The sequence below is a fragment of the Mustela putorius genome, unplaced genomic scaffold (assembly GCF_011764305.1).
Source record: "Mustela putorius furo isolate JIRA1106 unplaced genomic scaffold, ASM1176430v1.1 tig00000421_pilon_pilon_pilon, whole genome shotgun sequence".
Classification (NCBI taxonomy): Eukaryota; Metazoa; Chordata; class Mammalia; order Carnivora; family Mustelidae; genus Mustela; species Mustela putorius.
The window spans coordinates 6,743,205-7,010,555 of NW_025421375.1; the positions used below are offsets into that span (position 1 = coordinate 6,743,205).

A 267,351-nucleotide genomic window follows, 5' to 3' on the forward strand; every position below is an offset into this window, starting at 1 on the left:
TTTACAACCATATATTGTAGACTTACCCATTAATCTTTGGGGGCAAGATTGACTAAGTCAGTGGGAAGCCTCTCTGGTTATACCTTCTTCTAAGGAGGATTCCCAGATTTTTCACTGAGGGTCACTGCTCCTGAACCTGTTAAATTAAATTGGAAGAATGACAAACCCATTTGGGTGGAAAAAGAAATTACTTACTTTGCAAGCCTTAGTAGAGGAACAGATAGAAAAGTGACATATTAAAGAATCTCACAGCCCTTGGAATTCACCAGCTTTTGTTACTAAGAAAAAATCAGGAAAATGGAGACTTTCAACAGACTTGTGCGTGGTTATCTGCTATCTAACCCATGGGGTCTCTCCAACCTGGGTTGCCTTCGCCTAATCTAGTCCCACGTGAATGGCCAATAATTAATAACTTCCAGGATTGCTTTTATCTTATACCACTTGCTGAGGAACACAGTCCCCATTTTGCTTTCACTATGCCTAGTGTAAATTCAAAAGAAGTAGCCAAACGGTATCGATGGAAAGTTGTTCCACAAGGAACACTGAATAGGCCCACAATCTGTCAGGAGTGTGTGGCAAAAGTTATACAGCCAGTTGGAAATCATTTCCACAAGCTTATTTTATCCATTATACGGATGATCTGTTATGTGGAGCCTCTGACAATTCAGAGGAATTGCAGGAGGCATTCAGAATGCTTCAAGGCAATTTGAAAAATACAAACAAATTATAGCTCCAAAAAAAATACAAGTCACCACACCTCTCTCACATTTGGGGTTCATGATGGACAGAACCTCAGTTAAACCCCCAAAAGCTCAAATCCGTAGAGGTAAAATTAAACAATCTTGAATGATTTGCAAAAACTACTGGGAGACCTCAATTGGATGAGAACTAAAATTGGAATTCCCACTTAAGCTTTACAGCATCTATTTGCCTCTTTAAAGGGAGATCCTAATTTAAACAGGACCCTATCAAAAGAGGTCTTAAAATAATTACAGTTGGTTGAAAGCTGGATTCATTCAATGCAAATGGATAGAGTCCCACCTGCGGTACCGTTAGATCTTCTCATTTTTCATACCCCACATACACCCACTGGGTTAATTATCCAGGAAAAACTAATTATAGAATGGATTTTTCTCCCAAATACTGGTAAAACACTCAACTACCTATATAGACCATATTGGCAGTATTACTCAATTATGAAGGAAAAGAACTCGCCAAATACAGGGGCATGATCCACAGGTTATTGTTCTGCCTTTAAATAAGACACAAATTGAAACGGCATTCCAAAATAACTTAAATTGGCAAATTGCCCTTAGTGGCTTTACTGGAAACACCTCATTATTTCTCTTGACTTGTTTCCTTTTTTTTAAAAAAACATACTGCTTTTTTTCTTCCTAAAATTACTTCTAAAAATCCAATAACAAATACCCCTACTTTTCTGATGGCTCTGTCAAAGGTAAAGCTTGTTATTATGGTCCTACTTCGAAGGTCGGATCTACTACTGGTCTCTCAGCACAAAAATAGAATTAATGGAGGTTATTGGCATTGTTTCAAGATGTTTCTTTGGCATTTAATCTGCTACCTAATTCTGGATACACAGTAAGTGTTCTGCAGCATATCAAAACTACTACTGTTTCTACATCGGATGTAATACGATGACCCTCATCACGGTAGCCATAAGTCTTCCCTGGATGTTACGCACAAATACATAACTTTACTTACTGGGCTTATATAACCAATCCTCCTCTGCTCTGTCCAGTAGAGTGGGGAGAAGATAGAATACCAATTTATTTAAATGCTTCAAAATGGGTACCTGGAATTTTTGGATCCTAGATTGCCACTATTTGCCCTTAGAGGAGGGCACAAATACTAATCTTACCTTAGGATATCAAAATAGACCAATATGTATTGGCAGTCATTCCAGTTGTCTTAATCCCTGATGATCAGAGATGGTTGGTGGACTTTGCTACTACTGATAAATAATCTGACTAAAGTTCAGTTACACTTACTCTCTACTAAAGGATTCCTAGCCAGTGAATATCAGGGTCCTAGCTATAACATAGCAGCACCCCCTATTCCCAAATGCAAACACAAATACGGTCTGATGAGGGAATCGCCCTTTATGGGAGGATTGTCGAGCTTCTCATCCCAGTAATGATTCCTATGGAACTGTGTGGGACTGGTCCCCTAAGGGGATGACAGTCACCAATTGCACTGGGAGACCCTGCTCCTCTCATCGATATTTAAAATGGCAAATTTTGATGATCTCCTCTAACCACAAACCTTAACCTCAGGATTTTCTATGCCATCTTTTGTTAATCATAAAAGACAAAAGAATTTATGGAAGGTTACCACTGCTTTAAATGATACAAGAGTTTGGGACAGCATACATTCGTTAGTCTAATAACTATGCATTTCTTTTTTCCTAATGGATGAAGAATGGGTAAGAGCTTGTTTTAGAGATCCCTATGTTTTTGTTATTGATCAGAAGAGTAGAGAAATAAGCTGTCTCAAATGTAAAATGTTCACCTGTGTAGATGAGGATGTTTATACAGACAATTCTATTATCTTCATAGCTTGAAAGATAGGCATTTGGTTACCGGTGAAACACCACCGTGTTTGGGAAAGCTCTCCAGATACAGCTACACTTTCAACAGTTTAGAAGGACTGGGTCCATAGAACGAAAGATTTCATGGGTTGCTTATAACAGCTATTCTAGGAATTACAGCCATTACTGCTACAGCTACCATTGCAGGAATAGCCTTGCATCAAACTGTACAAACCACACAATGTGTAAAAAGAATGCTAGCAAAGCTTGGAATCAACAAATGATCGTAGATCAAAAATTAGATGAAAGTATCTCTGATGTAGAAACAGCCATGATATATATAGGAGATGATCTTCAAAATACAAAGCTTAGGCTTCATAATTTATGTGACTGGAATGTTTCTTCTTTCTGTGTTATACTCCCCATGCCTATAACGAATCATATCTTGGAGCAAAATTCACCAGCATATTACTAATCATTATGGTGATAATCTTAACTTTAGATACTAAACAACTTCGAGATACTATTCAAAGTATTTTCACTCATCATTACAGTCAGCCCCAGGGATGAGTTTTACTCAAAGAATCAATGATACTCTGTTTGATTTAAACCCTTTTACTGGGATCAAACTGTGGAGGCCGAGAAAAATTAAGGCCATCCCACTTCAGGTTTAGCCTTAGCATAAGTAAAGCCATCTCAGACCCCTGTGCCCAAGGGCTGAACTTGCCCTACTTTGCTTTAGTTCCAGAAGCCCCACCCTGCTTTGGTAACAGGAACCCATAAATACCCCTGCCTTAGCTAAACAAGCTCAGGGTCCAAGTCCCTACTCCGCTGTGCCGGGTATACTTGGGCCCAAGCGTAATTAAGCTTGTCAAAGAAACTCTCATGTGATTACATCTGTATTGGTTCCTTGGTGGTTAGATGCGAAAACTTGGCGCATAACATTTGGAGGTTCCACTGAGATCTGGGAGACTCTTAGGACCCCAATCCGGAGGGTCTTACACCGGATGGTGAGTGCCCTCCTTGGTTGTGTTTTGTTTTTTGTTTTTTTAATTCTGTTTGGGCACATACTTTCAGGGAGCTCCAGTCTGCATTTTTACCTGTAGGAATTCCAATCTGTATTGGGAGTCGACATTGGCTCAAGGGGATGCGTGGCGGGCTGTCGACCAGGGAGTTTTAGATGTACCTTTGCTCCTGCCTGGAGCTCGGCTGCTGTTGCAGTTGGGGCTTAACTTCCTTCCAGTTTTGTCTTCACGGCCACGCCAGATCCTTTGTCTTTGTTAGTGTGTGCTTGTTAATTGTTGTAAGTGTATTTGTCTTGTTGCGGACTGAGGATGTGATGGGACAGACGCAGAAGAACCCTCTGTCTCTGGTGATGGGCCACTTCTCAGATGTTAGGGAAAGAGCTCATAACCTGAGTACGGAAAGGGAAAGTTTCGGACTTTTGCATGTCTGAATGGCCATCCTTTAATGTTGGATGGCCGTGGGAGGGCCGCTGGGTCTGCGGCTGTCTTTTTTTTTTTTTTTTCTTTTTGAGGATTTTATTTTATTATTATCATTTTTTATTTGACAGGGATCACAAGTAGGCAGAGAGGCAGGCAGAGAAAGAGGAAGCAGGCTCCCTGATGAGCAGAAAGCCCGATGCGGGGCTTGATCCCAGGACCCTTGATCCCAGGACCCTGGGATCATGACCTGAGTAGAAGGCAGAGGCTTTAAAAACCACTGAGCCATGCAGGCACCTGGGTCGACGGTTGTCTTTGTCTTGTCTTTTTGTTGTCTTGTTGTGTTGTCGCTGTGTTTGAAGAAATGGGGCAAGCTGAGAGGGGACTCTGCCTTTCATTTCTCTCTGTTCCTCCTAATAGATGTGGGGCTTCTCCCTTACTCATTTCTTGTGTTAATGGCTAGCTATAACTGGAGCCAACTGGGGTTGATCTAACCCGAGACAGATTTTAAGGGATCTGCCCAAGCAGCTGCTGAAACTTCTTTGTTTCAGGGAAATTCCTGTCTCTTCTGGCCGGACAGGGACTGCTCAGCCCCTCCCCCTTGCAGGCGGGAAAGCATGGCGTCTGCTCCTCTGTTGGAGCTGAGGAGCCCTAGAACTGGGACCACTTTCTCTGCGTTCTGGTGGCACTTTGTTCTGTTCTTTACTGTCCGGAAACAAGAAGAGCGCCCCCTGGACCCAACCCCACCCCCCACCCCCAATCTTCCGATTCGTGTCTCAGGTAAACACTCAAGATGGAGTGGGCCCAGGTGGAGCGTAAAGCAGTATTTAATAAAAGTTTGTTGGTTTAATTAAGATATGCATGTCTTTTAAGGTATTAGCACTAAATGTGAAACTTCAAAGTTTACTGAAGGTCAAATAAGCTCGTGTTATTTGTTAAAATCTGTTAGCAAAGAAATGACTGATGGTTAATTGTCTAAAAGTTTAATGGGTAATTGCTGAGATAGCTTTCAAAGTCTTTGGTAACCTGAAAGGTCAAAGTTTTGCTTGGATGACAAATGGAATTTAAATTTGTTGGACATTTAGGTCTTTTCCAAAGAGGATAAAATGCTAAGTCATTGAGTACTGGATGTAGGTTTGTGCTTTTGACTTCTTACAGCAAAGAAAATAATACTTAAATTTGTTAGTGAGCATGGTTTGTGCTTAACTGATTCATAAATCGGCATCTAAAGAATTCTGTTAAAACCATTCACGGTTGATGAATGACTGACTAGAGGTTAATAACTAAAGGTGTTTCTAAGAGTACAAAATTCTGCTAACTGTGCTAACTGTAAGACTGATGGAATTAAAAGAAGCAACTCTGTATGTAGGAAAGTAGAAGATTTGTAAGAAAGATGGAAGGAATGGGAATAATTTTGTTGAAGGGAAGGGAAGGTAATTTTGTCGTAAATGAGACGGTTAGAAGGAAATGGCTTGGGGCAAAACCTGGATGCAGAAGAAAGTCATAGATGGTTTGCGGAGGGAAATCTTTGGAATGGAATTCAGGATGCTCAGGATGGACTAAGATTGAAATGAATGGGTTTTAAAGGTACATTGGTATAAGACTGAAATTCTCTGTTTAAAAGGACAAAGTTTTCTTAAATTGATCTGCTGTTAAAATGTAAATGGTTTTCTCTTGGCCCGCCCAAAATTGTAAATGAGATCTCTTTGACTGATAAGGCTTTTCCTTGATACACTAAGCTACACCTTGGGTTACATTTGGGTAAATGCTGTAACTACTCTAGAGGTTCTGTACACTCTATACACTTCTAAAGTTTTAATGTTTTGATACGGTTATCTATTGAGTTTCTGTCATTTATAATTGTTTTAATTCTCTTGTAAAATGAGTTTTATATTCAAGGAGATTCATATAAAGGACTTAAAGGACAAATACAGGTCTTTGATACATTAAAATTCCTAGAACTGAAATGGGTAAGAATTTCCAGAAGTAAAGGCTGCATTGGACTAAACCAGAATTAGCAACATGGGACTACATGAACTGGAGCACATTGTAATGTTGTGTCTCTTAACGTTTTGTCTTATTTTAAACCTGACTGTAATGTTTGCTCTCCCAGAGTAGGGAAACTCTTCTTAAGTTCTCTGTAACTTAGAGCTGTAAAAGTATCCATTTGTAAACAAATCAAGGCATTCAATTTTTCTATCTGAACCCTCTGAAACCAAAAGATCTCGCAAGTATTCTTTCTTCCTTGGCAATCAGTCATTTGCATAAGTTCAGTAAGAATCTGTTCTCCTTGTAACAGGACACCATTGGAAAAATTGGTTATTTTACCAAGGCTTTGACTGGAATGTCATATTTGAAAAGACTCAGATATGACAGTTTAAAGGAACTAAGGTTGACTTTATAAATCCTGGAGCCGTAAAGCCCTTCAGAACTGTTGGCCTGATACCTTGCTTACAGAGTTCCCAGCAGCCTCACCAGGTGAGTAAAGAATGTCACTTCCTGGCAGGGTACTTTGGGAACCTCAGGAAGAAGTATTTGCCCAAATCGACAGGTATTGCAGGCATGTCTGGGCAACTACGTGGCTTGGCTTCCTGCCTGGAGAGGCTACTAAAAAGTTCAACCTAGAGATTCCTAGAGCTCCAGCAAAGCAGATTCTAAAAGATCTATATGATTATTCACTGTTCTTGCTGAGCTTATGTAAATAATTAGGCCAAGTTTGTTAAAACTGGACTTGTTTTTCAAATAGTCCTGATTTGACTATCTCTGGAAATGAGGGTTATTCTAGAGAGAAATTATGTTTTAATGACACACCTTTATGGGTGTTAAATTCTAAATTTGATTGTTTTTAAATGTATGTTTGTCTAAGCTAGACAACTGGAGGTAAACTTGAGAGAAGTTGCACGATAGCTCATTTAGACTATCTTGCTTTTGCCAGTCAGCCCGCCCCAGATACAAGCAGCATTTCAGGAATTAACAAACAGCCTTACTGTGTGTCCCCTGCATTGGCCATCCCAGATGTTACCAAGCCCTCCCACTTCTATGTGGATAAAGAGGCAGGGGTGGACAAAGCAGACTCCGGGGCCTTGGTAAAGGCCAGTAGCCAATCTTAGCAAGAAACTAGATCCAGTAGCAGCTGGGTTCCCCCTTGCCTCCGCATAATCGCTGCTACTGCCGCCTTGGTCAAGGTTGCAAGTAAGTTGACTTTGGGTCAAAATCTCACCTTGACTACCACTCACGCGATGGAAGGCCTTCTCCAGACTCCTCCAGACTCCTCCAGACCGGTGGATGACAATCGCTGGAGTGATGGGGTACCAGGCCCTCCTCTTAACAATGACTGATCAGTCTATACTCCAGTCGCTGCAGGCATTCCAATCTGTCTAGCCCACGCAGAGACCCTGACTGCCCACACTGAGACAGACGGAGCTGGAACCACATCCTTAACCAACCCTGGGGACTTGATTTGGATGTGCTGCTGCCAAATGGAAAACTTCGAGCCTTGCTGGAATGGACCCTACATCGTGATCCTGACTACTCCCACTGCTCTCAAGGTCGACGGGATTACTCCCTGGGTCTGCTACACCCACGTGCGACCAGCTGACCCACACGCCGTTCTGAAGGATTTCATCTCTGGAAAAGTCAGCCTGACAAGGACAATCCCCTAAAGCTAAGACTGCACCATTCTCACTTACTCACTAATGTTGCTTGATTTTGTCAAAGACAGTACAGTTCAGCTCATGGTATTCAGACAGCAGTACCAACCACTGGACCTTGTTGCTGAGACCAGACTGGAACCATGATTGGGTCCATTCTTAGGTTCCCCTGTGAGGGGGGAATGTGGGGGCCGAGAAAAATTAAGGCCATCCCACCTCAGGTTTAGCCTTAGCATAATTACAGCCATCTCAGACACCTGTGCCTAAGGGCTGAACTTCCCCCTAACTTTACTTTGGTTCCAGAGGACCCCCCCCACACCCTGCTTTACTAATCCCTACTCCGCTGTGTCGGGTATACTTGGGTCCAAGCTTAAGCTTGTCAAATAAACACTCGGGTGATTACATCGGCGTTGGCTCCTTGGTGGTTCTCTCAGACATGAAAACTCGGGCATAGCAAAACAAACTGGTCACCGTGTTATAGGTGGAATGATTCTTCTTGATATTGCTGTAATTTTTTGATGCTTAGTCCTCAGATGCATACGAAAATCCCTCTGACGACTGAAGAATAAAGAAGCTGCAAAATCAACTTTTCTACTACTTCACAAAAAGGGGGAAATGGACTGCCTTTCAGAACAGTGTATTAACTTAAAATATAACCCCTGGAAGATTTTACTAGTTAACCAAGCACATTTAGATACAGCCTTAAGAAAAACACCTAACTGGCAACAGGTCTTTGGGGGAGAGGACGATATACGACCTTGAAGCTGAGCAGCTGGGGATGCCCGGCTCACTCAGGGCGGAATGGCGCCTGCTTCCCTTTTCCGTTATCTCCCCTTAATCCTCCCAAAAGCGTCTATTAGATGAATCCTTTGAATGTGTTTGTTTAACTAGAAACGTGACCCTCTTTCTTGTCTGTCCACAAGACGTGTGACTATCTGACTTTCATGTGTGACTTACATCGACTCTTCTGTTGGATAACCAACAGAAGTGAGACTGAGGAGTTGCTCGGGGCAGCATTATTTCCGACTGTTGTCCCCTGCTCCCTTTCTCTTGCAGCTGACTAGTCTGTGCCTCATTCTTCTCCCGTTCACCAACTGGGAGTGGAAAATAAGAGCCTTTCACTGAAGGGCTTTTTTTTAACATAAAAAATGAGAGACCAGGGGTGACTGGCTGGCTCAGTTGGGAAGCTGTGAGGCTCTGATCTTGAGGCTTTAAGTTGCAGCCCCATGTTGGGTATAGAGATTACTTAAATTTTTTTTTAAATGAGAGCAATTAAGAGGACAGCTGGCTTGCTCAAGTCAGTGGAGCAGAGAGCTCTTTAACTCTTCCTCCCCACCTCCCCCAGGTAGGCTCCACACCCAGTGTGGAGACCAGCACGGGGCTTCATCTCATGACCCTGAGATCAAGAGCCGGTCACTTAGCCAACTGAGCCACACAGTCACCCACAGCATGTAACTCATGGGTATAGAGTTTACCTAAAAGTCACAGAACAATTAAGTAATCCATCTGTGGTTAAAAATTGCAGTACTGAGGGGCGCCTGGGTGGCTCTGAGGGTTGAGGAGCTGACTCTTGATTTCAGCTCAGGTCATGATCTCCAGGTCGTGAGACTGAGCCCCTTTTTGGGCTCTGCCCTGGGCATGGAGCCTGCTGATGAGTCAGTCCTCCTCCCTCTGCCCTTACCCCGCCCACATCTTAAACACAAACACACACACACACACAGACTTAGTCTCTATAAAATACAAATTTGCAGCGCTGAAATTCAGTCTTCATCTGAAAGCACAGTTCAGGATGATCATGATTACACTCAAGATTCTGTACTGAAATGTGGTTGGTAAGGCTGGAGCACTTAATTGAGTCTTTGTGCCTCAGTTTCCCTGTGCAAGTTGTAAAATGCACAACAAATTAAAAATGATTTTAAAGCACTGCTCAGGTATAAGCATTTTGAAGAATGAAAGTGGGTGAAAGTGGTGAATACCAGATTTCTTCCCCAATCTCAGAGAATGTCAATTCAATGATCAAAAAGCTACCTACTGGAAGGTGGTAAGGACTACCCAAGACAGGTCTTGGGGTATCAGTGGCCTTTTGATCACCTACCTGCCAGCTCTCACTTAGCACCCCCTGTCTTCTCCCAGGCCAACATTTGCCTTTCCCAACTCAAGTCTGTCAAAAACGCACTCAAGCTTCCTGTTACTCTTCCTTATCCCAAATATTTTCAGTTTATTAGTCTAGGACCTGTTAATCATTGACCCACGATGAATTTTTTACCCCTGGGCTGCCTAGTGTGTTGTACATCGTGGGAGTTTTCCGGAAAGCCCATCTTTAGCTGTTACACATCAGCAGAACAGAATGGTGATTGATGAACTTAAATCGATTTATTTTCCGAAAGCATTTTATCCATAAATTGCTAACTTCTTTTTGACTTCTGGAACCTCCACTCTTTTACATATGAGACCACCAAGATGCTTTCATGCAGAATAATACAATGAAAGAGGAATGAAGATGCCAGGAACCAAAAGTAAAATATACTTAAATAATTGGCCACTATTCTTTTTAAAAGACTATATTTGTTTACATGACCGAAAGAGAGAGAGCACAAGCAGGGGGAGCAACAAGCAGAGGGAGGCTCCTAAGGATCATAACCTGAGCCCAAGGCTCACGCTTAATCAAGGCTGACTGAGCGACCCAGGTGCCCCTGTTGGTTACTATTTATCAAACAGATACAGCTTACAAATCTATATTGTATTAAGGACATGTTAGGCCAGAGGCTTTTTATATTATAAGGAAATAGAATGAACTCATATCAGGGTAAGGGTAATTTAACAATTGAAGTATGTATATATTTGGCAAAAACATGTTTTTGTTCAATTAATCCATCTCATACATCAAAATTCAAAGAGATCATTTTTAGCATAATAAACAAGTGTGTTTACCAGGAAACTATGTTCTCCAGAGATCTGTGTTATAGGACTTAAGGCTCCCGTGGGAGATTCTTTTTAAAGTGACACTATTGTTTTGTTTTGTTTTTAAAGATTTATTTATTTATTTATTTGACAGAGATCACAAGTAGGCAGAAAGGCAGGCAGAGAGAGGGGGAAGCTCAATCCCAGGACCCTGGGATCATGACCCGAGCCGAAGGCAGAGGCTTTAACCCACTGAGCCACCCAGGCACCCCTAAAGTGACACTATTGTTTAAAAAAAAAAATTCAGGGGTCCCCTGTCTGGTTCAGTCAGTAGAGCATGTGTTTCTTGATCTTGGGTTTATGAATGTAAATCCTACGTTCAACACAAGGTTTGGGTTTTTTTTTTTAAAGATTTTATTTATTTGACAGCGAGAGAGGGAACACAAGCAGGGGGAGTGGAAGAGAGAGAAGCAGACTCCGCTGAGCAGAGACCCCGATGCAGGATTCAATCCCAGGACCCTGAGATCATGACCTGAGCCAAACGCAGATGCTGAACGACTGAGCCACCCAGATGCCCTTAAAGTTTACTTAAAAAAAATTTAAGGGGTGCTTGACTGGCTCAGTCCATAGAGCAAGCGGTTTTTGATCTTGGGGCATGTGAATTCAAGCCCCACCTTGGGCGTGGAGCTGATTTAAATTTTTTTTTCTCTTTATAAAGATCTTACTTATTTGGAAGGAGTGAGAGTGAGCCGCGGGAGGGGCGGAGGGAGTGGGAGAGGTGTGGGGCCCCGTTAGAACTCAATCTCACAACCTGATCTGATCGTGGGCTGAGTCAGAATCAAGAGTTGGACCCGTAACCGATTGAGCCACTCAGGCACCGCCCCCTCCCCCATTTTTAAAAAAATTTAAATGTACAAGAAGGTATAGAAAGTGATTCTTAAGACCAAGTTCACATTTGAATCACTTGGAAAGCTTTGACTGAAATGCCAATGCCTGGGCCCTTCTCCCAGAGTCTCATCCACTTCACCTACAACGGGCCTAGGCAACAGTAGTTTTTTTAATTATTATTTTTTAAAAGATTTTATTTATTTATTTGAGAGAGAGAGAGGGAGAGAGAATGAAAGAGAAAGAGCATGAGAGGGGAGAAGTTCAGAGCGGATGCAGTCTCCCCGCAGAGCTGAGAGCCCGATGCAGGACTTGATCTCCAGACTCCGGGATCATGACCCTAGCCAAATGTAGTCACTTCACGGAGCCACTCAAGCGACTGCAACAGTAGTTTTAGAAGCTCCCCTGGTGATTCTAATAGGTGATGAAGGCCGAGACCCACCGGGACGAAAATCTCTCTTCCATCCTTGGTCTAAATTTAGCTCCCAGTTCTGGGAGATGCAGCCAGCCTTACCAGGCTTTTCTAGAGCCCCCCTATAGAGCTACAGCTCCCACTCGACTGCACATAAATGAGGTCTGGTGATGAAGAGCTCGTCTCCTGAAATCAAGATTATCTGGGTTTAAATATCAGTTCTTCTCATCACTAACTAGCATTTGGACAAATTATTTAGCTTCTCTCTGCCCAGTTTTATCTGTAATATGGTGATAACAATAAATGCCTACTTCTAGGGCTTTTTTGTTTTTAAGATTTTATTTATTTATTTGATAGACACAGTGAGAGAGGGAAGACAAGCAGGGGGAGTGGGGGAGAGAGAAGTAGGCTTGCCACTGAGCAGGGAGCCCCATGCAGGGTTCAATTTCATGACCCATGAGATCGTGACCTGAGCTGAAATTGAGGGCTGGACACTTAACCGACTGAGCCATCTAGGTGCCCCCCTTGCCATTTTGTGATGATACATTTTGTGGATAATTTTATATTGACGTGTAAGTATACTTCCTTCTTTTAACAGCTGCATGGTAATTCACTGTAAGATGTACCATTTAAAACCAGTCTCCTGTTAATGAACATTTTGGTCTTTTTTAGTCTTTTGCGCCTACAATTTTGCAGTGAATATCTTCTTATACAGATCTTTGTGCATGTGTGCAGGTATCATCTAGCACCAGGACAAATGTATAGAAGAATTGCTGTCAATTTAAAAATCTTGGTGGAGGGCGCCTGGGTTGCTCAGTTGTTAAGCTGTCTGCCTTCAGCTCAGGTCATGATCCCAGAGTCCTGGTATGGAGGCCCACATCAGGCTCGCTGCTCAGCAGGAAGCCTGCTTCTCCCTCTCCCACTACCCCTGCTTGTGTTCCCTCTCTCTCTTTGTGTCTTTCTCTGTCAAATAAATGAAATCTTTAAATAAATAAATAAAAATTATTCTTGGTGGATATTGCCGAAGTGTCTTCCAGAAAGCACAAACCAGTGACACTTCCACAAAGAATGTGTGAGAAAGGTGGTTACCCTCAAACAAATATATTATCAAAATTGTGGAGGGGCGCCTGGGTGGCTCAGTGGCCTTTGGCTCGGGTCATGATCTCCAGGTCCTGGGATGGAGTCCTACATCGGGTTCTTTTCTCAGCAGGGAGCCTGCTTCCCTTCCTCTCTCTCCCTCTGACTGCCTCTCTACTTGTGATCTCTGTCAAATAAACAAAATCTTAAAACAACAACAACAACTGTGGAGTGGCACCTTGGTGGCTCATTTGGTTAAGCATCTGCCTTGGACTCGGCTCCTAATTCCACGGTCCTTCCTGGGGATCGAGTCCTGCTTTGGGTTCTCTGCTCAGAGGGGAGCCCACTTCTCCCTCAGCCTGCCAAGCTCCTCCTGCTTGTGCACTCTCGTGAGCACTCCCTCTCTGACACCTCTCTGACAAAAAAATAAGTAAAATCTTAAAACAAAAACAAAAACAAAAAACCCTGTAGCTATTTGCCAATCTCCTGCATAAGAAGGCTTCTCTTTTGTACGTTGATTGATTGATTGATTGATTAATATGGTGAAGGAGATTCAGAATTCCTTCAGAGATTTGTTTTTTTTTTTTTTTTTAAGATTTCACTTGTTTTTTTTTTTTTTTAAGATTTTATTTATTTATCAGAGAAAGAGAGGGGGAGAGAGCAAGCACAGATCACAGAATGGCAGAGGAGAGAGGAAGGTTCCCTGCTGGCAAGGAGCCCGATGTGGGAGATCCCAGGACGCTGGGGGATCATGAGAGGAAGCTGGGAAGCAGGGTCCCCACTGACAGAGAGAGATCACAGTAAAAGAGATCACAGAGAGAGGAAGGGAAGCAGGCCCCCTGCCGAGCAGAGAGCCCGACGCGGGACTCGATCCCAGGACCCGGAGATCATGACCCGAGCCGAAGGCAGCGGCTCAACCCACCGAGCCACCCAGGCGCCCCTCCTTCAGAGATTTGTAAACAAAGACAATTCAACAGCATCTTGACAAAGACTTTCCTGTGGTGCTTTGGGTTGGGAAGGAAGGTCAGATGCGGTTCCACGGAGGAGGGGACATGCGAACTATGTTTGGCCATGGAGTGCCTTGATCCCCGTATGTAGGAAGCCAAATTCTTACCAACTCTGGGTTGAGTGAAGTTGCAAACTCAAGACGGTTGGAAAACATGCCCTCCGGGTGGCTGAAGGGATTTGGGGTTACAAACAGCAAGGCACTGATGCGCAAATACAAATAAGCAAACCACAGATCAGATGGTGGGAAGGGGTGGGTCTGGGGGACCCACCAAGCGTTTTAGAATATACGCCTGGTTTCTGGCACTTCCTGGATGTTGAGCGACATCTAATGGCCAAATGGATGAAGAGGTCTATATTTTCAGTATTGTATTTTCAAGGAAAAGTCTGTTGCAATGACGTAAGGACAATTTAAAAAGGTTTACCTGCAGATATATATAAAAGTGGAAATTATATATATATATTTTTTTCTTTTTCTTTTTCTTTTTTTCCCCTGTGAATAGAGGCGAAAACCGAACAAAAATTCATTTTGGGTGGTGTGGTGCACTAAAGGCTATAGAAGGAAAAAAAAGATGTTAGAATTGGAAGAAACCTTAGACCAGCATCCAGGCTCTTTATTTTGTCAATGAGAAAATTCACTTCCAGGGAGAAATAACATACCTAAAGCTACATAGCTAGTGAATTATTGGTTCTCTGATAAAGTTACGATTTGGGCCCAACAAAGAATAGTGAATATTTACCCATCCATTTACAAAACACAAGATGAAACAGATACTTTTGATTACACTACTGCCTGTTAATTCACAATATGGGGCATGTATGGAATTTAATGCTATCTACAGTTCCTGAGATAATGAAATAGTCAGTTACTGGTTATTAGGCTCCTGCCTAGGGCTGTCTGATTTTTCAATTATTGGTTATTAGGCTCCTGCCTAGGGCTGTCTGATTTTTCAGATCAGACAAAAGCTGAGAAGTTCAATGGATATCAGACTATACTGCAAAAAGTCCAAGGAAAGATTTGACCTCTGTAACCTAAGAGTTAATTCCCTAATTTTTCTCTTTGCCTTATATCTGCTAACAGGCAAAGTTGGGACAAGAGACCAGGATCGATTCAATAAACTAACCCGCAAACACTCACTGACCCTTTGTGTATGTGCACCGTTGTAGGCATTTTGTTGGAATTGACACAGTACAAAGCAAAGAACAAGTGACAGTGAGCTTACTTCTTCAACCTGTTGATCTGAGTTAAATCGAGGGTAGCTTAAATATGGATAGGAATTTCTAGTTGTGCAACCATAACTTTGAAAAATACAGTTATGAATTCATCAAATAAATACATATCGAACAACATCTACCATGTAATAGGGACACTGCAGAGATCCAGACCCAGACTCTTGTAAAGCTTACAGCCTGGTAGTTTTATATGCTAGCAATTGTGGTAAGTACACAAAGAAAAGTACAGGTGCCATAAGTATAAAATACAGCTAATACTAACTGAGGACTTGCTGTGTACCATTCACTATTCTTAGCATTTAACATGCATTAAGTCCTTTAATCCATACAGCAATAATAAAAGTTCCTTACCCTCATGTCATTGATGAGAAAATTGAGAAAACACAGGGCTTTTGTAACTTGTCCAAGGTTACACAGATGGTAAGTGTATCTTTGGCTATGTATCCTTGGGCCAAAAAAAGAATGTATGAGAGATTCAACCTACATGGGAGAATTAGGGTGTAGGTAAGAAGGAGTGTAATTGTTACCTGTCTTGCCTAGGAAGGGTTGATTGCAGAGACATCCAGCTGAAAACTCTCTGCTGAGCTCTTGATCCATAAATGCCATAAACTCCATATGTATGTCCCATAGACACTGCAAAATCAATGTATTCAAAATCAAAGTCTTCCCTTCTCCTTAGGCTAGTCTTCCTATGTTCTCTCTCTCAGTAGACACACCACTATCCACTAAGTTACCCAGGCCATCAGTTTTAACCAACATGAATTTTAGACAATGAGTGTGAAAGTCAACACATGAAATAGACAAATACAACCTTTATATTATTAAAAACATACTTGTTTTAAAAAGAGGGTTTTAGGGTGCCTGGGTGGCTCAGTGGGTTAAGCCTCTGCCTTCCGCCTAGGACATGATCTCAGGGTCTTGGGATCGAGCCCCACATCGGGCTCTCTGTTCGGCACAGAGCCCACTTTCCTCTCTCTGCCTGCTTCTCTGCCTACTTGTGATCTCTCTCTCTCTCTCTCTCTCTCTCTGCCTACTTGTGATCTCTCTGTCAAATAAATAAATAAAACCTTTAAAAATAAAAAAATAAAATAAATAAAAAAAATAGAGGGTTTCATTTATTTGAGAGAGAGAATGTGTGTGTGAGAGCACTAGACGGAATGGGCAGAGAGAAGCAGACTCCCCGCTGAGCAGGGAGCCCAATGCTGGGCTCAATCCCGGGATGCTGGGATCATGACCTGAGCTGAAGGCTGATGCTTAACTGACTGAGCCACCCAGGAGCCCCTTGCACAGTGATTCTTACGTTTTTGGTCCACTGCTTTCTAAAACCAGTCTTTTCATAAATAACTATTTTGGGGCCGCCTGGGTGGCTCATTCCTACACCAGGACAATCCAGGAAGAATATTGCTATTTCCTTAGCGCCTCCTTTTTTCCTCCTAGAGAGCAACCCACTACACTATCAGACGTGGCGTCTTGAGGAGGACAGGGTGACATAACAGCATGCCTCTTCACTAGGACTGCCTCCTCTGGCCATCGCCAATGAAAGCGTGTGAATTTGGATTTAGCTGATTCCATTCTGTGCATGCAAACGAGTTGCACTGCTTGTTAAAATCAGATACCCGCTTCCTTCTCTAGAGATAGCGGGTCCTTAATCTCAGTGATTCTCCCTTATCCTGGGCCACACCTTGAGAAACAACGACTGAACCCTGGTAAAGAAAAGTCTGGAGTGTGGTCTCTTGGAATCGAGAGCTGGACTGCTGAATCCTGCCAGCTTCATTCTCCCAGCTAATGAAAATGAGCCCTGCTGGAAGGAATCGATTCATGTTGGGGAGAGTGGAGCCAGTCATCTCCGAAGCACAGAAACATTTTTTTCATCTGTCATGTGCAAACAGATTGCTGGCCTTCCTCAAGGAAGGCAGACCAAGACAAAAATCTCAGCAGGCCCTTCCGGGCAGCATTTTTCTACAGATGAAATTAGGTCAAAGAAAAAATTCAAAGCAATTGGAGGAGAGGGGGGAAAAAAAAGTCTCCAAACTGCAGCATAAAACTGGAGGGCCAGTATGAGACATCCCACCTGCTTTGTGTGCCCTGATGAAGCCCAAGGGTGTGTCACATGAATCTCATGCCTTCCTGTTCCCTGCAGCTGCCTTCTGAGTCATTGTGGTGGCTGGGGAGGGCCCCCAACAGTCAGGGGGGACGTAAAACCACTCGCTGATCATAGAACTTGTAGGTGAGGCCCTTGTTCCAGGCCAAAGTGAAAATCAGAGAGCAAGTGAATTGTGGCTTATTCCTATTGACTTAAAGAAGTTCCTTAGTCTGGCTTTGTCTGCAACTGCAAATTAGCAAAAGGTGAAAAAAACCAATCTGGTAAGGAGACTTCACATCTGCTAAGTGAGAGCTGCTGCCAGTCCTATTAGTCACCAAATTCATTGAAGGGTGGATCACACCAGCAGGATAAACATTAAACCAAACAACACTTCCTTCTAAGAGTTGGGGTTTCCTAAGAAATCCTTAAAATAAAAAACCTCAGCGCCAAGGCAGGCAGATACTACATTCCGAAAGCCAACCCTCATGTTTCTCTTAATGCTGTCGTCAGCTGTCACGGAATGGGGTTGGGGGACACGATACTCTGTGAACTAAGATGCTCAGTAAGCACGTTTACATGTTCCATTGTTTACGAGGAAGCACTTAAGAACCACTCCAAGAGACCGAAGGAGCCCTGAGGTGTAATAATGCCTTTGCACTTGGAGTCCTGTCTCTGCCCCTCAACTCAGTGCTTACCCAGGTTTCAGGGTTGCTGTTCCTTTAGTGCCCGCACTTCTCCTTCAGGCCACTTGGAAGAAGTAGACCAGGGTGGTGGGCAGCAAAGCAATGTTTACTGAGCGATAGGACAAAGCTCCCCAAGAGGGAGGGGCCCGGAGAGTGTTGCCATAGCAGTTTCTAAATCTAGGGGGTTTTATGAGATTGTCAGCAGGCTGTTATCTCATTAACCCTCCAGGTACCTGCCACCCAATCAGGTTTTTGTCCACGTGCTCATTTACCTATCAGGTAGATGAACTCTTGGTTTCAGCCCAGGTCTCTGATCTCAGGGTTGTGAGATCGAACCCTGCCTAGGCTTGGAGCTCCACAGGAAGTCTGCTTGAGATTCTCTTCTTTCCCTCTGTGCCCCCTGAGTTAAATAAATAAATCTTTTTAAAAGTGCATTACATATCTCTGAAAGGATATATAAGAAAATGGAACTAGTGGTAATATCCAGGTAGGGGAACTGAGAGATAAGGGGTCATGGTTAGACAAAAGATTTTTTTTTCATTGTATGCACAGTATTTTCCACCCTATGGGAGAAAAAACGCATGTGTAAGAATCACTAGTATGAAATGTAGGCTTTAATAAAATCTTCATAAATATATTAAAATGCAGAAATATGTTATTTCATTTACATTTAGATCTTTTATGACTGCAATGCCTTGTAATGGAGTCTGGACTGAGTGTGTTCTACATGAGAATTAAAATTATACAGTAGATGGGCCTCTGGTTGACTCAGTCAGTGGAGCATGTGACTTTTGATCTCAGAGTCATGAGGTCAATCTCACACTGGTGCAGAGATTACTTAAAAATAAAATCTTGGGGGCACCTGGGTGGCTCAGTGGGTTAAGCCTCTGCCTTTGGCTCAGGTCATGATCTCAGGGTCCTGGGATCGAGCCCCACATCGGGCTCTCTGCTCAGTGGGGAGTCTGCTTCCCTCTCTCTCTCTGCCTTTTGCTTTACCCACCTGTGATCGCTCTCTCTCTGTCAAATAAATAAATTAAATCTTTTTTAAAAATCTTAAAATAGGGCGCCTGGGTGGCTCAGTGGGTTAAGCCGCTGCCTTCAGCTCAGGTCATGATCTCGGGGTCCTGGGATCGAGTCCCGCATCGGGCTCTCTGCTCAGGAGGGAGCCTGCTTCCCTCTCTCTCTTCTCTCTCTCTCTCTGCCTGCCTCTCTGTCTACTTGCGATCTCTCTCTGTCAAATAAATAAATAAAATCTTTAAAAAAAAATCTTAAAAAAAAATTATACAGCAGAAAGCTGCATACTTTTGGGGGTTACGTTTCTTATCTGATGAAAGTCAGTGCCCTTAAACTATTTCATACAAATGGAAATATTAGTTCAGAGACACTTGAAAAAGCAAGGCAGAAAGAACAGTTTGGAATTTATATACTGGAATTTGATATAGTACTTGTAAAACTAAACATTTTTTTTATCCTGGGAAAGTCTGAAATGCAGAGATAACAAGATTACTTGTAATAACACAATAGAAAATATACCATAAGCTTATTGTGTGCCAAAAAATTTTACTCGTTTAATATTTTGACATAACTACAATCTCTTTTTTTATTAGAACTTAAAAAATTTTTTAAAATATTTTATTTACTTATTTGAGAGAGATAGCAGGAGGGGGGATGGGGGGTAGGGGTAGAGGGAAAGAGAGAAGCAGACTCCCTGCTGACCAGGGAGCCTGATATGGGCTAGATCCCAGGAACCCCAGAATCATGACCAGCCAAAAGCAGATGCTTAACCAACTGAGCCACCCAGGTGGCCCTGATTAGAGCTTTGACTCTGAAATGGGTTTACTGAAAATTAAAACTGTATCATAGAATACATCTGAATATACAAATTCTCATCTGGACATTTTAGTGGTCTGGCCATAACTACTCTATAACCTTCTAAAAAATAAATCCGAGTAGATGTGATGGTGAAATCTCTCCTTAAGTTCCTCTTTCTCATTAAACTATAATTCAGCAAACTTGAATTCTCACTTTACCAAGAAAAGATTGGGTAATAAATGTAATCATAGAATAGATAGTCATCAACTCTGTCCAAAAGAATATTTGCCCCTTAGGGGCGCCTGTGTGGCTCAGTGGGTTAAAGCCTCTGCCTTTGGCTCGGGTCAGGGTTCCAGGGTCCTGGGATCGAGCCCCGCATAGGGCTCTCTGCTCAGCGGGGAGCCTGCTTCCTCCTCTTCTCTGCCTGCCTCTCTGACTACTTGTGATCTCTCTCTCTGTCAAATAAATAAAAATAAATATCTTAAAAAAAAAGAAAGAAAGAAAGAAAGAAAGAATATATGCCCCTTGAATGATTCAGGAAACTAAGAAAAAAAATGCAAGATTTGTTTCCCAGTAAGCAAGACATGAGATTACCTGTAACTATTACTGAGCATTGATGATTTGAGAATTTCCTTCCCATTAGCCTCAAGAGATTATCATATCTCTTCCTTAGTATCAGGAGACCTAGAGCTCTGTTCCAGCTTTGTCCCTATAGTCATAACTCGATCTTATCTTTAAAACTTTAAAACCCTTGTCTTTATTTTGAAACTGGGCTAACAGAAGAACATAGTGTGATTGTTGCAAAATCATAGAATGTTGAGCTGAAAGAACCTTAAAGATTATCTTGTTACAGAGTTACTTGCTTATTTTTAAACAGAAGTCTTAAAAATAGAAGATATTATTTATTTAGCAGAGAGAGAAAGCAGCAGAGGAAGGAGAAGGAGACTCCCCACTCATCAGGGAGCCCAAAGTGGGATTCCATCCAAGGACCCCAGGATCATGAAATGAGCCAAAGGCAGATGCCTAATCGACTGAGCCATCCAGGGGTCCCAGAACCCTTTTATTTTTTTTTTTTTTAAGATTTTATTTATTTATTTGAGAGAGAGAGAGAGAGCTCAATTGGAGAGAGGGGCAGAGAGGGAGAAGCAGACTCCCTGATGAGCAGGGAGCCCGATGCGGGGCTCAATCCCAGGACCCTGAGATCATGACTTGAGCTAACGCTTACCTGGCTGAGCCACCCAGTGCCCTTATCCAAACAAAAATCTAAGGAGTAAGAGGAAAGATAAACAGCTTTGGTTGACAGAGAGAGGCCGCTCAGCCTCTGCCTGCTGGCCTTGCCAGGCCCTCCTATTGTCTTACAGTCGCTCTCCGCCACGCGACCTAAACCAGACTTAGTCTAGTCTCATTTCACAAACTGATAAGCGGATGAACTTTGGGAGCTTATTTCAAAGTAATAGCCGATTCAGGACACCTTGTTCCATTGTTGTATCTACTATCATAGCAACAAACATCAAATGACACATTTGGGCTAAGCACGGCTCTAAGTTCTTTACTTGCCTTATCTCCTTTAAGCCTTACAATAACCCTCTGAGGTGTGGGTCCTGCTCAGATCAATGTACTAGATAAGAAAAAAAAGGCAAAGGGAAAATAAGTAAATGGCCTGAGGTCACGCAGTCACCACGTTGTCTTTCCAGGCTTCAGCTGTTTCATCCATAAAGAACAGGATTAGGGGCGCCTGGGTGGCTCAGTGGGTTAAGCCTCTGCCTTCGGCTCAGGTCATGATTCCAGGGTCATGGGATAAATCCCTGCATCGGGCTCTCTGCTCAGGGGGGAGCCTGCTTCCCCCCACTCTCTGCCTGCCTCTCTGCCTACTTGTGATCTCTCTCTCTGTGTCAAATAAATAAAATCCTTAAAAAAAAAAAAAAAGGAGCAGGATAAGACCATTTCTTAAATGCACACTCTAAAACTTCGTAATTTTACGATTTCACGTTATGAGACTTCTTCTCCCAAGAACTGTTTCTTCAGAATCTGCTACATTCCTTTGAGACTCTTAGGTCTTTGAGGCCAACAGAGGGACATTTGACAACGTAATCGTTTCTGTTCATTGGTCAGTTGAGTCTGACAGTCTTTCTTCACCCGTGAGCAAGGACTGCCATTGACCCAGTTTTGGGGGGCTTTTTGTTGTTGTTGTTTTTAAAGATTTACTTATTCATTTATTTATTTGACAGACAGATCACAAGTAGGCAGAGAGGCGGGAGACGGGGGTGGGGAGCAGGCTCCCTGCTGAGCAGAGAGCCTGATGCCCATTCAATCCCAGAACTCTGGGATCCTGACCTGAGCCAAAGGCAGAGCCACCCAGGCACCCTGACCCAGTTTGTTAATGCAAGAAACGGTGGTGCGAGGTGTGATGGTGGGATATTGCTTTGGTCTTGGTCTTTGTGGTCAGAGAACAATGAAGTAGGAAGCCACAGCATGAAAAGCTTCCTTTGAGATGACTGTGTAGCAACAGAAGGACCAAGAGAATGCAGATTGTGACGGATAAACAGGAACCTGTAAGAGGAGTTTAAGAAACCGCAAGGGGGGGCGTGGGGGGCACAACTACAGGTCACTTGATCACGATCGATACATTTGGAGCAGTTTTTTCTACACAAATGGACACAGATCCACCAAGGATACAGAAAATGATATTGTCCATTCAACTTGGCTAAATTCATAACTTCTTTTGCATAAGAAACGAAACTTATTACCCAAGTAATTCTTGAACTGCCATGATGGCCTTGCAAAAGAGGAGAGCAATGTTTTTATAAAGATAACCAGTTCTTGAACTTTGACCGGTGTATTATATATAAAGATGATTACAGACATCAAAGTAGTGAAATCATTCATCTTATTTATTTTATTGGTGCAAATAATATTTAAACTCAAGGATAGTTCACTTGGTTTGAATTTCCTGCACACAGGGTTGGAGTTCTTATTTCCCTGTAGACATGCCAACCCGAAGAATGTGTTTTTCACTCAAAGAGTAAAAGTACTGTGATTCTTACAAGAGGAATTACGCTTTTGTTCTGTTCTGCCTCTGACCTCTTCTCTTCCAGCCTCTTCCCCTCCCGCATTTACAGTGTCTCCTTTTCTCCAGTCATTCCCAATTTTTTTTTTAAAAGATTTTATTTATTTATTCATGAGAGGCAGAGAGAGAGGCAGAGGGAGAAGCAGGCTCCCTAAGCCTGATGCGGGAGCCTGATGTGGGACTCAATCCCAGGACCCTGGGATCATGACCTGAGCCAAAGGCAGATGCTTAACCATCTGAGCCGCCCAGGCACCCCATTCCCAATTTCTTATGGTTTCCCAAACATGGGAGTCTGTCACATCTCTGTATCTTAGTGCATGCTGTTCCCTCCTCCTCCGATAGAACAGGTTTTCTGCTTTGTATTCCCAATAGGACTACTTATTTCCTGATCACCCTCTTACATTCAGCTTAGTTGTCATGTCCTCCTGGAGGCTATTAAAAATTTGCAGTGAATTAAAAAATTGCAGTGAATACCCTTGTGTATATCTTTGCACATATTTCTGAGTGTGCCTTTTGTGGAAATTATTAGAAGTAGATTTACTGTGACAAAGATTATTAACATGTATAAGGGTCTTAATACACAGAAGAGCTCATTCTCTTAAAATAGGGATGGATGGATAGAATGTTTCTAAAGTCAATCACTTCCTCACTTGAAAAGGACAGCACAAACCAGTGGCCCCTTCTGCTTCTCTCTTCTTGCTGCTGAGCTCTCCTGCTGCCCATACTATTTCCTTCTCATGATGCTCCCATTCCTGTTTCTCAGGGAGCCTGTAAAGAGCTGGTGCAGCTCCTTTCCTAGTGCTAGAAACCTACCCTACTATCCCCTTTTTTGCCCTGGATCTGTCCACCTGTCTCACCCACCTCCTACCACTGTGCTAGACAGAGGCTCCAGGTTGTAACATACAAGATTAAGAAGGGCCAAATGGTCAAACTGCAGGTACTTCCAGGGCCCTGGGGCTATGATTTATTACACTGGTGGCTTTCAAGGTCATGTTCTAGGATTTTTCAGTGGTGCTCTAGGGACCTCTAAAGGGAGAGACCGAAGGAAAGAGAAGTTCCAAAGCTAAAGCCCCAGGTGCTCCCTTCTGCACATCAGCCGGGGTCCAGTTTGCCTCTTTCACATGTTCTGTGCTGGAGTAAGGTTTCATTTGAAGAGGAAGTAGTAGAAGAAGAAACAAAAACAAAGACAGAAACAAAACTCTAAGCCTTAAAGAAAAAAAAAAAACAAAACAGTCTTACTATGATTTATGAATTTATGAGTTTGCCAAGATTAAGTGGGCTGGCCAAGGAAACTCACCTCCCGATGACATTTCAACTTTGGTCTCTTGTGGAAAATGCATTCATTCGTTTATTCCTAAAGTGACCAGTTTGTTCTGGTTTGTCTGGGATTTTCTTGGTTTTAGCACTGAAAGTTTTGTGTCCTGGGAACCCCACTTGTTCCAGGCAATGTCACCTTATTCAAGTCATTCTTTATGCTCATTTATTAAAAAAAATAATAATAAAACCACTTAGCAATTTCCACATGCAGGGCACTCTACTAGACACTGGAGAATAAAGAAAAACTTGGACAAAAGTCCCTGACCTTGAGGAATTCAGAGGAGTGGGTTCAGAAGGACACTAATACTCAACAACAAAAATTTGGTAAGTGACACTACAGAGCAGTCTTCAAAAATTGTGTGTCTCCATCATAAAAATATTGAGCATTCACCTAAATATATTATATCTGTAACGTATACTTTATTTTTAACACCATATGGCACTACGAAGTACTAAGCATTGTTCTAAATCCTCTACAAATAGTCACTCAGGGGCACCTGGGTGGCTCAGTGGGTTAAGCCTCTGCCTTCAGCTCAGGTCATGATCTCAGGGTCCTGGGATGGAGCCCCACATCAGGCTCTCTGCTCAGCAGGGAGCCTGCTTCTACCTCTCTCTCTCTGCCTGCCTCTCTGCCTGTTTGTGATCTCTGTCTGTCAAATAAATAAATAAAATCTTTAAAAAACAAAAAACAAATAGTCAGTCAACCCTCACAACAACCCCGAAGTAAGTACTATTATTATAACCACAGTGTTTTAAAAACAGCTGCAAATTCTTTGACATAACCATCAGGAGGTCTAATTCCTCATCCCTTGAAGCTGACCTGACCCTGGTGACTTGCTTTGTTAATAGAATGCAGGATGTTTGACATTTGGGGACCCCTCTGCTTATGTTACTAAAGGCCTTGTTCTAGGGGAAGTGTGAAGAAACACAAGTTGGACACCAGAGAAATACCCAAGGGGCCCCAGCTGTTAAAACCTTCCTGGGGCACCTGGGTGGCTCAGTGGGTTGAGCCTCTGCCTTCGGCTCAGGTCATGATCCCAGGGTCCTGGGATCGAGCCCCACATCGGGCTCTCTGCTCTGCAGGGAGCCTGCTTCCTCCTCTCTCTCTGCCTGCCTCTCTGCCTACTTGTGATCTCTGTCAGATAAATAAAGAAAAAAATCTTAAAAAAAAAAAAAAAAAAAAACCTTCCTAACCCAGGTATGAGGTATGTGAGTGAAGAATCCTAAAGATAACACCAGTTCCTGTCAATATATGGCTGCAACCATACAAGAGATCCCAAATGAGGACCACTGGGAGTCCAGTTATCCTCCAAAACCTTGGAAGATAATAATGAAGTATTAAGTCTTCAACCCTTAGAGTGGTTTGTAACGCAGTAATAAGTAGTTGGAACTACGTCCACTTTACAGATGAGAGAACTGAGAGACAGAGTGGTTCAGTAACTTGATGGAATCAAACACAACTAGCAAGTGGCAGAGTCAGCATTTGAGCACAGGCCACTTAGCTTCAGAATCCACTGCAGTGTTCTGCCTTTGCATTAAAAAAGCTTACACACACACACACACACACACACAAATTATAAGGGCAAAAAAAGAACTAAAGTTATGATTTTTTTTTCCCTTGTGGATCAACTAAGGATCCCATTGGTTATTCTCCTGGCAAAGGCCTTAAGTCATTGTGGGACCATCAGGGACAACAGCATAGAAAAGGTCATCTAGGCTGGATCTTGAAGGATGCCAAAGGTAATTGTGCAAGGAATGAGGAAGAAGGCAGTAGACGGGCAATACATTTAAATTGTGGGTTACAAGGAGAAAGGTGGTAGGAGCCGATGCTGGGAAAGTGTGCTAGAATAAGGCAGTGAAGAAACTTCGCACCGAACTGGGAGTAGTCAAAGGCTGTTCAACAAAAATATAATGGGATAAAAAAAAAAAAGGTAATTTCAGTGGCAGCAAGGGGACAGCTACAGAGGAAAGATGGAGGCCAAACAGGCAAATGCTACAGACCCGGTACGGGAGGACCAACGCCTAAGCAAGTGGGGGAAATACAAGGAGGCTAGTTTGAGAGATTCGTAGCGTGGCTGACAAGATGGGTGGCCAGTTTGGTGACATAGATATTAGGTGACCCTCCAGACTGTCTCCAGATTGTCTGACTGGTTGATGCTGCCTCTGCAGCTCAGTAATTCTTCAAGAGTCAGCATACCACCTTCTCAATAAATACAAACAGGTATTCAATGCAAAATAGATATTGAAAACCAAGGTACAGATCAAAGGGGTTAGAGAAACAAATTAACTTGTGGAGCTAAGGCCAAACCCTCCTCATTTGGCTCACTTGAGATCGCACTTGGGAATTTGTATTTTCTTTTTAAAGATTTATTTATTATTTAGAGAGGCAGAGAGAGGCAGAGAGAGAGCACATGTGAGGAGAGCGGGGCGAGAGGGAAAGAGGGAATCCCAAGCAGACTCCCCACCCAGCTCAGAGCCCAACTTGGGGCCCCATCCTATGACCCAGAGCTGAAACCAAGTCAGACGCCCAAAGGACTGAGTCACCAAGTGCCCCCAGAGCTTAAGGAATTTGAACCAAGATCAAACAAGCCTTCAGCTATAACCACCTTTCCCAAACTTACAAAATGCCTGTGAACAGTAAACTTTGGATGAAAACAGAGAGGAAGGGAAAGGCTTATATCAAAGTCAATGAAATAGTCTGAACAAAGGGCAGCTGGTTTCCATTGATCTTTCTTATCTCTTAGATAAAGGTAGTTAATGGCCCATAAATACAAACAAAGGATTTGCTTATCCCAGGAGGCAGGAGGGTGGCAGCACCTCAGGGAAAAGCAGAAGAAAGGTCCTCTCCTGAGATGGGAACCTGGCCACTGGTCAGATAGCTGGGGTATGGGCAAACACTTGACATTTTAGGAAAAAGAAACTAGTCGGAAAGTTGGGAGGTGAGTGGAGGCCAGATTTGTGCTGGCTAGGGTGCTGCCAGGATGGGGAGAGGCGGTGTGAAATAAAGGACATGGCAGCCTTCACATAGCAACATCTGAGGGAGAGCCTCAGCAGGTCTTCTAGAAACATGGTCCTAACTCTTTGTACTGGCGGGCCGTGGACCAGCAGCAGGGGCAGCACCAGTGAGTTTATTAGAAATCCTGAGGGGTGCCTGGGTGGCTCAGTCGGTTAAGCATCTGACTTCAGCTCAGGTCACAATCTCAGCATCTTGGATCTCGGGATCCCTGTGCCCAGCTCCCCATAGGGCTCTGCACTCAGTGGGGAGTCTGCTTCTTCCTTTCTCTCTCCCTCTGCCCCCACCTCCTGCTCATGCACGCGCTCGCTTTCTCTCTCTCTCAGGTAAGTGAAATCTTAAAAAAGGAAACTCAGAATCTCTAGTCCAACCCATCCCTATGAGATCACAACCCACACTTAAAAAAAAAAAAAAAGATTTATTTATTTGAGAGAGAGAGAGAGCGTGAGAGAGCATGAGAGGGGAGAAGTTCAGAGGGAGAAGCAGACTCCCCTTGGGGCTGGGAGCCTGATGTGGACACGATCCTGGGACTCTGGGACCGTAACCCTGGGCCGGAAGGCAGTTGCTCAACCAACTGAGCCACCCAGGCTCTCCACAATCCGCATTTTGACAAGATTCCTGGGGTGATCACATAGTAGAGTTTGGGTGAAGCTGGAATTGCAGCTTCACAAAGATGGCAACTATGCTTGCTAGTCCTAGAGACAGGGAGGGCTCCCAAGCACTCGAACAATCGTATCTGAGTCCCAGACATCTTATAAAGAAAAGCCTAAAAGTTAAAACAAAGGGGCACCTGGGTGGCTCAGTTGGTTAAGCATCTACCTTTAGCTCAGGCCATGATCCCAGGATCCTGGGATCCAGTCAGGCTCTCTGCTCACTGGGAAGCCTGCTGCTTCTCCCTCTCCCACTCCCCCTGCTTGTATTCCCTCTCTCGCTGTCTCTCTGTCAAATATATAAATAAAAATCTTGAAAAAAAAAAGTTAAACAAAAAAACCCTTCATTCTAAAAATGATTAAAATCCTCCTTCAATCTTGGAAAAGTTGGTATAAGCTTAGATTAATTGTGATTAATCCTGAATGTGGTAAGTCAAGATGATGCAAGATGAAATGATCCTAAGAGTTCGCATCCGAAGAAAAAAATTTTTCTCCTCTCTCTTTTTAAAATTTATTTATTTATTTATTTGACACAGAGAGAAAGAGAGAGAGAGGGGGAGGGAGAGCGTGAGCAGGGGAGGAGGGGCCCAGGGAGAGGAAGAGGATGACTCCCCACTGATAAGGGGCTTGTCATGGGGCTTGATCCTACGATTCTGGGATATGACCTGAGCTGAAGGCAGATGCTTAGCTGTCTTAGCCACCCACATGCCCCTAAATTTGGTTTTAATTTCATGGGAATCCCTGAATTAAAAAAGGGTAGATTTCTCCAACAGTAGCTAATTGTCTATTCCATCTTCAGATATGTTCATGGAGAAGTGACCCCCCTTTCATTCACTCATCCATCCATTCCTTTGACTCATATATTTCCTGGGCAATGTGGTAGGTGCGTGGTAAGTTTGTGCCAGGGGTATTGTGCTGAATAAACCAGACGTGTCCCCTGCCCTCAGACGGCTCACAGTCTGGTATGTTCCCGGCATGCCACCCTTACCAATTGTATCTTGTTTTCTGATTTTGTTTTCGAGATATAATTCACATACCATTATATATGCCCTAAAGTACCAGTTGTATTTTCATTTATTTTTGCAAATATTTGTTGAGTGTTGGGTTAATTGTAAGGTACTATGTTAGGTAAGTGAAATACTTATAGACTGAACCCTCTTGGGCCTTATAGGGAATATTTACTAAATAGTAAAAATATTACAATTCAGTTTCTTTATATCCATCGATTAATTTTTCTCTAGTTTTATTAAGATACAATTGACATACATTACTATGTAATTAAGATATACAGCAGGGGGTTCGCCTTCCATATATTGTGAAATGATTACTGCAGTAAATACAGTTAGCGTCCATCATCTCATACAGACAAGATAAAAAGAGAAGGCAGGGGTGCCTGAGTGGCTCAGTTGGTTAAGCATCTGTCTTCAGGTCATGAGCCTGGGGTCCTGGGGTGGAGCCCCCATCAGACTTCAGCAGGAAGCCTGCATCTCCTTCTCCCTCTGTCGTCCCTCCTGCGTGTGCTCTTTCAAGGTCTCTCTCTCTCTCTCTCTCTTTTTTTTTTAATTTGTTTATTTGACAGAGAGCTAGAGAGAGAGCACAAGTAAGCAGAGCAGCAGGGAGAGGGGGAGAGAGAGAAGCAGGCTCTCCGCTGAGTAGGGAGCCCGATGTGGGGCTCGATCCCAGGACCCTGGAATCATGACCCGAGAGGAAGGCAGCCGCTTAACCAACTGAGCCACCCGGGTGCCCCATCAAGGTCTCTCTCTTAAATAAAGAAATAAAATCTTAAAAAAAAAAATACAAAACCAAATTTACCTGACATTGAAAAGGAGCATGAATATGCCGTGAGTAGATATCATATAATGCCCACCATCATAATTTATTTTCAGTAGTTTAAATTATTACCAGGGACGGGCTTTTTAAGTAAACAAAATTTACCATAAAATGTGGGTAAACTTCGGCCTAATGTTGGTCTAATTTAGCCTAATATGGGTAATGCCCATATTGGGTATAAGGTGTAATGTCCTACATATTCTAGTTTTCTTTTTTTTAATTGATATATTTTTTAAAGATTTTATTTATTTATTTGAGAGAGAGTGAGAGAGAGCATGAGAGAGGAGAAGGTCAGAGGTAGAAGCAGACTCCCCCGGGGAGCTGGGAGCCCAATGCGGGACTCAATCCTTCGATTCCAGGATCATGACCTGAGCTGAAGGCAGTTGCTCAACCCACTGAGCCACCCAGGCACCCAAGTTTTAAAATATTTTTAGAGGGGTACCTGGGTGGCTCAGTGGGTTAAGCCTCTGCCTTTGGCTCAGGTCATGATCTCAGGGTCCTGGGATTGAGGCTTGCACCAAGCTCTCCGCTCAGCAGGGAGCCTGCTTCCCTGTTCTGCCTCTCTGCTTGCTGTTCTGCCTACCTGTGATCTCTCTCTCTCTGTCAAATAAATAAAATCTTCAAAAAATATATATTTTTAGAAATGCTACTTATCTAGCCACATTATCCATAAAGAAATTCCTCAGCATGAATCCTGCCATGCAAACCTGGGTAATACTGGGGAATGAAGTTTATCTTTGGCCCTTTCAGGATTTATTTTCTTTCTTTTTTCTTTCTTTCTTTCTTTCTTTCTTTCTTTCTTCTTTCTTTCTTTTATTCTTAATTATTTGAGAGCAAAAGCACGAGAGAGAGAGAGAGAGAGAGAGAGAGATGCGAGCATGTGTGCATGTGCCCTAGAGTTGGGGGAGGGGCAGAAGGAGAGGGAGAGAATCTCAAGCAGACTCTATGCTGAGCAGAGAGCCCCACCCAGAGTTCCATCTCGTGACCTGAGCTAAAATCAAGAGTCAGACTCTTAACCGACTGAGCCACCCAGGAGCCCCTCAGAATTTTCTTTTTTTACTTTAGGAAAAAAAAAACCAAGAACACTTCAGTATAGTATTTAATACAAACAGAAGAATGTGTTATAGTAATATGTGAATATGTGTTCTGCTTAAGAACAAAAACATTGTTGGGGCGCCTGGGTGGCTCGGTGGGTTGAAGCCTCTGCCTTCGGCTCAGGTCATGGTCTCAGGGTCCTGGGATCGAGCCCCGCATTGGGCTCTCTGCTCAGCGGGGAGCCTGTTTCCTCCTCTCTCTATGCCTGCCTCTCTGCCTACTTGTGATCTCTGTCAAATAAATAAAAAAAAAAAATCTTTAAAAAAAAAAAAAGAGCAAAAACATTATCAATATCAGGATTTACTACCTTTTGGGAACTTATACCTATTTCTGAAGTATTCTGGCTTCTAGAGACCTGACATTAAGGTAAAAAGTTTGAGAAATGCATATTCTTTTTTTTTTAAAAGATTTTATTTATTAATTTGACAGAGAGAAATCACAAGTAGATGGAGAGGCAGCCAGAGAGAGAGAGAGAGAGATAGGGAAGCAGGCTCCCCGCCGAGCAGAGAGCCTGATGCGGGACTCGATCCCTGGACCCTGAGATCATGACCTGAGCCGAAGGCAGCGGCTTAACCCACTGAGCCACCCAGGCGCCCCCAGAAATGCATATTCAGTAAGGTCCTACTTGCTGTGAATCTCTTTAGATTTGCCGTTCTTTTTTTTTTTTTTTTTAAGATTTTATTTATTTATTTGACAGACAGAAATCACCAATAGGCAGAGAGGCAAGCAAAGAGAGACGGGGAAGTAGGATCCCCGCTGAGCAGAGAGCCCAATGCGGGGCTCGATCCCAGGACCCTGGGATCATGACCTGAGCCGAAGGCGGCTTTAACCCACTGAGCCACCCAGGCGCCCCTAGATTTGCCATTCTTGAATGTATAAAAATTTTAAGCATTTTTTTTCCTGATAAGAAAAGTGTATATGTTCATTGTAGACGTTTTTGAACATAGGAAAACATATGAAGAAAATTAAAATAATAATCCCACTGCCTCCAGATAATTGTTAATGTTTTGAAATACGCAGACAGGAGCGCCTGGGTGGCTCAGTGGGTTAAGCCTCTGCCTTTGGCTCAGGTCATGATCCCAGAGTTCTGGGATCGAGCCCCGTATCAGGCTCTCTGCTCAGCAGGGAGCCTGCTTCCTCCTCTCTCTCTGCCTGCCTCTCTGCCTACTTGTGATCTCAGTCAAATAAATAAATAAAATGTCTTAAAAAAAAAAGAAATATGCAGACATACACATATACACACACTCACATAAGAATACACTATTAGGTGTATTGATTTCCTTTCAAGACATAAAGATAGGAGTCCCTAATAGTGGAATTTCAGATGTTGTGATTGGTTGATGGGAAACTTACTTGGAAGCAAGGTTTTTCTCAAACTGTACCAAACAAAACATTGCATTTACCAAAAGATAGCATTATAGTGATGTTCCTCAGATAATATTCAGCTATTAAGTAACCTAAAGAGCCCCTAGGGCCATGAGAAGGGTATTAGTAATTTCACAGTAATTCAACAAACTGACATCAAATTCATATACTCAGGGTAAGATAAGAGCATTCAGCCAAATTCATGCAAAGGAAGCATATGCCTGGGCGCCTGGGTGGCTCAGTGGGTTAAGCCGCTGCCTTCGGCTCAGGTCATGATCTCAGGGTCCTGGGATCGAGTCCCGCATCAGGCTCTCTGCTCAGCAGGGGCCCTGCTTCCCTTCCTTCTCTCTCTGCCTGCCTCTCTGCCTACTGTGATCTCTCTGTGTCAAATAAATAAATAAAATCTTAAAAAAAAAAAAGGAAGCATATGCCTGAAGCCTTATGCATTCACAAGCTCACAGATACAAATTTACCCAGACTAATGGGTGGTGGTAGAATCAGAAGAGTTTGAACAGTGAAATGACACGAGAATAGAACTGGAGTGCTAGGAAACCTTAGTTCCTCCTGGTAAACCATCTACAAACCAGACAAAGCCGGGCAGGCAAGTGTGTCTGTATCTGGGTGGTAAATGAGGAGATGAGAGGTAAATGAAAGACAGACCGGTTTCAAGTGTGTCTCACATGAATGTCTTTTTTAATTGAGTGATGGTAACTAGTCCAGCAGGTTCTTCTTGTCCCCTTGGGGGGAAAGCCTGTGCAAACAGGTAACTCTTGCACAAGGTTTTTTTGGATTAACAAATTTTGGGTTTTATGTGAGGACCCTCCACCAAAGAAGAGAGCCTATCTAGAGACTAGAAAGATGCTTTTCTAGAAAGCAGAGCTAATATTTCCTTGTTGGTTTTAATCTCTAGGACTTAGGGAAAGAGTATCTCTGTTTAAGTGGCTTCGAGGTGGAGCTTGGGGGTGTCAAGTTCAGGAATTTGAATTGAGAGACAAGCTTAGCAAGGAACAAAAATGAATAAACATGCCAGAGGTAGGGTCCAAAATATGAGAAACCAAATAAAATAAAATCGGAGTCCAAAGCCAAGCTCACAAATCACAGGGTTAAGGGAGAAAAGGCTAATGGTAAAATTCAGAATACAAGGAAAGCACAGGAAGGTTGGCGTCAAATAGTAAGCTTCTGTATATTTTTTTGAAGAGAGCACTAAAAATGTAAACAGTTGCCTACATGAGCAGATCTGCTGGGTTTGGAGGGAGACAAGGTCACTTCAGCACTCACAAGCCCAAAAGTTCATATCCAGCATCCAACCTTGATACCTAACTATATGGTATGTCAGCCAGTACAGGTATTTAGCAAATATATATATATATATATATATATATATATATATATATATATATATATTTTAAGATTATTTGTCAGAGAGAGAGAGCGAGCACAGGCAGACAGAGTGGAAGGCAGAGTCAGAGGGAGAAGCAGGCTCCCTGCGGAGCAAGGAGCCCGATGTGGGGCTCGATCCCAGGACGCTGGGATCATGACCTGAGCTGAAGGCAGCCGCCCAACCAACTGAGCCACCCAGGCGTCCCTGCAAACAATATATTTTTAATATATTTTATTTATGTATTTGAGAGAGAGAGAGAGGAGTGGAGGGGAGGAGCAAGAAGGAGAGGGAGAAGCAGGGAGCCAGACTCAGGGTTCAATCCCAGGACCCTGAGATCACCACTTGAGCAGAAAGCAGACACCCAATGGACTGAGCCACCTGGTGCCCCATTTAGCAAACAATACAAAGCAAATAAATTAATATACCTTACATTTGTTTAAATTGTTATATTGAGGAAGTCCTCAGAATTTTCCGTTGTGATGCTTGTAGATAGAAAAGATTGTGTGACTCACTTGAAAGAGGTCATCCCTTGTAGATTTATCAAACAGAGAAATCACCATCTGTATGCTATAACAAACTATTGCTGAAAATCTAAAAATAATAGGTCAATCTTGTAAAGGCCACTTGCCCATTAATCACGTGCTTAATAGCTTTACTGGATTTGATGTTCCCACTGTAAGTGCTTTAGGTTTTAAATTCAGCATTCTGGTCATTTTTTGTTTCTTTGGGTTTCATAGCTATAAATTATGTTTGGTGTTATCTTGACTAATGTTTTGTTGTCCCATGACTGGACTTGAGCAGTAATGCTTAACTGAGAGGTAGATTATCACATTTTTACGTTCCTCTTCTAATATGAAAAATACATATAGGGCTCTTGCTTAACACTATGTTCAGATGATATCCCCATCAGGCAAGATTTCCTTGAAAACATACACAGCCTAGGGTGCCTGGGTGGCTCAGTGGGTTAAAGCCTCGGCCTTCAGCTCAGGTCATGTTCTCAGGGTCCTGGGATCAAGTCCCGCATCAGGCTCCTTGCTCAGTGGGGAGCCTCCTACCCCCTCCATCCCCCCCGCCTGCCTTTCTGCCTACTTGACATTATTCTGTCAAATAAATAAATAAAATCTTAAAAAGAAAAGAAAAGAAAAAATACACAGTCTAAATACAATAGTTTTAACCACCTTTCAAAATGTCTCACATTTTGGTTTATTCCTTGATGGAGTAGGAAGGTTTCTCTCTAACTGACTCTGAATATAAGACTGTTAGAAGATCTCCCACCAAGCACAGTCCCCACCCTTCAGGCCAATCTCGTCTGAAAATTCCATTGGTAACAAGAGCACAGTGAGATTTTTCTCCGGCTTCATGCAGTCCAGATTATTCTCTTGCTACACAAAATTACTTCAAGAGTTAATTGAGGTTTGGTTTTCTTAATTCCCCTTACCCCCTCCCCCAGATCAGTTAAAGGTCTTTATCAGTTTCTTCTGACTGCTTTGTTCTCTTTCCACTTGGCTTAAGAATAAAGAGATGATAGTCAACAAAGGCACATCCTTATACTGACAGAGTGAACTCCAAATCCACGGGGAGTCATTTGTTATTCTCTTAAAAAGAGAGCAAACCTTCCATACCAATAGCAATCCAGCTGTTCTGTTTGCTTGTGTTTCCTGTGCAGTCTCCTTCTCATAGAAAGTCTTATATTTTAACTTATACCAAAGCACACTCTTTATTTAAACATTGTATAGCTTTTATTAAATGATTGTAATGTGTTCACTGGAAATATAATTGAGCAAATTAAAGGAAACAAATTCTCCATGACCTCACCAGTCTTTAGGGCAGTGTTTTTCTATATATGTTCATGCATACAGATATTCATACTAATTTAAATAACAATCGTCTGTGCATACAGGTTTTTAGCCCACACTTTTCTGTATAATAAATTTTTGGTCAAAAATGTTAGCTCGGGGGCACCTGGGTGGCTCAGTGGGTTAAAGGCTCTGCCTTTGGCTCAGGTCATGATCCCAGGGTCCTGGTATTGAGCTCCGCATCTGGCTCTCTGCTCAGCAGGGAGCCTGCTTCCTCCTCTCTCTCTGCCTGCCTCTCTGCCTACTTGTGACCTCTGTCTGTCAAATAAATAAAATCTTTGGAAAAAAAAATTAAAAAAAATATATACTTTTCAACATCATTCTTCATATGATGTGTTGCAGTCCACCTCATAGATGTTCCAAAATTTGGTTGTTGAATAATTTGCTGTTTTAAATTATGTCTCACTATAGGATTTAAACCTTCCTGTAATGGCCTTAACTAAAATTTAATTAATTTGTAGCTTTAATTAAAAAAAAAAAGATGTAGCCTTGGTTGTTTTTTAGTTAAAATTTCGGCAAATGGCTTCATTGGGTAAAAAGCTATACATAGTTTTAAGGCATTAAAAAAACATGGTCAAACTGTCTTGTTGAAAGATTTTACTTTTAAGTAATTTCTATACCCAATGTGGGGCTTGAACTTACAACCCTGAGATCAAGAATTACGTGTTCCACTGACTGAGCCAGCCAGGTGCCCCACAAACTATTAGTAATGACCTGTAAGAGAAAAGATAGCTATTCATTCATTCATTCATTCATTCATTCATTTTTAAGTAGGCTCTACACCCAACATGGAGCCCAGTTTGGGGCTTAAACTCATCATTCTGAGATCCAGACCTGAGCTGAGATCAAAAGTCAGCTACCTAGCTGACTGAGCCACCTAGGTGCCCCTACAATAAAAATATTTTTAAATCAAATAGGGAATGGCAGCTCTAGGTGTACAAATTTTGGGTAAATGAAAGTCGGTGGGTCTGCTCAGAATCTCTGCTGTCACACAAAATGCACCAAACTCTCCCCCAATTTCCTCTTGGCACTGTCTTCCACCAATATTTAGTAACTTCATCTGAAAATGTTCTTCCTTAAGAGAGCAATACTGATAATGAGCCAAGGCTCCCGAGTCAGATAGGCCCGGGGCTTAAATTTAGGCTCAAGGTCTCTGTGGGTTTGGGCAAGGTATTTAATCTTTCTGAATTCTAGATCATTGATCTATAAAATAGGAGAGATAATATTATCTACCTCACTGACGTTCTTCTAAGTTTCAGCCAACTAAGTATATATAATGCCCTTATCAAACCTTCTGGCAATGATTTTAATTATCATTATTTATCAAATTTTTATTCATATATAAAGCAACACAATGCTATGTTCCAAAACAAGTTGTCCTAAGTTGATCTTAATATTCCAGTTTTCTAAAGCTATTCAAATTTTAATCAAAGTTGAGATTAGCTTATGCAAATTAAACTTTTCTATATTTGAAAATCCACTTAGATGTAAAACAGAACTAAATGCAAAGAATTTGATACATATTCCTAATAAAAAAACATTCACGGGGATCAAGGAGTCATGTAAATCGTTCATAAGATCCATATTCTACTTAATTTATACACAAAACCCAGGTAATCATCTTAGCCACATATATTTACTTCCTGGAAAAAAAAAAAGGGGAAGTTTTATTTCATCTAGGCTTATGTAATTAATGACTTGAACTGATTACAAAGAAGAGGAATCACAGCATGTGAGAGTTCCTCAAATGAAGATCCCAGGCCTAGAAAGGTACATGTAACCTACTCAAACTGCAGGGGTAGGCAGGGGCGTACCTGATACCCCATGCCCAAAGCTGTTGACTCAGTGCTTTCCAGGGTACTGCACCGTATCTCAAATGGAGAGAAATTCTAAGCTGGATTCAGTTACCAGTTTATCTGCAATAGCAAAAGCTAGGGGAATTTTGCTTTCACGTGGTTTCCGCTCCTAGAACTCAGTAGCATTTACATATTTATTTATTTATTTTAAAAATTTTAAAATTTTATTTACCATGATGAAATAGTCTTTAAAAAATAAAAAGATTTTACTTATTTGTTTGAGTGAGAGAGAGCAAGAGAGAGAGAGCAAGGGGAGGTAGACAAGGAGGAGGGGGAGGCAGACTCCCCGCTGAGCAGGGGCACTCCCTCCCCCAACATGGGGCTCTATTCCCAGGACCCTGGGATCAGGACCTGAGCTGAAGGCAGATGCTTACCTGACTCTGCCACCCAGGTGCCCCTTCTATTTATTTTGTTGATTGCCTCTTTTCCCTCACTAGCATATAACTTTCCCAAAGGCAGGAATTTTTGTCTGTTTCATTCTTACTCCAACCCTAATGCCCGGGACAGTGTAGGCACCTAGTAGATGCTTGATACTCCCTGAATGAGTGAAAAATTATTGGCCCTTTGCCTTTCCTTTACATAACATGAATTGTAATTTAGGCATGTTTTCTTTTCTTTTCTTTTCTTTTTTTTTTTTTAAGATTTTATTTAGTTATTTGACAGAGATCACAAGTAGGCAGAGAGGCAGGCAGAGAGAGAGAGAGAGAGAGAGGAGGAAGCAAACTCCCTGCTGAGCAGAGAGCCCGATATGGGGCTCCATCCCAGGACCCTGAGATCATGACCTGAGCCGAAGGCAGAGGCTTTAACCCACTGAACCACCCAGGTGCCCCTAGGCATGTTTTCTGACTGAATTATATAAATCATTGTGGCCTTTCTCTGAAACTAAAATGATTTTCTAACATGTCAGCTCAAAACCTTATTTTCCACACACCAGGACAACATTACTAATAGTACTTTGATTTTAGCTGCCTTCTGAGCAAACCAGTCTGTAAGTCCAGCTCTAAAAATAACTTTTATATGTTTAAAAAACGAAAGAGCTGAAGAATATTAGGATCAAAGTTTAAAAAAAAAAATCATTGAACTGAATCCAAACAGGTAAATTTAAAAACGCTTCTGAGTTTTGTCCCAGAATGGGATGGAATCTTCAGGAAAGTGGATATTAAACAAGTTACTACTCTGCTTAAAAATTCTGGAGATGCCATGACTTGCAAATACATAGTGAAAACGGCTTGTGAACACTGAACAATAAAAATCTAGTTGAGGCGAAAGGACAGTGTACATTAGAGTCAGAACTCCCCTGAAACGACCCTTAAGGTGGTTGCTTGATTTTTTTTTTTTTTTAACTTTCCAGAAATCATTGTCCTTTCCTACAACTACAGAAGTATTTTAAAAGATGGTGCTGTCTTGGGGCGGGGGTCGGCGGGGAAGCAAGGAAGCAAAAGCATATCAAAAAACAGGACTAAGAGGGGCGCCTGGGTGGCTCAGTGGGTTAAGCCGCTGCCTTCAGCTCAGGTCATGATCTCAGGGTCCTGGGATTGAGTCCCGCATCAGGCTCTCTGCTCAGCAGGGAGCCTGCTTCCTCCTCTCTCCTCTGCCTGTCTCTCTGCCTGCCTCTCTGCCTACTTGTAATCTCTCTCTGTCAAAAAAAAAAAAAAAAAAAAAAACAGGACTAAGAAATTCTGATAGTATGGTTTCACTTTCTTTTCTTTCTTTCTTTCTTTTTCTTTTTTAAAAGATTTTATTTATGTATTTGACAGACACACAGCAAGAGAGGGAATAGTAGCAGGGCGAGTGGAAGAGGGAGAAGCAGGCTTCCCTCCTAGCAGGGAGCCTGACCATAGGGCTCCATCCCAGGAGCCTGGCTGGGATCATGACCTGAGCTGAAAGCAGACATTTAATCGACTGAAACATCCAGGTGTCCTCCTTTCCTTTTTCTTTTTAACCACTGAATTATTTCAAATTACTTTTCCGCACTATGGCCTCCTGATTGCTGCAGCTCCAATAGGCTTCAAAAATGAAAAGGGCTTCCTTGACAGAGGTGCTGGATACCGACAGCGAAAGCACTGATGTTGTAAGGACTGGTCACTTCTGGTCTACAAAATTCACAGGTCAGACCATCAGCTTCCCCAGGCCACTGACTCTACCAGGACCTGGGCTCCTATCCTGGGCAAAAGCAAGTGTGTAAGAGGAATCCTCTTGAAATCGTGAAGCCAGGTTTTTCATTTCTGTCATCATCTTCAGTCCCACTTCAAAATAGAAGTCCTTTTTGCCATGCCCTTTTGTGCTGCTTAAACTCTTGCTTCCTTTTCCCATTCTTGACCTCCCACTAGTGGGAAGTGCCAATGGGACATTAGCGAGCAGCTCCAGATCTCCCAGAATCTCCTTCCTCTCACTTCCCTCATTCTTGGTATGGGTAAGTGACATTCTTTCAAGCAGTGACACCTCTAAGTGCCTTTGTTAAAGACATTCTGGAACCCCCATGGCTGTCACTCTTCCTCTACAAAGCTTTCCACTCTGCCTCCTGAGATTTTCCATGATAAACAGATTTCTTCTCTACATCCTTAACCTACTCTATTCATTGGATACTTTCCTGTTGACTGGCCCCTGAGGACTCATAACTAAATTCTAGTTCATTCATAAGCGTATTCCTTGCCCCTTTCTATATTGGAGGCTGCTCATTCTGAAAAATGCAACGTATCTGGAAGTCACAAATTAAGATCTCCATTTACCTCTATTCTTCCCCCCTTTCTATGGTAAAAATCTTTGATCCCTTGGGACTCTAGTCATTGGTGACCCATTTTCTATCCCAGTCTTTTTCTCCTTCTTTCTTTCCTTTTCTTTCTTTCCTTCTTTCATTCATTCTTTCTTTCTTTCTTGTATCCTGTTTAGAGGGAAAAGTAAATCAAATTAACGTTTGTTAATCTCCTAGTTTAAGAGTTGGCAAAAACTTTTTTTTTTAAATAAAGTATCACATAGCAAATACTTCTTTCGTTGTGGGCCATACTGTCTCTGTCATAACTCTTGAAATCCTCTTTAAATGCTATTTTTAGTGCAAAAAGAGCTATAGACAGTAGTAAACAAATGTGCATGGCTGTGTTCCAATAAAGCTTAATTTACAAAAACAGGCTTTAGGGTAGATTTGACCAAAGGGCTGTAGTATGCCAACCCCTGTCTGAGTATGTGACAGTCACTATACATTTGTCAGGGGAAATGATAATGACAATTCCCCAACAGGGCGGAGTAGTAGACAATGAAGGTTAAGGACCTAGCATGGTGCCTGGCTTACAGTAGGCGCTTGGTAAATGGTTACTACAAATGATGATTAATCTTAAATGACTCAGCAAGATAAATATTTTAAGCCGGAGGAAAGAGGCTCAGGGACATTAAAGAACTTGCTTATGGAGTAAACAAGGGTCCAAAAGCCGAAACTGTCTGCTCGATCCTTGATGAATGAACATAGTTTGAATTTCATTTAACTGTAGAAATCTAGGTGAAAGAAGTAGTAAGTCCCAGGAAACGAAGTTTAGGGGAAGTGATGGGAATAGATTCAAATTTTCTGCAGAAACCTGCCTTCTCCTTTTGGTTTTCTAATTAATGCTCCTCATTAGGATCCATTAGCATATCAAAAGAGTATTAAAATAGCAATTAACTTTGGTGGCTAAAGTAAACACAAACACAATTTTCCCTCTGACAAGCTCAAAAGAAAATGCTCTAATAATTCTTAACGAAGGCAGCAGGCATCAGTAAATAAATCATTATGTTGAGAATGAACATGTCATTTGAGTCAGTTAAGACAGGATTTGCTAACTTGCTGTTCTCTTTTAGGCATTGTCAGTTAATGGTTATTGCTAGCATAGGATTATTCACAACTATATTTAAGGATCTGGACCCAACTCAAAGAACTTTCTCACATAGACTGCACAGGGAAGAAATATGGGTGAGAGTGCCAGACGTTTCAAACGTGTGCAGGCATATCTGCAGATTGGAGAGGCGGAACTAGTTGGGGTTTTCCTGTACTAGGGTTTTGGTAATCCCAGGGAATGAACAATGACCAGAAACATGGAGATTGAAAACTGATGGAGAGGACAGACTCCTCACCTGCTGCTTAATTATTTGATTGATTCACCAATAATATTTACTACCACTGTAGGTACCAGGGATATAGTAGTGAATACACTAAAAGTTCCTGTCCTTATGGAATTTACATGCTCAAAGCAAGCACATAAACAGACAAGAAACGTCAATGTCCAGAGGATGGGGAAAATTTAAAACAGGGCAAGATGATAGAATGTGAATGTTGTTTTAAATAGGGTAGGCAGGGAACATTGAATTAGCAAACACTAAGCACTACTCCCAGCAGAAAGAGTTTCCTGAGAGCCCTTGTTCACATTTGCTTCAACTAATTAACACAGAACCTTGTTTTATGTGTTTCTGTTTAAAGAAACTTTATTTGAGGTGCCTGGGTGGTTCAGTGGGTTAAGCCTCTGCCTTCAGCAAAGGTCATGATCTTGGGGTCCTGGGATCGAGCCCCACATCAGGCTCTCTGCTCAGAGGGGAGCCTGCTTCCCTTCCTCTCTCTCTGCCGCCCTCTCTCCCTATTTGTGATCTTTCTCTGTCAAATAAATAAGTAAAATCTTAAAAAAAAAATAAAGAAACCTTATTTATTATGTATCACTGATTTCTTAACATTGAACTCACAGCCAACAACATTGTAAGCCATTCCTGAATATAGCTTTTCTAACACACTTCTGCCCAGTCCCTCCAACGCTTTCCCTTCTGTTCCACTAATGCCTTTCTGGGTGTCAAGGTCACCCAGTTCTGTATCCAGGAAAACTAAAAAAGAGCTGTTGTTTACAGGCACAATGTGGTTAGATGTTCAAGTCTCAGGATAGGGGCTTACATTCTGTGGTCAAGAGCCACAGGTCTATGGAAGGACTATACGTCTCAAGGATGGGACACACAGCTGAGATGAGTGCTTCATTTGACTGCACATAATTGCCTCCTGTGCCCCACTAAATGGCCATCAATAGTCTATAGGCATTGGCCCTTTTTGGCTCCCCAGCAGTGGCCTCTGGGAGCGCTGGACAGTTCTCTCAGTGCTCTATTTCTCCTCTGTCTTGCCAAATGACATCCTCCCCAACCCCTAGTGCACCTTTGGATCTGGGGGTTCAAGAGGACATCATTTGGCAAGATAGAGAAGATGGTGGTACCAAATAATGAAATGAGGTAGCTCCAAAGGGAATAGGTTTTGAGGGGAGATACAGTGCAGGGAGGGAATTAAGAGCTGTTTTTTTTTTTTTTTAAAGATTTTATTTATTTATTTGAGAGAGAGACAGTGAGAGAGAGCATGAGAGGTGAGAAGGTCAGAGGGAGAAGCAGATTCCCCATGGAGCTGGGAGCCTGATGTGGGACTCCATCCTGGGACTCCGGGACGGTGACCTGAGCCGAAGGCAGTTGCTTAACCAACTGAGCCACCCAGGTGCCCTAAGAGCTGTGTTTTGAACACCTAAAATGTTAGATGCCATCGAGACATTGGAGGTAGTTTCATGGTTGCCATAGCTCAGGGAAATTTGGGGCTAGAGAGGTAAGTTTGGGAGTGAACAACAAAAAAGGGTTGAAATTATCCTAGTTTCTATTGATCCTTTTGAGAGACACCTTCTAGTATTCAGTTCATCTTCTTTTCTGTGTGAAAGGAATCATAAAGGGAGGGGATTAGCACGAGATCATAACTATTTTTTTTGTCAGGGCATGTAAAACAATACTGACCTTATTGAACTCATATTAAATACAATCCAGAAACTGAACATTAGTTTTGAGATTTTAAGGCCGTCTCTGATTCTTATGTATTCGGAGGTCTTTGACCTGAATAGTGAAACATCTTTAAGGGTGACAATTTCAGAGGAAAGAGTCCCTATCCTATATTCTTTGAACCACGGAGGAAGCTAGGTGGCAACATTCTGGTTTACGAATCAGAGGTATATTGCAGACTCAAACCTTCCAGGCAGGAGGTGCTTAGATCCATGAGGAGTGGGAAAGGGTGAGAGGGGATGCAGTAGCAATATTTTGTAGTTTTTTTTTTTTTTGTCGTTTAAACCAATAATAAAATATTTAATAACATAAAATGGAAATTAAAATAATTTTTAGTGGTAACAGTGGCCTTGTACTTATGTTTTTAAGTAAAAAAAGTCCGGATCTTTCAGAACCACATGCTGAAGTTTTTACAGATGAAATGAAATGTCAAGTATCTGTTTCAAAATACTTGGGGTAGGGAGGGGAGTGGGGAAGGTGATTCATGAAACCAAGATTAACTATGAGTTGAAGCTGGGTGAGAAACACAGGAAGAGTTTATTATACTATTATTTTTGTTGATGCTTCTATTTTATTGTTTTTGATTTCTTAATACAATTTAAAAAAATGATCTTTGAAATAGAGAATATATATATTTCTCTTTTAAAAAATATTTGAGAGAGAGAGAGAGAGCACATAAGCAGGAGGGGCAGACTCAATCAGACTCCACACTGATATTGGAGCCCCAGATAGGGCTTTGATCTCAAGACCCTGAGATCATGACCTGAGGTAGACACTTAACTGACCGCATGACTTAGGTGCCCCTAGAAAACATGTATTTCTTGATCTGTGGTGAGGACACTTTGCTCTGATGTGAGAAATGAAAGAGGACACTTTGCTACAATGTGAGAAATGAAAGAAAAGAGGTCTTGTGTCTCAGATTTTCATACAGACTGTCTTCCTGTCAACCCCTCTACCCATTACTTTTTCTCCCTTTGCTAATCCCTACTCTTCTTTGTGATTTGTTCTCAGGATCATTTACTCTACTTTGATTCAAGGCCAAGAGCCATGTGTCAGTCCTCCCACTGCTAGCCCAGCTGTGTTTGGCCTCTAGGCCTAGTAAAGAGTGTTGGATAAAGAACATGTGAGTAACTCCAAAAAAGACTCTCGATGAGGCCGTTCCGATAATGCTGAGACAGAGTCAGTCCACAGCCAGATAAGACACTGGAGTGGAGCACAGAGAGAGTATGCTAATGGTCCCTGTGGAGAGTAGGACACACTGGCTGGTTGAAATATATGAATAATGCAGATCTCGTGTTTGTTGATGTCATTCTTACTTCAAACTCTTTTATGGAAGAATAACACAGTGCCTGCAGGCATGAGTCACCAGGCCTTCAAATGCTATGTTTTCAAAAATTGATGAGTGAGGGGCTGGAACCACATAACTTGCCAGTGTGGGACGTGTAGATTATACACTTGAAAGTGGAGATCAGGCTCAGATTTTCACGCTGTGGGGGGTATCCTAGGGTACCCAGAATTCGGTTATTCTGACGGGGGTGGGGGGAAGAGCTAAGAATGTAGCAGTTTCTCCTCCATACTCAACTATGAAATCATCAAAGCTGAGACTGGGAGACTCTAGGTACATCAAAAAACTTGGCTGGGCCTTAATTTCCCCATCTATCAAATGAGTTAATTAGGATAGATGATCTCTAAATTTCCCCTTTACTCCAAACTCACGATTCCATGAAATACTTAAAACCACATTTTTTATTATGAAAATTTTTTAAAAGCCATATTAGAGAACACAAAGAACCCCCCAGTAGCACTCACTCCATTTCAACATACATCCCGTTTTGTTTTACCTAAAATCCTACTTATTCACCGTCCTACTTCCATTGCATGATTTTTTTTTTAAAGATTTTATTTATTTATTTGACAGAGAGAGATTACAAGTAGGCAGAGAGAGAGAGAGGAGGAAGCAGGCTCCCTGCTGAGCAGAGAGCCTGACGTGGGACTCCATCCCAGGAGCCTGAGATCATGACCTGAGCCGAAGGCAGCGGCTTAACCCACTGAGCCACCCAGGCGCCCTCCATTGCATGATTTTGAAGCAAATCCTAGATAGTGTATGAAATACATTTTAATGGACTCTTTTGGAGCAAAGATAGTTTATAAGTAACAGATCAGAAGTCAGACTTTCCACTTTTCCTGGATACCTTCTCTTACTGCAATTGTAACCACAAACATTAAATTTAGCGTGCTAGGATGCTAAGAATGCTATCTTCTGGGTTTTACTCTGATGCATTAATTATTTTTTCTATGTAACAAGTTACCCCTTCTCCCCCCAATTTTGCAGCTGGAAATAAGAAAACATTTTTTAAAAAATATATATAGTTTTGGGGCGCCTGGGTGGCTCAGTGGGTTAAAGCCTCTGCCTTCAGCTCGGGTCATGATCTCAGGGTCCTGGGATCGAGCCCCGCATCGGGCTCTCTGCTCAGTGGGGAGCCTGCTTCCTCCTCTCTCTCTCTGTCTGCCTCTCTGCCTACTTGTGATCTGTCTGTCAAATAAATAAATAAAATCTTAAAAAAAATAAAAAATATATATAGTTTTTACGATTTTTATTTATTTATTTGACAGAGAGAGATCACAAGTAGGCAGAGAGGCAGGTAGAGAGAGAGAGGAGGAAGCAGGCTCCCCACTGAGCAGAGAGCCCAATGAGGGACTCCATCCCAGGACCCTGAGATCATGACCTGAGCTGAAGGCAGAGGCCCAACGCACTGAGCCACCCAAGCACCCAGGAAAACATTTTTTATCTGATAGTTGCCTTGAGTAAAGAATGCAAGAGCATCTTATTTGGGTGACTGGGGCTCAGGATCTGTCAGGTGGCAGAAATAGAGGGGTTGGCTGTGGCTAGTCATCTCCAGGCTCAACTTGGCAAGGATACAATTCTGAAGTCATTCACAGGGCTGCCTGATGACATGGTAGCTGATTCCCCCAGAGTAAGCAATCCAGCAGGACGAGAGAGAAAGTATCCAAGGGCAAAGCTTTTTTAATAGCCTGGTCTTGTTAGAGATACCTCATCATTTCTGATGGAGTCTGTGTGTTAGAAGCTAGTCAGTAAGCTCACCCCACACCTAGCGGAAGATTACACTAGGGCATAAATCAGGAAGCAGGGGTCACTGCAAGCTGCAGTGAATGCTTATCTATCACATGGGCGAAATATTCATTACTGGACTAGTCTGTTGGATATTATAGCTTATGGTAAATTAATAAATGATCTCATTTCTTATGAATATAATTTTACCCATTTTACACACAAGGAAAATTAACTAACTTGCCTGAGGATGGAGTGGAAGAAACTGAGGGAACCATGATTTATTTCAGTCATTCATCAAATATTTTTTTGAAAGTCTACATATATTGGTTATTCTGAATCTGAAAGAGAATGTGACATATGAATACACATGTGACAATGTGAACCTTGCTCTCAAGGGCTTGCATTTTAGCATGGAATTCAGACATTAAGAAATTACAAAAATAGGGGTGCCCGGCTGGCTCAGCCCAAAGAGCATGTGACTCTTGATCTCGGGGTTGTGGGTTTGAGTTCCACATTGGGTATAGAGATACTTAAAAATAAAATAAAATAAATTATAAAAATAATAAATTACCATAATCAGATTAAATTGGTAGATTTATAATGCTTCTGTTAAACATGGAGTTGAATAAAACAGATCAAATAGTTCAAAAGAAATAAAGAGATATAAAGGTCTTTGAATATTCCCGCAAAAACCAATTTTTAGTTTTTTGAGGGAACAAATAGGAAGTGGAAAATAATTTGGGATGTTTCAGCACTGAAGATGGCAACCACAAATACCCTTATTTTAAGGAAAATTTCAGAATTTTCATTCAACTCTTTTGCATTGCTGATCCACAGAAATCTGCAGTGACCATGCCCAATCACAGTGTATTCCCTTCTTCAACAGACTGGATGTTTCTTCTATGCATTCTTGCAGCTAGAAAGGCTCAACTGAAACTGATACTATAAGGATTGTAACAATTATGTCGTTATTGGGCTCTTCAGCTCCTATCCCATGTTTTAGACTCAAATATTTACATGTTAAAAATGAAAATGAACTTATTTCAGTGCTAAGCACATAAGATTGCAGTTGAGGTTACTGAATCAAGGACTTTCAGGCCTAAGAGCAGCTACCAAGATAAGAAAATTTAGGCCCCAAATACACAAGGTCATTTCATGAAACTTTAGGTAGACAATGACAAAGAAAAATCTATGGGAAACCATTAGGGCAATTAAAATGGTGAAAAAAAATTAAAGAAATCCCTAAATCCCACCTTGCAAATTGAGAAAAATCTGTCAATCAAATGGAAGAGATACATTGGCTTCTTCCATTTTTCATTTCTATGGTTGCAAAAAACCAAGAAGAAAAAACTCCCAAAGTTAACAAAATTTATCGATTAAGACATCTTGTCTATATTAAATCTTTCTTAACTATTAATTAATGTGCCTCGAGAAAGGAAGGACAAGAAGTCCTCGAGCTAAATTTCTGAGCATTAGTTCCTTGAAAAACTATGCCCCGATTGTCAAAGATTGGTTTTGCACTGTGCTTAAACTGACTCCAGACTATTACTAAATAAAACTTACATCCATTGCTGTGCATTTCTACAGAATCAATTCCGTCTGCTAAGGTAGTTAGGAAAATAGTTTCTGCCATTGGCTACAAAGTTCAAACTATCTGTACATGCAATAAACTTCAGAAGTAAACCGACAACAGAGCGCTCATGACTGAGGTGTAATCTTTTTTTTTTTTTTAAGATTTTATTTATCAGAGAGAGAGAGAGGGAGAGAACAAGCACAGGCAGACAGAATGGCAGGCAGAGGCAGAGGGAGAAGCAGGCTCCCCGGCGAGCAAGGAGCCCAATGTGGGACTCGATCCCAGGACGCTGGGATCATGACCTGAGCCAAAGGCAGCTGCTTAACCAACTGAGCCACCCAGGCGTCCCGACTGAGGTGTAATCTTAAACTTTCCGGCAAAAGTGCAGATAGAATCAAGAGAGTAATTCCCAGGAAAATGATCATTATATATTCGAATATTCACCAGAGATACCCAACTATTACCTGTTCTAATTTTGACTTGCCATGAAATCTACGAAATCATTCGCCATTAATTTTTATTTTTTTTCCCAGGAGATAAAAAATGTCCTGTTTCAAACTAGTTGTTACTTTTTCTTTTACAACTTCCAAACGTTTGTCAAAAATATTTTGCAAAATTTGCATGAAGGCGAAAAGACTTTTTTATGCATACGTGTAGATAAGGAGCCTACACTTAGGAGGAAGGAGAGGATTTAAGCGATGTCTACGTTCGGAGTCCGCATCCCGACCTCCCGGCAGAGGCAGCGACACCGAGCGCAGCCAAGGAAGGACTGAAAGGACTTCGGGAAGCCCCAGTCCCGCGGGTCTCTCTCCAGCCTCAGAGGCGCCCCCGTCCTGCCTGGAAATTCCAACTCCCACCGTGGGAACAAAACTTCTCTTCCACAGACCTGTATCCGGCTCGGCATTAACCTCAAAGACTTTGAGGGACTCAGCGTCACTGTCCCCGTCTTTCATAAAGCAGAGAGGAGCAGCCGCCACCTGCCTGAGGCCAAGGCAATAAACCTACACCACACATAGAGTCTGCGCCCTGCAAGACGGGGTGCAAAGCAGCGCTCACGGCTTTCTCCCCCCAGCTGGGTTTCAGCCGGGGGCCGGAGGAGCGGATGCGGAAGAGGGGCTCCAACTGGGTAGGGCGGGGACCTCGCGTCCCACGGTGGTCGCCGCGGGAGGTGGGGGGAGGGGAAGAGCGGCCGCGCGGGTACGGCCCTCCCTGGAGGCGGGGCTCCAGCTGTGCCCCGCCCCCGCGACCTCCCTCTCCCTCCCCCTCCCCCACGTCCTTTTCCACCCGCCCCCGCAGTAGGAAAGGGAGAGGGAGGGGGAAAAGGAAAGTGCTGTTCTGTGGAAAGGGGCGGAAGGAGGGGGAGAAAAAAAAGAAAAGGGAACAGAAACATGGCCGTCAGCTGTCGGAGCGGTGGTGCAGCGGGCAGCTCCTAGGCGACCCTCCACCCGCACCGCCGGACTCGAGAGAGCAGAGGCGCCCGCGAGAGCTCGCGCTCCCGGCCGTTATCGCTGCATGCGGCGCCCCTCGAGACCGAGCCCGTGAGGCGGCGCAGGCGCAGATCGGGCCGTGGCGGCGGCGGCGGCGGCGGCGGCCGCGGGAGCAAGTCCCCCGCCCGGCTGTGCCGAGGGCGCGCAGGCCGCGAAGCCGGCGCTTTCATGCCCCAGGAAGGGGCTGTGTCCTGGTGGCACTGAAGGTGGAGCAGGCGGCAGGTGAGTCTGCGGTGGAGCGCCTTTCGCGGAGGAACCCTGCGCCGCGCCTCCGGCGGGCCCGCGCTCCTTGGCTGCGAGGGCGCGGGGCAGGTAGCAAGTCGCAGGGCTGAGTTCCGATGGCTCGCCTGCGGGGGGCCGCCGAGGAGGCGGAAAGTGGCCGCGGCTGGCGTTCCCGGCCTAGTTTCTCCGCGGTTTCCGGGGGCGGGGAGTCCCCAGAGCCTCCGGGGAGCGATGATCAGGGAGAGGCCGCGCCGGGACAGGCCTCCCCGCGCCGCCCGCCCTGGCCGCTGAGAACCACTTGCCAGGACGCGCGAGAGGGTCTGGGCCCTGCGGACCTCCTGGGCCACTGCCGGGTGGGAGGGGGCTGGGCGGGGAGAGGGCGGGGATTGGGTTAGAGTGGGTGGAGAGCGAGGGCTGGGGTCTGGCGAGTAGGGTCCAGAGACCGCGAAGCAGGGAGATCTGGGGGCCCGGGCAGGTGTCGCAGGTGACTTGAGGGCACGTCCTCCTCTGCCTTACCGCGGTTGATCCTCAGGGCTTCCTTGTGGGGGGTGACTTTTCGGAAGGCTGGTTTCATTACGCAAATAAAACCAGCTAGTGAGCCTCTATGCTGACTTGTGTAAAGGGCTGTAACTTTCCTGCACTGAGGATGCTATCCTGTCTTTTTTTCTTTCGCTGCTTCATGCACATTTTTCCCTTCCGTCGCATCAGAACAAATAAGGAATGACTCAGTTTTTTACAGAGTGCCCTCGTCCCATCCCTTTATGTGTTTGCTTCACACGGGAAAATTTAGGCCAGTTACCGAAGTTACTTGTGCAAATGGTGAGGCTTGTCATCTCTAGTAACGAACCCTCCGCTGTCTGTGTGTTTTTGCCTGAGATTGTCAAGCATTGTTATCTGGGAATTTGATTTACGGAGACTGCTTAATCGCGTGCAGACTCGTGTTAAGTCTTTTCCCCTAGACCCCAATTTGCGGTAGGAGTGGATCTTCCCTTCCCGTCTTCCGGTTTAGAAGCTGAAGGATATGAGAAGACAGGGAAGAATATTAGCGCTAAGGCGCCACGTTTTTAATTTGAGGTGATCCTGTATATTAAGCTATCCGAAATGAAGAGCACAGTTTATGATGTTCTGTGTACACGTAAGAGCAAGATCGGTACCAAAAGGAAAACTTTTCTATGAACGTTAAAGAATGCTTCTCAGTTCTTGTTCAGTTTTAACCACTAAAACAAAAAACAAAACAAAACAAAAAAACCCACCTTATATTTTATTTTCTGCCTTGTTCTTTGTATTACTGTTAAAAAGTTGGTAAACTGTCTTGCTGTGAAACTGGGATCTCAGAAATGAATTTAGGTATTTATTCGTGAGGGAGATTTGCCTCGTAGAGTAGGCTTGATTGACTAATTTTTCCTTCTAATGGCAAGCTCCATCCATACTTTGCACTACATTGGTATCTCCTGTGGCCATTTTGCAAAATAGTTGATCTTTTGTATTACCGATTTTAGTGAACTGGTCATGTTGCTAGTTGACTTTGTCCATACGTATTGCCTCAGTGCACTACAGTTTTAGACTTGTTATTTGGATAATAGAGAAGCAATGATGTTAGAAATGTTGAAGTTGTATATTGGAGTAATTTACTCTTGTATAATTTGTAAATGAATGCATCCTGTTGTTAAGAGTAATCATAGTATTTTGTAATATAAACTTGGAGTTTTCAGCTAAAGAAATTGGCAGTAGAGCTGGTGTGTGGAGGCTGTTCTTAAAACGCAAATGTTTTAAATTATAAAGAACTGCAGTGGTGTGTAGGCTGTGACAATTCGTGGTGCCAGACTTGGAAGGTTATTTGGTTGAGGTGCTCTTTATAATAAAGAAACATGTTAAGTATCTTCAGTAAGAGCTAATTTGTAGCTATGCACAGGGAATTTTGCATGATAAAGATACATAAAGGAGGCACCTTTGCTCTTTATATATCTTCCGTTTAGGACCGAAACATGTCATATTTTCTTTGGAGTTTCCTGCCAAGACAGTTACTGATTTTGCATTGGCTTTGCTGCTCAGTTTGAACATTAGTCTTACGCTTGCAACTTAAGTACAGGTTGTAAAGAAAAAGAAAGCTGCTGAGTCAGAGGCAGGTTGTCTCATTTGGTCTTTCGGATTTGCAGAAGGGAATTTCTCTTAGCATTTTAATTTCTAATATGCATGCTGAAACTTAGATATTAATGGCAAATAAGCTTCCCTAATACAAGAATTAAAATTTTATCTTATGTCAGCTACTGCCTAGAGTTTTATCTTCTCTTTCAAACTGTCAGTTTGACAGGTTTGTAGTAAATGGGATGCCTTGTTGGGATTGGAGATTTGCTTTGTAAGGCTTAAAAGTTGGGGAAAGTTATACCTGATACAGTTGGTGCTAAAGTTACAGGGTTAGCATCAGATTGTAGGAAATTCCAAAATCAGATACATTTACTATTTGAAATTTAAAACAGTATTTTTGGAGAAGAAATTAGGTAGTTTATAAACTTTAATTTTCTTTCTATTTATGTCAGTACATAATAGATACAAGTCAGTGTAGTAGATCTTAATGTGCTACTTGAAAACTTTTTGCTGGCGGGGGAGGGGGGGCGCCTGGGTGGCTCAGATGTTGTTTAGGCATCTGCCTTTGGCTCAAGTCATAATCTCCAGGTTTTGGGATGGAGTTCAGCATTGGGCTCTCTGCTCGCTGGGAAGCCTGCTTCTCCCTCTCCTCAGCCTCTCCCCGTACTCTCTCTGTCTCTGTCTCTCAAATGAATAAATAAAATCTTAAACAAAACAAAACTTTTTATTGGAAGAGAATATAATATGATTAAAGGAAATTCAAAAGGAAAAAAGTTTCTTACCTATCTTACAGTTTTCTGTATTTTTATTCTACTTGTATTATACTAATTAGTATAATGTACTAATCCTGTCCATGCTTGTAAATAATTCTGTAGTTAATAACCATACAATTGTCTTTTTTTTTTTATTTTTAAAGACTACTTATTTAAGATAGAGCACGTGCATGAGCAGGGAGGAGGGGCAGGGGAAGAGGGTGAGGGAGAAGCAGACTCCCTGCTGAGCAGGAACCCAGAGATTCAAGACTTGGGTCTGGATTGATTCTTTCTTTCTTTCTTTATTTTTGTGTGTGTATGTATTTACTACAGAGATAGCACAAGTAGAGAGAGAGCACAAGTAGAGAGAGGGAGAAGCAGGCTGTCCGCTGAGCAGGGAGCCCAATGTGGGGCTTGATCCCAGGACCCTGGGATCATGACCTGAGCCGAAGGCAGTCACCTAACCGACTGAGCCACCCAGGCACCCCTATAACTGTGTTTTTCAAAAAGGGGATTTATTTTAGAGGGAGAGAACATATGCATGTGGAGGGCAGAGGGAGAGAATCTCAAGCCGACTCCCTCCAGAGCCCATTGTCTGGGTGCTTTATCTCAGGACTTGGAGATCATACCCTAAGCTGAAATCCAAAGCCTGCCCCTTAACTGACTGAGTCATTTAGGTGCCCACGTAATTGTGTTTTTAAACATAAATGTTTTCTTGGTGCTGATTATTACTGTTATTTTATGGCTTTGTAACAGTCCACAGTTTTACTATTTCATAGTGGATTTAACTATTTCTTTGTCTTTTAACATTTTAGTAGTTCTGCTTTATTACTCTTAAAATGATGTGATAATGAAATCATTTTGCTAATATGATGGTCCAAACCAAATTACTTTTTAAACTTGAAAAATTAAACATTCTTTGAAATGTTTCACTTGCAGTGGATTATTAGGGCTCCTATAAAAAATATTTAATTGATAACAGAATTAAAGAATAAAAACTGAAGATACTCCTGTATGACTTGAATTCATTAAGTAGGTATCATAATATAAATTCATAACTGTCCCTGTTACCAACTTGCTACATGTTTCTATGTTTATTAATTTTACTTTTAAAATATAATCAATCGGTGATACTAGAGGGTACTATGCTAAGTTAAATATGTTAGAGAAAGACAGTTATCTTATGATCTTGCTGATATGTGCAATTCGAGAAACAAGGCAGAGGATCATGGGGGAAGGAGAGGAAAAAATGAAATGAGATGAAACCAGAGAGGGAGACAAACCATAAGAGACTCAATCTCAGGAATCAAACTGAGGGTTGCTGGAAGGGAGGGATTGGGAGAGATGGGGTGGCTGGGTGATGGACATTGGGAGGGTATGTGCTATGGTGAGTGCTATGAATTGTGTAAGACTTATGAATCACAGACTTGTGCCCCTGAAACAAATAATACATTATATGTTAATAATAATACATTATATGTTAATACATAATAAGTAATACTGTTATAGGAGTATTCTTATAAATATTCTTATAGGAATTCTTAATTCTTAAAGTAATAGTGTGGGGCGTAAATGTTTCTCAGTGTAACTTACTTCAGCCAGATCTAATATTTACAAATCTAGATTTATATGGCTTTAGACTTACAGAAGAGTAATTTTATAGGATTTTAAAAGTCTTTTAAATATTTTAAAGGATTCCTTGAATCTGGTTTTTTATTGTGTATATGCAATTTATATGTCTTAATTTAGGGACGCTTAAATCCTAAAAGCATAAATGTTATAAGTCTCTTTAATTATGGAAAAAAGAATGTATTAAATAGGTACTGTGCTATTGGCTGGGATAAAAAGTTGAATAACATACAGTCTGAATATTAAAATCTAGTAGGATAAACAGTTTTATAAATATGCATCACAAGTACAACTTGACAAATCTAGAATAGAGGAAACTTCTCTACAGGAGCTGAGGGAAGTCCCTAACTATTTTTGGTGTGGATTAGAGGTGGTGAATTTACATAGAAGGAGGCATTTGATTTAAAACTCAAAAGAATGATATGAGAAGGTACAAAGTAATGAAAATGGTGAATTTAATTAAAATGCGAGTAATGTATAGGTGCACAGGTAGTATTGGAGGGAAGTGTGAACTAAACTGGAGGGGAAAGCAGGGCTATGTCTTGAAGGGTCTTAAAAGTCAAATAAGAAATCAAGACCATACACTGGGGGAACAGGAAACCATACAGTTGTTTTAGGCTGTAAATATCTTTGGCTCAGTTGTGAAGAATGGATATGGGAGAGCAACTTGAGTGAGGTCGAGATCTTCGTCAGAAGATCTTGAAGGCATTCAGGTGAGAATTGAGAACAACAGTGGTAGGGATGGAAAAAAATGAATAGACTTGAGAACTATTATGTAATACAAACATTTTTCTCTGGCTCAAAAGCTTTGCCTTTATCCTTATCTTCTTGTCCAGTATGCACCTGTCACACCAGCCAACTTTCATATTCTTTCTCTTAGAGTCCTTGCATGTACTCTTCCATATACATGTTAGTTTTTCTGAGCTGGCTTTCCTGATCATACTGTCTAGTTAGGGAGATCACTTCCTTTCAGGCCACCTGGTTATTTTATTCTGTAGAATTTATTTGCTTTCTTTCCTTCTTTCAGATTTGTTTTCCTTACCAGTTTGGAGGTTATATGTGATCTGGCTCCTTTTTATTTTTTTAAGTGTGGGTCTGTTTCTTGTCTCTCTCTTTCTGTTCCTTTGGTCTGTATTCTTATACCAGTACTATATGGTTGTAATTACTATTTGTATATAGCAAAGCTTACAATAAGGTATTATATGGCCTTCAACATTGTCTTTTTTCAACATTGCTTTGGTTATTTTAGAACTTCAGCATTTTCGTATAAACTGCAGACGGTGCTGACATTGTCAGTTTTTACAAAAACCCTGATGAGGACAGTTGACATCTTTGAGTCTTCTGATACTTTAACATGGCATATCGCTCTATTTACTCAGGTCTCTAGTTTTTTTTGGTAGTTTTTTGGTAATACTTTTTTAATACTTCTTTTGTAGGTCTCATATATCTTTTGTTCAGTTTATCCTTAAGTAGTTCATGTTTTTTGATGCTTTTGGTTGTCAGTGATACTGTGTTTTAAATTTCTTTTCCCCAGGTTTTTGTTGATAGTGTAAAAAATACAGTTGATTCCCTTGCATATCCTGTTTTGTATTCTGTTACCTTACTAAATTCACTTTTTATGTCTAAGAGTTTTTATGTAGATTCCTTAGGATTTTCTGTTTATTTATTTATTTATTTAAAGATTTTTTGGGCGCCTAGGTGGCTCAGTGGGTTAAGCCACTGCCTTCGGCTCAGGTCATGATCTCGGGGTCCTGGGATCGAGTCCCGCATTGGGCTCTCTGCTCAGCAGGGAGCCTGCTTCCCTCTCTCTCTCTCTCTCTCTGCCAGCCTCTAGCAGAGAGAAGACACTGGGATCATGATCTGAGCTGAAGACAGAGGCTTAAGGACTGAGCCACTCAGGCGCCCCTCCTTAGGATTTTCTTAATACATAGTCATGTCTTCAGAGAAAGCCATTTTTGCTTCATTTCTGACTGTCTTTTTTTTAAGACTAGCTAGATTAGTGCTGTTCCCTAGAAATATAATGTAATTTAAAATTCTTAGTAGCCCCACCATAAGAGGCAACAGTAAGTCATGAAATGTAATATAGTTTTTACTCTACTCCCTCCAACATATTATGGACATATGTAATAGTTTCCCCAGTGCTGCCGTTAAACAAATTACCACAAACCATGGGGTCTAACACAGTAAATTAATCTCGGTTCTAGAAACTGAAGGTTTGAAATCAAGGAGCTGGCAGTGATTTGCTCCCTCCAAATCTAGGAATCAAGGAGAGATTCCTTCCTTGCCTCTTCTTATTTCTGGCAGTTGCTGGCAATCCTTAGATATAGGGCTATTTAGATTTTCTTTTTCTTTTTGTGTCAGTTTTGATAATTTATGTCTTAAAAATTTTGTCCATTTCAGATAAGTTGAATTTATTGGAATGAAAGTATTTATAATATTCTCTTGTTACTTACCGATATACCTTCTTTCATTCCTCATTCCTCATGAATATACCTTCTTTCATTCCTCATATTGGTAATTTCACCTCTTTTTTCTTGATTTAGAGGTATTAGTTTCTATTACTATTGCTTGTCCATTTTCAATTTTATAGATTTCTGCTCTTTTTATTTTTTTGTCAACTTTTCATTTATTTATTTATTTATTTATTTATTTTAAAGATTTTATTTATTTATTTGACACAGAGAGATCACAAGCAGGCAGAGAGGCAGGCAGAGAGAGAGAGGAGGAAGCAGGCTCCCCGTGGAGCAGAGAGCCCGATGCGGGACTCGATCCCAGGACCCTGAGATCATGACCTGAGCCGAAGGCAGCGGCTTAACCCACTGAGCCACCCAGGCGCCCCTCTACTTTTCATTTAATTTGGCTTTCTTTTTCTAGCTGCTGCTTTTTTTTTTTTTTTTTAAGATTTTATTTATTTGACAGAGAGACAGTGAGAGAGGGAACACAAGTAGGGGGAGTGAGAGATGGAGAAGCAGGCTTCCTGCTGAGCAGGGAGCCTGAAGCAGGGCTCAATCCCAGGACCCTGGATCATGACCTGAGCTAAAGGCAGATGCTTAACAACTGAGCCACCCATGTGCCCCCTTTTTCTATCTTCTTCAGGTGAACTCTTAGATCACTGATTTTAAAAACTTCCTCTTTTCTAATATACTTGATAAAGCTATAAATTTTCTCCTAAACATTACTTTAGCTACATTTCACAAGTTAATTTCTGTTATTTTCATTCAGCCCAGAATATTCTCTAATTTCTCTTGTGATTTTTTTTTTCTTTGATGGATTATTTGGATGGGTATTGTTTATTTTATTTTTTTTATTTTTTAAAGATTTTTTATTTATTTATTTGACAGAGAGAGATCACAGTAGGAGAGAGAAAGGGAAGAGATCACAGAGAGAGAGGAAGGGAAGCAGGCCCCCTGCTGAGCAGAGAGCCCGATGTCGGACTCGATCCCAGGACCCTGAGATCATGACCTGAGCCGAAGGCAGCGGCTTAACCCACTGAGACACCCAGGCGCCCTGGATGGGTGTTGTTTAATTTCTAAATTGGAATTTGTGGAAATTGTGGAATTTTAGAAGATGTCTTCCTGTTAATGTTTTCAAATTTAATTCAGTTGTGGTAAGAGAACATGTTGTGTATGATTTGTATTCTTCTAAATATATCGAGGCTTTATTTATATAGGGCCAAAATCTTGTTTTTTTTTCTATGTGCACTTGAAAAAAAATATGTATTTTGCTGTTGTTAGGTGGAGTATTCTATAAATATCAATTATATCAAGTTGATAGTGTTCTTCAAATTTTATGTATCCTTACTGATTTTCTGTATACTTGTTCTGTGAATTACTAAGTGAGGAGTTTTGGACTTGTGGATTTGTTTATTTCTCCTTTCAATTCTGTCAGTTTGCATATGAAAAGATGCTCAACATGACTCATAATAAGGGAAATACAAGTCAAAACTACAATCAGATACCACCTCCAATCTGTTGGAATGGCTAAAATTAACACAAGAAACAGCAGATGTCAGCAAGGATGCAGAGAAAGGGAACCCCTCTTACTCTGTTGGTGGGTGTGCAAAATGTGCAGTCACTCTGGAAAACAGTATAGAGGTTTCTCAAAAAGTTAAAAATAGAGCTACCCTACGATCCAGCAACTGCACTACTGGGTGTTTATTCAGAGGATACAAGGATAGTGATTTGAAGGTGTACATGGACCCTGATGTTTATAGCAGCATTATCAATAATAGCCAAATTACGGAAAAAACCCAAATGTCCATTGATTGATGAATGGGTAAAGAAGAGGTTGTGTGTGTGTGTGTGTGCGCGCGCGTGTCTGTATGCGCACCCACGCATCCATATACATACATAAAATGGAATATTTGGAATATTACTCAGCCATCAAAAAGAACGAAAGCTTGCCATTTGCAATGAAATGGATGGAGCTAGAGAGTATTTTGATAAGAGAAATAAAAATAAGTCAGTCAGAGAAAGGCAAATACTGTGTGATTTCACTTATGTGGGATTTAAGAAACAAAATAGATGAACATTGGGGAAAGGAAGAAAAAGGAGAGGAAGAGGCAAACTCTGACTCTTACTATAGGAAACAAACTGAAGGGGAGATGGGCAGGAGGATGGGCTAATAGGTAATAGGTATTAAGGAGGGCACTTGATATGATGAGCACTGGGTGTTATTTGTAAGTGATGAGTCACTAAATTCTGCTCCTGAAACTAATATTACACTATATTTTAAGTAACTGAAATTTAATAAAAACTTAAGATATTAAACCCCCCAAAGTCCCCTGATCTATACAAACTTAAGATATTAAACCCCCCAAAGTTCCCTGATCTATCAGTTTTTGCTCCATGTACTTTGATGCTCTTGTTAGATGTATACACTTTCAGAATAGTTAGGCTTAATGAATGAACTTTATTATGAGATGTTTCTGTTTATCCCTGTTCTGAAGTCCTTTTTTTTTTTTTTTTTAAGATTTTATTTATTTATTTGCCAGAGAGAGAGCGCGAGAGAGAGGGAGCACAGGCAGGCCTAGTGGCAGCATAGGCAGATGGAGAAGCAGGCTCCCCGCTGAGCAAAGAGCCGGATGTGGGACTTGATCCCAGGACGCTGGGATCATAACCTGAGCCAAAGGCAGCCGCCCAACCAACTGAGCCACCCAGCGTCCCTGAAGTCCTTCTTGACCTGTTGTTTTGTTTGTTTGTTTTCTAATGATTTTATTTATTTATTTGACAGACAGAGATCACAATTAAGCAGAGAGGCAGGCAAAGAGAGAGGAAGGGAAGCAGGCTCTCTGCTTAGCAGAGAGCCCAATGTGGGGCTTGATCCCAGGACCCTGGGATCATGACCTGAGCCGAAGGCAGAGGCTTTAACACACTGAGCCACCCAGGCGCCCCTGTCTGTTGTTAATATGGCCACTCAGGGATAGCCTGGGTGGCAGAGTCAGTTAAGCAACCAGTCCTTGATTTCTGCTCAGGTTGTGATTTCGGGTCATGAGATCGAGCCTTTGCATCAGGCTCCATGCTCTATGCGGAGTCTGCTTGAGATTTTCTCTCCCTCTTGCTTTGCCCCTTGTGCTTGTGTTCTCCCCCCTCCTCAAATAAATAAATAAATAAATCTTAAAAAAAATATGGCTACTCACACTTTTTTACATGTTAAATGTTTTTGCATATGTTTATGTTTAGAAAGTAGACTTTTAAAATTTATTTTTAAGATTTTTAATTTGAGAGAGAGCGTGAGTGAGCATGAACAGGTTTAAGGAGCAGAGAGAGAGGGAAAAACAGACTCCCTACTGAGCAGGAAGCCCTATGCGGGGCTCGATCCCAGGACGCTGAGATAATGACCTGAGCTAAAGGCAGATACTTAACCAGTTGAGCCACCCAGACACCACTAGACTTTATTTTTTAGAACAGTTTTAGATTTACAGAAAAGTTGAGAGTTGTGCAGAGAGTTTTCTATACCTAGACCCAGTTTCTCCTATTATTAAAATCTTACTGATTAGTATGGTACATTTATTAAAATTAATGATCTAATGGTAATACATTATTATTAATGAAAGCCTATAGTTTATTCGGATTTCCTTCATTTTTACCTAATGTAATTTTTCTGTTCTGGGATCTTATCCAGACACACCATTAACACTGAGTTGTCATGTTTCCTTAGGCTACTTTTGGGTATAACATTTTCTTAGACATTCCTTGTTCTTCATCGACCATGACAGTTTAGAGGAGTATTGGTCAGACATTTTTAGGATATTCCTCTAGTGGAATTTCTCTGATGTTTTTCTTAGGATTAGAGAGGGGTTATGAGTTTTTGTGAGGAAGGTAGGTCACAGAGGCCAAGTCCCATTTCTGTCGCATATTAAGGATGCCTACTATCAACATGGTTTATGATTTTGATGTTGATCTTGAGTACCTGGCCAGAGTAGCATTTGTCATGTTTGTCTGCTGTAAAATTAGTCCCCTCTTATCCCTTTCCATTCCGTGCTCTTTGGAAGAAAGTCACTCAATACATTTTACACGTAAGGATTAGGGAGTAACATTCCTTGAGAGCAGAGATTTTCTCTGCATAAGTTATTTGAAATTCTTTTGCAAGGGAGATTTGCCTGTTTGCCTTAATGTGTTACTTTATTCATGTTATTAATTTATATCAGTATGGACTTGATGGATATTTATTTTGTACTTTGGGTTATAATGCAGTACTACTTTATTTACTTTATTTGCTCAAATTGTTCTAGGTATTGTTTTTGGTGATTGGGAGCTCGTTCAATTGGCTCCTGTGCTCCTTTGACATATACTCTCAGTGTGGGTTTATACTCTGGGTGTTTATTTTTGGAGCACTTACTTTCTGGCACTAAAAAGTGCTCCAGGCTCATTTTGTATATTTTCTGTTCCAGTCCTAGAATTAGCCACTTCTTCAAGATGTATTGGTTCTTTTGATTGGAGAAGAGTGTTATAAACCAAGATCTTGGGGTGTTAGGTGTGCTGATTGCTATTGGGGTGTCACTGCTTCTAGGCCTTCTCAGCTGATTGAGCAAGGAAATATACTTTGTGTATATCAATCCATTCTATCCATATATTTATAAGTCTTTTATTTGTCACATCTGTATTTATATTAATCTAAATATGAGTTTATTATTTTTTTTAAAAAGACTTTATTTACAGGACGCCTGGGTGGCTCAGTTGGTTAAGCAGCTGCCTTCGGTTCAGGTCATGATCCCAGCGTCCTGGGATCGAGTCCTACATCGGGCTCCTTGCTTGGCAGGGAGTCTGCTTCTCCCTCTGACTCTCTGCCATTCTGTCTGCCTGCATTTGCTCTCTCTCCCTCTTTCTCTCTCTGACAAATAAATAAAAAAATCTTAAAAAAAAAAGACTTTATTTATTTATTTGACAGAGAGAGACACAATGAGAGAGGGAACACAAGCAGGAGGAGTGGGAGAAGGAGAAGCAGGCTTCCCACTGAGCACGTGGGGCTTGATCCCAGGACTGAGGTGAAGGCAGATTTAATGACTGAGCCACCCAGGCGCTCCTAAATATGAGTTTACACTGAGTCTCTATTCCATTACTAATGGATCATCATAGTTTCCTCCTCTTATTTATCTGTAGATTCCTGCTTTGACAGTGAGAAACCTGGCTCCACTGTGTATCATCTATTTATGTAATTGTTCAGTTCCCGTACACATTTATAGCAGTATCAGAATCATTAAGTCCTACTCCTGTGGGAAACAAGTTTATCAAGCAGAGTGCCTTTTGGCAGTTCCTTTTGCCTTTAGTTTTAAAGACTCCACTCTTTTTTTTCCTTTTCTTTCTTTCTTTTCTTTTTTTTAATTATTTTTATTGGGGCGCTTGGGTGGCTCAGTGGGTAAGCCTCTGCCTTCAGCTCGGGTCATTGGGATCGAGCGGGGCTCTCTGCTCCTCAGGGAGCCTGCTTCCCCCTCCCCCCCTTGCCTCTCTGCCTACTTGTGATCTCTCTCTCTCTCTTTCTTTCTGTCAAATAAATAAATAAAATCTTTAAAAAATAATTTTTATTAGCATACCTGCTCATTTTTTTAAAAGACTTTATTTATTTATTTGACAGAGAGAAATCACAAGTAGGCAGAGAGGCAGGCAGAGAGAGAGAGAGGAGGAAGCAGGCTCCCTGTGGAGCAGAGAGCCCGATATGGGGCTCCATGACCTGAGCTGAAGGCAGAGGCTCAACCCACTGAGACACCCAGGAGCCCCATATCTACTCATTTTTAAAGTTAGTTTGGTCAGCATCTTTTTCTTCCAACACTCTTCAGTGAGGCGGTTTTATACATTTGTAATACAGTTATATTCTCTTGACCTACTCCACATTGCTTCAGGGGATCCCCTGGCCTCCTGAATGGTTTTTAAGATTTTTGCATACATTAAAGCTCATACCCTGTGCTTTAAAGTTCTATGAATTTTGACAAATGTCATATATCCACCATTACAGTGTCCTATTGAGTAGTTTTACTTCTGTAAAATCCCCTGTACTTCAACTCTAAAGACATTTCTGCCTCACCTTAAAGGTTTGGAAATTGCTGATCTCTTTTTACTATTTCTGTAGCTTTGCCTTTACTAGAATTTTACATAAATGGAATCATATAGCAATTAGCCTTTTCATATTAGCATCTTTCATCTTGCAGTGTGCATTTAAGGTTCCTTTAGATTTTATTTATTTAGCTGGTGAGAGAGAGAGCATGAGAGGGTTAGAGGGTTAGAGGGAGAAGCCGACTCCCTGCTGAACTGGGAGCCTGATGTACTCAGTCCTGGGACTTCGGGATCATGAAGTGAGCCGGAGGCAGTCGCTTAACCCACTGAGCCGCTCAGGTACCCTGCCTTCATGTTTTTTTTTAAATGGCTTGATGGCTCATTGCTTTTTTTTTTTCTCTTTAAAGATTTTATTTATTTGACAGAGATTACAAGTAGGCAGAGAGGCAGGCAGAGAGAGGAGGAAGCAGGCTCCCTGCTGGACTCAATCCCAGGACCCTGGGATCTTGACCTGAGCTGAAGGCAGAGGCTCAACCCACTGAGCCACCCAGGCGCCCCGGCTCATTGCTTTTTATCACTGAATCATCCATTGTAGGAATGTGTCTCAGTCTGTTATCCACTCACCTGAATGACATCTTCCTTGCCTCCAGTTTTTGGTAATTATGAATACAGCTGCTATAAATATTGCATGTAGGTTTGCATAGACAGAAATTTTCAGATGAATTTGGATAAGTACCTGGGAACATGATTGCTGGATCATATAGTAAAAATATATGCAACTTTGTAAGAAACTGTCACACTGTTTTCTCATGTCTGTTCCATCTCATATACCCATCAGCAGTGAATTTCCTGTTCTAGATCCTCATCAGCATTCGGTATTGTCAGGTTTTCTTTTTTTAAATTTTAGCCATTCTTATAGGTATGTATTGGTGTCTCTTCAATTTGGATTTCTCTAATGACGCTGAACGTTTTTTTATACACACATTTGTTATGTGTAGTTTATCATCTTTGTTGAGGTATGTGTTCAGATCTTTCCTCTATTTTTTTTTTTTTTCTCATTGGGTTTTCTTGCTGTTGAGTTTTCTGTATATTAAGTATACCTGTACTTTATCAGATATGTGTTTTGCAAATATTTTCTCACACTCTGTAGTTTGTCTTTTCATTCTTTTCACAGTGTCTTTCATGGAACAGGAGTTTTTAATAGAGTCTGCCTTATTTTTTATTCCAGGGATTATGGTTCATCGCCAAACTCAAGATCACGTAGGTTTTCTCCTACATTTTCTTCTGGTTCTTTGTAATGTTGCATTTTATATTTAGGTATATTATCCATTTTAAATTACTTTTTGTAGAAGGTGTAAGATCTCAATCTAATTTTTTTTTTTCTTATGGAGATACAATTTTCTTCTACTTTTGGTTGAAAGACTACTTTCTCCATTGAATTGCCTTTGCTCTTTGTGAAAGGTCAGTCATCCTTTAACTTTTAAGACATTTGTGTCTTTGTATTTAAAACATATTTCCTAGATGTTGCCTCTGTTTTTTTTTTTAATCTAGTCTAATAAATTCTGTCTTATAATAAGAGTCTTTAGACCACCTGAAATAAAAAAAAAAAACGGGGTGCCTGGGTGGCTCAGTCATTAAGCATCTGCCTTTGGCTCAGGTCATGGTCCCAGGGTTCTGGGATTGAGTCCTGCATGGGGTTCCCTGCTCAGCGGGAAGCCTGCTTCCCTCTTCTGCTTGTATTCCCCCTCTCTCTCTCTTTCTCTGTCAAGTAAATAAATGAAATCTTTTAAAAAAAATCAGTTTTATTGAGATCTAACTTAAACATCATGAAATTCATCCATTAAAAGGGTACAATTCAGTGGTTCTTAGTATATTTACAGGGTTTTCTAGCCATCAGTGTAATCTCATTTAGAACATTTTCACCCCAGAAAGAAACCTTGTGTCCATTAGGAGTCACTGTCATATCCTGCTTCCCCATTGCAGCCCTAGGCAACCACTCATCCATTTTCTGTCCCTATAGATTTGCTTGTTCTGGACATTTCATATAAATGGAATCATACAGTAAGTGATCTTCTGCAACTAGTTTTCATTTAGGATAAGGTTTTTTTTTTTTTTTAAAGATTTTATTTATTTATTTGACAGACAGAGATCACAAGCAGGCAGAGAGGCAGGCAGAGAGAGAGGGGAGGAAGCAGGCTCTCTGCGGAGCAGAGAGCCCGATGTCGGGGCTCGATCCCAGGACCCTGGGATCATGGCCTGAGCCGAAGGCAGAGGCTTTAACCCACTGAGCCACCCAGGCGCCCCTAGGATAAGGTTTTTGAGGTTCATTCATGTTGTATAAGTAATTCGTTCCTTTTTTTCAATTGTGGCAAAATTCACATAAAATTCACCATTTTAACAGGGGGGATGGGCAAAATAGATGAAGGGGAATGAGAGGTACAGGCTACCAGTCATGGAGTGAAAGGTACAAAGCATAAGAATATAGTCAGTGGTATTATAATAGCATTGTATGGTGATAGGTAATCGTTACACTTGTGGTGAGCGTAAGCTAATGTATAGATTTGTGGAATCACTATGTTATACACCATGTTCCTCTTAATTTGTCAACTATACTTCAATTTAAAAAAAAGACAATGAGGGGCGCCTGCGTGGCTCAGTGGGTTAAAGCCTCTGCCTTCAGCTCAGGTTATGATCCCAGGGTCCTGGGATTGAGCCCCATATCGGGCTCTCTGCTCAGCAGGGAACCTGCTTTCCTCTCTCTCTCTCTCTCTCTCTCTCTGTCTGCCTCTCTGCCTACTTGTGATCTCTGTCAAATAAATAAATAAAATCTTAAAAAAAAAAAAGAGGGACGCCTGGGTGGCTCAGTTGGTTAAGCAGCTGCCCACATCGGCTCCTTGCTCAGCAGGGAGCCTGCTTCTCCCTCTGCCTCTGCCTGCCATTTTGTCTGCCTGTGCTCGCTCTCTCCCTCTCTCTCTCTCTCTGATAAATAAATAAAATCTTAAAAAAAAAAAAGACAATGAAAAAAATTCCCCATTTTAATAATTTTAAAATGCACAATTCTGTGGCATTTAGTACATTCACAATGTTATACAGCTGTCAACCACTATCTAGTTCTAGAATGTTTTTATCACCCCAAAAGGAAACTCCTTTTCCTTTAAGCAGCCACTCTCTATGTCCTTGCCACTCCCCAGCCCATGGCAACCACTAATCTGCTTTTCTGTGGATTTGCCTAGTGTGGATATTTCCTATAGATGAAATTATGTGGTGTGTGACTTTTTTTTTTTAAAATTGAGGCAAAATTGGTAAAAACATACTAGTTTCAGATGTAGAACATAGTAATTTGATTTTTGTATGCATTACAAAGAGTAGTCTAGGGGCACCTGCGTGGCTCAGTCTGTTGGGTGGCTTCCTTCAGCTTGGGTCATGATCTCAGGGTTTTGGGATTGAGCCCCATGTCAGACTCCCTGCTCATTGGGGAGCCTGCTTCTCTCTCTCCCCTATGCTCCCCTCTGCTTGTGCTTTCTAGCTCAGGTTCTCTCTCTCAAATAAATGAATAAAATCTTAAACAAAAACAAAAACAAAGCATAGTCTAGTTATCATCTGTTACCATGTGCAGTTGACCCTCTTCACCCATTTCCCCGATTACGAATCCCCTTCCCGTCTGGTAACTACTGATCTTTTCTCTGTATCTGAGTTTTGTTTTCTTTTGTTTTTTAGGTTACACATATAAGTAAAGTCATATATAGCATCTGTCTTTCTCTGTCTGACTTACTTAGCATATACCCTCAAGGTCCATCCGCGTTGTCACAAATGCAAGATTTCTTTCTTTTTATGGCTGAGTAATATTTCAGTGCATGTGTGTATGTGCACACACACAAGTCTTTAGCCATTCATCCAACAGTGGACAGACACTTAAGTTGTTGCGGTATCTTGACTATTGTGAATAATGCTGCAGTGAACATAGGGGTGAATATATCTTTGTGAATTAGTGTTCTTGTTTCTTTGGATGAATATCCAGAAGTGGAATAGCTGGATCATATGATATTTGTTTTTTACTTTTTAAAATTTATTTTTATTTTTATTTTATTTATTTATTTTATTATTTATGATTATTTTTATTATTTTATTTTTTATTTTGAGGAACTCCTTGCTGTATTCCATAATGGCTACACCATTTGATAATCCCATTGACAGTGGATGACTGTTCTTTTTTCCACATCCTCTCCCAACACTTGTTTATTTTTGGTAATTGCCATTCTAACAGGTATAAGGTAATATCTCATTGTGGTTTTGATTTACATTTCCCTGATTATTACTGATACAATATCATTAATAGCATAATACTTCCTAAGTTCATCTGTGTTAGGGCATATATTAGTAGTACTTCATTCCTTTGTTTTTTTTTTTTCCTACATCATTTATTTACTTCATTTCTTTTATGGCTGAATAATTTAGTGCATGGAAAGACCACATTTTTTTTTATTGATTCTGACTTGATATTTGGGTTGTTTCTGTGTTTTGGGTATTTTAAGTAGCACTGTTATGAATATTTGTATACAAGTTTTCATAGGGACATATTTTTTTTTTTTCATTTGTTATGATAGTGGCTTAAATTTAGTGAAATTATCGGTAAGGTTGGGTTTGAGTCTGTTACCTTGTTATTTATTTTATTTTTCCTTGTTATTTAATTTTTCCTATCTGTTCTTTTTTTTTATAAGATTTTATTTATTTATTTATTGGAAAGGGTGGGGGCAGTGAGCATGAGAAGGCAGAGTGGTAGGCAGAAGCAGGCTTCAAGCTGAGCAGGGAGCCTGACATGGGGCTCTATCGCAGAATCCTGGGATCATGAACTCAGCCAAAGGCCGACTCTTAACCACTGAGCCACCCCCGAGGCACCCCTGTTCTATTTTTTTGGTTATATTTTATATATATATATAAAATATATTTTAGTATTCTGTTTATCTCCACATTGTCATCTTAGCTGTATGTCTTCTTTTTTTTTTTTTTTTTTTTTTTAAAGATTTTATTTATTTATTTGTAAGAGAGAGAGAGAGTGAGAGCAAGCACAGGCAGACAGAGTGGAAGGCAGAGTCAGAGGGAGAAGCAGGCTCCTTGCGGAGCAAGGAACCCGATGTGGGACTCGATCCCAGGACGCTGGGATCATGACCTGAGCCGAAGGCAGCTGCTTAACCAACTGAGCCACCCAGGCGTCCCTAGCTGTATGTCTTCTTTTTTCCATCCTTATAACTCACACAGTTTATCTTCAGATAGTTTTGTTTTTTAAAAATTTCACTTATTTATTTGATAGACGGAGATCACAAGTAGGCAGAGAGGCAGGCAGAGAGAGAGGGGGAAGCAGGCTCCCTGCTGAGCAGAGAGCCTGATGCAGTACTCGATCCCAGGACCCTGGGATCATGACCTGAGCTGAAGGCAGAGGCTTAACCCACTAAGCCACTCAGGTGCCCCAATTTATCTTCAAATAATATTCTACTATGTCATGTATAACCTAGGATTCTTTTTTTTTTTTTAATTTAATTTATTTGAGAAAGGGGGAGAGGAAGAACAGGTGGAGGGGCGGGAAGCCCGATGCAGGGCTTGATCCCAGGGCTCCAAGATCACCACCTGAGCCATTCAGGTGCTCCAGTAACCTAGGACTCTTAATTTAGTGCAACTGTATGCTCTTCCATTCTTCCTCATCATTAAAAGCAGGATAATACTAGTTCTATTTAATTGGGTGGTTATGAGTGTAAAATGAGTTAATTTGTGTAAAATGCTTTGAACACAGCTCATGCTTTTATTTATATTGGGAATAATAGAAGATAGAATTTCAGGAATCCACAGCTTGTTTCTTTTCCAGCCGTTCCAGCTAACTACTTTCATGATCACCCCCAAGTCTATTGGTTCTCAATTCTGGATGTACATTACAGTTACTGAGCAGCTTAAAAATATTTATGGTAATATGCCACCTCGGGGTGCCTGGGTGGCTCAGTTGCCTTCGGCTCGGGTTGTGATCCAGGGTGCTGGGATTGGGCCCACATTGGGCCCCCTGCTCAGCAGGAGTCTGCTTCTCCCTCTCCTGTTCCCCCTGCTTGTGCTCTTTCTTTATCTTTCTGTCAAATAAATGATATCTTAAAAAAAGACACCCCAAATTCTTATTTTATTGGTTTGATATGTATTTTTTAAAGTGTTCCAGTTGATTCCATTGTGCAGTTAGTGTGGGGAGTCATTACCCTAGATTTTAGCACCATAATCTGTAACTGAAAGTATTTTAAGCGTCTGGCTTCATCTCCTCTTTTGCCAACTTACATACTCTGGTACCTATTCTGATATTCTCTAGATTCCATTGAGATCCAGGCCATTAGCCACACCACTTTGTGGTGTCTGTCATTCCACTGTCTGTCCACCACGGTCTGTCATTCCCCACGTATAGTAATTTCTTTCTTTACCCAGTTACATTGAATCAGTGAATAAAATTTTTAATGCCTAGGAGTGTTCTGTACCACGTTGTAGGATCAAGTTACCAATTCCCTTGTTCCTCTCTTTCACTGTAACTGAGCCAAGGGATGCCTGGGTGGCTCAGTTGGTCTTGATTTCAGCTCAGGTCATGATCTTGAGGTTGTGGGATCTGGCCTTTCATAGGCTCCGCGCTCAGTATGGAGTCTGCAGTCTGCTTGGGATTCTCTTTCTCTCTCTCTCCCCTTTGATGTTCTCCCTGCTCATGTGCTCTCTTTCTCTAAAATTTTATTTATTTATTTGATAAAGAGAGCATGACTGGGGAGAGGGGCAGAGAGAGAGGGAGAAGCAGACTCCTGGCTGAGCAGGGAGCCTGACGCAGGACCTCAAGATCATGACCTGAGCCACCCAGGCACCTAATAAATACAGTCTTTTAAGAAAAACTATAATTGAGGCAAAATTTCAGTTCTGATTACTTCATTACTTTGCCAACTCTACTACCTTGAATCTGAGCAGCTGAGTGTCGCTGGAGGAAACAAACAGTAGTTCTAGGTCTCACTTTAAATTTATGGCCACACGGGCACCTGGGTGGCTCAGTGGGTTAAGCCTCTGCCTTCAGCCCAGGTCATGATCCCAGGGTCCTGGGATCCAGCCCTGCATCAGGCTCTCTGCTCAGCAGGGAGGCTGCTTCCCCCTCTCTCTTTGTCTGCTGGTCTGTCTACTTGTGATCTCTCTCTCTGTCAAATAAATAAAATCTTTTTAAAAAAAATAATAAATTTATGGCCACAAATATAATTTGTGTCCCCAGCATTACCTACTCATTTGCTCTTCCACTTTGACTGTTAAGAAGACCATTTAATCTCTTTCCTTTCCGTACTCTTACTTTTGCAAAGAGGTCTTCCCTGATGCACTGTAAAAACAAGCCCTTGTGTAGTAATCACTTTCTTTCCCTCTGTTTTATTTTTCTTCATAGTACTTAACATTTTCTGAAATTATTTATTTGTAAGTTTATACTTGTTTACTGATTATTTCCCAGCTATGATGTGAGGTCTGTAAAGACAGGGCATTTGATGTTTTCATCACTTTAATTCCCAGCATTTAGAACAATGTCTGAGGCCCCGTCATAGGTTATTAATAAACTAGCAGTGATTGATTAGCAAACATAAGAGCTCTTTCCTGTTAGCCATGAAACTATAAAATACTTAGGAATAATCCACACAAGACCTGGATGAAAAAGATTATGATACTTTGCTTAAAAGCTTTTTTAAAAAAAGACCTGAATAAAATGGAGAATCATACCATGCTTTCGAGTAGGGAACTTAATATTGTAAAGATGTTCACTCTCCATGAATAATAAACTGTATTTTGAGCAATTCTAAAAAGACCTCAGCTTCCCCATCTCACCCTCCCAGCCTCCACTGAAGCTTAATAAGCTTGGATGAATAAGGTTGGAAAAATCTTTAAAAAAGGGGTGTGTGTGTGTGAGGAGGAGGTTTCTCTCTCAGATCAGAAAATATTTAGAGCTGTTATAATTAACTGTGGGTGATACCGAGCTTGAAAATTGGCTAATGCCACAAAACAAAGGTTGGATTTTATATTAGTATATGAGAAAGATGAGAAAAGAATTTTTCAGTAAGTTAACCTTTCTGTAATAAGTAGAGGACACAGTTCTAAATTTTATTCTGTAGAGCATTTTTCTTTTATCTTTTTTTAAGATTTAAATTCAATTAATTAATATAATATTTGTTTCAAGGGTACAGGTCTGTGATTCATAAGCCTTATATAATACTCAGTGCTCATTACAACACATACTCCCCAGATGTCCAGTACCCACTCCCCTTCCCTCCAGCAACCCTCAGATTAGGAGTTTCTTAGGGTTTGTCTCCCTCTCTGATTTCATCTTGTTTCATATTTTCCTCTTTTCCCCTACCATACTCTGCCTTGTTTCTTAAATTCCACGTATCAGTGAGATGACACAGTTGTCTTTCTCTGATTGACTTAATTTCACTAAGCATAATACCATCTAGTTCCATTCACATTGTTGCAAATGGCAAGATTTCATTTTTTTTGATGGCTTTGTAATATTCGTGTGTGTGTGTGTGTGTGTGTGTGTGTGTATGTGTATCCCAGCTTCTTTATCCATTCATCCGTCAATGGGCATCTGGGCTCTTTGCATAGTTTGGCTATTGTGGACATTGTTCCTATAAACATTGGGTCCAGGTGCCCTTTTGGATCACTACCTTTTTATCTTTGGGGTAGGTACTCAGTAGGAAGCTCCATGCTGTTTTCCAGAGTAGCTGCACCAACTTGCATTCTCACCAACACTGAGGAGGGCTCCCCTCTATCTGCATCCTCACCAACATCTGTCATTTCCTGACTTGTTAATTTTAGCCATTCTGACTGGTGTGAGGTGGTATCTCACTGTGGTTTTTGATTGGTATTTTCCTGATGCTGAGTGACACTGAGCACTTTTTCATGTGTCTCTTGGCCATCTGGAGGTCTTTGCAGAAATGTCTGTTCAAGTCCTCTGCTGCGCATTTCTTGATTGGATTATTTGTCCTTTGGGTGTTGAGTTTGATCTTTATAGATTTTGGAGACTAGCCCTTTATCTGATAGGTCTTTTGCAAGTATCTTCTGGTGCTTGTCTTTTGGTTTTGTTGACTGTTTCCTTTGCTATGCAAAAGCTTTTTATCTTGATGAAGTCCCCCTTGCCTTTGGCGATGTTTCTAGGAAGAAGTTGCTGCAGCTGAGGTCGGAGAGGTTACTGCCTGTGTTCTCCACAAGTATTTTGCTGGATTCCTGTTTCACATTTAGGTCTTTCATCCATTTTGAGACTGTTTTTGTATATGGTGTAAGGAAATGGTCCAGTTTAATTCTTCTGCGTGTGGCTGTCCAATTTTCCCAAAACCATTTGTTGAAGAGACTGTCTTGTTTCCAGTGGACATTCTTTCCTGCTTTGTTGAAGATTAATTGACCATAGAGTTGAGGGTCTGTTTCGGGGCTCTCTCTTCTGCTCCAGTGATCTATGTGTCTGTTTTTGTGCCAGTACCATAATTGTCTTGATGATAACAGCTTTGTAATAGAGCTTGATGTAGAGAATTTTTTAAAGATTACTGCTTTATTTGAGGTTTAGCATTAGGTTTATTTGAGGTGTGTGGACCCTTTACTCTCTATAGTTAGGGATCTAGTTATCTAGACCTAGTCCTTAGGTCACCTTGTGTGGTGGTTTTTTTTTTTTTTTTTTTTAAGATTTTATTTATTTATTTAACAGAGAAGGGGAGAGAGAGAGCGAGAGAGCGCACCAGTAGGTAGAGCAGCAGGCAGAGGGAGAGGGAGAAGCAGGCTACCCACTGAGCAGAGAGCCTGATGTGGGGCTTAGCCCAGGACTCATGACTTCAGCCGAAGACAGATGCTTATTGGACTGAGCTACCCAGGTCCCCCCATGCCACTTTGTGTTTTATTCTTACACAGCTTTTTTTTTTAAAGTAGGCTCCATGCCTGAGTGTGAAGCCCCGTAAGGGGTTTGAATCCACAACCCTGATAATATCAAGACCTGAACTGAGATCAAAGTCAGATGCTTAACTAATTTAGCCACCCAGGTGCCCCAACAGTTTAAGTTTTTGATCTGATAGCATCTTTACCTCTCTTTTTTTTTTTTTTTTAAATCACGATTTTTCTTTTCCTTTTTTTTTTTTTTAAACGATTTTATTTATCTGACACACACACAGGGAGAGAGAGATCACAAATAGGCAGAGAGGCAGGCAGAAGAGAGAGGGGGGAAACAGGCTCCCTGCTGAGCAGAGAGCCTGGTGCGGGGCTTGATCCCAGGACTCTGAGATCATGACCTGAGCGGAAGGCAGAGGCTTAACCCACTGAGCCACCCAGCCACCCCTCTCTTACTTTTAATTTGCTCCAATTTCCACTATGTATTTAGTAGTCAAATAAACAATAGAATTTTTTGTAAACTAACACTAAATAGACTGTGAATGAGAAAACTGAAATGCATCAAGGATATATGTTTTGCTGCTTCGTGGTATCTATTTTTGATCTTCATGGCTGGTTCTGGGCTGTATATGAATTGTTGAGCTTGCCAGATAGTACAGTTTTAGAAACTTGGGAGGTGTGAATTTACCCCACATTCCCTTTATGCTCAGTGAATAAAGTTTAGGAATGATAATTCAGCTTTTAAGGAAAAGAAGGAGAAAAAAGTCCATGGGGGAAAATTTTAAATTAGATATTTGTCTTGCATCTCTCTGTGTCTCTGTATATTTACATATGTGTATATGTGTATATACATATGTGTATGTATATATGTATGAGATATTTTAGCACCTCCGACAGGAGGTAGGCCCCTGGCCAGGGCGGCCTCTGCCATTAAAAGATGGCGCCTGGCTAGTTCCTAGCTTAGGATTGCCTCGTGAGACTAAGCAGAACGCCCAAAGAGGAAATAAACAGCATTGGTTGCTAGCGAAGTTGTTCGTTTAGGTGCACAGCCTGATTCGCTCCCTCCTGTACCCTGCTCGCTGATTGGTCATGTAAGCGTATATAAGTGTGTAGACTTGCGGCAATAAAGAGAGAGAAGAAGCATCTGAACCAGGCTTCTTGTCGTCCTTGTGGGCTGACAGCGATAGGTTTTGTGTTCTACTTTTCCAATTTTATAGAGTTTAGTTAAAATAGGGAATATTCAGATTGGCAATTATGTTTTCCTGCCTATGTCTTGAGTTTCAACCAGTGTTATGGTACTCCATTCTTAGCTTTTCCACTTTCCTTCATTTTCCCCTGTACTTACTTTTTTTTTTTTTAAGGTTTTATTTATTTATTTCGTAGAGCAGAAGCAGGGGGAGTGGCTGGCAGAGGGAGAAGGAGAAGGGGACTCCCTACTGAGCAGAGCACCTGATGTGGCACTCGATCCCAGGCTCCTCAGATTATTACCTGAACCAAAGGCAGAGGCTTAGCCCACTGAGCCTCCCAGGTGCCCCTTCCCCTACACTTTTGTTGAAATCTCGGAGGACATGAACTTCTTTTTAAAAAGCCTTTTAATTTGGGGGTACCTGGGTGGCTCAGTTGACTCTTGATTTCAGCTCAGGTCATGATTTCAGGGTTGTGAGATTAAGCCCTGCATAGGTGTCTCTGCTGGGCGTGGAGCCTGCTTAATTCTCTTCTGCTCCCCTCTGCTCTCTCTCTCTCTCCTTCTCAAAACAAAGCAAACAAACCACTTTTATTTTGAAAAAAATTCAGGAAAGTTGAGTCCAACTTTGAAGAATAGTTTGAAGAATATTGTAATGAGCCTTTCACTTAGGTTTCACCTTGTGTTTTACCTTTCACTTCATTTACTGGTTATGAACATTTTATCACATTAACACACTCTCTGCATAGTAGTATTCTGTTTTTATTTTTTAAAGTAAGCTTTATGCACAAGGTGGGGCTTGAACTCAACAACCCCAAGATCAAGAGTTGCCTGCTCTACTGACTGAGCCAGCCTCCCGCCTTGTGCGTCGTATTATTTTTAGATTAAACCATCTGAGAATAAGTTAAGCATGTATTTCCCAAGAACAAGGACATTCTCTTATACAATCTAATGATCACATTAGGAAAATCAACTTTGTTACAAAATTAATTTATAGCCTACACTGAAATTTCTCCAATACTATTTTTTATAGCAACTTTTTGTTTTTCTGTTTCCAGATACATTCTAGGATCACTCATTGTATTTAGTTGTCATTTATTCGATATTTAGTTGGATTATTTACATTGACAGTCACGTCTGCAAATAAGGACATTTTTACTTCTTCCTCTTTTGTTTCTTTTTCTTCTATCTTAATTTCTTCCTTTTGCTTTCTTTGGCCAGATGAGAAATAATTTTAGCATCAATTAATGACAATAATAAATTTTAACACATTGATTTTTTTTAAGCCTTGAGTATACACTGATATTGATAAAATAAATGAATGAAGGGGAGGGAAAGAAGTTTCTTCACAATAGAATGCCAACTAATAAACACAGAAGGAATGATCAAAAACCATTTTACAATGATTAAAGTTTTCAGTTTCAATCAAGAGTTACCAGTGGATCCTAAAATCTCTGGGCAGAAGGCTACGGAGTACAAGATTACTTAACATAATCTCAAAGCCTTTTCCTAGACATAGCAATAATTACAAAAGAATAAAATGTTATCAGGGCATCTGGGTGGCTTAGTTGGTTAAGCATTTGACTCTTGACTTTGGCTCAGGTGATGTTCCCCAGGTTGTGGGATCAGCCCATGTCAGAGCCTCCTTAAGATTCTTTTTCTGCTCTTCCCAACCCTCTTAAAAAAGAAAAGGAAGAAAATGTAGCCACCACTTTAACTAAATACTCAAAATTAATATCATTAATGATTAGTCAAACTGCTATTCAGACATGTCTTCTGATATGATGCACCAAGGACACATTACTTATGTAGTATTCCTGATTTATTATTATTTTTTAAAGATTTTACCCATTTATTTGCAGACTGAGATCACAAGTAGGTAGAGAGGCAGGCAGAGAGAGAGGAGGAAGTAGGCTTGCTGCAGAGCAGAGAGCCCGATGCAGGGCTCGATCCCAGGACACTGGGATCATGACCGGAACAAAGGCAGTGGCTTTGAGCTACCCAGGTGCCCCTATTCCTGATTTTTAAAAATGCATTGCTTTACTCCTCTAACACTCCAAAAAAAAAAAAAAAAATTCATTGCCTATATCTGAACATGAGGGATTAGACAACCTGAAACTAAAGGGGAGAATTCTAGTCACCGGAAACAAAAGCAAAAATAAACCACTGGGACTACACCAAATTGAAAAGCTTTTGCACAGCAAAGGAAACCATCAACAAAATGACAAAAGCAATCTACTGAACCAGAGAAGATAACTGCAAATGATACAGCCAATATTCAATATTCAAGCTAGATCTGTGTCCTTTTGATAGGACCCCACTAATCTTTGAGTAATGTTTTTTGTTTTCTTTTTTCTTTTTTTAAAGATTTTATTTATTTATTTAGAAGGTAGAGATCACAAGTAGGCAGAGAGGCAGGCAGAGAGAGAGAGAGGAGGAAGCAGGCTTCCTGCCAAGCAGAGAGCCCGATGCGGGGCTCGATCCCAGGACCCTGGGATCATGACCTGAGCCGAAGGCAGAGGCTTTAACGCACTGAGCCACCCAGGCGCCCGTGTTTTTTGTTTTCTTAAGTAAGATGTTCTCGGTATATCTTTTGCCTTTTTTTTTTCTTTTTTTTTTTTTTTTTAAGTAGGCTCCACACCTAGCACAGAGCTCAGCTTGAACTCAGTACCATGGTATCAAGACCTGGGCGGAGATCAAGAGTTTGACACTTAACTGACAGAGCCACTCAGGCTCCCCTATCTTGTGCTTTTCTTTCCCAACCTTGGAATTGGTAATTACTCCAAAGAGGTCTAGTATTGTTTGGTGAGGAATGGTTTTAAGAAACAAAGATTTAGGTGCTGAGTATATTTGTTGCTGCTGGGGTGACACTAGTTTTGGGTTTCCTTTTTGGTAGACAGGAGGAGACGTACACTCAATTTCAACAGCTTTATTGATAAATCACACATCACACAATTCACCTATTTAAAATATACAATTCATTGGTTTTTAGTGTAGTCAGAGATTGTTTAACCATTACCACAATCAAGTTTATCACACTGAAGAGAAACCCCATCCACATTAGAGTCATTCCCCACTTCTCCATCCCCCCAATCTAGGCAGCTTTCTCTTTTTATAAATGGCCTATTTTGGACATTTTATATAAATGGAACCATACTATATGTGATATATTTTTTTAAGGATTTTATTTATTTATTTGACAGAGATCACAAGTAGGCAGAGAGGCAGGCAGAGAGAGGTGAGTTGGGTGGGGAGGGAAGCAGGCTCCCTGCTGAGCAGAGAGCCTAATGCAGGGCCCATCCCAGGACCCTGGGATCATGATCTGAGCCAAAGGCAGAGGCTTTAACCCACTGAGACACCCAGGCTCCCCTATATGTGGTGTTTTGTGACTGACTTCCTCCACTTAGTGTAATGTTTTCAGGGTTTATCCATATTTAGCATGTATCAGTACTTAATTTCTGTTTATTGCTGAAGATAGTTCATTGTATGGATGTACTACATTTTATTTGTTGCCTCATATGTTGGTGGACATTTGGGCTGTTTTTTGTCTAGTGTATTTTTTGTCTAGTATAAAAAATGTTGACACACATATTTAAAAATTAAAAAAAAATTTTTAAAAATTTGTTTGTTTATTTATTTGTTGAGAGAGTGGAAGCAAGAGAAATCACCGAGGGAAAGGGAGAGGCAGACTCACTCCTGAGCAGGGAGCCCTATGTGGGGCTCGATCCTGGGACCCTGAGATCATGACCTGAGCCAAAGGCAGATGTTCAACTGACTGAGCCATCCAGGTGCTCCTAAAAAATTTTATTTTTGAATTATTTTAGGTTTACTGAAAAGTTGAAAAAGTAGTACAGAGAATTCCTATATTCCTCTATGGTTAACATCTTGTATTATCATAGTGAATTTGTCAAAACTAAGACAACATTGTTATACTGCTTTTAACTAAAATCCAGATTTTATTTTAATCTCACTAGTTTTTATGTTAATGTGATTTTTCTGTTCTATATTCCAATTCAGGGTACCACATTACCTTTAGTGCGTATGTATTTTAAAATTATGAGTTCATACTGATGGCTCTAGTTCAGTTTCAGTACACATATTTGTTTAAATATATTTTTTATTTATTTGAGAGAGAGGGAGAGGGCACATGCAGGGGAGGGAAAAGGGAGAGGGGGCAAGCAGGTTCCCTGCTGAGTAGGGGGCCTGATATGGGACTCGTCCCAGGACCCCGGATCATGACCCAAGCCAAAGGCTGATGCTTAACCAACTGAGCCACCCCGGCATCCCAATACACATATTCTTACTTGCCCTCTGCCATCCTATATTATCTCTCTCTTTTCTTACAGTAAGATCTCTGTCTTCAAACAATTGTTCAGGTATAGAGTACGTACAGAATAATGTTTGAACCATACTACTATAAACCATATCACTATGTCTAAAGGCAGGATTTTTTTTTTCAGTTCTTAATGTTAAATTGTTTAAATTACTTGCATTAGCTCTTTTTTCATTTCTTTTTATGTGATTATATGGTCAATTTGGTATATAATTAGGTTTATTGGCTCATATATTATTAATGGTGAAGTTAGGTATTTAACAACATAAAAAAAAGTTTTTTAAAAGATTTCTTTTATTCATTAGAGAGAGAGAAAGAGAGAGAGCGTGCACAAGTAGTAGTAAAGGTAGAGGGAGAGAGTGAAGCAGACTCTGCACTCAGATGGGAGCCCCAGGTTGAGCTCCAAGGCTCCATCCCAGGACCTGGAGATCATGACCTGAGCTGAAGGCATATGCTTAACTGTCTGAGCCACCAGGCGCCCCTCAAAAACAATTTTTTTTTTTAATAAAGATTTTATTTATTTATTTGACAGACAGAGATCACAAGTAGGCACAGAGGCAGGCAGAGAGAGAGGAAGGGAAGCGGGCTCCCCGCGGAACAGAGAGCCTAATGCAGGGCTCGATCCCAGGACTCTGGGATTATGACCTGAGCCTAAAACAGAGGCTTTAATCCACTGAGCCACCCAGGCCCCCCCCCCCCCCAGATTTTTATAATGGAATTTAGAAATTGTTCTTTTCTAGACTTTTAATTTAAACTTTATAGTGAATATACCCTGCTTAATGGGTTTTGTTTGAACTTAGTAGTGTTTCCAAGAATTCTGAATTAGTTGCCAATATTTTAAAATTTGGAAATTTTACATCAAAAAATCCTGATTTCTGGCTTCTTTTAAGAAGCCAGAAAGAAATTCTGGTTTTGCCAAGTCCATTTGGCAATAATGGATGGATCTCACTAGTAGTGACTGCCTGTGTTCTCTGGTTCCCACGACTCTTATATCCTGCTTGACCCCTTTAGGCATTTGTGTTTGCAGCCTTTCTTTACAACCCTCCTTCTTTACAAAACTTTCAGTGGCAGGTGCAACAGTAGAGAATTACACTGCTTTGTATTTGGAAAAAGGAACTGATTTTGTCTGAAATGACTTTTTCTGTTTTGTAATTTCATGACCCAGCTGGTGTAACTCATGTTGATAATGCTTTCTAAAAGGATTCACCAAGGCTGTATTTTAAATTGCTTAAATGTAGCAAATAAGTTTGATAAAACTGCATTCTCTTTGCAGTTTACATGACATTCACCATTTATTCTGCATGGTTTGGAACACGAAGGAACACACTTTTTGAAGCCTTAAATATTTTTGTTACAGTGAGAAAATTGTGTAAACTACATTTAGCTTTATAGATTGAAGTTACTGACATTTTGTTGATATTAACAGCATTTATTCATTAATGTGTATGCCATTCTAAATAGTAGGAAAGATTATCTTAGCAATAGTTGGAAAATGAAATTTAATTATTAGACTTAATTTTTTTATTTATTTGAGAGAGAGACAGTGAGAGAGAGTATGAGTGAGGAGAAGGTCAGAGAGAGAAACAGACCCCCCATGGAGCTGGGAGCCCGATGCGGGACTCGATCCCGGGACTCCAGGATCATGACCTGAGCCGAAGGCAGTTGCTTAACCAACTGAGCCACCCAGGTGCCCAATTTTTTTTTTTTTTTTTTAAGATTTTATTTATCAGAGAGAGAGAGAGAGAGAGGGAGAGAGCAAGCACAGGCAGACAGAATGGCAGGCAGAGGCAGAGGGAGAAGCAGGCTCCCTCCTGAGCAAGGAGCCCGATGCGGGACTCAATCCCAGAACGCTGGGATCATGACCTGAGCCGAAGGCAGCTGCTCAACCAACTGAGCCACCCAGGAGTCCCTAGACTTAATTTTTATAAATATTTTAATTGTTTTTCAAAAACTTTGGTTAATATAGAGTAATTTTTATTAGAGATAGAGAAGGCCATTTCATAATGATAAAGGGGTCAGTTAATGAAAAGGATGTAACAGTTCTAAATGTTTATTATGTTGATAATGGAGCTTCAAAATACATGAAGCAAAAAACTCGTAAGAATTGAAAGGAGAAATAGATCTGTAATTATAGTCAGAGATTTTAATGTTGTTCTCTTAATAATGGAACAAGGGGACAGAAGATCAGCAAGGATATAGTAGACTTGAACAACACTGTTAACCTACCTGATAGGCATTTGTAGAGCCATCTGTCCAAAACCAGAATACACATGCTGAATTGGTGAAGTACACATGGTATATTTATCAAGACAGGCCATATTCTTAGCCATAAAACTAGTCTCAATAAATGTGAAAGAATTCAAGTCATACATAGTGTATTCTCTGACCACAGTGTAATTAAATTAGAAATTAATAACCAAAGATTCTTGGAAAACTCCAAAGTACAAAATTTGAAAACTGAAAAACACACTTTTAAATAGTCCAGTGGTCAAAGAAAGTACTTTAAGAAAGGGAAATTAAAAAGTGTTTTGAGCTGAATAAAAAGAAAACATACACACATTTTTGGATGCCATTAAAACATTACCTGGGAGGGGCGCCTGGGTGGCTCAGTGGGTTAAAGCCTCTGCCTTCGGCTCAGGTCATGATCCCAGGGTCCAGGGATCGAGCCCCGCATCAGGCTATCTGCTCGGCGGGGAGCCTGCTTCCCTTCCTCTCTCTCTGCCTGCCTCTCTGCCTACTTGTGATCTCTCTCTCTCTCTCTCTGTTAAATAAATAAATAAATAAAATCTTTAAAAAAAAATTACCTGGGAGATTTATAACACTAAATACCTACAATGGAGAAGAAGAGAGGTCTCGAATCAGTGACCCCAGCTTCCACCTTAATAAAATAGAAAATAAGAGTGAATTAAATTTTGCGTAAACAGAGGGAAGGAAATAATAAAGATCAAAACAGAAATCAGTGAAACACAAAACAAAAGCAATAGAGAAAAATTAGTGAAGCCAAAAGATTCTTAGAGAAGATCAATAAAATTGATAAATTTCAGGACACCTGTGTGGCTCAGTGGATTAAGCATCTGTCTTTGGGGCGGAGGGGTTCCTGGGATCAAGCCCTGAGCCCTACATCAGGCTCTTTGCTCAGTGGGGAGTCTGCTTCTCCCTCTCCTGCTCTTCACCCCAAACCCCAGCTTCTCTCTTTCTCTTCTCTGTCTCTCAAATAAATAAATAAAATCTTTAAAAAGCTGAGAAATTTCTGATCACACTGGTTAAGGAAAAAGAAGATCCAAATTACTAAATTGGGGATGAAAGAGGTGACATCACTACATATTATACAGATATTAAAAGTATAATAAGGAAATATTATGAATAACTTGTTAGTAAATATGACAGTTTAGGTGAAATGGACAAATTTCTTGAAAGACACTGCTATATACTAACCTTCTCCTCCCCCCCTTCTGTGATGAAACCGAATTCCCAGGGTGATGGTATTTGGAGGTGGGGCTTTGGAAGGTATTTTGGTCCTGAGGGTAAAACCCTTATGAGAGAAATTATTAAAAGAGATCCCAGAGAGATCCCTCCGCTCCTTTCCATCATGTGAGTTACAGTGGAAAGACAGCCTTTTAGAAACTAGGAACTAGACAATAAAGCTGCCAGTGCCCTGATCTTGGACTTCTCAGTCTCAAGAACTGTGAGAAATAAATTTCTGTTGTTTATAAGCCACTCAGTCTATGGCATTCTGGTATAGTAGCTTGAATGGACTAAGACACAAATGATGAAAGTTTATTCAAGTGGAAGTAGGTAACCTGCATAGCCTATATGTTAAAGGAATTGAATTTATAGTTATAAAAACCTGCCTCCAAAAAAATACTCCAGACCCAGATGAGGTCACAGGTGAACAAACTATCAAACATTTAAAAAGAAGTAATACCAGTTCTATACAAACTATCCCAGAAACTTGAAAAGGAGGGAATTCTTCCCAACTCATTCTGTGAGACTATTAATACCTTGGTACCAAAACTGGATAAAGACATAATTACAAGAAAAGAAAACTACAGACCAGTATCCCTCATTAACATATATAAAATTTCAAGCAAAATTTTAGCAAACAGAATTTAAGAATATATAAAGGGGATTATAGATCATGACCAAGTGGGTTTATTTCAGGAATGCAGTGTTGATTAATAACTTGAAAATTAATCATTGTCATTCACTGTGTTTAACAAAGAGAAAAGTTTCATGTCAGTAAATGCAAAAAAGTTTGTGATAAAGTCTAACGTAGGCTCCTGATAGAAGTCTCAGGATTAGAAAGGAATTTTCTTAACTTGATAAAGAGCATTTACAACAAACCTATGTAACAGGTATTTACTGATAAAAGACTGAATGATTTCCTTGTTAAGATTGGGGACAAAATGAAGATGTTTACTCTCAACATTTCTCTCCTTTTTTTAAAAAAAAGAATGTATTGATTTAAGTAATGTCTACACCCAGCATGGGACTTGAACTCAAAAATCAGAGATCCAGAGTCACAGGCTCTACTCACTGAGCCAGCCAGGTGCCTCTCCTTTTTTTTCCTTTTAAATCAAAGAAATGTGTATTAAAACCTCTCTATACCAATTTTACTCTAACACAATAAACATAAATACAGTTGTAACACCCATTGGATCGTAGATACACTACTGTTGCGGTGGTAAATTGGTATATATTCTTTTCAAAAGACGAGAAGCATGTAATAATAGTTATGCATGGGTTTATATACTCTGATCTAGAAAGCTTGTTCTGGGAGTTTACTCTGTAACTTACCTGAAGCCCAGAAGGTGAATATGGAGAGATGCTTATTGATATATTTTTTGATATATTGTGGCAAATATGTATAACATTTATCATTTGTAAATATACACTTCAGTGGTGTTAAGTACATTGCCAGGGTTGTATAACCATTGGCACCACTATGCTCAAAACTTTTCCATCATCCCCAACATAAACTCTGTATCCACTAAACAGTAACTCTCCATTCTGTCCCTTCCCAGCCCCTGGTAACCTCTACTTTATATTTTCTGTATTTATTCAGTGTACCTCATATAGGAACCATATAATATTTGTTCAGTGTCTTTCTGGGTTATTTCACTTAGCATAAAGTTTTCAGATTTCATCCATGTTACAGCATTTATCAAAATTCAATTTTTTTTTTTATACGGCTGAATAATACTATTATATAAATATATCACATTCAATTTATTTATTTATATTTTGGATGGATATTTGGGTTGTTTTTACTGTTTGGTTACTGTGAATAACGCTGCTGTGAAAAGGTGCTGAGCACCTTTTCATGCGCTTATGGTCATTTGTATATCTTTGGTCAGCATTTCTTCTGAACACTGCACTGAATGTTCTGCCTAGTACAGTAAGATAAGAAAAAGAAATAAAAGCTTCTGTATTGGAAAGAAAGAAGTAAAATTGTCTTTATTCATAGATACTTTATTATCTACGTAGAAAATTTGATGGTACCTACAAAATTCTGCAACTTGTAACTGTATGAAGATTGCAATATATAAGGTCAAGATATAAAATTAAGTGTATCTCTGTGTAGTAGCAAAGAATAATTGGAAATTGAGCTAAAAAGGAAACAGCATCATTTATAATAGCATTAATTATTATGTATTTAAGCAAAATCTGATAAGATGTGAAGGACATAAGCTATAAACTATAAAACAATGAGAGAAAGTTTTACAAGTCTCAATAAATGTAGAGATGAATCTTGTTCGTGGATTTGAAGACTCATCATTGATAGTCTTGCTTAAGTTGACCTATGGTTTCAACACAATGCTAGTTAAATCTTAGTAGGCTTTTTTTGGGGGGGGGGTGTTGGTAGAAATGAACAGGCTGATTCTGAAATGCTTATTGAAATGTAAAGGACCTAAAACAGAATAATCAAAACAGTTTTGAACAAGAACAGAGTTGAAGACTAACACTTCCTGATATCAAGATTTATTATAAAGCTACAGTAATCAAAATCATTTGGTACTGACATTAATAGACAAATAGGTCAGGTCAGTGGAAATAAACAATACAGAGATGAATATAAACATGTTGGTCAGTTGGTTTTTGACTAAAGGTACAAAGGCAGAACAGTGGGGGAAAAGTTCCCTTTTTCAACCAGTGGTACTGGAAAAATTGGGTATCTGTATATAAAAAGTGGATCTTTATTCAGACCTCACTATATACAAAAACTAACTCAAAATGGATCATAGACCTAGGTGCTAAACTTGAAATTATAAAACTTTTAGAGGAAAACATTGGAGAAAACCTTTGTGACCTTAGATTAGATGGTGATTTCTTAAATATGATACCACAAGCATGCCCCATAAAAGAACAGGTTGGTAAACTGAACTTCAAAAATAAAAACTTCTGCCTTTCAAAAGGTACTACTGTTAGAGTAAAAAGATGAGTCAAAGATTGGGAGGAAATACGTATTAAGTATATGCCTGATAAATGATTTTTCTATAGAATATATAAGGAACTTCAGGGGCTCCTGGGTAGCTCAGTCGGTTAAGCGCCTGTCTTCGGCTCAGGTTATGATCATGAGATTCCATGAGATGGGATGGAGTCCTGCACCAGGCTCCCTGCTTCCCTGCTCAGCAGAGAGCCTGCTTTTCTCTCTCCCTCTGCTGCCCCCCCCCCCCCCCCCGCTAGTGTTCTCTCTTTTTCTTTCTGTGTCAAATAAATAAGTAAATAAATAAATCTTAAAAAAATATTAAAGAACTTTAAAAACTCAAGAATGGGGGTACCTGGATGTGGCTCAGTTGGTTGACCGTCTGACTCTGGGTTCAACTTAGATGGTGATCTCAGGGTCTCAGGGTTGTGAGATTGAGCCCCTTGTGGGGCTCCGCTCTCAGCGGGGAGTCTCCTTGTCCCTCTCCCTCCCCTTTGCCTTTTCCGCTCTACCCCTTCTCCTGCTAGCACACAAGCTTTCTCATTTTCTCTCTCTCTAAAATAAATAAATAAAATCTTAAAAAACAAATAAACAAAAAACAACTAAAGAATGAGTAAATAAACAGACCAAGTAGAAAATAGGCAATGATTTGAACAGAAGCTTCACTGAAGGAAATACATGGATGGAAAATAAGCACATGAAAATGGGGTTAACATCACTAGTCATTAGAAACATGCAGTTCACTGGGTACCTGGTAGCTCAGTCAGATAAGCATCTGACTCTTGATCTCAGGGTTGTGAATTCAAGCCCCGAGTTGGGCTTCATATTAGTTGTGGAACCTACTTAAAAAAAAAAAAAGCAAATTAAAATGATAGTAAGTATCACTTTAGGCATATTAGAGTTACCTACATTTAAAAGACTGACCGTATGGAGCTTTAGGGAGGATGTGGGACAACTGGAAGTCTCCCATACGGATGGTAGGAATATGAAATGGTATACTCACCTAGGAAGGTGTTTGGCAGTTTTTTAGAACTATGTTTACCTAGCATTTCATCTTAAGAATGACCTAAGGTGAATGAAAGCATATGTCCATAAGGCTGATACATGGGTGTTTATGACTGCTTTATTTGTAGTAACTCCAAACTGAAAATAACCCAGATGTCTTCGTAAGGTCAGTAGGTAAACATACTGTGGTGTACTCAGCGGTGGAATAATGCTTGCAGTAAAAAGGAATGAGGAGCTCCTGGCTGGTTCAATCGGTAGGGCAGATGAATCTTCCATTTCCAGGTTGTGAGCTGGGTATAGAAATTACTTAAAAAAAAATTTAAAAAATATAAATAGGAAAGAACTATTGTTATAAACAACAGCATGAATGAATCTCAAAATAGTTACAAAGAAAGGTAGACAAAAAAGAATGCATGCTATAGGTGGTGCCAGGGTGGTTCAGTGGGTTAAAGTTTCTGCCTTCGGCTCGGGTTGTGATCCCAGGGTCCTGGGATCGAGCCCTAAGTCGGGCTCTCTGCTCAGCAGGGAGCCTGCTTCCCTTCCTCTCTCTCTCTGCCTGCCTCTCTGCCTACTTGTGATCTCTGTCAAATAAATAAGTAAAATCTTAAAAAAAAAAGAATGCATTCTGTATGATTCCATATATATCAGTTCTAAAAACTATAGTGACAAAGCAGATTACTCATTGCCTGGGGAGGAAGAGATACGAGGGGGTATATGAAAATTCGGGGTTTGAATGGATATGTTTACTGTCTTGATTGTGGTAATGATTTCACAGGTATATATATTTATGAAAATTTACACTCTAAATATGTACATGTTATTGTATGTAAATTGTACTTAAAATTTTAATTTTAGTTTTTTGGAAGATTTTGTTGATTTATTTGACAGAGATCACAAGAAGGCGGGGTGGGCGGAGCATGTTCGCCACTGAGCACAGAACCCCATGAGGGGCTCGATCCCAGGACTCTGAGCTCAAGACCTGTGACCTGAGTTGAAGGCAGAGGCTTAACCCGCTGAGCCACCCAGGCCCCAAATAAAGTTGATTTTAAAAAGCACATGAAATCCGTGAAAATATTTAAAACCTTAGAAGCCTAATTTTATTTTTCGAGGTGCCAAGTTTAGAGATAATAGAAATCTTTACTCAGTGTTGATAATCTCTGGGTTTCTACCATGTATTACCTAAGTCTCTTAATATGTGTTTTATGTATAATTTTGTCTTCTTTGGTTATAGTATTTTATACCTTATCTGGTATTTACATAGGAAATACATAATGACTTCTGAACTTACTTAGTTTACATGGTGTTCTCATAAAGTTCCTTTTCCATAAGGAACAGACTCCTAACTGGATTAAGAGACCAGTTTGATCATGTTTATTACTATTACCTTTATTATTATTATTTTTTTGTCTTAGACCTTGACTTAATTTGTGATGAACTCAATTCATTTGTTTAAATGTGAAGCTTAGGGCGCCTGGGTGGCTCAGTGGGCTAAGCCGCTGCCTTCGGCTCAGGTCATGATCTCAGGGTCCTGGGATCGAGTCCCACATTGGGCTCTCTGCTCAGCAGGGAGCCTGCTTCCCTCTCTCTCTCTCTCTGCCTGCCTCTCTGTCTACTTGTGATCTCTGTCTGTCAAATAAATAAATAAATAAAATCTTTAAAAAAAAATAAATGTGAAGCTTAGCCTTAGGAATTTGGTACCAGAAGAGAATGATTTTTTTTAAGTGGTCTGAAGTTTGTTCATTAAGTACATATGCTGAAGCACCATAGCCCATTTGATTATTCTGACAGTTTCATTATTCTTCACAGGGCCTTGGCACATGAGAGGATCATAGTTGCCTTACAAATGAGTTGATTCTGTAAACTTGTACTTGGAGCAGGTAAAAACTGACAAGATAATACTGAAACAGGCTGCTTCTCTGGAAGGACAGCAGTTGGATTATAAGTCCAGCTGGGTGATCACTGCTAACTCAGGAGTATTTGACTTTAGGAAGTCAAGATGTAGTGTCTTATTTAATGGATGTCTTTTTTCTTTTTTTCCTCTTCTAGGAAATACAGTAGCAACCATGATAGAAGATAAAGGGCCAAGAGTGACTGACTACTTTGTTGTGGCAGGTCTCACTGACACATCTACTCTTTTAGATCAAGAACTAAATCGTTTAGATACTAAGTCAGCTGGGCCCAAAGCTCCCATTACAGACATTGCAGTTATTAACAAATCTGCTGGCGAAACAGTACCTGAAGGTTACACCTGTGTTGAAGCCACTCCATCAGCTCTCCAAGCAAATTTGAACTATGGAAGTCTGAAAAGCCCAGAACTTTTCCTCTGTTACAAGAGAGCAAGAGATAAACCACCCCTTACCGACATTGGGTATGGTGACTTACTTTCTTTTGCTGTTGTGAAGGAAATAACATTTATTCAAAGTGCATGCAAATAGAAATTTTAAATCCTTGGTAGTTCTGTTACTTGTTACTTCAGGATCGAGTGTAGTAAGATATTACATATCTCTATCCACCCTTACTGAATTTCTCTGCATTGTACTTGAATCATTAGATCATTTCCTTTCAGAAGATTGAAATGAAGGCATTGGAGCCTGAAATATGATTCCATTTCTCTTGTACTTTTTAGATAAGCTTAGTAATTAAAAATAAAAGAGCAAGTAGCTATAATAAAAGACTATATTTTTAAGGAGCTACTTAGATTATGTGTTGAGGTTTTATAAAGCCCTGAACTCCTTTAACAAAGGAACATTCCTGTTTAAAAAACAAACAAAAAACTGTGCTGTGTGGATTTTAGTCCCAGAGGGAGGAGGTATTTACAATTTAGAATGACTGTAGTTGTTATAAGGCATTTAGTATCTAGTCCACAGCCAGAAAAGTACATTCTTTGTAAAAGCCTTTTTCCCAAAAATGTCTACATTAACCCTCTTTTGCAAATGAGATGCTTTTAGAATACCTGTGATTACTACTTTAATAGGTATACATGTCATGTAGTAAGCTGTTCTGATTATTATAGTAAAAACATATAGGTATTTGAGAGCATCTTAGGAAGTATTTGAGATCAGCTTGTCCATTTATGTAAAACATGAAGTTAGAATTTTGATGGGAATTGCATTTAATCTATAGATCAAATTATGGAGTACTGCTGTTTTTATACCAATTACATCTTCTAACTTATGGATGTGAGTTATCTTTCCTTGTATTTAGACCTTTAGTATCTTTCAGCAGTGTTTTGTAGTTTTTTTTTTTTAAAGATTTTATTTATTTATTTGACAGACAGAGATCACAAGTAGGCAGAGAGGCAGGCAGAGAGAGAGAGAGGGAAGCAGACTCCCTGCTGAGCAGAGAGCCTGATGCGGGACTCGATCCCAGGACCCTGAGATCATGACCTGAGCCGAAGGGAGCGGCTTAACCCACTGAGCCACCCAGGCGCCCAGTGTTTTGTAGTTTTTAGTGTACAAGTCTTTCACCTTTTAATTTGTTTTATTCCTACGTATCTTATTCTTTTGGATTCTATTAAACATGGGATTGTTTTCTTGATTTCTTTTTAGATTGTTCATTGCTGTTGTATACAAACACAGCTGAATTTTAATTTCATGTGTTAATCTTATACCCTGCAAGTTTGCTGAATTTGTTAGCTCTAATAGCTTTCTTTTGTATATTCAGGGATTTTTAAAAAATATATAGGATCATGTTGTCTGCATATATAGCTAGTTTTACTTCTTCCTTTGCAGTTTGTTGTATTTGCTCCCTTGTCTTATTGCTCCATCTAGAACTTAACGTACAGTGTAGAATAGTGGTAGCAAAAACAGACATTCTTGGCTCATTCCTGATCTTAGGTGGAAAGCTTTCGGTCTTTCACCCTTGAATATGATATTAGCTGTGGGTTTTTCAGAAATGCCAATTATCATATTAAGAAAGGTCCCTTCTAGGGCACCTGGGTGGCTCAGTGGGTTAAGCCGCTGCCTTCGGCTCAGGTCATGATCTCAGAGTCCTGGGATCGAGTCCTGCATCGGGCTCTCTGCTTGGCGGAGAGCCTGCTTCCCTCTCTCTCTCTCTCTGGCTGCCTCTCCATCTACTTGTGATTTCTCTCTGTCAAATTAATAAATAAAATCTTTAAAAAAAAAAAAAAAAAGAAAGGTCCCTTCTGTTTCTGATTTTGTGAGAGATTTGTCATGAAATTGTGTTGGATATTTTTCAGATGCTTTCTTTGTTAATTGAGATCATGCAGGCATTTCCTTCTTTCTATTAATGTGATGTACTACATTGATTTTCTTACGTCAGATCTCTTAATGTCATCACAATACCACATTGTAGAAATGATTGATTACTTAATATCATCATATATCCAAATTTTCCTGATTGTCTCATGAAGTTGTTGTTGTTGTTGTTTTTTTTAATGGTTGCTGGTTTGTCTTTTCTTCTCTTTTTTTAAAGGTTTTATTTATTTATTTGACGGAGAGAGAGATCACAAGTAGGCAGAGAGGCAGGCAGAACGGGGAGGGAAGGAGGTTCCCCACTGAGCAGAGAGCCCGATGTGGGGCTCAATCCCAGGACCCTGAGATCATGACCTGGGCCAAAGGCAGAGGCTTAACCCAGTGAGCCACCCAGGCGCCCCATGGTGTTTCCGATAATAGTTGTTCAGATATTAAGAAAGGTAATGAGCTCTGTTCCATTTGACCACCACTTGTTGTCTTTGTCATCTTTTCTACTTTTGCAGTTGAGCTCTGGGGAAGTGGTCCTAGGTCCTCATTACATTCAGATTTCTGAAGTCAAAGGATGATTTGTCATTCTCTTACCTGACATTTATGCAGCATCTGTCTGACTCCTTAAGTATTGGCCACCTTGTTGAGCTCTGTGATTCTCCTTCAAGTTAATACAGTTAGGATGGTGGTCATATAGCTTTATAGGATCCCTGGGAACAGGAGCCAAGTTAGAAAGGGCTGAGAAATTATTGGAATTGGATTAATAGAGCTTTTTGAAAGCTTGACTTTAAGAGAGAGAGAGAAGATAGTTATGGGCTTTGCTATTTAATAAAACTGTGGTCGTTGAACCAGTATCATCTGTAAGGCCTGGAAAATGTTAGAACTTCAGAGTCTCAGGCACTGCCCCAAACCTCCTGAATTAGAATCTGTATTTTGACGAAATCCCCAGAAGCAACTGTTGAGGATACCTGGGGGGTAAGGCAGTATGGAGTCATGGGCTGTTTTTTAACTTTCTTCCAGAGGATAACCTTGAACATCTTTATTTGAAGGAAATAAACCAATGGAAAAGAAAGGGTGAAAATAAAAGAACAAGGAGATATTTGATAGAATAAAATGATGAAACAGATTGAAGGGGTAATGTCAGCAGCATCAGTGACTGCATTAGCCTTTGATGGGAGGGGCTTTTCCTTAGAGAAGGGGCAAGGAGGTTACAATTGGTTAATTCAGGACATGTAATCGTTTTATGATAGTTCTTTTCATTTTTTTCACGAGTTTTTTAAGAAGGTAGGTAATATCCATAGAAGGATGGGTACAGTGTAAAGTTTTGGTAATATCAATGTCAGTTGGTGCAAATCAAGCCAGGGACATAACTTGTGTTTCAGGCTCCAATGTTGACTGTTAGCTGTCTCTAAAGAAATCTTTTCATATCCTCCTCCTCATCCCCATAACAATGCAGTCATGATTGAAAGGATTTGTAGTTTTCAGAGACTGTTGTTGCTTGTGGTTCAGGGCCACAACTTGAAATGATGACTTAGATAATTATACTTAGATACTTTCAGATTGCAGGTCACTCTTTCATATACGTCTTGTAGTTCCCCCAGTTTGCAGATCCAGGTTTCCCAGAGTGTAGGTTGTCTGTTAGTTAATCATGCTGGTAAATTTTTCTTTCCAGATCAGATCATTGTTAATATCTGGTGACTGCAATATTTTGACCTGTCTACCCCACTCTCCCCCCATTTAAGCATGTGAGTGAGGAGATGAGATATTCATCAGGGTTGGTTTTTTTTTTTTTTTTTAGAAAAATGTTATTTAAGTTTAAAGTATAAAGACCTGATATTCCACCATAATATCAAATACTCTGTGAAGTATGATTTAAATAGTACAATATAGGGGCACCTGGGTGGCTCAGTGGGTTGGGCCCCTGCCTTCGGCTCAGGTCATGATCTTAGGGTTCTGGGATCGAGTCCCACGTGAGGCTCTCTGCTCAGTGGGAAGCCTGCTTCCCCCTCTCTCTCTGCCTGCCTCTCTGACTCTTGTCAAATAAATAAATAAAATCCTTAAATAATAAAATATATTATCTTATGTGTCAGATATGTTTATTAAGATAAAGAATCACAAATTACTGTATACTTTTCTTATTTTCCCCATTTATCAGATTCATTGATTTAAAAAAATATATTTTATTTATTTGAGAGAGTGAGAGTGCACGTGTGCACGAGAGAGAGAGAGTATGCACTCCCATGCATGAGCAGAAGGGGGTAGGGGTAGAGGTAGAGGGAGAAGCAGATTCTCTGCATAATTTTTCTATTATTTATTGACATTTTGCAGAGTCTTGCCAGTTGTCTTATAGAATGTCCCCCACTCTAGATTTATCTGATTGTTTCCTCCTTATGTAGTTTAACTTAGTATCTTATTGTCAGTTTACTGGATGTTAGTTTTATTTATTTATTTTATTTTATTTTATTTTTTTTAAAGATTTTATTTATTTATTTGACAGAGAGAAATTACAAGTACACTGAGAGGCAGGCAGAGAGAGAGAGAGAAGGAAGCAGGCTCCCTGCCGAGCAGAGAGCCCGATGTGGGACTCGATCCCAGGACCCTGAGATCATGACCTGAGCCGAAGGCAGCGGCTTAACCCACTGAGCCACCCAGGCGCCCCTGGATGTTAGTTTTAAAGTCTGAATTAAATTTATGAGTATTTTTAGCAAGAATACTTACAGGTAGGGCTAGCATTAGGAAGGGATGTAGTGTCCATTGTCCCATAATTAGTGATGTGTTCAGTTCAGTCACTTAGTTAAGATGGAATTGCCAGATATCTTTTGTTATTTTCATTGTTATTTAAGTAATTTGTAGAATTTTGGGCCTTGTTTAAATACCTGGTTCCCTAGTTCCTTTTCACCTCTCATTTTTTAGGATCCTTTGATCATTGCCTGAATTAGATCTTGTATGGCAGGGGATGTAAAATGAGACTTTTCTAATTCTGTCATTTAAAAAATAAATTTTTTAACTGGCAGTTTTCTTAGAGAGCTTGAATGAAGTTTTTTCTATTCTCTTTCTCTTTTTTATTGTTTTGAGAATAACTAAGAAACTGGATTTTAATTTATTCTGTGTGATAAAAACCTATTATAATCCCTAGTCTGTTTGCTCCTATGGTCCCAGGTTTGGCCAGTGGGAGCCCTTTCCAGCTGACTGCTTTGCCAAACAAAATCTGGATTTATGTGTGTTCATTGTTACTGAGGTGTCATACATACACACACACACACACACAGACACACAGACACATACATATGTTCATATATATTTATGAGCTCCTTATCCTTGGAATAAGACCTATCAAGCATTTACAGAGTACTTACTGTGTTAAAAAACTGTATGAAGCAGTGTTTCTGTGTGGTTATGTTACCCATTTGTTATACAGTATGCAGTTAGGTTCATCTGTTGCTATTTGTGTTAAACTTGTTTTAGAAATATTTTCTGTTAATATGGAATATATTGTCACAGCTCAAAACATGTAAAAAGATATATTTAGAGAAGTATTGCTTCAGTCTTTGTTTCCTTTACTTTTTTCTCCATACTTTCTGCCCTCTTCTCCCCTGTTAATGCACTTTTTGATTTATCCTTTCACTGTGTTTTTACAAAAATAAACACATAAGTGTATTTTTATACACTTATTTATACTCTTAAACAAACCATAAATACAGTATACACTATTTTACACTTTGCTTTTGTCACCCAACAGTATATCCTCGGAATCACTCTGTATTTGAACATGGAGGTCTTTCTCATTTTTTTTGTAACTCTGTAGTACCTATTTGTGTGGATGTATGTACTTTATTCATCCAAACCTCTGTTGATGGACACTTTGGTTCTGTCCAGTCTTATGCTATGACAGGAATGCTTTGGTGAATAACTGTGTATGTATTATTACATATTTGTAGAAGTGTATTTTCAGGTTGTCCAGGAAGGGCATTGCTGGGATAAAAGATAAATGCATGCGTAATTCTCTTAAATCTTACCACATTTCTCTCCATTGTGTCATGCAACCATCAATATATGATACATGTGCTTCTTGCCCTCCAGTCCTAACCACAAAATAGGTGATCAAATTTTTGAATTTTTGTCAGTCTCCCAGTCGAGAAGCTGACAAAAATTTAAAAGTTTGATACTGACAAAAATTCAAAAATTTGATCATCTGTTTTGTGTCAGAGTAATTTTAATGAGATTAACTATTTTTTCATTTGTTTAAGGACCATTTTTCATTTTCTTCTTTTGTGAATTGTTAATGTCTTTGGGCACTGACTTTGTTTATGTCTTTTTAACAACGGGTTTTTGGGATGTCTGGTGGCTCAGTTGGTTGAGTGTCTGCCTTCGGCTCAGGTCGTGCCAGGGTCCTGGGATTGAGTCCCACATCGGGAACCCTGCTTCTCCCCTGCCTACCACTCCTCTGCTTGTGCTGGTGCTCTCTCTTGCTCTACCTGACAAATAAAGGAAATCTTAAAATATAATAAAAAAAAACAACAGGTTTTGGCCTTGGTTTGTTTGTTTGTTTTTACAGTATGTTTTTATGTATTAGGAAGGTGAACTTTTTGTGAAATAAGTTTCCGGATTTCTTTTCAGGTTTATAATACGTCTTTTCACTTACATTTTTTTCATGTAGAGTTTACTTGATGAAGTTTCTTTTCTTTTAAGATTATTTATTTATTTATTTGGCAGAGAGAGAGAGAGAGAGATCGCACGTAGGCAGAGAGGAAGGGGGAAGGAGGCTCCCTGCTGAGCAGAGAGCCTGATGCGGGGCTCAAACCCAGGACCCTGAGATCATGACCTGAGCTGATGGCAGAGGCTTTAACCCACTGAGCTACCCAGGCACCCCAGAAGTTTATTTTATTGCTTCTGGATTTTGAGTCATAGTTATATTTTTCCCAGTGCTAAGTTTTCTTTTAGTACTAGTATATTTTCATTCTTGACATTTGTTTTTTTTAAAGATTTTATATATTTATTTGTCAGAGAGAGAGAGCACAAGCAGGGGGAGTGGCAGGAAGGGCAGGCAGAGCAGGCAGAGGGAGAAGCAGGCTCCTCACTGAGCAAGGATCCCCAGGACCCTATGATTATGACCTGAGCCGAAGGCAGCAGCTTAACCCACTGACATTTTCATTCTTGACATTTATATCTGTGATCTGCTGGAGCTTTTTCTGGTATATGGTGTGAAGTTCAGATACACAGTTTTATTTTTTTCAGAAATTGTAGTTCAGTTATTCAAGCACTGCTTATTACTATGAAAAGCCCATATTTCTTACAGTATATTGAGGTGTCACCTTTATCCATTTCTGGTATTTCTTTTGTATTCGTTGTTCTTTCTATTGACTCATTTGCCAGTACTATCCTGATTTAAATATAGAGGCTTTATACTGTATTTTAATATTTAGTTGAGTTTTATCAGTTTTACTGAGACATAATTCAGATATCACACAATTCAACCCTTTCAGGTATACAATTTATTGGTCTTTAGTATATTCACAGATTTGTGCAGCTATTACAGCTAATTTTAGAACATTTTAATCCCCCTAAAAGGAGACCCTGTATTCATCAGCAGCCGTTCTCTGATGTCCCTTTCCACCCTCTAGCCCTAGGCAACTACTGATCTAATTTTGTCTCCATAGATGTGCCTCTTCAGGGCATTTCATATAAATGGAATCATACTACTTGTGGTCTTTTTTGTGTAGGTTCTTTCAGTTAACATGGTTACAAGACATCGATCTTGTACCTCATTGCCCTTTTTTTTGGTAAGTTTATTTAAGTAATCTCTGCACCCATTGTGGAACTCAAACTCGTGATCCTGAGATCAAGAGTCAAATGCTCTTCTGACTGAACCATGCAGGCACACCTGTACCTCACTGCTTTTTATTGCTGGACAATATTCTGTTATATACATATGGCACATTTTATGTGTCTTTCCAGTAGTTGGTGGACTTAGATTGTTTCCACTTTTTGGCTGTTATGAATAATGCTGTTAAATGTGTATTTGCATACCAGTTTTTGTGCAGATGGATGTTTTCATTTCTCTTGGGTATATTTCTAGAAGTAGAATTGCTGAGTTATACAGAAACTCCATGCTTAACCCTTTGAGGAACCACTGGACTGTTTTCCAAAGCAGTGTTGCTTCCCACCAGCATTGTATAGAGATTCCAGTTTCTCTATACTCTCACCTTACCAGCGCTTGTAATTGTGTCTTTTGATTATAGCCTTCCCAGTGTATGAAGTGGTACGTATCTTATTGTGGTTTTGATTTGCAGTCCCCTAATGGCCAGGATGCTGAGTCTCTTTTCACGTGCTTTTGGCCATATCTTCTTTGGAGAAATGCCTATTTAGATTTTTTGCCCACTTTAAAAATAAAAAAAGAAAAGGTCTTATTTTAATAATTTTAGTTTTACAGAAGAGTTTTTAAGGATAGTACAGACAGTTCCCATCTATTCTTTGTCTGCCCTGTATCCATTTTTAAATTGCTATTTATCTTTTTATATTTATTGATAAGAGTTCTTTATATATTCTGGAAAGGATATTCTAATTATATGATTTGCAAATATTTTCTTGCATTTTATGGGTTGTCTTTCCACTTTCTTGATGGCATCACTTGTGGAACATAAGTTTTTTATTTTATGAATCCAGTTTTTAATTTTTTTTTTTTTTGATCACTTGTGCTTTGGTATCCTGTATAAGGCTTTGTCAAACCCAAGGTCACAAATTTTTATTCCTGTTTTTTTCCTAAGTTTTATAGTTCTATCTCTTACATTTAAGTGTTTGATCCATATCTGGTATGTAGTGTAAGGAAGGGATCCAACTTCTTTTTCTCTTGCATTCTTTTTTATTTATTTTTTTATTTTTTTAAGATTTTATTTATTTAATTGACAGAGAGAGAGATCACAGTAGGTAGAGAGGCAGGCAGGGGGGGGGGGGAAGCAGGCTCCTCGCCGCCGAGCAGGGAGACTGATGTGAGGTTCGATCCCAGGAATCTGAGATCACGAAGGCAGAGGCTTAACCCACTGAGCCCCCCAGGTGCCTCTTTCTCTTGCATTTGATATGCAGTTGTCCTAGCACCATTTGTTGAAAAGACTATTTTTTTACTATTGAATTTTCTTGGCAGTCTTGTTAAAATCAATTGACTATAAATGTATGGGTTTAATTCTGTGCTGCCCATGCCATTTCATTGATCTAAATGTTTATCCTTGTGGCAGTAACACATGGTGCTGATGACTAGATTTGTAGTAAGTTTGAAATGGGGGGAGTGTGAATCCTCCAACTGTGTTCTTATTTTTCCAGATTAGGCAATCTGAGTCCCTTGCATCTGGGTATGAGCTTAGGCTCATGTTACCAATTTCTGCACAAGAAAGCAGCTAGGATTTAGATGGGCATTTTGTTGACTCTGTAGATCTCTTCAGGAAATCTTGACATCTTACCAAATATTAGGTGTTTTTATCCATGACCATGGGATGCCTTTTTATTTATTAGCTCATCTCTAATATCTTTAAACCATGTTTTATAGTTTCAGTCAAATAATTTTTATATATATTTATTTATTTTCAGTCAGAGGATTTTTAAAGATGAAGTTTTTTTTTTTTTTTTAAAGATTTTATTTATTTATTTAACAGAGAGAGATCACAAGTAGGCAGAGAGGCAGGCAGAGAGAGAGAGAGGAGGAAGCAGGCTTCCTGCTGAGCAGAGAGCCTGATGCGGGGCTCATTCCCAGGACCCTGAGATCATGACCTGAGCCGAAGGCAGCAGCTTAACCCACTGAGCCAGCCAGGCGCCCCTAAAGATGAAGTTTTGACAGGAATTATGAAGGAAAATTTTGTGAAAACATCTGAATGCTTGATCTAGGAATCAGTCTGAGGATGCTTATTGTGTGGTTTCATATGTTTTTTGTAAAAAGCAGTAAAAAAAAAAAATCAGGTTGTTGGATCTTATTTACTTTTCTTAAAATTATATTCCAGCTCTTGAAAAATAGTAAAGAGATCTATAATTCCCAAAGTAGTAATCTTACTTTTGGTTCATAATTAAGATTTGAGAAACAGTAGAAGAACCCCTCCCACCATTTTTTTGTTTGTTGAAAACCAGCTTTTAACTTGTATTTATTTATTTCTCCCCTCCCTGCCTTGCAGAGTTTTATATGAAGGGAAAGAAAGGCTTATTCCTGGATGTGAAGTGATCCAAGCCACACCCTATGGTCGCTGTGCCAATGTCAACAATAGTTCAACTACTTCACAAAGAATCTTTATCACTTATCGAAGGGCTCCTTTAATTCGACCCCAGAATTCCTTGGCTGTAACTGATATCTGTGTTATTGTAACCAGTAAAGGAGAAACCCCTCCTCATACTTTCTGCAAAGTTGACAAAAACTTAAATTGTGGAATGGTAAGAATATAGTTGTTTCATTTTTAGTTTTATATGTACTGGCTCCCACCCCGAAAAAAGGATAATTTTTGTACTCCTGTTTATTATTGGGTGTAGAATTTACTCTGCTTATAATTTTTGTGGTTTTTATTATTTTTAGGTCTGTAACTTTTATGATTCATAATAGTTTTGAAAATCCTTAGCTATCTGATTTTTAGAATAATTTCATTGAGAAAATAAATACTTAAAATCAGGGATTCAAAAAAAATTTTTTTGGTATGTGCTAATATTGCCTGTCTTACATCAGTACAGATGTTTTATTACCTTTTGTGTTTCACTGGTGTCTTCATGGACAACCACAGGGAGACTGGATAGGAACTTCCTATTTATTTATTTAAATTGTTGCAGTTTTACATTCTTGCTTTCCTAAGTTTTATAGTTCTATCTCTAGGTGGGCTCCACATGCAACATGGGGTTTTGAACTCACAACCCCAAGATCAAGAGTAATATGCTCTACCAAGCAGGCTAGGCCCCCCACTTTCTACATACTTATTTATATCTGACAAATTAAAAAAAAAATATATATATATATAAATATATATATAAATATAATATATAATATTTATATATTATATTTATATATATATTTTTTCTCTCCCTCTGACAAATTAAAAATATATATATATATAAATATATATATATATATTTTATTTTAATTTTATTTTATTTTAATTTATATATATATATATAATATATATATTATATATATATAAATATATATAATATTTAATTTATATATATATATATATTTTATTTTAATTTATATATATATATATATATATTTTAATTTAAAAATATATATATATATAAATATATATATATATATTTTAATTTGTCAGAGGGAGATATATATATAAATATAAATATAATATATAAATATTATATAATATATTTATATTATATATATATTTTTTTAATTTGTCAGAAGGAGAGAGAGAGAGAGAGAGAGAGCACGCATGAGTGGGCACAGGCAGACAGAGTGGCAGGCAGAGGCAGAGGGAAAAGCAGGCTCCTGGCCAAGCAAGGAACCAGATGTGGGACTCGAACCCAGGACAGTGGGATCATGACCTGAGCCAGAGGCAGCTGCTTAACCAACTGAGCCACCCAGGCATCCCTACATAGTTATTTTTTTAAAGGGCTCTCATGAACAAGAACATGGAACATACACCTTTGATTTTTAATTTTATGAGACTGAGGTTTACTGTTGGGTCAGATTTATTCTGAAAAATATCTTTAGATAAAACTATTATTAGCTTTAGTGGGATACAGGCAAAGATGACTGACTAATGTATCCTGGGTATTGGTCAAGACAGTTTGCCTCTGGAGGTAATGACTTCATAGTACCTCAGTTACCTTGATAATATTAGTCTGGGCTCCAGGGCCCACTCAGCTTTGTGCCGTTTCTTTCAGAGTGTCTGATTACAGCATTCTAAACTTTTTGCAACTGTTTTATGTCAGTTTAATTTTGCAACAGATTTTTTTTACTCCTTTCTTTAATACTCTGAATTTCATGATTTGCTGTGTTCTGTAGTCTGTAGTCTTTAAAAAAAAAAAAAAAAGATTTATTCATTCATTTTAAAGAGCGAGAATGTACAAGCATTCATGGGTCAGGGGGAGGGGCAAAAGGAGAGGGAGAGAGAGAATCTCAAGCACACTCCCCACTGAGTATGGGGCCCAACATGGGGCTTGATCCCAGGACCCCAAGATCACAACCTTAACTGAAACCAAGAGTCAGGCACTCAACCAACTAAGCCTCCCTAAGCCTCCCAAGCACCCTTGTAGTCTGTTTGATAAACATGTTTTAAATAGATTTCACTGATAATCAGAACCTTTAGAAGATTTAAAAAAAAATCAATTTAGGGGTGCCTGGGTGGCTCAGTGGATTAAAGCCTCTGCCATTGGCTCAGGTAATGATCTCAGGGTCCTGGGATCAAGCCCCACATCAGGCTTTCGGCTCAGCAGGGAGCCTCTTCCCCCTCTTTCTCTGCCTGCCTCTCTGCCTACTTGTGATCTCTCTCTCTGCCAAATAAATAAATAAAGTCTTTAAAAAAATCAATTTATTTTCACTCTTTGTTCTTTTTTAAACATAATTTATGTTTTACAGTGGGGTTCCAGTGTATTTCTGTGTTATAAGAAGTCTGTGCCTGCTTCTAATGCAATAGCATATAAAGCTGGTGAGTAAATTTAAAACATATTGTTACTCTAGTTATTGTTGTACATTAACATTTGGTTAGTTCCCATAGTGTAGTGGTCACGTTCACCCAAGATTTTTATTTGGTTAAAAGAGACAGTGTATGCCCCCTTATGTGGTTTATGGGGTTGTTCAATTCATAAATTGAATTATCTATAATATTAGCATGTAAAGGCATAAGTTTCCTTAAATACATTACATACTACAAGATATATTAATATTATACCCTCCCCCAAATATGTTGTTAAATAGAAATTACCATCCCAGTAAGCATTGGTGAAATGAACAATCAGGCTTTTAGTCTACACCAATAGATTTAACAATTCAATGGAAAACTGCTTACTCTCTCTGACCTTTTTATTTTGGCAATCAGAAAGGTGTCAAACTGCATCTTTACTTCTTATATTTCCTTCTCTTATCTCTGTGTGTCTGATTTGAAACCTCATGTTACTTGCCATGAAAGGTGGACTTGCTTCCTTTTTCCTTTGTTGCAAAGAATCAGCTATATGGAGGAGAGGAGGGCCTGAGAAACTTTTCTGCCATGAAGTGTTTGAGAAATCTATCGCCACATTCTTACTGCACAGTAAAGTGTCAAGGGCTGTAAAGATTTAAGTGTGACCTCTTCATCCCACTGGTATGGTGGGATAGAAACTGAACATACAGGTATGCTCCAGTTGTAAATAGAAGAAATACTGGAAAACTTCCTTGTGAAAAGAAGCAGTGTCACTTACTTTTTGATCATGCACAGTTTGTTTTGCTTCAAGAAAGTCAGGCAATTCCATATCTGAAAAATCTTGATTGTCTTCTTAAAGACAATTAAGTCAGACCATTTTAATTTATGGTATAAAAATAAAGGCAGCAAATAAGAATTACAAATTTCAGTATCATTTTAAAATGTGATACTGTTTATCTTGCTGTGATATGTGATTGTATGTGATTTCCTAAATTGTGTTTGTATGTGTATGTGTGTGTGGTGAGAGTGTAACTTAAAAAAAGGAACACTTACTGAAATAAGCTTTGTGAAAGTATTTAGGTATTCGATAAAAGACGTATTTTAGAATATAGAGCTTTGCACACTGAATTTTGACTCAGAAATTTTCAGGAGTTTTAACTTAACAGGTGGTCTGCATATTAGAGACATCAGAGCTTTGTAGATACTTGATTGTGAAGGGGCTTTGTTAGCTTGCTCGAGGCCCCCCTCCTCCTGCTTCCTTGGTCTCACATACTCTACTCAGACAGAGGATTTTGGTCTCATTTACTTTTCATGCTGAATACTTTCTACACTGCTGCTGTCCCAAGATGAGTAAGGGCTCTGATCATTTCTATTGCCTTGCCATGATTATGTAACACTTAACCCTTCCCTGAATTTTTTACTGAAATAGTTGGTGAATTTTCCTTACCACACTCTATAAGATGTTGTGGTATACAGAAGAAAATATATTAAAATTGATGGTCTTGTTGAATAGAGTTTTAACTTGTATATTTTGTACATTTTAACGTTAGAATGAACGTACAATGAATGAAAAGTCCATGAGTTAAAAAAGAAAGGGTAAACTTGTTAATTAATTTAAGTTTCTGATATGGCAAGAGGAAAATAATTTTGAAATTTCACACATAAATATTTTCATGAAATTTGCTATTAAAATATCCTATTAATATGCATCACATATAATTTATGTGAAAGTAACTCTTGAAAAAAATTTAATACTGTCTCTTTTCTCCAAAAGGTTTAATTTTTAGATATCCAGAAGATGATTATGAGTCATTTCCGTTGTCAGAATCTGTACCTCTCTTCTGCCTTCCCATGGGAGCTACTATAGAATGTTGGGATCCTCAAACTAAATACCCACTTCCAGTTTTTTCAACTTTTGTCCTGACAGGTTCTTCTGCTGAAAAGGTATTTTTTTCCTCTTTTATTAAACCTATATTGTCCATGTTTTTATCCCATAAAATAATAAATATGTCAGTCTATTGAATGTTAGGATTATTTGGCCACAGTTTATTATGGGTTGAATTTGTACTACAGTGCCCAAGGTGAGAAGTCACCATGAAAATTGGCATCAGGAGGCAGCGACCTTTGGAGCTTCTGCAGAAGCAAATACAAAGTCTTCCTAGAGAGATAGCCCCTAAACCCAAGCCTCAAGATGGTATTATAGTAAAAGTTAGAAGACATAACTACCATAGGAAGAATCAGCAAGATACTATACAAAGCTGGATTAGACCCTGAATATATTGATATAATGACAATATTAAAGGTATAAATTAAATATATATTTGAAATGATTGAAGATTTTGAAACATCTGGGAAAAACAGAGTATTTTGTGAAATGAGTAGACAGGGAAGAGAATCAGACGTCTAGAAATGAAAAATATGGTCCTTAAAATTAGAGTCACTGAATGGTTTGAATAGCAGATAAGACATACGTGCAGGGAAAATAAATGAAGTGCAAGATAGATACCTCAGCCGTGACCCCCCCCACACACACTAAAAGCACATCTAAAAGAGTTTAAAAATGTAGAGGATAGAATCAGAAGGATCAGTGGATATTTAATGAATTCCAGAAGGAGAGATTACAAAAGGGAGAGATAGCATTTTAAGGGATATTGATTGGTTGTTTTCCAGGGCTGATGAAAAATGGAATCTTTATATGTTTATTCAATTTATTTATTTTAAAGATTTTTTAATTTGTTTGACAGAGAGAGTGAGAGAGGGAACCCAAGCAGGGGAGTGGGAGAGGGAAAAGCAGGCTGCCCACTGAGCAGGGAGCCCGATGTGGGGCTCGATCCCAGAACCCTGGGATCATGACCTGAGCCGAAGGCAGGTGCTTAAGGACTGAGCCACCGAGGCACCCCTGAAAAATTGAATCTTTAGACTAAAGGTATACTTGTAAAACTTACAGCAGAAAGGTTGCTATTATAGTGAAACCATAGAACAGCAAAGAAAAAAAGCAACCAGAAAGAAAAGACATACTTATTTTTAAAGGGACAGCTATGAGATTGTTGGCTAATTTTTCAATGACAGCATTAAGGCTCAGAAGACAAATGATATACTAAAATGGAGGGAGTAAACAATAAGCAGTTTAATGGCATAGAGAAAGTACTACCAGACTTCGCAGAAGATGGCAGAGTTGGGAGGATCCTGGCTTCACCTCATCCCGTGGATATATCTAGGTAACACTCACATCAGTGTAAATAACCCAGAAAACAACCTGCAAATGGGCAGAACAAACTCCACAACTAAATGTAGAGAAGAGGCCACATGAAAAAGGGTAGGAAGGGTGGAGAAGTGGTTGGGAGCTAAAGGGACATGCATGGACTTTCCAAGGGGGGAGAGGGACATCACCGGCCCCAAGAAGGGAGAGAAAACAGACCCTCACACTGAGAAGCCTGTGTGGGTAAGACGAATCTCTATAATATTTGGCTCCGAAAACTAGAGGGGCTGAATTTCGTAGGTTCTTAAAACCAGTGGGACTTAAAGCCTGAAAGTTTAAAAGTCAGCAGACTAGGTTCTAGGACAGCAGGGTGAGTGACAGGAAACTGAGTCCTCACGCTTTTTTTTTTTTTTTTTAAGATTTTTAAAAAATTTATTTATTTGACAGAGATCACAAGTAGGCAGAGAGGCAGGCAGAGAGAAAGAGAGAAGGAAGCAGGCTCCCCGCTGAGCAGAGAGCCCGATGTGGGACTTGATCCCAGGACACCGGGATCATTATCCAAGCCAAAGGCAGAGGCTTTAACCCACTGAGCCACCCAGGCGCCCTGAGTCCTCACTCTTAAAGAGATAGCACAACAAACAGTCCACAGTTAGACAGCTCTGAAGCAGCAGTTTGCTAAATGCCTGGTCCCTAAAGGAGGGAGAGTTATTTTTCATGTCAGAGTGGATCTTTAAGGGTAGGTTTCCCAAAGTGACTTCGACAGAGCAAAAGAGCTGGCCGATGCTTTTTCCCTGACCTCCCAGCATAAACACACAGCTACCAGTGGGAATCATTCACTATCTAAGTTGATTAATGGCATCCCGCTTCTCTAGCCAGGCCTGCCTCAGCCCTAGTGCTGTGAGTCCTCTTCCCCAGAAGACCGGCACAAAGCTTGCCAACACCAAGTCTCAGGACTCTGCACTCTGTGGGGCTTCCGTCCTGGTGGTGATGGCTGGTCACCTCCTGTGGAGGATGCATGCACCTTGTTATGCTCTCTGCAGGTCAGCTCTAACTGGTTCTGGTCTTGGCAGCACTGGCACATCCTCTGTGGAAGAGGACCAGCACAAAACTGATAGGTACTGTGTGTGCCATCCCACTACTTTCAAGAGCAGGAGACTTAGGTGACTTTCCTAACTCACAGAAACAGACACAGAGTTAGACAAAATGAGGAGATAGGAATATGCCCCAAATGAAAGGACAAGACAAAACCAAAGCAAGAAATGTAAGTGAAACTGAGATGAGTAATAAGCCTGATGGAGAATTTAAACTAGTGATCATAAAGATACTTACTGAACTTGAGAAAAGAGTGGAGGGACATCAGTGAGACTGTTAAAAAAGATAAAAAAGAACCATTTGGAGATAAAGAACACAATAATTGAAATTAAAAATACCTGGATAATGAGGGGCTCCTGGGTGGCTCCGTTGTTAAGCATCTGCCTTTGGCTGAGGTCCTTGTCCCGGGGTCCTGGGATTGAGCCCCACATTGGGCTTGCTGCTCAGTGGGAAGCCTGCTTCTCCCTCACCCACTCCCCCTGCTTGTGTTCCCTCTCTTGCTGTGTCTCTTTCTGTCAAATAAATAAATCTTTAAGAAAAAAATAAGCTATTTGAAATAAATAGCAGACAAGAGGAAGCAGAAGAATGTAACAGTGACCTGGAGGACAGACTAATAGAAAGTATCAAGCTGAGCAGGTGAGAGAAAAAAATTATGCAAAATGAGAATAGGCTTAGGGAACTCAATGACTCTAAAAGCATAATATGTTTCTCATTATAGGGATCTCAGGAGAAGAGAGAAAAGGGAGCAGAAAATTTATTTGACGAAATAAAAGCTGAAAACTTCCCAAATCTGGGGAAGGGAACAGAAATCCCGATATAAGAGTCATTGAGAAGTCCCAATGAAATCATACTAAGGAGGTCCCCACTAAGACACTTAATAATTAAAATTTCAAAAAGTAGTGATAAAGAGAATTTTTAAAGCAGCAAGAGAGAAGACAGTTACATACAAGGGAAACTGCATAGGCTATGAGCAGATTTTTTTTAGCAGAAACTTTGCAGGCCAGAAGGAAGTGGCATGATGTATTCAAAGTGCTGATTGGGAAAAATCTGCAGACAAGAATACTCGATCTAGCAAGGTTATCATTCAGAATAGAAAGAGAGATAAAGAGTTTCTTAGACAAATAAAAGTTAAAGGAATTCATGAACACTAAACCAGTCCTATAAGAAATGTTAAATAGGACTCTTTGAGTGGCAAGGAAAGGCATAAATAAAAGTAAAAAAAGTAGGAAGCATAAAAACAGTAAACATAAGTGAAACATCTGTGAAAATCAGTCAAGGGACTCATAAAATAAAAGGATGTGTATGACACCATCTTTCTAAAACATGGGAAGAAGAGGAGTAAAGAATGGGTTTAAACTTAACCAACCATTAACTTAATATAGATTGCTATATGCACAAGGTCTTATATGCAAACCTAATGGTAACCACAAATCATAATCCCGTAGTCGATATGCAAAACATAAAGAGAAAGGAATCCAAGTATATTACTAAAGAAAGCAAACCTACTGTAAGAGAAGGGAGCAAGGTAATAAAGGAACAGGGAAGACCTATAAAAACAACCACAAAACAAGTAACAAAATGGCAATAAATACTTACCTATCAATGATTACTTTGAATGTAAGTGGATTAAATGCTCCAGTCAAAGGGAAAAGGTATGACAGAATGGATAAAAAAAATAAGACTCATTTCAGAACTAAAGATACCTGCAGATTGAAAATGAAGGGGTGGAGAAGCATTTCGTATGCAAATGTCAAAAAGAATCGGGTAGCAGTACTTATGTTGGATAAAACAGACATTTTTTAAAGATTTTATTTATTTATTTGATAGAGGGAGCACAAGCAGGGGAAGTGGGTGAGGGAGAAGCAGGCTGCCCCCAGAGCAGGGAGCATTACGTAGGGCTCAACTTCAGGGCACTGGGATCATGACCCGAGCTGAAGGAAGATGCTTAATGACTGAACCACCCAGGTACCCTGATAAAAAGGAAAGACTGTAATGAGACAAGGAAGGCACCACACACACACACACACACACACACACACACACATTGTTTTTTTGTTTTTTGTTTTTTGTTTTTATTTTTTAAGAGGGAGAGGTAGAATCTTAAGCAGGCTCCACACCCAGTGCAGATCCCTATCTTAAACCCTGAGATCGTGACCTGGGCTGACATCAAGAGTCAGATGCTTACCCAACTAAGCCACCCAGGTGTCCCAAAGAGGGACACTCTTAAAGTGGACAGTCAAACAAGAAGTTAGAACAATTGTAAATACTTATGCACCCAGCGCAGGTGCAACACAGGTAAAGCAGTTAATGACAAGTATAAAGGAACTCATTGATAATAATACGATAACAGTAATAATACAATAACAATGGTCAGATCATCCAAACAGAAAAAAAAACAAGGAAAACAATGGCTTTGAAAGAAACATGGACTAGATGGATTTAATAGATACATTGAGAACAGTTCATCTTAAAACAGTAGAATACATATTCTTTTCAAGTACACATGGAATATTCTCTAGAATAGATCACATATTAGGCTACAAAACAAGTCTCAACAAAGTCAAAAAGATTGAAGTCACGCCAAGCATCTTTTCTGACCACAACACAGTGAAACTAGAAATCAACCACAGGAAAAAAGCCTGGAAAGAACACAAATACATGGAGGTCAAATACCATGCTGCTAAACAATGAATGGGTCAACCAAGTAATCAAAGAAAAAGTCAGAAAATATATGGAGACAAATCAAAATGAAAACGCAATAGTACAAAATCTTTGGGATGCAGCAGAACTGGTTCAAAGAGGGAAGTTTAATAGCAATACAGACCTGCCTCAAGAAGCAAGAAAAATCTGGGATGCCTGGGTGGCTCAGTTGGTTAAGCAGCTGCCTTCGGCTCAGGTCATGATCCCCGCGTCCTGGGATGGAGTCCCACATCGGCCTCCTTGCTCTAACTTCTTCCTCTGCCTCTGCCTGCCATTTTGTCTGCCTGTGCTCTCTCTCTGATAAATAAATAAAATCTTAAAAAAAACAAGAAAAATCTCAAGCAACCTAACCTCATACCTAAAGGAGCTAGAGAAAGAAGAAAGAAACAAAATTCAAAACCAAAAAAAGGAAGGAAATAATGAAGCAAAAGGAAGGAAATTATGAAGATTAGAGCAGAAATAAATGATTTAAGAATTAAAAAAAACAAAACCAGTAGTATATATCAATGAAACCGGAAGCTGATCCTTTGAAAAGATGAACAAAATTGATAAAACTTTAGCTGGATTCATTGATTAAAAAAAAAAAAAGAACTCAAACAATTACAGATTAAAGAAAAAACAGCTGACACCGTAGAAATACAAAGAATTTTAAGTGTGTAAGGGAATGTTATGAAATTATATGCCAGCAGACTTACCAGTCTATAAAAACCTAGATAAATTCCTGGAAGCATAGAACCTCCCAAAGCTGAATCAGGAAGAAAGAGAAAATTTGAACGGAGCAGTTACTAGCAATGATACTGAATCGTAATCAAAAAACTCCCAACAGACAAAAGTCTAGGACCAATGAATGGTTTCACACATTCATTCTGCCAAACATTTAAAGAATTAATACCTATTCTTCTCAAAGTTTTCCAAAAAGTAAAAGAGGAAGTAAAATTTCCAAATTCATTCTATGAGGCCAGTACCAAAACCAGATAGACAATATAAAAAAAGAGAACTATAGGCCAGTATCTCTGATGAATATAGATGCAGAAACCCTCAACAAAATATTAACAAACTGAACCTAAGAATACATTAAAAAAATCATTTATCACAATCAAGTGGGATTTAGCCTGGGGATGCAAGGGTGGTTCAATATTTGCAAGTCAATCAGTGCAATAAGTCACATCGGTAAGAGCAAGGATAAAGACCATATGCTTATTTCAGTGGGAACAAAGTACAACCATCCATTCATGATAAAAACTCTGAACCAAAGTAGCTTTAGAGGGAACATACTTTAGCATAATAAAGGCCATATATGAAAAACCCATGGTGAACATCATCCTAAATGGGGGGAAACTGAGAGCTTTCCCCTGTCAGTAACGAGCAAGGATGTCCACTCTCACCACTTATTTAACATAGTATTGGAAGTCCTAGCTACAGCACTTGTACAACAAAAAGAAATGAAAGGGATCAGCAAGGAAGAAGTAAAGACTTTTTTTTTTTAAGATTTATTTATTTACTTGACAGACAGATCACAAGTAGGCAGAGAGGCAGGCAGAGAGAGAGAGAAGGAAATAGACTTTCTGTGGAGCGGAAAGCCCTATGTGGGGCTTGATCCCAGGACCCCGGGATCATGACCTGAGCTGAAGGCAGAGGCTTTAATCCACTGAGCCACACAGGCACCCCGAAGTAAAAGACTTTTATTATTTGGAGATGACATGATACTATATATACAATACCCTAAAGAGTCCACCAAAAAACTGCTAGAACTGATGATAGAATTCAGTAAAGTTGAAGGATATAAAATCATTGTGCAGAAATCTGTTGCATTTCTGTACACTAATAATGAAGCAGCAGAAAGAGAAATTTAAAAAGGCAGTCCCGTTTGCACCTGCACCAAAAATAATAAAATTCTTAGGAATAAGCATGATTGGTGGTGAAAGATTTATACTCTGAAATGTATAAGCGTTGATGAAAGGAATTGAAGACGATGCAAAGAACTGGAAAGATAGCCTATGCTCATGGATTAGAAGGACAAAATACTGTTAAAATATCCTTACTACCCCAAATGATCTACAGATTTAATGTAGCTCCTATCAGAATACCAATGGTATGTTTCAGAGAGCTAGAACAAACCAACCTCGATTTTGGATGGAACCACAAAAGACCCTGAATAGCCAAAAGAGTCTTGAAAAGGAAAAACAAAGGTGAAGACATCACAATTCCAGATTTCATGTTATAATAAAAAGTAGTAATCAAAACAGTAAGGTACTGACACAAAAATAGACTTATAAAACAATGGAACAGAATAGAACGTCCAAAAATAAAACCCTCAATTCTATGTCAATTAGTTTTCAACAAAAGAGGTAAGAATATGCAATGGGAAAAAGCCTTTTCAACAAATGACATAGGGAAAACAGGACAAGTACATGCAAAAGAATGAAACTAGATTATTAACCATACACAAAAATAAACTGAAAATGGATTAAGGATCTAAATCTGAAACCTGAAACTGTAAAAATCCTAGAAGAGATTATAGGCAGTAATTTCTCTAACATAAGCCATGGCAGCTTCTTTCTAGATATGTCTCTTGAGGCAAGGGAAACAAAAGCAAAAATAAGCTATTGGAATTACATCAAAGTGAAAATCTTCAGCGCAGCAAAGGAAACAGGCAACAGAGCTAAGAGACAGCCTACTGAATGTGTGAAGATATTTTGCAAGTGAAATACCTGATAAAGGGTTAGTATCCAAAATATACAAAGAACCTGTACAACTCAACAGCAAAAATCCCTATAATAAACCAATTTAAAAATAGGCAGAAGACATGAAAAGACATTTCTCCAAAGAAGATATACAGATGGCCAACAGGCACATAAAAAAAGATTTTCAATGTCACTCATCATCAGGGAAATGCAAATCAAAACCACAATAAAATAATCACCTCATACCTGTCAGAAGGGGTAAAATCAACCCAAGAAACAACAGGTGTTGGTGAGTAAGTGGAAAAGAGGGAATCCTTGTCCACTGTTGGTGGGAATTCAAACTGGTATAGTCAGTGTGGAAGATAGTATGGAGGTTTCTTAGAAAATTAAAAATACAAGAGATATGTGCATCCCTATGTTTATTGCAACAGTATTTAAATTATTGAAGCAGTCCAAGTGTCTATTGATGGATAAAGAAGAAGTGGTATGTATATACAATGGAATATTGTTCAGCCAGAAAAGAATGAAGTCCTGCCATTTGCAACATTGTGGCATAATGCTAAATGAAACCAAGAGAAAGACAAATACCATATGATTTCACTCATATTTGGAATTTAAGAAACAAAACAAGTAAATGAACAAAGGGGAAAAAAGAGATAAGCCAAAAAACTAGACTCTTACCTATAGAGAACAAGCTGATGGTTACCAGAGGGGAGGAAGGTGAGAAGATTGTTGAAATAGGTAAAGGAACTGAAGGGTACACTTTTATCTTGATAAGCAACTGAGTGATACATGGAACTGCTCAATTACCGTATTGTACACTTGAAACTAATGTAACGCTATATGTAAACTGGGATTAAAAAAAAAATACTAGATTTAGAAGAAAAGATGAGGGGCACCTGGGTGGCTTAGTTGGTTTGGGTGGCTGTTTTTGGCTTGGGTGGTGATCCCAGGGTCCTGGGATGGAGCCCTGCATTGGGATCCCTGCTCAGTAGGGAGCCTGCTTCTCCCCACCCTCGCCCCTTGTGTGTATGTGTGCACACTCTCTGTCAAATATGTAAAAATAAAATCTTAAAACAGAAAAAAGATGAATAGTAGAACCCCACTGGAATAAAAAACAATCTGTTTATTTAGAGATACCAGGGTTTCCTGGGTAGCAGCTCAATTAAGCATTTGATTTCAGCTCAGGTTGTGATCTCAGGGTCCGCGAATTTACTTGTCCCTTTGCCCCTTCCTGGATTGTGCATGTACTCTCTCATGCTCTCTCTCAAATAAATTCTTTTAAAAAAAGAGAGAGAGATACCCTTAAGATGATGAAAAAGCAGACCACAGGAACACCTGGGTGACTCGGTTAAGTGTCTGCCTTCAGCCCAGGTCGTGATCCCAGGGTCCTGGAATCGAGCCCCGCATCACGTTTCTTGCTCAGCAGGGAGTCTGCTTCTCCCTCTGCATATTTCTCTTTTCTCTCTGCAGATAAAAGTAAAAATCTTAAAAAAAAAAAAAAAAAGCAGGCCACAGGGTGGGAGAAAATAATGCAATATCTATGTGTACACACACACACACACACACACACACACACGGTGTCTTGTGTCCAGAGTATTAAAGAACTTACACATTACCAGCAAGAAAAAGAAACAACTCTGTGCCCCGGCAGTTACATTCTTGAGCATATCCCGAGGGAAAAGACTGTATATATTTTCCAAAAGACATGTATATGCTTTATTTGTAATAGTAATTGAACAAAAAGCATAAAGCAGTAATAATGACAAATAATAATTTAAAATAAGAAAGATGGTGAAATTATTTTAAGATATAAAAATTAAAACTATGAATTTACTAGAAATTTAAAAATTAAAAGCTCTCTTATGAAATTTGATAAAATAGTTTATTGAAAAGTATAACCAGTGCTGACTCTTATGGATCAAGTAAAACACATCCTTGGCCTCATTCTACAGGGTATAAGTTTAAAACCTCCGTATTAATGATAATGAAGGTTAAGTGTCCAGCATAATGTCTGGAACATAAGTAAAATACGCACTCAATGAAGGCCAATACTATATTAACTGGTTGCTTACAGCTAAGTTAAGTCTTTAGCTAAGAGTTATTTATAGTTCTCTCATTTAAAACAATAACTAGCGGACAGGTGGCCGAGTGGTTAAGGCGATGGACTGCTAAAACAATAACTATACGTAAAAATTTTAAGATCTTCAAACACTTAAGAATTACTAAATTTACTTTGGTAGAGACCAACAAAGCCTCATTGAGATGCTTTTGTCATAGTGTTAAAAATCTCTTGAGAGCGGGGCGCCTGGGTGGCTCAGTGGGTTAAAGCCTCTGCCTTCAGCTCAGGTCATGATCCCAGGGGTCCTGGGATCGAGCCCCGCATCGGGCTCTCTGCTCTGCGGGAGCCTGCTTCCTCCTCTCTCTCTCTCTCTGCCTGCCTCTCTGCCTACTTGTGGTCTCTGTCTGTCAAATAAGTAAATAAAATCTTAAAAAAAAAATCTCTTGAGAGGGGCACCTAGGTGACTCAGTTGTTAAGCGTCTGCCTTCAGCTTGGGTCATGGTCCTGGCAGCCTGGGATTGAGCCCCATATTGGGTTCCCTGCTCTGCAGGGAGTCTGTGTCTCCCTCTGCCTCTCCCCTTGCTTGTGTTCCCTCCCTTGCTGTGTCTCTCTCTGTCATTAATAAATCTTAAAAAAAAAAAAAACCTCGAGATCGTTGAAATAATTGTATCTAGGAGCGTTGTATTTGTAAAGGGTTAATGTGATAAAAGCACACGTGTTTTTGTGCATATATATATAGTGTGTGCATATATACGTGTGTGTATATGTGTGTATATTTATCTGTCATCTAGATAGATAAAGTAGTTCTAAGATTTATAAAAGAGAGGTATCCTTATTTGTCTCCAGAACTTTTTGATTACCTTAAACAGGAACTTCCCCTACCTCTGCCCCTGGTTCCTGGCAGTCTCTCTTTTACTTTATATGAGTTTGCCTATTTTAGGTAGCTCATATAAGTGGAATAAGTCCTTTTGTGTCTGGCTTATTTCACTTAGTATAGTGTCCCCAAGGTTTATCCATGTTGCAGTATCTATCAGAACTTAAGTCCCTTTTAAGGATGAATAACATTTCATCACATGTATATACCACATTTTGTTTATCCTTCATCTGATGGACTTTGGGGTGGTTTTCATCATTTGTCTTTTGTAACTAATGCTGCTGTGAATACTGGTGTACAAGTGTCTGAGTCCCTGCTTTCAATTCTTTTGGACATATTCTTACTAGTGGAATTGCTGGATCATATGGTAATAATTTTTTTTTTAATTTTGGAGAAGCTGCCAAACTGTTTTGCATGGCAGCTGTGCCATTTTATGTTCCCACCAGCAGCATTTGAGATTTTTTCTTATCATCTCTGTCATATCTACTCTAAGTTAGTGGTTCTGTTGTAATGAGAGATAAACAAATTTTTAAAAACAAACTCGAGTCTTATAATGGAATTCTGTTGCTTTGTAGGTCTATGGAGCTGCCATCCAGTTTTATGAACCTTATTCTCGGGAACTTCTGACGGAGAAACAGCTTATGCAGCTGGGCTTATTGACCCCTGTGGAGAGAAAAGCGGTCTCCAAATCCATCAATTCAAACAAATGCATTTGTTTACTCTCACACTGGCCTTTTTTTGAAGCTTTTAGAAAATTTCTCATGTTTATCTACAAACTTTCTGTGTCTGGACCACACCCTCTTCCTATTGAAAAGTAGGTATAATGATTAGAAAGATGTCTGGTGGGAAAATGGGTTGTATATGTATACATTTCATTGTTTACCCGACTTTAAGCAGAAAAGTTTAAAGGGAAGAAAAAATCACAGTCACCTTACTGTTTTACTTGTTCCCTTTCTCACCTGAATCATGGGTTTTAAAATTGAGGAGTGGTAGTTAGGATGATCAAATAATAATCTTTTGGAAATTCAGCTGAAGAAGGAACTTGTTATATAGTGTGTGTGTCCTTCCTATTCATTCTCTTGGTAACCAAGAGAAACGTAGCTATTACACACATAAACACCTGAATCATGCAAGTAGACATTCCTGGTTCTAACTATAAAGCATCTCTAAACTGATGTAGAATTAATAAGGGTGAGTTAATTGATGCTAAAAGTGAGGTTTGAGTTTTAGCATTGAGAGATCCTAATGTTCATTCTGTTTGTAATTCCCTTTGTCATGGAAATCTTCTGTAAGCAAGAAAAATATATGTGGAGCTGCTGCCTTTAATTTTTTTGTTTTTTTTTCTATTTTAAAATTTAAGTTCAGTTAACATAAAGTGTATTGTTAGTTTCTGAGCCAGAGTTGAGTGATTCATTAGTCTCATAATACCCAGTGCTCACTGCATCACGAGCCCTCCTTAATGTCCCTAGTCATTCCATCCCCTAACCCCCTCCCCTCCAACAACCCTCAGTTGTGATTAAGAGTCTCTTTTGATTTGTTTCCCTCTCTGATTTCCTCTTGTTTTATTTTTCCCTCTATTCCCCCATGATCCTCTGGCTTAGTTGGTGGAGAATCTGACTTTTGATCTTGGGGTCATGGGTTTAAGCCCCCATGTTGGGTGCAGAGCTTACTTTAAAAAAAACCATGTTTTCATGGGGCGTGCCTGGGTGGCTCAGTGGTTTGGGCTACTGCCTTTGGCTCGGGTCATGATCTCAGGGTCCTGGGATCGAGCCCCGCATCGGGCTCCCTGCTCCACAGGAAGCCTGCTTCCCTCTCTCTCTCTCTCTCTGCCTGCCTCTCTGCCTACTTGTGATCTCTGTCAAATAAATAAATAAAATTAAAAAAAAACAAACAAACCATGTTTTCTGACTTCACTGATTTTTGTTTATTATAATTAATGATTTATTTATCCTCCAGACAAACAAGGTGTCAAGAGCTTTATGGAAATACAGTATGCATAAACAGATTTTTCATATAGTTTCAGAAATTTCACATTATAGGAGAAAGAATGTCAGCAAATCATACTAGTTATTGGAAAGGGAGGGGCAGTTATTTGACTTTCATGTTGTGCTTTTGGGATGCCTTATTAGTAGTTCATAGTTCTAGATTTAACTTTGAGCTTTCAAATTAGCTTAAAATTGTTTGAAGTAAAACTTAATGTTAGGGACAAATTAGCAGTCTTTTGAAAAATTAAGGTTCTATGAATAGTTTGAGGAAATAAAATCAGTATATGTGATCAATATTTTTTTCTCAGATGAAACAATATTTTGCATGTTAGTGGCTCTTGAGAGCTCAAAACTTTGGGGAAACTTAAGAAGCATTCTTTGTAGGTGGACAAATAGGGTAAGTGGTCTGCTCAAAGTTATGAGAAAATAACTATTGATTGAATTAATATTTAATTAATTATTTGGATTATAGTTTTTTTATTTAACAGAGAGGCAGTGAGAGTGGGAACACAAACCAGGGAGAGGAAGAGGGAGAAGCAGGCTTCACACTGAGCAGGGAGCCTGAAGCAGGGTCGATTCCAGAACCCTCGGATCATGGACCTGAGCCAAAGGCAGATGCTTATTAACTGGACCACTCAGGCACCACTAATTACTGGAATTAAGATTCAGTATTAGTTTTAATTTATTGTAGTACAGTTAGTTGCTCCCCATACCAGCACTCGTAACCAGACAATAAAAATTAGCTTCTTTCATGAAAACTATATTTGTCTTACTTTTATTTTCCTGACAGTATTAGGGTATATTAATAAAGACTTTTAATCAGGAAATACATTGTGCATTTCAGAAGTTTAGTGGGATGAATACATTTATCTATGCTAGATAAATTTAAAATAAACTTTAGGTAAGTGGTTTTGCCAGATCTGGAATGATATAAAAAAAATGAATGAATGAATGAATGAAATATTTGTTGAGATCTGTGAAACATTTTAGAAAAGTAATAATGATCTGTATTTTAATTCTTTTTCTAGGCACATTTCACACTTCATGCAAAACATCCCTTTTCCCTCACCACAAAGACCAAGAATCCTCGTACAGGTAATCCAAACCAAATGTGTTTGAGGGAAGCTCTGCATATCTTCACTCTAGTCATTGCATAGTGGTTTCTGTGGCCCTTTGAGTTTGAGGTGGAGCAATATGTGTTCATAAAGTCTTTGAATTTCTTATATTTTACCTTTTATTTGGGTGTACAGAATTGGAAGAAATATAGTCTTTGATTTATGACATTATCATCTTTGGTCTGTGCGTGGCTTTTATGTAGCTGATTTTAGTAATGTAAAACCCAGAATTGTGTTATGGGCATGTTTTTAAGTCAGAGCAGCTAATAAATATGAAATGATATGCGGTTGGAGGGAAAAAGTGAAATAATCTATAATAGTAGTCTTCAAACATTTATGTGTTAAAGGACCAGTTTCTTTTTATTTCCAATCAGTAGCAGACGTATGTAAGTTTACAGCTTGTGAAATGTGCACTTTAGCATGTGAGCAGTGTAGACATGAACATGTCTGTACCCTGTCCAAAGAGAGGGGCCCTCTCATCACGTACTTGGGGGTGGGAGCAGTGTTGCCATTAGAGTTCCTGAATGGCTTGCTCTCCAGTTATATGCAATCATTTCCTGGACCAATAACAGTTTGCAGACTGGTGCTTTGAGTGGTACTGATCTATAGAGGCAAGCTGTTTAAAAATTGTTTTCTAAGATGTTATCAACATTATATGTAATATGGTGGCATTAAGGCAAATGTTGTTAATCTTGAACGTACTTCAGTTCAGTTATGTACTTCAGCAGATTTTAATGTATAGTAATCAATTGCCAAATGCCTACCAGTCTATAGAGTAAATAAACTTGAAGCTGTTAAAAAGCAGTTATTTCATAATTTTAAAATAACTGTCTTAAACAGCTAACTAAATCAAAATTAAGTTGAATTAACAATTTAAAAGAACTAATATAATACCTTTGAGTAAATACAGCTATCATTTTATATCTTAGTATATTTCTAAAACTATGTCAGTCTGCATATTAAACTACTTTCAGTGTTACCCTTGATATAAATACTTAGGTTTCAAAACTGGGTTGATTAATTCATCTTTTTTTTTTTTTTGAAGCTTTCAGTCCATGATGCATTAATATTATCACAGCCAGTTTCTACACCTTTACCACTAAGGTAATCAGTAGTATTTAAAATGATATATCCATTCACTTGGGAGAAGAATGCTTTAAAATATTTTAAGAGCTATAATAATAAAGTTAAGTATTATTTTTACATAAGCGTAGCCTTAATATGTCTGTCTGTGATAGCTAGATGGGTGGTGGCCATCCACCCTTTAAAAATGAAGTACTTGGGTGCCTGGGTGGCTCAGTGGGTTAAGCCTCTGCCTTCCGCTCAGGTCATGATCTCAGGGTCCTGAGATCGAGTCCCTCATTGGGCTCTCTGCTTAGTGGGGAGCCTGCTTCCCTCTCTCTCTCTCTGTCTGCCTCTCTGTCTACTTGTGATTTCTCTCTGTCAAATAAATAAATAAAATCTTTAAAAAAAAAAAATGAAGTACTTACGAGTGTTGCAAGATTGGGTGTAGGGAATACCTCCCTTTTCGTTTCCTCTCCCCTCCTCCTATCCAGTTCATAGCTAAATATTCAGAGTAAACTGATTTTAACCTCCCCAAATATCTCAGATCTGTTCATCTGCATCACTAGTGCAGGGTGGCATGATCTCTTGCCTGGACAGCTTTGTTACTAACATTTTAGTTGGTACTCCTCTTCTTTCATTTCTTTGTCCACACTGCATTCAGGTGTCCTTTTGAAAATGCAAATAAATTGTGTTGTTTCTATTTTGACATAATCTCTTGCCCCTTTCTTACTGTGCTTTAGTAATAGAAAGTGTATTTCAATTTCCTGGAAATGATGGTAGCTTTTCTTGTTTCACTGCCTCTGCATATATTGGCTTCTCCCTAAATTCCATTCTTTGAGCTCAACTCAAATGCTTCTTGGGGAAAATCTTCCCTCATAAACTCCTCTTTGTTACGAAAAGATGAGTTTGAATCATTCTGTTATATTATTTCATTACATTTACCACTTCTCAGTGATAACTAAATCAGGACTTGAAATTAGCACTAGATTCTCAATCTTAATATTTAGGAAATAATTTAATAAGCAAATCTTAACATGTTTTAGCAAAGTAGTTTACAATCATCTTTTTCTCTTTTCTCTTAGTGGAGCCAACTTTAGCACCTTGTTAATGAATCTGGGTCCTGAGAATTGTGCGACCCTGCTGCTCTTTGTTTTACTTGAGAGTAAGATTCTGCTGCATTCTCTCAGGCCAGCTGTGTTGACTGGAGTAGCAGAAGCTGTCGTAGCCGTAAGTATAGAATTTTCCTTATAGTACTGAGTAACTGACAGAGTATTTACTCTAAAGGGAAATTTCCTTCAATGAAAGCAACTTTGAAATTGCCAGGTAATGTTTAACGTAAATATAATAGAAGTGGCAAAGGGAAATAATAAGTATAAAGAAGAAAAAAAATGATTTCTATATGAGAGAAAATTTCAGTTTCTGATTTTTCGTATGTTAGAGTACTTCAGAGAATCTATACGATTTTATAACAAAAACTCATGAATAAAGCTTTCTATTTTAAATAAGAGGCTCTGGCCAGTTTCATTTGCCCTGAAATTATACATATGAATTATATACTAATCCCTGTTTTAACTTTTAATCAGATTAATTGTGAGCCTGTAACATTCTATTTTTTATTTTTATTTTTTAACTATTTTATTTATTTACTTGACAGAGATCACAAGTAGGCAGAGAGGCAGGCAGAGAGACAGGGGGAAGCAGGCTCCCTGACAAGCAGAGAGCCTGATGCGAGGCTCGATCCCAGGACCCTGGGATCATGACCCGAGCTGAAGGCAGAGGCTTTAACCCACTGAGCCACCCAGGTGCCCCGAGCCTGTAACATTCTAAATGATTGTGAAATAGGATAATGTACAAATGCTTAGCTCTTATGTAAAATGTAGATAAAATTAAAGCAAGTCTTCCTCTGTTTTTTGATGATTTCCCATTGGAATTAGGTGTCTGATCATTTAGGGCTTTATAGATTATTGTATAGAATTTTGGATGTTCCATTTCTCCAACTTTATTTTTCATTATATGTTTAATTTAAAATAGCTGACTCTCCTGTCTTCCCTTCCCCATTTTAAGAATGTAACTCTTATGGAAATAAAGACCTATATCTTTATTATCCTTGTGTCCTCAGCTCTAATCACAGCTTCATAGCATGGAGTAAGTGAGCACTCAATAAATACCTGTTAAATCAACAACTGGGGTATGTTTCCACGATCTTAATTTGGTCGGGGAAATGCTACTATGAGTAAAAACTGAAGTAACCAATGTGTGAGATAGTTTATGGGGAGCAGAGATCTTTGTTGTGTATTAATTTTTCAAACTTCCGCAGTTGCATTTGAAAGCGAATGCCATTAGAATGTGCATTTGTTAATAAATTGAAGAGTTTTAGAAAGTTTCCACTCCTTCCTGTAAAACATCAGTGTTTACCTACGTTCGTTGGGCAGAATCTTTGTGGCCCAGTCTCTCGATTTCAGCAATACAGTGCAAGAGCAGGTGGAACAATTGTACTATATAATGGGAAATCCATGTAAAATGCAAGATTGCATGAAATTTGTGTAACCAATGTTGGAGAACTTCTGAAATGCATGCAAAACCATTGATAAATGAGGATTTGGCAATTGTTGGAGAACTTGCCTGAATTGCATGCAAAACCTTTGATAAAGGAAGATTGGCAGTTTACCATTTAAAGAAGAAAAAATGGAAAGGAATGATGACAGGATAAATTCTTCAGAAGCAGAATGAACACCAGAATTAATGGAGGCCCATAACAAACATTGATGGAATCAATAGGTAATTTTGTAAAAAGGACCCTATTTTTGATTGAGCAGTAAAAGTCAAAGGGTGCCACATTTTCCTGTTTGTTTTGTTTTTAAAATTTTTTACATAGTTGCGGGTGTAATGTACCTTTTGTTGAATGGAAGATAGTTTTCACTGTAGATATCTGAAGTCCTTGCAACGTCCTGTGGGAGTGGCTCTGTCTGCCTGCCTGTCCTCTGATGATTCCTGCTACTCTGTTGCCTTGCTCTGCTCTGCTCCAGCACACAAGCTTCTCCTGAAGCATATTAGACAGGCCCCACACCATAAGGCCTTTGCTGTAGCTGTTCCTTCTCTCAAAAGCACTCTTCTCCTAGATACCTCCTTCAGGTTTAGGCTCAGTTGTCACTTTCTTAATGAAGTCTGCCTGTTTTGCCTATTTAATAATACAGCCTGCTCTCCTGTTTCCTATTCTGAACTCTCATCTCCTTCGCTTGGCTTTCCTTTTTCTTTTTCCGTAGCACTTAGTGCTTCATGATAGGATGTATGTATTATTGTGTACTCTGTTAATTTTCCTCCTCTTTCTGCTAGACCGGGTGGTGGTAAACTGTGGCCCAGTGGTCAAATCCTGCTTGCCATCCGTTTTTGTATATGAAGTTTTACTGGAACATAGGCCATTTATTTACATACTGCCTATGAGTGCTTTCATTAATGGAGACAAAGTTAAATATTTGTGAGAGACAGTATGGCTCAGAAGCCCTAAAATATTTTCTGTTCTTTTACATAAAACTTTGCTGACTTTTGCTGAACTATAAACCTCAGGAGGGCAGCGATCTTTATTTTATTCACTGTTATAGCCCCATCTAGAACAGTGCTTGGCTCATACTAAGTGCTGAAATATTTGCTAAGTAAATAAATGAAGACAAAATCCCATCCCAAAGAAATGTTTGGAAAGCTGGCAGATGTAATAAATGCTATAGGCATTTCTTTGGGGTGAGTGATGATGAATAAAGTATAACAAGTATTTTTTATAGTAGAGGAAAAATTTTATTGGTGATTAGAATTTTCATATTAGCTGATAATTAAAATTATAGTCTGTTTTTTAATTTATCAGAACTTGTCTTTTTTGTTTTAAAAGCACATGACACAAGGTAGAGCTTTGTAAAGATTCTTGAGGTATGTTTTGTATTGACTAGTATTTTTTAAGATGCCATGCTTCATTGAAGTTGGATCATTTTGTGTTTATTTGAACAGTTAGGAAATTTTTTACTGAAATTTTCAGTTGACTATTAATTTTTTTTTTTTTAAAGATTTTATTTATTTATTTGACAGACAGAGGTCACAGAGCAGAGGCAGAGAGAGAGGAGGAAGCAGGCTCCCTGCCAAGCAGAGAGCCCGATGCGGGGCTCGATCCCAGGACCCTGGGATCATGACCCGAGCTGAAGGCAGAGGCTTTAACCCACTGAGCCACCCAGGCGCCCCGACTATTAATATTTTTAAGAGAATCATTTTAATTATTTTCAGCCCTCGGAATTCTTAGTTGGATTTTAGTCAAAGGTTATTTTGAGAATTAATAGAGGGATGAAATGCATAAGAGTTAAAGATCATGAGTTTGTTTTATAATTTTGGGGGGCAGTGCTCTCTCTCTGCTGTGACTTTTTCCAAAAAATGTAGCTGTGGGTTTTATATGGCGTTAGAAGAATTAACATGCAAAGAACTGTTAGTGTTTTTATTGTGCTTGTGATAATTGTCATGCTTGAAGATTTCATAGTATTGCTTAGTATATTTTATAGTCCTTTAGCTTTTGGAATGAAGTGGAAGGTAAAAGCAGCTACACTTCCCTGCTTTTGTAATGGTCCCTTTTGAGTAATATTAGTTAATTACATACTTTATGTTGCAGATTTCAAATTTGGTTAATTTTTTAATTTTTAATTTTTCCCAGATGATCTTTCCATTTCAGTGGCAATGCCCATATATTCCCCTTTGTCCTCTTTCTCTGGCGGCAGTCCTTAGTGCACCTTTACCATTTATAGTTGGAGTTGACTCGAGGTATTTTGATCTTCATGACCCACCACAAGATGTTGTTTGCATTGACTTGGATACAAACATGTTGTATATGTAAGTTGATTCTTTTTATATTATCTCCCATTTATATTTTCTCCCATCTGTGGTTTACAGTTCATTGAAAGCATCTAGAAATATGCTATTTTTGACGTTTTTAGTAAGTTTTCATCTTTAATACAGTAATTCTCAATGAGGGCAGCTATCAGAATCCTGGAAAGTTTGGAAAAGAACATGTTAAACATTAGTTTATATTTTAATAATAATGTTGGCAGTTGGCAGAAAATATTTATATTTGTCTAAAGAGAATATGGATTTGAAAAAGAAGGTTAAACACTGCTTTCAGAGCTCAAGAGAAGATATGCTTTCTAAGTATAATTCAAAATCCATTTATAAGCTATGAAAAAATGAGTTCATCTGTTTAAATTTAGTTAGAATATAGGGTGATATTATGCCATTTCCTTACTTGTCAAGATTTGAATTTTTTAGGGCTGTTTTATTGCAGAGTAATTTTACTTTATTTTTTTATTTATTTATTTTTTTTTTAAAGATTTTACTTATTTATTTGACAGAGAGAGATCACAAGTAGGCATAGAGGCAGGCAGAGAGAGAGAGAGGAGGAAGCAGGCTCCCCGCCGAGCAGAGAGCCGGATGCAGGACTCGATCCCAGGACCCTGAGATCATGACCTGAGCCGAAGGCAGTGGCTTAACCCACTAAGCCACCCAGGCGCCACAATTGCAGAGTAATTTTAAAAAAGATTTCAGTTATTTATTAGAGAGAGAGAGAGCATGAGTGAGGAGAAGGATGGGGAGGAGCAGAAGACAGGGAACTGGATGTGGGGCGTGACCCCAGAACCCTGGGATCATGACCTGAGCCGAAGGCAGATGCTTAGTTGACTGAGCTACCCAGGTGCCCCTTATTGCAGAGAAATTTTTATTAAAAATCAGTCACACTTTGTATTTACTGGAGGTGATAAAATGTATAGCAGTGGTATAACTGAGGATTCAGAGACAAGAGTATGACATTAATAAAAGCAGCTCTGGGTCAGTGCTCAAGAGCCAATCTCTTCCTGCCCACCCCCCAGGGAAAAAAGTGGGAAAAGGCAGTACGTGTTGAAAATTCCTGTGTTGGTGCCGAACTCCAGATCCTGGAGTATTTTTATTCTTTACTGTTTGAGATTGGCAGAAAATAAATAGAGTGAGAACTGTTCTGAGACTTCAGTGGTAACAATAGTAGAGGAGGTTGGCAAAATACTCCAAAGCGAACCAAAGGAATAGATGAAGGAAGGAAACATTTGCTATCACTTAAAATGTTTTTGAAATGGATTTACCATTTACTTTTGAAACTGTATAATTATGGTAGCTCTTTACTATGTATACTTCAACCTAGAGCCTTGAAGTAAAGAACCACCAGATATTTCCTGTAGCACACATTTTGTTATTTTCCAGCTGCTGTCCCTGAAAAACAGTTATTTCAAGGTTGTATACATTGTGGTGCTTTTGGAAATGATTACTTATAGAGCTGTAACTCAAGATACTTGCCATACTTTCATTACTATTCTGAATAAAATAATATGGAGATTCTTCTGTAACATCATTCTGTTTATCAAAAACTGTTTTCTAAAATAACTTTGAACTCTTTTATAATTGAACTCAATTATACTTAAATAATTATGAAATGTTCTAGATACCCAAGAATTATAAAGAATAATGTAAATAGCTCCCATGTGTCCATCACACAAATTAAGGCATAGAATATTGCCAGTGAATTTGAAACCCTGGATAGTCTTCTGCAACATATCTTGCTCCTGGTTGACTGTTAACCTTGATTTGGGGGTTTATCCTTATCATTTCCATGTTGTTTCCATGTGTTTTAGAAACATTTGTTATACATGTATTAGTTTAAATGATGTTTTGTTTTGCATGTTTTAAAAATTTTGTGTTTGTATAGTTTCCTGTGACTTGCTTTTTTACTCGGCATTCTTTGTGAGGTTTATTTGTGTTGATACATGTAGCTCTATTTCATTTTTAGGGCTTATCAGTGTTGCTAGATATTTAGGTTGTACCTGCGTTTTTTTGTAATTTTGAACAAGGCTTCTCTGATCATTATTGTGCATATTTTTGAGTCTGTGGGCAGGGATTCCCCTGAAATATTTATGTAGAAGAGCTAATGTTGCTTTGTAGACATAGCTAATGTCATTTTAGTCTTCTAAGTTTACCTCCTCTTTGGAAGCAAATGGGAATTCTCTTTATTCTGTTCTTCGCTAATACTTGTTATGGTCAGACTTTAAAATTTTTGCTAATTTGATGGTAATGGGATCTCATTGTGCGTTTAATTCATATTTCCCAATTAGTACCAAATGGGGCATTTTACTTTATTTTTTTAGAGGTTTTTTTTTTTTTTTAAGATTTTATTTATTTGACCAAGAGTGTGTAAGTGCACAAGTAGGGGGAGCAGAAGGCAGAGGGAGAGGGGGAGGGAGAAGCAGGCTTTCCACTGAACAGGGAGTGCAGTATTGGGCTCAATCCTAGGACCCTGAGATCATGACCTGAGCTGAAGGCACATGCCCAACCGACTGAGCCACCCAGGCACTCTGCAGATGGGGCATTTTAATTTCTTTTTGCCCTTTGATGTTCCTTTCTGTGAATTAGTGTATTTTTTTGTTGTTCATTTTTCTATTAGAGTCTTCTTCTTTTGATTTGTATCAGTTCTTTATATAATCTGGTTAATTCTTGGTCTGTTACATGCTTTGCAAATAGCTTCTCCCACACTGTGACTTGTATTTACATTCTTTTGTGTGTTTTGATGAACAGAAGCTTATTTTAGTTGATCAAATTTATCAATGTCTTCTTATTAATTGTATATGAAATCCTCTGCCTTGAGGTCATGAAATATTTTTCTGGATGTTCTTTTTCTTTCATTTTTGTTTTTCATTTTAAGTAAACTCCACACCAGGGGTTCGAACTCACAACTATGAGATCAAGAGTCACATGCTTTACCAGCTGAGCAGCCAGGCACCCCTATTGTGGATATTCTTAAATTTGTAAAGTTTTGCCTTTCTCACTTAGGGCCTTAATTCAGTTGAACTTAATATTACTGTATGGTATAACATAGAAGTACAATTTCATTTTTCTTTTTTTAAAATTTTTTTTAAAGATTTTATTTATTTATTTGTCAGAGAGAGAGCAAGTGAGAGCGAGCACAGGCAGACAGAGTGGCAGGCAGAGTCAGAGGGAGAAGCAGGCTCCCTGCGGAGCAAGGAGCCCAATGTGGGACTCCATCCTATGACGCTGGGATGATGACCTGAGCTGAGGCAGCTGCTTAACTAACTGAGCCACCCAGTAATTCTCACATAGCACTGTATATTGGGTAACCAGTTTATCTCTTCCCAGTGGTCTTTAGTGTCAGCACCGTTGCATATAAATTTTTATATTTATACATATTTTATATTTTACAATTCTTTATTATATATTAATTTGCAAATCAATTTTATATTTATAATATGCTTATTATTCTGTTCCTTTGGTCTGTTTTAGCCTCTTGCTAGTATAATACTGTCTTACTGGCTTTTAAGTCAGCTTGTCTGAGGGACGCCTGGGTGGCTCAGTCCGTTAAGCCTCTGTCTTCAGCTCAGGTCATGATCTCAGAGTCCTGGGATTGAGCCCCCGAGTTGCACTCCCTGCTCAGCGGGAAGCCTGCTTCTCCCTCTCCCTCTGCCTTCCACTTCCAGTACTGGAGCATGTGCTCTCTCTCCGTCAAATAAATAAAGTCTTTTAAAAAAATTAGGTTGTCTAAAACATGAATGAACCTTGAAATCACTGTGCTAAGAGCTTAGATTATCACATTTATACTAAATGTCCAAGGCAGATCTGTAGACAGAGAAAGTAGATTAGTGAGGAATAGGAAGATGAGAGAATTGGAAGTTAATGACTGAGGTGGGGGGTGCAGGGTTTCTTTTTTGAGGTGATGGACATATTCTAAAATTGTGGATTGTTAAACAGCCCTGTGAATATCCAAAAAAAAAAACCCAAGTTGCACGTTTCAGATGGGTGAATCGTGTGTGAATTATGTCTCAATAATGTTTTTTTTTTAAAAAAAAAAAGGTGTATTGTGAGATGACAGGTCCCTTTCTTTTCCCTTGTTCTTTAAAATTGTTTTGACTCTATTTAGTCCTTTGCTTTTCTGTATAACTTTTGATATATTGTTAAGTTCCATGCAAAGTCACGCTGTGATTTTGGTTAGAAATCTATTGAATTTATAGATTAACTTGGGGGCAAATGACTTCTTTTTGATTTGGTCTTCTTACCCATGTGTATAGTATTTTTCTTCGTAGATCTTTCTACATTTTTAAAAAATAAACTTTGCCATTTTCTCCATAAAGACCATGAACATCTTCTGTTAGACTTATTTATTCCTTTTTTAAAAAAAGATTTTACTTATTTATTTGTCAGACAGAGATCTCTAGTAGGCAGAGAGGGTGGGGGGGAAGAGGCTCCCTGCTGAGCAGAGAGCCCAACTGGGGGCTTGATCCCAGGACCCTGAGATGATAACCTGAGCTGAAGGCAAGGTCTTTAACCCACTGAGCTACCCAGGTGCCCTAGACTTACTTATTCCTAAGTATTGTGTGGTTTTTATTGTACTATAAAAGATATATATTTTTTAATCAATGATATTTTAAATTACATTTTCTATTTGTTGCTACACTATAGAATGCTGTTTGGTTTTCAGGTAGCCTGCACAGTGACTTAATTCAATTTTTTAAATTCTCTTATATTTTCTGGCTATAAACAATCACATCATGTATAATCCTTATATATTTTTAGATTCTTACCTTAATTCTCTGGCTAGGATCGAATAGTGTAGTCATAGCTGGTATCTTGTCGTACTCCTAATTTTAAGGGGAATGCTTTGAGCACTCCATCATTAAGTATGACTGTGGCTTTAAGCAAGAATTGACATTTGGCCATAGCCTGTTTTTGTAGATAAAATTACAAAACTCATTCATTTACATATTCTTTGAGGCTGCCTTCATGCTATAATGCTACATTTGACAAGTTGTGACAGAGGCTGTATGATCCTCAAATCATAAAATACTTAACATCTGACCCTTTAGAGAAAAGGTTTGCTAGCCCCACTCTAGGGTTTTGATTGCTTACTAATAAATTAAGGAACTTTCCTTCTACTTCTACATAGTGATTTTAAAAAACCTCTTAAATAGGTGTTGAATATCATACTTTTGTACAACTATTATAAAGAAGTGTTAAAATCTAGCTCTTTGGGATACTAAATGCAAAATAAATCTAAAATTCTTTCTGAAATGAAACTGATTGTTTCTCCTTTGTTTTCTGTGCGGTAAATAACATTATAAAATCAGTAGTGAATAATCTTTACATTCCTGAAATAAATACCATCTTACTCTTTATATCCTAGCAGATTAAATTTTCTAAAAAATTTTAAATGTTTGCTTTGTGCTCATAAATAAGATTGGCTTGATGATGTATATAGTGTTAGCTGTGACCTGTGGTTAATACATAGGTTTTCATCTTTGTAGAGGTGTTCCCCCCCCCCCCAGAATATTTATTTATTTATTTTAAAGAGAAAGATTGAGAGAGCATGAGGAGGAGAGGGGGAGAAAGACTCTCAAACAGACTCCACACAGACTATGGAGCCTGACGTGGGCCTCTGTCCCTGAGGTCACAACCTGAGCCAAAACCAAGTCAGTCACTCAGCCAACTGAGTCACCCCGGCATACCATCTTTGTAGAGTTTTAAATATTTCTTATTTCTATTAAACTATTTTGACTCATGCATTATTTAGAAGTATTCTTTTGAACTTCCAAGTTTTTTTCCTTAAATGCTATTTGAAATATAGTTGCTCTACATATTACTCTCTGATATTTATTGAGATTTGCGTCGAATCAGTAGTTTGAAGTATCAGTGAAGTTTGTCACTTAAAATATTATAGTTCTAAAATGTAACTTTTGAAGCAAGATTGGTGTTGAATTCATAGCTCCAGCCTTGAAAATCTGTGTTAGAGCATTAGAATGAGATGACCAAATTTGATTGAGGTTGTTTGAGATGTAAAGGGAACTTCCTTGAAAACCATTTATTCAGACTGTCCATGTCAGTTGTAATTTGAGCAAAAATAGCCTGTCCATTTTCATTTTTAGTTTGATGTAAGAGTTTTGCTAAGTAAAAAGATTATAACAGATTTTATTAATTGTGTTTTTATTAATAGATCAGATGAAAAGAAGAACATGAACTGGAAGCAGCTTCCCAAAAAGCCATGCAAAAATCTGCTTAGTACCCTGAAGAAGTTGTATCCTCAGCTGTCTTCAGGTAAATGTGAAGGAAAGGAATATTTTTAATGAAAGAATATAAGGAAATTCTTAAATTTAAACATAATTTTGCTCTCCTTAAAAGGAATCTCATTACAAAACAAAATTTCAGCACTAAGACATTACTATTGTGGTTGATGATTTTTTTAAGTATGTTCTTTGTGTCCTGTCTGCTTGAGCCTCCTTGTGAGTTCCTGCCGGTGATACCTTTATATTAGTGAAGAGAGGAATTTCAGGAAGTCACGGGGTTTTTTAAACAATTTTCTTAATTGTTTAATCATTACTTGTCTAATATCATATATTAATGCCATCTTCTCTGGATATGTCAGTTCACCGAAAGACTCAAGAAGGTTCAGCGATAGAGATGACTCCAATCGAAGCAGATTTCTCCTGGCAAAAGAAAACAACACAGCTTGAGATGGAAATTCAAGAGGCATTTTTGCATTTTATGGCATCTATTTTAAAAGGATATAGAACATATCTCAGGCCAATCACAGAGGCTCCTTCAAATAAAGCCACAGCTGTTGATTCATTGTTTGACCGACAGGGTGAGTGGCATTGAAAATATAGTTAACTTTTCATTGAAATGAAAAACACTTTCTATTTGGTATTGCTCCCCCCAAAATATTCACTATGTAAGTTCTTAGAAATGTATATTAAAATACAGGGAAATTTTGGGTTGTGATCTAGCTCTATGAAGAATTCCATTATACTCTAATTTTTCCTGAGAAATCTGAAAGCGGAGATCTTTAATTATGAAAAGTCAAAGATGTTGCTTGTATTTACTAGATAGCTAGTTATCTTAGTAGAACATACCTGGCAATTTGCTTTTAGATGGTTCCTCAGTTTTGCATAATTCTTTGATTTATACATTCTTGGCTTTATAATATTCCCTAACAGTTAGTTTTTGGAATAAGGCCACAAGTGTTTAGAAGTTTTGAAAAATATAGCTTTGTTTCAGGGGAAAACACTATACTCATCTTTCTGAGTGTTTGCTATTTTAGGGAATTATCAAGATTTTTGTTGTAATTCAGCTATTCTTCTATGTGGTAGCAATCTTACAAATACAGTAATATTCATATGAAAATTATTTTCTATTTCTATACTTTTAACCACTACTTACTTTAAAAAAGACTCCACTTTTCTCATAATCATTTCGACTTTTATCATCGCAGCTTCAGGATAATGTATCTCTTGAATATTTAGTTATCACTTACCAAGTCTGACTAGTTATTAGATAGGGATTATAAAGAAGTGTTAAAATCTAGCTCTGTGGGATACTAAATGCAAAATAAATCTAAAATTCTTTCTAAAATGGAACAGATACTCAAGAAAACAGATTTTGCACAATTAATAATTCACTGGGAAGTTCCCAAATTTAGAAAAAGGGAGCATGTTTCCCAAATGACTATTTCAGAAGACTTCATGGAAAAAGAGTGTAACTTTGAGGAAATGGGTAGAATTTAGATAAATGGAGCTTATCAGGAAAGGCTTTCTAAAAAAACAGTATGCTTTAGGGGTGCCTGGGTTGCTCAGTTGGTTAAGTGTCTGCCTTCTGCTCAGGTCATGATCTGAGTGTCCTGGGATTGAGCCCTGTGTCTTGGGCTACCTGCTCAGCAGGTAGTCTGCTTCTCTCTCTGCCCCTCCCTCCTGTGCTCCTTCTCTCTCAAATAAGTAAATAAAATCTTTAAAAAATAAAAACATATGTATTAAAAGCCAAATCTGAATGGAATTTCTCCTTTGCTATTTATTAAGCCTTTTTGAGGTTTTGTTTTTTCATGAATAAAATGAGGATGACACCTACTTCATGAATGGTTGTGAGGATTAGATGTATATGAAGCAACTAGTAAAATTACAGTACTCATGGTAACAGCTGTTACCACTAGTGATAATGACAGAATGGAAGAAACCTCAAGTACAGATGTGTAAGGCATGTGTATTAGTTTGTCATGGCTGCCGTAACACAGTGACATAGATTGGGTGGCTTAAAGAACAGAAATTTATTTTCTTGCAATTCTAGAAGCTAAAGTCCAAGGTCAACATGTTGGCAGGATTGGTTTCCACTGAGGCTTCTCTCCTTGGTTTGTAAAGATAGCTGTCTTCTTCCTGTGTCTTCACGTGGTCTTCCTTCTGGGTGAATCTGTATCCAGATTTCTACTTTTATTTTATTATTTTTTTTAAGATTTACTTATTCATTAGAGAAAGAGAGGGAGAGTGTAAAGGGATGTGGGGAGGGGCAGAGGGAGGGAGAGAATCTCAAATAGACTCCGTGCTGAGTGCATCGTGGGGCTCAGTCCCATGATTCTGAGATCATGTAAGAGGGTGAAGTAAGATGAAGTAAGAGATGAAGTAAAAGTTGGTTGCTTAACTGACTGAGCCACTGAGGTTCCCCCAGATTTCACTTATAAACATTAATCATTGGATTAGAGCCCATCCTAATTACTTCATTTTGACTTAATTACTTCTTTAAAGATCTTATCTGCAAATACAGTAAATTCTAAAATACCAAGAGTTAGGACTTCAGCATAAGAATTTTGGGGGGTGGAACACCTCGGTGGCTCAGTGGGTTAAAGCCACTGCCTCCAGCTCAGGTCATGATCCCGGGGTCTTGGGATTGAGCCCCGTGTCCAGCTCTCTGCTTGGCGGGAAGCTGCTTCCCTTCCTCTCTCTCTCTTCCTACCTCTCCGCCTGCTTGTAATCTCTATCAAATAAATAAATAAAATCTTAAAAAAAAAAGAATTTTGGGGGGACAGTATTATGGGGTTCAGCCCATGACAGCATGTTATGTACAGTTTGACCAACGTGAGGAGTTTTAGTGGTGTTGTGAAATACAAGGCTGAAAATAAGATTAGGGGTCAGATAATGGGTAGTCTGAAGTGCCAGACTTAAAATACAGGTTTCCTAATAGGCAGTAGTAGGTCACTAATTCATACATATTCTTTCTCTCTCTCCCCCTCCCTCTCTCTGGGGGAGAGTGACATTACTAATGGAATTTAGAAAGATATTGCATTAGTATCTTAGGCCCAAGATTTTTGTTGTTAACAGAATAGTATTTAGAGTAGTGAGGGCTATAGATAATTAGACAGTAACGGAAATACTAATTACATTTTACTAATTGTATTGTAAAGGAACATTGGCTATTCCTTTGAGAGTGCTAGGTCAGGGAAAGGTTCCCTGAAGAAGTACCAAATGAACTTGGGCCTGAAAAATGCATAGGAATTACTTGTGGGTTTTGGATTAACTTTTTATCAGGGGGACTTTTGCAACGTGTATGAAAATAGAATAATGTACTCTCATGTAGCACCTTCCAACTTCAGCAGCAGTAGCAATCAACATTTTGCCATTTTTGTTTCATCCTTCTTCCCTTTTTTTCCCCATTTATGACATCATTTCACCCATAAACTTTGAATTATCCTTTAGAATTTCCTAGATATGTATGGTATGTGCTTTTGGCTGATCGTGTCCCTCTGGCACTGTATAATGTTTCTTCCATTACGTGTATTTCCTGTAAACTTGTGGGTGGATTAAGAACACATTGTCCAATAGAAATGTAATGTAAGCCATACATATAATTTAAAATTTTCTAGTAGCTATAATTTTTAAAAAAGCAATAAGGAAAATTAATTTTCATAGTATATTTTTGTAACTTAAAATATCCCAAATGGTATTTCAGAATGTAATTACATTTTTGAAATTTTAATGAAAAAAATAAAAGAGACATCTGGGTGGCTCAGTTCAGGTCATGATCCAGGGTCCTGGGATCAAGTCCTACATTAGGCTCCTTGCTCAGCAAAGAACCTGCTTCTCCCTCTGCTGCTCCCACCTGCTTATGCCCTTTCTCTCTCTTTCTGAAGAGTAAATAAAACCTTTTAAAAAATAAAATTTTAATGAAATATTTTAAATTTTTTTTATACTAAGGCTTTGAAATCAGCCTGTGTTTTATATTTATAGCACATCTCAGTTTGGACCAGTTACATTTCAGGTGCTCAGTTGTCACATGTGGGTGGTGGTTACTGAATTAAGTAGTACTGCTCTAGAGCTTGATTAGATTCAGATTCAGTTTTCTTGGCAAGTAGTGCCAATATTCAAAACACATGGTGTTTACTACTTCCAGTTGCTACCCACATGCATGTCTGGCTGTCCTGTTTTTAGTGCTCCTAGGATTGACAGTGTGTTTTAAGTGTCGTCAGCCTCATTTCATGCATTATAGTTCCCCAACAGCCTTTCTTTTCTTTTCTTTTCTTTTTTTAAAGATTTTATTTATTTTTTTGACAGAGACACAGCGAGAGAAGGAACACAAGCAGGGGGAGTGGGAGAGGGAGGACAGGTTTCCCACCAAGCAGGGAGCCCGACATGGGGCTTGATCCCAGACCCCTGGGATCATGACCCGAGCCTGAGGCAGGCACTTAGCAACTGAGCCACCCACGTGCCCCCTACCCGACATCAGTCTTTCATTAAATTCTTTTTTTTCTAAGATTTTATTTATTTATTTATTTGATAGACAGAAATCACAAGTAGGCAGAGAGGCAGGCAGAGAGAGAGGAGGAAGCAGGCTCCCAGCTGAGCAGAGAGCCCGATGCGGGGCTCGATCCCAGGACCCTGAGATCATGACCTGAGCTGAAGGCAGAGGCTTTAACCCACTGAGCCACCCAGGCGCCCCCATTAAATTATTTTATTAGCCTTTGCTCATCATTGCCTGGATCCACTAGGAGAAGAAAAAGGACTTTTTGTTACTACTTGTGAAGAATAATTTATTTCTATTTTACTTAAGCATTTCTCAACTAATTAGTATCTCAAGGGGATGGAGTGAGGACCGCAGCTTGTGCACCAAAGAAAGGCTGGAGGGAAAAGTGGCTCAAAAACATGCTTGAAAGTGGTGGATGTGAGCCAAAACGTAGGATCTTTTAGGACCAGTGAAAGGTTTCTGTCTTTAAGAGTAATTGGAAGCCAGTGAAGTATCTTTAAGTAGGTAATAGGATCAGATTTTCATTTTTATTTTTTTTTTTTTAATTTTTTGAAGATTTTATTTATTTATTCGACAGAGAGGCAGGCAGAGAGAGAGAGGAGTTAGCAGGCTCCCTCCAAGGAGACAGCCTGATGCGGGGCTCGATCCCAGGACCCTGGGATCATGACCTGAGCCGAAGGCAGAGGCTTTAACCCATTGAGCCACACAGGCGCCCAGGTTTACATTTTTTTTTTTTAAGATTTTATTTATTTATTTGACATAGAGAGGGAGCGATCACAAGTAGGCAGAGCAGCAGGCAGAGAGAGAGGAGGAAGCAGGCCCCCCGCTGAGCAGAGAGCCTGCTATGGGGCTCGATCCCAGGACTCTGAGATCACAACCTGAGCTGAAGGCAGAAGTTTAAACTACTGAGCCACCCAGGCATCCCCAGGTTTGCATTTTTAAAAGATGAAGTAATAAAACATTTTTTTCTTCGCCTTCTTTGCAGAGATTGAATTGGAGGCATCCAAAGTATGTATCTACTACTTAGTTGGTTATCGCATTGGTCCGAGTGCTTATGGAAGTGACCTGGTTTAATTAATAGTAGTATGAGTAGAAGAGTGATGTTTTTTAGGAGGTAGATTGAATATGGGATATAAGATGGGGATGTCAAGAGCAACTTCGTAATTTTTGTCAACCAAGTGGATGGATGGCCATGCCATTTATTGAGAAGGGAAATAGCAGAAAGGGGAAGGATCTGATTATTTTTTTAAGGAAAGTTTTTTAAAATGAGAGACTTGAGATGGAAAATTGTCCAGAGAACACTGAAAGGGCTGGAATCCCAGGCTCATATGGTGGGCCTGGCCTTAGATAAGAGGGACACAGCCGTTGTAGAAAGAGGGAAGGAGTAACTGATAGCTGTAGAAAGCCATAGATTTTTGTAGTGAGATAATGGTGGCAATTCTCTTAATGATTTTCATTTTCTCTGCCCAAAAGGTGTGATCATTAGAGATGGGAGAGAGTGGGGCGCCTGGGTGGCTCAGTGGGTTAAGCCGCTGCCTTCGGCTCAGGTCATGATCTCAGGGTCCTGGGATCGAGTCCCACATCGGGCTCTCTGCTCAGCAGGGAGCCTGCTTCCTCCTCTCTCTCTCTCTCTCTCTCTCTCTGCCTGCCTCTCTGCCTACTTGTGATCTCTCTCTGTCAAATAAAAAAAAAAAAAAAAAAAAAAAAAAAAGAGATGGGAGAGAGAACATGATAGGAGAGAATTAAAAAATTGGAAATAGGGACGCCTGGGTGGCTCCAGTGGGTTAAAGCCTTTGTCTTCGGCTCGGGTCATGATCCCAGGGTCCTGGGATGGAGCCCCCGCATTGGGCTTTCTGCTCAGCAGGGAGCTTGCTTCCTCCTCTCTCTCTGCCTGCCTCTCTGCCTACTTGTGATCTCTGTCTGTCAAATAAATAAAATCTTTAAAAACAATTGGAAATAGTTGTGAAAGCATGGTAAAGGGAAATTACATTGATTCCAGAAATTTAATAGGGTTGCTAGTCAGCAATGAAGGTATAAGTGGTTCTGGCCAGCCTAGTTGTAGAATTGGTTTTTTTCCTCTTTCGAGTTGTACTCAGCCAAACTGGTGTAGGTCTAGAGAAAGCAGGCAATACAGTCTTCCAGGGCTAAGGTTTACTGGGTGAGTTTGACAAAAAAGACAAAAGAACATAAGAATTGAGAGTGTAGACAAGAAAATAATTGAAATGATGGACTTGGACTTGGAATTAATACTGGATAAGGAGAGAAGTGAAGACAGGAGGGTTAGGGAGAAAGTAAAAGGTTATGAATGATTGTAGATTTCAAAGAGCCCCCACCCCATGCCTGGTAGAAGTACTTAAGTAAGCAAATTATATCTAATATGTAAATTAGATTCAGGAGGCAGAATTGTTTTGAATGCCAACAAGAAAGGTCCTGGGAGTGTGTGACTGTGTAGAAGTTGGTGACTGAGGTGGGTTAGACCATAGGTCATTAGCATTCAAGGCCTTAAAAACTCATTAAAATATTGGGTGGTTTATGCTTATGGATGTTGAAGAATGATAATGGTGGGAGTTGGAGAGAAGTTGGAATTATGTGCCCTAGGCTTCAGTGAATGAAACAGAGTGTCCCCGAAGTCAGTAGATGACTACAGTTAGCAGGGGAAAGGGTGGGGTAGCCAAGTCACACGAACTGTCAGGGGCAGAGCAGAGATTTTTACAAGCCAGTATAGGAATTGTCTGGTGGCATTACAGAATAAGGACATTGGCCTTTCTTATTTAAGACTAGGCAGAGTATAAAAGAGAAATTTCTGCTTGAGAACTTTAGGGCTAGAGGTTCCGTATAGGAGGTTCAGATTTAAGTGAAAAGGTTAGTGGTTTAAGTTAACTTTTTTATGGTTGAATCAGGCAGAAAGAGTGATGGTTACTAGAATATGGTTACTGAAAGCTTCTATAAATGTAGATATATGTAAAAATAATATAATATAATATGTACAGGTTTAAGATACTATTTTGTCTAATATCTAGTTCCACTTTAAATTTTGAATTTAATTATAATTTTTTTTCAGGATTTTTAAAAAGTCGAGATCGTACCTATACAAAGTTCTATACTCATTTATCCAAAACACAGATATTTATTCGTTTCATTGAAGAATGTAGTTTTGTAAGTGATAAAGATACTGGATTGGCATTTTTTGATGACTGCATAGAAAAGGTAAGTTTGTCCTGTATATAAATGTTAAAGAAAAAAACATTAACAGTTTGGCTGCCTGTATAATCATCATTATTATTAGTCCAGATGATCTGAGGGGGACAGTGTAGGTTTGTGCATGTGTGCAAGTGTCCAGTTCTAGGCTTAATATAAGAATACTTTTCCTTTATGATACCTAGTTTCCACTATACATAGCTAATTTTTCTTGAATCTCACTTTAGTTTGCAACTGTTAAATACTAAGAACATTTCACTGAAAATCCTAAATCTTACTTTTTTATTTACCTAAGTAAGGTAAGATTTTGTAGTTCATTAAGAACGTTTAGTTTTATGGGTAATGGAGTCTTGGGTTTTGGTTTCTGTTTTCTCTTCATTCAGTTACACATTTTAAACATTATACATTTTTGCAAGGTAGTCAACATGTGCCATTTTGTTCCCTTGTTTTAATCCTTCCAAATACTTTTGCTAAATACATATTTTTTATTTTAATGAAGCACATTTGGAAATATGACTATCAAAAGTTTTACTTACCAATTGTAAGGAAGTTTAAGTTGATTCTTCACGTTAATGACTCACAGTTTTTTTTCTCATTTTTAATAGAGTTTTTATTTTTCTAAGTGTATCTTGGGGCTGATTTGTTTATGTGAGCCATAGTATGTAAAATTTGAGATTATATCTAAAAAAGGTAGAATATTATGACATAATGTTTGTAGTCTCCTTAGAGGACTTTAATGATTTTCTCCCATTATACTTATGTGATGTAGACTTCTGGGGATAAGATTAAAACTGTTCAGTGTTTTGATTACTTAAAAATTGATAGTCTGACATCATCCAGTTAGAGGAAAGCTTAGATGATATCAATATGTAACACAAGGTTTTAATAACAATGAAATTTTTTATTTGAGAAGCCAGATTCCCCTTGTGACTGGCCATTTTTTGCTTGTGAAGAGGATTTATGAAAAACCTATTTAAAATAAATAGTTTCTATTCTAATAGCCATAAGAAAAATATTATATGGTAACCTAACAGTGTAGGGTCCCCCAAATATATATAAAGTGTTTCCTATCGGCTCAGTATTAAAAAAAGGATAGTTTTTAAAATAAGAATTTAAGATAATCTCTAATAAATTCACATTAGACATTTTCACCAAGAATTCTTTTCTTCTTTTCTAGCTGTTTCCTGATAAAGGCACAGAGAAAACTGACAAGGTATTTTTTTTACATTTTAAAATTTCGAAACTAGATACTCCTTGTATGCAGATTAATTGGAGAAAATAATTATTTTCAGGTTGATTGTGATTCAGCCGAAGATACCAGATTGATAGAGCTAGATGATTCCCAGAAGAGTGAGCACACGGTATTCATCATGCCGCTGGAGCCGCCCCCTGATGATGGGAAGGATCTGTCCCCGAAGTACAGGTAGCAGGGATTTTTTTAGATTGCTGTTTGGGTTCAGTTTTAGTATTCCAATTTGATCTTTTGTGATTATTAGTAGATATGTATATTAGTCATTTGTGAAAGTCATTTTCAAAATTAATTCAGCAAACTAATGAAGATGAATGTTATATGAAGATGTTATCAGGTATTGTAATTTAAAAATCGGACAGCCTTTTTGGAAGGGGAGCCAAATCACTGTTTACTTAAACATTTAATCATATTTTAATCTTTTAAAAACTTCATTTCTGGAGAAGAATAAGCTTACTTCTGTGAGGTTTCTTCTACGTGTGGGAGTTTTATTGTCAGTGTAAAGACTGAAATTCTTATTTATTAGTAAGATACCAGAAAAAACTTAAGAGTAGAGGGCCAGGAATCATTATTTATTAAAATAGGTGATGGGGATTAAGGAGGGCGCTTGTCCGTGATGAGCACTGGGTGATGTATGGAGTTGTTGAATCACTGTATTACACACCTGAAATTAATAGAACACTGTATGTTAAGTACACTGGGATTTAAAACAAAATAAAAATAATAAACTTGGAGAATAAGATTTGGATGGGAACCTTTTAAGAAGTTAAAGTGTACTTGATTTTTATTTGTTGTTATGGTAATACACAGCTTAATGTCTGTTAACCACTGTATGTATATCTTTCCTACAAGTTTGCATTTACTATATTAAAACAAGTATGAGTTTGTATTGTACATATTCTTTGTAACCTGTGTCTGCCTTTAGTGTTCTGGACATTTTTCCATGCTAACAAATATTTTTGTGCCATATCATTTTGAATGACCATATTGCATGCATTTATTGTGGTTTGTTTAATCTCTTGTGGGTTTTTTTTTCCCCTTGCTTCTTTGCTATCTATATCCTTGTGTATATACATAGTTTTTTACTTAGGCTGCATTCCTAAAAGAATATCTGAGGCAAAAGGAGTATAAAATAACTGGCTTCCACAAATATGGAATTAATATATTATCTTACCTAGACTGGATAAAAATGAAGACTATATACTGGAGTTTAGTGGCTTAATTGTTATTTTGATCACATGTTAATTATAGAATTTTTTTAACTTTGGTTTAATTACTATACATTGGCATCCATGTGTAAGGTAAATCAAATAGGGAAAGACCATATCTCCCAGAAGAAAATTGGCCAAAGGCAGTGAGTAGGCAATCTCCAAGAAGAAATTCCAATAATTAATAATATGAAAATATATCCAGTTTTTCTAGTACTCAAAGAAATGCAAACCAAAATGGTGAGTAGAAGCATTTTTAATCTATTGGATTGAAAATAGGTTATGCTACTATATAGACTGTATATAATTGGAATATTAAATATTGAAATTGAAATAATTTGATAGTAACTATAATATTTTGATTCTCTTGATAAACATTGACTATAGCAAACTCTGTTATTGGGCATTATCCTAAGACATTAAGCAAAAGTTTCATAAAGATATAAGTAACACAGATCTTTTCATTGCAAAAATTGAAAAATAACCTAAAAATGTCTGATAATAAAGAATGGTGAAATTATGGTATAGCCCTAAAATAAAAATATTATGGATTCTTTCCCCCTTAAATACCACTGCAAGGTATGTTATGAAGTTAAATTGTTATGAAGAAAAATATTACAAAGTATACTAAATGTTAATTTTTAATATGAATTATTATTGAACACATGGTTTCTGTTCAAAGTTACTAATTCCTCTGTCAAGGAAGATATCAAGATTTTCTGTTTTGCAGGGATTGGTTGAAATTAAATTACAGGGTGGGGAGGAAGCCAAAGTTTCCATGTAGGTGTAGTCTGTGTACCTTATAACTACATCATCCTTACAGTTTTGAAAAATATTATTTTTCTATATCTGGATTTTGGGAAATAATATTGGGTACTATTTAAGATGTAGAAATACCTAAATTCTGGAATAATATGAAAAGTTAATATATTTTAAATCAGCAGCTCTATTTTTGCTTTTTATTTTAGTTACAAATACTTTCCAAGACTGGACCTTAAACTTTTTGACAGACCACAGGAGTTGAAACTTTGTTTTAGTAGACACCCTACTGGGACTAGCATTACAAACAGTCCAGCACTCATGGCTAAGAGAACTAAACAGGTCAGATATTCTTTATCTAATACATGTTAATTTAAAATGTAAAATATGTGTATGTGATATGCAGCCCATGGTTTAGAATTATCACCCATGTCAACCATTTGAAGACCCTCTATGGTTGTTAAGTAAACGAGATGTCTCACAACCCTTTTATAATATTGAGGCTGAAGTTTTTGAATGCGTATGTTTATGCTTTAAGAGAATCTTGGGGAACCAAATACACTTTTTAAAAAACAACTTTATTGAGGTACATTCCTATACCATACAGTTCACCCATGTCAAGTCTACTCAGTGGCTTTTATTCACAGGGTTGTGCAACCACTACCACAGTCCATTTTAGACCATTTTCATTACTCCAGAAAGCCTGCACCTCTGACTTGTTAACCCCCCCATCCATTCCCCACAGCTCTAGGCAACCACTTATCTATTTTCTATCTCTATGGTTTCACCTATTCTGGGCATTTCATAATAAATATTCCATAAACGGAAATATATAGCGAAAGGCCTTTTGTGACTGGTTCCTTCCACACAGCATGATATTTTTAAGTTTCTCCATGTTTCACTGTGTGCCAGTTCTTCATTTATTTTTATTGCTGAATAATCCTCCGTTATATGGATATATACCACATTGTATTCATTCATTCACGTTCACGTGAGTGGTTCCTATCTTTTGGCTGTTGTGCGTAGTGCTGCTGTGAACATTTGTGTACAAGTGTTTGCGTGGATGTGTGTTTTTGTTTCTCTTGGGTAAGTGCCTAGAATAGAATTGTTGGTCATATGGTATCTGTATGTTTTAACCTGTTGAGGAACTGTCAAGACTGCTTTCCAAAATAGCTCTACCATTTTAAATTCCTGCCGGCAGTGTATGAGGGTTCCAGTTGCATCATGTCCCTGTCCATTCTTGTGATTATCTGTCTTTCTGATGATAGCCATCCTTGCGTGTGTGAAGTGGTATCTCGTTGTGATTTCTCTCGCAGTTATTTATCTTGCCAGATGTTACATTTAAAGGAAGTTAAAGGGAGTTATTTTAGGACAATTTAGACATCTTATAGACATACTATATTTGATTTAGGTATAAAGAGTTAATCTATGGTTAGGTGTGAGTTAAAATGAAACATCTTTTGTACATATATTGTTTACATATTTGTGGTTTACAAAACATGGAAAATTTCAGAATGAAGTTTTTAATTCAGGTGTTACCAGCTTGTGTACAGTCCCCCAAATGCTAGAGGTAACCTGAAGTGTTCCTTAATTTCAGGTAGTATATGTTTCTCTCAATGTCGGAAGGAAATTAGCATATATGTATTTTGCTATTACCGGCTTAATAAAAGCCAGTTTTTACAGTGGGAGAATTTGGTTACTAAATCTTTAAAGCTCCTGTTCACCAGAACTTTTGTCCCCTAGGCTAGCTGGAAAAGAAAAGAACGTTCCCATCTTAGAAAAACAAGTGACTATATTTTCAAATATATCTTCCGAGTGTAATGGAAATAGAGCTCATAAGAAAAATGAAGGGCTAGGACATTTTTATTTAGAACACATCCCAGCAGAGGGATCTTTAGTGCAAGGCACACAGTGGTAGTCTGACGTACCTGGAAGGTTCTGTGGTTTCTAAGAGTATATATAGTTTCTGTTTTTTGTTGTTGTTGTTGTTGTTGTTTTAAGAGTTATTTGTTTGTCTGAGAGGGAGAGGAAGAGAGCATGAGCATGTGCACAAGCAGGGGAGGGGAGAGAGAGAGAATCTCAAGCAGGCTACTTGCTGAGCATGGAGCCCGACATGAGGCTGGATTTCACAACCCTGACTTCATGACCTGAGACAGGTGCTCAACCGATTGAGCCACCTGCGTGCCCCATGGGGTATATAGTTTGATTAAAGCTCTGCAGGTGGTTTTGATACCTCTTTTTCACCCAAATGAGAATGAGAATCAGAGATAGAAAATACAATTACCGGTCTGTGGGGTAAGAAAGTCTGTGATCTTGATCACAGTGTTGCCTGTAATGACATATATCTTTTAAAGGATTCAGTCAGTGAAAGAATTAAAGATTGGTGAGGGAGGATAGAGGGGAAATCTTGGCAGGAAATAGCCTGTGGGATCTTAAACATTTTCGGCAGGGAGAAAGGTGGAAAGACTATCACTTTTCAAGAATGACATCAATGGACTGACAAGCTCTAAATGGTTCAAACCCTTTTATCCATCAAGCATATGAGTGCCTTCTATGTGAGGGGCAACTAATTAGCCATTATGTTATATAAATATGAATAATCTCTATTTCTTTTTTTAAATTTTTATTTTTTAAAAAATATTTTATTTATTTGACAGTGTAAGTAGGCAGAGAGGCAGGCAGAGAGAGAGGGGGAAGCAGGCTCCCCACTGAGCAGAGAACCCAACATGGGGCTCGATCCCAGGCCCCTGGGATCATGACCTGACCCTAAGGCAGAGGCCTCAACCCACTGAGCCACCCAGGTGCCCCTGATCTCTATTTCTAAGGGATTTCTAGTCTATTGGGAAACATGTGCTTGCCAGTAAATAGTTACAGCACAGGATAAAGTGCTTCTGTAGATGAATGTTGAAGGCCCTACATGGCACTAAGTGGGAAGCCACTCATGAAAGTAAACTGTAAAATGCTTAATGTTAGAGTCAGGTTTTATATTACATTCCTCTCTTTTCCTTCTCACTTTTATCCCCACCCTAGCAGATTTTAATAAATACCTTGATTTTTTTTTTCCTTAATTTTCTTTTTGTAAGTAATCTTTACTTGCAGAGTGGTGCTTGAACTCATGACCCAGAGATCAAGAGTTGCATGCTGTCCTGACTGAACTAGCCAAGTGTCCCAAATGCTGTAATATGTTATTTATTCTCTTCCTAGGAGATCAGAACAGCTCATAAGTTGGCAAAGCGATGTTACACAAATCCACCACAGTGGGCCAAGTGCCTCTTCAGTCACTGTTACAGCTTGTGGTTTATCTGTCTCCCGGCCCACGTGAGAGTTTCTCACCCTAAGGTCAGAGCATTGCAGCAGGCGTATGATGTTCTCATTAAGATGCGGAAAACAGACGTGGATCCGCTTGATGAGGTGATTATAACAAACCGAGTTACCATTACTAGGATACGTTTTATTTTTGTATTTCCAAGGGAATTTAGGTCTCAGTTGCTTTAAAGTGTTCTCATGTATTTCCATTAAGCAGGAAAGGTTACATTATTCTCTGTTCCATGGAGCTAATACTTACTGTTTATATTTAAATATATTTATTTATTTTATAATAACATAATTTATAATATAATAAATTAATATATAACATATAATAAATACTAAATATATAAACATAATATAAAATACAATGTATAAATATATAAATATAAATATTGCAAATACAAAATAATATATAAATTTATATATGAATTTATATTTAAATATATTTATTTAAAAATTACTGCTTTGGAATGAAGCAGAGACTGCCTTAGGTCAGATAGTTTGCACTTGATAAATAGAAAATAATATTGACATCATTTTATTCTTTTTTTTTCTTGAGAGTGGGGAGGGGCAGAAGGGAGAGGAAGAGAGAGAATCTTAAGCAGGCTCCACGCCCAGGTCCCTCTCACAACCCTGAGACCAGGACCTGATCTGACATCAAGAGTCAGATGCTTAACCGACTGAACTATCCAGGTGCCCCTACTTCATTTTATTCTTTTTATTTTTTAATTTTTTAAATTTTTAAAAAGATTTTATTTATTTATTTGACACAGAGAGAGATCACAAATAAGCAGAGAGGCAGGCAGAGAGAGAGGGGGAAGCAGGCTCCTTGCTGAGCAGAGAGCCCGATGTGGGGCTCAATCCCAGGACCCTGAGATCATGACCTGAGCTGAGGGCAGAGGCTTAACCCACTGAACCACCCAGGTGCCCCTCATTTTATTCTTGATACAACTTTATTAGGAAGCAAATAGGGAATAGGCTGTTAGTAAGTGGCTCTCCTCTTAGGCCCTGTGTCCTAGAATGAGTTATATAACCTGTATGTATTTCAGATAATGTATCTGAAAATGTTGATCCAGACTCCTCAACCTTGCCACTGTTGATGTTTCGGCCTACATAATCCTTTGTCGTGGGCCGGTCCTGTCCATTGTAGGATGTTTAGCTGCATCCCTGGCCTCTCTAATGCTCCTGGCCTGACTAATGCCAGGAGTAGTCCCCCTTCTACGCAGCATTCAGATATGTCTGCATACATTGCCACCTGTCCCTGGAGGTTAGAATTGCCCCACTGATGTAGATAATTATAGTTGGTACTGTCTTTATAAGTTTAATTTGAGGGTTAAATCTGCTGATGTACAGTGTGCCTAAAATAGTACCTGGCTTACAGTGGAAGGTGAGCACTCAGTGACGGAAACACTAAAGGTTTTACAGGCACTCTCTGTCTTAAGCTTCAGCGCCATCCTAAGAGATAGGTAGTGATACTGTCCAGTTAATCATTGAGGAAACTGGACAACTTATTTAGCCTTTGTCTTTGCTAGTTTTCCCTCTTAAAAATAACTTTTGGTGTTAAAATAACTATAAATGATCTTTAGAATCAGGTTAGAACTTAAAATGAAGTTGAAATAAAAACTCAGAATAATGGGTCTCTGAAGGGAAAGCACAGGGATAGAAGAGAAACGGGACTGAAGAAGGGCGCATTATAGGCTTCAGCGCTAATATTTTTTCTTAAAAAATCTTAAGTGAATATACACATATAATATGAAGATTTGATAATGCTTGTGGGGACACTAAAGCTCATTTTCTCTAAATATTAACTGTATGTTATGAAAGCTTCAAAAATAAAATTACAAAACAAGTACTAAAATATATATTCTCATATTTGATTACATTGCTTTCATCTGATGTTCATGAAACTATCTGGAAATTAAAAGTACTTGATCAGAATCTGTGTTTCGTACCTTATGCATTTTAATGTTTTAAAAAAATTTGTTCTAATAGAGTTATTTAGTTTTCTAAGATGTGTTTTAAGATGTGTTTTAACTTGTGAAAGGCATAAGATTTTTTATTTATTTTTTATTTATTTTTTATTTTTTTTAAAAGATTTTATTTATTTATTTGACAGAGAGAGATCACAAGTAGGCAGAGAGGCAGGCAGAGAGAGAGAGAGAGAGGAGGAAGCAGGCTCCCTGCTGAGCAGAGAGCCCGATTTGGGACTCTATCCCAGGACCCTGAGATCATGACCTGAGCCGAAGGCAGTGGCTTAACCCACTGAGCCACCCAGGCGCCCAGGCATAAGATTTTTTAAAGTGTTCTTAAATGTGCTCTGAAATATTTTCAAAGTGTTTTAAAGTATGCTCTATGAATGATGTTATTGTACTCTAAATTCAAAGCACAGTGCTTCATTAAGTTTGTTTGATAAGTTTTAAGTTCATAGTACATATCATAAATTTCCTGAAAAGTATTTTCTTCTGTAGGTATTAAAGTTCATTGGTAGTCTTTGGTACAAGGAATTACGTTCTCTCATTTCTAACACATAGCAGTTATGACCAGTAAGCTAAAAAAATTTTTTGGACTAGTTCCCTAATAAACACTGATAGGAAGCTTAAAATATGGAGCTTAATTTGTTGTACTCCTACTTCTAATGAGTTATTTTGACAGATTTTTAGTCTCCTGAAGTCATTACATCTCCACGACTGGAAGAAAGAAATACTTATTTTAAAACTTAAGTATGCATATCCGGGGCCTCCTGGGTGGCTTAGTGGGTTAAGCCTCTGCCTTTGGCTCAGGTCATGATCCCAGGGTCTTGGGATTGAGCCCCGCATCGGGCTCTCTACTCTGCGGCGAGCCTGCTTCCTTCCTCTCTCTGCCTGCCTCTCTGCCTACTTCTGATATCTGTCTGTCAAATAAATAAATAAAATCTAAAAAAAAAAAAAAAAAGTCTATAGCATGTGAGATCTTGCCTATGCTTGAATTTGGTCTAATGTTCAGGAAGAGTTTGTGTTTCTTGTTGAGCTCAGTTTCACCTCCCTGTGGCTTTTTGGGAATTGCACAGACTGTTTATTCCCTCTTTCCTGTGACATCTCTTCAGATACTTGAAGAACGCTCGTGTGCTACATTCTCTTTCCTCCCTTCACACATCTGTGAGTTCCTTCAGTTTTCCGGATTCACGTAGTCATTTATACAGTTGCTCTCAGTTTCTGACCTCCTGTTTCTAAATTACATTCTCCATTTCTGGCTTCCAGATAACTCATCTTTTTAACCCTTGGCCTCTTCATGTCTCCTTCTGTCTGTGCGTTTCTTTATTCCCAGACTATGCTGTCTGAGAGTCCTGTGGCTGCTCCGGCCCTGCTCCCGTCAGCGGGCTCTCTTCTTTGCCGGGAGCCCTTGCCGTACCCGTTTATTCTCCATGTTTTCCACTGCGTCTTTGATGTGTGAGATTTGGACTTCGTCTTCCAACCTCACTTGTCCGCTTGTGATAAGATCGAGCCCTCCTCTGTAAACACATATTCTTAGAAAAGCCTTTGCTAATAATATTATTTGAGAGAGAGAGCATGTGTGCACAAGCAGGGGGAGGAGGAGAGGGAGAAGCAGAGAGCTGAGCAGTCCAGTCTCAGACCCAAGATTCTGGGATCGCAAAGGTAGATGTTTAACTGACTGAGCCACCCCGGTGTCCCTCAAGTTTCTTCTCATACTTTCCTAAAACGTGGATTTACAAAATCTTTTTTGTTACATAGGCATCGGGGAGATGTTGTCTTTAATTTCTTTGGCACAGAATATAGAGCCTGATTTGGGAGAGAGTTATTTTAATCATACTAGATTTAAAAAATAAATTTCTTCTCAAATTATGGGGAATAATAGTCATTCTCTTTGTGTAAACTTTGCTGAAACAAATGTCGGTCGTGCATATTGGTCTTACGTGATAGAGTTGAGGCAGGTGTTTTCATTAATGAACAGATTTTTAAAATAATTTATAGAGAGAACAAGGATAAAATAGTACTTAATGCCTTTGAGAAGAAGAATTGAGTAATTTAAACATTTCTGTGAGCCAATGACTGACTAACCAACTGCTTATGCTTTGATGTTCTTTTCTGTTAGGTGTGCTATCGAGTAGTCATGCAGCTCTGTGGACTTTGGGGTCACCCTGTTTTAGCAGTGAGAGTCTTATTTGAAATGAAAACTGCTAAGATAAAACCAAATGCTATTACTTATGGTTATTATAATAAGGTAAGTGGGATCGACATTGGACAACCTGTGCTGCTTAACTAAGATTGATACATTTTTGTACATTTTACTATTCATGAAACTTATTTTAGAATTTTAAGCTATAGTGACTTAGTGTATTTTATTTGTATGTATTTCTTTAAAAAAATAAAGTATTCCTACCAATCTTTATTTTTAACCGTTATTTTACCTGTAGGTAGTTTTGGAGAGCCCGTGGCCTAGCAGTACCCGCAGTGGTATCTTCTTATGGACGAAGGTACGGAATGTGGTACGTGGCTTGGCACAATTTAGGCAGCCGCTTAAAAAGACCGTGCCAAAGTCACAGGTCTCCTCACTATCAGGTAATACACGTGGTTGGAAAGATACTCTATTGCTGAACCATAAGCTTTATATAGGCATAAGAGTGTTTAATTGTATGAAATAGAAAACATAAATGAAATTTTGGTTGATGTTTTCATATATAACTAAAGATAGAGATTACATTAGTCCCAATTTATTTTGCCCCCACAAATTTAGAAAGTGTTCTGCAACTGCAAATGAATTGTGGAGCATTCGTGTTTCGTTTCAGAAATGGTCAGTGCATGAGTTATTGAACTGCTGTTGTCCTTATCTTTAGGTCCTCCGAATGCCACAGGTGGAAGTGATGGGGACACGGTGAGCCACGGTAGCGTGGATAGTTCTAATGATGCTAACAGTGGGGAGCACACAGTCTTCGTCAGAGATTTAATCAGGCTTGATTCCACTGATAATCACTTTAGCACAGGTACTAAAATCTGGATTTTACTAACCCTTCACTTACTCTCTTGTAAAGTCTTTACCTTTTTAAAAAGCTTTTACCTTCCTTTCTTAAGAGTTTGTGCAATGAGTACTTTAAAAATACTTTATATAAATAAGGGAAGAAATTACACCTCTGATTGCAGATCCCTTCTTTTTATTTCCTAAAATACAAGAAATTAACTTTGGAGTGCTGTGCAGAAGGCTCCAGCGTGGTGTTCCTTTGTATTTGTTCATCATTAGTTCGTGAAGGTACATGATACAGCTGTAGGAATGATGAACTGGGGGACTTGAATTTAGTGATACAAATTGCAGATCTCTTTTTCATTAAGTGGAAAATATTAAGAATTTGAAATTGTGAATATTAAAGAGAGAAGAAAATAAGTCACACACCATGAGAAAGAGTATTCTCTTCATATGGTCATTCTTTTCAATGACATTTTTTAAAATCTGAGAAACTTCTGAAGCGCCTTTTACATACAAAGCTCCGGGCATCCCCTCTGTCCTCCCAAGTTAGAAATATGCGTTATTCCACTAGCACCTGGAGCAAATATGTGTGTGTTGCACATCCCTCTTTTTGTGTTGTTTTTCTTTTTTGTTGTTGTTATTGTTAATAATCTCAAGCTTTTCTTTAAAAAGAATCCTAAGTCTGATTCCTGTGCTTCATCTGATGAACTTGTCTCAATGACTGAAGTTTCCTTTTTTCTGCTCTTTGTTGCTCTGCTTTTTGCTCTGTGCTGTTTCTTGGTGCTGCATTTGTCCTTGGCTGTCATGGTGTGGGGTGCAGACAGACTTGTATGACGTGAAGCTATGGATACGCGTGTGCATTAATTCTACCCTTGAATGTTAACCACTTCAGGTAATTTCCCGTTTATTAGGTTAAATTTTGCTGACATGCAAGGGTGGGGGAGAGACCTTTGTTGTGCTGAAAGTATTGTTATAGGTAGAAAGCAATTTGAGTTTTCTTGACTTCTTCCTCTTCAGATAAGAGTAATCCTGTATATACCATTGAAAATATCTAGCTAACATTTCTCTGTCATTTTGCAAAGCATATTTGTTGTCTTATTTGAAAATACACCATGCCTTGCTATAATTCTTCCTTTGGGGTTGGTTTGTAGCATCATTGTATCCACTAGTTTTATGGAGATTAAATGCTTCTGTGTTCCAGCTGTTGAGATGATTTTGCTTGCTAAAACTGCTTTGCTAAGTTCTTGTGCTAAAAATTACCCCATAATTACAGAAGCATGTATAAATCATCAAAAGTCAACATAGAGCTCTAAGTTACAATCCTGTTTGTAAATTCACTGTCTTCAGCAGTAGGAATTTTTATATGACTTCAATTTTAAAGTAGTTTTACTTTATTTCTTCCTGTATTTGTTCCTAAAACTTGTATGAAGAATAGACTTTTATGAAGAAATGGACTTCATTTATGAAAAAAAGAAAAGGGAATAATTTTGTGATATGAAGCCATTTAATCGAATAATTATAATTTTAAAAAATCGTGTTCTTATTCTTCTAAACTTACCTACATTTAGTTAAAAAAAAAAAAAAAAGATTCCAGTAGTTGGGGAAGAAACTTCAGATCCCTTTTCCATATTTATCTTTTTTTTTTTTAAGATTTTATTTATTTATTTGACAGACAGAGATCACAAGTAGGCAGAGAGGCAGGCAGAGAGAGAGAGAGAGGAGGAAGCAGGCTCTCCGCGGAGGAGAGAGCCCAATGTGGGGCTCGATCCCAGGACCAGGATCATGACCCAAGCCGAAGGCAGAGGCTTTAACCCACTGAGCCACCCAGGCGCCCCTCCATATGTATCTTTAAAGTTACATTTCAAATGGCTGAAGACCTATTGCTGAATTTACAGTGATTGTGTGTCCTTGTAGAGTTTCTGGTGACATCATTTGATACTTTTAGAGACTTCCAACCAAAGTGCTTAGGTTACTCTTTCTTTAGGGATTCTGTTGTAGAACCTTTCCACTCGGTACCTGATACAGAGTCACTTAGCTTGTTGGGGGGCATATCTTGATTTAATGGTCTGCTTAGTCCCCAGTCTGGTGTCCATTTCATGGCACATCACGCCTTACCAGACTTTCTGAGGGGCCAATAAAAAACTGACAAATTAATCATTCTAACGAGGGGTATGTAAAGAAGTTTAGTTCTTTTTTTCTATTGCAGACCCAAAGTTTGGCAGTATAACATGCAGCAGAAGGTAGAAGGCACTACAGTTAACTCTTGAACAACATGGGTCCACTTCCATGCCAGTTTTTTCCCCCCCAATAAATCCAGTACTGTAAATGTATTTTCTCTTCTTTATGATTTTCATCCCCCCGCCTCTTCCTTTAAATTTGAGTATGGTTTATACGTGATGTTACATTAGTCTCCGGTCTAAAACATGGGGATTCAACTTCTTTCTATGCTGTGCTCACCATAGTCACCGCACAGCAGTATTACAATACTTGAAGACTTTTTAATAATGTTTTCTTTTCTCTAGCTTCCTTTACTGTAAGAATACAGTATGTAATCACAGAATACAGGATATGTGTTAATCAGTTGTTTATGTTATCAGTAAGGCTGCCATGAACAGTAGACAGTTATAGTTCACTTTGGGGGAGTGAAGAGTTCTGCCTGGATTTTTGCTTGTACGGGGCGGGAGGGCCAGTGTTAAAGGGTTAGCCGCGTTGCTCCTGTTTCATTTTCACTAACGTCCTCTATAAGGATTCTCTAGGATCTTTGTTTCAGTTACCATTTTAAATGACAGAACTCGAAAGTCAAATAGACTTGTTTAAAACTTTATTTTGAAATTATTTCAGATTTATGAAAATGTTGCTAGTATAGTGCAGAGAACGGGTGAATAATTTCTATCCAGAGTCATTCTTAGTTTGCCCTGTTTGCTTTATCATTTTCTTTCTGTACACAAATGTACATTCTTTCTCTGAGTCCTGTGGCAGCAGGTTGCATACATCTTGCCCTTCTACCTTTTAAATACCTCAGTGGTGTTTTTCTCTGATAAAACCATAGTATAGTCAACCAGATTCAGACAGATACCGATATACTACTTTAATCTGTAGGCTGCATTCCAGTGTTGTCAGTTGCTGTAATGTCCTTTGTGGGACTCTAGATCCCTCTCTTTGGTCTCCTTTAACCAGGCGCAGTTCCTTATCCTTTCTTTGTCTTTTGACCTTTCTGAAGAATTCAGTTATTTTGTGGAACGTTCCTTAATTTGAGTTTGTGTGATGTTCCCTTGTGGTTAGCTTGGGCTGTACATTCATGTCTCTGTTGTCCCTCCCGAGGCGCACGCTGTCTGTCTACCTCTCATTGGTGATACTCATTTTGATCACCGGTTCCTTCTCATTATCATGATTGCCCCTGCAGATGATGAGCTGTGTGGAAGGAGACTCTGAGACTGGGCAGTAATACCCTCCTTCTCATCATGCTTTCTCTTTTAAATTTAGCATCCATTGATGATTTTTGCCTTAACTGGTCTTCACTATAAAGTAGTGATATTGAGGCACCTGAGCAGCTCAGTTGGTTGGGCATCTGAATCTGATTTCTGCTCACATCATGATCTCAGGATCCTGAGATGAAGTCCTGTGTGAGGCTCTGAGCGCAGTGTGGAGTCTGCTTGAAATTCTCCTCTCCCTCAGAACCCTCCCACTGTATTCGCTTGCTCTCTTCAAATAAATAAATCTTAAAAAAAAAAAAAAAAGTAGTGATTTGCCAACTCTGTCCTCCATCCAGATTTATAGGATGGTATTCTGTGTCTTTTGGTTTAATAATTTTACTCAGGCATATCCTGAGTATGTTTTTAAACACTTCCTTTCTTGTACAACAAAATGTTCCTGTTCTTGTAGCTTTCCTGCCAGAGATCTGTTATCAGCCATTTAGTCAAGGATCCCAGGTTCCTTTCAATGGGCGGTAGATTCTAGAAGCCAAGATCTGGGCTCTAGGTATGCTTACACTACAGGTTATTACTGCTTTTAGAATTTTTCAGCAGAGCTGGAAAATATGTATATATGAGGGGAAAAAAAATATGTATATTTTGGAAATACCTCCATTTTCTTTTCTTTTAAAGATTTATTTATTTACTTGAGGGTGGGGTGGGCAAAGGGAGAGGGAGGGAGAATCCCAAGCAGACTCCCTGTTGAGTGCAGAACCCAACACAGGGCTTGATCTCAAGACCTGAGATCATGACCTGGTCGAAAACCGAGTGTCGGATGCTTAACCAGCTGAGTCGCCCGGGCACCCCTAGAAATATTTCCATTTTCATATCAACCCCACAGGTTTTTCTTTGACTTCCTTCATTTCATTTTTTTTTAAAGATTTTATTTATTCATCTGACAGACAGAGATCACAAGTAGACAGAGAGGCAAGCAGAGAGAGAGAGGAGGAAGCAGCTCCCTGCTGAGCAGAGAGCCCGATGCGGGACTCCATCCCAGGACCCTGAGATCATGACCTGAGCCGAAGGCAGCGGCTTAACCCACTGAGCCACCCAGGCGCCCCTTCCTTCATTTCATTTTTTAAAAATCTCTCTTCTTCCACAGTCAGTATCTTGGCTTCCGGTAACTCATTTGCTCAGTCCTGCAGTATATATAAAATAATTTCAGAATTGCTACATCTGTTACTCAGACTTTCTAAGGACTTTAGGATTTGTCTGTTACCACCTCCCTTCCCAGGTTTAGGGTATATACTCAAAATAACATGTTGAAGAGTTTCTTGGATTAGTCCTCTCCCCGTCCCACCCGGTTCTCCATCCCTTCAGTACGGTTGTTCTTGTGAAATACAGTTGGTCCCATTTGTTCCTGTTCACATTCAGTTTTAGTCACCACCTTCCTCCCAGTTTTGTTGATTTAATTTTTTTGAATATGTAAAAATAAAAATACAACACAATAAGCCATATTTAGAGGAGTGTCCACTCTCTTTATCCCTTCCATCCTATTTCCCCCCATCTCTTGTAGTTAACCAGTTGTGTTGTTTTCTGGTATGTTATTTCTGCATTTCTTTTTGCAAAAGTAAACAGATACATGCTTGTTTTATTTCCTCTTCTTTCTTTCACAAAAGGTAGCATTGTATACGTACTCCAAAAGAGACTTCCCAGAACATCTTGTCCAGATCTGTTAATCTGCGGATGAGGAAGCTGAGATTCAGTGCTTCCACTTTGAGCCTTCAGTGCTCCTCTTCTTCCTGCTCTTGGCTGCTGACCTTCTGTTTACCGTGTCCTGCGTGCTTCGTGGGCTTTCTTGTCTTCCTCCATGAGTTTAAATCATGTAAATCAGTGCAGGTTTCTTCTGACATTTTATAGCTGGTCTATGCATAGATGAACACTTCCACCTGTAAGCTTAATTCTTTCTCAACAGGCGGTCAGTCTGACCAAGGCTATGGGTCTAAGATGAACTTAGGAAGGATGATGCGGAAATTCACATGCCCGAAGAACAAGCAACAAGAGACGTGATACCCAAAATGAAAGTGCACACAGAAGGTGAAGTACTGGTATTTACTTGCTCTGCTTAGAAAAACACTGTTACTAATTCTTTTTAAGTTTATTTATCTTTTTATTTTTTAAGAACCTCTACACCCAGGGCGCTTGGGTGGCTCAGTGGGTTAAAGCCTCTGCTTTCGGCTCAGGTTATGATCCCAGGGTCCTGGGATTGAGCCCTGCATAGGGCTCTCTGCTCAGCAGGGAGCCTGCTTACTCCTCTTTCTCTCTGCCTGCCTCTGCCTCTGTGCCTACTTGTAATCTCTGCCTGTCAAATAAAATAAATAAAATCTTAACAACAACAAAAAATCTCTACACCCAGCGTGGGGCTTGAACTCACAGCCCTGAGATCAGGAGTCGTGTGCTCTTCTGGATGAGCCAGCCGGGCCCCCCGTTACTGATTAAGTCGGATGTGATCATTCTGATGATAATTTCAAGAAAGAAATACAGGGTCTGGGCTTATAAAATCCTATGTAATATGATGTATGGAGAGAGAATGAGTAGTTTCTGAGTTTTAGAATTTAAGAGATCTTTAGAGACTGTAGGTCAGCCCTCAGTTTGTAGACAGTGCAGGCCACTGAGGTTATTTGTCAGAGGCAAAGAGCTGTTTTGTGATAGAGCCAGGGCTGAACTTTGAGTCATCAAACTTGTGTTCCAGTGCTTGTTTTATTTAAAAATGCTCTTTGATGGAAGTCCTTCAAATATCTAAGTATGTATTTTTTCATTGGTAGGTTAGATATAGTGTCCAAGGTTTTCCTGTCTTTTTTTTTTTTTATGGGACTCATTGAGGTACATATGATTTACATTAATCATTTTATGGAAATGTGGAGGAATTTTCTGGCTTTGTGGTAATAAGATGTTCTTCCTATCCTTTTACACAAAAGGACACTTTCTTTAATGATCTTACTTAATTGATGCTCCATAGTTAGCAGAAGCAAGCCTCTCTCCTACTTTGTAAGCAAAGGGATTATAAATGGAGGCCAAAACCTTTCATTTACTCACAGGAATGCTCAAGTTAGGGTTATTGATGCTAAAATAAAGCATTTATTTGCATCAGTACTGGCAACATTTTATGGCATAAAGTAAATGAGATACAGTAAATTAGTGATAAAATAGTCATCTCTTCACTCCCACTTGGGAAAAAATATTTTTAAAAATATTAAAATCATTGCCAGTTTGGATACCTTTTATTTCTCTTTGTTGTCTGATTGCTGTTGCTAGGACTTCTAATACTATGTTGAACAAGAGTGGTGAGAGTGGGCATCCTTGTCATGTTCCTGATCTCAACGAGAAGGCTGCAAGCTTTTTCCCATTGAGGATGATATTTGCTGTGGGTCTTTCATAGATAGATTTTATGAAGTTCAGGAATGTTCCCTCTATCCCTATACTTTGAAGCGTTTTAATCAGGAATGGATGCTGGATTTTGTCAAATGCTTTTTCTGCATCAATTGAGAGGACCATGTGGTTCTTCTCTCTTCTCTTATTAATTTGTTCTATCACACTGATTGATTTGCAAATGTTGAACCATCCTTGTAGCCCAGGGATGAATCCCACCTGATCATGGTGGATAATCTTTTTAATGTGCTGTTGGATCGTGTTTGCTAGGATCTTGTTGAGAATCTTAGCATCCATATTCATCAGTGATATTGTTCTGAAATTCTCCTTTTTGGTAGGGTCTTTGCCTGGTTTGGGGATCAGGGTAATGCTGGCTTCATAGGAAGAGTATGGAAGTTTTCTTTCTGCTTCAATTTTTGGAAACAGCTTCAGGAGAATAGGTGTTGTTTCTTCTTTGAAAGTTTGGTAGAATTCCCCAGGGAATCCATCAGGTCCTGGGTTCTTGTTTTTTGGGAGGTTTTTGATCACTGCTTCAATCTCGTTACTAGATATCGGTCTATTCAGATTGTCAGTTTCTTCCTGGTTCAATTTTGGGAGTTTATAGTTTTCCAGGAATGCATCCATTTCATCTAGGTTGCTTAGCCTATTGGCATATAACTGTTGATAATAACTTCTGATGATTGTTTCTACTTCCTTGGTGTTAGTTGTAATCTCTCCTTTTTCATTCATAATTTTATTAATTTGGGCTTTCTCTCTTTGCTTTTGGATTAGTGTGGCCAATGGTTTATCGATCTTTTTTTTTCTTTTAAAGATTTTATTTATTTATTTGACAGAGATCACAAGTAGGCAGAGAGGCAGGCAGAGAGAGAGGAGGAAGCAGGCTTCCTGCCGAGCAGAGAGCCCAATGTGGGGCTCGATCCCAGGACTCTGGGATCATGACCTGAGCCGAAGGCAGAGGCTTTAATCCACTGAGCCACCCAGGTGCCCCTGGTTTATCGATCTTATTGATTCTTTCAAAAAGCCAGCTTCTAGTTTCATTGATACATTCTACTGTATCTCTGGTTTCTGCCTCATTGATCTCAGCTCTAATCTTGATTATTTCTCTTCTTATGTGTGGAGTTGGTTTGATTTGTTGTTGATTCTCCAGTTCTTTAAGGTGTAGAGACAGCTGGTGTGTTCTGGATTTTTCAATTTTTTTGAGGGAGGCTTGGATGGCTATGTATTTCCCCTTTAGGACCGCCTTTGCTGTATCCCATAGGTTTTGGACCGAAGTGTCTTCATTCTCATTGATTTCCATGAATTGTTTCAGTTCTTCTTTGATCTCCTGGTTGATCCAAGCATTCTTTTTTTTTTTTTTTTTTTTTTTTTAAGATTTTATTTATTTGACAGAGAGAGAGAAATCACAAGTAGGCAGAGAGGCAGGCAGAGAGAGATAGGGGAGGAAGCAGGCTCCCTGCAGAGCAGAGAGCCCGACATGGGGTTCGATCCCAAGATCCTGGGATCATGACCTGAGCCGAAGGCAGAGGCTTTAACCCACTGAGCCACCCAGGCGCCCCTGATCCAAGCATTCTTAAGCAAGATGGTCTGTAGCTTCCAAGCTGTTTGAGTTCCTTCTGAACTTTTCCTTGTGATTGAGCTCCAGTTTCAAAGCATTGTGATCTGAGAATATGCAGGGAATAATCTCAGTCCTGATTTGTGATCCAGTATGTGGTCTATTCTGGAGAAGGCTCCATGTGTACTTGAGAAGAATGAGTATTCTGCTTTTTAGGGTGGAATGTTCTGTATATATCTATGAGGTCCATCTGGTCCAATGTGTCATTCAATGCTCTTGTTTCTTTCTTGATTTTCTGCTTCGATAATCTGTCTATTTCTGAGAGAGGTGTGTTAAGATCTCCTACTATTAATGTATTCACATCAATATATGGTTTCTGTTCAGTTTTAGTAAAAGTAGGAATAACATCCAAATACTTTTTTCCCCAGAAGTGTGTGATGTCTCTGCTGTTGGGGCGAAACATTCCCAAGCTGGTACAGAGCCACAGAGTCCCACCGAGCCTCCTGCATGGGGTGGCAGTATTGTGAAAGTTCCGTCCGGGATATTTGACCTCACTGGCAGGAGGAGCAGCACTGGTGAGTCTTCAAAGATTGCTGGCCAAATATTTAAAATAGTTTTAATAACATCAATTGATGACTTAGTTGTGATGATCATGCTAAAGAGCCAGAAGTTTGAATCCTTTCCCTGGGTTAAGAAGTTGTTATTTAAAATATTGTATCAAAGGAAGGGTATTTATTGTGCTTAGTTGTTATTGGGAGAACCTTTGCTTGTTGTGGTGCCTCTTCTCAGTTTGGTCCCTCTTTCTCAGGGTAGATGATGAGAGGGCCTCCTATACTCATGAAGAACAGAGGGGCACTCATGTTACTCAATTCCAGGGGGGCTTTTGTGTGGCAGTGGAAAGGCAGTGGAAGGAAAAGATTGATATCACTGTGCTGTATTGTGGAAAAATACCAGTGTGTCTCTAATTTGGCCAGTTGTTAAGGCCTCTTGAGCCACTTATTTGTGATTAAGTATTTATAATGAATAACTCTCTTGCCTGTGACTCCCTTGAATTTCAGTTCACTCCTTTCAGTTGTGTTTTAGGCCTCCTGAGTACCCTCCAAACATGCATCTAAGTCTGTGATTTCAAAGGCCAAAGAGATCGGCCTTGTGTTTCTTGCCCTTTTTTAGTAGTAACTGTAATTCACTTCTCTAAGTCAGCTGTCTTAAGTGTATCTGTTATATGACTTACAGAAATTAATTTGCTCAGCTTCCTAAATTCATGTAGGAATACTCCTTATTCTGAAGTCTCTCCTTCTTTTAGATTCACTAATACCAAATTGATTTTGTTTGTTTTTTTGGGGGGGCAGGTAGTATTCAAGAGGTAGAGCTAAAAAGGTTTTGGAAAAAATAATTAATATGTATGTTGTGTATCCTATTTTCCAAACCTGTTGCTAGCAGGTTTAAAAAAGAAAAAGAGGAAGACAACAGTTTTCTTTATCAGAGGATTATAATCTTCTCAGAATATTGACATGGACAAAGTCTGGTGTGCTTCCCTCCCTCTTTACTCATCCTGTGTCCGTGTCATGTCTTTTCTTTCTTTTTTTTTTTTTTTTTAAAGATTTTATTTATTTATTTGAGAGAGAGCACAAGTAGGCAGAGAGGCAGGCAGAGAGAGGAGGAAGCAGGCTCCCTGCTGAGCAGAGAGCCTGATGCGGGGCTCGATCCCAGGACTCCTGAGTTCATGACCTGAGCCAAAGGCAGCAGCTTAACCCACTGAGTCACCCAGGCACCCCTTGTGTCATGTCTTGATGTGGGAAGATTTATTCTAATACGAAAGGAAGCGGGAGTAGTGGGGCTTTTGCCAATATATCAAGGGTCAAATCTATTTTAATTGAAAAAAATGTGCCACTAAATTCCTGGAAATACTGTGAGAACCAGTAAATTTGCTAAGATCTGTTTCTCATATACTGGTAAAGGTTCACAAATTTTGGAGGTGTAAAACAGGCTAATTTAATTCTCCTAAAAGCTGTGAAATATCTCTAAGTGCTTACTCTGTTTAATTGGTATGATTATGATTATTATTTGGGACCAATTTGGAAGCTTAAAAAGAACCTAGAAATTAACCTGGAAGTTTTAAAAAGAAGACTTTATTAAAGAACTTTTCCCTCAAATCTGCTAGGTCACTATGCCTTTTAAAAAACAAATGAGAATCCTAAATAGGAATGGGTAGACTTGAGTTTTGGTAATGATTCAAATAGGAAATAGCTTTTGGTCTTGGAATGGGAAAAAAATTGCATCACTAGATTCTATACCTGAAACTAGTATTGTGCTGTATGTAAACTAACTGGAATTTAAATAAAAACAAAGAAACAAAAACCCTAAAAACAATAACAAACAGATAAACAAACAAACAAAAACTACTTGCTTCCCCCTACAGCCACCAGCATAATTTTGTTCCACTTGATCAAACAAGACTGAACTCAGAGAGAGATCTGGGATCATGTCTGTTTCATTTGCCTCTATATTTCTAGCCCATTATATGATAAATGCTAGTAGACATTTGAGTATTTGTTGAGGGATTGAATATATCTGAAAAATTTGGAGCTATGCAGATTTTGTCAGCTTTCTTGGAATTTGCCAAGTCTAAGGACTCTACTCTAGATTCTTCTACTTTGGGGAATTATTTTACTTTGGAGCAATAAGGCTTTGATTTTTAGCAAATCTATAATTCCTCCATGATTATGAATTTACTTTGTGTGGAGTAGATTCCTAGCAAATATTTGTTGAATTAGATATATGAAAGCCAGAAGGGAAGAGATTTTGTCTTTTTAGGTTAGTTGTTTAACACAAAATATATTTCTTAAATGGAATATAGAACTTTGCAGCTGTAAGGTATTTATAGATCTGTATTTGGTAAATGCGATAGATTTTGGTGAACAGTACAGGTATCTGCAGCGTATGTTGCCTCATTTTTATTTTATTTTTTTTTTTTTTTAAAGATTTTATTTATTTATTTGACAGAGAGAAATCACAAGTAGGCAGAGAGGCAGGCAGAGAGAGAGAGAGAGAGGAGGAAGCAGGCTCCCTGCAGAGCAGAGAGCCCGATGCGGGACTCGATCCCAGGACCCTGAGATCATGACCTGAGCCGAAGGCAGCGGCTTAACCACTGAGCCACCCAGGCACCCTGTTGCCTCATTTTTAAAATGTGTGTGTAGAGAGTGAGAGGCAGGTCATACATTAACAATGTTATCTCTGGGAGGCAGGACTGAGTGGAGGCTTTTTGGTTGTTCTTTTCTCTGTATTATTTTCTTTGTACCTTTTGAACTCAATCTTGCACTCCGAGGATGTGTCACTTTTCCAAAATCAGAAAAGAAACATTTTCTACAAGTTACATCAGAAAATAGAGTTCCTTTCTAATACTGTACTTTCTCTTTCAGGTAGTACATCCAGTGTGCCGTTTGCTACTCAGGATCCAGGTGAAGAGGCAGTCTTCGGTGAAGTTACTAACCCCAAGAAGAATGGTGACAGAGGAGATAAAAGACAAAAGCATTTTCCAGAGAGGAGTTGTAGTTTCAGTTCTGAAAGTCGAGCGGGAATGTTGCTTAAGAAGAGCAGCTTGGATTTGAATTCAAGTGAAGCGGCTATTATGATGGGAGCAGATGCCAAGATTCTCACAGCAGCATTGACCTGTCCTAAGACCTCTGCACTCCGAGCTGCAAGCACCCATAGCTTTGACAGTGTTGGTTGTCATCTGGGTGATACCAGGACCCGATTGTCTGAGAGCACTTGGGATTCAGAGCACAGATCTTCCTCAGTTTTAGAGATGCTCGAGGAAAGCCAAGAGCTCCTGGAACCTGTGGTTGATGACAGTGTAGCTCAGACTCCTGTGGAAAAGGATGCAGGTGACAGTCTACACAGTGATGGTGACAGTAATCAGCCCAGAGACTCAAAAGTAGGATCCAGAGATGTCATGAATAAGAGAAGTAGTTTATATGGGGTTGTTAAAGCTGTTGAGAGGGAGGATGTTGAAACTGGACTAGATCCTTTGTCTCTTTTGGCCACTGAAGGTACAGGAGAAAAAACTCCAGATTCCGAAGATAAGATGTCTTCCCCAGGCATTGCTCGTAATCTGGCTGATGAAATCGAAAGCTATATGAACCTGAAGAGCCCCCTGGGCAGCAAGTCTTCCAGTATGGAATTACACGGAGAGGGAAGCAGAGAGTCTGGTCCAGCCAGTGCGTTTACTCGCCCTTTAGAGAGGAGATCAAGCCTGCCTCTAGAGCAGGGTCCAGCAGCACAGGAAGATCCCGAAAGTGAAAAGAGCTCCCCAGCACAATCCAGGTCTAAAACTCTCACCGGGCGTTTCAGGCAGCAGACGCCGTCTCGCAGCCAGAAAGAACGTTCAGCTTTATCAGCCCTTGTGCGCTCTTCACCACATGGCTCACTGGGTTCTGTGGTAAATTCTTTGTCAGGGTTGAAGCTAGATAATATACTCTCAGGACCCAAGATAGATGTCCTAAAATCTGGTATGAAACAAGCAGCAACAGTAGCCAGTAAGATGTGGGTAGCCGTAGCGTCTGCCTACAGCTACTCGGATGATGAGGTAAGAACGCTTCATGGGTGTGGACTGTCTCGTATGGGAGCGTTTCTAGTATTTTTTAATATATAACTTCATATTTAGAGATTTCTGGTAAAACTTTATGCATATCCTATTTTGTTCTTGAAATGACTTGAACATCAGTATAAGGAAATTAATATTAAAGAAACAGAATATTCGGGACTACTCTATAATTCCATAGATGAGTCTGAATAACACATTAAGTTTATTTCTTTGAAAGTATTAATGATTAATAATTTAATAACAATGCCATATCGTATTTGCATAGCACTTCACTTTTTTTTTTTCCCAAGAATTTATTTATTTATTTGACAGAGAGATCACAAGTAGGCAAAGAGGCAGGCAGAGAGAGAGAGACGAGGAAGTAGGCTCCCAGCTGAGCAGAGAACCCCATGCAGGACTTGATCCCAGGGCCCTGAGATCATGACCTGAGCTGAAGGCAGAGGCTTAACTCACTGAGCCACCCAGGCACCCAACTTTTTTTTTTTTTTTAAGATTTTATTTATTTGACAGAGATCACAAGCAGGCAGAGATGGGGAAGCAGGCTCCCTGCTGAGCAGAGAGCCTGGTGAAGGACTCAATCCCAGGATGCTGGGATCGTGATCTGAGCCAAAGGCAGAAGCTTAACCCCACTGAGCCACCCAGGCACCCCATAGGACTTCACTTTTAAATAACTTTTATCTTTGTTCTCTTTAATATATATGGAATCACTTTACCACTTAATCCATAGATTTCATACTGCATAACAACAATTGCTAATTCTTTTAAAAATTACTGAAAAGAGAATTAACCATTAGACCTTTCAGTGAAATAGAAGGGAAGAAATTTTGCTTATTTGTTTTATAGAAAAAATTAATTAAAATTTCACCTTCGTGTTCAAAGAATGATAGAGTACTTAGGTACTATAGTGGGAAGGACAGACACCTATAAATGTTCACTGTTACTAAATTCTTTTTTTTTTTTTTAAAGATTTTATTTATTTATTTGACAGACAGATCACAAGCAGAGAGGCAGGCAGAGAGAGAGAGAGGAGGAAGCAGGCTTCCCACTGAGCAGAGAGCCCAATGCAGGGCTCTATCCTAGGACCCTGGGATCATGACCTGAGCCGAAGGCAGAGGCTTTAACCCTTTGAGCCACCCAGGCGCCCTACTGTTATAAATTCTGTTTCTCTCCCCATCTCTAAGAAATGAAAGAGTAATATTGAGTTCTGTAAGACAGAGTTGCATTTTGTTGCATTTAAAAGAACTTACAAGGTCAGTGAAGGAAAGACAAAATAAGCTAGCTTCAAAAGTATCTTAACCTATAAGCCGCTGCCTTCGGCTCAGGTCATGATCTCAGGGTCCTGGGATTGAGTCCCACATCGGGCTCTCTGCTCAGCAGGGAGTCTGCTTCCTCTTCTCTCTCTCTCTGCCTGTCTCTCTGCCCACTTGTGATCTCTCTCTGTCAAATAAATAGAATCTTAAAAAAAAAAAAAGTATCTTAACCTAGCATTACCTTGAAGTAGACTGATTGAGCCATTCTATTTTTGAAATTTTATCTAACAGTGTTAATAAAAATAGTAAAAAAAAAAAAAAAAAAAACCACCTTTCTACAGAGTACTTTGGACTTGGAATATAGGACTGTAAATTTCAGGTGGTCACATGTCTTAATCTTTCTTTTGTTTTCATTGCTGTCAACCTTGGTACTAGTGCCTTTACAAAGCAAATAGGTTATACCTAATAAATATTACCAAATGAAGGAATGTATACAAAGTCTTTTTTTTTTTTTTTAAAGATTTTATTTATTTATTTGACAGAGAGAAATCACAAGTAGATGGAGAGGCAGGCAGAGAGAGAGAGAGGGAAGCAGGCTCCCTGCTGAGCAGAGAGCCCGATGCGGGCCTCGATCCCAGGACCCTGAGATCATGACCTGAGCCGAAGGCAGCGGCTTAACCCACTGAGCCACCCAGGCGCCCTACAAAGTCTTTTTAAAAAGTTCATAACTTTTATCCAGATTTTAATCTAAGGAAATAATTAGGGATATGTATAAAAACAACTCAAAGGAATTCATCAGTGTAACATAAAATTGAAAGCATTCTGAATGCTTAAGCAACAGAGATTTACCAAATGCATTGAAGTCCATCAGTAAACTGGATTAGGTTGCTGGGATTAAATAATTAAGATTTAATGACATCAAAATACATTACATGAGAATAGGCTAAAAAACTATCCTATTTTGTAAAAGTATATATATATACACATATTTTAAAATGACTAGAAGGATATACATAAAGATTTTAATTGTACTGTGTGGGTGTTGGTAATATAAGTGCTTTTATTTCCTGTTTCACATATCTGTTTAATTGTTCTATCACTTAACGTGGTTTTATAACAAGACACGAGTCTTCTTTAAAGCAGAAATCAGAAAGGAACCTGCTTGTTGAATGAAATGTTTTCTCTCTAAACTAAAGCATCAGCAGTCACTAGCAGTTAAGAACTATAGTGTTTGGAACTTTTATTCTTATTTTTGCCTCTAGTATGGATGGTTGGTTGTTCTGCAAATCATATTGCCAGCTATAATTTTCACACCACCTTTGTTTTAAAGGACTTCTCATATCCATATTTTTCAGATGATATAATTTTGTTAGACTAGTTATATGGTTTCTGCAAGGTCACATGAATACTATGTGGTGGGGAGCAAAGACCACAGTCTGCCTGTCTGAGTTTGTAGCCCCTCCTGTCCTTGGGCTGGGGTGCCTGATCCAGGAGACATTGAGTTTCCTGGAGTTCCTTCATTCTGTGATACTGATTATTGGAGAGACATCCCAATATACACCAGGGGTGAAACAAAATCTTAAAAGTATTCTAGGTCATTGCTTGAATTAGAGTGTGGAAAGAAAATTCCAAATAATACTGAGAGTAGTTCATGGTTTTGAAAAATGAGGAGATGATTAGTTTAAGGATTATAGAGAATAATTCTGAAAAGGGCAGAGTGAATATATTTTTATTGGGGAAGATACTATTTATGTATGTGGGGTTTTATTCTTTTCAATTAAAGGAGGAAACAAACAGAGATTACAGCTTCCCAGCTGGCCTGGAAGACCATATTTTGGGGGAGAACGTGTCACCTAACATGAATATTGCAGGGTTGGTTCCCAGTGAACTTACCCAGAGCAACACAAGCCTTGGCAGTAGCAGCAGCAGTGGAGATGCAGGAAAACTGCAGTACTCAACAGGTAGGAGGGACGGTCCTTTCCTGTCATTTATGTGCCCGTACCTTTACCTCCACCTGCCACATTACACAATAGACCCCCTCTGCTGAGATGATCTGATAGACGGTGAGTGTAGCCACATTGTACTATCACTTATTTTACAGGATCTCTAAGTGTTCCAGTCACCTTAGTTGTGTTTGTGGACTCTGTCATTGGTTCTCAGACTTTAGTTTGTTGTCAAAATCACACGGGGAATTTATTTTAAAATATGGACTAATGTCCAAGTCCCAGGCTAAAACTTTTCAGACTGAATGTGAGGGGTTGGGGCCTTAGAAATATATTATTAACCAGCTCTTGGGATAAATCAGATGTATACCAGTGTTTGAGAAGCCCTATGTTATTTTAAGAAATTTAAGTTCTATTTATTTTTTCCAACATTCTGTTACAAAAAATTTCAAATGTCCTGAATAGACGAAAGAATCATATAATGATCGATCACATATTCTCCACTTAGGGTTAACTGTTGTTAATTTTAGATATATACCTACAGAAATTTTTATACTGAACCACTTGAAAATAAATCGTAGACTTCATTATACTCCCCCTGAATACTCTAGTATGCATTTCCAAAGAATAAGGACAGTCTTATATAATGTGTTACATTTACTTCTCTTTAGGTGAACCTACATTTCCAAGAAACATAAAAGGGCAGGACTGTGAAAAATCAGATCACGGTTCTTCTCAAAACACCAGCATGTCTAGCATCTATCAGAATTGTGCAATGGAGGTAAAAGTTCTGTATTCTGCACATGGTAGAATGGTTGTAAACATGCTTATTTCAGAATGGGACTGGATAGAATTCGTGATACCCTTGTAGACCGAAGAGTAAATCATTTTGTTGAATTTGCTTGTCTTATGTAAGTAAGGCAATAGACTGCTAGTTTTACCTGTACAGTGACTGAACTTAATTCTAAATTGGATCAACAAAATGAGTAAAATGCTGTGTCTCCAAAGGATGGTCTGTGGAGATGACTTCACTATGCAAGTTCTCAGTGTCTGCACTTTTCTTCTCTTAGGTTTTGATGTCAAGTTGTTCCCAGTGCAGAGCTTGTAGCGCTTTAGTTTATGATGAAGAAATTATGGCTGGATGGACGGCAGATGACTCAAATTTGAATACCACCTGTCCATTCTGTAAAAGCAACTTCTTGCCTCTTCTCAACATAGAATTTAAAGACTTGAGAGGCTCTGCAAGGTTAGTATTGTGAAAGCTCCTTCTCAGAAGGCATGACTCCTCGAGGGAGAGGGAAATAGTCACGGCACCCTCCAGCTGTCCCTCTTCTCTCTCCTTCACTCTCACTACTGGAGGAGAAAATACGCCAGTATAGGAGACTACTTTTCCAGTTTATTTAATACACAATTGTCAGTAGTAGTTAATTCTTGGAGCTAAACATCATAGATGATTCAGAACTTCAATATTTATCTTTAAACTTTCTTTCTCAGTGACTTTATATATTCTAGAAGAAAAAACTAAAGGCACGGGCAATGGGGGTTTTTTGACTCTTCTCCCAACTTGTTAACCCTTTATGGTAGTGCTCTGTACAGTGAAATGACCAAATTCCAGGGAATCGAAAAGAGAGTAGGTGATTTATGATTACTCATTAAGTAATCAAGAGTTTGATAACTGCTTAAATAATGATCTTAATATTCTGTTTGTTTTATGGAGAAGACAAGCTTCATATTACTGTCTACCTTTAGCTGCTTTTAAAAAATCTAATCGGGGCACCTGGATAGCTCAGTGGGTTAAGCCTCTGCTTTCGGCTCAGGTCATGATCTTAGGGTTCTGGGTTTGAGCCCCACATCGGGCTCTCTATATTGTGATCTCTCTGTCAAATAAATAAAATCTCTAAACAAACAAACAAACTGTACAGGTGTGTCTTCTTAGCTTAGTTTTTCCTTTTAGCTTCAGGTGTGGAGCTGAGTGAAATCGTATTCTAATTCCTGATGTACTATCATCATTGCTTTGTGCAAGGATCCTCTCTTGTTAGCTCTTCCCCCCCGTCCCACTCTCATTCCTTTATCCAACAAAGACATTGACTCCACTGTGTGTGATACCTTTGAATATATACCTTCATAAAATACATAGTTTTGCATGATTATGCAATTTAAGTTACATAATTAGAATACAATAATCTCTATTACTCAGTTTAAAAGCTGAGTTGCCGTATGTACATCTAGTTTATTCCTTTCCTCCTGTAGGAAGTTAATACTTAATTTTACTTACCCATTATCCTGTATTGGTTCAGTTGCTTCCAGGTCTCTGTTCCTATAAATACCACTGCAGTGAGGCAGTGCACTGTAAAATATGTCTCCTTCTGAACTTGTGAAATAGTTTCTCTCAGAATAATAGTCTTAGCAGCAAGGTGATTGAGTCATTTTCATTCATGATTTTAAGAAACAATGGAAGATAGATTCCCATATGGCAGTACTCTCACTACTAATGCCTAAGAATTTTCATTACTGTATGTCCGTACCAGCATTTGATATTATCACTTTTCATTTTTTTGTATTCTAATGAATATAAAGTGCTATTTTGTTTTTGTTTTAAGTTCTGTGAATATCAGTGAGTTTATCTCTTCATATTCTTGTTAATTATTCCAGCATTTTCTGTGAGTTGCCTGTTTATATTTTTACCTTGTCCATTTTTTGGTTAACTTTTTCTTGTTGATTCTTAAATCTTCTTGATATTAATTCCTTGAAAGCATTCATCTTGATGTCATTATCCATTAATTTTCCCCCATGATTTGTGCTTTTGGTCTTGTTTTAAAAGTCGTTTCTCGGGGCGCCTGGGTGGCTCAGTGGGTTAAGCCGCTGCCTTCGGCTCAGGTCATGATCTCAGGGTCCTGGGATCAAGTCCCGCATCGGGCTCTCTGCTCAGCAGGGAACCTGCTTCCCTCTCTCTCTCTCTCTCTGCCTGCCTCTCCATCTACTTGTGATTTCTCTCTGTCAAATAAATAAATAAAATCTTAAAAAAATATATATATATAAATTCTAAAAAAAAATAAAATAAAAAAAATAAAAGTCGTTTCCCATCTGTAGGACATGAAGAATTTCTCCGGAGGTTTCTTTCGTTAGCTTTGTATTTTACCTCTGATATTTAGATCTTTAATCCACCTGGAATACACCTTTGTGTTTGTGTATGGTGGTAGGTATACAGCTTTCTTTTCCTTCATGTAAGGAGACTGTTTCCTATCCTTTCTTCATTGATAGGTAACATCACCTTTATCGTAAAACACATGCCCAAGTACACCTCACTCTGCCTCTGTGTTCCCTGTTTTTTTGGTCTAGTCTATTTTTTATCAGTGTTGTGTTATATCTGGTTGATAGGGTAAACTCCCCACCATGGACATTTTATTTATTTATTTATTTTGCTTAGAGCAACTTTAGTGTCCCCCTTCCCCATCCCCAAATTCAGCTGGAATTTTCATTGAGATTGCAGCATTAGATGTATAGATTAATCTGGGGAAAATGGACATTTTCAACATTATTCTTTTATCTGTGAACGTACCTCTATTTTTTATTTATTTTATTTTATTTTATTTTTTTAAAGATTTTATTTATTTATTTGACAGAGAGAGATCACAAGAGAGAGAGAGAGAGAGGAGAAGCAGGCAGGCAGAGAGCCCAATGTGGGAGAGAGAGAGAGAGCAGGGAACCCAGGTGCCCATACCTCTATTTTTTATTTTTTTATTTTTTTATTTTTTTTATTTTTTTTTTTTAAAGATTTTATTTATTTATTTGACAGAGAGAGATCACAAGCCAATGTGGGACTTGATCCCAGAGCCCCGTGGATCATGACCTGAGATCATGACCTGAGCCGAAGGCAGCGGCTTAACCCACTGAGCCACCCAGGTGCCCATACCTCTATTTTTTAGATTGTCTTTTATGTTCTTTTGTTTTAAATTATTCTCCATAGTCATATACTTCTCTGTTGAGTTCATTGTGTTTTGTAAGCTATTATGTTAAGTACCTTATTTTATATTTTCTGTGTAAGTATAAAGGAGCATTGTTGATTTTCCTCCCCAGTATGTCATTATAGAAAATTTCAAACTTGCAGCTTAAGTTTAAAGATTTTTCTTATGGTGAAACCCAGATGCCCATCTCTCCATTTAAAATGTACCATTTGAAAACTGAATGCATACACTGATGCAGATTTAACCCTTACTAAGATGTAGAACATTACCTCAGAGAGTTCTCGTCATGTCCCTTGCAAGGGCCAACCCTCACTTCATCCCCACCCAGAAAGAGGACAGAGATAAGATGAAACAAAATAATGGATAAAGGGGAAGAGGAAATGACTTGAGACAAAATGTATATTTATGAGGGAGAGGCTACCATACACAGTTATAGGTTAATACATGCTAAAATGCCATTGCTGCTCTATTTTTTTTATTATGTTCAGTTAGCCAACATGCAGTACATTAGTTTTTGATGTAGTGTTCAGTGGTTCATTAGTTGTGAATAACACCTAGTGCTCATCACAATTGTGCCCTCCTTAATGCCCATCACCCGGCTGCCTCATCTCCCACACTCCTCCTCTCTGAAACCCTGTTTGTTTCTTGGAGTCCAGCGTCTCTCAGGGTTTGTCTCCCTCTCTCTTTTTTAACTCAGAAAATTAATGAAATGTTTTGCTTTCCATCTTCTTCATAGCTTTCTTTAAAGAATCTTAACACCAAATGGTAATGACTTTGAGAGCTTTTTCATTTGAAAAGTTTATGACAAGGGGCACCTGGGTGGTTTAGTGGGATCTCAGGGACCTGGGATCAAGCCCCTCATCCGGATTCTTGCTCAGCAGGCAGGCTGCTTCCCCCTTTCTGCCTCTCTGTCAAATAAATAAATAAACGCTTTTTAAAAAAAAAAAAAAAGTTTATGACAAGAGAGGATTGAGAATGATAGCATGGTGTGTGTGTGCACATGTGGTATATGTTTGGAAGAGACAGTAGTTCTGTGGATTGTGTAAAATTCATCAGTGACTGCTTTATCATAAAGTAATAAATATGAAATTTAGAGGGTTCTAGGTGGGTGTTTTTTTTTGTTTGTTTGTTTTTTTGTTTTTTTTGGTAAAGATTTTATTTATTTATTTGACAGCTAGAGAGAGCTTACAAGTAAGTAGAGAAGCAGGCTCTCTGCAGAGCAGGGAGCCTGATGTGGAGCTTGATCCCAGGACTCTGGGCAGCTGCTTAACACGCTGAGCCACTCGGGTGCCCCAGGGGTTCTAGGTTTTTATTTTATTTTATTTTTTTAAAGACTTTATTATTTGACACACAGAGAGAAATCACATGGAGGCAGAGAGAGAGGGGAAAGCAGGCTCCCTGCTGAGCAGAGAACCTGACTAGGGACTTGATCCCAGGATCCTGAGACCATGACCCAAGCCAAAGGCAGAGGTTTAACCCACTGAGCCACCCAGGTGCCCCTATTTTATTTTTAAAGATTTTATTTATTTATTTGACAAACAGAGAATCACAAGTAGGCAGAGCGGCAGGCAGAGAAAGAGAGAGAGAAGAGGAAGCAGGCTCTCCATGGAGCAGAGAGCCCAATGTGGGGTTCAGTCCCAGGACTCTGGGATCATGACCTGAGCCTAAGGCAGAGGCTTTAACCCACTGAGCCACCCAGGCATCCCTAGGGTTCTAGGTTTTTATTTTCTTTTTAATTTTTTTAATTTTTTTTAAAGATTTTCTTTATTTATTTGACACAGAGAGACAGAGAGATCACAAGTAGGCAGAGAGGCAGGTAGAGAGAGAGGGGGGGAAGCAGGCTCCCTGCTGAGCAGAGAGCCTGACCTGGGGCTCGATCCTAGGACCCTGAGATCATGACCTGAGCCGAAGGCAGAGGCTCAAACCACTGAGCCACCCCGGCGCCCCGGTTCTAGGTTTTTAAAGACATTTTTTTTTTTCATTGCTCGTGTTTAGCTTTTTCCTGAAACCAAGTACCTCTGGTGACAGTTTACAAAGCGGCAGCATTCCATTGGCTAGTGAACCTTCAGAGCACAAACCTGTATCTAGTTCAGCAGAACCTGACTTGATCAACTTTATGGATTTCCCAAAGGAAAACCAGACCGTAACTGAAGAAACCATCTCTGCAACTGAATCAAGGTACCACAGGATACAGAGAAGTCTGCACTATAAATTGGGTACCCTTGTAAAAATTCCATTTTTAAAGATAACTTGATGCATATGGGCATAAATTATGGCATTTAAAAAATTCAGTCTTAACATTTTACTATGATGTATTGTTCATATCTAATGAATGAATGTGATGATAAACCATTTTTGAAATTATTGTTTTACAGTGTCCATTTACAAAATGAACTTCACAAGAGTACAAAGTATTTTTCTCTTTTAGTGTAGTCATTGCCAGTTTCCAGAGACCTGCTCTCTTTATTGTGAAATATACTACTTCCTCTTAAATACTGATTGAATCAAATATTTATTAAAAGCATGATGCTAAGGACTAAAAATTAAAAAATTAAGATCTGTTCTTTGTCCTTAGGTGGATCATGGCCTGGTAGAGGTTAAATACTTATCAAAGAATCTATAATACTTGGTTGCATAATTCTAGATGATTTTGTTTAGTAAAGATGAAACGATGTTTGAATAAAACAACTGAGTGGGCACTTAGTCTTTTAAAAAGAATATCTGTTACTACCCTTTGTCTTTCTCCCACCCTTCACCAGAGTCATCTACTCCATCCTGTTCTTCTGACTCCTTTCACAAAATGCTTGAAGAAAATGTAAATCTTATAAGGTGGTACTGATTGTTCTCCAGTACATTCAGTAGACTCAAAATTCGTTGTAGAAAATACTCTAGCTGGACAGGTTTAGATTGTGTTACAGCACAAACACAGCATTTCTTCATTTTTTTAAAGTGATGAAATAAAGAGAGCCAGTGGAGAAGTCCAAACTATGAAAATTTCACCTGCGCCTAATAGTTTTTCAAAGCGAAATGTATCTTTGACTCGAAGTCACAGTGTTGGAGGTCCCTTGCAAAATATTGACTTTTCCCAGCGACCGTTTCATGGCATTTCAACAGTCAGTCTCCCAAACAGTCTGCAGGAAGTTGTGGTATGTAACAAGATGATAATTATCTGTGTATTCATGTAAGTATTTATTAGAGCAGCACATAATCCATAAGTGATAAGAATTTTTCATAAGCAGACTAAGAATTTCTTAAAATTTCAAGTATGTACAAAACTAAACAAAAGAGTATAATGAATTCCTTTGACCTGCCATCTGGCTTCAGTATTTTCACCTTAGGGTCATTGTTCTTTCATGTATACCTTTATTCACTTCTTTCCTAGATTCTTCTGAAACAAGCTCCAAACATTATATATTCCATTTGTAAATATTTTAGTATATACTACATAGTTCTTAAGAGTAATACAGAAATGCAATGCATTATACAACTAAAAAAAATACCAAATTATTCAATCTCTGTTCAAATTTCTAATGGTTTAAAAAAATGTCGAGTTTGTGTGTGCTTTGTAGTTTGAAAAACGATCAAATAATATCTGTACATTACAGCTGATTTGGTTTTTAGTCTTTTTAAATCTGTAGACCCTTTTTTTGACCTTGGAACATACTTGTTGATTACAACCCTGCTAATTAGGGGAAGGCTCCATAGCTCAGGGGTTAGAGCACTGATCTTGTACAACCCTCTTAATTATCTAGAAGTTTGATCAGAGTCAGGTTTTTCTTTTGTGGTTTATTTTTGTAAGACAGTAGCAGTGGTGGGATGTCCCTCAATAGAAAACATGAACTTTCTTCCTGATGCTGATAGCTATTAATGCCCCATTGCCCAGATCACATTACTCATTTCCAGCTATAAAGGGTGATAGTCTAATTATCTTTATTATATGGGGTACATCTATAAAGACAAACTTGCCCTTTGTTTTCTGTTTGCTTTTCCAAACACAGAGTTTACTTTGTAAAGATAGGATGATTGATTTTTTTTCCTCTTATTTACCAGTTTTCAAAAAAATTAGTTGGATTCCTAGCATTCTCCCAGGTGATCAATTAATTTAGAGGAATAGGGTATCATTATGAACTCACTGATTTAAACATTTGTGTTTACATCATTGCTGTTGCTATCCTTACTAATACTTACCTTATCCCATCTTTGATCAGCTAGAAACCTCTACGAATTGGTGCCCTAGTCCCTTTGATACAATTCTAGTAGCCTTTTGTAAATTTTTTTTAAGCTTCCTTGCCTTTTTAAAGATTTTATTCATTTATTTGAGAAAGAGTGAGAGAGAGCATGAGAATGGGGAGGGTTAGAGGGAGAAGCAGACTCCCCACCGAGCAGGGAGCCTGATGCGGGACTCGATCCGGGCCTCCAGGATCATGACTTGAGCTGAAGGCAGTCGCCCAACCAACTGAGCCACCCTGGCACCCGCTTCCTTGCTTTCTTGTATGACAAGATGTTTCATGCTCATGTGATATATCTCTTTCTCTAGACCTAGAATCAGCCATTTCTCTGAGAAACCCTGGGTCTTTTTAGAGGAAATGGTATTTGGAAACCTCAGCCTGGGCATTAAGGATACTCATTAATGAATTGGTCATAAGCATTTTATTCTGATACAGAGACTAAATTGGATTCTTTCTTCATTTGTTATTTGATTTGTAAGACTGCTCTTTAGTTTTTATTGCAATCAAATGTAAAAGCAGACTTTTACAGGTAGATATAATTATAAAAGGAGTCATCAAATATTAACACAAAGACTGTTCCATTTGTTTAGAGTTTTAGAAAGAAGATAAAGTCAACTTTTGGGGGGAATCATAAAACATCTGGAATATAGTATTTCTTAGAAAAATAGAGAAACTTTCAGTGTTTAAAATAGGGCCTATTATATGGATTATCAATTTTCTTTTATAATCCTTTAACTTCAGGGTATTTATGGTAAAGTATTTTTTTTCTTTTTTTAGGTTTTCATTAGAGTATACTACATGTAGCACTGGGTCGGAAATCACTGATTTTGAAAGGATAGATAAAGCACAATTTAGAGAAGTACTCTAAAACATACAGAATAGGTAATATTCACTTCTTACTGTATTTTTATTTTTTAAAGGATCCTTTAGGAAAAAGACCCAATCCTCCCCCTGTTTCTGTGCCATACTTGAGTCCTCTAGTGCTTCGTAAAGAACTTGAATCTTTGCTAGAAAATGAAGGTGATCAAGTGATTCACACATCCTCTTTCATCAATCAACATCCGATCATTTTCTGGAACCTCGTTTGGTATTTCAGACGTTTGGACCTTCCTAGTAACTTGCCAGGACTCATCCTCACATCTGAACACTGTAATGGGGGTGTACAGGTAGGGTACTTACACATGGTTATACTACATTGTGGTTGGTTAGAATGAAGCATAACTTCAAGTAAGAGAATATACAACAGTCACTTAACAAGATGTAGGTTATTTCTCTCTCACATAAAAGTTTGGGTAGGTGGTCTTGGAATGGTATAATGTCAGGGACCTGAGATCCTTCTATCTTTTTGCTCAGCTGCGCATTACCTCTGTTTCTAAGTTCTATACCTGGTCCAGGATGGCTGCCCTGTTTCCAACTATCACATCCACATTCTGGCCAGCAGTAAGGATAAAAGTGGATGGAGAAAAGTATGTCTTCTTTCTCTGGGGATAGCTCCTGGATTGCATGTAACATTTTATCTATGTATCTGTTTGGCCTGAATTTAGTTATATGGTTATATCTAGTTGAAAGGGTGGCTCCGAAAGGTAGTTTTTATTCTGAACTATCAAATCTCCAGCTGAAATTTTCACAACAACTTTATTTTAAAGGTCTTCTTTTACCCATATTTTTCAGATGATACAATTGAAGATTAGACTAGTTACATGGTTTCTGCAAGGTCACATGAATACTACGTGGTGGGGAGCCAAGACCACAGTCTGCCTGTCTGACTTTGTAGCCCCTACTGTCCTTGGGCTGGGGTGCCTGATCCAGGAGTCACTGCGCTTCCTGGAGTTCCTTCATTCTATGATACTGATTACTGAGAGATGCCCCAGCATACACCAGGGGCACAACACAATCTTTGCTTAAAGCATTATACTCTCTTTTGACTCATTTAAGTTTAGCAGTCTGCACAATAAGATAGTAGAAACTAACCTTAAAATTTGTTGTAGTGGTGACTAATCTTTCAGGTGGCCACTGTGCCAGCTACCAAGTTGTCTTTCCAGTCTGTGGAAGTAGGGATGAGAAACCTGCACTTGAGAAAAATAGGAATATTTATCATCAGACACAAAGAAAGTTAAAATTTTTGCTTAAAATTTTAGGTCCAGAATTTTGAAAGAACTCATTTGTTTTATATAACCAAGCTGTGCTAGACCTACTGGTAATTATTATTATGCTTATGGTGACTAATACTCTCTATTGATCTTTTAGCTTCCGCTGTCATCTCTGTCCCAGGATAGCAAACTTGTGTATATTCAGCTATTATGGGATAATATCAACCTTCATCAGGAGCCGGGCGAACCTTTGTACGTCTCATGGAGGAATTTTAGTAAGTAAAACAGAATTAAAGACCTAAGACTCAAACTGTACGATCCATACAGTAGAATACTATTTAGCAATAAAGAAGAACAGACTGCTGGGGTAAAAAATAAAATTAAGGAGGTGAGAGAAACAAATTATACTACTCTATTTTAAAATTTTTCATGCATTTTTAGTATCTCTTCAATGAAGAGTCTTTCCATTTTAGATCAAATTGATTTGCTCTTTTACTGACCCATTTGACTGTGTCAGGGAGTTGAAGAGTATTTTGTGATCTTTCTGTCAAATGCCAATTTTGGTTAAGTATTGGGAAGGTAAATTCTATATAGTGGAAGAGTAATTTGGATGTGTTGTTGGTATAGGATCATAATTTCAAATATATGGATACGAATCTCAAAGATACTGGCCTCAAAGATTTTCAGCCTTACATTTAGAGCATATTTTTACAGGGCATTTAAAAAGGGATCATCCAGTATTCCAAAGTCCTTTGAGTCAGTAAGACAGCACCGTCCAGTAGCTACGTGAGCATGGTATCAATAGGCAGTTCATGGAAGGAACATTACATGACGTACTGGTTTGCTGGGGCTGCCATGACAGAATGCCAAGGACTGGGTGGCTTAAACAGCAGAAATTTGTTTCTCACAGTTTGGAGACTGGAAGTTAAAGATTAGAATGTCAGCAGGTTTTGCTCCTATGGCCTCTCTCCTTGGCTTGCAGATGGTCTTTTCCCTGTGTGCACCTGCATCTCAGACTAGGCCCCTACCCTTACGACCTCATTTAATGTTAGTTACTTCTTTAAAGACCCGGTCTTTAAATATAGTCAAATAGGGGGTTTGAGGTTCAACTTACAAATTTGGGGGAACATAATTCAGTTCATAACACAAACATGAAAAAATGCTCAGTCTCATTTAGTGAAATACCAATTTCTTTTATTAAAAAAGGGAAAGTACTAACTTAGTTACATCAGAATGGCAAAAGACTTTAATTATTTTATCCAATTTTTTTGAGGATATGGAGGAAAGGAACACTCTGATACATTGTTAGACATGAAAATGATACAGTTCTAGAGAAGAATGTGGCCTATATTATCCGTGCCCTTTAACTCAGCAAATACAGTAAGACAACTCTGTTCTGTAGAAATAAGAGTATGGAAAGTTGTCTGCACAGTGATGCTTACTGTATGATTATTTGTGATAATGAAAAACTTCACATAAATACTTAACAGGAGAGTAATGAAATGTTGGCCTGAGTCATTTGCATACAAGTGCCTGCATCGGATGTCATGTGTCAAGTGGAGAAGGGGCAGGTTTTGGAACAGTATAAGATCTTTTTAATTAAAACAAAACAGCCACTCAAAATACATGTTTTTAATATATACATATAAGAAGGTCTAAAACCACTATTAACAGTGGTGCCTCAGATGGGAAAGGGAACAGTTCACTTTTAAAAATCTATTACTATTTTGCTATTATTACAATTTTCTTCCAGTTCTAAGTAAAAAAAAAATTTTTTTCCCTTGAAAATGCTGGTCACAAAATTATGGTTTAAATATATTACAAGCTGTTTTTGTCTTTTTGTTGTTTTAGTTCTGATATTTCTTTGTGGTTTTTTTTTTTTTTTTTTAAGATTTTATTTAAGGGCGCCTGGGTGGCTCAGTGGGTTAAAGCCTCTGCCTTCGGCTCAGGTTATGATTCCAGGGTCCTGGGATGGAGCCCCGCATCGGACTCTCTGCTCAGCAGGGAGCCTGCTTCCTCCTCTCTCTCTGCCTGCCTCTCTGCCTCCTTGTGATCTCTGTCTTTCAAATAAATAAATAAAATCTATTTTATTTATTTATATATCCTGGGACTCTGGGATCATGACCTGAACCAAAGGCAGTTGCTTAACCAACTGAACCACCAGGTGCCCAGAGTTGCTATTTCTTTAGTTACTTTCCTACCTCTCTTGAAATGCCTAAGTGTTTCAAAATATTTTATAATTTGTGATGGCAATAAAATTTAGAGCTCTCAAGAATGGCCTGATTGGCTGTTTTAAATGAAGAACTGACATGTAAATGACATTGAAAGACACAAGAATTAAGTACTTGGGTGATAATTTCTGGAATGGTAGTGATTTCCAGTGATTTCTGGAAGAGGAGCTTCAGAGATCCACTTCCCAGCAAATGAACCATAATTGGTTTAAAATATATATATATGTGTGTGTGTGTGTGTATATATATACATATATATATATATATATATATTTTTTTTTTTTTAAAGGAAGAAGGGAAGATGGCAGAGTACGAGGGTCCTGAGTTACTTTGTCCCACAGACAAACCAAGGCAACAGCTATATCTGTTGTACTAACTCTGAAAATGACCTGAAGACTGGCAAAATGTGTCTTCCAAATCTAGTTGAACAGACCATATCAAAAGGGAGCAGAGGGGCAGTTGGGAACCAAACTCCCAGCACAACTAAACACAGATGGGAGGGACATCACAAACATGGAGGAAGGAGGGAATAATAATCCCACTCCTGGCCTTGGGGACGTGGACTGAGAAGACAAGTCCCTGTAATTTCTGGCTCTGAAAATCCGCAGTGTTTAGCTGAGGAGCAAGAGGATTAACTAAAAAGCAAGAGGATGATAGGAAACCGTGTCCCTACTTTTAAAGAGACAGTATGCTGGGTAACTCGCTGGGGACACAGCAGAGCAGCAGCAGTGTGGAAAAAATTACCTAGGGTATATGTGAAAGAGGATTTACTGACTAATCTTAAGACATGTACCAAAGGGGCAGGAATCTGCATATTTCTCCAGGAATGCAAGTGCTGCCAGGCACCTTTTTTTTTTTTTTGCCCTCCCCCAGCCTAGATAGCTAGACACTTGGGGGAGCCAGTATTGTCCCCATGTGCCTTACGAGCACTGCATGCCCACCCTGACATTTCCCGTCCAACCCACCTGCCTCAACCCACCCTCCAAAGTAGCTCCTGCCTTGCCACTCCTGAAGGCAGCCCTGGCTGGGAAAGGTGTCCTCCCAAAGTGACTGCTGCCCTGAGGGGCAGGAGGTAAACACGCCCACACACTAGCATGTCTGCAGTTCCTGCATTCTGGCCTCTTAACTGGCTGCACAGGCACTGCACCCAGCAGTGTGCCCACAGCTGTGGTTCAGGCTAATGGCAGAGAGCGAGGCTGAGGGCCAGCCCCACACACTAGTGCATTCATGGCGGTTACAGCTGGACCTCTCAGACCCTGCCTGGTGCACCCACAGTGCTAACTGCAGCCAGCTGGGCTGAGGGTCAGCCTCCCCCCGCCAGCATGCCCACAGCAGTCACAGCTCAGCCACAAGAGGACACACAGAGCCCACAAAGAAAGCTCTTGGAGTACCTGGTTCTGGTGATGGGGTGGGGAGAATTGCGCTTTACGGCACCGCAGGACCTCTTCTACACAAGGCCACTACTTTCAAGACACAGATACAGCTGACTTACCTAATATAGAGAAACAAACAGAATCAGACAAAATGAAGAGAAAGGAATATATCCCAAATTAAAGATTTTTCCTATTCTAGGGAAGGACATGGACACCCAGGTCCAGCAAGCACAGAAAGCCCCTAAGAAGATGAACCCGTGTATACAGAACACAACAAGGCACACAGTTAAAATGGCAAAATTAAAGCTAGAGAATTTCAAAACTGCAAGAGAAAATAAAACTGTTACATACAAAGGAAACCCCACAAGGCTGTCAGCTGATTTTTTAAAAAAGATTTCTTTTATTTATTTATTTATTTATTTGTCAGAGAGAGGGTGGGGGAGGGAGAACACAAGCAGGCAGAGTAGCAGGCAGAGGCAGAGAGTGAAGCAGGCTCTCTGCTGAGCAAGGAGCCTGATGTGGGACTTGATGACCTGACCTGAAGGCAGCAGCTTAACCAGTTGAGCCATCCAGGCATCCCTGTCAGCTGATTTTTTTTTTAAGATTTTATTTATTTATTTGACAGACAGAGATCACAAGTAGGCAGCGAGAGAGGGGGAAGCAGGCTCCCTGCTGAGCAGAGAGCCTGACGTGGGGTTCGATCCCAGGACCCTGGGATCATGACCTGAGCCGAAGGCAGAGACTTTAACCCACTGAGCCACCCAGGGGTCCCTGTCAGCTGATTTACCAATAGAAACTTAGCATGCCAAAAGGGAAGATCATGATATCTGAAAGTCGTTAAATGAAAAAACCTACAAAAAAGAATACTGGGCAAGGTTATCATTCAGAATTGAAGGAGAGAGAAAGAGTTTCTCAAAAAGAAAAGTTGAAGGAGTTCATCACCATTAAATAAGTCGTAAAAGAAATATTAAGGAGAATTTTTTAAGTGGAAAGAAAAGGCCATAAATTGAAGAAAATTATGATGGGATTAGATCTACAAAAATCAGTCAAGTAATACACAAAAAGAAATAGGACACTGTACACATAAAACATGGAGGGGGGGAGTAAACCTCTAGTGCTTTAAAAATGTTTTCAAACTTAAGCAACCATGAACCTAATAATATAGAACGCTATATACATAAAATGTTACGTATGAATTCCATGATAACCACAATCACAAACCTGTAATACATACAAAAAATAATAGCAGAAAAAGCATAACACTAAAGAAAGTCCTGATACTTCAAGGGAAGAGAGCAAGGGAAGAAAGGAAAAGAGAACTACAAAACAACCAGAAAACAATTAACAAAATGGCAATAAGTATATACCTTATTCAGTAATGACTTTAAATATAAATGGACTCAATACTCTAATCAAAAGAGGGTGACAGAAGGAATTTTCAAAAAATGAAAACCCATCTGTGCTGCTGATAAGAGACCCACAGTAGACCTAAAGATAAACAGAGAGTGAAAATGAAGGGATGGAAAAAGATATCCATGCAAATGGAAGCATACAAAACAAAAGCAACTAGGGTAGCAATACTTTTATCCGACAAAAAATAGATTAGAAACAAAGAGTGTGGGGCGCCTGGGTGGCTCAGTGGGTTAAAGCCTCTGCCTTTGGCTCAGGTCATGATCCCAGGGTCCTGGGATCGAGCCCCGCATCGGGCTCTCTGCTCAGCAGGGAGCCTGCTTCCTCCTCTCTCTCTGCCTGTCTCTCTGCCTCCTTGTGATCTCTGTCTGTCAAATAAATAAATAAATAAAATCTTTAAAAAAAAAAAAAAAGAAACAAAGAGTGTAGCAAGAGACAAAGAAGGGCCTTACATAATGATAACAGAATCAGTCCAAGAATAGGATGTAACAGTTTTGAATATCTGAGCACCCCCCTAGGCGCACCTAAATATATAAAGCAAATATTCACAAAAATTGAATTTCATCTGAAAACACACATTCTTTTTAAGTGCACATGGAACGCTGTCCCAGATAGATCAATGTTGGGTTGCAAAACAGTAAGACTAAAATACTAGCAAGCATCTTTCCTGACCACAACAGTGTGAAACTAGAAATCAGATACAAGACAAATACTGGAAAAAAACAGGTGGTGGCTAAGCAACATGCCCTTAAATAAGCAGTGTATCAATGAAGTTAATCAAAGCAAATTAAAAGAAAAAATTCATGGAGATAAATGAAAATGGAAACACCATAGTCCAAAATCTTTGGGATGCAGCCAGAGCAGTTTTAAGAGGGAAGTTCACAGCACCACAGGCCTATGTCAAAAGGCCATAAAAGTCACAGACTAATCTCTAACATCTAAAGGAACAAGAAAAAGACCATAGCTCGAAAGTTAAAAAGAAGGAAATAATAAAGGTTAGAGTGGAAATAAATAGAGACCAAAAAAAAAAAAAAAAAAAAATCAATGAAACCAAGAGCTGGCTTCTTGAACAGGTAAATGAAATTGATAAACCTTTAGCCAAACTCATTAGGAAAAAAAAGAGGTCTCAAGTAAAATCAGAAATGAAAAAGGAGAAATAACTAACACCATAGAACTACAGAGGATTATTATAATACTGTGAAAAATTATATGCCAACAAATTGGACCTAGAAGAAATGGATAAATTCCTAAAAACATAGTCTTTCAAAACTGAGTGAGAAAGAACTAGAATATCTGAGCAGACTGATTACTAGTAATGCAATTGAATCAGTAATCAAAAAACTCCCAACAAGCAAAAATCCAGGACCAGACAGCTTCACATGTGAATTCTATCAAACACTTAAGAGTTAATACCTGGTCTTCTTAGGCTATTCCAAAAAAATATGGGAGGAAGGAAAAACTTCCAAATTCAATCCACAAAGCCATCATTATTACACTGATACCAAAACCAGATAAAGACACTACCAAAAAGATTACTTACCAATATCCCTGATGAACATAAATGCAGAAATCCTTAAAATATTAGCAAACCAGATTCAACAGTATATTAAAAGGATCATTTACCATGATCAAGTAAGATGCATTCCAGGGATACAACAAGGATTCTATATTTACAAATCAATTAATGTGATTAATAAAAGGAAGGATGAAAAAACATCATCTCATTAGGTTCTGAAAAAAAGAACGTCATTCATGATAAAAACTCTAAATAAAATGGGTTTAGAGGGAACATAACATAAAAAAGCCATATATGAAAAACCCACAGCTAAGATTATACTCAGTGGTGAAAACTGAAAACTTTCCCTCTAAGATCAGGGACAAGACAAGGATGTCTACCCTTACCATTTTTATTCAACATGGTACTGGAAATCCTAGCTGTGGCAGTCAGACAGGAAATAAGACATCCAAATTTGAAAGGAGGAAGTAAAACTACACTATTTGAAGATGACATGATATTATATAGAGAAAACCTGAAAAACTTGACCACAAAACTATTAAAATTCAGTGGAGTTATAAAAGTAATAGCCAGAGGGTGCTTGGGTGGCTCAGTGGGTTAAGCCTCTGCCTTCGGCTCAGGTCATGATCTCAGGGTCCTGGGATCGAGCCCCCCATCGGGCTCTCTGCTCAGCGGGGAGCCTGCTTCCCCCCCACCTCTCTCTGCCTGCCTTTTTGCCTACTTGTGATATCTCTCTGTCAAATAAATAAATAAAATCTTTGAAAAAAAAAAGTAATAGCCAGAAATTGATAACATTTCTATACACTAAAAACAATGTTGAAGGAAGAGAAATTAAGAAGACCCTTCTATTTACAATTGTACCAAAAAGGATAACATACCAAGGAATACATTTAACAAAGTAAAAGACCTATACTCTGAAAACTGTGGGACGGTGATGAAAAAAATTGAAGATGACACAAACAAATGGAAAGTTACAACATATTCATGGATTGGAAGAACTGATCTCATTAAAATGTCCATACTACCCAAAACAATATATAGATTCAATGCAGTCCATATAAATATGCCAATAGCATTTTTCACAGAACTGGAAAAAATTATCATAAATTTGTATGGAACTCAAAAAGATCCCAAATAGACAAAGTAATCTTTTTTTTTTTTAAAGATTTTATTTATTTATTTGACAGAGAGAGATCACAAGCCGGCAGAGAGGCAGGCAGAGAGAGAGGAGGAAGCAGGCTCCCTGCTGAGCAGAGAGCCCGATGCGGGGCTCGATCCCAGGACCCTGGGATCATGACCTGAGCTGAAGGCAGCGGCTTAACCCACTGAGCCACCCAGGCGCCCTGACAAAGTAATCTTGAGAAAGAGGAACAAAGTTGGAGGCTTACAATCCCAGATTTCAAGATACACTGCACAAAGCTATAGTAATCAAAGTAGTATGGTACTGGCACTAAAATAGTTACATAGTGAAACAGAATACAGAGCCCATACTCTTATATGGCCAGTTACTCTATGACAAAGGAGGCAAGAGATACATACGGAGAAAATGTCTTTTCAACAAAAGGGAAAATTGGATAGCTGTAGGCAAAAGCATGAAACTGGACCACTTTCTTACACCCTACACCAAAATAAATTAAAAACAGATTAAAGACCCAAATGTGATACCTAAAATCTAAAACTCCAGAAGAAAGCATAGGCACTAATTTCTTAGACTATGGCATAGCAATATATATATTTTAAATATTTTCTTTACTTATTTGACAGAGAGATCACAAGTAGGCAGAGAGGCAGGCAGAGAGGGAAAGCAGGCTCCCCACGAGCAGGGAGCCTGATGTGGGGCTTGATCCCAGGACCCGGAGACCATGACCTGAGCTGTGAAGGCAAGAGGCTTAACCCCCTGAGCCACTCAGGTGCCCATAAGCAACATATTTATGGGTATGTCTACTCAGGCTGGGGAAACCAAAGCAGAAATAAACTGTGGGACTGCATCAAAATAAAAAGATGTTGCACAGCAAAGGAAACCATCAACAAAATGAAAAGGCAGTCTGCTGCCTGGGAGAAGAAATTTGCAAACGATACTTTCAGTAAAGAGTTATTACCCAAAATATAAAGAACTTACATAACAACAACAAATAATCCAGTTTTAAAAATGGAAGATTACCTGAATAGACATTTTTCTAAAGAAGACATTCACATGGCCAAGAGACACATAAAAAGGTGCTCAAAATCACTAATCAGGGAAATTCAAATCAAAACCACAGTGAAACTCACACTAGTCAGAATGGCTAATATCAAAAAGAGTAAGAACACGTGGTCTGAGCATGTAGAGAAACAGGAACTTGTGCACTGTTGGTGGGAATGTAAATTGGTGCAGCACTGTGGAAAACAATATGGCGGTTTCTCAAAAAATTAAATCTAGAACTACCATATGATCCAGTAATTCCACTACAGGGTTTCTGCCCAAAGAAATAAAAAACACTGTGTTTGCTGCATTATTTATAGTAGCCAAGGTATGAAAGTAACCCAAGTGTCCAGCAACCAATACAAATTGATAAAGAAGATAACAGGTGTGTGGAGTACTACATAATGGAATATTACTCAGCCATTAAAAATGAGATCCTGCCATTTGCAGTATCATGGATGGATGTTGAGGGCATTAAGCTAAGTGAAATAAGTTAGAGAAAGACAAATACTGCATGGTTTCACTTATATGTGGAATCTATAAAAACAAAAAAAACAGAAACAGTCATAAAGACAGAGAACTGGTAGTTGCCAGAGGGGACGGATGTGAGGAATGGACACAATAGGTGAATGGAGTTAAGAGATGTAAACTTCAGTTATATAATAGTCACAGAGAAGAGAACTACAGCATAGATAATATGGTCAATGTTTTAATGTGACACGTGGTGACTATATACTTACTGTGGTGAGCTACAGAATTGCCACACCACTGTGTTATGCAGTTGAAATTAATATAGCATTACCTGTTAACTATACTTCACAATAATTTTTTTTTTTTTTTTTGAGAGCATGAGCAGGGTTGGGGAGGGACAGAGGGAGAGGGAGAGAGAAAGAATCCTAAGGAGGAGCCTCCATGCCCATTGCAGAGCCTGATGCAGGGTTTGATCTCACGACTGTGAGATCATGACCTGAGCTGAAATCCAGAGCCACACACTCAACCAACTGAGCCAGTCAGGCTCCTCAACAATAAAAGTAATCTAAGAAAAGATATAGAGAGAATACACACCCTATATGGAAGTAATAACTTAGCAAAGTTGAGGATACTAGAGCAATACACAGAAATTACCTGTATGGGGGGGATGTGGGGTAACTGGGTGACGGGGATTAAGAAGGGCATATGATGAGCACTGGGTGTTATATGCAACTAAGGAATCATTGAACACTACACCAAAGACTAATGTACTATATGCTGGCTAATTTAAATAAAATTAACTGTATTTCCATATACTTTTTAATGAATAATACAAAAATAATCCCATTTACAATAGCATTAAAAAGAATAAAATAGAGGGCCCCTAGATGGCTCAGTTGGCTGAGCTCTTGATTTCTTGAACTCAGGTCGATCTCAGGTTCTGGGATCAAGCCCCACCTGCAGCTCAGTGGGGAGTCTGCTTGAGGATTTCTCTCCCCCTGTCCCTCCCTCCCTCCACCCCCGCTTGTATCACACTCACTAGGCAGGCCTTAATTTGAGGCATCAGATACTAACAAGTATTGGTGAGGATATAGAGTAATTGGAATCCTCATACACTCCTGAGTGGAATAAAAAGTAGCTGCTTTGGAAAACAGTTTCAAAGGTTCTTCAAATGGCCCAGTTATCATGAGACACAGCAGTAGCATTCGGGTATGCACCCAAGAGAAATGAAAACATACGTATGTCTAAAAAGTAGTACACTGTGCTTAACAGCATTTTCTTATAACCAAATAATGAAAACATCCTAAATGTCCATCCACTGAGAAATGGATGAAGTATAGTACATCCATACAATGGATTCTTAACTTAGAAATAAAAGTTATTAATATTGATACATACTACAATATGGATGAATTAGAAAACATTATAGAAGAAACCACTCACAAAACACAAAGTATGATTACTTTTCTTTTTTAAGAGAATTTTTTTTTTAAGATTTTATTTATTTATTTGACAGAGAGAGATCACAAGTAGGCAGAGAGGCAGGCAGAGAGAAAGGAGGAAGCAGGCTCCCTGCTGAGCAGAGACCCCCCCCCCGATGCGGGGCTCGATCCCAGGACCCTGGGATCATGACCTGAACTGAAGGCAGCGGCTTAACCCACTGAGCCACCCAGGCGCCCCAGTATGATTACTTTTATATTACTATCCAGAACATGTAAATCTGTGGAGAAAAAGTAATTAGTGGTTGCCTGTGGCTGAAGGTTTGGGGAGATAGAGGAGGGACTGCTGATAGGTTTATTTGGGGGAATGATAATCTTCAAAAATTGATTGTGATGGTTGCAAAACTTCATGAATATACTAAAAGTCATGGAATTATACACTTTTAAGTGGGTGAATTGAATGGGAATTATTTCTCAAATAGTAATTAAAAAACTGAACTATGGGAGAAGCAGTAAAGTTGCAGATTATATTTAGGTTAGGTTCTAAGATCATAGCACAGCATAAAAGTCAAATATATTCAAAGACCATCATGTAGCAGGTGGAAGAGCTAGAATCAGAACCCGTAGCAGCCAGTATTTCTCCTTTTAACAGAGAACTTTGTTATTTGAATACAAATGAAGTTCTGCTAGTTGTCTTTATTAAGAGGCTGTGTTGAATGAAAAACACAGTAGCTTGTTCTATGACAGGCACTCTAACTGAGGCTGACTACGGAGCTACTGGATACATATTCCCATCTCAACTAACATGGGTACACAGAAAATTGTAGAGTTGCTGGAATTACCTGCAGTGCTAAAGTTTTCCCTTTCTTCCAGGCCAATCACCCTTTGTTGATTTTTTAATTTACTTATTTTAAAAAATATTTTGTTTATTTATTTGACACAGAGAGAGCACAAGCAGGGGAGTGGCAGGCAGAGGGAGAAGGAAAAGTAGATTCCCCGCAGAACAGGGAGCCCATGCAGAACTCGATCCCAGGACCCTGAAATCATGATCTGAGTCGAAGGCAGATGTTTAACCCACTGAGTTACTCATGTGCCCTATTTACTTTTTTTTTTTTTTTTTGAGAGAGAGCACAAACAGGGCAAGGGGCAAAGGCAGAGGGAGAGAGACTCTTAAGCAGGCTCCGCACTGAGAGTGGGGCTCCATATGGGGCTTGATCTCACCCAGGAGGCATGGCCTGAGCTGAAACCCAAAGAGTTGGATGCTTAACTAACCAACCTATCCAGGCACCTGGACTTGTGTATTTTTAATATTAGAATGATTAAATCCTAGTATTAAAGCTCTTTTGTAATTTATGAAATCTATAAGTATTTGTTCTTAGTAATTCTGGAATTACCCTTGTTTCAATTTGGATTATACTCTGCTATATTTAATAGCAAATAACGGAAGCTTAAACAGGTTAAGATTATTCTCTCTCAAAGAAGTTATGAAGTAGACACTCCATGACTGGGAGGTAACTCCTGTCATCAGCGACCCAGGCTCCTGGTGTAGTGCCTTTTCCATTGGTTAAGGTTGCTTCATGGTCACGATTGCTGCCAGAGTACAAGATATCACATCCCAGCCTGAAGAAGGAACCCCTACATTCAGGGAGAAGGCAAAGGGACTGGACTTCCATATCTGAAGAAAGCAGGAAAAATATTTTTTAGCTGGCCACATTGATACATAATTTTACTGGTGGGAGGGGGCAGTGTTGAATAAAAGACAATACTTGTAGAAAATGCTACAACTCTGGGGGAAAAACTTTTTAAACAAAAATAATTAAAAGTATTCTTATTTACTGTGTTCTTATTATTAGATTCTGAAAAGAAATTATCTCTCCTGTCAGAGGAACAAGAAGAAACAAGCACTTTAGTAGAAACCATCAGGCAGAGTATTCAACATAATGATGTTCTTAAACCCATCAACCTACTTTCACAGCTAATAAAGCCAGACATGAAAAGGCAAAGGTAGGAATCCAGTTTTTGCTTCATGCCACTCAAGACAATTTCATGTTTAAGTATTATTTTTAGAATATCTCTAGTTGTAAAGGAAACATACTCAGTGTAGAACACTGACTGTTTCAAAAAGTGCTGCCCAAATGTATCTGTTCATACTTGAGCAAATATTATAAAAATTGTGTGTGGAAGAATAAAATTTAGGAGGTAGTTCATTCATGTCTAAAATGTAGAGTCTTTGGGGAAACATTACTGCTATTCACTGGAAACCTATGAATTCGTTAGCAGTGATGTCAGTACATATGTACTACTTGTTCAGGCCCTGTCATACCTGCACATCTTTTATTTTCTTGTGGGACAGTAAAACAAAACAAAACAAACCTGTTTATGAATAGAAACAATTTATATAAGTGATGGAAACAGTAAATTACAAAGGATATAGAGCTTTCCTGATCTCTATTGTCTGCTCACAGGCTTAGATCAGTACTAATCCCAGTCTCAGTATAAGTGAATTTTGCAGTGGAAACTACAGAAAAGGTGGCATAATAAATGCTACCAAATACCAACAGTTGGCAAGAGTTGGCAAGTCCTCTGCAAGTTTCTTTGGTCATGGCATATTTGAAGATAACCTCAGAAGTGACAGAGCATGAACTGATGATGAAAATGAATGGATCCTTTTGTAATCTCAGGGTCTAAAGGGCAGCAAGTTTCAAGTATCTGTAGTTTAAAGGCAGAGAAGGAAAATTAGAAATAGGTTACGACTTCTGAAGCTTCTGTACAAGTCTGTATGAAGCATTATCAAAATCAGCATTACTCTAATTTTTTTTCTGTGTTAAGTACTCTGAAATCAGTTCATTTTTTAAGCTTTCCTTCATTTTTAACTGAGCTATGAAGCTCATTTTTAAGGTTTGATTTGTTACACTTTTATGTTCACAAGCCAATTGTAGTCTGTCCTTTATTGATTAAAAAAATAATAATAAAGACCACACCACTTTTCAGTGTCCAAGGGTTTTAGACCCCTAACTTATTTAAAAATTAATGTTACTTTGTCAAGTGGGAAAAGATGAGAGGAAACTCTTTTGCAAATTATAATTGCAAAGTAGAGTTAAAACAGTTACCTATTATAGCTGACCCTTGAGTGACCCCCCCGCCTTGCAACTGATTATCTGCGTATGATGTTTGACTTCCCCAAAACTTAATAGCTGTTCACAAGAAGTCCTACCAATAACACAAACAAAACACATTTTGTATGTTGTGTAATATAATGAATTTTTACAATAAAGTTAGTAAATACCTTTACAGTACTCTGCTGTATTGAGAAAAAAAATAGAGGTGGACCCATGAAATTCAATTCCATGTTGTTCAAGGGTCAACTGTATTTATACTGCTAAAATATTATAATAAAGTTAAAACACACCACTTAAAATAGTTTTTAGTGTGAAGCCTTACGTCTGAAACTTTTTAACTTGAAAAAGAAATTCAAAGTAAATTGCAAAAGTAGCACAGGATTCACCATACTTTCACCCAGCTTCCCCTAAACTGACATCTAACTGTAGTGTTTTATCAGAACCAGGACACTGACATGGGCACATTACTGTTAACTAGATATAGAACGTAATCATTTTTCACCATTTTATAAAACTTTCATATGTGCATTTTTATGTTCTCTACCCATTAACTTTAAAAATACTTGTTTTATAGGAGTTTATACCGAGAAATCCTCTTCTTATCATTAGTATCCCTTGGAAGAGAGAATATTGATATTGGTAAGTTGGTTAATTAAGGATTACTAAAGGAGGTTCTTTCATTTTCTAAAGTAATTTACAGAATTATAATTGGTTTGGATAAATATTGATCCTCTACTTTCCAAAGATTTCTACTTTTAAATATGCAGTTTATAGATACATATAAAATTACTGACATTTTTCATTTTATAACTTCTAACAAATTACAACTGCATTTTTGAAAATGTCTTTCAGAGGCTTTTGACAATGAATATGGACTTGCATACAATAATCTATCTTCAGAGATTCTTGAAAAGCTGCAGAAAATTGATGCTCCACCAAGTATCAGTATGGAATGGTGCAGGAAGTGTTTTGGAGCACCTCTCATTTAAATAAGATGCTCAGTAGATTTTCAACAAAGCTTGAGGGAATAGATTCCGTTGGCAAACATTCAAGGTTTATTCAAATGCTAACAATTGATGAAAGGGAAATGAAGTTAACGCTTGGGACAACATATAATGAAATATAATTCATACTGAATCATCTCACAACATAAAAATGCCCCAGGGTTAGTTATCTAAAAGGCTTGCAACTTCTGAATGGTTCATCTGCCTGTGCTTGATCCAAAACGGTTTTTGGATTTCTCAGTGTATTTGTTTGATAATGCGAAACTATTCATTCTTCGCATTTGTTTATATTTTAAGTTGTTGGTCTTGGGGAATAGCAGTTTAATGTAAACTTGCCTAACCCCCCAAAAAATGAAATCTCAATTACAGGAGCAACTATTTGTGTATGTGTGTGTATATATGTGTGGCTGTGTAGGGATTTGTATGTACAGCCATATTATATTTATTAAAATTCCTAGACTGCATGTTGCAATACAATTTTCTGAAAGGGGTCTACAACTATTACATGACTACTACTAAACTCAGCTGTAGTCATTAATCAAAACTATTTTAAAGTCTGAGGGCAGCCTTGCCTTAGGTATTCTCTTCCTTAGCAGATTTTATCTTTAATATCCAAGTGACTTTTCATCCTCTTCCCAATACCATGTTAATTTACAACAGCTTTAAGATTGGAATAAAGGAACCAATCATAGTTTAAATGAAATCAAACCAGCCTCATAATTTACAAAATTGGAATGTGCTTAAAATTTTATTTTTTTGACCTCAAATTGTTCAGGTACATCAATTGTTGCTATTGGTCACTTTTAAAAACCTGTGGGATAAACTTGCACTGCACACAGAATTTTATTCTTGTATATTTAATTTGTATGCTTGTTATTTGTGCATTTGTAAATAGTTTTTTAGGATGGATCAATTAAGTCTTAAAACGTTAAAGCTTATTGAGCTTGTTGCCAGTAGGTTCAAGAAAATCATGACCTCACATGCCTGACATTTATCATGGCCTTTCGTTAAAAACCCTTAGCAACAATTAAGTTTGCCTTAACTCTGCAAGATTTGAAAAAGCCACTGGTTGTGTGCTTTTACAGTAATTACGCAGACGACTGAATTAGTTGATAGAATTTCCAGGTGTTACAAATGTCCCACCTGGTGTAATCTTTTAGAACTTTTTACTATACTAGTCTTTCAACATTTCAGGGCTAATCTAACCTATGCAGATTTTGTTTCAATTTATTATGAAATTGCTGAGTGAAAGAACTTGACAGAAATTATGTACAACTCATTACCTTAAAAATGGATCATTTGCACTATCTCAGAATATGTATTTTTGCAATTTAACACTTGGTACTTAACATTTACTGTCCCAACAAAGTTTGTAATTATCTTACATCTAAGCTTGAGGTTGAATAAAAATGGAAAATTCTTGTTTGCTGTTTGCTTAAGGCTCCTGAAATGTGTGCAGTTCTAACCTTTGTGATTTTTAGAGTTTGATATTGTGTTTTTCCTCTTCTCTGTAGTCTTCATTAACTTGAACTAAATTACGTACCAAAGCACTTCCTACTAAGTTAAGGAGGATCGCCTCACACATTGAAGATTTGGCTCTACCGTTCCAAAGTATACATTTCCTAGTAACTTTTTACAGCATTCTAAATAACTCAGCCATTATACATTGGAAACCTTACCCTGCTTTCATTTAGAAATAGGGGTTGTTGTGTTAAAAGTGCACAAAGGCCTCTTCTAGTACCTGCCACAGAAAGGGGACCACTAAAAATTTACTGCAAACAAAACTGTAAAGCCAGATAATGCAGTCATTATCCATACATTTAGAAATATCTAGAATGGTTGTAGCCATGTATTAAACTTAAAAAGCCTGAGAACTTCTGCAAACAATCTTTCAAATTAGTCCAGATGTTTAGCATTACTTACTAGTTTTGGATTTGATAGTCGAGACTGTATACCGGACTTCTGGACTTTACCCCAACTGCGGTGTTTATTCCTTTTATGTTATCACTTACAAATGCTCCATTTTCCCTTTCTGCCTTTTTAGTTTGACCTTAATTTATGGATCATCAGTTGCCAATTAAAATTTTTCATGTTATTCAACTTTTTAATACCATGTATTAAGAGCAGCATTATCTCCCCCAGCTAGCTGGTTCAGTCTGAGGACTGGCATTATTGGCATTAGCTGGGAACTTATTACTAACGTACAATCTGGGGCCACAAATCTTCTGAATCACAATCTGCATTGTGCAAAGCACAGCTTCAGTCTCCATGTTAAAGCAGTTTGAAAATTTTACTTACCTGTGGTTAAAACATGTATTCCAGCAAATAAGGAATTCCCATTCTTCACCCTTAAAGCGTGATGTGCCTTTTTAAGAGCCTTCTAGTCTATAAAGGATACTTCTAACTGCAATTACTATACAGAAACTAGACAGGCTACATTAGAAGTATACTACTTTGTGCATCCTTCACTGATCTAAGTGTTTCTTAAAGGCACAGTGTGAAACCATAAAAATGCATGAGTAACAATTTACTAGAATTGAAAAGCTTTTGTTAATATAATTTGCACTGGTTTTAAAAGCTTTGTGAACTGTTTTAAAATGGTATCTGTTAACTATGCTTTTAACAAGGTATCTTTTTTACATATGACAATGTCCATCTTCTTAAGGGCACTTTTCATGTATTGTGTATAGATCTTTAAAACTGTACTCCTCAAAATAAAGTGTACAAAATATTAATAGTCCTAGTCCCTTATTTCCCCCAAATTGTTCCATGCCTTGCTTGAAAAAACAATAGGTACCTTATGCTCAGAATCCTTTCCTGAGCCACCCACCGATCCCAAAAGAAACCCTGTTCTGGCCATCCACTGTTACAGTACTGTCTCAACTGCTCACCTTGAAGGGTTTCACTTTGAAGTATCTCTTGCAACTTTATCCACCATCAGATTGCTGTATATAATATTCCCCTATTTATCTCACTTTTTTCATCCATTTATCTATGATTTATCATCAATGAAAAGCCAATGAAGGGGATTTAATGTCTGATCTTATTTATTTGTCACTCTTAGAAAATCTCATTTTTGACTGGACTCAGACTTAGAGGTAGAAGCTCTCAGAGAGGACAGCCTCCGTCTCTTGGCAATCTGTTCCTGGCGTTTTTCTTTGGCCTCCTAAACAAAACAAAAAAGCAGTTATAGTTTGTCCGGCTTAAAAATCCAAAGTCAGGCCTGACTTTCCCTCCCCCAGTCTTCTTGATTTACCTTCATTCTCTTGGCCAAAAGTTTAGCATATTCTGCAGCCTCTTCCTTGTTTTTCTTAGTGCGCTGTTTCTTCAGAGCAATACGCCGACGTTTGTGTTGGAGGACACGTGGAGTAACAAGACGCTGTATCTTGGGCGCTTTGGTTCTAGGTTTCTTACCTGAAAATTTAGATGACGATTCAATCACTTGTCAATACCCATGTTCACTTGTCAATACCCATGTTCATCAGGATCCACATCTACATTTTAAAAACATTACTAACAGGACTACCTAGAACTTACATGTAGGAAGCCTTTTAAGCCAAATCTAAACTACTATATAACTCAATAGACTTACCACCCTGTCAACAAAACCCAAGACGGGCAGAGGAAGCAGTAGACTCCCCACTGAGAGCCCCACATGAGGCTCAATCCCGAGACCTGGAAATCATGACAACTATCTGAGCCACCCAGGCGCCCTGTTCCTAGGATTTTGAATCAAGTATTTTCCTTCTAATGGCCACAACTCCTACAACTGCTATCCACATCTCAGATCAAGAAAATAAAGGCCAGGAGTTAACAGTCCCAGAATTTCCTATTATCTTCCTGACTCCTAACCAAAACTAATGAACTTTAGGTCTGGTAAGTTATCTTCAGATAAACATACGTCAGTAACCCAGGCAAAATTTCACGTAAAATTCTAATACTCTAGAGAACCATCAGATAAAACAAGGATTAGTAACAAGTGCCCATCTTGACCCTCTTCCCAATATTTTCCTAAAATACGGTAAATACATAATAGATGGACTTTCTATTCTCTGTATAAAATGCTACAGACAACCGAAATTGAGCAAACCCCGAATTGCATAATTTCCCCTACCTTCTTTGTTTAAGGGCTTTCTCACAACATACTGGCGGACATCATCTTCTTTAGAGAGATTGAAGAGTTTGCGGATTCTGCTGGCTCTTTTGGGCCCCAGGCGTCGAGGCACAGTAGTATCAGTGAGTCCAGGAATATCCTTCTCTCCTGAGGAGGAAAGTGATCAGAACTTCTTAGTTCCACAACTTGCTTACAAACAAGAACCGTAATTACTGTTTATGCATTGGTAAAGAAACAGTCCAATGGTCAAACTGGATACTGCAAATAAAAAACCATTTTGGTAATCAGTGTCAGGGGTGCTTTGGTGGCTCAGTGGGTTAAGCCTCTGCCTTCAGCTCAGGTCATGATCTCAGGGTCCTGGGATCGAGTCCTGCCCCTGGCTCTCTGCTGGAGAGGAAGTCTCCCCCCTACCCCCACTGCTCGGCCTACTTGTAATCTGTCAAAGAAATAAATCTTTAAAAATAAATAAATGAGTCCGTGTCAACAGAAACTGAACTCAAGAATACAAGAAACCTCACCTTTCTTTACAATGACCAAGTTGAGAACACTGAGATTGGCATCCACGATGCAACCCCGAACAGATTTGCGCTTTCTCTCTCCCGTCCTCCTTGGTCTGTAGCAGGAATGCCCCTTACTCAGCAGCAGGCGGACACGGCCATGGGTCAAGACACCCTGCTTCATGGGGAAGCCTTGTTTGTCATTGCCACCACTGATTCGGACCACATAACCCTGCAGAATACAGTGGCACGTTGTAAAATAAAGGATTACGGCCCTTAAATCCTAAATCAAAGCCCATTTGAAACTTACAGTTTTCTCTGGTTACTAAGTTTTGTCTGTACCTTCAACTGGCCAACATCAACGAGCAAATTCTTCTCAATTAAGTCCCATTTCTAACCCATGTTTTACTAGATGGAACAGTTCGAGCAATGGAAAGATTATGTTAAGAAACGAAAAGTACAAACGAGCAACCAACCAGAAACCACCCTTGTTGGCACTTTCTAAACCACTTTAGGTGTGGATTCTCCTTTGGCGTACACAGAACCCCGCAAGGTGACAGCTCTACTTCAAGCGAAACGTGGAGGTGTAACCCAAGGTCAGAAGACAGAACCCGGAGCAGGAACCCCGCTCCACAATTACCAATCAGCAACAGCACGGACAGTTAATTCGGTAACCAACCTTCCATTCTTCACCGAGGGCGTCCGCAGCAACTTCCGTGGCCATACGCTTCTCATAAAAGGTTCGAAGTTTGCGTTCATCGTCCACTTCAATGAGTTTCTGGCAGCCAGTAGCTGGGAAAGAGATGTTCAGCTAAGGATTAAGGGGGGAGGAAGGGGAGAAGAGCTTTAGAAAACCGCAGAACCACCAAAAAGCCATTACCTAACCCCCCAGACGAGGAGCTGATACCTTCAGGTGTCGGTTTTGTTAGCTAAAGCACACGTGTGCATAATAACGCACAAACATCCCACTAAAACTAAGCTCATTTTTCCTCAAGCCTCGCGGAAGGACTCCGGGGCCGAAGGGCCCTCCGCAGCCTTTCAGCCCGACAGAGCAAGAAGCGCGACCCACCGGCCGCCAACGAGGCAGCAGGGCCGCATTCGCCCGGCCGAGCGTGAGGACGCCACCATGGCGCTCCCCGCCCGGCGCGACTCCAGCTGTAATCGCTCGCCATCCGCTCTCCTGAGGGCCCTCGGACCCGAGAGCGGCAGGCTTTCTCCCGCCTCAGACTCTTCTCCACCTGGAGCTAGGACTCTGGAGAGCCAGGACGGTAGCACTGCAATGTTCTGGGGCTCGATTCGCCTCCCCGGAGCCCACTTCCAAAAGCCTCCACCACTTCCTACCTTCATCCTGAAGCAGCCTAACGCCTCCGAGGCGCCACGAAAAAGAGGCCCGACTTCCGCTTAGCCCATGTCTCATAGGCACTTCTAATTCTCGCGAGATAAGCTGTCGCCAGGGATAGCGGAAGTGAGCGCCGGCGGGCGGTACTTCCGGAGGCGGGGTTAATAAGCCCTGAGAGGTGGGCTCGGTCGGCGGTGGGACATCGGCTCTCCCGCGCAAGTTTTTCTGAAGGTGATATTCTCTTTGGTTGACCTGTTTCCGCTCTGTCCTGAACCAGGGTGGACTCCCGGCTGGGTCCCGAACACTCGGGTCTTTGCTGGTACCATAGGGGAAGGGCAGGACCAGAGTTCAGCTCTTTTGGCCTCTCCTGTAATTAGACACCGTCTGAATATTTTTGGTTTTTAGTTGAAAAGCTTGGGGTGCTCTGGTTCCGGTTCACAGCAGGACGCCCCGAAAACCGTGATTTGTTTCACTGTCTGTCCTCTAACCGCTCTGCCGTCATCGTCGTTCTGTCGCAGAATCACACCTTCCCATTGGCCCAGGTCAATAACCACAGTTACCCTAAGTTAAGCCAGGCCACCATCGGTGCATTCTAAATGGTCTCCCTGGCTTCTGTCTCTGGATCTTTTACAGTGAAAAATTATATCGCTGTTGCTGGAAATGCATCATTTTCCACTGCAGTTAAGTACTTTGCAATCTCCTGTCCCTGACCTCAGACCTCCCACAAATTCATCTATTGCCATTTGTTAATATTATGTAGGTCGTTCAGATTAGATGTCCCAAGAAAAACCTTTCCTGTCCATGCTCCCTATAATAGTGTCCCACCTTTTATCTCTGGTATAGCACTGTTTTCCCTTCTCATACTTAATGATACATAATTGGTATGTTTATGGTCTCTGCCCTCTCCTAAATGATAAATGAGGCAGGGCTACTGTCTAAACTTCTCTATGGAACACATAGGACACAGCAAAGTGCAGGGCACATAAAGAATAAGCATTCAGTAAGTATTTGTTAACTTATAGCCCCAACTCTGGTAGGTATTAGTATATTACAGTGTGGTAATATGGAACCAGCCAGTAGAGGGAGAATAAATGAATGTGTTATAGTAAATCTTGAATCTGCAGTGATGCAATTCTTTTTTTTTTTTTTTTTAAGATTTTATTTATTTATTTGACAGAGGGAGATCACAAGCAGACAGAGAAGCAGGCAGAGAGAGAGAGGAGGAAGCAGGCTCCCCGCTGAGCAGAGAGCCCGATGTGGGGCTGGATCCCAGGACTCTGGGATCATGACCTGAGCCCAAGGCAGAGGCTTTAACCCACTGAGCCACCCAGGTGCCCCAGTGATGCAATTCTTAATAGTACACAAGACATGAAAAAGATACAGTGCATTTAATAGTCCTCCAGAACATTCCTGGGAAGGCAAGAATGGGAACCCAGGTGGTCTAACTCTGAAGACCACACTCAGCATCCTTAAAGAAGGAACATTTATTGTCTATTATTTACTCCATATTTTTTTCGAGAAATAAAAACTGCATTTCAGGTAAACAATAATTTACTTTCCAAGATGATTACATCCCTCCTCTTCTTCTTCTCCTTGATTGTTGTCATCACATTCTTCTTCTTCTTCTCCTCCTTCTTCTTTTTTTAACATCACGTCTTCTTCAGTATCACAAAGTTTTGAGTTTAGGCCCATTTCACATTCGAAATTGAAATAGTCCACTAAATCCTGTTTGATCACCTAGTATTAATGTATAGAATGTTGGTGAAATGACACATTTAAAACCTGTGGAATTTTTTGGTAATGAGGTGAAATTGATATAACAAAATTAATCATTTTTAAGTAAACAATTCATCAGCATTTAGTACACTGACAGTGTTGTGCATCTACCACCTCTGTCTAGTTCCAGAAGGACACTGTGTCCCCATTAAACAATTGCTCCCCATTCCCTTTTTCCAGCACCCAATGGCAATCACAGCTTGAGTGCTGTCTCTATGGATTTACATCTTCTGTAAATGGAATTACACAATATGCGAACTTCATGTCTGGCTTCTCATGTTTTTTAAGTTCAACCACCTTGTAGCATTTATTAATATTTCATTCTTTTTTATGATTGAACGATATTCCACTATAAAGACTGTAATTTGTTTATCCATTCATTCATCCATTGACGGACGTTTGGATCATTTCCAACTTTTAACTCACGAGTAGTGCTGGTACATTTGAGTATCTGTCTTTAATTCTTTGGAGTGTATACCTAAAAGTGGAATTGCTGGGTCATATGTAAATTTTGTGTTTAACTCCTGGAAGAACTGCCCAACTATTTTCACAGCTGCTGAGCCATTTTATATTCCCACCAGCAATGGATGATTGTTCCAGTGTCTCCAAATCCCAGCCAACACCTGTTGGCCTTCTTTGGAAAAATAGGAAGCTATTCAAGTACTTTACCCAACTGTGTTTTTTAGCTCTGTTTTCACTGAAGTAGTAGTAATAGGGAGTTAATGTGAGACAAAGAGTCAAACCATGACTACTTCTCAGATTTTTCTTCTTCTTTTCATGTTTTTTTTTTATTGTGGTAAAAAACACAAAATTTACCATCTTAATCACTTCTAAGTGTACAGGTTGTAGTGTTAAATATAATTGTAGGGTACCTGGGTGGTTCAGTTAGTTAAACATCTGACTCTTGATTTCAGCTCAGGTCATGATCTTAGGGGTTGTGAGATTGAGCCCGCATGTTGGGGTCTGTGCTGTACTTAGATTCTCTCTCTTCCTCTTCCTCTCCCACTTGCTCATGTGAGCTCTCTCTCTCAAATAAATAAATCTTAAAAAATATATATATACACACATATATTATATATATATATATCACAACAATGTGATTTTATATACGTATATATATATAATCACATTGTTGTAAAGCAGGTCCTCAGAACTTTTTCATCTCACAAAACTGGAACTCTATACCCATTAAACAACTCCTCCTCTTCCCCACCCCACTTCACCCACCCCACCCTGGGTAACCACCATTCTACTTGGTTTATATGAAGTATTTCAAGTAGTCAAATTCATAGAAATGGAATCATGTAGTACTTATCTTTTTGTGATCCTTATTTCACTCAGCATAATGTCTTCAAAATTCATCCATGCTGTAGCCTGTAAAAGCCTTCCTTTTTAAAGCTGAAGAATATTCCATTGTGCCTATATACGACATTTTGTTTATTCATCTGTTGATGAGTATCTGGGTTACTTCTACCACTTAGCTGTTGTGAATAAGGCTGCTATGGCAGGTGAGAATTCTACCACTGAACCACCAATGTATGAATAATGCTGCTATGAACATAGATGTGAATATATCTGTTTAAGCCCCTGCTTTCATTTCTTTTGGATATACACCCAGAAGTGGCATTGTTGGATTATATAGCAGTTCTATTTTTAATTTTTTAAAAAGATTATTTATTTATTTATTTCAGACAGAGAGAGCTCAAAAGAGAGCACAAGCTGGGGGCAGGGGCATAGAGAGAAGCAGACTCCACGCTTAGCAGGGAGTCTGACATGGGGCTCCATTCCAGGACCCTGGAATCATGACCCGAGCTGAAGGCAGAGGCTTAACTGACTGAGCCATTCAGGTGCCACTATTTTTAATTTTTTTGAAGAAACTCTGTACTCTTTCCCATAACGGTCACACCATTTTATAATTTCATCAATAGTACAAAAGGGCTGCTATCCTCATTTTGAATTAGTTTGTCTTGTTGAGTTGTAAGAGTTCTTTGCATATTCAGAATATTATAACTTTTATTAGATATATTATGTGCAAATATGTTCTCCCGTTCTGTAGGTGTCTTCTTTCTTTCTTTCAAGATTGTATTTATTTATTTGACAGAGAGAGAGCTCACAAGTAGGCAGTGAGGCAAGCAGAGAGAAAGAGGGGGGAAGCAGATTCCCCGCTGAGCAGAGAGCTGTATGCGGAGCTCGATCCCAGGACCCTGAGATCATGACCTGAGCCAAAGGCAGAGGCTTAACCCACTGAGTCACCCAGTTGCTCCTCCACTTTCCTGATAATGTCTTTTTTTTTTTTTAAGATTTTATTTATTTATTTGACAGAGATCAGAAGTAGGCAGAGATGCAGGCATAAAGAGAGGGGAGGAAGCAGGTTCTCTGCTGAGCAGGGAGTTCAATGTTGGGCTCCATCCCAGGACCCTGAGATCATGACCTGAGCCTAAGGTAGAGGCTTTAACCCACTGAGCCACCCAGGCACCCATAATGGCTTTTGATGTACAATAGTTTTTAATATTGGTGAAGTCCAATTTATCTATTTTTTTTTCTTTACGATCATGCTTGTGGTCTTATATCTGAGACAAATCCATTGCCAAATCCAAAGTCAGGATGATTTACCCCTATATTTTTAAAAGATTTTTATTTACTTATTCGAGGGAGAGAGAGAGAGAGAGAGCACGAGAGGGGAGGAGGGCAGAGGGAGAGGGAGAATTAGACTCCTCATGGAGCAGGGAGCCTGTCATGGGACTCTACCCCAGGACCCTGGATTATGACCTGAGCTGAAGGCAGGTAAGTATTGACTGAGCCACCCAGGCGCCCTGTGTTTTCTTTCAAGAACTGTATTGAGTTCTTATATTTGGCTCGTTGATCCATTTTGAGTTAATTTGTTAGTATGGTGTGAGGTAGTGAATCCAACTTTACTCTTTTGCATGTAGCTATCAGCTGTCCCACCACCATTTCTTATTGAGACTATTCTTTTCCTCATTGAATGATCTTGGCACCCTTGCTGAAAATCAAATGGCCATAGATGTATGAGTTTATGAGTCTGGACTCTCAGTTCTATTCCATTGGTCTGTATGTCTGTCCTTCTGCTAGTTCCATGCTGTTTGGATTGGTAGTTTTGTAGTAAGTCGGAAATGTGAGTTCTTGGTTTGGTTCTTCTTTTCAAGATTGTCTTAGCTCTTTGGGATCCCTTGTAATTCCATATGAATTTTATGCCCATGTATGAAAAGTATGCCCTGTTGGAATTTTGAGAGGGATTACATTTAATCCATAGATCAGTTTTATCATCTGTACAACATTGAGTTTTCCAATTCATAACACAGAATGTCTTTCCATTCATTTAGGTCCTTTTTAATTTATTTCACCAATGTTTTGTGGTTATCAGCTTGCAAGTCTTCTATCTCCTTCTATCATTTTATTCCTAGGTATTTTATCCTTTGGGATTGTTTTCTTAATTTCCTTTTCAGATTATTCATTGCTGGTGTGTAGAAACACATCTGATTTTTGTGTGTTCATCTTATTTCCTAAAACTGCTGAATTTATTTGTTTTCTTGTGGTGTCTTTGGGATCTTCTATTTATGATCATGTTATCTATGAATATAGTTTTACCTCTTTCTTTTCTGTTTGAATGCTGTTCATGCATTCATTCATTCCTAATTGCTCTGCCAAGACCTTCCAGTACAATGTCAACTAGCAGCGTTGAAAGCAGGCATCCTGTGAAAATAGTCTTGTCACTTTTAGAATCACCTGAAAAATTTTGAGGCATAGAAATGACAGCTGGGATTCTAAGTCTATTTTCTATTTGGTCTTTTTTTTTTTTTCTTCATGAGGGAAGCTGGAATTATAAAACCTTCTCTTGCAAGTCAGCCAAAAGCTTTTAACTGATATACTTCTAGTGCCTATGTACTTCCTGATGCATAAATGGCTCACACCAACCTTTGCTCTGAAATTTGCCATTGTTCCCAAGAGACTTGGCTGTGTCTACTACATTCAACTGCAGTCTCTGATGTGCAACAGGCAATCTTTTACATAAATGGCAACTTTTTGTTTCAATACTGCATCACAATAATGTTAAGCATATGCTCAACAAATACCAACCCCAAGTATGCAACATGGAACTTCATGACTCTGCTCTTTCAAGTGCTTCGGTTGCATTAAGAAACAAATGAATAGGAAACTGTCCAGGAAAGAACAATCACAACTTAACTTTCAGGCTTGTGGCTGGTAAGTCCTCTTGGCACTGATTTAAGACTGGTTTTGATGCTGAAATGCTCAAATAGAAAGGAATGTGAGTCTTGGAATTAAGAAAACATGGTCTGTTGCAGTAAACAAAGAACGAGGACTATCTCTCAGAAAATATGTAGCCGGGTTCCCCAGATACTTTTGAATGAGAAAAATTAGTTTTTTTTTAATAAGAAAGGAAATAATAAAATAGAAATGCATTTGTTAATTGATTACCTAATTCAATTGACTACTTTTACCAAGTGGCAGTAGGGTAGAGGGAATAGCAATGACAGCAGGATGTCCCTGGCTGCCGAGGCATGGACTGGCCTGTCTCCTGCCAGGTCCCTGGGTGGGCTGGCTGGCTCTCTGACCATGGCTAGAGGGCCTGGAGAAAGGACAGCACCCTTTCAGGATCTCCAAGTCACAGACAGGAAGGTCTCCTGCCAGGTCCTTGTGCCAGCAGGACTGTTCACAGGCTGCTGCTGGGATGGGCTGGAGTCCAGCTCCAGGGCTGTTTCAAAATCTGCTGTTTGACCAAGTTTGACAGGCTTACTCCCAGGAGCTCCTGGATCCCAGCCAAGAGTGTCTTGGAGCCAGCTCATAGGCCACTTCTGGGACTCCAGCCAGGACTGAGGTCCCCATGCCTGTTACCCCACGCACCGGTAGGTGTGACTCCTCCCAAGGCCTTTTGCACATGGTGCTGCTCACAGAACCAAAGCCAGTTGGGGCTGTAGCCAAGTCATGGGGTGACAGAGCTGTTTCTGCGTCTGTGGCCGTGACCACAGTTGGTGAGCCAGCAGCCAGGGTGAGGGCCTGCCTTCTTGAAACAGCTCTCCTTGGTCTTGGCCTGCAATGGGGTTTCATAGTCTACCTGATCTCGAGGCTCCCACAAAGGCACTTTGTCCCTGGTTGGATGCCAAATTATTATTATTGGGGATACAGATATGAGCAAGGAGGTCTTTTTTTTTCTTTAAGATTTTATTTATGTGAGAGAGAGAGACAGAGACAGAGAGCATGAGTGAGGGGAGGGGCAGAGGGAGGGGAGCTCAATTCCAGGACCCCAGGATCATGACCTGAGCTGAATTTAGACACTTAACCAACTGAGCCACCCAGGCGCCCCTAAGCAAGGGATGTCTTATTTGGTCATCTTGCTGACATTAGTACTTTAAATATTCCTTTTATAAAGGTTTGACTTCTATGTAAATGTTGTAAATATTTTTAAAAGTAAAAAGATTTTTTTAAAAGTCACAAAATTGAAAAAGAAACAAATTAACTCTCGATTTGAAATATAGTCAGATAAAAAATTTCAAGAAACTGGGGCGCCTGGGTGGCTCAGTGGGTTAAGCCACTGCCTTAGGCTCAGGTCATGATCTCGGGGTCCTGGGATCGAGTCCCGCGTCGTGCTCTCTGCTTGGCGGGGAGCCTGCTTCCTCCTCTCTCTCTCTCTGCCTGCCTCTATGCCTACTTGTGATCTCTTTCTGTCAAATAAATAAATAAAATCTTTAAAAAAATATATATAGTCAGATAAAAAATTTCAAGAAACTGGGGCACCTGGGTGGCTCAGTGAGTTAAAGCCTCTGCCTTTGGCTCAGGTCATGATCCCAGGGTCCTGGGATTGAGCCCCCAAATCGGGCTCTCTGCTCAGCATCCTCTCTCTCTGCCTGCTTCTCTGCCTGCTTGTGATCTCTGCCTGTCAAATAAATAAATAAAACCTTTAAAAAATTTTTTTTTCAAGAAACTTTTGAAGACAGTATTCTGACTATGTATTCCTGGTGGGGGATATATTCTAAGGACCAAAGGAAGTGCAAGAAGATCTTAAATTTTACTTAGTAAATTTGCTAATGATCATTGTATTAGTCTCAATTCTGAAACTATTTTGTGTCTATTATAAGACATAGAATGAATAAATCCACTGAGGTCTTGGGAACCAGGATTTCCACTGTGGGATATGTAAATGTAGGGAGGAAAATGTAGAATCTTGTGGAGTCAGATCTGAATTAGAGGTATGCATGTATATATATATATGCACACACATAGATTGTGTATGTGTGTGTGTGAGAGAGAATGGGAGAATAGGCAAGAAAAAGGAAGGGGAAGGAAGATATTTGGAAACAACTGGTAAAATTTAAATATGGATTATGTATTAGACTGTATTACTTAAATAATGTTAAGTTTTAGGTACGGTGGTGATACTGAGACTATGTGGCAGAATAGCCTTATTCTTAGGAAGTGTCTGCTGAAATATTCAGAGGTGAAATACCATGGTGTTTGTAATTTACTTTCAAATGGCTCAGGAAAAATGTATATGTACACACATACTATATGCTATTATTATATATATAGCATATGTACACAGGAGATTATATATATGGGAGAAGTGGAAGCAAATATAAAAAATGTTAAATGGGTGTCGCCTGGGTGGCTCAGTTAAACATCTGACTCATTTTGGCTTAGGTCGTGATCTCAGGGTCCTGGGATCAAATGGGGTGGGGGCGGAGATCTACCTGGATTCTCTTTCTCCGTCTCCCTCTACCCCTCCCAAAATCCGTGCACACGCATGGGCGCACATTCTTGCTCGCTCTCTCCCTAAAATAAAATAAATATTTTATAAAAATGGTTAATTTTCACTGTATCCTTTCAAATTTTCTTCGGTTTTGGCATTTTTCAATGGAAACAAAAAATTAAATGAAGAGATTCAAGGGGTAGAATGCACAGAACTTTACAACTAATAGAAGGGGGAGTGGAGGGACAGCTGAATCAGGAATGCCACCTAGATTTCTGGCTTGTCATGGGGTTGTCATCACTAAGATGGGGAGCTTTGAAGGAAGGGCAGGCATACAGAGAGTGGTGAGACTTCCAGGTTGGACACACCAAGTGTGACATGTCTAGGGGATACACAGGTGGAAACAGCCAACAGCCTGTTGGACAGACAGGTTTGGAGGCTGAGTGACACAGCAAAGGAGGTGAGGTTTGAATTGGGGACCTGTGTAAATCTGCTAGAGCTGCCAAAACAAAATACCACGGCAGGTGGTATTTAGCTGGTTAAACAGCAGAAATTTGTTTTCTTACACTTTTGGAGCTAGAAGTCTCAGAACCCAGGTGTTGGTGGGATTGGTTTCTTCTGAGGCCTTGCTCCCTGGCTTGTAGATGGCCTTCTCTCTGTGTCTTCAGTGCTCTGTCCTCCCTCCCTGTGTGTCTGTGTCCTAATCTCTTCTCCAGTTATATAAATTAGGTTCCATCTTAAAGACCTCATTTTATTTATTTTTTTTTAAGATTTTATTTATTCATTTGCCAAAGAAAGAGAGAGAGAGCGCATATGCATAAACAGGGGTAGTGGGAAAAGAATGCTCTGCACCGAGGCAGGAGCCCGATGTAGGACTCAAACTGACCACCCTAGGATTGTGGCCTGAGCTGAAAGCAGACGCTTAATTGACTGAGCCACCCAGGCGTCCTTTAAACATGTCATTTTTAACTGAATTACCTCACTAAAGACCTTATCTCAAACTAGTCACATTCTGATGTCCTGAAGTTAGGATTTCAACCTAAGAATGGGGGCGGGGAAACAATTCAGCCCCAAACCAGGGCCTGAAGGTAGTCTCTGACCAGGAGAAACCTGACCAAACAGAATACTTTCTTATATTCAATAGCGTTAAGTTAAATAATCCCCAAGAGCAATCAGTAAAGGTAAAATTTCTCCTAACTGACTGGTAAATGAGTTTTTCAAGTGTGTTTGGGAAATGGGATACTTTCCAAAGGGAGGCATAAATACAGAAAGGAAGAGAAGTAATAAGGGAGGAAGTGAGTTTGTACATTTTGGTAAACTCTCATATTTGGCCCAAGTTGAGGAAGCAGGAAAAAAAAAGATCATTTTGGACACAAAAAAATTAATTTCAAGGGCAATTCCTACTTGTAGGAAGAAACTAATTTTAAATATGCCCCACTATGTTTGGGAAAGGAAGTACAATCAAAGAAGTGAAGTTAGCAAAACTCCTTGGCATTATTTCTGTAACTATATCCAGGAGCAAGAATTACAATGGATTTCTCACCCCTTGGGTCAGGGACTAAGGGACGCTTTTACAGATTTGTGGCAAATAAGCTCTGGCATGTATTTATGAAATATTTGGTGGTGGGCAGGAGGGAACAGGAATGACAGAAAAGGTACAGTAATAAACCTAGTTATTGTTTGTTTGAAATCAAATCAAGTCACTATATTAGGGCAATCTTTTTGTCTCATGTGTTTTTATTCCTTCATAGCTGTGTGACCTTGGACAACTGACTTGCTCTCTCTGTGTGTCTTAGTTTCCCCATCTGTAAAATGATGGTAATACCTTTCTTCTAGAGTTCTTGCCAGGGATAAATGAACTAACAAGTGAAAAAGTTAAGCAGTTTTTGTGGCAGAGCAGATTCTCCATGGAGGTTAGCAATCCCCCTCCTCCCTACTCGGCGTTTATCATCACAGTCAACAGCCGGGTCTCTCTAATTTTGTTCGTGTCCTGCCCACTGCCAGCAATGTTAAGCTGTGCTGCTATGGGGAGTCTTCCCCCACCCCCCGCAGCACGTGAACCCACGATGACCTTCCTACAAGGAGGAAATGGAAGTTTGAAAGGGGGGGTGGGGGGGTGCGAGGTGTAATGAATGGATTGATCCAGGTGGTACGGAGGACAGCCGTGGGGAGAATCTTCGATGACATCATTCAACAAATGGGTGCTGGGCACCTACTTTATGTTAGAACCAAGCCAGGCACAGGAGATACAGGGATGGAAAAGGATGGGCCTCCTTTTCAGGGAACTTTTTATCTAACGGAAAAAGAAACATACAAGCAGGGGTGCCTGGGTGCCGCAGTTGATTGAGTGACTGCCTTCCGCTCTAGGCCTGATCCCAGGGTCCTGGGATCAAGCCCCCCCCCCCTAACCCCCACCCGCATGGAGCCCCCGGACATCAACAGGCTCCCTGCCCAGCGGGGCATCTGTTTCTCCCTCTGTCCTTTACCCCACTTGTGTGCTCTCTCTTGCTCTCACTCTCTCTCAAATAAGTAAATCTTTTTAAAAAGTCTTTTTAAAAAAAATACACAAGCAGACAAAGTTGTAATGGAGATATTTAAAAGGTTCAATAATATAGCAAAGCCAGAATATAATCTAAGAGTCTGGATGGTTCCCATCAGCCTAAAAACATGCTGAACGTCTCCCAGCTCTAAAAAGTCTCATTCTGACCCATAACCTCCGGCTGCCATTTCTTTGCAGAGCCCCATCCCCTTCCTTATTGGAAAGCTGTAAATAATGGTGCTCAAGATTGTTTGTGTTCTCCTAAAATTCATTGTCTGCCCCCTCCCCCGCCCCCCGCCATGGTCTACTGTCCTCCTAAAATTCGTATGTTGAAATCCTAACCCCCAGGGTGGTAATATGGAGAAGTGGGGCCCTTGAGAGGTAAGATTAGTGGTGAGCCCTTACGAATAAGATCGTTTTTTTGTGTGTTTTTTGTTTTTAAGATTGTATTTATTTATTTGAGAGAGAGATTGAGAGAGAGAGAAAATGAACCAGGGACCAGGCTGGCGAGGCAGAGGGAGAGGACCCCCCAGGATCACGACCTGGGCCAAAGGCAGATGCATAACCTACTGAACCACCCAGGAACCCAAGGATCAGTGTTCCTATAAAAGAGTCCCAAAGAAAGCTCCCTTGCCCCTTTGGCCAGCAAGGACACAGCAAGAAGAATATGGGGATAGTCTGGTGAGGTTCTGCATCTGCCCCTGCCTTGACTTTGGACCTCCTGGCCTCTAAAACTGTAGGAAAGAAGTCTTTTGTTTCTAAGCCTCTCAGTCTATGGATTTCGCTATGGCCTTTCGAACAGACTAGACAGATAAATCGCTGTGCTCATTATTTCCACTCTCACCTCACAGTCCTTCTTTTGAAAAAATGCTTAACATTTCAAAAATTGCAAAAAGGAATACACCTTTCTCACCCTGCCTTCCAGTTCCACCTCACACCATCGTTATTCAGTAATATTAGTTTGTTTATACAGAGGGTTTTTGTTTTGTTTTTGGTACAAATGTATCCCATCTTCCTTTTTAACATAAATGGCAGCATACCTTATAGGACTTGCTGCCCTTTTTGTTTTTCCCGTAACAGTACAGCCCAGAGAACTTTCTCTTTTGACACAGAAAGGGCTTCCTCGAGTTGCCTTTATGGGTCTCTTCCTAGTTGACATTTAAGTTGTTTCCAGTCAATCACTATTGCACAGAAAGCTGCAATTACTTGGGGGACCCTGCCGGGAAGTCATTTCCCGTGTCTGGAAGTTAAAGTGGTAAAAGACTAGAAGTCGATGTGCCTGGTCTAAGGGTACAACATCTCTAATCGGGATAGATCGGGCTGCGTGAAAGATCGGACAACCATAGGGTTGTCGCGGGTCACGCTCCAGCTAGCAATCAGGAGAGTACCTGCTCCCGGGAAGGCTCGGCAAGTGTCCGCGCACCTTGCACGTTGCGGGCTGCGGGCGGGAGGCAGGCGGGTGGCGGGGAAACACGACTCTAGGGGTCTCTCGTGGCCCCTCTGCCTGGCTAGGAGCTAGAAGCGCGTGCCCTCTCCCAGCTGAGCTCCTAATCCTCCCCCCACCCCCGCCCCAAGACGCGTGAAGCGGAGGAGAGGGGGCGTCCCCGCCCAATCCCCTCCGACTTCAGTGTTCCACGCTCCCTGGTCAGAACTTCCTCGACTTCTTTTTCCCAACACTTCCCCTCGTCCCTCCCCTGCTGCCTCCATTTCCCTCAGGGAGGTTCCCTGCTCCCCAACACACCCTAGTGGCAGGAGAGCGGGCAGATCAGGCGGCAGAAGTTTCTAAGAAATAACTTCACCCAAATGTCCAGGGGACAGGCAGAGGTCTGAGGACCAGAGCTCCAGCACCCGCCGCCGTGGCTCCGATGTGGACCAGCCTAGAGCCAGCGGCCCCCGAGCCTGCGGACCAGAAGAAAGCAAACTTTTGCCACCTAGCGGAAGAAAGAAAAGCGTCACGCTCTCCAGCAAAACCAGCGCCGAGAGGACTCCGAAGGAACGGGCGAGGGGAAGCTTGATCCTACGTCTCAGGACAGGGCTCCACCTAAAGGAGAGAAATTTATGTATGGACACCAACTATATTTGGCCCGCCAGGTTCTGTTTATGAAAGTGGGGTGCTTCTTTTCTTTTTCTTTTCTGGGTATCCCCCTTTCATCCTATTATCCGTTGAAGGTGGCAAAGGTTACTTCCTGCACCAGAGAAGCCATGGGTCAGCTGGAGTCCTGCTTGGACTGTTGCAAAGGTTGGTTGGGCGTCCCTCCGGATCCTCTGGTCGGAAGCATAGCCGCTCCGGCCAGGCGGCGCAACTCATCGTTCACAGGCGGCGTGAAGGCGCCCAAGGATTCTTCCGTCTGTGCCGCACATTTTGTACTTTTCCAGGACAGCCTTCTGTGCGTATGATGTACTAACTCTACCCACTCTTTGGGTTTATCCTTCGGAGACTGGATGACTCCTCCAAGAGGTAAATGTTGTGGTCAAGAGAACTTAGTAGCTATAGATTAAATTAGGTTTACTATGCCTACTTGCAAGTCTTGCTTCTTCCGGGTATCAATAATGGTTATTATTTTTTTTTTAAAGATTTTATTTATTTATTTGACAGACAGAGGTCACAAGTAGGCAGAGAGGCAGGCAGAAGGGAGGGGGGAAGCAGGCTCCGCCCCGAGCAGAGAGCCTCATGCGGGGCTCCATCCCAAGACCCTGAGATCATGACCTGAGAGCAAGGCAGAGGCTTAACCCACTGAGCCACACAGGCGCCCCAATAACTGTTATTTTAATGTAGTTGTAATTTATAAAATTATAATTATAACATAGTTATAATTTATAGCTCTGTTACTATGAATTAATCATCTTTTAATATATTTTTCTATTCCATCTTTTATCTCATTTTTTTCTATTGGATTATTAAGTGTTTCTGTAAGAAAAATTAGCCCTGCTTTCCCAGGGGGTAGCTTTTCCTTTTTTTCTCCCTCCTTTCCCTTTTTCTTAAGAAGATTTATTGAAATATAATTCACATCCTGCACACTTCATCCATTTAAGGTATGCAATTCAATATTTTAAAAAACAACATATCCCAGAGTTGTGCAGCTATCACCACAATCTAATTGTGAAGTATTTTTCTCACCGCTAAAGGAAACCCCATACCACATAGTGGTCATTTCCCATCTCTATTTTTCCAAACTACCCCACCGCCCCAGCCCTAGGCAACCACTCATCTATTTCTGTCATTATACCTTGGCCAATTCTGACATTTTCTGTAGCTGAAGAAAGCTTTGGTAGCTTTCTTCTTTCACTTTGCATCTCTTCTTTCTCAAACCTGCTCCAGTCTGGATTTTGTGTTCACTTACACTATCGTTTAAAAGGTGGTAAACTAGGGGCGCCTGGGTGGTTCAGTCCCTTAAGTGTCTGACTTTGGCACCGGCCTCTCAGCAGGAGCCCTGCTTCTCCCTTCCCTCTATACCCCTCCCCCTGCTCTACCCCCTCCCCTTGTTCCTGCTCTCACTCTCAAGTAAAATCTTAAAAGTAAAATAAAATAAATGGTGGTTGACTAGCGCTATCTTACGTGTGTCTGCTTGTCCTCCTACCTCTCTGGCTGAGCCTTCTTGCTGCCCGGCTAGTCCGTCCTCCTGTCCGTCCTCCTGTCCGTCCTCCTTTACCCTCTGAGCTCGGTCCTTGCTCCTCTCTTCTCTCTCCACCCCCTCTCAGCTGCTCGTCTGGGGAAACCACTAGCTTGCTCTAAAAAATCTGTTCCCCTAGAATTCCGGTTCCAGGAATATGGAGGGGACCTACATTCCGTACTCCTCCTGCTAAATACAACTTAAAACTCTGGACATTGTATACAAAACAAGCATTTGGAAGGCGGAGAGAAGGCGGCAGGCTGGCTAGAGACCTCAGGACCCAAGGAATGGTATGGTCGGTTGTACTCTGCACTTTCTTCTTGCTCACACCTCCCAGACTTGGAACTGGAGAAGTCAGCCACTCAAAATCCCAATAGGCATAGACCAAAAATTCCATGACAAGAGCTTGTTTTCTCTCCTCAGAGGACACGACAGGGGCAGTCTAGCAGACCAGAAACATTTAGAGGAAACATTCTACTCCAGCGAAACACCACAGGAAAAACAAACTATGGCCCAAACCCAACCCTAGGCCCAAACCTAGACTTCCACCCTTATGAGACGATTCAGAGGTTTTCCAACAATCCTACCAGGGGACTGTTAGAGAGAGCTCAGTAGGGAGTTGAACTTCTGCCTCAATGGCTAGTCAAGAGCTTCCTTGACCCCCTGTGAAGTCGGTGGAGACTATAGGCAGAACTTGAACTTCCACCCTTACCATTGGTAGAGAAGAGTCTCCTCTCTGGTGTCAGTTGGACAATCTGGCTATCTCTCTCCACCTGGTAGAACCTCCCCTTCCCTTCAGAGGAAGCCAGCAGAAGACAGAAGGTTTAGATAAGATTCGTAATTTGTATTATGCATAGCTTTGCAAAGTACAAAAATAATGAGGCTCTGATTTTAAAAAATCACTCATCATACCAAGAATGAGGAAGATCTCAGAGTGAGAAAAAAAAAAGTTGTTAAAGCAGAGATAATGGAGAAATTAACATTACCAGTGATTTTTAAAAAGATTTTATTTATTTTATGTGATCTCTACACCCAATGTGGGGCCCAAACTTACAATTCTGAGATCAAGAGTGACGTGGTGCTCTACCAACTAAGCCAGCCAGACCCTCTCTATCTGAGAATCATTTCAAAACAGCCACAATACAATACTTCAGTGAGCAATTAAGGCTATGTTTGAAATAAATGAAAACATAGAAGGACTTAGCAAGAAAACTAGAAATCTCAGCAAAGTAATGCAAGCTATAAAGAACTAAATGGGCATCTTGGGAACTGAAAAATACAATAACCAAAATAAAAAGCTCACAGGATGGGCTGGCTGGGAGAATGGAGAGGATAAATGAACCAATGAACTAGAAGATAGAACGATAGAAATTACCTAACGTGAACAACAGATGAAATAGATTTTTAAGAATGAACAGAGCCTAAGGGAACTGAGAACTACAAAAAACCAAACCAAACCAAAACAAACCAGAACAAAGACCCAAAAAACAACAGCCCCCCAAACCCTAAATCTAATATTGACGTCACTGGAGACCTGGAAGGAGAAGAGAGAGAAAGCAAGACCAAAGAAGTACTTAAATAATGGCTGGAAAGTTCCCAAATGTGATAAGAAACATAAAACTACAGATTCCAGAAGCTGAGAAAACTCCAAATGGACTGAACCCCAAGAAATTCACATCAAGACACAACATAATTAAGGTTTCAGAGGACTGGGAGGCATGGCACTGACCAGTCCCTGACCTTTCCAGCTTCCTGGTTCCAGAGAGTCTGTGGCCACGGTACCACCTGGCCCACGCCCAGGCTGCTGCTTGTTTACCGATGGCTCCTGGGGTAAAGGGCTTCTCACGCACAGGCCTAAGAGGATTCCCTCTCAACGGTTTGCCGTTTGCTTTCTCAGGTGAGGGTAACTCCCTGCCATCATGTGCCCTCTGGAATGAAGGGGACAGGTAACAACCACAGGTTCAGCCAGAAATGCTGCTTTAATGGTAGCCATTGCTGAAGTTTTGAGTCCTTCGCCCTCACTCACCAACCACCTTTCTGGTGTTCTCGGCTACACGGGCGCTTGTGGGGACCTCCCTATTTAGCGAAATTCATTACTTCTTTAGCTTTTAAACTTATTACGGAAAATTTTAAAGACATACAAAGTAGAGAGGCTGTTGTGACTACCACGAAGTTTCAACAGTTATCCCCTTAAAGCCAACGTTTCTCCATTTGTACCCTCAAACCAATTTCTCCCCCATTCTTTTTTTTTTTTTTTTTTAAGATTTTACTTACCTGACAGAGAAAGGAGAGAGAGAGCACAAGCAGGGGGAACTGAAGGCAGACCCTTAATCAACTGAGCCACCCAGGTGCCCCCATTCTTTCTTTTTAAAAAAATTTATTTAAATAATCTCTACACCCAACATGGGGCTTGAACCCACAACCCCAAGATCAAGAGTTGCATGGTCTCCCAACTGAGTCAGCCGGGTGCCCTTTCCCACATTATTTTAAAGCAAGTCTGAGAGACTATATTTGGTCTGTAAATATTTCAGTACGTATCTCTAAACAATGCCTCCTTTTTAATTTTTTGTTATGGTCAGGCTTGTGTTTATTTTTTTTAAGATTTTAATTATTTATTTGAGAGAGAGCACAAATACAGCAGGAGTGGGAGAAGTAGGCTCCCCTCTGAGCAAAGAGCCAGATGTGGGACTTGATTCCAGGCCTCTGGGATCCTGACCTGAGCCAAAGGCAGATGCTCAATTTACTGAGCCAGCGAGGCGTCCCTATGGTCAGGTTTATTAAGGTATCATTTACATGTGGTAAAATATACCTGTGTATAGTTCTGAGGTTTTATGAATTCAGTTATATAAACATTACAAACAAAATGTAGAACAGTTCTGCCAGCCCCCCCCCCAAATTCTCTCATACCCCTTGCAGTGAACTCCCTCTACTACCCCCAGTAACCACAGATCTGTTTTCTATTCCTTAGTTTTTGCCTTTTCTAGAAGGCCATAAAAGATAGAATCATAAAGTAGCAGCCTTCTAGGGAGCCTGTTCCACATCTTCTATAGGAAATTCCTACATTTCTTCCCCGGATTTTACTTAAGATGTTAGGTGGTCATGAAGAGTGTCCTTTAACGGAAATCTTACTCATTGTGCCTGCCTGCTGTCCTGTTCTCTGTTCTCCATAGCCTCGCTGCGGAACTCGCATTTTTAACCTTTTTATAAGATCCCCAGGTGACTCAGCTCTTGTGAATTGGTAGTGAGAGCCAGAGTTTTGGTTTAAGTTCCGTTTTTAAACCCTTTAGGGAGGCAACACCGTTCATTATTTCTTTCTTTCTTTTTTTTTTTTTTAAAGATTTATTTATTTGACAGAGAGAAATCACAAGTAGACAGAGAGGCAGCCAGAGAGAGAGAGAGGGAAGCAGGCTCCCTGCTGAGCAGAGAGCCCGATGCGGGACTCGATCCCAGGACCCTGAGATCATGACCTGAGCCGAAGGCAGCGGCTTAATCCACTGAGCCACCCAGGCGCCCCCGCTCATTATTTCTTAACCGGGCACACCTGCTCCTCTCTTGCCCAGTGGGTCGCTCAAGTCTGGGGCACTGTCACCTTCCTGTCACTCAGGCCTCCGTCACTGCGACCACGCCCGAGGCTCGGCCTCCTGCCTGCCAGCGCCCCGCCCCCTTTCTCTGGTCCCGCCAGGTCCGGTGTTCGCGCATCTTTTTGTCTAATCCTGCGCTGCCCGTGGTCTTTCAACTCAACTTTTCAGTTGCTGAGAGAAGAGACCTTCCGCCGAGGTTCAGCCTGCGCCTTGAACTCAACAAGTCAAGCCTCAATCACAGTTTTTCCTCCTAGCCTTCCTTTTGGATTTGTAACCTGGCCACCTTCTGAGCGTTCAGGCTAGACTACTTGAAGTGGTCTGTTTCCCGCCTCTTTCATGTCCTACCTCTAATTAAACTATTAATTCCCCTGTATTTGCCAGCCTTCATTAGGTTATGACCGAGTGAAAAACAGTCCCCCAAAATCTCAGCGACCAGACCGCTTTATTTGTTGGCTGACATTCCAAGCTGGGGTGACACAGTTCTCTGCTCCACGTGTCTTCTTCGTTCCAGGACCCAGGGTTGAAGAAGCAACCCAGATCAGGCATATGGCACAGGCCACCCAGGAAAGGCAGAACTCGGGATGGATTTCAAAGCCTCTGGCAACCAGGGAACACAGCCAATGGTCCACATTCTGGTCACAGCCAATGACAAGGTCAAGTCCCAAGTCCCATGACAGTGGGTTAGGAAAGAGTGTTCAAGTATCCGGAATCAATAGCACAATCTATCACAATTCCTTTTTTATATCTGGATTGTATCCCTTCTTTCAATTCCCTTTCCCCTTGCCTTAAACTTCCCTTCTCCTAGTGTAAATACCACCTGCTCTGGGAAAGCCTTTCCTGATACCGTCAGCCAAGGTCAGAGCCACTGCTCTCTGCTATCGTGGTACCTGCACTTCTTTGTGGCATACTTGTAATGATTTATGCAATATTCAGTGCCTCACTTTCCAGACTTCAAGCTCTGTGTGGGCAGAGGCAGCATCTGTTTCGCTCACCACTTTAGCCTTGGCCCCTAGGAAAGTGTCAAAGCACGTAACAAGAACTCTATAATTACATGTAAATGAATGAAAGCATGCTTTAACCAGGGTCCTCTCATCCCTCAGCTGGATTTTGGAAAGACCTCACCAGCTGTTTCTGGTATCTGGGTACTCCTCAGATCACCTATTAGTCTTGTAGCTCGACTTCCCTGTCTGTCATTTTTCCAGCTGAAACACAGTATTTGAAGTTTCCTGAATTATTACGCTTCCTCAGACTTTCATCCTTTTGCACATGCTGTTCCTTCTGTAGAATTCCCTTTCTGCACTGCTGTTCCTGGCAAATTCCTATTCATCTTGCACACCTCCATTCTGAAGCAGTCTCCTCTGCAGGGCCTACATTGGCTCTTAGTGCAGACTCCAGCCCCCTACCCCTTGCTTCCCCATTTAATCCGTACATCTCCATTTTAGCAGTTATCTTGTGGTATTCTGATGGTTTGTGGGCCTCTACTAGACTCAGCTGCATGAGGCCAAGAAGAATATTTAATATGAGGCCTTGCAAAAAGCAGGTGCTCAAAATTGCTGTATACCCTTGTCCCCTTGCAAGCTAATTCTCAGAGAGTAATACCTTCTCTGTTGAGAAGCGCCGTCAAAACCCACGTTAAGGGGTGCCTGGGTGGCTCAGTGGGTTAAAGCCTCTGCCCTTCAGCTCAGGTCGTGGTCTCCGGGTCCTGGGATCGAGCCCAGCATCGGGCTCCCTGCTGAGTGGGGAGCCTGTTTCCCCCTCTCTCTCTGCCTGCCTTTCTGGCTACTTGTGATCTCTGTCAAATAAATAAATAAAATCTTAAAAAAAAAAAAAAAACAACAACAACCCACGTTAACAAATTCCATGCACTGTGGGCATAGGCCAAAGCCTCAGCCTTCTAATCAGAATTGACTGACTTGTGCTATATATATACCCAGTCCTAACAAATTGCTTGTGGCTTTCCAGTATAGATTAGAGAAAGGAGAGGGGCCCAGGGCCAAAGGCAGGATGTAGCCTCTGATCATCTGTCCGTGAACTACAGCAAATATGGCCATGTTCCTGACATGGCCACAGTAGTGTGTGGTCCTGGGGAGTCCCTGTTTTCTGCACAATTCTGAGCCTGGAGACTCTGTCTTAGATTAAAACAAAAACGAAAACAAAAAAAACCCTTGCTTTATTTCCTTGTTTCCCTCCTGACTGAAGAGGGCAAGCAGACTCTACCCCCTGGTTTCCTCATGCTTAACCAGGGGAAAGAGAGGACAGTCTCTCTTGGGCTTTGGTCTTCTCCTTCCTTTCACTGGTGGTGGCAGTCTTGGCTTGGATTTGACTGATTTTTTTCAGGCAACCAAAGCTTACTGTCCACAGTGGAGTTTTGCCCTCGTGCACATTGGCTCAAATAGTGGTTCTGCACTTTGAGTGTGGGTTGGAATCTCCTGGAGAGTTTGTTGAGCCTCAGATTGCTGGAATCCACTTCCAGAGTTTGTGAGTCAATAGGTCTGGGGTATGGATCTAGAAATTTGCATTTCTAAGAAGTTTCTAGATGATGCTGAGGCTCTTAGGCTGGGGATGGCCGATTGAGAAACATGGGCCTGAACAGCGAGCCTCAAGCAAGACCATGGTAAGAAACTCTGGCCAGACAGGAAAACGCAGAAAATTTCACCCTTGATCGTGCACTTCGTGCTTCATTGGCATAGGTGCCTGCAATTTTTTCCAAGGAAGACTTTGTGACTTGATATTTTCCACTTGTAGAACGAGTTGAACTGGATATTTATTACCAGATATTTACTTAGACCAAATAAACAGAGTTAAAAACTCTGTAAAAAGAGAAGATGCTGGCATCCTGACTTCCCTCCTCAAGGATCTGTATCACGGACTCATATTGAGATCCAAAGCCACACAAGAAAGTCATTGTCGTAAATCAGGAGTGCCCTATTGTCAGCGGTCACATCCCCCAACCCGCTCTCCCCAAGCTCTCTGCTTACACCTGATTTCAGAGTTTTGTATTCAACTATTAAAGGTAGTTGCCAAGGCCTATTGTTAATATAAATCAATTTCAAAATTAAAGACCCAATTATAGGTCCTACTGTTAAATTACTAGATGACATTCATTGAAAAAGTGGCAACAATGGGGAGAGTCGATGACAACATCAAAAAGCTTTAACACACTCCCAAGAAGAGCAACACCGGTGTCTTTGGAGAAACGTCCCTTGTGTCCCTGATGCTGTTCGCCAGTAGCCTCAGGCTTAGCACTGTCTGTCTGTGCAATTGTAATTAGAACCCAGGTGGTTGGTTTTGATCTTAAACTAGGATAGTCATTGCCAGTAAGAATTCCTGAGTAGGAGGAAAACTCATCAGTCTCTAGAAGGACCTGCAGAAGAAAGATTTATATCCAGTGAATTCTACATTTTGAGTGGTGCTAAAAAGTCACAGTGTTTTGCATTGTAACATCCTGAAGTCCAGATACATCTTACAGTGAATGGCGTCTTATAATCACGGTTGGCCAAGTGGGGGTCAAGACATGTTGTCATTGCCTGAACACGCACAAACTCTGTGGTTAATCCTGGTGGAATGACTTGGCAGCTGTAATCTCCATGTTTCTGTCAACAGATCCCCTAAGGATTGTCTAGAAAGGAAACATGATGCCTATTGTCTGAACACTTTTCCTTGTAACCTCCAGGTAAGATCAAGAATGTGCTAGTATCACAATATGTACCCTAGGTTTGGAAGCATTTAGGAGTGAAGTGTAGTTAAGAAATGCTGCATCACCAGTGTCTGGTAATTAACAATACGGGGACAGCAATGACTCAGTTGAAAAACGACTAAGTAAAAGAATAGAGATTCTGAGTGTGAAGAAATTAGAAGTCTTTAATAAGTTTGTTGTGTTCCCTTTTTATGTACACACAAGAGTGATAGAAATGTCTAAGTCTAAAAGCTCTCATTCAATAAATATTTAAAAGTCGAAAAGATTAAAAACCTTACAGAGAGTTTAACTGAGTATATCTTTTTTTCTAATAGCAGTTCTCAACCTTTTTGATCTGAGGACTCCTTTTATACTGAAGTTTGAGGATCCTAAGATTCTTTCATGTAGTAATATCAATCAGTATTTATCATATTCAAAAAAATTTTTGAAAGAGAGAGTGTGCACATGTTCTTGTAGGGGGGGAGGGGCAGAGGGCGAGGGAAAGAAGTCTTAAGCAGGTTCCATACCCTGCACTGAGCCCCACTTAGGGCTTGATCTCGCCACTCTGAGATCATGACCTGAGTCCAAACCAGGGGTTAGATGCTTAATGGACTGAGCCACCCAGGCACCCCTCATATTCAATATTAATTTTTTTAATTTTAATTTTTTAAAAGATTTTATTTATTTGGGACAAAGCGAGCGAGAGAGAGAGAGAGGGAGGAGGGAGAGGTGGGGAGGGGCAGAAGGAGAAGCAGAGCTCCCAATGAGCAGGGAGCCCAATATGGGGCTTGATCCCAGGACTATGAGATCAGGACCTGAGCTGAAGGCAGATGCTTAACCAGTTGAGGCAACTGGGTGTCATATTCAACATTTAAAGAAACTTTTATTTATTTTATTTTATTTTTTTAAAGATTTCTATTTATTTGACAGACATACCATAAGTAGGCAGAGAGGCAGGCAGAAAGAGAGAGGAGGAGGAGGCAGGCTCCCTGCTGAGCAGAGAGCCTGATATGAGGCTCCAACCCAGGACCCTGGGATCATGACCTGAGCCGAAGGCAGAGGCTTTAACCACTGAGCCACCCAGGCACTCCTAAAGAAACTTTTAATACCAAAGAATACGCAAGCACAGATTTCATAAGCCGTCAGAGATAATGACATCATTCAGCCTCTGAAAAGCTCCGATGTGCACTGGGGAGAGAATGAGATCCAGAGGGGCAGATTTGTGTTGGCATATCCACAGGAAGAGAGTTTCTACCTTATGGATATTTATTTATTTGACAGAGATCACATAGGCAGAGGGAGAGGGAGAAGCAGACTCATTACGGAGGAGGGAGCCCGATGCAAGGCTCGATTCCAGAACCCTGAGATCATGACCTCAGCTGAAGGCAGAGAGGCTTAACCTACTGAGCCACCCAGGCAACAGATTTATTTCCACTTACGTGCTGGAAGGAGTACAATGTGGAAAACTGGTGTTGGACCATTGGGAGCGCTGTGAGGCATGGAGAAATGAGCTAATTAAATGTCCTCTGTGGCCATGAGGAATATTCCCCCCAACCCCCAGCTCACACCTGGTGTCCTACAGGCCTGAGTCATTCCAACCTTAAGAGAAGGTACCCGTGAACCTGGGTTCCAGCTCGGTGGAACTGGCTTTCTAGGAGGAAAACAGAGTTGGGACAGAGGAATGAAGGAGTGTGATTTGCCCCCTGGGGAAGAAAGCTGGATTTTTCTGGAGACCAACGGAGGAGTTGGGTCTTACAGTTTCTGGAGCTCTGGGGAGGCCTGCGAATGCCTGTGTGGGTATCTGCTGATGGACACTGGAGGCCAGCCAGGGTTTGCCTGGACTGTCCGGTGGAGAGACGGCAGTCCCTGGGGAGCTCAGATGAGGCTTTAGAGACTACAGCAGCAAAGTAGTTACCAGCCAGTCTGAGAGCATCCTGCATGAGTTTGATTTCTAGCTCTGCCTTACTGGCTGGAATGTCATTGTCACTAGAGCCCACTTTGCAGGATCCCCCTGAGAATAGTAAGTAAGGCACACATGGAAGTTCCTCAAACAGTGCCTGGTGTATCATCAATGCTATACATACACCATCATCTCTTGCACTTTGGATGCCCTGGAGAGGTCATACCTGCCACACCGGGTCCTCCGAGAGTTGCTATGGCTAAAGTTTCACCCTGTGTTTAATTGAAGACCAGATTAAAGACCTAAGGCTGGAGTCCAGGGCACCAAGAGCATCCTGGAAATTGCAGAAGTGCTCTACTGAACTGTGGGTGGTACTGAGCCGGCCACTCCACCCTGTAAGGTCTTCTTGCTCTAGCCCATGGCACTGGGTCCTGCTCAGCAAACCTTCACTGACTTCAGGGGGACTGAAGGCTTTTCTTTCTTGAGTGTGAACACCAGCGTCCCACGCAGGGCACAGCCAGATCAGTGCCAAACTCCTTGAGAATCCACCGGGGCCTGGATCCTTCAGTGGGTGGTGGGGAGTGGTGGCGCCTGTGTGTCTGAGCCGGGGAGGTGGGCGTGGGCAGGCATGGGCAGGCACGGGGCCGACCTTCAGGGCTTCTGCCACCTGCCATAGGACGGGTATCCGGACTTGCCCCGACCTCTGTCCGCGCTTCCGGACTGCCCCTCCTCCCACACGCATCCCGCCCCCAGGGTGGGCGTGGCCTGCTCGTACCCTCGCCTTCCCCTCCAGGGGGCGGAGCTGGGGGAGGGGTCCACGAGTGAGTCACGTCCAACAGGCGGAGCTGAGCACTAGGGGGCCGGCTGGGGAGGCGCCACATCCGGCGGCTGACTCGTTGTGTATAAAACCGAGGCCGCAGTAGTCGGCTTCCAGCAGCAGCCCTGGGCTCTTTTCGGCTAGGGGAGCAGCTGCTCCAATGCCCCACAGCGGCCATGAGCATCCCGCACTGGTGGGACCAGCTGCGGGCCGGCAGCTCGGAGGTGGATTGGTGCGAGGACAACTACACCATCGTGCCTGCCATCGCCGAGTTCTACAACACGGTGCGGGAGCGGGAGCGGGAGCGGGGATGGCAGGCGGACTGGAGGGAGGGGACCATTTCTAATCGTGGTTGCACCGGGAACCTGGACGTGGGTCCCTGCGTGTATTTGGGGTATGCTCTCTCCAGGGCCAGGGTCGATCCGTGCGCCCCCTTCTCTGCGCTCATTCCAGCTCTCCATCTGTCTGTCCTCTTCTGTCCCTATCCCGACATCTGGGCTTATTCACCCCTTGTCATTTCCTTCTGATGGCTCTATTGTCTTGTTTGACCGGCACCTGTCCCGAAGCCAGTGGTCCGCGCCAGCCCCTCACGTAGTGGGTGACTCGGGGACTGGCGAACCCGCCGGGACAATTCCCTTCCTCCCCTAGGATCTCTGTGGCGTGACGCACTTGGGTCGCATTGTGCGGTTTCTCCGTGAATACCTGCTCTACGAGTGGGTGGGGGGGGAGGGGAGTTCCCGGGCAGGTTTCAGGGGCAGGGCCCACTGCCACCGCGCTGATTGGCCCCGCCCCGCTAACACACCAATAATAGGTCGAATTACTTTGGGCCAGAATCACGGTGTTACTAGTTCCCTTGCCTTTAGTTTCCAGGCTCAGTCCAGCTCCCAAGTCAACTCCCCCAGGCCTATGCCCTCTCTAGCGATTAAGCCTGAGGAGTGAGAGGGAAGTTTGGGAGTGACTGTGTGCGTGTTTTGTGGGGCTTGCCTTGGTCCCACTACGGGCAGGCTGAAACTTCCCCACCGCAGTAGTAGTGGGTGTTGCTGTTAGTATTTATGGGAGGGAAAGCTTGATGCTGGAAGGAAATGCCTCTTCTTTTCGCTGTGCGGTGGCTCAGGATTCTCAGACCAAATGGAAGACTCTGCATGGTCATTTCTGCGGCTGCCCAAACACACACAAAAACCCAGGAGCTCCTGGTTTACAAGTCCCTGTGAATTTGAGGTTGTTCGTTAGGGTTTTCTCCGTGGATTTGCTGGAGAGAATGTACTTGGCATGAGTCAGTCTGGAGGGATCTCTGATGAGCTGGTCACAGCCCTTTCATTCATTGATGATGAAGCTGAACTCTAGAGAAGGGAGCAGTCATCCTCACGTTTCTGGCGCAGTCCAAAAGCCTGCACTCTCCCTCCTTCCTCTCTCACAAATACTCCTGCTTCTTAATTATGACCAGGTTAGTTCTTCAAGAAAACCTGCCCTTTCCTGTCCATCGATCCTGTGAAAAACTAGTGGAGGTGGCTACAGGTCACCTGTTGAACCCCTTCCTTCAGAGAGTACCCTCAGGGGCACACAGTACTGCAGCTGGCTGGGTACTTTGAGTACCCGGTGCTCTTCAGTGTCTGTGGGTGATTAGCCTGGCTGGTCCTCCTGACAGGCCTTGTTCTTTGCAATACTCCTAAACCACCAAATTTGCTTTAGCCCATTAGAGAGCTTTAAATCTCAGAGAAGTGTTTGGTCTCCTGACTTTGTTGAGTCTGGGTCCAAAAGAGCTTAGAAAAAACTGTTTCCTTCTCTCTGTTTCCTTGCCCTACTTATCTTTGAAGCTTATCACAGGACAAATGTGTGCTTCTCTCTCTCTTGTACTGAGGAAGACAGTGAGCTATTACTTGGTGATAAATAGCTTATTAAATCCTCATTGGAAGGCAGCAGTTCTAATTATCCATTTTAGAATAATCATTACTAATTTTGAGGAAAAGTTTTGGGAACCAAAGATAAAAATCAGGGGATGACTGGGAGAAGGATCTAGAACCTTCTTAATGGGTCTTGGGGGTAGCACATCACTACTACAACTTACGTCACTACTGGCTACCATTAATTGTTTGCTGGGTGTTCAAGCTCTGCTGTGTAGTGCACAATCACCCCGTGTGGTGGGCACTCGTCATTAGATCCACTTGAAAGGAAGAAACCAGGGTCTAGAGAGATGACACAATTTGCCAAGGTCAAGAAAATGGCAGAATTAAGAGTTAGACCTTAGCCCATTTGACTCTACAAAGATACTTATCCCGAGGATGCAAATGTCACGTAGTTCCTTTTGACTTTTTTATTTTGCACAGCATAGCTGTTTATAATTCAGTCATTTTTTAACTGAAAACTCCTGCATTGGGACCATTTGATCTACAGGATAGAACTCATGATGTTGGGTATGAAAAAATTTGTGTAGTTATTTGTTACAGTTGTTTAAAATGTTCACCTTAAAAATAAAATTTACTTGACCAGCAAACATGGGTTTATTTTGGAGTAAGAGAAAATTGCCATTCAGGACAAATAAAGCTATAGCAAAAGCATAGGCGAGACCAATAAACAAAGGAGCAGAATGTTATCTTATGGAGAAGGAGGAAGTTGGGAGGGGTTGTTTTGAACTGGAGAAACGCAGAGAGTTCAGGGTGATTGTTTCTCATGGGCTGAGGGGTAGGGGTAGTGGATTTCTTGTGGGAGATACAATGTATATCTTTGCCTGTTGGGACCTGGAATAAATTCCTTGGGGACTCTTCTGTTAGGGGTCTGTCATTCACATTGAGTGGTGTGGGCTTCCCCTTCCAGCCTCCCCAGGGAGCATTTCCAGGCAACTTCAGTGAGGTTTGCACTTACTAATTTTCACAAATAGTAGTAGCACGATCAGGGTTAAAAAAAAAAAATCAGTATGCAAGTTATAAAGTGAAAAATCTGCTTTTTTGTATTATCTTTTCAGACCCTTTCTCAGGCATTGTACAAAACATGCGCATTTGTGTGAGTATATAAAATACATATGTTAAATGTGTACACCCAATATCTAAGTTTTTATTCAGCCCGGTTGAGATCATAACTACACAGACTCCTTTCGATGTCTTCACTTAATAGATCTTAGAGATGGTCCTAGATTGGCTCAAACTTACCTTCCTCTTTACAGTGTCTAATCAGTGTTCCATTGAAGGGACTGACCGTGATTTATTTAACCACTCAATCTCTTATTGATGGACATGTAGGGCGGTTTCTGTTTTACGCTTCGATTTGGTTTTGGAGCAGTGATGCAATAAATATCCTTATATCTGCTTCTGGGTGGACTTATACAAGTACGAATCCTCTGGAGGGAATTCTGGAGGGAATTGCTAGATCAAGGAGAGAGTTTACTCAGAGACTGATAATCGTTGTTAAATGGTCCACCAGAGAGAGTACCCTGTTTATAGTATACTCGCACTGACAGGGTTTGGGTGGACAAAGCCTTTTGCTTTGGGGCCCTGCAAATCTCTATTGCCTCAAGACTTGTCATCATCCTTTGCTTCAGCCAAGCCCACATTTCTCTTCCAAGAATGTGTCATGTTCTTCCATAGCCATTTGCTTCTGCACATTTTGTACTGTTTCTTCCATCTACAAGTTTTATGGATGTGGGTTCCTTTTTATGTTTTAAGTTTCCAGGCTCTAGTCATACCAAATAGAAGGACTCTAGAACGCACTGCTTTAGAGAAAAGTAGGGTCTGCTTTTTAACCACTGGGCTTTGCTTTTGGGGACTGTCTTGATGGGCAGTGACTCAGGGGCTCAGGAGGAAATCCACTGGTGCTGAAAAAAGTCTCGAAGCAAATTATCTGCATAAAACCAGTCCATCATCTGTTGCCTTTCCCAATGAGCTCTGCTACCCATCAAGATAAAGAAGGTAGTTCTCCTGATATGATAAGGCCCATGTCCCCATAGGGCAGAATGACCTATATATTCTGTCTCTGTTCATGGCTAGATCTGTCTGTTTACTGGGCAGCTACTGTGTGCGTGTCACAGAGATCACACCTGCAAACAATCTTTTGGGTGGTGATGGCCAAACCCAGAGAGGTACACAGGTTGGCAAAGGTATTATTGGTATTCCACATGGGGTTCGGGTGCTGGGCAGGAATTTTGCAAGAAGTCTTCTGAGTGGGGTGGCCAACGTATGGTCGTTTGTCCAGGCCTTGCCTGTGTCCCGGGGAACCCTCCTCAGTCCCAGGCAGGCCAGGACAGCTGGTCATCCCAGAGGCACGAGGGCAGCGATGGAGTGGAGGATTAGACATCCGCATGCAGTGAAGAGGCCCAGACCTTCTACTCAGCCGGGGAATACCCCTTAGCTACCTCTGAACCTTCTGTTCAGAAAATCTCACAGCCTGTTGCTTTGTCAGCATTTACTGTGTGCCTGGGAAAGCGCACACTCCCATGCGTTGGGAGGAGATTGCTGCCTGTTCCTGAGATTATTTTGGGGCGATGTTCCGGAGGAATTCGTGGAATGAGGAACTTTCTAAGGAAATAATTAATACATTTTAAAATTGCGGTTTCCTTTTAATTAAAACAATCTGCTCTGCAGACATTAAGCTAATTAGTGCTCCAAAGCAACAACAGGCTTTCAAAAATACCCCTTGGCTGAACTATTCAACTTCAGTAACCCACACAAGTGTGAAGGGAAGTTTCATTTCTCAGACGAAACGGAGCCGCTGAATGTGTGTTTTAACCGGGACTTGTTTGCTTTTCTGTATTTCTTTCGGAGTTCCTTCTTCTTTTTGTCTCGGGGAGAGAGTGTCCCTCTGATTTGGTCTTTTCCTTTTCATAGACGGAGGGCTTTAAAAGGCATGGTGGAGGTGGACCATCATTGGTAGGAGGGCTATGAAGAGGCAATAAGGTGATTTCTGTGTCATTGGGGAGATGTTCAAATGGTGCTTCAAAGTTGAACTCCTTAATACGTGCATTTAAAAACAATGTTTGAGGTCCCATGACTTTCCTGCAGGTGTAATGAATGACTTCATACCTTTGTGAAAAGTGTGTAAATACATTTAAACGTCTTTAACACAGAAGCCAGCATTGCAGTGTATGTTACCCAGAATTTAAATACAAACTCAAAAAGGCAAAAACAAGTGAAGAACACAAGTTGACAAAGCCAGCTTGGGGGGACAGCTTAGCAGATGGCTGTACTTGGCTGGAGCAAGGGAGATTGCAAGGGTTTGAGGCAATGAAGACGAGGTAAAAAGCAAAATGTGTCCTGCCGCCACCCCCACCACTGACATTGTAGGAGAGGCTGGTCCCTGGGGCTCTTTCCCCTAGATAACCCCCGCCACATGTGGCACTTACAGCAAGTGAGGTCAGTCTGTCTGAACTAAGAGGAGAAGTTTGGCGTAGCCTGTTGTTGGCCTGTTGTTGAAGGAGAGAAGTAGTAGAGTGATGATGTTCTAATACGCGATACGTATGTATTCACATAAATGCAAGGAAAGGGACTGGAAGACTGAATCTGAGGGCAACGGGTATCCCCCTCGAGCAGGATGGCAAGGAGACTTGAAACAAAATTACAGAACGGAACAGGAGAACACGTTTCTATCTAAAAGGAGAAAGATCAGGTTTTGAGTTATCTCTGGTATAATAATTCCGTTTTCTCCTTCTCCCCCTTTCATTCTTTCTCTGCTCCTGGCAAGGAGAGCCACATTTAAATTGTATCACAGGTGCACAAGGCAGGGATAAGTCAGAATTTTTAGAGAGCCAGCGAAGAGTTCAGCCAAGGAGGTCAGAGTGTAGCTGGAGGGCAGGGGGGCGGGGAGTTGGAGGGAAACAGCTTAGGGCCCGCCCCTGCTCTGTGGGTGATGGGCCAGCCTGCCGAGCCCTTCTGGGCGCCCGATGGTCTTGAAGCACTCTCATTTTTACTCCCGAAGAACTCTCGTTCTTTAAAGGATTCCTTGGAAAGTTAAAGGCTGGGATAGTCAAACAACAGCTTACTGCTGACAATGTATGCGGACCCTAGGCCCAGTTCCTCCTTACCTGCTGCTTAGTGACTGAGAGCGGCCCTGTTTCTAAGCTTGGAGACTGCACCCTGGCTGGGACACCTGACACCATTTATCCAAACCCTCACCCTGGGCTGCAGGTAGCTTATGGGCCTTTCCGGTGAGAAGGAGGAAAAGATCGCCATCAGAGCAGATGAACTAGAAGGAAAGTACCTTTTTCTGCACAACAGGGCAGCCCCACTGGGGATTTCAGGCTTCAGTCTTAACCCCCGGCGGCAACCCTGCACCCATCCCGCCCCTGACCATATTCCATCCATTCCCTGACCATATTAGAAACCAGGATCTGGTTCTCCACTTGCCACTGACTGAATTCCCTCCTCTCTTCCCTGCCTTTCTAAAAGTGGAGTCCCTTATAACCTTTCCTGCTCCCAGATGTTGAAAGAGGCCTGCCTGCCTAGGTCACTGACCGTCCCAGTCTTTACCTGTCTGCCTCAGGGGTCTGGTGTTGCTGAGGTGTTTGGTCTAGTTGTGCACATGCACACTTTCTTACGTCTGGTAAAGCTTTTCTACCCAGGCTCCTTTAGTTCAACTCAGAGACCCACCCTCACGGTTCTCGTGGGGCTGCCTCTGTGTTGTTCAGCAGCGGGGACTGGACTGGTCTTTGGAAAGAGCCCAGGCCCTTGATTTTCTGGACTTCATCTGCCCCAGCCTCCTACCTGTGAAAGTTTTTTTCTAGTCTTTTCTTGTGGAATCCTCCTACCCTTCCCCAGCGGTGTTGCTCCATTCGACTTAGCTGTGGTTTTCCCACTCTGCATGCTTCCTCTGCCTGCTGTCATTTAGGAGTCACAGTTAGAAAGGAAACTTCAAAAGCTGAATGTCCCCACCACTTTGTACCTTGGAGGATGGCCTTCATTAAGAACAAAAACAACCAGAGCGTTGGCAGAGTGGTAGAGCTACGAGAACCCTTGTATGGGGCTGGTGGAAAGGTAACTTGGTCCAGCCACGGTGGGAAACAGCTTGGCGGTTCCTCAGTAAGTTAAACATGGAGTTACCATGGGATCCAGCAATGCCAACTTGGGCATATACCCAGAAGAAAACAAGTACGTGAATGTTCATAGCAGCCCCATTTGCAACAATCTATTAATGAGGGAGCAGGTAAACAATGTGGTCTTCAGATGAAGGAATATTATTTGGCCACAAAAAAGCAGGAAGTACTGAACGCACCATAATGTGGATGAACCGTAGACATGTTGTGCTAAGTCAAAGAAGCCAGACACAAAGGTCATAGACTATGTGACTCCACTTTCATGAACTACCCAGAATAGGTACACTCACAGACACAAAGAAGCCAGACACAAAGGTCATAGACTGTGTGACTCCACTTTCATGAACTACCCAGAATAGGTACACTCACAGACACAAAGAAGCCAGACACAAAGGTCATAGACTGTGTGACTCCACTTTCATGAACTATCCAGAATAGGTACACTCACAGACACAAAGACGCCAGACACAAAGGTCATAGACTGTGTGACTCCACTTTCATGAAATACCCAGAATAGGTACACTCACAGACACAGAAAGCAGATCAACAGTTGCCAGGGGCTGGTCTGGGGGGTAGGGAGGGAGCAGAAAGTACCTGCTTAATGGGTGTAGGATTTCTCTTTGGGGTGATGAAAGATTTTAGAGCTAGACGGAGGTGATGGTTGCGTATTCCAAGGGCATATAATGACATAGAATTGTACACTTTAAAATGGTTAATTTTATGTGATGTGAATTTTGCCTCGATTTAAAAAAAATTGGGGGAAAAAAAACCAGGAGCTGGCTGTGACCTCCTAAAAACAAAAAGACAAAAGAATACATTAAAAAAACCCTAGAGCTGAGGTTCCAGAGTTACGCTGACCTGTACGGTCATCCCTGAGCACCTGTGGATGTTGAGCACATGGAGTTTGGCTGGTCCCCATAGAGATGGGCTGTAAGTATGAAGTTCACCCTGGACTTCAAAGCTTTATGTGAAAAATGGAATGGAATGGAAAATACCCCATTAATGATATTTAAATAGTGATTAAGGGTTGAAATGACAATTTGAATATATTAGAGAAGATATGTATATTTTTTGAAAAGCCAAATGCCACCCCCCAAGATAATAGGCTTAAATCCGCACTAAAATCTGAAAGTTTGATCTTTACCTAAAAGTAGGTTTGATTATGGGAAGAAACTGACAAAGGCAGGCACAGGAAACTAGGAAGCATCCTGCCTTGTGTAGGTGTGGGAGGAAAAAAGCTGGCCTTGCTAGCAGAAATTTTGGGGAGCTGGAATGTCTAGTCCTTGCTTCCATATTAAACTTTATTTTTTACTATTAGTTAGGGTAGGCCTTACTTTTAAAAACGTACGTTCAAGTAGAGCAAAAGGCTTTATAGGTAGTCTTGTGCAGAAAAAGAAGTGAATCTGGACAGGGGGCTGGACAGCCTTCGTAGCTCGATCATGGGAGTGGCTGTAAAAATGCTGCAAAGAGACAGAAAGAAGCCCCCAAATGGCCATTAAAGAAGGCTTAAATTTCCCCATATCTGCAGTTAAAAAATAAAAAATACATACATACATAAAAGATGTAACAGCTTGAACAAGATGTGTGGCCACATCCATCTCAGTTTGGAAGAAGGGTCATATCTGGAACACGCTGTTTTGTTTCTTTGCCCTTTTACTTAATATTCATCTTTTCATTTTACATCCCCCCTCCCTCCCCCAGATCAGCAACGTCTTATTTTTCGTTTTACCGCCCATCTGCATGTGCTTATTTCGCCAGTACGCAACATGCTTCAACAGTGGCATCTACCTAATATGGACGCTCTTAGTTGTAGTGGGTAAGTGGATTCGTGTCGGAGCAGGGGCCGAAAGGGAGGAAATGGAATTCTGCACACTTCCTGTCCTAGTTGAACATTATGTTTTTGTAAACCAGAGTCACCCTGACGTATTTGTGAACTTTTATTTTGCTTTGACGCCCGAAGGAGGATGCTTTTGAACACGGGCTGCATACCGGTGTGACTCTAATGATCACTCCATGGCTTACGTCTGTAACCCTGTTGGTGCTGTGCCAGCGCCATTTTCTGAGGACTTCGGAAGAAAATCTCACACACAAAAAGATTGAACTCTGATGAGACTTTAGTCTAATGGATCAAAACAAAGAAAATTCTCTGTGTTTGATCTTTCATTGTTCTGGGAAATGCTTGTATAATTTCCATTTCCTTCCACAGGCGGATTGGGAATTCTTAACAGTGAGAGAATGTTGACTTTTATTGACTGCCTCTTCCCTGAAGCCTCCGCGGAGGAGGACGGAGTGTTTAACTGTGGCATTATTTGAGTTCTGCTGTGCTGACCTTGGGGCCCTGCTTGAAATCCTCTTTCTAGGCTTCAAGTCTGCATGCTTAGGGGGTGTGTGTTTCTTCCTTCAGCTGCTTCTTTCAGTGAGAGTGTGATCTGGTGATTGTGACAGTGGTTGGTTGAATGGCTGGCCTGTGTTGAATTTGTGAGTCTATTCTTCTATGGTGACCTTTTTTTACTGGTTGTCATTGATTCTAGGAATTGGATCCGTCTACTTCCACGCAACCCTAAGTTTCTTGGGCCAGATGCTCGATGAACTTGCAATCCTTTGGGTTCTGATGTGTGCTCTGGCCATGTGGTTCCCCAGAAGGTATCTACCAAAGGTCTTTCGGAACGACAGGTAAGCTTGTGCTACAGTTTTGTATTTACTGCTGAGTGCAGTACCCAGTGTCAGGAAAACAGCAGGCAACGGAGCCTCACCTGTGATGAGCTTATCAGATATTTGTTTAATGTCCAGTCTTTATTCTGTCAGACCGTAAACTGACGAAAGAGGGAATTTTAATATGTTTGGTGAAAAATTGATGGGATATTAGGGATAAAAAGTCAGATGTCTCCCTCATAGGATATGAACAAAAGTGGAAAGATTTTCAATGGGGAAGAAATTACTGAATGGTAGTTCAAAGACCTTTGATTTTCTGCTAGAACATTTCCTTGAGTCCAGTCCAGTTCTTTGACTTGATAAGTTTATAGAAGAATTCCATTAAGGAATTGGTCCTTGTAGCTGTAGATCCCGTGATTGTCAAATGGTATTGGTTTTACTTCTGCTAAGATCTAAACACACACACACACACACACACACACACACACACACCCCTCCAACCCGGAAATCCAGAATCTCAGGAAGAGATGCATTTCAGTGTCTGTTGTGAGGCTTAAATGGTTATTTATCCAGTAAATATTTTTTTAAACACTTAATATGCATTTTTTTCTAGGCACTGGAATATAGCAGTAAATAAAACAGTGGAGTCTCTACCTTTGGTGAGCTCATACTGAAGTTGGGAAGCCTACAAATCAATGAACAAAGAAACAATGCAATGTTAGGATAAGTGCTACGGTTAAAAAATGAAGCTGGACAGGGGGTAGAGGTGACATGGGGTGCGCATTTGGAGTTTGGTCAGGGAAAGCCTTTCTGAGGAGCTGTATGAGATTTGTCAATATCTGAAGGAACCAGAGAAAGTCAACCTCATAAAGATGAGAAATGCTTCTAGAACATATGACCCACATATATTTCTTTGTAGGACACTATGTTTTATATGGACCCATATGTATATGGATAAATAGTTTAAATATGGCTTCAGTTAAGCAAGCTGTGTGTACTTGGGGAAGAGCTATACTAGGAGAAAAAAAGAACTCCCTACAGTTTTCCTGGTGCTGTGAAGAGGAAGAGGAATTTTGGAGCTATTAAAGCCAAAGGCTGTTCTCTATGGATGGAGGTCGGGAAGTGTCCATAAAACATTGCTGGCTGCAAAAAGCACATGGTAGAACTGTGTGGGGGATATATATATAATAATTTTAGAACAAATTAGCTATTTCTTTTTGAGTTTATGACTGTGTGTGTGCACAGAAATGCCTAGTGTAGGGCACCTGGGTGGTTCAGTCGGTTAAGTGTCTGCCTTCAGCTCAGGTCATGATCCCAGGGTCCTGAGATCAGGTCCTGTCTTGGGCTCCCTGCTTGGTAGGAAGCCTGCTTCTCCCTCTCCTATTCCCCCAGCTTGTGTTCCCTCTCTTGCTGTGTCTCTTTCTGGCAAATAAATAATAAATAAAAATTTCAAAAAAAAAAAAGAAAGAAAGAAAGAAAAGAAATGCCCAGAGGAGGAGAATAAACAACCACTATCATTGGCTATTCTTAGGAATGGGGGAGGGCGTGGGGGAGAGATCTTCCACTTTTGCCTTTAATCTATTGTTGTGCATTTTTTTTTTTTTTTTTTATTTGTCAGAGGGAGAGCGAGAAAGCAAGCACAGGCAGGCAGAGGCAGAGGGAGAAGCAGGCTCCTCGCTGAGCAAGGAACCCGATGTGGGACTCGATCCCAGGACGCTGGGATCATGACCTGAGCCGAAGGCAGCTGCTTAACCAACTGAGCCACCCAGGCGTCCCAGTTGTGCAATTTTTTTTTTTTGGAAACAAAAAGCACATGTTACTTTTTAATACTAAAAATGTGCTTTTCAACGAGGTAGGGAGAAAACATACTTCAGGTGAAGTAGCTGTACAGTGTTCATTGTACAGAGCAGGATTTGAATTACATAGTATTTTCTTTGAGTATCATGGAACAGATAAAGGATCCTCAAGATTACTTATCCAAAAAACTAGAGTGAGCAAGCCAGCTGTTGACAGGAGGGGACAAGAAGGGCGTTCCCAGTCTCAGGAGAAACATGGTCTCCCTTGGCTGTGGCCTTCTCCTCAGTGGAGGAAGGAGGCTCAGTGTGTGGCAGGTTGGCTTGGGCCGTCTACAGTTCCTTGTCTTGTTGTGCTTGCTTGACTGGCTGCAGGAGAATGAGTGGGGTGCTTAGGAAGCCTGGTGAGGTGGAGAAGGGGGGCAGGGTGAGGGCGGAGGCAGGCAGTGCCAACTAGTGTCCTAAGGGGACTTCACAGCCGGGGGATCTTAGGCTCTGGTGGAGGAACATCATTTACCTTGGCTTTTCCTGTCATGCCGGAAGGTGGCCACCAGTCTCCTCCATACCTGCTCTTAGCCTGGTGGGTGATAGGCAGAGAGCTGAGGAACCTCTTTGCTCTTAGATCTGATCTTTCAAGTCCTGGGAGCTGAGTGGGAAGCCACAGACCAGAGAATGGTTTTGTTCGTGGCTCTCTGGGCATGCCACTTGAAATTCCACGTGACTGTTTTTAGTGGGTTCGTAGTAGAGAACTTTTTTCTTTTTCATTTTTCTTCTTCTTCTTCTTCTTCCTTTTTTTAAGTAGACTCCACACCCAGCAGGGAGCACAACACAGGGCTTGAACTCAGGACCCTGATTTTTCAGACCTGAGCTGAGATCAAGAGTAGGATGCTTAACCACCAACTGAGCCACACAGGTAGCCCCTGTCTTTTTCATTTCTTAAAGTGAGGAGTGAGGGAATGTTACGAGCCAGAGAAAAGAAAATGGGATAATGGATGTAATTTCAAAGCTTGCCAACTTTAATAATGAAACCAAACCATGGGACAGAGAGGTGAAGAGGTGACTGCTTGGGACTCTTCTATTGCTGGCACCATTTCTCTGGTAAGACGTGACCCCACAGTCTTTAGCTTGGGAAGAGTCCTTTGGAGCCCTGAGCACCACAGAGGTTGATGTCCCTGGCTTTGGTGACTCCCTGGATTTGAATCCTAGCTTCTCTGCTTACAGACGATGTGACTCGTCCTGACTCTTTCGCTTTCTGTTTCCTCATTTGTCAAATTAAATAATCCTCTCAGGAGAGGCTCTTGCTGGGCACCCTGGAGCACTAGAAACATGATGGATGCTCAGAGTTCGCTTCCAGTACTGCCAGTAGCACATGGAGATTTCTGCCTGGCATTTTTTTTTTTTTAAAGATTTTATTTATTTATTTGACAGACAGATCACAAGTAGGCAGACAGGCAGGCAGAGAGAGAGAGGAGGAAGCAGGCTCCCCGCTGAGCAGAGAGCCCGATGCGGGGCTCGATCCCAGAACCCTGAGATCATGACCTGAGCCGAAGGCAGAGGCTTAACCCACTGAGCCACCCAGGTGCCCCCTGCCTGGCGTTTCTGACATGCGCACACACGTTGAAGGAAAAAATGGGAACTGTAGATGCAGATGAAGAAAAGGCATGTGTTACGGGAAAGCAGCACACGATACATAAGGATTTCAACTCTATTGGTCCACCTTCAACTTGCCAGTGACAGGGGGAGCAAGACGAAGGAGAATGAGTGGGGTGCTTAGGAAGCCTGGTGAGGTGGAGAAGGGGGGCAGGGTGAGGGCGGAGGCAGGCAGTGCCAACTAGTGCCCTGAGGGGACAGTGAGGCCCCTTTTTGTGGGCCTCACTGCCAGGTCAGGGGGACCAGTGCAGCTCTGAGTCCCAAGTGGCAGCCACACCAAAGACTTCATGTCAAAACCAGGATTTCTATAGATCAGGGATCATGTGGCTTAGCTGTCCAAGTTTACCAGTTAATGTCTCTTTTTTGTGACCTACACTTTGCTGGAATTTTTTTTTTTTTTTAAGATTTTATTTATTTATTTTTTTAAAGATTTTATTTATTTATTTTCTTAAAGATTTTATTTATTTATTTATTTTTAAGATTTTATTTATTTATTTGACAGACAGAGATCACAAGTAGGCAGAGAAGCAGGCAGAGAGAGAGAGAGAGGAAGGGAAGCCGACTCCCTGCTGATTAGAGAGCCCGATGTGGGGCTCAATTCCAGGACCCTGGGAAGGTGAGAGGGAGAAGCAGACTCCCTGCTGAGCTGGGAGCCCAATGTGGGAGAGCAGAGGCTTTAACCCACTCAGCCATCCAGGCGCCCCTGCTGGAATATTTCTAAAAACACATTAAAAGTAGTTCCCATGTGAGATTCCTGGAGAAGGGGCAGCAGAGTGTGATGGCTGAGTGTATCCGACAGACATGGCTTTGGGTAATAGTTTTTTTTTTTTAATTTTTAAATTTTTAAAAAAGATTTTATTTATTTGTTTGACAGAGATCACAAGCAGGCAGAGAGGTGGGGGTGGGGGTGGCGGAGAAGCAGGCTCCCCACTGAGCAGAGAGTCCAATTCGGGGCTTGATCCCAGGACCCTGAGATAATGACCTGAGCTGAAGGCAGAAGCTCAACCCACTGAGCCACCCAGGCGCTCCCCCCCACCTTTTTTTTTAAAGCTGGTACCTCATTGTGCTTATCTGTAAACTGCAGATATTAAGAGTACCTTATTGAGCTGGAAATCTAGGGGGAGATCCTAGAAGATGTCTAGTATCTTGTCCAGAGTAAGGACTCAGTAAGTTATCAGGAATGGCTAAAATGGATAAGTGTTTTTGAAAAATGTCTAGAATAGCAGGGCAATTATTAAAGTTTACCATATAAATAGGAATAATTGGCCAGTTAAAAAAAATTCTTCTATCTTGCCTAGAATGTCCTAAGAATCGTCATACACTCAGCTGTTCATCATTATTAGTAATGTTTAGACATTTTTGTTGTGAGGAAAAAAAACTCCATAGAACAAAGAACTATGATGGACGAATTGTTTCCATTTCTTATAGATTTATCCTGCTGTGATTTTTACGATTTTGCCCTCACTTTATAACCCCATCCAGTTTTTGAGTCCCAAATTACCAGGTTGGGGTCTGGCCATGTGGCTCTGGCTGGTTGACTGGGGACCTGGGCCTTTGACTCTCTGGGCCTTATCAGTTCCTTCCTTTGAAAAGGACATGGAGGGACCTGCCAGGACCAAATGCTGTAATTCTGTGACTATCTTGGGCAGGGGTTGTTCTACCTAGATTACATTTTAGTCCTAAAAGTTAGTTTAGGGCGCCTGGATGGCTCAGTGAGTTAAAGCCTCTGCCTTTGGCTCAGGTCATGATCCCAGGGTCCTGGGATCGAGCTCTCTGCTCTGCAGGGAGCTTGCTTCCTCCCCTCTCTCTCTCTGCTTGCTTCTCTGCCTACTTGTGATTTCTCTCTCTCTGTCAAATAAATAAAATCTTAAAAAAAAAAAAAAGTTAGTTTAAAGCCATGGATTTTTTTTTTTAAGATTTTATTCATTTATTTATTTGAGAGAGAGAGAGAATGAAAAGGGGAAGGTGAGAGGGAGAAGCAGACTCCCTGCTGAGCTGGGAGCCCAATGTGGGACTCTATCTTGGGATTTTAGGATCATGACCTGAGCAGTTGCTCTACCAACTGAGCCACCCTAAAGGCACCGTAAAGCCATGGATCTTAACCAGGGACATTTCCATTCCTTGAGGGACGTCTGGGAAGTTTGTGAACAGGTTTTGGTGGTTGCCATGATGGAGGTTTTATCATCCATAAAATCCGTTGCACTTTGGAAGAGTAAAAGGGGCATTGCCAGGTATTTGCTGCAGAAAAGGAGCACAGGGTCTGACAGGGTTGCAAACCTCTGCTCTAAAGGGTGGCTCATGGAAACACCAGCAGCAGCTTTGTTATGTTATGTTGTTGGTGTTGGCTGTTTTGATTTGGGGGAATCGAGGAAGCTGGGGTGATCGGGGTACCCTGACCTGGTGTTCCACTTTGAGCCCATAATAGGCTGGAAAGTGGAGAGGCGGACCAGAGACCAGGGGTTGCCAGGTGTCATCGACATGACAGCAGCATTTTGTCAGAACCCTATGCTCCTGGGTGTGGCCAGCTCTCTTGTCCCCAGGTCCTCAGGTGACTCGGGTCAGGTGGGCTGTCTGTGGCTTGTGTGGACTTCTGCCCGTTGCAGTGTTGTCTGCTTGGCCGCCTTTGTGAAGCGCATTCCTCCTCAACCTCTGGACCGACATGGGCAGTGTCTGGCTCTGTTCTCCTTAAAGCAAGTTTGGTCAAGCTTGCTGCCTTTGAACTGTTTGGTAATACCCTCCAGAGCCTTAGGGGATTGCTACACCAGCCCCATCAGGTTTTCCCTGAGAGGAGCTATTATTCACAATAACACTATTTAAAATAGCATTTACTGTCAAACACTGGGAACGTAACAGTTAATAGTGGATTTTATTAGCACATGCCATGTACCAGGCACTATGTTAAGGGCTTTAATGCTTCTAGAAACACCATAGGGTAGCGGGTCTTCATTTTAATATGGGAAACCCAAGGTTTGGAGGGTTTCAGAACTTGCCAAGAGGTACCACAGCTACTCAGTGATGAAAGCAGCAAGCGAACCTACATCTGTTAGCTGGAAAATCTGTGCTTACATCACTGTTGCCTTCACTAACTCTTGAACCGTTGATCTAAAGAGTTAATGCAACTTACAAGCCTTTTTTTTTTTTTTTTTTAAATTTATTTATTTGACAGAGAGATCACAAGTAGGCAGAGAGGCAGGCAGAGAGGTGGGGGGAAGCAGGCTCCTCGAGGAGCAGAGAGCCCGATGCGGGGCTCGATCCCAGGACTCTGAGATCATGACCTGAGCTAAAAGCAGAGGCTTTAACCCACTTAGCCACCCAGGCGCCCCTACAAGTGGTTTTTGTTTTGTTTTTAATTAATTTATTTTTTTTCTGTTTATCCAATCTAAAAAGGCTGAAAAGCTCAGTGCAGATCATAGAACCTCAAAAACCCAGTGAAAGAGTTATGGTGGGTCTCCAAGGGTCATTTGCAATGATTGGGGGTGGGGGTTGGAGGAGAGCTGTGGGCTGTCATCCTCCGGCTGGAGCAGACAGCCTTTCCTCCAGTAACTTAGGATGCCAGCCAAGGCCAGGAGGAAAACATGATTCTCTTGAGGATTTGCTGCCTGGACACTTTCCTGCATTCGTATTTTCTCTTTGGTTGAAGTTCAGGGCTACAATTCTTGTTCATTCCGGTCAGAAAGTTGGCAGCTTGATCAATGATTTCCTGCACCTTGATGATAAATGGTTTTCCTCTTTAAGAGATAAATTTGTATTTTGGAGGTTTCAGTGTACTTTGATTTCTTTATAATGGAATTTCATTCAAATGAGTTTCTCAACTGTGACCTGTTCCAGGGCTTGTGGCCAAAGTAAATTGCCAAAGTAAATTGTGCTAATGAGGAATAAAAGAAACTTCAGGAAAATCATGTGCTCCTAAATTTCAGTCATGGATGAGACCTTGGGGGTCATCTAGTCCAGCCTTTTCATTTTATAGATAAGGAAATGGAGTCCCAGGGAGAGAAGAAGGAGCATGTCCAGGATCACGTCGCCACTTCTGGCTCATTCTACTGAAAGTACATCCACTGAAGGGTGTGGGGATGGTATTTTCTTGCTTCCTTTTTTTTTTTTTTTTAAAGATTTTATTTATTTGAGAGAGGAGGAGAGAGCATGTACATGCGTACATGTCCAAGAGTGAGGGGAAGGACAGAGGAGGAGGGAGAAGGACCAGTAGACCCCCTACTGAGCATGGCGCCCCACTGGGGGCTCAGGGGCTCATTCTCCCAACCCAGAGATCATGACCTGAGCAGGAATCAAGAGTTGCTTGCTTAATGCACTGAGCCACCCAGGTGTGCAGATTCTTTCTTTTAAACTAGGGAACGTTGTGGTTTGTAAATGGTCCCTGTTTTCCTTATAAAGCTCCTCCAGGTTCACCTTGTGGAACGGAAACTGGCAGGCTGGGTCCTGTGAGCCAGAAGGGTCCACTGCCTGCTTTTGCAAATCAAGTTTTATTGGCGCACAGCCACGCCCATTCCCTTCCCGCCCGTCCCGCAGGGGCAGACTTGGGGAGCTGCGGAGGTCCTAGGACCTGCAAAACCTAAACCGTTCCTGCTCTCATCCTTTACAGAAAGACCTTGCTAGAACCTGCTGTACAACTTCTGAAAAACATACAGAAAATCAAGGAACACTAAGAAAACAGTTAACCATGTCTGACCCTCGGGGACTTAGATGGATTCTCATTTTACCATTGTCCTGGTGAAATGGCTGTCAAATTTGTGGTTATTTTCTAAGGGTGAACTGCTAGAAGTGCAATTCCTGAGCCCGTGAGCAGGAGTGGGTTTGAGACTCCTGGCACTCGGTGCACAACTCACTTCTCAGCTCGCTCTCCTGCCCGTGGGTCCTGCACTCAGCCAGCATTCACCAGACCCACCAGAGCTCCGTGGCTAACTGTTTGGTTTACTTTCATTTATTCAGGGGTAGGTTCAAGGCAGTGGTCTGCGTCCTTTCTGCGGTGACGACATGCCTGGCGTTCGTCAAACCGGCCATCAACAACATCTCTCTGATGACCCTCGGGGTTCCTTGTACCGTGCTGCTCATTGCCGAGCTGAGGAGGTGGGTGCCTTTGTTCTTCTCCGCTAACCCCTGACTGTCCCTGGGTTGGGAACACAACAGCTTCTTTGTTTTTTGGGATTTTTTTGTTTGTTTGTTTTAGATTTATTTATTTGCGAGAGAGAGAGCGCGCACACAAACGGGCAAGGAAAGGGGGGGAGGGAGAATCCCAAGCAGACTCCCTGCTGAGCTCAGAGCCTGATGCAGGGCTCGATCTCATGACCCAGAGATCATGACCTGAGCTGAAACTGAGAGTCAGGTGCTTAACCGACTGCACCACCCAGACGCCTGGCTTCTGTTTTTTGTTTGCTTTTGGGTTTTGTTTTTTTACTGCCCTCAAGTGTGGAAGAGGCATTTAACTCTTCACGTAGAGTTAGTTCCTGGCTGTCGGGTTGGGAGCACATTGGATGGTTTAGCTCAAAATGTTAATGATTGCACCTCCAGAAAGAGGCAAGCAGCTGGTTCGTAGGTGCAGTGCACTAGCTCGCTGAGCAGGAACATCTCAAGGACATGGCGGGTGCCTAGGCCAGCCTGCAAGACTTAATTCTGTACAAAGAATAGATTTGTTCAGAGGAGAAGACCAGGGAGAAAAGTCCTAATGAGGCTGTTGCATTCACACACAGAAGGAAAAAGAAATGTCTAAATATAAGGCAACAATGACTCCAGGCAGAAACTAGCGTGGACGGCGCTAGTCTCTCTGACACTTAGTGTCTTAGTTAAAGCCTGTCCGGTAAAGCCTTCGCTATTTGCACAAGGATTTTCCTTTGGGAAGTTGTATGCTCAAGTTTAGGTTGATATCCAGAAACAATTTAGCCTTGTGTGTATATGACTTCTCCTCTAACCCCAAAATGCATCAAATCTCCGCCCTTACGGTGGTACTCAGAAAATGCTGCTTGTTCTTTGTGCCCAATTTGAGAAGTGCATTTTAATTCATGACTTTCTCCTTGTATCTGTCTTCCTTTGTGTGAGAGTTGCTCTGTGTGATGTGGCAACAGCTTTCTCTCAGTCTCTGTTTTGAGACGAGACATGTGGTTCTTCCCACTGCTTTGACTCCGGCGGCTGCTTTGAATGTTGGCCATACCAGGCAGAGTCAAAGGTGACTGAAGAATTTAAAATAGTGTCTGGCAGAGGAAGGGTGCTGTCCAGTCTTGTCTGTTGGCTTTCCCCAGTAGCCTTGAAGGAGTGGAAAATGGAAAGACTGGTTTCAGAACACTAACAGGATTTTGAAGCTCTTTGGAAAACACACAAATTGCCAATAAAGAAATCTGAAATGGATTTGTAATCGTCCAGGGGTGCTGGCTGATATTAGGCCTGAATTGGATAGAATGTTGAGGACTTAGTTCTCTTTTTTGAGAATTCATTGCAATCTAGTTCATTTTAACTCTTTTTTTTTTTTTTTAAGATTTTATTTATTAATTTGACAGAGAGAAATCACAAGTAGACGGAGAGGCAGCCAGAGAGAGAGAGAGAGAGGGAGCAGGCTCTCTGCTGAGCAGAGAGCCCGATGCGGGACTCGATCCCAGGACTCTGAGATCATGACCTGAGCCGAAGGCAGCGGCTTAACCCACTGAGCCACCCAGGCGCCCCTCATTTTAACTCTTGATGCTATGTTTTGGCCTAAAATTTTGTTAATTTTACACCAGCAGCTTAAGGGAAGGGAAAATATTTTTAATTCAGGGTACTTCAATAAGGACAAATGAGGGGAGACAGTGGTTAGGGGCAGATTACGGTTTGAATAAGTCCTGCTTCATGAGTGTCGCTTTTAAGCAGGGAAACATTTTCCTTATTAAGATTTTACTTATTTATTTCAGAGGGAGAGAGAGAGCGCGTGTGCACGAGCAAGGGGAGGGGCAGAGGGAGAAGCAGGCTCTCCACTGAGTAGGGAGCCTGACGTAGGACTTGATCCCAGGAGCCTGCGATCATGACTTGAGCCAAAGATGCTTCAACTGAGCCACCCAGCTACCCACATTTTCCTTTAATACTCTAATCTTTGTACGTGATTACAAAGGAAATCATCTGTTCCATACTTAAAAATCTTAGCCTCCGAAAAGCTAACCATCACTATAGGTCATTAGGAAGTGCCCTTCCTTCCTGCCAGGTCTGTCAGCCTCTGGATCATTCCGTCCATCTCCAATTCATACTTTATTCCTGTAAATGGCCTCCTGGGTCCTCAACCCTCCTTAAACAGTCCTTCCCATTGGAGCCTCTCCTGTCTTCCCTAGCTCTCACCTGTGCCCAGTCCAGGTCTGTCTTCAACCACCACCCTATCTCTCTTGTCTGTCACAGCCCAGCGTCTTAGAAGTGCGTATTATATCTATAAGTGATTTTTACACCCAACAAGGGGCTTGAACTCAAGACCCTGAGATTGAGAGTCACATGCTCTACCCACTGAGCTAGCCAGGCGCCATAGCCCAATGTCTTTAAAAGTTGCCTTTAGGGGTGCCTGGGTGGCTCAGTCGTTAAGCGTCTGCCTTTGGCTCAGGTTATGATCCCAGCGTCCTGGGGTCGAGCCCACATTGGGCTCTCTGCTCCACGGGAAGCCTCCTTCCCCCTCTCCCACTCCCCCTGCTTGTGTTCCCTCTCTCGCTGTCTTTCTGTCAAATAAATAAATAAAATCTTTTAAAAAAAGTTGCCTTCGTCCCTCAGCTCTCTTTTCTTCTCCAGCCCACTGCCATCTAGCTTCTGCCTCACTTCGGCACCCACGCCCCCTGGGGGTTGTATGCCCAGTGGTGGTTCCTTAGCCCTCCTGTATCTTCTGTGCTCTTCACTCAGCTCTTTGCACAATTCACGCCTCTCATGCTTGATGTGCTCTTCTCCATGCCTGCCGGGAAGCCACACCCACCGGGGACTCCACTCACTCTGTAGCCACTTCTCTTCAGTCTCTGACAGGAGCTCCTTGTTTGCTACACACGTTTGCACGTGGGGGTTCTTCAAGGTGACCTCCGCTTTGGCTTTCCTATCTCTACACTTGGCCCTGGAAGATCTCATCGACAGCTGCAGCGTTCATTACCAAACACGTGCCAATGACTCCCAGGTGTGTGTCTGCCTCTGTCCTTCCTTCTACCTTCACCGTGGCGTGGCTAGACGCTTGCCCCACCTCTGGGTCCACCCCTCATAGCCATCTTGAATTCAAGCAGGTTCCTGATCCAACTTTTCTGGTTCTGGTTCTCCTAGTATTTCCAGCTGCAGTGAATGGGAACAGCATTTACCTGTTTGCTCAAAGCAGAGGTGTACGCCCTCTTCCTTCCCTGAATGTCCCATCCGATCACTTTCGTTTTTCTATTAGTTGACATTACAATTGACATTAAGTTGAATATCCTCAGCATGGCCCCTGCATGCCTCTGATAGTCTCTTTTTTTTTAGCTGATTTTGCAATTAGGATGAAGTTCAAAATCCTAACATGGCCCTCTCTGGCTGATCTGTCCTTCATGAATTTCCCCCTTTCATTCTGTCCTCTCGCTTCTCTGACCTTCCCTATCCCCAGGTCCTTCTTCATGCTGTCCCTGCCTGACTCCCCTGCTTGGCTCACTTCTGGCTCATTGTTGACTCACCTATTTGGCTCTCTTGCTCCTCACCTCACACTTCTTTCTGGCAGCCCTCCCAATTGTAATTAAAAAGTTATTTGTGCTGGGGCGCCTGGGTGGCTCCGTCATTAAGCCTCTGCCCTGCACTTGGGTCATGATCCCAGGTTCTGGGATCAAGCCCTGTGTCGGGCTCCCTGCCCAGCAGGGAGCCTGCTTCTCCCTCTTCCTCTGCTTGTGTTCTCTCTCTCGCTGTATGTCTCTCTGCCAAATAAATGGGTGAAGTCTTTTAAAAAAAATTATTTGTGCTGTTTTTTTTTTTTGTCGTCTTTGTTGTTGTTTAGTACCTGTCCCTTTTCTTGATGTTGACTCGATGGGCAGGAATGAGGCCCCTGTGTTCGCTGCTGTGTCCCAATTCCCCCTGAGTCCCAGCAAGGAAGGAGAAGTTGTTGGCTTGCTTTGGTCAAATTCCCAGACAGGGGATGCCCTTGCTGCTTTTTGCGTTTCCTTCCAGGACCTGCTCTGCTGACATTAGTGATAATCTGTAGTGCAGCAGCTCAATAGTTCCCATGCAGCCTCCCTCTGCTCGAAGGAGCTGGGGAGCTTTCTGTTTCTCATTAGCCTTGTTGCTAGAGCTTGTTTCTAGTCTTTTCTGATTTTCAGTGTCCTTTCTGAACTTTCAGACCATGTGGCAACGACATTTTATTTGGGGTTATGACTGGACATTTACTGAAATTTGTTTTGTCTTATTATCAAGTGACTCAGCTGCACTGAATATATTTTAATGTAGGTGCCTTTTTTTTTTCACCCCTGGTTATAGGAGTGAGTCTGTTAAGGGCAACTTTGCAAATACAACAAAGGGTTAAGGAGAACCACAGATAACAGCCGTGATATATATTTTTTTAAATTCTAGAATAGGGTTCTACTGTATATATCCCTTTTGTTCTGCTTTTTTCCTTTAATCTCATGTTGCTCTTTTGATAGGGGCCCTGAGAAGTGGGAATAAAACCCAAAGGAGCCCAGGTTTGGGCAAGACCCAAGTGCAGATAGGCCTGGTCAGCAGCGGGTAGTAGGACCTGTCCCTCTAAAAAAAGAGGAGGGGACAGAACCAGGCAACCTGGGACCCTGACTCTGCAGGCTTTCCTCCCAAGTGACTCATCATCTGGCAAGAGAGGCGGACTGTCACACACACAATGCCTCTCCAGTATGCTGACCCCTGTCCTGGAGTGTTCTTAAGCCAAAGTTTCTAGGTTTAATTGAATTGAGTGTACATGGGTCCTCTTGTACCACATTGTCTGTAGTTGTTGACACTTGTTTTTGTCCTCTTTCATTTTATCTTTAGCAAGGCAAGAGTCCTTTTCATTTTGCCTTTCATAGTGCCTAGCATGCATTCAGAGAATTGGGTACCCAGTCAATGTGGTTACTTAAAAAAAAAATCTGGAAAAAAAATGTGCTCCCTTAGGTCACTGGAATTCAAGTAACATTTTCCTTTACTTCCTTATTTATTCATTCAGCAAGCATTTATTTCATGTGTGTTCTGGGCCAAACAGTGCATATAGTTGGTGAAAAGCAGGTAGAGGTCCTACTCTTGTTGAGCTCCCTGTCTGACTGGATACTAGACCTTCAACAGATAATTACAGCAACGAAAATGATGTCGTCTTGTGACGAGTGTTATGAAGGAAAATGGTGGGTGCCCACGAGGCCGACAACATCACAGGGGTGGGGGCTGTCTGAGAAAGTCTATTTGAGAAGGCGCCCTGGAAGCGGAGACCTGAGGAAGCAGGAGAAAGCTGAGCTGAGAAAGAGAGGAGTCTGTGAGGGCGACATGCTCAACAAAGCTAAGTAGGAATTGAGTGCCTCCAGGCCTAGGCCTCTATCATTTCAAAAAAGTTTTCAAGGGAAGACATTTAGCTGTCCGACAAGACGGTATTCCAGTTTGTGTTTTTGAGGCCTTTGAACCTACTGCCCATCCTGGTTTTGCTGGTTGTACGATGCTTCCTCAGTTGGCCAGGAAAAGTCCCAACCAACCAGTCAGGCTTTTGACATTCGTGCAACAAATCTGAACACATAGCTGTGACCCCTTCTTGGGGTCACAGAGAGCTTGACTGACCTTGGAGCGGTCCATGGAGGGACAGAGACCTGAGGGAGGGCCGAGAAGTACCCTCGGCCACCGGCTGCCTCGGGGCCTTCTCCCCTAGGAATGGAAGTCACTCCTCCCCTTTACGAACGATTCAGGAACAAGGAAAGGAAATGGCGATGGGAATTTCTTTGGGCTGTTAGGATTGGTATCTGAAAAACATTTTGTCCCGGTGTGCGTGAGAGCTCTTTCTATTCAGCAAATAGTGGGAGGCCTGTGTGTGTCCCGTGCTGTTCCTGGGGAAGACCACCTGTCCACAAGTAAACATCGAGGGTGCTAGAGGGGTTGGAATCCCTCCAGAGAAATCAGAAGAGAGAAGAGGGAAGTGGGGGGTGGGGTATGAGAGTGTCACGTAGGGGTGGAGGCCCGTGGGGCGATTGTTAGCAGTGGTCAGGAAAGGGTTTCCTGAGGGGCATTTGAGCAGAGGCTGGGAGACGGTGAAGCATGTGGGTATGTGAGCGAGAGCATTCCAGGAGCAGCAACAGCCAGAGCTAAGGTCAGGGGCACATGCCGGGGCTATCTGAGGCATACGAGGATCCCTCGGGGGCCGGGGGTTGATGACAGAGGCAGCGAGGGGCAGTGTATGTAGGAGAACAGGAGTTCGTTAAGGACATGTGAGATTTGGGTCTGTGTTACATGTGGGTGGGCGTGTCCAGACGGTCGCTGCATCTGTGAGTCTCGAGTCTGGGGGAGGCCTGGGTGAGAACACGGCTTTGGGAGTCCTCTGTGTATGGACGTGTGGAGTCTACATCCAGAAGCTTGGGGGGGTGTGTGGACAGGATGTTGGGTGGGGCCTCCAGTGCCGAGGGTCTGGGGTTAGGGGCGTGGTAGGAGCCAGAAGAAGGGGACCAGCAAGGTGGTGGGTGACAGCCGGACTGAGGCTGACTCGCTTTCTGGATCCCTGTGCAGGTGTGACAACGTGCGTGTCTTTAAGCTGGGCCTCTTCTCGGGCCTCTGGTGGACCCTGGCGCTCTTCTGCTGGATCAGTGACCGAGCCTTCTGTGAGCTGCTGTCGTCCTTCCACTTTCCCTACCTGCACTGCGTGTGGTAAGCCCGGGCCGCCACACGGGTCTGCACCTGCTGGGCGTGCTTTTCCCTGCCCGGTGTGCGTGGGTGTGCAAGGGGATAGAGCACAGCCTAGGGGCACCTCTCTCCTCGCAGAGGCAGTCGGACCTTTCAGAAGCAATGGGAAGTATTGTCAAATGCGCCGTAGGCTCCAGGGAGCAGGCTTAGCCAGGACAAAAAGACCTAATTGTGTGTGCTTTGGGTCTGCGGTCCCTTACCTCTGGCTCCTTTACTAAAGCATAAAGGAGTCTGAAAACTGAATCCGTAACCTGAGCTCTAGCTAGATCGCCCAGGGTCGGGAGGTGGGGGTGGGGAAGACTTGGAACAGAGGTGACGTGGGGACTGGGATGCCCAGGTGACCAGGTGAAGGCATCACAGGTCACCTGGGGACAGTCTCACCCATGCATTTTACAGGTAGAAACGGATGCCCAGAGAAGTGAATTAATTGTTCAGAATCGCTCACCTGGGAATTCAGTCATTGGGAACTGGAGCGGCTGTGCATTGGATAGCTCAGGATATGCGGTTAAGTTAAAGAAAAAAGGCAGCAAGCAGTTTAAAAAATAAAAATTCAAAAAATAAAGATTTTATTTATTTGACAGAGAGAGACACAGTGAGAGAGGGAACACAAGCAGGGGGAGTGGGAGAGGGAGAAGCAGGCTTCTTTCCAAACAGGGAGTCCGATGCGGGGCTCAATCCCAAGACCCTGGGGCCATGACCTGAGCCAAAGGCAGACATGCAAAGACTGAGCCACCCAGGCGCCCCTAAGATTTTATTTATTTGTCAGAGAGAGAGAGAGAGCGCATACACAAGCAGAAGGAGAAGCAGACTTCCTGCTGATCAGGGAGTCCAATGTGGGGCTCAATCCCAGGACCCTGGAATCATGACCTCAGCCGAAGGCAGACGCTTAACCGACTGAACCACCCAGGCGCTCACAAGCAGTTTATTAAACAGCATGCAGACTCCTACACTCAGCACGCTGAGGAGGAAGTTGAATGGTTTTTTCCTATGAATTGCTTCAGCTCCAAACCCAGAGCCCTGTTTCTCTGTGCCCCAGAACTTCTGATTGCAAAAGAGAACAAGGACCAAGGGAAATCTGCTTTACGATGTCCCTTGTACATTGAGAGCTCCGGGGAGAATTCTAGTGGAAAGGAGCTGGAAAAACTTTATTAGATCCAAGATTCAGAAGAAGGTTGACTTCTATCGGGTGATGCCTAAAACTCTGTGGTTTGAAAGAACTTGTGTGAATGCCCTTGAACGTAGGAGCTTGTATAGATTGAGCATGAGACCCAACTTGCTCTTGGTTTAAGGCTTGGGGACTCCCAGGACTGTTTGCAAAAGACAAAACAATGTGAAACAGCATAAACTGAAGATTCCAGTCTGAAGACTGGAATTTTTTTAGGTTCAACCTTGACTCACACTAGTGAATTTATGCACGTTAATTTGAGTTATAATGGGGATAATAAACTGTAGATTCCAAGTGTACACTTGGATGAGTTTTGATAAATGTACACATGTGTGTAAATACGACCTCATTCAAGGTACAGTGTACATATTTTTATCAATCCAAGTTTCTTGGTAACCTTAGCAATTTAAGCAAAATTCAAAAATTAGATTGTAATAATGTTGGCTCAGACTTAAATTTGTTTCAAGTTTGGTGTAATTCCTGCTTTTTCAAAGTTGAATCATATTTTTGCCCCAGTTAAGATGCTTTAAGAACAGGGGCACCTGGCGGCTCAGTAGGTTAAGCCTCTGCCTTCAGCTCAGGTCATGATCTCAGGGTCCTGGGATCGAGTCCCGCATTGGGTTCTCTGCTCAACAGGGAGCCTGCTTCCCTCTCTCTCTCTCTGCCTGTCTCTCTGCCTACTTGTGATGCCTCTCTCTCTGTCAAATAAATAAAATCTTAAAAAAAAAAGATGATTTATAACAAATTTAAACAGTCTCTCTCTGTCAAATAAATAAAATCTTAAAAAAAAAAAGATGATTTAGAACAAATTTAAACAGAAGCATAGAGAGGCTCTCATAATTCCACCAAAGAATAACAATTGTTAACGGCCTAAGATTTTTTAAAAATTTTAAGTAATTTCTGCACCTAATATAGGGTTTGAACTCACAACCCCAGGATCAAGACTCACACACTCCCCTAACTGAGCCAGCTAGTGCCCCTTATTCTAGATTTTTCATGTCTGTTTCTCTAATTATACTTTTTGTAAATAAATCTCACATCATTCTATAGGTGATATAAAGTGTTCTGTTTTGTTTTTTTCTTACATAGGGAATACTAGATTGTGGATGACTTTGCTTACCAGTGCATACATATTGTCTTCCACTTTTTTGTGTCTAATAAATACCTCCCAGTATAGATGCTTTAGAATTCATTTAGCCCACCTCTCTTTTAATAGGTAATTAGGTTATTTGTTCACATGCCTGCACATTTCCTTAGGTTAAATTTTATATATCTGTAGATTATATCTATACCTATTAGATACAGGTACATATAGATCTGTATCTCCAAAGTATTTTTTTTAAAGATTTTATTTATTTATTTGACAGAGATCACAAGTAGGCAAAGAGGCAGGCGGAGAGAGAGGGGGAAGCAGGTTCCCTGCCAAGCAGAGAGCCCAATGTGGGGCTTGATCCCAGGACCATGAGATCATGACCTGAGCCGAAAGCAGAGGCTTAACCCACTGAGCCACCCAGGTGCCCCTGTATCTCTGAAATATTAATGCACACTTTTTATTAAAGTCTGTAAGATAACGCCTTTTATCCATACTTTCATATATACTAGATATTAACTCTTAACTCATGTTACCCTGGTTAAAAACATTTTTATTTTCATGTCTTTGTAAAAAACTAGCATCATTGTTGAGCCTCTTTCACAGTTTAAGTTCAATGGATGCATTTCTTCGTTTGAAAGGTACCTTTTCATTTGTCTTCCCTGCAGTGTTTCTATTTTTAAACAATTTCTATCTAGCAACCTGGTGTCTGGCACAGAGTAACCAGTCATTACCGTCCAGTATCTGTATGTATTATGCAAATCTGCATGCATATCAGCTCAGACAGAATTCTACACTGAGCCCTCATGGAGGCAGTGGCCAGCTTCAGTGTTTATAGTGTGAGACCAAGGTCAATCATGCCATCTTCACCCACCCTGATTGGGTTAAAGGGCATCCTATGAAAGGATTAGTTTTTGAGAGCTCTTTGGAAAATAGGGATTTTATTTTATTTTTTGAGAGAGAGTGCACGTGTGAGAGGGTTGGGCAGAGGGAGAGGGAGAGAGAGACTCCTAAGCAGGCTCCATGCTCAGTAAGGAGTCCGACCCCAGGCTAGATCTCAGGATCCTCAGATCATGATCTGAGCTCAAATCAAGAGTCAGCTGCTTAACCGACAGAGCCACCCTCCAGAATATAGGGACTTTAACTGGTCATATGATACAAATATCTCATGCCTCCCTTTCCCATTTATCTTTCAGTGCATGAGGGTTTTTTGGTACCATATGGGTTATCAACAGTCATGTTCTCACATAAGTCAATCTCTTCTTGTAGGGTTTCTGGACTTTGTATCAGAAAGGCCTCCCCCACCAAAGTTCATAAAAATGTTTTCTCTGACTCTATTTTAAAAATAGATTTTAAATCTTTAGCTCATCTGGAATTTAATTTCAGTCTAGAGTAGAGGGAAGGGTTACCTGCTTTTAAATGGTCCTTGCTTGCTAAAGGATTCATATACGACTTCTTACGGACACAGTCAAGTGAGAAAGTTTCCCTACTAAGCTGTAAAAGCAGTTTTGTCTGTATAAAAGGATTCCTAATAAAGGGCATAAATTATGTGTAAGCAACATTGGAGGAAGAAGGTGGGATCTAATCAGATGGTCTCAGTTTCATCTTCTCAGCACCTGTTTTAAATCCTTGTGCCTCAGTCTTCAGGGTTGAGCCCCCAAAGCATTTGCATATTTGCTCTTATCACCACGTGGAATATTTTAGAACTTTCTAAAACAGGCCGTGTTTGCCCCAGATTTGCGGTTCTCCTACTATTCCGAGGATTGTTGGTTACCTTACCGCCCCTTCCTCCTTGGAAGGAAGGCAGGCTGGGTGGGGTGGGGATGGGGGTGGGGGAGGGCAGGGTCCCCTGAAGGCGGCCATATTTGTTGGCCCTGGCTGGGTGCTGACCTGCTGTGTCCTTTCACAGGCACATCCTCATCTGCCTTGCCGCCTACCTGGGCTGTGTCTGCTTTGCCTACTTTGACGCTGCTTCTGAGATTCCCGAGCAGGGCCCCGTCATCAAGTTCTGGCCCAGCGAGAAATGGGCCTTCATCGGTGTCCCCTATGTGTCTCTCCTGTGTGCCAGCAAGAAATCACCGGTCAAGATCACGTGATGGCAAGGCAGTGGCTGGCTTCTCTGCCTATTTTTCCTCATGCAATGGGCTTCACTTGCCAGCAAAGACAGCTGGTGGTTGTAGAGTTGGGGGTAGGGGTCTGTCTTTTTAGTATTTTGTTCCCTTGGGCTCTAACCAGCGAGTCTGTGGCTCACCAGGACTCCACTGTGCATGGGGGAAGAAGGTCTTTCCCTTTCCCAAGACGGAAAGTGAACTGAGGGGCATCAGGTAGATCTTCTCAGCGTCCCTTCCAGATGCAGTGACTGGTTGGGCTGTATCCTTTGTGATGGCAAGGTGGTCCCTTGTGGGAGCCTCAATTCCCAGAAGGAGTTTGCTCCAGACCCCACTGGTCCCATGTGCTCTCAGAGTGGACCCTCCTGCTGACAGACTCTGTGACAGGCAAGACCATCTGACTGATGGAAGATGCCAGGGATTTTCATCTGGGGAAATGGTCCTAAAATAAAACCAAGCCAATGAAACCCACGCAGGGCTTGTGGCTGAGGAGGCTACTGGTCTACTTGGAGACTCTCGGTAACCAGATTTTACTTGTGCTTGTGAATCCTTTCTCTACTACCTCTGCTGAGAGCCAGGGACTTCAGATGAGAGTGGAGTGGACAGAAAAACCCTCTGTGCCAAAAGCTACACTCCACTTTAAGCCATTCTTGAAGATGAGCACAATTTCTAAGTGTTGACATTGTTGCCCACCCTGCCCCCCAGCCCAGGGGCCTCCAACACTTGGAGAAGAGTAGGTATGGCTAAGCCATCTGCACACAGAGCCCCACTCCTTGCTGCTGAACTCACTCTGTAAAGTCAAGGCCTTGGGATGGTCACAGTGGGGATCCTGGTTTAACATCTGGAGCAAACACAAAGTTCTGGAAACTTCTGCTAATGGGAAACCTTCGATTCTGGAAGTTATCCTCGAAAACCTCGCCTCTTCTTTGTCCAGTGTTTCCTGTGGGAATCGTACTCAGTGCACTCTGAGTACAAGGTGCTTCCTGTGGTTTTTCTGAGCATCTGATGGCTGCTTCTCTCGACTACTGAGGGGACCCCAGGCTGGCTTTTCGGGTCACTTATGCAGCGGGCAAGTCTGTTGCCTTCTGAGTTTTTCCTCAGCTCAGATGACACTGGCTACCACTAACCTCTTCACTGGGCTGAATGAAGACTCCAGAAATGGTCATCGAGGTGTGAGGGGGGGGGAGTACATGACCTCAGGGATACTCACTGTCCCTCCGACACCTCCTGCCTTGCAGCATTCCGCTGTGAAAGAGGGCAGGACGGAGGTGTCCTTGTGAGGACAGGAGTCATATCACCAAGGATTGAAGAGTTGGGCAGTACCAGTCTGTGGCGTGTCTAGGAACTCTTGCTTTACTGAGAATTTTGTACAGGATCCAAGGTGAAAAGTCCAATAAGGAACAATGAACTGAGAGTTTAAAAATGAGTGACTTTGTTCTCCTTCTGTGGTTTTCAAGTAATTTTTTTTTTTAGCACAACCCTATTTACAGTAAGAGATCCTGATGGAACCCAAATGTGAGAAATGTGTTGTATTCTATTAAGTTTATTTGCAGGTAGAACTTACATATTTCCCTAATATCATGCAGTGAAAATGCAAGTTAAATTGTGGTTTCCATGGTGAAAAATTTGGTGTTGAAGGAGTGTACCTGTGTGTTATGGTTTAAAAATATACTTTGAAAAAAGGTATTTATGTATTAGTGGGGTTCTAATGCACCTTTGAGACCTTGGTGGTTCTTGGAACCACTGCGAGTTTTAAAACTTTGGTCTAGGATTTTTTAAAGGGAAGTAGCAGTCCTTGCTTCAGATTAATTTCACCTGGCATGGATTCTGGGCTCCTCCATTCCGTAGTATCAAAATACTCCAAAGTAGAGAGAAGCTTCCACATGCTTCAGGCCCAGCTGTCTTAGCGTGGAAACTTGGATGAGGAGAGGCAGGGAAGTGCGGGAAGGGTTTGTGTTCTGTGTGAGGTTTAATTTCTGTCTTGAGAGTTCCTCATTGACAGGAGCACTGTTCAGCAGTTAGGGAGGGACTGCGTCTCTCTCTCAGGTAAAGGGGTGGGTGGGTCCCTGATGATCATCACCTCCAACTCTTATCTCTTTGATCTTGCTCTTCTGGAAGTTTCTGAGTGTCCTTTGGAATAGGGATGCAATGTGACTGCTGGAAATAAGGAAATCAGCGCCCCAACTCACAGGGCTGTTTCCATCTGTCTTCTACGAGGCAGATGACTTAGTTAAGATATCAGAAGGGATATTTTTGCTGTTTAAAAAACAAAAACAAAAACAAAAAAACAAGGCCCTTCTAGAGATTGGCTTTAATGAGCTGAGGGCTGATAACGTACGGAATGGGTATATTTGAGGACAAAAACTGAACTTTTGAGCAAAAATCACTCTAGCTTGTTAGCGTGAGATGGTAAATCGAGAAAGGAGTTGAATAATCTAGTTTGAAGTTAGACTTCTGACATATTTATATTTACATTTATATTTAGGATGCTTTTCTTCTAGCACTAAACACTCTTGAAAGAAAATTGGAAAACCACAGGAAAATCGAAGGGAAAAAGAAGTCTGTATTTCTATTGTCCGAGAACAATCATTGTTAATATTTTGGTGTATTTCCTTCTCGTCTCCCCCTCCTGCCCCATAGCTTTGTGAGCAGCTGTCTTTTAGAGGGGACAGTTCTTCCGGTCGCTTGAATGGAATATAAATGCCAGTTATGTATTTTTCATGAGGAGCAGCTTTTGGAATACACTCGGTCAGCTGTACCCTTGAGAGCTCATCACTGGATTCTGACTTACTGCTGAGTCTTCTTTTTAAATTGAGCCTGACATGAATAGGTCCCGAGAAATAATGAACTGAATTCTATCTTCCAGAGGCCTCTGCTCCGGATTAACGAGTCGCAGGACATCGCTGGTAAAAATAGGGCTCTACAGGTTTTCAGATTTAAAAAAGTGAATAGCTTATTGATTGATGTGCAATCAAGAATCTTTTGGGTTTTTCTCTCTAATAACGCAGAGACGTGGAGATGTGATGTTTGCGACTTAGGTCATGGCAGATCGGGTGCATTTGTGTTCTGCGTGGATAGATTTGCCTAAGACCGAGAATGAGCAGGAGTTGGATCTAAGAGAGTCAACATTGCTGTCCTCGTTACCCAGCGATCATTTAAGTCGGTGATTCTTATTTTCCAGTGTTTGATTCAATCTTAATTTTTAGAAAAAAATCATTGCTCTTTATGATTATGATTATATTATTAGCACGAATATATCGAAGGTGTATGGGGAGAGATAACCTGAATCTGTTTGGTAACAGGCTACATTTTGGGGGAAATGAGGCGTGTCCCTCGGATGAGTGCCTAACGATTGTGGATCCAAGATGTTCTGTTGGGGGAATCTAAGCTTGATGGTCATCAAGCACAGACTTTCTTAAAAAAACAAAAAACAAAACTGTAACTTGTTTTTACTGGATTTCTCAGGTGTGTCAAAACTTCTCACCCGTTCATCACGCTTATGTGAACCAATGCCATGTTGCAGGTTCTGAGAGTGGGACGGAGTCTCCTCGGCTCTTCATCCCATGGGGCTGACACACAGCCATCTGGGGGATGGGGGAGGGCTGAAGCTTGTCCAGCGAGCACTCCCAACCCCAGCTCCTTTTCCCCAAATGAGCTTGGAACCTTTCATTGTCAGCTCTTGCCTGGGTGCTACCATTCCAGCTGGCCAGAGAGAATTGGCAGGCCAGATTGGGGTTCTCAAGGGATTTTATGGACATTCTCCTACAGATTAAAAGAAGAAGAAGAAGAAAAAGGCCTCTATTCTAAAGGACTGATTGTTTGAATTAATTCTTTCTCTCTGTTAAACCAGATTGAAGACTATTTTATAATCACAGTATGTAATCAGAACTTATATGGTATTTTCAGATACATCCCCTTGTTTTATACTTTCTGGACTTGTTCCGTATAAGGGTGGTGTGGGCTCCCTGGCTGTGGTAGCATTTAGTCTCCATTGCTTTGGGAGTGATTTGAAGCCTTTTGAAATGGAGCTTTTGCACTTTATGCTATTTTTGTGAGCTATGATGGTTATATTCGATATTAAAGCCGTAAGGGGCATTTTCTGTGAATTTATGTTTGTGTTTATTTCCCAAATGATTTCGGAAATACCTGAAAATAAAAGATGCATTTAATGGATTGTCAAGCAAAGCACATTTTCCCAAATTAATTTGTTAATGATTTGGGGTGTCATTATTTTATTTTTTATTCTTTAAAAGACTTTGTTTGACAGAGTGAGCGAGAGAAGGTGCACAAGCAGGGGGAGTAGAAGTGGGAGAAGCAGACTTCCCATCGAGCAGGGAGACTCCTGTGGGGCTCGATCCCACAACGGGCATCATGATCTGAGCCAAAAGCAGATACTTAACTGAGCCACCCAGGCACCCCTTGGGTATTGTTATTATTAAACACCCTCCAGATTAGCGTAATATTTCTAGTATGAAGTGTCTAAATGCATAGCAAATTTTTTTAGCAGGAATATTTTGTATGTACCTATTTTTAATTCCCTAGGACCATTTTTTTAATTAGTAAGATTTCATAGGCCGTATTTAAAAGAACAGTGTGACCATCAGAAGGGAGACTGGATCAGGGTTGTCATTAAATCCATATATCCATTAAATCCATAAAATACATTACAGTGGGTTTTTAGACTTTTTTTCTGGTCTGGGTGAAGGGATAAGGGCATAAGCCATGGCTGCAGAGACTTTTTGCCCGTCTGGTGGGAGTAGTGAGTCTTCTCCCTAGGAAAATGCCCACCCATGTAATTTTTTGGGAATTCAGGTGTCCCTGGAAGCCACCCACGTAAAGAGCTTCTGCAGGGCCGGACAGCAGACCAGGATTCAAATCCTCTCGGGCTGAAATTGGTCACCTTAGGTCTGCTTTCCCAGCTGCCCTCTAAAACCAGTGCCCCTCCTCTCCACCATCTCTAAGTCAGGATTTCCTCTTCTGAGGGGCTGGGGGGCAGGGGGCGGGGTGCCCCAGGGTGCCGGGAATGCGCATTTCAAGTGACTTCAAAAAAAAACAAGCTTACATTTGCCTAAGCCTCTTTATAGTTTATAGATTGGTTTCTAGTATCAGACCCTTTCATAGGATTGTATCTGGGTCTGTCATATTATTCTAGCTTTTGTATTGTGGAATTTTTCCATAATAAACATAAGAGGGAGACCATTTGGGTTTTTGTTCTTCATTCACTGGGGTAAGGTTCAGCCTCCCTCCTGCCCCAACTTAAGGGTGCTGCTGCCTCTCTCCTCAGCTAAGGATTTGTCATTTGTCATCGCCTCGGGAGCACTTGTTTCTGTCTCCAGGCCTGGTGGGCGACACCCCACTTAGCTGGGAAGTCTCTCTGGGTGGTAACTCACAAAAAGGGAAAGATAAGTCCGTTTTTAGTTGGTTTATTTTATATTTCTTATTAAAACAAAATATTTGATCCAGCTGCTTTTACAACAGAACGGAGATCATATCACTACCTTAAAGATGTAACAAATAGCAAAAAAAAAAAAAAAAAAAAAGGAAAGGAAAAAATCCCAAATTTACCAGATAGCAATAAAATTAGTAGTTTCTGCATTAAGGCTACTTACAAGAAAGTGACATAGGGGAAGGCCAAGAGCACGAAGAGACACAAAATGGACGGTTATCAGTGACAGTTGCTGGGGAAAGAAGTCTGAACAAAGGAAGGCATAGCTACCGGGGGTGAAGGACTGGGAGAGACTCCTGGAGTAATATCGCCATCTTGTGGCCCTTTCAGGTATTCCTCTCCACGGAACGCTTGAAACCCTAATTGCAAATCACCCCAGAACTCAAAACTCTCACAAGTCACACAGCTTCTTTTTGGGTCCAAGTATGTGTTCCTGCTCCCCCCCCCCGCCCCCGCCAAGCATCTCTTTGCTTTTTCTCCTCCTCGCTTCTCCTAGCAACTCATTCTTCACCCTCTAGGTGTTTGATCTCAGATTTCTAAAAATCTTCCGAATATCATAAAGCAAATATTTTCCGGCACATAAAACTGAGTTAACCTAGTTGTGATCTAGAGGATTTTTTTTTAATCCACTGGAGTTAGGTTTAACTTCTGGAATTAATAGTTCTGCTCACACAAGTCAAACGCCAGTACAACCCAAAATATCTCTAAGACTGAATCCAGTTTGAACCAGCGGTTGGCCTGCCTTTTTTTTTTTTTTTTTTTTTTAACCTGTGGGGCTAGCTGCAGGGGGCTGTGTGATGAACACAGCAGTGTGCCCTGTGGAGGAGGAGAGAAGCCACCAATGGCTGAAAACTGTGCGTACAAGACGCATCAGCAGCTCCGGGAAGGCAGGCAGGAGAGAGTGGTAACATCTGACCAGTGAGGAGTTGGTTTGAGACCTTCTAAGACTGAACTGATGGACTGAGAGCCATATTTGATAATCTAGAATCTCAAACTGATGAAAGCATGGGTATGTTGCCTGGAAGTAGTGTTTCCTTAAAGCAAGCCCTATTTGAGAGCTCAGTGCATGAGTTCTCTTTGCCTTATTTACTCTGACTTTTTTGTGAAGCCAGTATTATTATCATTCCTGGTTTAAGGAATATAAAACCAAGGCTCAGAAAGGTATTTAGAACACAGCCAGTAGGTGGCAGAGTCAAGATTCAGACCCAAAGCTTTCAACTCATCCATTTAGTTTTCTTTCTACAAAGGATTTTTTATTTTTATTTATTTAAATTCAATTAATTAACATAATTCATTATTGGTTTCTGGGTCAGAGGTGAGTGATTCATCAGTCTTCTATAAAACCCAGTGCTGGTTACATCATGTGCCCTCCTTAATGTCTATCACCCAGTTACCCCAGCCCCTTTCCCCTCCCTTCCAGCAACCCTTTGTTTCCTATGATCGAGTCACGTATGGTTTGTCTCCCTCCGATTTTCTTTTATTTTCCCCTTCCTTCCCCTATGATCCTCTGTTTTGTTTCTTAAATTCCACACGAGTGAGAAGGAAGGGGGAAAGGGAGAGGAGAGAATCTCCAGCAGACTCTGCGTTGAGCGCGAAGCTCAATGTAGGGCTCGTTTGCAAGACCCTGAGATCATGATCTGAGCTGAAGGCAAGAGTTGGCCACTTAACCAACTGTCTCTCCCCCGACCCCTGTCATCTTTCTGAAGAAAAATCTGACCAGGTCAGTTCGCGGCTCAAAGCCCACCAAATCTCCATCACTCTGAGAGCAAAGCAAACTTACTATTTTAAAAAAATTTGAGAGAGGGGTGCCTGGGTGGCTCAGTTGACTAAGTGACTGTCTTTGGCTTAGATCATGATTCCAGGGTCCTGGGTGCAAGCCCTGCATCAGGAAGCCTGCTTCTGTCTCTCCCTCTTCCTGCTGCTCTGCTTATTTGTGCTATCTCTCCGTTCAATAAATAAATAAATAAATAAAAATTTAAAAAAGTTTGAGAGAGAGAGAGGTTGATTGAGGTGAGGGGCAGAGGGAAGACAGAGAGAGAGAGAGAGAGGGAATCTCAAGCAGACTCTGTGCTGAGTACAGAGCCTGATGTGGGGCTTGATCCCACGACCCTGAGATCATGACCTGAACCAAAATCGAGAGTTGGACACTCAACTGGCTGAGCCACCCAGGTGCCCCAGATCAAACTTTCTTTGAGGCCTGAACATGATTTAGAAATCCCCTCACCATCTGGTCCTTGCCTTCTTTCGTAGTCTTGTGAGCTGCTCTCCTCTTGGACCCTTCACTTGAGTGAACATTGGCATAGCTCTACGAGATCTTTCACGTGGCCGTAGGGCCTGCATCAGTTACCCAGCGCTGTGTAACGAGTCACTCCGAACTCAGTGGGCTTGAAAGAACAGACCTACCCCCTTAGGTCATAAATCTGGGAGCAGCTTAGCTGCCTCAGCTTGGCCAGCAGCTCATGGAGGACCTGTCAGCTGGGGCAGTGGTCATCTGAAGGCTTGACTAGAGCAGCTGGATTCCAGGGAGCTCTCTCGTAGGACTGTTGGCCGAAGGCCTCAGCTCCTTTCTGGGCAGAGGGCTCTGTAGGGCTCCTCCACAACAGGCCAGAGGACTCCTAGACTGAGTGACTCAACCGAGCCGGTGGGAAGCTACAAGATCTTTTATGATGCAGCCTCAGGAACCACAGTCATTCCTGTAACATCCCGGTACGTAAGTCAGACCTGTTCAGCGTGGGAAGGGACTGCACGAAGGTAGCATGAGTTAGGGAGGCTGGAGGCTGGTAAGAACAGGGCCTTTGCAGAAAGCATTCCCTCCGCTAGAATGCCCCATAGCACATCCTCCTCACCCCTGGACTTGGCTTCCTTTCAGGAAGCTTTTCCTACGACTTCCCTCCTTCAGCTCCTTCCCCCTTTTATTGCAGTGTTTTGCACACTGTAACGTAACAGGACAGAGGTTAGGTCTTTAAAAATACCCATTTCTTTCAAAATCTGGCACAAAGTAGAAACTTGTGGAACTTGATCCAGGAAACTGGGGACTAAAGTGGGGCGCCGGTTGTGCGGTGAGGAGGGATAGCCACAGACTCGATGAAGGCAGGACCAGCCACTTTCCCAGGGAGTCGGAGTGGAGGGCACGGGAGACGTAGTCCGGAATGCCCCCGGGATTGTTTGCGGCAGCGAATGGCTCAAAACAATACAAAGGTCATCTTGTAGTTCCCAAGGTCAGATGTCCACCAGGATGTGCTGCATAGAGCGGGCTTGCCAGTGGGGCACCCAGCGGGCAGGTGCCAGGCAGCCAGGGAGCTGGCCTCCCTTGGGGGCAGGAGAGGTTCTCCCTTACGTGCTGTTCCCCTCCGTTTATGAGGTTTCCAGTGGAGCTGCGCTGGCTGACTCCCGGCCGCAGGCACGTGCCTCAAGGGGCAAGGTTGGGTTTTGTGGGGAATCCTCACCCTGGGCTTCTAGAGTGGATTCAGCCCAAAGCTGATCACATGCTCCAGGGATCCTCGCTCGCAGGGGTCCACCCAAATGTCTTGTGCCTTTTTAAAAAGAGATACCCCAAAAGTATACTCAGTTTCAGACCCTAAAAACCCACGCAATGCCTCTGGGTGGTTCCTTCCTTGAGGATCTCAGTCCCAACTCAGAGATGCACCAGCAAACCCCGCCCTGGAAACCAGCGCAGGTGTATGTGCAGAGCAGAGCAGAACCAGAGGCTGAGGTCTCGGGGTGTTGCCTAACCCCAAGTCGCGTTCCAGACTGTTCGTCCTCAAGGAGCAGTCCCCTTTGCTCAGTGACATTATGGGGGGCAAATCCTTAGGTTGGGAGCCTCTGTTCATTGCGGTCTTGAGTACCTTCATTTAGAGGTTCCCCATCTTCAGCTCTATTGTTAGTCCCATCAGGAGAAGTCTCCTTGTGGGGGATTGTCCCGTAAATTATAGGCTATGCAGCAGTGTCCCTGACCTCTACCCCCCTAGAGGACACCCCTCCTCCCTAGTCGTGACAACACAGTGTCTCCAGACATTGTCAACTGTCCCTCCCCTGGGGGGGTGTTGTAAAATTGCCCCTCATTGAAAATCACCCATTTAGAGATATTACACTGGCCACGAGGCCAATTTCAGCTTTCCTTTTCTAGTGTGTGTCATGGTTAAGCCTCAAGTCTTTTTCAGAGGGGCTGAAGGGTGGCACCTTCTAGGGCCTCGTCCTAGAAATTTCCACCCACAGAGGTTGGAGGTTCCACAACTTCTGTGAGTTCAATTAAAGTCCTGGTCCTAGGAAAGGGGCAGTGGGGCTCATGAGGCTGGACACAGGAGGTGGAGAGCCTGGTGAGGGGCCTTAGGTTGCAGCCCCAAGAGCTGTGGAGAAAGCAGCAGCTGGCCTAGCCTGAGGAGACATGCTTGCCTCCCATAGCCTCTGTCCTGCAGCAGGGACAGTAGTAAAGCTGGAGGGCATTGGAGAGGCCATGTAGCCCAACACCTGCCCCTTCCCTTTAAAGAAGGGCTTACGAGAATTCTGAGGTCCAGAGTCTGGAAGGGCCCTTCCAGACATCCATTGTTATGAGGCAGAAGCAGGACCAGATCCAGGTCCAGAGCCCAGGGTTTTTTTTTCCTGCTACATAGGCAGCCTCCCCAAGAGCCTCTCTCTCTCTATGTATTTTGAAGATTTCATTTGTCAGAAAGAGAGGGAGAGAGTGGGCGCACAAGCAGTGGGGAGCACCAGGCAGAGGGAGAAGCAGTCTCCTCGCTGAGCAAGGAGCCTGATGTGGGACTTGATTCCAGGACCCTGGGATCATGACTGGAGCTGAAGGCAGCAGCTTAACCGACTGAGCCACCCAGGAACTCCGGGAAATTTTTTTTTTTTTTTAAGTAATCTGTACACCCAACTTGGGACTCGAACTTACAACCCCAAGATCAAAAGTCGCATGATCTCTCTCTACTGAGCCAGGTGCCCCCAAGAGTCCCCTGGGAAAATGCAATCTTCTGGGAAGACACACACCATAAGCTATGGGGATGACTGCATAACGAATACCCCAAAAGCAAGTGGCTTAAAGCAAGAGTGAATGCTTAACTCTCAGTGTCCGAGGGTCAGGAATTAAGGAGTGGCTTGGCTGGGCAGTTCTGGCTGGGGGTTTCTTAGGAGTTTCAGTCAGATGATGGCCAGGAATTCTGAATAAGAGATCTTGTGAAGAATTTGAAGGCTTAGTTTCCTCATCTGTCAAATGGTAGAGGCTACTTCTTAAGTTTGTTGGGAGGATTAATGAAATAATCTTAGAGTGGCAGCGACTGCTCACTTTCCCCCCTTTTTTCTTTGTAATAGAAGTTCTAGTTTTTAGTCACTTCTCTTTGAAACAAAGTAGAAATGGTAGCTTTCAGGAAGCCAGCTGATGGTTAATTTTATGTGTCAACTTGACTGGGTGAAGAGATGACCCGAGAGCTGGAAAACATTTCTGGGCATGTCTGTGAGACTGTTTCCAGAAGGGATTAGCATGTGAATCAGAGTGAGTGAAGATGATCCCTTACCAGGGTAGATAGACATCCTCCTATCCATGGGCGGGGGGCCACTCAAGAACAAAAAGGTACAACGAGGAATGCTGGAACATTGAAGTTCTGTTCTCTGGCTTTCAGATTTGGACTAAGACTTATAACCTTGGATCCCCTGGTCCTCAAGCCTTCTGGCTTTGACTAGAATTACATGGTTGGCTTTCCTTGGTTTCCATCTTGCAGATGGCAGATGATTGCATGAGCCAGGCCCTCATAAATCTCTATCCATTGTATTTTTTTTTCTATTTCTCTGGAGAACCTTTACTAGTACACTTCCCTTAAAAGCAACTTGTATTTCCACTTGTTCTTTTTCTTGGTTACCCTTCCTCTCTTCTTCCTAGAATGTGGAGGAGGTGGCTGGCGCTCTGGCTGCCATCTTGAAACAGGAGTAAAACAGCCCACCCTTGAGAGGACAGAAACCTGGGGTTTTAAAATTTTTGTGGAGCTTCCCTACAAACGTTGGACTGTCTTGTGATACAGAAATCAATTTTTCTTTTCTTTGGGTAACCTATATTTAGGTTTCCAGGCTTATGTAACCAAACTGAAAGGTTTACCTCATTACACCTCAGCAAATGCCTGGTAGGCAAGCAGTGCTCAGCACAGGGATAAGTGATTTTTCAAAGGTGGGGTCAGAGTGGTCAACCACATGCCATCACAAGGGTGGTGCACAAAAAGCACCAGGGCCGGGGGACCTGGGTCATACTTTCAGCTCTCCTCTCTTGGGCTCCATTTAATTTTCTTTCATGAAGAGAGGCTGGTGTAGTGCTAGAATTTTCAATCTGTTCTCAGCAACAGATGGGAGCCAATATATGAAAACAACAGAAGTTGTAATCCACCCAATCCTTTTGGTTCTGGCCCTGAAATGTCCTGGGAGTGGGGGTGGGGTATGGTGGGGTGGGGTGGGGTGTGGGGAGTCCTGAGTGTTTAAGAGCATTATTTGAGCAACATAGAATTGATGGATTCTCCAGGTTGTGTCCAGGAGCATGACCCTAAGATGCTGAGCTGGGATACTTGGTCAGCCTCTCTAGAGTGCTCTGTCATCAGGGGTAAGGGGAATGACAAGCCCCTCATGGTCCTGGGTTCCCCAAGGACTCTGACTCTACATGGGCTGGTGCTGGAGCTTGGGGTCCTCATCTTACAGTGAAGGAAAGCACGTGAATTCATAACCTTGGAAGCTTTCCCCTTTGCAGTTCTAGGCTACATATTACATTGGGTGAGCAGAACTTGGGTCAGTGTTATCAAAAACAATGGGAACATGTGAAGTTTCATGTTGCTGGGGTTGCAGGATGGACAATGTCAGCCCTTTCTACCCACCTAAGCCATAAATGAAGGAGTTATGCCACAGAACAGGAAACAGATGCCAAAACTTAAATCCTTCACTGGAAAATCGGGCTCTAGACCACAGGAAAGGGACAGTGTGGCTGTACAACGCATGTATCTCCATCCCGTTGCGGAGATCATGGTCCATCACTGGGGCGAATCAGCATATACTTGGTCCAGCTGGGAGGAGGTAATCCACAAACACTCTAAGACTAGGTCAGCAAATAACTGTTTGTTTAGTGGTCAATGGGCGGCGGGTACTTCAGTGTTTTCCTTATTGAGAAGGCTGCGGGCAAGGAAGTGAGCCCTTGGAATATAGTGGTTACCTCTATTCTTTAACATACAAATGTTTGAAAGTTTTAGGTGGTCATATTGGATCTTTTCCTTAGCAATAACAAATGTCTGTGTGTGTGTGCACCAGACATCCAAACACAGTTGCCTTTTAAAAGTCTTTTTCTAGCCAGTTTCTCAAGTCCTCATCATGCCTGCAGATGGCTATGGTATTTGTATCCATTGTATAATTAAGCCAGCGGTTTTCTACAATCCTCACCCAGCACGCCTTGTGATGGATGCCCTGTACCCACAGGCCGCAGAGCCTCACAGAGGTTCCTTTCCTTTAAGGCAGGTGCAGAGGGTAGGGGAAGGCTAGGAGCATGTGGAGGGGGAGAGGCCTCAGGGCAAGGTGACGGGGGAGGCACACAATCTCAGTGACCTCTGAATCAAGTGAGAAAAAGCCTCGCAGGAAATTCTGGTAAGTCCAGTAGGATGTGCCATAGGTTTGGACACTTACCCACTGTTCTGGAATGGCCACGGAGGAGAAAACCACTCACCAGAGCAGGTTTTTTTTTTTTTTTAAAGATTTTATTTATTTATTTGACAGAGAGAGATCACAAGTAGGCAGAGAGGCAGGCAGAGAGAGAGGAGGAAGCAGGCACCCTGCTGAGCAGAGAGCCCGATGTGGGACTCGATCCCAGGACTCTGAGATCATGACCTGAGCCGAAGGCAGCGGCTTAACCCACTGAGCCACCCAGGCGCCCATCCAGAGCAGGTTTTGATTGCAGACTTCCACTCCCCTTAGCTCCTTGCAAAACCACCCCCAATACAAATGCTCTTGTTTTTAGGTTTTCCTCCAGGATTATCCGCCAAGCAGCCACTGGATTTGGCAAGTCAGCTGTGGAATGGAAGTTGGAGCTTTGATTTGAACTCGAGGAGTCCTTGCCTGGCCACTGAGAGCCCTGGGAGTTTGGGCAGGTAGAATTGCTTTGTGAACTACAGAGGTCTGTGTACAAAAGCACAGGGTCAATACTCAGGGCATACTTTATTGAGTGATATTGCAAGCTGGTGGCCGTGACCTTGTTAATGTGGATGTTGAGAAGGGTTTTTGGCTGTCTTCCCGTCTGCAACCCGGTTTAGTGATTGCCTAATACCCTAGAAGAGAACACTTCTGAATGGGTTTATGAACTCCATCACTGGGCACCTCTCCAGGCTCTGGTCTCCTTCTTCCAAACTACATGCCACTTACCCATAGTCCTTCTAGGCTCTGGGACTTCCATGCCCCTGGCCAGCTAGCTTTCTTCCCTTCCCACATTTCAACCCCCTTACTTCTGCTTGTCCTTCAGGATTCTATTTACCTAACACCTCCTCCAGGAAGCTTTCTTTGCTAACTCCCCTGACCCACACTCCTAAGATTGGCTTAGGTGCTCTGTGTTTCCATAGCAACTTCTGTTTTCCCATCACAGGGCACAGACTGTATCCAATAGTCTTTTGTTTTATTGTTTTTTTAAAGATTTTATTTATTTGACAGAGAAAGAGACAGTGAGAGATGGAACACAAGCAGGAGGAGTGGGAGAAGCAGTTTTCTGGTGAGCAGGGAGCCCGATGTAGGGCTTGATCCCAAGACCCTTGGATCATGACCTGAGCTGAAGGCAGACGCTTAACAACGGAGCCACCCAGGTGCCCAATGTATCCAAGAGTCTTTAACCCCAGAGAAGAAATGAGCAAGATAGACTCTCCACAGCAGAGCTACAGGTCCTTCCTAGCACTCTAGGATTACTCAGTGTTTGAACTGGAAAGGATCTTAGATGTTCCCTGGTATCTCGTATCCACCTTACGGAGGACCAACTGAGCCAGGAAAGATTTCGCTTTTAGCCCAAAGGCCTCTGGCTACTTGCTAAGAGAAGTGAGCCTGGAACTCGGGTCTTTAGACGACAGAGACTTTTTTCCTTCCATATGGAAGGCGTGAGACCGGGGCTAGCGTGCTGGTGCATCCCTGTATCAGCAGCGTGCCTTTGAGCAATTGCCTTTCCTTCCAAGTGTTTATGCATGTGGGAGGGGAGAATAATACTGAAGACCCAACATGATTGTGGGGGAGGATCGATTAATTTATGGTGAACAGAGAGCATGGTGCTCGCTAAGGAATAGGGGTAGGGTTACAAGTTTAAAACAAGGCAGCTGTTGCTGATTATTATCCTACATGGGCTTAACTGGACCCATTCTATGGATGGGTCATTCCCCTGCATGTTAGCTCCACTAGGGAAGGTGTATGTTCAGCTCATGGCTGAATTCCTAGAGCTTAGAATAGCACCCGGCCCACAGCCTGTGCTTGGTAAATGTTGATTGAAGGAGCAAATGAACTACCCAGAGACCCCATGGGATAGTTAGAGATCAGTGGCTGCTCCAATGATCCTGGTTCAGGAATTCTTTCTTGGCCTTGGAACCTGGCTAGTTTGTGTCCCCCAAAGAACCGTCCCTTATCCCAAATCAGAGGACCCCAAGCATTTCCACTAACTTTCCTCCAAAGACATGGCAAAGAAAGGCTATTTCTCTTGAAGAGAAAGAAGGGAGAGAATGCCTTCCCTTAACCTCCAGCTACAAACGGAGCCCGAAACACACACACCTTCATGGCTCATGTTCTTGGGAGAAAGACATGGTAGCGTGCATCTGGGAAAAAAACCCAGCTGAAGCCAGATTTGTGTAAATGGATTCTGTCAGTCTGTGCTTCCCCTCTGGAGTGTACCATGATGACAGCCCCCTCTTCCCCCACCATTTTCTGTCCTTGCTTCTTTCCAAAGGAAACTTTGATGGGGGGGGGGGGAAACTTTAGAAGATACACAGGGAACCAATTCCTAGCCCATAGGCGAGCATTTAGCCATCCTAACGTTCTGTGATGGAAATGTTCTAGAATCTGCACTGCTGGTCACGTCAGCACCAACCACGTGTGACTTGAGCACTTGACACGTGGTTGGTGCAAGGGAAGGGGCTTAATTTAGATAGCCACGTATCATTAGTGGCTATTGAACATGGTGGATAATGCAGACAGATGGAGGAAGAATGGGAAGGGTCTGACTCTGGAAGTCCTCATTTGGCTCTTTTCCAGGGACCAGAATCAAGAAAACCCCACTAGCTTTTCTGTGCTTCTTAACATAGGTGCCCCTTGACCAGCTGAGATGAAGAAATGAAGTCCTGTTCCTTTTAATATTCAAACCACAGGTCTCTGAGCCCTTAGTCCCACTTCTCCTCTCTCCTGCTGGGCTTCTACCTCCTGGGAAATCTATAAACTCCTTTCAGGAGTCTCCTCTGTCCAAGGGTAGGTGGTGATTATGCTCACCTCCAGGACAGAAAACCAGGAATCCCGACTCTTCTGTTGCTCCCTCCGCCTTGGCCACTAGATGTCGCCAGTGCTCCCTCCGCGGACCTCCAGGCCACAGGCCGGTAGAGGTCTGGGGACAAACATGGGGGCTGGAGGTGGAGGAGGGAATCCACTTCCTGAATGGTGGAAGGAAGACAACCATACCAGAGGCAGCAAGCCATGTACTGTTGTACAGGGAATGTGTGCAGGAAGCTGGATGGGGCCCGGAATGGTTTGCCACTGGACTTTCCTTGATTCCTAGTCTGATTGTCGTGAGGAAGAGTTATCACTTATCCTGCTGAAAGAAGAGGCCTTTAAAATACCTGCTCTCGGGGCGCCTGGGTGGCTCGTCGGGGTTCAGCGTCTGCCTTCGGCTCAGGTCAGGATCCCAGGGTCCTGGGATTGAGTCTCCACATAGATCTCCCTGTTCAGTGGGAAGCCTGCTTCTTTCTTTCCCTCTGCCTACCACTCCCCCTGCTTGTGTCCTCCCCGCTCTCGGTGAAATAAATAAAATCATTTAAAAAAAAAACCCCAAAACCTGCTCTCTTGCCTCAGTGGATGCAGGCAATCTGCTTCATAAGAAAATTGATGGGCTCAGCCTGCTGTGGGCATGTTCAATGTGTGCAGTCCTCTGAGAAGGGACAGGTTCTCACAGCAGGAGAGGTGGACAGACAGACTTGGGTCCTGGTCCCAGCACCATTGCTCACTTCTGGTGGGGCTCAGGGGAGCTGCTCAAACCCCCTGAGCACCCGTAGCAGAGAGAAAAATGAGACCGGTCACGTGCTTTTGTGGCTTTTTGATTTTGTCTCCAAGATTAGATTCTTAGTTTCCCCGACAGCTCATGGCACAGTTAGGGCTCACATCGTGCTGGTTGACGGAATACTAGTGTGAGGGTTATTTAATGTAGTGGGGGCAGAACTGGATTTCTCCCCCTCCATGTGTGGTTCAGTGGTAGTCCCTCACCGCCAGCTTACTGGAGTCACAGGGACTAGGGTTGGACTACAGCCTGGCCTCTAACCAGCTTCTTGAGTGAGGGGCCACTTAGTCCTTCTGAGCCCCATTGCCTCAGATGCTAAATGAGGGCAACATTTACCTTTCAGATGGTGTGATGGCCACTTTTATAGGTCAGGTTCACCGGGCCGGAGTAGGATCAGGGGTTGGGTTAAACATTCTGTGCATTTCTGTGAGGGTTTAGGACGGGTAACCCTTAAGTCTATAAATGTTAAGTACAGTGCCTTCCATAGTGTGTGTGGGCCTCAGCTCATCAGCTGAGAACTCAAACAGAACAGAGAGATCAGTCTCTCAAAAGCAAGAATTCTCCAGCAGACTGCCTTTGAACCTCGTCTGCAGCACTGGCTCTTTCTGGTTCTAGAAAAGATGGCTTTGGGGGTTGAATTGGAACAGTGGCTCTCCTGGGTCTCCAGGCTGCCTGCCGCCTGCAGGTCCCTTATATGATTCTTCATAACAGACCTCCATCCCTTCACCGCCCCATTCCATCCTTCTCCACATCTGATTGCTTCTGTTTCTCTCAAGAACCCTCATCTGAGGACGCCTGGGTGGCTCAGTTGGTTGGACGACTGCCTTCAGCTCAGGTCATGATCCCGGAGTCCCAGGATCGAGTCCCACATCAGGCTCCCAGCTCCATGGGGAGTCTGCTTCTCCCTCTGACCTTCTCCTCGCTCATGCTCTGTCTCACTGTCTCTCTCTCTCAAATAAATAAATAAAATCTTAAAAAAAAAAAAAGAACCCTCATCTGGAAGGCCACGAGGATTAATAGAAGTTACAATGTACCAGTATGTAGTGTGTACCCAGTGCATGCAGTAGACCCTACTTTATTAGCCAGCCTCCCACTTGCCTTGATCAAGCAACAAACCGACACAGAGGAAGAGTACTTAGAGCCTGGGCCCCGATACCCACTGGTCTGTTAGCGTTGCCCACTGGCACTGCACTGGGCCACCCAGCTTCCCGTCACCTTACTCCTGGGATGCAGACCTTTCCCGGGCACCTGCCTTCTCTACCAGCTCGATTCTCCCAAGTCTTAGACCAAGAAGGCATGTAGCGTTCTTTGTTCCCTGTCACTGATTGCTTCTGGGTGGGTAAGAGTAGGAGGAAGAGAATTCTCCTCAATAGTCTCTATTAAGCCACACGTGTATTTGGAGCCTGAAAAGGTGAGGGGGTGGGTTCATTATGCTTCTTCAGATACAGTAGACTGCTTCTCAACGGAGTGTTTCTCACCTATTGGCAGAATTATTTTTAGCATATTTGAAAACTTTTCCCCCTTATTGCACTTTGGAAATCTAAAGTGCTTTGCTCTTGTGAACTTTCTGCCCCTTCCCCCACCTATTAACAATTAACATTATAATAAAAAAGAAAAGCCCACTTACACAGTCACGTTTAAGTTCATGGCTTAGAGCTTCGTCTATGTATGTTTTCCACCCGGCCTAACGAAATACTGTCAGCGGAGCAGTTTAGACCATCCCCTACTCAGGGTCACCCAGCTCTGAGGTCAGAGGTCCAGGCATGGCACCGCCGGCTTCTCTGCTCAGGGTCTCCCAGGACTGAAATCAAGGCATCTGTCAAGTGGTTTTCTCACTTAGAGCCCTGCCAAGTTTTTTCAGGTTGTTGGTAGGATTCAGATTTTGGTGGTTGAAGGATGGAGGATCCTATGTACTTGCTGGCTATAGGCTGGGGGCACCCTTGGTTCCTAGAGGCCACCCTCAGTGGCTTGCCACTGGTCAGGCCTCTCTGTAGACCCCCATGTCCTCACACCTTGAAGCTCTTAGAGGAAGTCCCAATGCCTTTTAAGGGCTCATTTGATTGGGTTAGAACCCCTGGGATAATTTCCCTTTTGATGAACTCCAAGACAACTGATTATGGATCTTAATCACATTTGTGAAACCCCTTCTGCCATATAACACAGCGACAGGAGGGACCGTCTTTGCATCATAGGGAGCCTGGGTCCTCGGGGGCAGGGATCTTGGTTGCCGTATTCATTTCCCATGGCTGCCCTAATGAGTATGACAAACTGGGGGCTGAAACAGCATGGAGGATGTCGCAGCTCTGAAGGTTAGAAGTTTGAGATCAAGGGGTTGAGATCAATTTTCAGAACAAGTTCATTCAAGGGAAGGGAGGAAGAATCTTTTCCATGCCTCTTCCCCGACGGCGGGGGCACGGCCAGCAATCTCTGGCCGTCCTCAGCTAGTGGAAGGGTCAACCCCTGCCTTCCTCTCCACTGGCCTTCTCCCTGGGGGTCTGTGTCTGAATCTCTTTATAAAGACACCAGTAGTAGCAGAGAGGGAGGTGTCCACCATGCTCCATCATGGCCTTTTTGTATCCTTAGGTACTGGGAGTTAGCAAGGTGAGCTGG

General features: G+C 41.0%; 3 protein-coding genes across 4 annotated transcripts; 2 read left to right on the forward strand and 1 right to left on the reverse strand.

Moving 5' to 3' along the window:
- The first annotated feature begins 49,197 nt into the window (after window positions 1-49,197).
- DENND4C (DENN domain containing 4C) lies at window positions 49,198-190,927 on the forward strand. The gene is given in 34 exon segments (XM_045079661.1): window positions 49,198-49,324; window positions 87,171-87,492; window positions 97,480-97,732; window positions 99,876-99,945; window positions 101,690-101,859; window positions 113,102-113,340; window positions 115,540-115,606; window positions 116,672-116,730; window positions 117,774-117,918; window positions 121,376-121,551; window positions 127,733-127,833; window positions 128,162-128,380; window positions 135,359-135,504; window positions 136,673-136,708; window positions 136,788-136,918; window positions 138,921-139,053; window positions 141,916-142,122; window positions 146,110-146,238; window positions 146,432-146,576; window positions 146,852-146,998; window positions 152,362-152,388; window positions 152,391-152,483; window positions 155,796-155,942; window positions 158,787-159,952; window positions 163,004-163,181; window positions 163,835-163,944; window positions 164,234-164,409; window positions 169,124-169,306; window positions 170,079-170,274; window positions 172,278-172,523; window positions 173,605-173,722; window positions 185,923-186,073; window positions 187,763-187,827; window positions 188,041-190,927. Coding segments are annotated over 33 exon segments (5,871 nt in total). The 5' UTR covers window positions 49,198-49,324; window positions 87,171-87,187; the 3' UTR covers window positions 188,178-190,927.
- Window positions 190,928-191,221: 294 nt separating this feature from the next.
- RPS6 (ribosomal protein S6) lies at window positions 191,222-194,291 on the reverse strand. Its single transcript, XM_045079662.1, has 6 exons — window positions 194,145-194,291; window positions 193,483-193,614; window positions 192,825-193,035; window positions 192,307-192,453; window positions 191,449-191,606; window positions 191,222-191,358 (listed from the first exon to the last, which is right to left on the reverse strand). Exons 1-6 carry the CDS (start codon window positions 194,148-194,150, stop codon window positions 191,263-191,265), a joined length of 750 nt encoding a protein of 249 aa, XP_044935597.1. The 5' UTR covers window positions 194,151-194,291; the 3' UTR covers window positions 191,222-191,262.
- Window positions 194,292-218,815: 24,524 nt separating this feature from the next.
- On the forward strand, window positions 218,816-252,239 carry ACER2 (alkaline ceramidase 2). 2 transcript variants are annotated; one of them, XM_004761829.3, is made up of 6 exons: window positions 218,817-219,050; window positions 227,483-227,597; window positions 228,313-228,454; window positions 236,821-236,958; window positions 243,523-243,660; window positions 247,861-252,239. In XM_004761829.3, exons 1-6 carry the CDS (start codon window positions 218,943-218,945, stop codon window positions 248,045-248,047), a joined length of 828 nt encoding a protein of 275 aa, XP_004761886.1. In that variant the 5' UTR covers window positions 218,817-218,942; the 3' UTR covers window positions 248,048-252,239. The 2 variants fall into 2 exon arrangements, with proteins under 2 accessions (XP_004761887.1, XP_004761886.1); XM_004761830.3 differs by lacking the exon at window positions 227,483-227,597 and having other exon boundaries at window positions 218,816-219,050.
- The last annotated feature ends 15,112 nt before the right edge of the window (window positions 252,240-267,351 follow it).

What these genes read in the sequence shown, in the direction of transcription:
- RPS6 (XM_045079662.1), bottom strand. An exon ending in CTTGGTCATTGTAAAGAAAG is followed by an intron (nt 192,454 to 192,824) that starts GTGAGGTTTCTT and finishes TTTCCTCCTCAG; the next exon opens with GAGAGAAGGATATTCCTGGA. An exon ending in TTTTGGCCAAGAGAATGAAG is followed by an intron (nt 191,359 to 191,448) that starts GTAAATCAAGAA and finishes TGTTTTGTTTAG; the next exon opens with GAGGCCAAAGAAAAACGCCA.
- ACER2 (XM_004761829.3), top strand. Translation starts at nt 218,943, where the DNA reads ATGAGCATCCCGCACTGGTGGGACCAGCTGCGGGCCGGCAGCTCGGAG. An exon ending in GACGCTCTTAGTTGTAGTGG is followed by an intron (nt 227,598 to 228,312) that starts GTAAGTGGATTC and finishes CATTGATTCTAG; the next exon opens with GAATTGGATCCGTCTACTTC. An exon ending in CTCATTGCCGAGCTGAGGAG is followed by an intron (nt 236,959 to 243,522) that starts GTGGGTGCCTTT and finishes ATCCCTGTGCAG; the next exon opens with GTGTGACAACGTGCGTGTCT.